Source organism: Loxodonta africana, chromosome 4, assembly GCF_030014295.1.
Source record: "Loxodonta africana isolate mLoxAfr1 chromosome 4, mLoxAfr1.hap2, whole genome shotgun sequence".
Taxonomy (NCBI): Eukaryota; Metazoa; Chordata; class Mammalia; order Proboscidea; family Elephantidae; genus Loxodonta; species Loxodonta africana.
In genome coordinates, this window is record NC_087345.1 from 22,901,533 (window position 1) to 23,145,325 (window position 243,793).

Here is a 243,793-nt window from a genome sequence, read left to right on the forward strand (position 1 = left end):
GGCAAAGTAGAGGGCCCACGAAAAAGAGGAAGACCTTCAACAAGATGGATTGACATAGTGACTGTAACAATGGGCTCACACATACCTACTATTGTGAGAATGATGCAGGTCGGGCGACATTTCATTCTGTATATCTGGAGTCAGTAGGAGTTGGAGCTGACTCAACAGCACCCAACAACAACAACAGTCTTATACTCAGGTTATGGTCAATGAGATATAAGATAAAATAGATTCATAAGGAGAATCTACCCACTTCCTTCTTCTTTGGATGCTGAAATTTGAGACTATGATACTTTGAGCTGCTGCAGCTTGCCTAGAACTTTGAAGGGAAATATTGCAAGCACACTAAAGATGGCAGCACAGAAAGATTAGAAGAACTGGAGTCCTCACTGATATTGTGGAACCTTTGATACAACCCTGGGACAAGCTGTTTCCGTCTTGGTTTTACATAAAAAAGTACACTTCTATTGTTTGAATCACTTTATTTGCATATCCTATTACTTATAGCCAAGAACATCCCTAACTGATACAAAGTAAATGACTCTGAGAGGTCTTCTAGCTCCAAAATTATGGGAGTATTAAGTAACATTTCAAGGGGGGGGGGGGAAGCAACTGTCCTGGAATACATGAAGAGATAAGAAAAGTTTAAAAGGGAGAAAAACAATTGAAGTTAGCTAAACGTAGATATATCAACCAGGCGACAAGCACGGCATAAAGAGATGAAATGTAAATTGGAATGCCCATAGAAAAAAAGAAAATTGGGCCAGGTCTCTATGGAGGAAGGAAAAGAGCTGGCATAAGTCTATAGGAACAGAAGAGTTAGAGAATAAATAAAGCCCAAACAAATGCATGGCTTTAACAAGAAACAAATGACCATAAAAAAGCTTTTTAAAATTATCTTCATTCAAAATAAGTGTTGTCTTTTGATGAGTAAAAGAATACTAAAAACAGGTGACTTTAAAGTGATCTGTTCTCATCTAAATGTTATGGGTGTACACTTGCTTTTTCGTTAACTGCCATTTTCCCAGAAAAGATCTCCTATGATCAGATAACTAGAACAAGTTGAAAGTCAAGCCAGGATAGGGAATAAAAGAGTTGGAGATTGCTTACAGGTTTTATACAATACAAAGTAATTCACTGCCTGTGTCTGGTCCTGGAGTTAGGTAGTAACCTCTTCTGTAGAAAGTGTACGAGCATTTTCCGACATGATATCTGGCATTTATAAGGTAGTCCCCTAAATGCTGGTTGAGTCCGATTTTTGTATAATGTATTTTAAGTGATTCTGCTCTATCCAGAGCAATAGCCAGAACTAATTTATGGGCATCAGTTGGCAATGAACAAAGACGAACACTTCTAGGGTCTTCCCGAAGGAACATAAAGACTTCAAGGCCCACCTTGAACAATAGATAAAATCTAGAACCTGGTATTTGGATGACATAGAGAGGGTTATAATAAAAATGATCAACGTGTATTGCGTGCTCACTAGGTGCTACACGTTGTACATTCATTTTCTCATTTAATCCTCAAAATAATCCTCTGAGCTGAGAACCTTTATTATCTCCATTTTACGAATGAAGAAAGTGAGAATTAGGTTAAGTAACCTCACCAAGGTCACTTAATCTAGAAAGTGGCAGAACCAGGACTCAATCTCAGCCCTATCTGACACAAAAGCCCGACTGTTTACCACTCTGCTGCACTGCCTCTCAGTTCAAGAAAACAAAAATTAGAGGAAGTTGTAAAAGAAGACTAGGTTCTGTAATGGTCAAGGTTAGAAGAAAGTTGCTTCTCAGATGGGCAAGATGAAAGACGCGTAGGCTGGGAGCAGAAACTGGAAATCAAACAAAATCTTCCTTGGAGAGTCAAGGGAATTGGGGGAGAGAGATGACTCAGCTTGGACCTGGGATAGAAATAGGTGAAACTAAATAAATAAATTGCAGACTTCTAAAATAATTGGAGAGAAAAAGAATTGGGCAAAGAACAGTGGAAGTCAGGTATCCAGGGTATCTGGATTCCTCTGGTAACACAGGAAATTTTCAAACAAGCTTTTATCTCCCATACTGGATTCTTCCTAATGCAGCTTTTTGGATATCTGATGGAACTCTTCTAATTCTGAAAAAAGCAAAACATTTGATGACTCCTTCACTTGCCTTGTTAGCAATTTCCTCTTTTAGAAGATCCAGGGAGTAAAAAGGGGGACATGTGATTGGGTGGGGACTGTGCTGATGAGCTGAAATTTTCAAAGGGCATGTACAGGAAGGGGGAATGAGGGACACACAGTCAAGACTGAACATACAAAGACAAGCAAGGCCCTGAAAGAATAACGTCTGGGAGGCTAGAGCCCTGACTCTCTAAGGCTTGTGAAAAATGCTAACAATAAAAAGGGATTCTTTTAGTTCACTGGCCTGCTACTTGGGGCTGAAAACATAATGCTAACAGATAAAAGAGAAAATGCAACAAATGATAACAAATGACAATGTCAAATTAGGATAAAGTATTCATAAATGAACTAAGAACAAAAGGATGAGAGGGATCTAGGATCACAAGAGATGGTGCAGAAACTCTGGGCTAGCAACAGCAGAACATTACCACCCTATGCCCAAAGGGACCCAGAGGGAGAGAGGTCACCATAACCTGGAAGGAGAGAGGGTGGTGTAGAGCATGGAGCTTGAAAGAAGTGGTAGCTTTCTATAGAGGGACGTAGCAAGCCCAAGGCTACCTTGTAGGAATGGAGCCAGGGACATAAATCCCTAATATTCTCTCCTCCCTTTCATAAATTCCTACTGGAGCTAAGCCCAGCTGGAATCCGGAGGGCAAGGGCGGCCTTTAATGAAGACCAAACAGGGAATCCTCTGAGGGGAGAGAGCAGAGTGGGAAAGGGTGAAGAGTGAATCTAGAAGGAGCCACAGAAGATTGCCGGTGCATGACCTAAATGGCTTTTTGCTTCTAACCCCACCACATAAAACTAGTCACCGTCAAGTTGATTCCAACACATGGCAACCCCATGTGTGTGAGAGTAGAACTGTGCTCTACAGGGTTTTCAGTGGCTGACTTTTCAGAAGTAGATCACCGGGCCTTTCTTCCGAGGCAATGCTGGGCAAACTCAAACCTCCTTTTGGTGAGCAGCCAAGTGTGTTAACCATTTGCACCACCCAGGGGATCCTTACCGCATAAAGTAGGCACTAAATGGTAACTAGAGTCGCTAGGTAGCACAACCAGTTAACATGCTCTGGTGCTAACTGAAAAGTTGCAGTTCATGTGCACCCAGAGGCACCTCAGAAGAAGGGCCTGGTGATCTACTTCTGAAAAAAACAGCTACTGAAAACCCTATGGAGCGCAGTTCTACTCTGATGCACATGGGTCACCATGAGTCAAAACTGATTTGACAGGCAACAGGTTAAATGGTAATCAGCAACACATTGTCAAAGTACAGAGTCTTCCCAACAACATTTCTCTGGCTCTATCTACTTCTGTTTCTCTTAGCTATCACTTAGATCTGCGCCAATGCTGCCAGGGTAACTCTCCTCCAGTTCTACAAATATACCTCCTTTCCACAAAATGCCTTTTTTCTACATTGCTGCAATGTAACAGGTTTTGTACACCTTTCTAGCTTTCAGTGGAATAAAAACAACCGCATGCCCAATTGCTTTGAGGCCAAAGGCGGAGACAGCTGCTGCCCAAGATTCATGTTTCCCTTCCATTAGGTAGACTTGGTTCTGGGAAGCAGCTGTCCAGCCAGAGACTACATTTCCCAGCCCCACTTTCTTCTAGATGGGAGTCTGTTGGCTAGTTATGGCCAATAGAATGAGAACAAAAGTGACAGGTATCTGATGTGATGGGGGCCATAAATGAAGATGGTGGTGTCACAAGATGAAAAGATCTTAAGTCCCTAAATCACCACATTCAGGAAAGCCACTTAAGAGAGCTGACAGACCAGGAACTTCCACATTGTGAAAGTGAGAAACAAATCTTAATTATGTTACGAGCTCTTGGTTCTTTGTTATAGCAGCTAGACTACACTAATACTATACAGGTAGCCCTTGACTTTCAACAGCGCTCCATTCCAACGACTCCATTATAAGTTCGTTCTGACATAAGTTGAATACCTCTTTTTTTTTTTTTTTTTTTAGTTTTTATTATTATCACCTTTATAAATCTGATCTTGATTTGTCTTTGAGGTTGGAAACATTCCATAATCTGCTGTGGTGGAATATTCCTCATCTTGTGTTATCTTATCCAGCCTATCGTTCAATTTTTCAGCAGCTTCAACACCAGTTATTCCTACTTCTCCAGTGATACGTGTATTATGTAAGCCAAATCTATGTTTGAAGCGATGAAACCAGCCCTTGGTGGCCTTGAGGTACTCTCAGCAGTCTTCTCCTTGCTATTCCTTCAGGTTTCCTAAAAGGCTGCTTGCTTTCATGTGAATTCTCAGTAAACTCATAGGAATCCTATTCTGTATTTGGTCTTCTATCCAAATCATCAACACCTTCTCCATCTTGTGGATTGGCCCTTGTGTCTTTGTTAAAATTGTTGATTTTATGCCAATTACTCCTTTAGCTGCCTCCAAAATCTTATTCTTATCCTTAATGATTCCCAGAATGGTCGAATGAGACAGTCCTTCCTCACGTGCTGTTTTGCCAACTTCCTGTCCATTATCATAGGCCTCAATGATCTTCATCTTTATATTCATGTCTAGAGACTTCCTTACCTTCATTTTTGGATTAGAATTTTCAGTGGCATGACTTCTTTTGCTAGACATATTATTGGGTGCATAAGCAGCTCCGGTGTTACAGTGTGAGAAACTTGAACAACTCAGCTTCAAATTAGCAATCGATCCTTCTGATGGTACGAAATGCTGATTAAGACCACATTATAGGCCTGCTCTACAATGGAATCAGCATTAGTGTCATGAAAATGAAGTTGGAGTTGTAATAGCTGTCGGGCATGGGCACAGTTCAATTGTCATATCTCATTAGAGTTGATCACTGCCCAATTTCCTACCCGTTACAACTCCTGACACCGATACCAACTTCATTGTAGACCAGGCCATAGCCTGCTATACAGCAGTGTTTTGAACAGTAAATTATAACATCGAGCATCTATGAGGAACATCTGAGAAGGATAACATCAGCAAATTACATGCTGCAACGTTGTGTGTAGTACATATTACTAATGATAAGGTGTACAAAAAAAAAAAGACAGCCTTAAGTGCAGTTTGTCATAACTTGAATACGTCAAAAGTTGGGGACTACCTGTACTGTATTATACCGTACTATACTGTACTATTACTATTACTATGCTGTGCTGTGCTGTGCCATGCTGTGCTATGCTGTGCTATGCTATGCTATACTATACTATGTTATTCCATACCACATCAACTGGGTGGCAGAAACAGTTAAGTGCTCAGCTACTACCTGGAAGCTTGGCAATTCAAGTCCACCCAGATACCTCAGATGAAAGGCCTAGTGATCTGCTTTCAAGACGTCACACCCTTAAAAACCCTATGGAGCAGCTCTACTCTGCACACATGGGGTTACCACAAATCAGAATTGATTCAGTGGCAGCTAACAATAATGACATACTATACTATTCTATTCTATTATATACTATACTAACGTAAGGCCCTTTACTCTGTAGTTACTTCCTGTAATCACACTTTCAAATACCCTACCCTTGGCTTCAAATTATAGTAGCCAGAATAAAAGACTGGGATAGAAAATTGTCTACTAGCTGCCTCACTAAGATTTTGTGGTTTAACCATTTTGTGTAGGAAACATCTGCACTGATGTTTTTGTTTTTAAAGAGCATCCAAATTATTTTCTCTTTGTTAAATTTCAGCTTGAGGCAATTCTTGAATTATAGGAAGAACATGGCATTTGGAGTATTTGAGCCCAAGTCCTACCACACTTGTTTATGCTGTCTGACCTTGGCAGATCCCATCAGCTCTCTTGTCTGTCACCAGTGAAGGAGGGTATTAATAATGCCTCCCGGTTGGGGTTGTTGTGAGGATCAAATAAGATAAGGGACATAGAAACACTTTGTTCACTATAAAGCATTAGACAAAATTAGTTCATGTCTCCAGTAAAAGGGAGTCAAGTTGCATTTGTCTTTTGAGATCGTTCTCTCTGGTCATGGTGTTGTCAAGTTCATTTCCTAGCGCCTTTTCTCTCAGATGATCAGGTTCACTCCCTTCCACTCTCTCTCACCTCTATTAACTGGAATGCAGTTCTCTTTATTGTTTGGAATTTTTACAATTTTCTTTTGCCCAAGGAAGAATGATTAAAAAAAAAAAAAAAAAAAAGGCAGTCCAAAAACAAATTAGTAGAAATAACTTTGGAACATTTTAGGGCCATGGTTTACAGAAAAGCTTCATTTTTTGCCCTGGGCTGTAGCTTCACCTTGAAACTGTTGAATTTCTCATATGCACCAAAAAAAAACCGTAACCAAGTGCCCTGTTTGTTATTCCAAAGCAATCAAGTTATAGAATGTGGATTTTTGTTGTTTTAAATTTCTTCTGTTATTTGTAAGCAGAGTTTTTTAAATCACCATGCTTAAAAAAAAAAAAAAAAAAAAAACTCAAGGCATAAATAGCGGATCTCGTTCATTCCTGTTATTTTATAAATGAGGAAACAGATGCCCAGAGATATTTCCTGACCCAGTTTAAGCATCACCTCCTCTATAATGCTTTCCCTGACTTTCTCTTCTCCCTCGCAGGCTGAGTGAGGTGCCCTTTATTCCACCATAGAATTTGTGGGTGATAGAACCAGTGTCTTAGTTACCTAGTACTGCTTAGCACAAACACCCAAAGTGAGTGGCTTTAACACAGAGAAACTTATTTTCTCACAGTTTAGGAGGATAGAAGTCCGAATTCAGAGTGGCAGCTCTAGGGGAAGGCTCTCTCTCTTCGTTCACTCTGGGGGAAGGCCTTTGTCTCTTTTCAGCTTCTCCTTCTTGGCACCTTGGTTGCCTTCACATGACATGGTATCTATCTTCCCCCATCTCTGGTTTTTTGCTGCTTGCTTAATCTGCTTTCTTATATCTCAAGAGATTGATTTAAGACACACCCTACATTAATACTGCCTCATTAACATAACTAAGATAATCCATTCCCAAGCGGGATTATAACACAGGTATAAACCAAAACCAGACCAAACCCATTGCCGTTAAGTCGATTCCGACTCATAGCAACCCTATAGGACTGAGTAGAACTGCCCCATAGGGCTTCCAGGGAGGAGTGGGTGGATTGAAATTGCCAACCTTTTGGTTAGCAGCCAAAGGCTTAACCACTGTACCACCAGGGCTCCACCACAGGGTTAGGATTTTCAACACATATTTGGGGGGGGGACACAATTCAAACCAGATTTTTAATTTCTTATAGGAAGAAATCAAGTCTTCTCTAAATTCCAGGAACATCTGAGCCCCATGTAAATCCCTAGCAATCTTCTGCTTCTGTCTCATTGGCCAGAACTATGTCACATGGCCAACTGTAGCTGCAAGGGAGGCTGTGAAAGAGAGCATTTAGCTAAGCACATTGCCTCCCCAAACAAAATCAGGGCTTTATGAGCAAAGAAGAAGGGGGATTTATATTTGGTGGGCCTCTCACAGTGTCTGCTACCACCTGTGACATAGGAGGAGCTCAATAAATATTTATACACTGAATGTCAGCGTTAGACATGCGAGACTGAACGAGTAAACTATTCAAGGTCACACTGGTGGTAGAACACGGCCAAGAGTTCCAACCCAAAGCTCTTTCTTCTACCTAGTACTACCTCAATATCATAAATTCAATAATGTGGGTAGTGACCCTGCAGGGTAGTGACCCTGCATCCTCTTTAGAATACCTCTCTGGAGAATCTGAATTCCTCTAAAAGATGTGTAACCAATCCTACTGGGGGTTTCTCTCCAATTCTTCTGTAGTATTTTCCCAAATACCTCAGTCATAGGAATGTGAGATTGATGGGAATCTAACAAATGTAAGATCTGGGGCAGGGGGCTGTCAGATTTTCCCTTTTTTGACTTGACTTACTTCCAGACTCAAATTTATTATGACAAGTAACTCTATCTCACCCAATGCTACAGAGTTATTAATAACTTGCCCTGCTGAATAAATCAAAGACCCTGAAAAAATGTAGAGTAAGCATTTGTTATGCACATATGGGATTTACCGAGTTTCTGCATGTGAAGTTCTAATATTAGGATTGTGCAAAGCATTTTAGACGAAAAGATGTTTACTTCATCTTGGCTTCGAAAACAGGGTACAATTTGCATGCAAACAAGTCTGTGTGAGGACAGTAATTTTGAATAAACCACCAAGAAAGAGGGGTTCAGTAAACTATAAGAAACACATTTCTAGGATAATTTCAAAAGCAGAAAATAAAATTAAGTGGAAGGATTTACATGCACTAATGGACTTAGGGAAACCCTGGTAGTGTAGTAGGTAAGTGCTACCTACTTGGCTGTTAACCAAGAGGTCGGCAGTTCAAATCCACCAGGTGCTCCTTGGAAACTCTACAGGGCAGTTCTACTCTGTCCTATAGGGTTGCTATGAGTCGGAATCGACTCGACAGCAGTGGGTTTTTTTAGTGGACTTAATCTGTGTTTTAGGTTGGGCTCTGCTTGTAATTAGCTGTGACCTTATGGAACCCCGTTAGCATTTGGGGGCTTCAGTTCTGTCACTTGTAACAGGAGAGGATAGTACTAAGTGATCTCCAAGGCCCTGTCCATATCTAAATTCTATGATTTCATTTCTTAAGCACTGAAACTAAGAGAGCTAATTTGTGAAGTTATATGATAGCCAAATCCCAAGAAGGGCATGCTAACCTTTTGAGGTCACCACCTGTCTGTCAGTTTCTCATATTGTGGTGGCTTGCATGTTGCTATGATACTGGAAGCTATGCCACCAGTATTTCAAATACCAGCAGTGTCACCCATGGTGGGCAAGTTTCAGCAGAGTTTCCAGACTAAGACATTCTAGATGGAAAGTCCTGGCAATCTACTTCCAAAAAATCAGCCAGTGAAAACTCTATGTATCACAACAGAACAATGTCTGACCAGCTTGCTTTGGACAAGTTATCAAAAGGGATCAATCACTGGAAGAGGACATCATGTTTGATGAAGTAGAAAGCCAGCGAGGGTGAGGAAAACCCTTTTTGAGATCGATTGGCACAATAACTGAAATGATAGACTCAAATATGCCAGCAATTGTGAGGATGATGCAGGATTGGGCAACATTTCATTCTGTTGTACATACGGTCACCATGAGTGAGAGTCAACTCGACAGCAGCTATCTACCTACCTAGCTAACGTTTTGTCAGTGTTACACTTTAATTTAAGGCAGATAAAAAATTTTTATTTACTTATCCTAGAATTATTATCATTTTGGCATATTACCATCCATTTATATACATATATTTGGGCATATTGCCATTTGTATTTTACAGACTTGTATTCTTCAGGGATATAGTGTTTTGAATTCTACTCTTTTCGCTTAAACTTCTATCGTAAATATGCATCCATATTTTCACAGTCTTCATAATTGTGGTTTTAATAAAACAAACAAACAAAAAAAATCAAACCCATTGCCGTCAAGTCGATTCCTACTCATAGTGACCCTATAGGACAGAGTAGAATTGCCCCGTAGAGTTTCCAAGGAACGCCTAGTGGATTCGAACTGCCAACCTTTTGGTTAGCAGCAGTGGCACTTAACCACTATGCCACCAGAGCTTCCATGGTTTTAAAAGTGCCAGTCGGAATCGACTCGATGGCACTGGATTTGGTTTTATTATTCCACATCCTATTCTTCTGCAAATTCTGTCAGCTCTATCTTCAGATTATAACCAAAATCTGACCACTTCTTAACATCTCCATTGCAACCATACTAATCCAAGGCGCCATTATCCATTGCCTGGATTATTTTCATGGTCTCCAGCTGGCATCTCTGCTTTCACACTTGCCCTCTATAGCATGTATTTCACATACTGCATCAGGAGAGGTCCGTTATCGTATCATGTGCCCCCTCTACTCAAAACTCCCAGTGACTTCCTATCTCACTCAAAGCAATCTAAGTCTTTCCTATGGCCTTATGCTCCTATGTGATCTGGTTCCTCTTCTCCTTCTCTGATCTCATCTTTAATCACTGTTTCCCTTGCTCACTCTACTCCAGCCAAACTGGCCTCCTTGTTGCTCTTGCCAGGCACACTCCTTTCTCAACACCTTTGCAAACGCTGCCATCTCTGCCCAGAATGCTTTTCCCTCAGGTATTCTCATGGCTCCCTCTCTTACTGTTTTCAGATTTCTGTTCAAAAGCCACCTCGTTACAGAGCCCTTCCCTGACCAACCTATCTAAAATAACAACCTCCCCACAGTGATCTCTATCCCTCTTTAATTTTCTTTATGACGTTTGTCACCACCTGAAATATTACTTGTTTATTGCCTTCCACCACACCACCACCCAACAGAATGGAAGCTCCAGGAGGGCAGGAACTTTATTTTATTCACCACTGTATCCATCATGCCCAGAACATTCACTAAAAAAAAAAAAACATTGCCATTGATTTGATTCTGATTCATACTGACTCCGAGGACAATGAGTTCCCAGAACAGTAGGGGGTCAATAAACATTTGTATAATGAATGAATTAAACCATTTGATAGACGTATGACTTCAGATTATAGGTTTTAAGGTAAAAACAACAACAACAAAAAAAATTCAAGGGAGATGAGTTCAGAGTTCAGGCAAGAGAAGCAAATGGAATCATAGCATTAGCATTCCTGTGTGCAGTGCTAAAGGTTTGGACTTCATCTTTGGCTAACTGGGAGCCATAACCAAAACCAGACCAAACCCAGTGCTGTCGAGTCGATTCCGACTCATAGCGACCCTATAGGATAGAGTAGAACTGCCCCATAGAGTTTCCAAGGAGCACCTGGCGGATTCGAACTGCCAACTCTTTGGTTAGCAGCCATAGTACTTAACCACTACGCCACCAGGGTTTCCAGTTGGGAGCCATAGTCAGGCTTTAATCATGGAAATGACAAAGTAATGTTTACATTTAACAAGGAAACTCTCTGTCCATAGTGTGAAGAACGTATCTGAGATGGAGAAGACCAAAGACAATGCAAAAGTCCATGTGAGAAAAAGCACAAGTCTGAGCCTGAGTGATGGAAAGAAAAGTGGTTAGAAGGGGACAGAGTCTTGAGATATAAAAGAAATTAAAACCATAAGGATTTTGAGATCCGTTGGTTGTGGGAGTAAGGACAAGAAAAAGGGTGATTTACAAGTTTCCAGTTGAGTTTCAGGAGTGGTTGGGAGGAATAGAATTGACGGAAAAGATGATGAGCTCAGTTTTGAACTTAAGTGAGTCTTGTAAGTGTAGATGCCCCGTTAGCCCTTAAATATGTAATTCAGGATTTCAAGTGAGAAGTTTGGGCTGGAAATACAGATGCAGCATAATTAGCGTATAGTCATTGGAATGACTGGCATTACTCAAGAAGTGTGTCAGAGAAAGAAGAGAAGAAGGGTTTGGGGTAGAACCCTGGGGCCAGAAAAGGAAAGAGTGACTGCACAGTGAGACCATAAAGAGTTGAAAGAGAACTAGGAATCATCGTATTTTAAGACCAAGGGAGTGGTCACTGGTGTCAAAAGTAAGTATGTTCAAGAAAGCTAAATGCTGAAGTGGATCCCTTGAATCTTGCAATTGAGAGGTCAATGGAGACCCTGATAGCAGCATTTTCAGGGAAATAATAAGTTTAAAAGCCAAATTGCAAGTAAAATTACTGAGAGTGAAGTTAAAGGAATTGAGGAGAAAAACGACAATGCCCTTTTTTTCTGTCTGCTATGATTCGCACCTCTAATCTGGCTGAAGAAAACTAATCCGCTGGGGGAAAAGCACTTATTTTTTGGTGATGGCCTAACTCTGACATGTGAATTAGCATTTGTCTATATACTCAGCCCTGAAAAACAAAACAGGCAGCTTCTTTATGAGAAATATTATCTGTGCAAGAGACAGCCACTTATCTACCCATTATCCATTTTTCTTTCTTCATCAGTAACAGAACTCTGATTTTACTCAGGGCAGCAACGTGTTCAGCTAAAATCTACTTTTCCCAGCCTCCCTTGCAGCTAGGGAGATGTAAATGGAAGTCTTTGGGTAGAAGATTCAGGAGAGTTTTTTAAAGAAGGCTGACTCAGCAGGGTGGGGCATCCCTTTTGTCTTTTACCCTTACTCTTCTTCCTTTCTAGAAAGTGGATATGATGGTTGGACCTCCAGTAGCCATATTGGGGTCAAGAAGCTACTTTGAGAATGGAGTTATGTGCTGAGTTACATGGCAGGGCGGAAAATATGCCTGGGTCCTTGATGCCATAAAAAAGATACCAGGCCATCAGGGGTAGGGTTGAAGAGCCGATTATTTTAATTGCTGTCAATAAGTTGTACACCTGTTCAAAGTTGAATTGGCAAAAGTTGTGTGATAGATATTTTTACAAAAATGACAAAAATAAAAAAGAGTAGCTGCTGAGGCTGCTTATTTACAACCAAACATCTCATGAGATTTGTTTCCTTGGTTTGGAGGTTTAGGGTTATGGTTTCATGGGACACCCCAGTTATGGCCCTAATAATGTATTTAGTACTTCTGTTCCACCTCCTAGTTCATTACAAAGTGCCTGGAGTCTTAAAAGCTTGCAAACAGGCACTCAAGGCACAACTGATCTCTATTCACCTGCAGCAATAGAGGAAAAAGGATAGTCAGGAATAGGAAGAAGAAATTGATACATGGCTAATTGCCTCCGTGAACAGCTGCCTCCTCTGCCATAAGACCAGAAGAACTGGATGGTGCCAGGCTACCATTACTGAACATTTTGATCAAAGATTCTATAGAAGGATCCTGATCAAAAAGGGGAAAATGCAGAACAGAATTTTACATTCTCATGGAATCCAGACTTTCTGGAGCCATGGAGACTGGATGGACCCCTGAAACTATTGCCCTGAGATAATCTTTAAACCAAAAATAGCCCCTAAAGTATTCTTAAAACTAACTAGTTTAGCTTGACTAGTAAAGAATATCTGCCTTGAGTATCATCCTCTCTTAAGATCTATCTGTATGGGATCCAACCCACTGAAAAGATTAGATCGGAAAATTAAGGGGCCGTGAGTTTATGTTAATGAGGGAAGAACAACTCAGAAAAAGAGGGTAAGAATGGTTGTACAACTGGAAGGATGTAATCAGTGTCACAAAATTGTGCATGTAGGAACTGTTGAATTGGTATACGGTTTTTTGTTGTATATATTCTCAGCAAAATAAATAAATTATATAAAAAAAGATACGAGGACTTCTCTGGATTGTTTAACTGCAGACTTCTTGTATGTAAGAGAAGGAACTCCTACTTGGTTATGTTTGGGTCTCTGCTATGAGCAGCTGAACACAATTTCTAACTGACATGTTATCTTATACACCTGGCTTTGAATTACTATTCTGTTTAGGCTGGCCTTCTCCCTAGACTGTCACTAAAATACTGAAACATCAAGAGCACCAAAGAAGCCAGCTGCTTGACAGATAGACCTACCTGCTTGTTGATGCCTGAAATTCCTGAAACAGTAGCTAGAGCTTTGTTTTGCCACTCAGGATAAGGTTTAAGATGTAAATATTCTTGAAAGAGGTGTCTCGTGGACTAAAACTTATTCTCTAAGCCTGTCCTGGGAGTGGGTTTTGATCAGGGGAGGGCAAGGAGTATGATATGGATGAACACCTGGGGAAGAGGGGACATCAAAGGGAAGGGATCATGGCAGAGCTAGGCAGGTACTTTGCCTAGATTACATATTTTATCAGTTTTGTAAGTTTAGTTTGTTTTTCGCCCAGCTGACAGATTTTTCTTGAGATTTCAACAACTAGATGGCATCTAACAATAACAACATTTACAGAGTACTCATTCTGTACTGTGCATTTTGTTGTTGATGTGTTGTTAGGTGCCATGAAGTCAGTTCTGACTCATAGTGACCCTACGTACAACAGAATGAAACACTGCCCAGTCCGGTGCCATCCTCACAATCATTGCTATGTTTGAGCCCATTGTTACATTTTGAATGCCTTCCAACCTGAGAGGCTCCTCTTCCAGCACTATATCAGACAGTGTTCCACTACTATTCAAAAGATTTTCACTGGCCAATTTTTTCAGAAGTAGACTGCCAAATCTTTCTTCCTAGTCTGTCTTAGTCTGAACACTCTGCTGAAACTTTTCCACTGTGAATGGCCTGCTGGTATTTGAAAAACCTGTGTCATAGCTTCCAGCATCACAGCAACACACAAGCCACCACAGTGAACCGTGCACGTTACTTAATTATTTCATTAAATTCTTACAAGGTTCCTATGAACTTAGGTGGTATTGTTATGTTATCTTCCCATTTTACAGATGAGGAAGCTGAGGCACAGAGAGGTTAAGTAAATGGGAGACCTGAAATTTGAACCAAGGTCTATCTCAAATCAGAAACTTGGCTCTTAAAAAAAAAAAAGAAATGATAATTAATAATAATAACTATAATAATAATAATAAAACCCATTGCCATTGAGTCAATTCCAAGTCATAGTGGCCCTATAGGACAGAGTAGAACTGCCCCATAGGGATTCCAAGGCTATAAATATTTATGGAAGTAGGCTACCACATCTTTCACCTGCAAAACAGCCTGTGAGTTTGAATCACCGATCTTTTGGTTAGCAGCCGAGTGCTTTAACCACTGTACCAACAGGGCTCCTTGAATAAATAATAGCCAACCTATATTAAGCACTTATCATGTGCCAAGATTTTACATATATTAACTTTAACAATCCCATGAAGTAGGTACTATTTATAGCTCCACTTTATAGATGAGAAATCTAAGCAATTTGCCCATGGCCCATATAGCTAGAAAGTGGGAGACCTGGAATATTATCCCAAGTTTGCCTCACTCCAGAATTAATGAATTTTGGGAGGAGGAATGTTATTTTTTCTAAACTTTTTCAAAACCCCTCAGTATTTAACCCAGTGAAAAGCCATAAAATAAATGATGCATAATGCCATGCACTTATCCAATGCCCTACTCACTGTTAAAAGCAAACATTACATACATGCAGCCACTCTTATAAGTATCAGCTACACACCAAGGGGTAGTGATATCCATTATTCTCCTTATTTTACAAATTTAGAAGAATGGAGGTCATGTGGCTCACCCAACTACAATAAAGGAATCAAAATAATGGCCTGCCCCCCAAAATGGCTCCATTGCTTCATTGGTGCTGTTGTTAGGTCCTTTGAGTCAGCACAACTATGTACAATAGAATGAAACACTGCCCAGCTCTGTACTATCCTCACAATCCTTGATATGTTGAACCCATTGTTACAGCCACTGTGTCATTCCAACTCATTGAAGGTCCTCTTCTCTTTCACTGACCCTCTACTTTACCAAGCATGATATCCTTCAGGAAACGGTCCCTCCTGATAACATATCCAAAGTATGTGAGACAAAAAGCCATCCTTGCTTTTAAAGAGCATTCTGGCTATACTTCTTCCAAGACAGATTTATTCCTTCTTGTGGCACTCCATGGCACTTCAGTATTCTTCACCAACATCCATTTCTGCTCTGCTCACATGTTTAATCTCTTTTCTGTCTCTGTTATAGATTGAATTGTGTCACCCAAAAATATGTGTTGTAAATCCTAACCTCTATGCCTATGGTTATAAACCCATTGGGGACTGGGTTGTCTTTATTATGTTAATGAGTCAGGATTACTGTAGGGTATATCCTGAGTCAATGATTTTTGAGATATAAAAGAGATGAGATTAAACAAGGAAGCGAGAGAAGCAGAGATGGGAGGAGATGTCAAGCCACATGAAGATCACCCAGGAGCAGAAGCTCAGAAGAGACAAGGACCTTCGTCCAGAGCCAACAGAGAGAGAGAAAGCCTTCCCCTAGACCCAGTGTCCTAATTTCAGACTTCTAGTTTCCTAAACTGTGAGAGAATAAATTTCCGTTTGTTAAAACCATCCACTTCTGGTATATCTGTTATAGTAGCACTAGCTAACAAAGACAATCTCAAAAGAGATTGACTCAAGATACACCCTACACTAATCCTGACTTATTAACATAACAAAGACCACCCACTTCCAAATGGGATTATAACCACAGACATAGAGGTTAGAATTTATAACACATATTTCCAGGGAACATAATTCAATCCATAACATTCCACCCTTTGGCCCCCAAAAACTCATGTCCTTGCCTCATGCAAAACACATTTACCCCTTCACATCGTCACAAAATCTTAAATCAACTCCAAGTCCAAAATCTCATCTTCTGAAGTATCTAGATCAAATACAGGTGAGACTTTAGGCATATTCCATCCTGGGGCAAAATTATTCTTCATCTGTGAACCTGTGAAATCTAGAATACAAGTTATCTGCTTCCAAAGTACAACAGTAGAATAGGCACAAGGTAGACATTTCCATTACAAATGGGAGAAATTGGAGGGAAAGAAGGGGTAACAGACACCAAGCAAATCCAAAACCCAGCAAAACTAATTACATTATTTTACAAGGCTTGGAAATAATCCTCTCTTTTCTGAGATCATCTGGCCAAGAGCCCTGCCCTCCAGACTCTGGGTTTTGGCCATGCCCCCTGGAGGCTCCTTGGCTCTGGGCTTCAGCTCCACCTTCCAGGCCCACTGGATGGCAACTGTGCTCCCTCAGTTTGGGTGACCCCATTCTCCTAGTCCATCTGAATGACAACACCCCAGCCCTCGGCCCCAGCAAACCCCATTCTTCTGCCCCTTGAGCATGGCAGCCCTACTCCCTCAGATTTGGACAGTGGCCCCAACCCCTGGCACTGATGAACAGCAGTCCTGCATTCTAGAACTGTGTTGGCAAAGATCTGTGTCTTTTAAACTAGGAGGCTGAGGCACCACCTTTTGAAACTGAGAAAGCCCTTCTTTCTGTGCTCTTTTCAACAGTTCTGCTGATCTCTGAGCTGCTTCAGGTATGTTCCTTTTCTTTTCTTGGAGGACAACAGACGTAGCTCCGTTGGCCTGTTTACTTCCTGTAGAATTCCAAGAGACGGACAGCGTTCTTTCCTTTCCTTCCCTTCTTTCTCTGTCCCCTTCAATCTAAACTATTGGGTTTTCTTCTGTGGTAGTTGGTTAGATCCATCAGTCACAGGCTTAACCTCTTTAACAAGAGGTTGCATAGCCATGTCCTTGGTGAAAATTCTTGGACATGTGTTCTTAGTTTGTACAAGAAAATTTTCCAAATCTTTAAGTTTTGTTTTCATTTTGCACTGTTCATTTTTTAAGTCCATCTTTTTCCTCTTGCATTTTACTGTAAGCAAGGAGAAGCTTAGATCTTACTTAAAAGTCTCCTCAGCAAAATATTCAAGTTCATCACTTACAAGTTCTACCTTCCGCCAAATATTTGAACATAATTCAAACAAATTCTTTGCCACTGCATAAAAAGCATTGCCCTTCCTCCATTGTCCAGTCACATGTTCATCATTTTCTTTTAAAGCCGCACCAGAAGCACATTTAATGTCCACATTTCCAGCAGCATTCTGTTGCTGGAGCCATACGTATTCTCCAAGACAATAGAAACTTTCTCTACAGCTCTCCTCACTTCCTTCTGAGCCTTCATCAAAATTGCCTTTGACATCCATAATTCTACCAACAGTTTCTTCAAGACAATCTAGGCTTTTTCCATTAAGCACCTTAAAACTCTTCCAGCCCCTCCCATTACTCAATTCCAAAACCACTTCCACATTTTAGGTATCTGTTAGAACAGCACCCCACACTCAGTACCGAATTCTGTCTTAGTTATCTAGTGTTGCTATAACAGAAATACCACAAGTGGATGGCTTTAACAAACAGAAATTTTTTTTTTCTCACCGTTTCAGAGACTAGAAGTTTGAAATCAGGGCACCAGATCTAGGGGAAGGCTTTCTCTCTCTGTTGGTTCTGGGAGAAAGTCCTTGTCTCTTCTGAGCTTCTTCTGGATGATCTTCATGTAGCTTGGCATCTCTCTTCCCCAATATCTGTCTGCTTGCTTGTTTGATGTCTTGTATATTTCTAAAGAGATTAACTCAAGATACAACTTACACTAATCCTGTGTACTAACATAACAGACACAACCCATTCCAAATGGGATTATAACCACAGGCACAAAGGTTAGGATTTACAATATGTATTTTTGGGTAACATAATTCATTCTGTGACACTATGGTGTACCTATAAATGGAATACAGTATTACGAGCCATAAAAAGTCATGTTTTTAAAGATAGAGACATGAGCAAATGCTCATGATATAGTATATTAGTTTGAAAAACTAATATTGCAAATGTTGTATTAGTCAGGGGTCTTTGGTTTCAAGTGACAGAATCAGAACTGGCACCAATATGTGAAAAGAGGGATTTATTGTTTCTCAGAGTGGAGCCCACTTCAGGGGCCCTAAACTCAAATTATGTCAGTCCACTTCTCACATGCTCTCTTTTTTTTTTTTTTTCTTTCATCTATGTTTCTCCCAATCTGGCTGAAGAAAGGTTATGGAACAAGATAACCAATACCACTGGCTCATAACCTTACTCCTGGAAAAAAAACACAAATCCCAGGGCCCTATGCCAGCAGATTCTGATTTTGTAGGTCTGAGTCGGAGCTAGAGACTTTACATTTCTAACAAGTTTCCAGGCAAAGCTGATTCTGCCACTTCAAGGCCCACACTTTGAATGGTACTCCCCAGATCACATCATTATTAATAACTATAAAAAATAACTGTAACCCCTCCATAATCTCAGTTTCTACCTCCCTACTCTCCAGCTACTATCTTCTTTCTTTCCAGCTCACTCCTTCTAATAATAACTCCAATCATCCTTTAATCCCAGGAAGACCTCCAATCCTAGTGAGCCCAGCACTTTTGCACTGTTCCTCGCTCCCTTGATGTCCTCTTGTTCATCCTTACCCAGTTTATGTTACATAGTTAATCATTCCAATCACCCTCTTGTATACATGCTCAATTCCCTTACCTCTTTTGGCTTTGTGAAACTCATTTAGCAAAACCACAGCTGTGGTTAGTTCTGCTGTCCACCTATGCCTCACCTTTCCCTGTGCGACTGAAAGTGAATGGAGAAAAAGAAACAACAATACTGAGTGGTCTCACTCTAAATTTTGACCATTTAGATCAAGTAGAATTTTAATGCTTCTCAGTCATCCTATTACATTTCCATAGTTCACTTGCTCTTCTGCTATTCTAAATGACAATTTCAAATCTTCTCTTTTCTCAAACTCTCAACACCTTGGGGAAGACAAGTCTCTGAGGCTGTGTTTAGAAACACTCCATTGCTCTCAGCTGATGATCTTACTTTTCATTTCACTACCAGAAGTAATCAGAAGAGGGTTTCCCATGTTTCCATGACCAAATCTACAACCTACAAGCTTCTCTGCCCATACGCTTTATTTTCTCTCCAGTTAGAATGGATAATCTGGCCATTCTTTTATTTAAGGAAAACTTCCCCACTTGGGCACTGGGTCCACTTGCTCTTACCTACTCCAAGACTTCACTTCTGTAGTAATTATTCCCCCTCTCTCCTGACTCATCAGTTTTTTCTTTTTCTACTATATTGTCATTATTAGCATTCAAACCTGCCGTGAAATATCTTCCATTTGAAAAGAAGTCTTTGGAGACATGGCCAAGATGGCAGAGTAGTGATCCCTCTTCCAATAAAGACCCAAAATATGAGTGAATCGATTCTATATGACAATTGATTCCATATGACTCTTTAATTGTCTATGTGACAGTTAAGACTCAGACTGAGTGGCAGGGGGAGGGAAAGACAGTTCAGAAGCAATGAGTAGTTGCCAGACCTAACCTGGCAGGAATCAATGTCCCACGACCTGGATCCACTTGGCACGAGAGTCATGAGGTGAGCAGTGGCATTCGGGATGCATTTTCCACATCAGGCGAGACCGAGCAGCGGAGAGAACGCTCACGCCTCCAGAGTCAGCAAAACACTGCACTCAATCGTCAAAAGATAAGTATGTGCATCTAATCTACCATGCATATCTAAAAACACCCCTTTGGGAAAAGAGTCTTTCCCATTTACGTGACTGTCTCCCCTCTCTGCACTGGGTTCTGAGCTGTCTTCAGTGATATCTGCTTTCACTGGTCCAAAAGTAGGACTTGTCACACGTTCTGAGCCATTCTCCCAGCCTTGGAGAAGGAACAAATTAACAAACTGGGAAAAAATATTCTGCCAGCTCCCCTAAGCTGGAAACTCAGGGCAGAAACACCTCCTTTGCCTAGGCACAGGCTTAAGGGATCCACAGACTTTGAATGCCTTTCACCCCTGCATAGACCTGTGTGGGCCCATTTCAACAGCATAGGCCTTCATTAGCGCAGTAAAACAGGGTATATACCTGAAGTCTAATTTCAAATGTTTCAGCTGTATGGTGGGGAGGCATGTTCATGACATTTGACACTGCTCTGCCTATTAAGCAGGGTTCTCACCTATCCACATCAAGGGCCTGATGACTGGTGGCTCCATCCACACCACATAGCCAACCTTGACATGGGTCCAGGGATAAATGCTGCTTCCCAGTCCTTACAGCCAACAGCATTGGGTGCCCATAGTCTGACTGCAAAACCCACCCACCTACGTGCTCTAGGGAACAGGGATGCATTTTCCCTACAGACGCTCGGGGGCAGTTGTCTGCCCCCTGCCTTGCTCAGCACATGACCCCCTACTGGAGCCAGATACCTATGCCTACACCAACCACCCCTGCTTTTCTAAGACTGTGGGTGAGAGCCTGCACCACACACTTGGTGACCGACTACCTGGAGACCTGAGCTAAATCCATACAAGAAAAGTAAATGGACTCCTGTGCTAATATACCTAGCAACAGCTCTAAACACCTGGTGACAGGACTTTAGAGCTTCAAAGGCTCCAATAATCAAATGAGCTTACTCAAACAGCCTATTTGGGCATATCAAAACAAAACAAGAAGCTAGGACATAGTAAGCAAACATAAAATAAATAAATACAATAACTTTTTGATGGCTTAGAGACAAAAGTCAATATCAAATCACATAAAGAGGCAGACCATGATGGCTTCAGCCAGCTCTCAAAAAAAGACTCAAGAAATCTTCTGGATGAAGAGAACTTCTTGGAATTACCAGAGGTACAATACAAAACATTAATATATAGAACTCTTCAGTAGATCAAGAAGGAGATCAGGCAAAACATGGAACAAGCCAAGGAACACACAAACAAAGCATTAGAGGAACTTAAGAAGATTAGAGAAGAATATAATGACAAATTTAATAGGCTGCAAGAATTCACAGAGAGACAACAATCAGAAATTCAGAAGATTGATAATAAAATTTCAGAATCAGACAACTCAATAGAAAGTCATGGGAGCAGAACTCAGACAATAGAAATCAGAATTAGTGAGACTTAATAAAGCACTTGACACCAACATACTTGAGGAAAATCAGATAAAAGAATTTTAAAAAATGAAGAAACCCTAAGAATTAAGTGGGACTCTATCAAGAGGAATAATCTACAAATGATTAGAGTACCAGAACAGGGGAGGATAGCAGAAAAAAAACAGAGGGAATTGTTAAAGATTTTTTGGCAGAAAAATTCCCTGAGATCATGAAAGATGAGAAGATATTTATCCAAGATGGTCATCGAACCCCACGCAAGGTAGATCCCAAAAGAAAGTCACCAAGACATATTATAATCAAATTTGCCAAAACCAAAGAGAAAGAGAGAATTTTAAGAGCAGCTAGGGATAAATGAAAAGTCACCTATGAAGGAGAGTCAATAAGACTAATCTTGGACTACTCAGCAGAAACCATGCAGGCAAGAAGGCAACGGGATGACATATACAAAGGCTTGAAGGAGAAGAATTGCCAGCCAAGAATTATATATCCATCAAAACTGTCTCTCAGTTACCAAAAACCAACCAAACCCAGTGCCATCGAGTCGATTCTGACTCATAGCAACCCTGTAGGACAGAGTGGAACTGCCCCATAGAGTTTCCAAGGAGCACCTGGCAGATTCGAATTGCCGACCCTTTGGTTAGCAGCTGTAGCACTTAACCACTATGCCACCAGGGTTTCCATCTCTCAGTTACGAAGGCAAAATTAGGACATTTCCAGATAAACAGAAGTTTAGGGAATTTGCAAAAACCAAACCAAAATTACAAGAACTACTAAAGGGAGTCCTCTGGTTAGAAAATCCATAACATCAGATAATAACCCAAGACTAGAATGCAAGACACAGTAGCCAGATATCAACCCATATAGGGAAATCACAAAAATAAGTCAAAGCTAAAATGCTCAAAACAGGGAAACAGAGACATCATTATGTGAAAGATAACAACATTAAAACAAAAAAGAGGGACTAAAAAATGTAGTCATAGATCTTTCATATGGAGAGGAAGTCAAGGCAATATAAAGAAATAAAAGATTGGTTTAAACTTAGAAAAATAGGGGTAAATATCAAGGTGACCACAAAGCAAACTAACAATCCTACAGATCAAAATAAAGTACAATAAAAACATAAAGACGTAACAAATACAAAAGCAACAACAACGAAAAAGAGGAAAAGAAAATACAGAAAGAAAAACCACTCAGCACAGAAGATTAAGTGGAAAAAAAAAAAAAAAAACTGTCAACAACACAAAGAAAGAAAAGAAATCCTCTCTTAACCAGACACATCCTCCTCCAACCAGGACATCAGTCAGACTGAATCAAAATCTACATTTTAACAAGATACCCCAGGTGATTCCTAAGTGTAATAAATTTTAAGAACCACTGCTCTACTAGTTGTTCTCAGAATTGGTTTCTACTCCCTAACCAGCAGCATTAGCATCACCTGGTACCTTGTTGGAGCCCTGGTGGTGCAGTGGTTAAGAGCTTAGCTGCTAACCAAAAGGTTGGCAGTTCAAATCCCCATCCCCCAGCTGCTCCTTAGAAACCATATGGGACAGTTCTACTCAGTCCTATAGGGTCTCTATGAGTTGGAATCAGCTCAACAGCAAGGAGTTTGGGGTTTTGAGAACCTTGTTAGAAATACAAATTCTCAGCCAGGATATGAACTGGAAGGAACCAGTTCAAAGCCCTGCCTCCAAACCACACCCACCTCTCTCTACCCTTTTATTCAAAACTTCTATAAAGAGTGATCTAGACTCACTGCCACCACTTTCCTTCCTCTCATTCTTTCTGGACTCTCCTACAATCAGGCTCTGCTCCACCAAAATTGCTCTTATCAATTCACCAGTGCCTTTCAACACCAAGTCCCTTGATCAGTTCTCAGTCCTTATCTTTCCCAACCTTATCAGCAGCGTTTGACGTGGTTAATAACTTACATCCTCTTGAAATTCTTCCTTCTGAAACTCAACTCTTTCTTGTCCCCTTACCTCCCTGTTCACTTCTTCTCAGTCTTTTTTGCAGATTCCTCCTCATCTTTCCTATTTCTAAATATTGTCGTGCCCCAGACATCAGCCCTCTGGTCTCTATTTTTATTTTTATACTCCGTTAGTGATCTTATCCTCCTGGTGGCTTTAAATTTCATCTATGTACTGATGGAACCCTGATGCGACAGTGGTTAAGAGCTTGGCTGCTAACTAAAAGATCAGCAGTTAGAATCCACCAGCTGCTCCTTCGAAACCCTATGGGGCAGTTCTACTCTGCCCTATAAGTTTGCTATGAGTCAGAATCAACTCAATGGCAATAAGTTTTTATGTACTGATGACTTTCAAATTTTATCTTCAACTTGGGTTTCTCCCCTGAATTCCAGACACCTATATCAAACTACTTACTCTACTTCTGCCCTTAGATAGCCACTAAGCATCTCAAACTTGTCCAAAATCAAACTCTTGGTTTTCCCCACATCCCAATACCCATGCCTAAAACTTGCTTCTCCACTGATTTTCCAATCTAAATAAGTGGCACTGGCATTCACCTTGTTGCCCAAGCCAGTATACAAATAGGGGCCATGTCTAGATAGTAAAGTTAGAGGTGATTTCCCTGCTTTTCTTTACACTGTTGAGTAAACAGTGTTGATCAGAGGAGGAATCCATCATATTAGAGATAGGAAAGGATTCAGGAATAAAGAGTAGAGATGGACCCTATGCATTCAAGGCAATGTGTACGGGACATAAAGACCTTATGGAAACAGACGAAGCAGGGAAACAGAAACTGGAAGCTACAAAATACTTGCATCCTCATGACCATGAAGGCAAGGTAGCCAAGGTCAGCTGGAATTTGACCAAATGGAGCAGACAGCCTATATGAGGCTGACCATTGTAGTACTTGGCATTACCACTTGTGCTTGGCCAGTCCATAAAGTTTGGTCTGAGTTCTACACTGGTGAGATGACACCTGAGACTCAGCTCCAAATTCCTTTTACTTAGGATTACTCCTGAAGTAGCGCAAAGAATATTAATAAGACAAGGGTGCAGGAGAGTAGACTTGGGTCCCCTGTTCTCTCTTACTTCAGAGATGTGCACCTTATGTTAACGCAGGTTGAGTAAAGTGTCTGCCAAATCAGAGAAGCACAGAATCGTAGGTCCAATGCCTTCTACAACCCCCAGCCATGGCAGAAACAACCAATATTACCATAAAAGGCAGCAATTCTGCTTCTTAGCCAAGCAGGTCATCTAAGCTGAAGGTCCATGTTCCAGGCCTTGAAATTCTACACTGGGGTAAACTTCCATTATCTGCACCTGCACATTAAGGCCAAAGGTTTTGTTTTTGTCTGCTTAGGGAATTTCTGTAAGCAAGCCTGACCACGGGCACCCTCACTTCAGTTATAGGGTCTTTACCTCATGATAAAAAAAAATCTATGCAAATAAGTAAAGGGCTTAAATTTTTCAGTTCTTTCAGCTTGAAAAATGCCAAGTGTCTTCTTCCCTTTTGGTTTTCTCTCTCCAGCTCTTTGCACTTTGTCTTCTAGAACCTCCTTTTGAAATTTTCTGTTCAATTCTTTTACTTCATCATTTCTTCCTTTAGCTTTAGCCGCTCAACATTCGAGAGCAAGTTTCAGAGTCTCTTCTGACATGCATCTTCATCTTTTCTTTTTTTCCTGTCTTTTCAATGACCTCTTGCTTTCTTCGTCTATGATTTCCTCTATGTCATTCCACAACTTGCCTGGTCTTCGGTCATTAGTGTTCAACGTGTCAAAATCTATTCTTGAGATGCTCTCTAAATTCAGGTGAGGTATACTCAAGGTTGTATTTTGGCTCTTGTAGACTTGCTCTGATTTTCTTCAGTTTCAGCTGGAACTTGCATATGAGCAATTGATGGTCTGTTCCACAGTCAGCCCCTGGCCTTGTTCTGACTGATAATATTGAGCTTTTCCATCATCTCTTTCCAGGAAGCATCAAAAGAAGATAGAAGGAATACACAGAGTCATTACACTAAAAAGAATTAGTCGATGTTCAACCATTTCAAGAGGTGGCATATGATCAGGAACCGATGGTACTGAAGGAAGAAGTCCAATCTTCACTGAAGGCATTGGCAAAAAACAAGGCTCCAGAAACTGACAGAATATCAATTGAGATGTTTCAACAAACGGATGCAGCCCTGGAAGTGCTCACTTGTCTCTGCCAAGAAATATGGAAGACAGCTTCCTGGACAACTGACTGGAAAAGATCCATATTTATGCCTATTCCCAAGAAAGGTGATCCAACTGAATGAGGAAATTATAGAACAATATAATTAATATCACACACAAGCAAAATTTTGCTGAAGATCATTCAAAAATAATTGCAGCAGTATATTGACAGGGAACTGCCAGATATTCAGGCCGGTTTCAGAAGAGGACATGGAACAACCAGGGATATCATTGCTGTTATCAGGTGGGTCCTAGCTGAAAGCAGAGAATACCAGAAGGGTGTTTACCTGCATTTTATTGACTACGCAAAGGTATTTGACTGTCTGGATTGTAACAAATTATGGATAACATTGTGAAGAATGGGAGTTACAGAGCACTTAATTGTGCTCATGAGGAAACTGTACATAAATCAAGAGGCAGTTGTTCAGACAGAACAAGGGGATACTGATTAAAGTCAGGAAAGGTGTGCATCAGGGTTGTATTCTTTCACCATACCTATTCAGTCTGTATGCTGAACAAATAATCCAAGAAGCTGGACTACATGAAGAAGAACGGGGCATCAGGGTTGGAGGAAGACTCATTAACAACCTGTGTTATGCAGATGACACAACCTTGCTTGCTGGAAGTGAGGAGGACTTGAAGCACTTACTAATGAAGATCAAAGACCACAGCCTTCAGTATGGATTGCACCGCAACACTAAAGAAAGTTAAAAATCCTCACAAACTGGACTAATAAGCAACAGCATGATAAATGGGGAAAAGATTGAAGTTGTAAAGGATTTCATTTTACTTAGATCCACAATCAACATCCATGAAATCAAAAGACGCGTTGCATTGGGCAAATCTGCCGCAAAAGACCTCTTTAAAGTGTTAAAAAGCAAAGATGTCACCTTGAAGACTAAGGCGCGCCTGACTTAAGCCATGGTGTTTTCAATCACCTCATATGCATGGGAAAACTGGACAATGAATAAGGAAGACCAAAGAATTGATGCCTTTGAATTGTGTTGCCGAAGAATATTGAATATACCCGTGGACTGCCAAAAGAACAAACAAATCTGTCTTGGAAGAAGTACAACCAGAATGCTCCTTAGAAGGAAGGATGACGAGACTGCGTCTTACATACTTTGGACATGTTGTCAGGAGGGATCAGTCCCTGGAGAAGGACATCATGCTTGGCAAAGTACAGGGTCAGCGAAAAAGAGGAAGACCCTCAAGGAGGTGGATTGACACAGTGGCTGCAACAATGGGCTCAAGTACAACAATTGTAAGGATGGTTCAGAACCAGGCAGTGTTTCGTTCTGTTGTGCATAGGATCACTATGAGTCAGAACCGACCCGACGGTCCCTAACAACAACAACAAGTGAAGGAAGCCATGTATGATTTTAACTGTCTCCACCTTAGGAGGTCAGGGAGGGCCTAGGAGTGATTTGTGTAGCAAAGGGAACACATGTGAGTTATGTATGCTGTTGTTGTGTGCCACTGAGTTGATTACGACTCCTAGTGACCCTATAGGACAATGAAGAACTGCCCCCATAGGGTTTCCAAGGCTGTAATCATTACAGAAGCAGATTGCCACATCTTTCTCCCTCGAAGCCACTAGTGATTTTGAACTTCCAACCTTCCAGTTAGAAGCTGAGCATTTAACCACTGTGCCACCAATACTCCTTGAGATATGTATAAACGGCTTATATTGGGCGTGAGTACTCAAGAACTTCTGAGTTCCACATGGTATCCTCATTTCTTTTATTGACTTCAGGTGGAGTCCATCTAGATAAGAAATCATATGGGTGTATATTTTTGTTATCCCACCTGCTCTACTTATTGGCATCACTGGAAAGAACCCTGGAGTAGAGAGTGACGGGCTCATTCACCCTATGACATGTGGACATTGGCCTGGGCCCACAGCAACTGTAGCTACCTGCTCATTAAGTTGCTATAGGCCAGGAAGACTGAACATACCAGAATATGATTGTGAGAAAAGAATAAGAAAACATATACCATTGTTATTTTACAAATTCCCTACAAAGAATATGTGCTAGTCTTAGTCATAATTTTTAAAATTATATTTGTTGGAGGAGAGGAAGGAGAGCAGAGAGTATAGGTCAAGAAAGAGCACAAACAGCGGAATGAGGAAAAACACAAAAATATTTCACCTCTTACAATCTCTTTCCCTTGTGCCTCAACCATGTCACTGGGTGGACTTGACTCCTTTGTTCTTGATTCCCGACATTAGCCTAACCTTGAATCCTATATTCCTAACGTTACCTATTATATGATCCTGAATGTCTATTTTCCTGAACTCGACCCATGAGATTGAATCTGATTAGTCTTATGAATGTTTATAGGGAAAATCTGAGCCTTTTTCCTGATAAATGAGTGAGGGTTGCCTTCGTATTATTGATTTTTTAAAGTTATTTTGTGATTTCTTGTTCGTAAGATCAGAAATTACAGGGCTAGATGATATCTTAGGGTTCACTGAATTCGACTGTCTTGAAATAAAGAAACTGAAGCTCAAAGTGGGTCAGGTACTTGCCCAAGACCAACGTCTGGAGTAGAGGTGAACCAAGACTCCAGGTCACCTGATTTTTAGCACTCTCTTCACTGCATTCCAGGGAGAGAAACCAAGGCATTTCAAAGGGAAGGAGCAGAATCCCTTCCTGCTTATGGAGGAGGCACATGGCTCCTCCTCATATTGCCTGTTACTATGGGAAGTAATGGCTCAATATAGTATTAAACAATATGGCTCACGTGGCTGATCTGGCCCAAGCGAAGAATCAACAAAATGGAGACGTGAGCTTCTCTGGATAATAATCAGGACCAGTCCCTAAAGGGGCAGGACAAACATATTAAGCCTTTCTGCAAAGCCAATTTTAGGAAATGGTCTGATTGCTGGATAAATCACCCCAGGAAATTGAAATGAGTGGTGAGGTTGGCAAAAGTAGGGTACATTATATGGTAGCAAACAGTTCTCTATACCTTAGAGAAATCACTCTATCAGAAGTGGAATGAACCCTGCAGAATATCCAGGGAAATAAGGAGAGACAAGGAAGAAGAAAACAGCATATATGAGATATATAAATCAGAAGGATAAACTGATGATAGAGGTGGTATAGAATGAAAAGAAAGTAAGAAAACTGGTAGCTAAAGACAGGGTTAAAAGGTAACAAGGATTGCAATGGAAACAAGAAACCCAGGAGTTTACTGACCTCTCAATAGTTCATGGACTTGGTGCTTTATTCATAATAGATTTTCTGCACTAGGGGGGACTGACATGACCACGATACTCAGAATGCCTAGCCTCTCTCTCAGCTAGCCTATACACAGAGAATGCAAATTAGGGTAATGCTAAGTTGCTAAGCATGACCAGGAGACTAAATGTATTGCAGTCTTAGCTGTCATTTATTTATTGACTTATTCAGTCATTTATTCAAAACGTATTTATTGAGGATTTAATATGCACCAGGCAATGTGCTATGGTACAACGATACAATAATTCACAAGATTACTGTAGGTCCCTGCTTCCCCTGTTCTCATTGAGCTAACACTCTAATCAGGTAGTGGGGAGGAGGAGGGTGTACAACAAAGCCACAAAAAGTAATTTGGGGCATTAGCTACTGTATGACTTCAATACCAGCACTGTACTCTGCTACATGCTGCAGAAAACCTGAATAATCGTGGCTTAAACAAATAGAGGTTTGTTTTTCAAACATGATAAGAAATACAAGCAAATTAGAGATTTACTTTTTATTTTTAAATATAAGCAGTCTAGAGAAGGTGTAGCTACTCAGAAATGCCACCAAGAATCCCAACTATTTATCTAGACAGGCTGTATGGCACAGCAGTTAGGTGCAGAGAAACTAGGCACCACATGGTCTGGGTTCAAATCTTGGCTCTGCTGCGTATTAGCTGTGTGACATTGGGAAAGTTACTTAACCTCTCTGTTCTTCAGTTTCCTTATATGTAAAGCAGAGATGAAAATAGCAGCCCCCACCTCCTAAGCCTGTTGAAAGAATTAATAGTTTAATATTCGGAAACTGCTGGCATAGTGCACATCAAAGGAAATAGGAAAGTGTTGTGTTATTGCAATTGTTGTTATTAGTATTTTGCAGCCTTAACACATTGAATTTTGTCCTCACACTTGGCCTCTCCTGGCCTCAAGAAGGCTGCTGTACCCTCTGCATAGATAGGAGGGAGAAGAAATGAAAACGCACGCCAGGCAAATCTGATCCTTTAAAATCAAGAATCCAGAACATTTCTGAAAGTCCTGTCAAGCAGACTTTGCTCCCATCTCTTTGGACTGAGTTGTGTCACATGACCACACACCTGGCTGGAAGATGGTGAAGAATCTGGCCTGTAGATGGGTTAAGGACATCATGGATGGGGACTGGGAGTTGGGGGCTGGGATACGGGGATAGGAGTAGCCAACCAAGAGTGCCTGCTGTGGCTTCCATCCAGAGCTAGCCCCTGTTCACATTTCACATATTTCTGGTTTTTTGTGCACACTTTTCCCCTTACTTAATTACATAGATCAAAAGCTGGCTGAACTGAATAGTCCCTGCATCTTGTCCAGTCATTATTCACCTGGGTCTCATTCTTCTCACAAGATAAAAAAAAAATAAGGCACCGTAAATTAACCAATTTCAACCACTCCAATCATTGCAACCAATTCAAGTATTTACTGTATTCTGAGATGTATGCAGAACCTGTGCTGCAGAGGACTTGGAAATTTAGAAATGTTGACTGTGGTGCGATGGATCACTTTTATATGGCCTTTCTCACCATGGTTTTGTAACTCCCACAAAATGGTTGGGTGGGACTATGCAAATAAGGCATTTGTGGCCCACCAATGGGATTGGACAGCTTGCTAATAATACAAATAAGGCGCATGGCACTCCTTTGGGCGTGGGACCATGCAAATATGGTGTATGGAACCCTAACGAGGGGATTGGTCAGTTTTGTTATCCTGCTAGGCTTAAAGGAGAGCCAATCCCAGAGCAGAGGGTGACCTGACTGCCACCAAGAAGGATAGATGGGAGCAGAGTATATCCTTTCGACCTGGGATTCCTGCACTGAGACCCTCATAGATCCAGGAGCAGGAGCAGATTAACCAGAATGTGTGGTATGCACAGGCTTGCACTGAGCAAAGTACACACAGGCTTAATTGTATATACTTGCTAATCTGTGGTGAGAAATTTCACATGGTTTTCACCACATCTTTGACGTGATGGGTGACAGGTGACATTGTGCACTGCAGATTAGTGCAAAGGGACAACTGGGCTAGTGCGTACTTTGCTTATTGGGTAATCTGGCCCTGCCCAGGAGACAGAAAGAGAGAGCTTTAACACTGGAGATGGCAAGATGGCAAGAAGCAGCGGCAGAGAAACGGCAGCATCAGAAGCAGCAGAACCAGGAGACAGGCAGGAGACAGTGTGGTACACTTCCTGGCTCACAGATGAGAGAGCTGAGCACTTTCAGGCCAAGACTCACTGGGAGAGTGGGGTGCCTCAAGGGGCCAAGGGCCAAAGAGAGGCCTGCTTGTAGGCACAGCTGAGAAGAGACTGTCCTGGTCAAAGAACAGTATCCTGAATATAACCTGTTAAATAACCTGTTACTTCCCCAATAAACCCCATAACTGTGAATATGGTCTGTGAGTTCTGTGTGGCTGCTGCAGTGAATCATCAAACCCAGCAGAGAAGTAGAGAGTGCTTTGGGAGGGACTGCTGGTGTCAGAACTGGTAAAAGGTTGCAGAGAAGAGGCATGTCTGACCTCCACTTCATAGCAATCAGCCTTAAGCTGTCAATGCTGAGAATGATTCTCTCTCCCCTTTGTGAAGTTAGAGGAAGTCAGATGCCTCTGCGAGGCCGTTTTTACAGTGACTGTCCTCACAAATCATACAATCTCTTCGATGAGAAGGGCCTAAATTAAGAAGTTGGAGGAAGTATAGCCAGAATGCTCCTCAGGAGCGAGGATGACAAGACTTTGTCTTACTTACTTTGGACAAGTTTTCAGGAAGTATCAATCCCTGGAGAAGGACGTCATGCTTGGTAAAGCAGAGGGTCAGTGAAAGAGAGGAAGACCCTCAATGAGATGGATTGACACAGTGTCTGCAACAAGGGGCTCAAACACAGCAACAATTGTGAGGGTGGCACAGGACGGGGCATGTTTCATTCTGCTACACACGGGGTCATTATGAATTGCAGCTGACTCAAAGGCACCTAACAACAACAATGGAAAAAAACCTGACCTTAAGAATAAAGAGCCTTAGAAATGTTCATACCTTTACCCAAAAATTTCATTCCAAAGGTAATTCTAAATAAACAATCAGAAGGCCAGACAAAAATTGATCGTGTGCTGTTTTCCATAGCCAAAAAGGTCATACAACTGCTTGTTAGACAATTACAAAAACGATGCTTATGAGTTTTTAATGTTAAGAGAAAATGCTCATAATATATTTTTAGGTTGGGGAAGACGTTTACGAACGTGCTTAATACTATAGAGTAGTTAAGGATATGGACTTTGGAGTTAGATACACCAGTTCCAAGTTCCTTCTCTGCAACTCAACCGTTATTCATGTTGGGTGGCTTACTTTTCTAAGCCTCTAAATCCAGCATTTCAGTAATGTTGGTAGAGCCAGAAGTAAGGAAGAAATGTTTAGGAAATGCATGAAAGAAAGGCATGAGGGTGGTGAACATCAAAGAGGCCATCCAAGTAAGAATAATTTTCTATCATGGGGATCTCTACTTCCTCATATCCGAATTTCTACTCAAACAACTTTAATAACGTTGGTAAGTCTAATATTGTTATGTTGCTAAATCCCAATATCATTTGACGTCTCTGAGGTATCAGACCAGTTAACACCCTTTACTCCTTGAAACTCTCTTTGTTCTTGTTTTGCATGATACCACTCTCTCCTCAATATTCTCATTGGCCTCATTGGAGACTTCCTCTCAGTTTCCTCTATTGGATCCTCCTCCTCTGCTCATTCCCACTCCTCTCTATCTATATTCTCAATTCTAAGATGGCTTCTAAGTTTTCGTCTCTAGCCACAACACCTCCAACCAAACTCCAAACTCATTTACTCAACTACCTGCCCAATATCTCAAATATAACAAGTCCAAGAAAGAATTCTTGATTTCCCCCTGAAAATCTACTCCTTTCCCAGTCTCTCCTGTCATCCATCCAGGTGCCCAAACCCCAAAACCTAGGGTCTCTTGATTCCCCATTCCTTCAAACCACCTCCTGCCCACACCATATAGGGGTGCTTATCAGAAAAAGAACTCCCCTTTCCCTAGGGTTTTTTTTTTTTTGCTGAGCTGCAGTACCCACTGGGCCCACTATCCAGCTGTGTCTAAACAGATAGTGATGACAGAGCTCTTGGAGAGCACTGTGGAAACCCAGGAATGCCCCATCAATTTTTCATTCCTCTCACCACCACAGGAAATGAAAGTGGGTGGCCGATGTGTGCAGCTTTAGATTTGGGGCTATCTGGAAGTAGACTGGAGCTCACTTGACTATTTTTGAAGATGGATGTTTTGGTGGAGTGGCCAGTCCCACAGGGCTGGAAGCATTCATGGTGCAGTGTGGTGTGGTTGGGAAGAAGATGAGGACAACCCTCACTCCATCCCAGTTCTCTGTGTCCTTCAGAGAGTTCAGAAGAAGAGCTTAGAAATTTCTGTGGCTCCACTAGGCAGAGCAATACCAAGGTAAGCAGAAGATCAGGAATCTCTGAGCAGTCCAAGTGATGGGATGCCAAACAGAGGAAGGGTCCACACTGACAGAGGATGAGACTGAACACCACCCCAAGAAAAACCACACACACCTCCTGCAGAGAGAACACCACTCCAGCAGAGGTCAGTAGCATCAGATAGTACCACACAGAACTGGCTGTAGAGAAGACAGAGAAGCTTCCCTTGCACTGCCCCCTTGTGGGTAATTACAGAAAAGTTTCTCTGCCTCTCTAGGCCTCCCTCCCTGCCCTCATTTGCACAATAATTCAGGGAAGAGGTGGCAGGGCAGTTATCTGAGATCCATCTCTGGTCCTCTACTCTAAGCTCCTAGGGCTACAGAGAGAGTGATCCGCCCTGCGACCAGGGATGGTGGGGGAAGGAGTCTGGGAACAAAACTCTGTTGCGCTTGAAAATAAACAGAACTGTGTCTTAACTCTGAAACAAGACTGCTCACATCACCAAAATTAGCTAGAAAGTTACTAAATCTGTCCAAGAGATCACCAAGGGAGCCCTACCCAGGGGACCTGTATACCCAGGAATACACCATATAACAGTTGGAAAGAGGACTTGGGAAAAGTTAAACTGCTTAATGTTTATTATACCCAAATGTAACGAGACCTTCAAAGAACTGCTTTCGCACACATCGTTAAAATTTTTAACCTCAAAATCAGAGTGTGAGGTTGGCTATTATTATCCCATTTTTCCGATGAGAAAAGAGAAGCCCAAGAGCCTTGTTGGATAACCTGTCCAAGACCACAAAACTAATAAGTAGCAGAACCAAAAGCTGAGCTAGAAGTCCAATGTTCTTTCCGGTAACAACAACATCACTATTGCCTTTTACGAAATAGTTACCTGGAGCCAGATCCCGAGCTCAGGGTTTTAGTTACAGTAGCTCAAATAACCCTTACAACTCTCCTAAGAAGCAGATGCTCTTAATTTCATTTTGCAGATGAGGAAGCTGCCCCTCTTGTTATGGGATACCCAGCACAGCAACATGCAAGTACTGTGTACACAGGTGGGTAGGACACAGCTCCTACCTTCTGTGCCCCACAACAGCATTGTGGCAACACAACTCAAGGCAAAGATAGATAACTAATCAGAGGATAATTAAGTAGCAAAAAAAGATGTAGTCTACAACTTCATAGGAGTTCAAAACAGGGAACGAGCACGTGTCTATGTTACCTAGCCCTGCCATAACAGAAATACCAAATGGGTGGCTTTAACAAACAGAAATTTATTTTCTCACAGTTTAGAAAGCTTGAAGTCCAAATTCAGGGCGCTGGCTCTAGGGGGAGGCTTTCTCTCTCTGTCAGCTCTGGAGGAAGGTCCTTGTCTCCTTTGAGTTTCTGCTCCTAGGCAACATTCCTGTGCCTTAGCACCTCTCTTCCCCCATCTCTTTTTTCTTCTGTCCTAATCTGTTATTTTTCTATCTCAAAGGTAGCTGACTTAAAACACACCATACAGTAATATGGTCTCCATATGGCCTCTTAACATAACAACAACAACAACAAAAAAAAAATTCCCAAATGGGATTATAACCAAAAATATGTTGTTGTTAGGTGCCTTGGAGTCTGTTTCGACTCATAGCAACCCTAGGTACAACAGAATGAAATACTGCCAGGTCCCGTGCCATCCTCACTATCATTGTTGTGCTTGATCCCATTGTTGCAGTCACTGTGTCAGCCCATCTCATTGAGGGTCTTCCTTTCTTTCGCTGACCCGCTACCTTACCAAGCATGACGTCCTTCTCCTTGAATTGGTCCCTTCTGATATCATGTCCAAAGTACTTGAGATGAAGTCTCGCCATCCTCAGAAAATCGAGCTTTAGGGAAGAGTAAGTCTTTACTGCATGCTAGAACTTTCTCCCTATCCCTTCTCTCTCCGCCTCTCCCAACTCCCTGCCTCTGACTTGCTCCTACTCATCTGTTCAGTTTTAGCTTTGACATCACTACTACCAGGATGTCTTCCTAATGTCTCCCATGGGTTCCCATTTCGTTTAGTACCATTTCCATCCTCCATCCAGCATCCATCAGCTTGTAATTCGACAGATTGTTTACTTGCCAAAGTCCCCCACCAAGCTATAAATTGCCTGAGGGGGAGACCATGTCAATCTTGCTCACCACGCTGTGTTTAGCAGTGTCTGGGACACTTTCGATGATCCAAAACATACTCATTGAATGAGTGTCTGACTATTAAAAAAAAAAAACAAAAAACACAGTGGTCATCAAGTCAATGCCAACTCATGGCGACCCCGTGGGTCAGAGTAGAACTGTGCTCCATGGGGTTTTCAATGGCTATGATCTTTCAGAAATAGAAAGGCCAGGACTTCCTTCTGAGGCACCTCTGGGTGGACTCAAACTGCCAACTTTTCAGTTAGTAGCTGAGTGCGCAACCATTTGTGCCATCCAGGTACTCCTGACTATCTATAACCAAAAAGACATACTACCGTTGAGTCGAATCAAACTCATGGCGAACCTGTAGGACAGAGTAGAAATGCCCCATAGGGCTCCCAAGGAGCAGCTGGTGGATTGGAACTGCCAACCTTTTGGTTAACAGCCGAGCTCTTAACCACTGTGCCACCAGGGTTCTGTGGCTATCTATAGGTCTCTTTAAATTCTAGGCTAAAAAGTAGCACTAGGGAATCACTCAAGATTCTAGACCAGATGAGTGAGATAGCAATAACAGCATTTTTAAAAATAAACTTTATTATCTTGGAATAACTTTAGAGCTACAGAAAAGTTACAAAGATAGTACAGAGTTCCTATACACCCCTAGCCCAGATTTCCCTGTTGTTAACATATGTATCGCAACTAAGAAACCAACATAGGTACGTTAAAAAAATATCGACCCAGAGTCAAACTGCCCCATAGGGTTTTCAAGGAGTGAGTGGCTGATGGATTCAAACTGCCGACCTTTTCGTTAGCAGCTCTATCTCTTAACCACTGTGCCACCAGGGCTCCATGGGTACACTGTTGTTGTTGTTGTTAAGTGCCACTGAGTCGGTTCTGACCCATAGCAACCCCATGCAAAACAGAATGAAACACTACCCAGCCCTGCCCAATCCTCACAATTGTTGCTATGCTTGAGCCCATTGTTGCGGCCACTGTGTCAATCCATTTCATTGAGGGTCTTCTTTTCACTGACCCTCTACCAAGCATGATGTCCTTCTCCAGGGACTTACCTGTCCTGGCAACATGTCCAAAGTATGTAAGACGCAGTCTCGCTATCTTTGCTTCCAAGGAGCATTCTGGTTGTACTTCTTCCAAGACATTTGTGTGTTCTTTTGGCCGTCCATGGTATATTCAATATTCTTCACCAACGCCACAATTCAAAGGCCTCAATTCTTGTTTGGTCTTCCTTATTCATTGTCCAGCTTTCACACGCATATGAGATGATTGAAAACACCATGGTTTAGATCAGGCTCACCTTAGTCCTCAAGATGACATCTTTGCTTTTCCACACTTTGAAGAGGTCTTTTGCAGCAGACTTGCCCAATGCAATGCATCTTTTGATTTCTTGACTGCTGCTTCTGTGGGTATTGATTGTTGATCCAAGTAAAATGAAATCCTTGACAACCTCAATCTTTTCTCCGTTTATCATGATGTTGCTTATTGGTTCAGTTGTGAGGACTTTTAACTTTCTTTAATGTTGAGGTGTAATCCATACTGAAGGCTGTGGTATTTGATCTTTATCAGTAAGTACTTCAAGTCCTCCTCACTCCCAGCAAGGAAGGTTGTGTCATTGCGTAACTCAGTTTGCTAATGAGTCTTCCTCCAACCTTGAGGCCCCATTCTTCTTCATATAGTCCAGCTTCTCATATCGTTTGCTCAGCATATAGATTGAATAGGTATGGTGAAAGGATACGACCCTGACGCACACCTTTCCTGACTTCAAACTATGCAGTATCCCCTTGTTCTGTTCCAATGACTGCCTCTTGATCCATGTACAGATTCCTCATGAGCACAATTAAGTGTTCTGGAACCCCCATTCTCCGCAATGTTATCCATAACTTGCTAAGATTCACACAGTCGAATGCGTTAGCATAGTCAATAAAACACAAGTAAACATCTTTCTGGTATTCTCTGCTTTCAGCCAGGATCCATCTGACATTAGCAATGATATCCCTGGTTCCATGTCCTCTTCTAAATCCAGCTTGAACCTCTGGCAGTTCCCTGTCGACATACTGCTGCAGCCACTTTTGAATGATCTTCAGCAAAATTTTGCATTCGTATGATGTTAATGATATTGTTCAATAATTTTCACACTTGGTTGGATCACCTTTCTTGGGAATAGGCATAAATATGGATCTCTTCCAGACAGTTGGCCAGGTAGCAGTCTTCCAAATTTCTTGGCCTAGACAACTGAGCACTTCCAGTGCTGCATCTGTTTGTTGAAACATCTCAATTGGTGTTCTGTCAGTACCTGGAGCCTGGTTTTTCACTATTCCCTTCAGTGCAACTTGGACTTCTTCCTTCAGTACCATCAGTTCCTGATCATATGTTACCTCCTGAAATAGTTGAACGTCAACCAGTTCTTTTTGGTATAGTAACTCTGTGTATTCCTTCCATCTTCTTTTGACGCTTCCTGCATCATTTAATATTGTCACTGTAGAATTCTTCAGTATTGCAACTATAAGCTTGAATTTTTCTTCAGTTCTTTCAGCTTGAGAAATGCTGAGCGTGTTCTTCCCTTTTGGTTTTCTATTTCCAGCTCTTTGCACGTGTCATCATAATACTTTGTCTTCTTGAGCTGCCCTTTGAAATCTTCCGTTCAGCCCTTTTACTTCTTCATTTTTTCCTTTTGCTTCAGCTACTCGAAGTTCAAATGCAAGTTTCAGAGTCTCTTCTGACATCCATTTAGGTCTTTCTCTCTTGTCTTTTTAATGACATCTTGCTTTCTTCATGTATGATGTCCTTGATGTCATCCCACAACTCATCTGGTCTTCGGTCATTAGTGTTCAACACGTCAGATCTATTCTTGAGATGGTCTCTAAATTCAGGTGGGACGTACTCAAGGTCATATTTTGGCCCTAGTCGACTTGTTCTAATTTTCTTCACTTTCGACGTGAACTTGTGTATGAGTAGTTGATAGTCTGATCCACACTCAGTACCTGGCTTTTTTCTGACTGATGATATTGAGCTTTTCCCTTGTCTCTTTCCACAGATGTAGTTGATTTGACTCCTGTGTATTCCATCTCGTGAGGTCCATGTGTATAGCCGCTGTTTATGTTGGTGAAAAAAAGCTATTTGCAGTGAAGAAGTCATTGGTCTTGTAAAATTCAATCATGTGATCTCCAGCATCGTTTCTATCACCAACACCATATTTTCCAACTACTGATCCTTCTTCCTTGTTTCCAACTTTCGCATTCCAATCACCAGTAATTACCAATGCATCCCGATTGCATGTTTGATCAATTTCAGACTGCAGAAGTTGGTAGAAATCTTCAATTGCTTCATCTTTGGCCTTATGGTTGGTACACAAATTTGAATAATAGTCATATTAACTGGTCTTCCTTGTAGGCATATGGATATTATCCTAGCACTGACAGCACTGTACTTCAGAATAGACCTTGAAATGTTCTTTTTGATGGTTAATGCAAGTCCATTCCTCTTGAAGTTGTCATTCCTGGCATAGATTCAAAATGGCCAATACCAGTCCATTTCAGCTCACTAATGCCTAGGATATCTACTATGTCTATGTGCTCCATTTCATTTTTGATGATTTCCAATTTTCCTAGATTCATACTTTTTACATTCCAGGTTCCAATTATTAATGGATGTTCACAGCTGTTTCTTCTCATTTTGAGTCTTGCCACATCAGCAAATGAAGGTCCCAGAAGCTTGACTCCATCCACATGGTTAAGCTGGACTCTACTTTGAGGAAGCAGCTCTTCCTCAGTAGTATTTTGGGTGCCTTCCATCCTGAGGGGCTCATCTTCTGGCACTATATCAGACAATGTTCTGCTGCTATTCATAAGGTTTTCACTGGCTAATTTTTTTCAGAAGTAGACCACCAGGTCCTTCTACCTATTTTGAACTTAGTCTGGAAGCTCAGCTGAAAACTGTCCACCGTGGGTGACCCTGCTGGTATTTGCATACAAGTGGTATAGCTTCCAGCATCACAGCAACACACAAGCCCCCACAATACGACAAGCTGACAGATGTGTGGGGGATAGGTACACTAGTAGTTATTAAATAAACTCCAGACATTATTTGGATTTCAGCAGTTTTTTCTATTAATGTTTTTCCCCCCTAGGATCCAATCCATGGTACCGCATCACATATAGTTGTCATGTCTCAAATGTCACATTTTTCTGGAAAGATCTGGCAGTGGTGGGCAGCCTGGAACAGAGGCTAAAGGTGAAGAGACCAGTTAGATGAGAATTTTAAGAAATCAGGTTTGGGAACCCGTCATAAGGAGATGACAGTAGGAATGAATGGGAGAGAAGGAGGGCACGTTAATTTAAAAAAACTGCACTTGGTAACAGTTTAAGAAATAATCTATTGGCCTTCTTGCCCTTCCAAAATTCCAGACCCACTCTTGCCTTAGGCCTTTGCACCCGCTGTTTCCTTTGCCTGAAATGCTCTTCCTCTGGATAGCTTCACCACTAGCACCCTCCCTTCCTTCAGCTTTAGCTCAAAAGTTACTTCCTCAATGAAGCTTTCCTGACCTAGTTTTCGTTCCCTCTCTCACGCTTCATATCCTTTCCGGCTTTTTTTTTTTTTTTTCTCCTTAGCACCCCTTACTAACATGCTTATTTATTCTACCTATTGTGTTTCTTTCATGAGAGCAGGGGTTTATGTCTATTTTTTTCACTTCTATATTCTAGTACCTAGAATGTTCCCAGGCATATGTTGACTCCATGATAAAGGGAGTAGCCAATAGGGACCCTAGGGTTTTGAATCTAGGTAATGGGGAAAATGGTGGTTTGGTTGGCAGAGATAAGACATCTGAGAAAATTTAGCTTGGAAAGAAAGACTTTGTATTTGACATTTGTAATCAGTCCTGCTAGAGTGACTATCATGAGTATAAAGAATAGAAGAAAATGTTTAGCTTCCCTTACCAATGTCAATGAGTTCTTCCTGCCCTCAACCCCTGCTCCTACTAAGCAGGCTATGGTCTCCCCATACCTCGCTGGTATCATTTCACTCTCCACTATGCCCCACATTATCACCAATGAAATGGAAAGCACTGGACTTGGAACAAGCCCCTAGGGTCTTGTTCTGGCTGAACTAAGAATGAACTGGGTGACCTTGCGGGGGCGGGGGGTAAGTCCTTAATTTCAGAGTCTCAACTTCCTCATAAAAAAAATGAGAAGGTTGAAGGTGATGTCTAAGGTTCCTCCAAGCTTTACAGACTCTGTGATTCCAGAACTAAGAGGCTGTAAGCTAAGCCATTACATAAGAGGTCCCTTCTAGCCTTCATAGTCTGTGAGTCTAAAAATGATACATTGTAGGCCTTGTTATACTCAAACAGCAGATGCAGAGCTGGACAGCTCAGAAAGAGGGGCCCTCTAAGGGTGCAGGGCAAAGCTGTTCCCTTCGAGAAGATTCCCCAGAAAGGGTGGAGGAGACTCTCAGTGAAATTTTGTTTAAACTAGCCTGAATTCATTGTCCCTACGGTATGGTAGAAGCCCTGGTGGCAAAGTGGTTAAAAGCTGGGCTGCTAATCACAAGGTCAGCAGTTTGAATCCACCAGCCACTCCTTGGAAACCCTGTGGAACAGTTCTACTCTGTCCTATGAGTCAGAATTCACTCAACAGCAATGGATTTTTTTGGTTATAGTATGGTAAGGAGTCCTGGAGGCTCAATGGTTAAGCACTTGGCTGCTAACCAAAAAGTGGGTAGTTCGAACCCACCAGCAGCAACATGGGAGAAAGATGTGGCAGTTTGCTTCTGCTGTAGCCTTGGAAACGCTATGGGGCAGTTCTACTCTGTCCTACAGGGTTGCTATGAGTGGGAATCCAGCCAAGGGATTTGGTTGTGTTTTACAGCATGGTAATCTCATTCTTAGAGTGCCATCTGCTGACAAAGGCTTTTCAGCAGCAGATAAAATATGCTCTCCAAGGGTGTGGTATCTCTTCCTAATCCTGTGCTTTAATAAGTATGTAACAGGAAAGAGTGTCAGGAAATATAGGGGGAAAAAAATCTCCATAGGGCAGCTTATGTCACAACTTAAATATTCATAAGGAAGACAGTTGTGCCATCCTTATTCAGTATTTGTAAGAAAGACCTGAACCTTTCATTTACTCTTTTTCTTTATAAGTATCCCTTGCTTAATCAAACAAGCATTTTCCTGAAAGGTCTTGTGTGTTGACCAAATCTGAGTGTGTTGACCAAATGTAAATTTTAATTGCAGTTAGGAATCTCCCTGCTTTAAGGAGTTGCATGGGTAATTCTTTTCTAAAGCAAAATAATCAGTCCATAATGTCTTGCTTCAGTAAGCTCAACCTCTGACTGATCTTGTTTTAAATCTAGGTTCATCTGTTCTCATGACGTGGGTTCTGGGCAATTTTAAATGACAGCCGTTAGCTCACACCCTCTTTAAAAACAAACCAACTACATTCAAAGCCATTTCGGGCTGGCAGTGAGGCCTGTGTAGAGGTTATTTATGATGTGTTATGCCTGTCTGGGTCTGTTGGGCCCCAGATGGGCCCCACATCCTTGTCTTTCCCAGAGTCCTCAGTCCAGCCATCCCCAGCTTGTTAAACGTTGTTCTTAACAAATACCACTCTAGGGGTGCTGGAAATCATTGCTTGGACCCAGCCCATTGTGGTTTTGCTACTACCCCATCCCACCATGAGCAGAATTTAGTGTAAGATAGACTTCAGGGGGTTAGTTGCTGAAGGACGAAATGGGTCTTATTTTTAAAGGATTTTCTGACTTTGTTGTTTTTTGGAGGAAAGATGATTGTAATGAGATCTTAGGACCTAATGATGATGCTATTCATAATAGGTGGGATAACTTAAGCCTTCAAGGTCAAGAAAAAAACAGTTGCTATTGAGTCAGCTCTAACTCATGATGACCCCATGGGTGTCAGAGTAGAACTGAGCTCCGCAAGGTTTTCAATGGTTAGTTTTTCAGAAGTAGATCACCAGTCCTTTCTGATTTAACCTGCAACGTTAGGTTGGCAGCTGAGCACATTAACCGTATGTACCACCTAGGGACTCCTCCAAGGCCAAAAGCCTTCAAAACGTAATTTTATACTTCTTCCCAAGAGAAGAAGATACTGATCCAGGGATGGTACTAAACACTTAAAAACTTGGGTTCTGAGGCCAGAAAGAGAGGAATTTAAATCTTGGCCCTGTCTTTTACTCACTGTTATTTTAAAAAAAAAAAAATGCTGGGTAAATTACTTATGCTGTTTGGGGCTCAATTTTCTCAGCTATAAAAGGCGGTAATAAGAGCACTGCCCCACCAGGCTGCTGTCAGGAGCGAGTGTGGTGTAAGCACCAGGCACCTAATAAGGACTCAGTAAGCGGTGGTGATGGTTGTGTGCTGTCGTGTCGATTCCCACTCACAGTGACCTCTAGTGATAGAAATCATTATTAATAGTAATGATACCAACTGTCATGGATTGAATTGTGTCCCCCCAAGATATGTGTCAACTTGGTTAGGCCATGATTCCCAGAACTGTGTGGTTGTTCTCCATTTTGTGATTGTAATTTCATGTTAAAGAGGATTAGGGTGGGTTTGTAACACTCTTACTGGGGTCATATCCCTGATACAATGTAAAGGGAGTTTCTCTGGGGTACGGCCTACACCACCTTTTATATCTAAACAGATAAAAAAGAAAGGGAAGTGAGCAGAGAGGGGGGACCTCATACCACCAAGAAAGCAGTGCTGGGAGAAGAGTGCATCCTTTGGATATGAGGCTCCTGCACTGAGATGCTCCCAGACCAAGGGAAGACTGATGACAAGGACCTTCCTCCAGAGCTGACAGAAAGAGAAAGCCTTCCCCTGGAGCCGGCACCCTGAATTCAGACTTCTAGCCTACTGGACTGTGAGAGAATACATTTCTCTTTATTGAACCCATCTTCTTGTGGCATTTTTGCTATAGCAGCACTAGATAACTAAGACACCAACACTGATGATTAGCCAAGTAGTGATTCACCAATGTTGAGAAGGGGAGATTAGAAGGGCAAAATGAGGCAGTAGAGAGGGCACTGGGTTGGAAATCAGAAGACCTAAGGTTTTTATCTCAGCTCTGTTAAGAACTAACCACAGGACTTGAGGCTAGTCCAGTAGGTTCTCTTCGGACCTCCGTTTCTTCATTTACTAGCTATAATCACTAGGGTATCCCAGTCCTTTTCAGCTCTAAAATTAAAATCAATGAGATCTGTTGCTTTAAAAAGGAGTTTTAAAGTTCCGAGTTATAGAAACAATGTTTAGTAATACAATGATTATAAAAATGATTATTCTGAGGCTGAGAAAAGCATTTCCATCCAATCTTTAGGTTGAGTATTTTCCCCTGCATTAGAGCGACCATAAATAGAACATTTCAGAGCACAAAGGCTTCCTTGTAGACTGTTATTCAAGGTTTGGCTTAAAGTGGGGTTGAGGGGAAAGCAGAGCATGACGGAGGTGTGGGGCTCTAGGCAGGCTTTGTCGGGCGCCTCGGGGCAAGGCTGGGACCACTCTGAGGGTTTAGCATTGGCTTCCCTGAGGAGTAACTGCCCATTGGATTGACTTATGTCAAATTGAGGAGCTGCTTGGAAAATGAGCAAATATCCCCAAGGATCAGATTGTAACCAACACGTTGTACCTTTCAAACTGCTGAGTAAAACAGGTGGGAAAATGACCTGTGATCAAATCAGACAGGCAACGTGAGGTCAGCTGAGAATGGAAGTGATTTTGAATATAGAAATCAAATTTATGACTTGTCTTACTCCACCAGGTTTTATTGAGTTTTTGGGTAGGCTGGGATAGGTAGAGTTAACGTAGCCAGTCTGAAGGCAGCTAGCCTGCTGAGCAGTATTATTATCTTTTCCCGAAAATTTAAGTCCATTTCAATAACGACTCAATCCAAGAGCAAGACCCTTAAAAACTATATAAAGGCAAGTTGTAGATATTGTATATTAACCCTTGGCAAGCAAAACATAGAAGAACTGAGGGACTTTTCCAGTAAAACTTAATATTTCTTTTACCAGCTAACTTTTCTGATTGTCTTTGTTTTGTCTTAAAATAGGTTATATTCAAATGGAATTGCTTAGAGTTGAGAACGGTTTTCCAGGTCCACTTAGGGAAACACCACCATACATATTTATTATGAACTAATATTATATGTGGAAAAACTATAACAACAAAAACAAAGGCTTCTCTTAGTCCCAGCACCCAAATAGAACCATGAGTAGTAATATCTAACAGTATTTTTTCTGTATATCTGTGTGTAGGTGTGAATAAAAGTGAGACAGAATCTATCAGTTTATTTTTTTTTTCAATAGCTATAAAGAAAGTTCTGGAATACTTTAAAAATCAAAAAGATTGCTATGAACTAGATAACAGGCAAGTTAGAAAACTAAATTTACAATACTGGAAACTCACGTGGGCATTTGGCTGATATTCTGGAGTATAATTTTGGAAAACAGAAATAATTTGCAATTTAAAAGTTCTACTCTTGGGGGGCGGAGCCAAGATGGCGGACTAGGCAGACGCTACCTCGGATCCCTCTTACAACAAAGACACGGAAAAACAAGTGAATCGATCACATACATAACAATCTATGAACCCTGAACAACAAACACAGATTTAGAGACGGAGAACGAACTAATACAGGCAAGCAGCGATTGTTTCCAGAGCCTGGAGCCAGCGCACCAGTCAGGTACGGTACAAGCACAGAGAGCTGCTCCACCCCCCTGAACTAACCCCAGGAGGGGGACCAGCCGGTTCCACGGGCGGCGTGGGACGCAGCCGGTAGGAGAAGTCCCCGGGAGGCAGTGACTGGTCTTGGAGCAGAAAGAGCAGCATCCGAGCCGGGGAACCGTCCCGCAGGGATTTGGACTGGACGCAGCGGATTTTCTGGAAAAACTAGTTTCCCAGTGATGGCTCGGAGACAACAATCCATATCAAACCACTTAAAGAAGCAGACCATGACAGCTTCTCCAACCCCCCAAACAAAAGAATCAAAACCTTTCCCAAATGAAGATACAATCTTGGAATTATCAGATACAGAATATAAAAAACTAATTTACAGATTGCTTAATGATATCACAAATGAAATTAGGATAACTGCAGAAAAAGCCAAGGAACACACTGATAAAACTGTTGAAGAACTCAAAAAGATTATTCAAGAACATACTGGAAAAATTAATAAGTTGCAAGAATCCATAGAGAGACAACATGTAGAAATCCAAAAGATTAACAATAAAATTACAGAATTAGACAACGCAATAGGAAGTCAGAGGAGCAGACTCGAGCAATTAGAATGCAGACTGGGACATCTGGAGGACCAGGGAATCAACACCAACATAGCTGAAAAAAAATCAGATAAAAGAATTTTAAAAAATGAAGAAACCCTAAGAATTATGTGGGACTCTATCAAGAAGGATAACCTGCGGGTGATTGGAGTCCTAGAACAGGGAGGGGGGACAGAAAACACAGAGAAAATAGTTGAAGAACTCCTGACAGAAAACTTCCCTGACATCATGAAAGACGAAAGGATAGCTATCCAAGATGCTCATCGAACCCCATTTAAGATTGATACAAAAAGAAAAACACCAAGACATATTATCATCAAACTCACCAAAACCAAAGATAAACAGAAAATTAAAAAGCAGCCAGGGAGAAAAGAAAGGTTTCCTTCAAGGGAGAATCAATAAGAATATGTTCTGACTACTCAGCAGAAACCATGCAGGCAAGAAGGGAATGGGACGACATATACAGAACACTGAAGGAGAAAAACTGCCAGCCAAGGATCATATATCCAGCAAAACTCTCTCTGAAATATGAAGGCAAAATTAAGATATTTACAGACAAACACAAGTTTAGAGAATTTGCAAAAACCAAACCAAAGCTACAAGAAATACTAAAGGATATTGTTTGGTCAGAGAACCAATAATATCAGATATCAGCACAACACAAGGTCACAAAACAGAACGTCCTGATATCAACTCAAATAGGGAAATCACAAAAACAAACAAATTAAGACTAATTAAAAAAAAAATACACATAACAGGGAATCATGGAAGTCAATAGGCAAAAGATCACAATAATCAAAAAGAGGGACTAAATACAGGAGGCATTGAACTGCCATATGGAGAGTGATACAAGACGATATAGAACAATACAAGTTAGGTTTTTACTTAGAAAAATAGGGGTAAATAATAAGGTAACCACAAAAAGGTATAACAACTCTATAACTCAAGATAAAAACCAAGAAAAACGTAACGACTCAACTAACATAAAGTCAAGCACTATGAAAATGAGGATCTCACAATTTACTAAGAAAAACGCCTCAACACAAAAAAGTATGTGGAAAAATGAAATTGTCAACAACACACATAAAAAGGCATCAAAATGACAGCACTAAAAACTTATTTATCTATAATTACCCTGAATGTAAATGGACTAAATGCACCAATAAAGAGACAGAGAGTCACAGACTGGATAAAGAAACACGATCCATCTATATGCTGCCTACAAGAGACACACCTGAGACTTAGAGACACAAACAAACTAAAACTCAAAGGATGGAAAAAAGTATATCAAGCAAACAATAAGCAAAAAAGAAGAGGAGTAGCAATATTAATTTCTGACAAAATAGACTTTAGACTTAAATCCACCACAAAGGATAAAGAAGGACACTATATAATGATAAAAGGGACAATTGATCAGGAAGACATAACCATATTAAATATTTACGCACCCAATCACAGGGCTGCAAGATACATAAATCAAATTTTAACAGAATTGAAAAGCGAGATAGATACCTCCACAATTATAGTAGGAGACTTCAACACACCACTTTCGGTGAAGGACAGGACATCCAGTAAGAAGCTCAACAGAGACACGGAAGATCTAATTACAACAATCAACCAACTTGACCTCATTGACTTATACAGAACTCTCCACCCAACTGCTGCAAAATATACTTTTTTTTCTAGCGCACATGGAACATTCTCCAGAATAGACCACATATTAGGTCATAAAACAAACCTTTGCAGAGTCCAAAACATCGAAATATTACAAAGCATCTTCTCAGACCACAAGGCAATAAAACTAGAAATCAATAACAGAAAAACTAGGGAAAAGAAATCAAATACTTGGAAAATGAACAATACCCTCCTGAAAAAAGACTAGGTTATAGAAGACATCAAGGAGGGAATAAGGAAATTCATAGAAAGCAACGAGAATGAAAATACTTCCTATCAAAACCTCTGGGACACAGCAAAAGCAGTGCTCAGAGGCCAATTTAGATCAATAAATGCACACATACAAAAAGAAGAAAGAGCCAAAATCAGAGAACTGTCCCTACAACTTGAACAAATAGAAACTGAGCAACAAAAGAATCCATCAGGCACCAGAAGAAAACAAATAATAAAAATTAGAGCTGAACTAAATGAATTAGAGAACAGAAAAACAATCGAAAGAATTAACAAAGCCAAAAGCTGGTTCTTTGAAAAAATTAACAAAATTGATAAACCATTGGCTAGACTGACTAAAGAAATACAGGAAAGGAAACAAATAACCCGAATAAGAAATGAGAAGGACCACATCACAACAGAACCAAATGAAATTAAAAGAATCATTTCAGATTATTAGGAAAAATTGTACTCTAACAAATTTGAAAACCTAGAAGAAATGGATGAATTCCTGGAAAAACACTACCTACCTAAACTAACACATTCAGAAGTAGAACAACTAAATAGACCCATAACAAAAAAAGAGGTTGAAACGGTAATCAAAAAACTCCCAACAAAAAAAAGCCCTGGCCCGGACGGCTTCACTGCAGAGTTCTACCAAACTTTCAGAGAAGAGTTAACACCACTACTACTAAAGGTATTCCAAAGCATAGAAAATGACGGAATACTACCCAACTCATTCTATGAAGCCACCATCTCCCTGATACCAAAACCAGGTAAAGACATTCCAAAAAAAGAAAATTATAGACCTATATCCCTCATGAACATTGATGCAAAAATCCTCAACAAAATTCTAGCCAATAGAATCCAACACACATCAAAAAAATAATTCACCCTGATCAAGTGGGATTTATACCAGGTATGCAAGGCTGGTCTAATATCAGAAAAACCATTAATGTAATCCATCACATAAATAAAACAAAAGACAAAAACCACATGATCTTATCAATTGATGCAGAAAAGGCATTTGACAAAGTCCAACACCCATTCATGATAAAAACTCTTACCAAAATAGGAATTGAAGGAAAATTCCTCAACATAATAAAGGGCATCTATGCAAAGCCAACAGCCAATATCACTCTAAATGGAGAGAACCTGAAAGCATTTCCCTTGAGAACGGGAACCAGACAAGGATGCCCTTTATCACCGCTCTTATTCAACATCGTGTTGGAAGTCTTAGCCAGGGCAATTAGGCTAGACAAAGAAATAAAAGGTATCCGGATTGGCAAGGAAGAAGTAAAGTTATCACTATTTCCAGATGACATGATTATATACACAGAAAACCCTAAGGAATCCTCCAGAAAACTACTGAAACTAATAGAAGAGTTTGGCAGAGTCTCAGGTTATAAAATAAACATACAAAAATCACTTGGATTCCTCTACATCAACAAAAAGAACACCGAAGAGGAAATAATCAAATCAATACCATTCACAGTAGCCCCCAAGAAGATAAGATACTTAGGAATAAATCTTACCAAGGATGTAAAAGACCTATACAAAGAAAACTACAAAGCTCTACTACAAGAAATTCAAAAGGACATACTTAAGTGGAAAAACATACCTTGCTCATGGATAGGAAGACTTAACATAGTAAAAATGTCTATTCTACCAAAAGCCATCTATACATTTAACGCACTTCCGATCCAAATTCCAATGTCATATTTTAAGGGGATAGAGAAACAAATCACCAATTTCATATGGAAGGGAAAGAAGCCCCGGATAAGCAAAGCACTACTGAAAAAGAAGAAGAAAGTGGGAGGCCTCACCTTACCTGACTTCAGAACCTATTATACAGCCACAGTAGTCAAAACAGCCTGGTATTGGTACAACAACGGACACATAGACCAATGGAACAGAGTTGAGAACCCAGACATAGATCCATCCACGTATGAGCAGCTGATATTTGACAAAGGACCAGTGTCAATTAACTGGGGAAAAGATAGCCTTTTTAACAAATGGTGCTGGCATAACTGGATATCCATTTGCAAAAAAATGAAACAGGACCCATACCTCACACCATGCACAAAAACTAACTCCAAGTGGATCAAAGACCTAAACATAAAGACTAAAACGATAAAGATCATGGAAGAAAAAATTGGGACAACCCTAGGAGCCCTAATACAAGGTATAAACAGAATACAAAACATTACCAAAAATGACGAAGAGAAACCCAATAACTGGGAGCTCCTAAAAATCAAACACCTATGCTCATCTAAAGACTTCACCAAAAGAGTAAAAAGACCACCAACAGATTGGGAAAGAATTTTCAGCTATGACATTTCCGACCAGAGCCTGATCTCTAAAATCTACATGATTCTGTCAAAACTCAACCACAAAAAGACAAACAACCCAATCAAGAAGTGGGCAAAAGATATGAACACACATTTCACTAAAGAAGATATTCAGGCAGCCAACAGATACATGAGAAAATGCTCTCGATCATTAGCCATTAGAGAAATGCAAATTCAAACTACGATGAGATTCCATCTCACACCAGCAAGGCTGGCATTAATCCAAAAAACACAAAATAATAAATGTTGGAGAGGCTGCGGAGAGATTGGAACTCTCATACACTGCTGGTGGGAATGTCAAATGGTACAACCACTTTGGAAATCTATCTGGCGTTATCTTAAACAGTTAGAAATAGAACTACCATACAACCCAGAAATCCCACTCCTCGGAATATACCCTAGAGATACAACAGCCTTCACACAAACAGATATATGCACACCCATGTTTATTGCAGCTCTGTTTACAATAGCAAAAAGTTGGAAGCAACCAAGGTGTCCATCAACAGATGAATGGGTAAATAAATTGTGGTATATTCACACAATGGAATACTACGCATCGATAAAGAACAGTGACGAATCTCTGAAACATTTCATAACATGGAGGAACCTGGAAGGCATTATGCTGAGCGAAATGAGTCAGAGGCAAAAGGACAAATATTGTATAAGACCACTATTATAAGATCTTGAGAAATAGTAAACCTGAGAAGAACACATACTTTTGTGGTTACGAGGAGGGGAGGGAGGGAGGGTGGGAGAGGGTTTTTTATTGATTAATCAGTAGATAAGAACTGCTTTAGGTGAAGGGAAAGACAACACTCAATACATGGAAGGTCAGCTCAATTGGACTGGACCAAAAGCAAAGAAGTTTCCGGGATAAAATGAATGCTTCAAAGCTCAGCGGAGCAAGCGCGGGGGTCTGGGGAACATGGTTTGCGGGGACTTCTAAGTCAATTGGCAAAATAATTCTATTATGAAATCATTCTGCATCCCACTTTGAAATGTGGCGTCTGGGGTCTTAAATGCTAACAAGCGGCCATCTAAGATGCAGCAATTGGTCTTAGCCCACCTGGAGCAAAGGAAAATGAAGAACACCAAGGCCACACGACATCTAAGAGCCCAAGAGACAGGGGGGGCCACATGGACCAGAGACCTACATCATCCTGAGACCAGAAGAACTAGTTGGTGCCCGGCCACAATCGATGACTGCCCTGACAGGGAGCACAGCAGAGGACCCCTGAGGGAGCAGGAGATCAGTGGGATGCAGACCCCAAATTCTCATAAAAAGACCAAACTTAATGGTCTGACTGAGACTGGAGGAATCCCGGCGGCCATGCTCCCAGACCTTCTGTTGACACAGGACAGGAACCATCCCCGAAGACAACTCATCAGAAATGAAAGGGACTGGTCGGCGGGTGGGCGAGAGATGCTGATGAGGAGTGAGCTAATTGTATCAGGTGGACACTTGAGATTGTGTTGGCAGCTCTTGTCTGGAGGGGGGATGGGAGGATAGAGAGAGAGGGAAGCAGGCAAGATTGTCAAGAAAGGAGAGACTGAAAGGGCTGACTCAAGAGGGGGAGAGTAAGTGGGAGTGGGGAGTGAGATGTATGTAAACTTATATGTGACAGACTGATTGGATTTGTAAACGTTCACTTGAAGCTTAATAAAAGTTATTAAAAAAAAAAAGTTGTACTCTTCAGAGGTTTTTTTTCTTTTTCTGTACAATCTATTTGTATAGTTTGCACTTTTTTGCTTCCAGTCTCTACAACGGCCTGTTGTTGTGTGCCAGTGAGTGGATATCAACTCATAGCAACCCTATAGGACAGAGTAGAACTGCCCCCATGGGGTTTCCAATGCTGTAAATCTTTACTGAAGCAGATCGCTAGGTCTTTTCTCCCTTGGAGTGGCTGGTGGGTTCAAACTGCCAACCTTTCAGTTAGCAGTTGAGGGCTTAACCATTGCACTACCAGGTCTCTTTACAACAACTTGAGACCATTTACTTATGCCCTATACATCTTTTTTAGTGCTCCCTATATTGGGAGAAGTACAGCCACAGTGCTCATTAGAAGCAAGGATGGGGAGACTTTGTCTCCCATACTTTGGACATATTATCAGGAGGGACCAGTCCCTGGAGAAGGACATCATACTTGGTAGAGTAGAGGGTCAGTGAAAAAGAGGAAGACCCCCAATGAGATGGATTGACACAGTGGCTGCAACAATGGGCTCAAACATAACAATGATTGTGAGGATGGCACAGGACCAGGCACTGTTTCATTCTGTTGTACATAGGGTCGCTATGAGTTGGAATCCACTCAACAGCACCTAACAACAGTATCGGAAAGGGAGCCCTGATGGCATAGTGGTTAACAGTCCAGCTGCTAACCAAAAGTTCAGCAGTTCAAATCTACCAGCCACTCCTTGGCAACACTATGAGGGCAGTTCTACTGTGTCCTATAGGGTCTCTATGAGTCAGAATCAACTTGACAGCAATGGGTTTGGTTTTATCTTTTCTTTTAGTTTTATATTGGAAAGAGACTTCAAAGCACCCTCAACATGTAACCACAAAGATCTTCACAAAACAGTCAAGGAAAGTTGCTTGACTTAAGATACTGTGCTGCCCTGATAGTGAAGGGGCTGTATTGTCAAATGAGGACAAAAGGTGCAATTAAAACTGACTTAATACTATAAAACACTACAAAGATCTTCTGTACATCAACTTTGAAGGGAGTTTGTGATTTGCTATCTTAGGGTCCAAGAGTTCTATTTCTATCGATGTGGCCGTGTTGTCTATGGGATCCTGTATGAGACAAGGAAAAAAACATTATATTATGTGATCCATAACTATTTCATGTGGCTCGGAGATGTCCACCTCATGTTGTTGTCACGAGAAACTTGCCTAGGTTCACATGTACAGTCTATACAAGGCACCTACACAACAATCAAAGCCAAAAGATAGTTGTACTTCAGAAACAAAACAGCATACTAGAGTCCATTGCGTGTGCACAGTTCTGTTAGGTGGCTCCTATAACATCGGTAGAGAATTTTTTGATCTGAAAAACAATTGAGCCACAAAGGGTATCATTGGTAGAGAATTTTTTAATCTGAAAAACAATTGAGGCGCAAAGGGTATTGCAGAATATTTCAGTAAATAACAAGAAAGGCCAATATTTATTGAGTGTTTACTCTATGCCAGGCACTTACATGAATTAATTCATTTAACCCTCATGATAACCCTATAAATCCAGTACTGTTACTGTCCCCATTGTACAGCTGAGGAAACTGGAGTGTTAGTTTTAAATTACAAGGAGAATTAGACCCCAGGAAGTCTCTAGCTTAGAACCTATATGTTTAACACCTACTTTCTCTTCACTTCTCTCATTAAAAGAACAAAGATTCGATAAAGGTAAACTTCAAGTTCTACCCTTGGTTCTTGGTCTACATAACTCATTTATCTCATTCAGTTAAATCTTGCTTCCCTGGAAGACCTTTCCCAGCTATTTAGCTACATTCGGGCTACTGTATTTTTATGCAAATAACCCATGCCTTCTGCATTTATTTGGCAACTGTTCTCTGCCCCTACAAGGTATTTTCATAAGCACTGTTACACCAATTTTTTTTTTTTTTTTTACAGCAAAAATTGACATAGTGACACGAAAACACCTCATGGCAGGAGGGAGCTGTTAGCAAACAAACACAGAATGTGCTTGTTGTTTGCATAAAGATACAGTATTTCTTTCACTTGCTCTCCTAGGGCCATGTACTTTAGCTAGCGTAACCCAAATAATAAATTTTAGAAGTAACTCATTGAATTAACTGTCCTCCCCCGTAGAATTCTTCAATAGGGCAGGAGCTGTGTCTGTTTTGTTCACCACTGTAGTCTCAGCAGGGAGCACAAGGTGGGCATGCCACAAATCTTTTGTATAAATAAACAAAGTACATCATACCTGCCTTGATCATGGAAGACAGAAAAAAATGTGCCCTGCATGGTACAAAGCATGTTACAATGTGGAAAAACATTGTGTTATGAAAATAATTAACTAATAAGTAGACAGCAAGTTCACAACAGAGATCAGGCCTGACACCTGCTGGTGGTTCTGTGTATGCAGGAGAGGCTGGTTCTCAAACAGAAATCTCATGCCATGGCACATACCCTTGCTCCCTGCCAGTGCCCGTTCATTTGTCCCAGTCTGTCAGCCGTTATTGGGCTCTCACCCTGAATGGGCAATGGTTAAGTACTCGATTGCTAACCCAAAGGTTGGTGGTTTGAGTCCACCCAGAGTATCTTAGTTATCTAATGCCGGTATAACAAAAATACCACAAACGGGTGGCTTTAAAGAACAAAAATTTATTTTCTCATAGCTTTTAAGAGAGTATAAGCCCAAATTCAGGGCACCAGTTCTAGGGCAAGGTTTTTTCTCTCTCTGTCAGCTCTGAAGGAAGGTCCTTGTCTCTTTTTTCAGCTTCTGTTCCTTGGTTCTTTAGTGATCTTTACATGGCCTGGCATCTGACTTCCCCCATCTGTGCTTGCTTGGTTTTCTGCCTAATTTGCTCTTTTATATCTCAAAAGTGATTGTTAAGACACACCCTACACTGACATGGCCTCATTAACATAACAAAGAAAGTCCTATTCGCAAATAGGATTACCTCCATAAGCATAACCCAAAAAACCCCCAGTGCCTTCGAGTAGATTCCGACTCATAGCTACCCTGTAGGACAGAGTAGAACTGCCCCATAGAGTTTCCAAGGAGTGTTAGGATTTACAACACATATTTTAGGGGGACACAATTTATCCATAAGACAGAGGCACTTTGGAAGAAAGGTCTAGCAATCTACTATACAAAAAGTCAATCACTGAAAACCCTATGGAACACAGTTCTACTCTGGCACACATGGGGTCATCGTGTGTCAGAATGGATTTGACAGCAAGTGTTTTATTGTTTGTTTGTTTTTACCTAGTGTTGCTGTCAGAGAGGTACAATGGAAAATAGGAGCAATCATTGCCAGGCTGACAGTTCTGACTTCGAACCCTCAAAGAAGAGCTGGCAAAGAAACCATTTCACTTATATCAATTTATAGGATAACTTCAACCTGTCCAGACATTTTTCTGTGCAAAGGGCTTTACAGAGAGGCAAATAATCTCCAAGGACTTTGTCGACTTAGTATTAATATTTTGCTGAAGATTATTCAAAAACAATTGCAGCAATGTACCAACAGGGAACTGCCAGAAATTCAAGCCACATTCAGAAAAGGACATAGAACCAGGAATATCATTGCTGATGTCAGATGGATCCTGATGTGTTTTATCGACTATGCAAAGGCATTTGACTGTGTGGACCATAACACATTATGGATAACATTGAGAAGAATGGGAATTCCAGAACACTTAATTGTGCTCGTGCAGAACCTGTACAGAGACCAAGAGGCAGTTGTTCAAATAAAACAATGGGATACTGCATGGTTTAAAATCAGTAAAGGTATGTGTAAAGTTGTATCCTTTCACCATACTTATTCAAACTGTATGCTGAGCAAATAATTCAAGAAGCTGGACTATATGAAGAAGAATGGGGCATCAGGATTGGAGGAAGACTCATTAACAACCTGCATGTGATATGCAGATGACAAAACTTTGCCTGCTGAAAGTGAAGAGGACCTGAAGCACTTACTGATGAAGATCAGAGACTACAACCTTCAGTATGAATTACACCTCAACACAAAGAAAACAAAAATCCTCACAACTGAGCCAATAAGCAACATTGTGATAAATGGAGAAAAGATTGAAGTTGTCAAGGATTTCATTTTATTTGGATCCACAATCAACGCCCATGGAAACACCAGTCAAGAAATCAAACAGTGTATTGCATTGGGCAAATGTACTGCAAAAGACCTCTTTAAAGTGTTGAAAAGCAAAGATGTCCTTTAAGGACTAAGGTGTGCCCTACCCAAGCCATGATATTTTCAGTCACCACATACGCATATGAGAGCTGAACAATGAATAAGGAAGACCAAAGAAGAATTGATTCTTTCAACAACAATGGATCTGTGAAAAATTTCATAACATGGAGGAATCTGGAGAGTATTATCCTGAGTGAAATTATTCGGTTGCAAAAGGACAAATATTGTATGAGACCACTATTATAAGAACTCAAGAAATAGCTTAAACAGAGAAGAAAGTATTCTTTGATGGTTATGATGGGGGGAGGGAGGAACGGAGGGAGAGGTGGGTTTACTAATTAGATAGTAGACAAGAACTAATTTAGGTGAAGGGAAGGACAACACAGAATATAGGAGAGGTCAGCACAACTGGACTAAACCAAAAGCAAAGAAGTTTCCCGAATAAACTGAACACTTCGAAGGCCACCGTAGCAGGGACTAGAGTTTGGGGACCATGGTTTCAGGCAACATCTAGGTCAATTGGCATAATAAAATCTGTTAAGACAATATTCTGCATCCCATTTTGGAGAGTGGAGTCTGGGGTCTTAAACGCTAGCAAGCGGCCATCTAAGATGCATCGGTTGGTCTCAACCCACATGGAGCAAGGGAGAGTGGAGAACACCAAGGACACATGGTAAGTATGAGCCCACGAGTCAGAGTGGGCCACATGAATTGGAGACTGCATCAGCCTGAGACTGGGAACTGGATGGTGCCCAGCTACAACCAATGACTGCCATGATGGGGAGCACGGCAGAGAATCCCTGGGGGAGCAGGAGAGCAGTGGGATGCAGACCTCAAATTCTTGTAAAAGGACCAGGCTTGGTAGTCTGAGACTAGAAGGACCCTAGAGGTCATGATCCCCAGGCTTTCTGTTGGCCCAGGATGGGAACCATTCCTGGGGTTGGCTCTTCAGACAGGGATTGGACTGGAATATAAGACAGAGAGTGATGCTGGTGAAGAGTGAGCTTCTTGGGTCAAGTGGACACATGAGACTATGTGTGCAGCAACTGTCTGGAGGGGAGATGTGAAGGCCGAGGGGGACAGAAGCTGGCTGAATGGACACGGAATACAGGGTGGAGAGAAGGAGTGTGCTGTCTCATTAGGGGGAGAGCAGCTGGAAGTATATAACGCATTGCCATTGAGTCAATTCTGACTCATAGCAACCCTACAGGACAGAGTAGAACTGCCCCATAGAGTTTCCAAGGAGTGCCTGGTGGATTCGAACTGCCGACCTTTTTGGTTAGCAGCAGTAGCACTTAACCACTACGCCACCAGGGTTTCATATAGCAAGGTGTATATCAGGTTTTGTATGAGAGACTGACTTGATTTGTGAACTTTCACCTGAAGTACAATAAAAATTAAAAAAAAAAAAGGTTTACAGACAGTTTTGGTCTTTTTCCATCACAGGATGTAATTAAGAAGACTTAGATGATAACATCTGTGTTACTAGATCATTCAAAATAAAAGATTCTCTGTATATTAAAAAAAAAAAAAAAAGAATTGATTTCTTTCGGTATTGGAGAAGAATATCTAATATACCATGGACTGCCAGAAGAACGAACAAGTCTGTCTTGGAAGAAGTATAGCCATAGTGCTCCTTGAAAGTGAGGATGTGAGACCTCGTCTCACATACATTGGATGCGTTATCAGGAGGAACCAGTCTCTGGAGAAGGACATCATGGTTGGTAGAGAGTCAGTGAAAAACAGGAAGACCTTCAAGGAGATGGATTGACACAGGGCCTGCAACAATGGGCTCAAACATAGCAATGTGTGAGGATGACACAGTACCGGCAGTATTTCGTTCTGCTATATGTGGGGCTGCTATGAGTCAGAAGCAACTCGATGCCAGCTAACAGCAACAACAACGTATTTCCATCACATGCTTCTAACGAGTATAGCTTACCTCTACTAACTCAAACTTGTTCTTTCAATTTTGGACCCTGGCCTTCCATTCTAATTCCGGATTAGCTTGTTTATTCATTTAATAAATTTTTATCAAAGGCTTATTATATGTCAAGCACTGTGCTAGTCACTGGAACATAATAGTAAACAAAACAGACAACCTCTACTCACAGTATGAACAGTGTAATGGAGGATAACAGTACGCTAATTGCAAAAATAGCAGGAACCAATAACCTATGGCTGATGCGGGAAATTCAAGGAGTTTTCAAAAGCTCATAAATGGTAAGCAAAACTGTACATATGTATTTATGTGTATTTGTCATTGTTTTCAGAAGATTCTTTTTCTTAATTTTTATTGTGCTTTAAGTGAAAGTTTACAAATCAAGTCAGCCTCTCACACAAAAACTTATATACACCTTGCTACATACTCCCAATTGCTCTCCTCCTGAGACAGCCCTCTCTCTCCCTCCACTCTCTCTTTTTGTGTCAATTTCACCAGCTTCTAGTCCCCTCTATCCTCTCATCTCCCCTCCAGGGAGGAGATGCCAACATAGTCTCAAGTGTCCACTAGATCCAAGAAGCTCACTCCTCACAAACATCCCTCTCCAACCAATTGTCCAGCCCAATCCCTGTCTGAAGAGTTGGCTTAGGGTATGGTTCCTGTCCTGGGCCAGCAGAAGGTCTGGGGACCAGAACCACCTGGGTACTTCTAGTTTCAGTCAGACCATTAAGTCTGGCCTTTTTATTAGAATTTGGGGTTTGCATCCCACTGCTCTCCTGCTCCCTCAGGGGTTCTCTGTTGCGTTCTCTGTCAGGGCAGTCATCGGTTGTAGTTGTAGCCAGGCACCACCTAGCTCTTCTGATCTCAGGCTGATGTAGTCACTGGTTTATGTGGCCCTTTCTGTCCCTTGGGCTCATAATTACCTTGTGTCCTTGTTGTTCTTCATTCTCCTTTGATCCAGGTGGATTGAGACCAATTGGTGCATCTTAGATGGCCACTTGCTAGTGTTTAAGACCCCTGATGCCTCTCTCCAACGTGGGATGCAGAATGTTTTCTTAATAGATTTTATTATGCTAATTGACTTAGATGTCCCCTGAAACCATGGTCCCCAAACCCCCACCCCTGCTACGCTGGCCTTCGAAGCATTCAGTTTATTCCAGAAACTTCTTTGCTTTTCGTTTAGTCCAGTTGTGCTGACCTCGCCTGTATTGTGTGTTGTCTTTCTCATCACCTAAAACTATCAGAAGATTCTTAATCATCTTCAGTCTAATGGTTGAAGAGAAATAAAAGCTGTATGGCCCAGCTACCATTACTGAACATTTTGATCAAAAATTCTATAGAAGAAAATTGACCAAAACAGAAAAGACACAAAACAAAATTTCATGTTCTCATGGAATCCAGACTTCCTGGAGGCATGGAGGCTGGATGAGCCCCCTGAAACTATTGCCCTGAGATAATCTTTAAACCTTAAACCAAAAATAGCCCCTGAAGTCTTCTTAAAACCAAACAATAGTTTAGCATAACTAGAAAGAATGTCTGTCCTGAGCATTGTGCTCTTCTAAGATCTGTCTATATGGGATCAAATTGACAACAGTAACTCGAAAGATTAGATAGGAATCTTAGGGCACAGTAAGTTAATGTTAATGGGGGAGGAACAACTCACAAAAGGAAAAGAGGATGTGTGCACAACTTGAAGGATCTAATAAATGTCATGAAATTGTACACGTAGAAACTGTTGAATTGGTATGTGGTGTGCTGTGTATATTCTCAACAACAAAAATAAAATAAATTACATATTAAAAAAAAAAAACAGGACTTCTGTGGATTGTTTAACTACAGGCTTCTTGTATGTAAGAGAAGGAACTCCTACTTGGTTATGGTTGGGTCTCTGCTATTAGCAGCTGAACACAATTCCTAACTGACATGTTATCCACTTGACTTTGAATTACTACTCTGTTCAAGCCTGGCCTTCTCCCTGGGCTGTCACTAAAATACTGAAATATCAAGAGTACTGAAGAAGCCAACTGCTTGAGAGATAGACTTACCTGCTTGTTGATGCCTGAAATTCCTGAAACAGTAGCTAAAGCTTTGTTTTGCCACTCAAGATAAGGTTTAAGATGCAAATATCCTTGAGAGAGGTGTCTCATGGACTAAAATTTATTCTCTAAGCCTGTCCTGGGAGTGGGTTTTGATCAGGGGAGGGCAAGGAGGATGATACGGATGAACACCTAGGGAAAGGGGCTCCTTGAATAATAATAGCCAACCTACATTAAGTACTTACCACATGCCAAGCTCTTTACATGTATTAACTTTAACAATCCCACCGAGTAGGTACTATTCATATCTCCTCTTTATAGATGAGGAAACTGAGGCAAAGAGAGGTTAAGTAACTTGCCCAGGTCCATACAGCCAGAAAGTAGGAGAAGAAAATCATGGCAAGGCTAGGCAGGCACTGGGCCTAGATTACATATTTATCAGCTTTATAAGTTTAGTTTGTGATTGCCCAGCCAACAGATTTTTCTTGAGATTTAACTTATAGACAACAGTAAATATTTTTATAGAGCACTAATGTTTCCAGAAGGATCCCTGGTGTGCAAAAGTTAAGCACTCATTTACTAAACAAAACATTAGCAGTTCAAACCCACCATCAGCTCCACAGGAGAAAGACCTGACAATCTGCTCCCATAAAGATTACAGCCTAGAAAACCCTATGGGGCAGTTCTGCTCTGTCACATGGGTCGATATGAGTCAAAAATTGACTCGATTGCACCTAACAACAACAACAACGTCGCTGTACTCATTCTGTACCATGCACCTACATTATTTCATTAAATTCTTACAGTACCTCTATGAGGTTAGGTGGTATTGCTATGTTATCTCCCCATTTTACAGATGAGAAAACTGAGGCACAGAAAAGTTAAGTAAATGGGAGACCTGAAATTCAAACCAAGGTCTATCTCAAACCAGAGCCTTACCTCTTAGCTAACAATAATTAAGAAGAAAAACAACAACAGTGATAATAAAGCCCCTTGCCATTGAGCCAATTCCAACTCATAGCAACCCTAGGACAAAGTAGAACTTCCCCACAGGGTTTCCAATGCTGTAATCTTTACAGAAGCAGACTGCCACAACTTTCTCCTGTGGAGCAGCTGGTGGGTTCAAACCACTGACATTTTGGTTAGCAGCTGAGTTCTTTAACCACTGCACCAATAAGGCTCCTTGAATAATAATAGCCAACCTATGTTAAGTACTTACCACGTGCCAAGCACTTTACATGTATTAACTTTAACAATCCCACCAAGTAGGTACTACTCATATCTCCACTTTATAGATGAGGAAACTGAGGCAAAGAGAGGTTAAGCAACTTACCCAGGTCCATACAGCCAGAAAGTAGGAGACTTGGAATTTGATCTCAAGTTTGCCTCACTCCAGAATTAACATATTTGGGGCAGAAGAACGTTATTTTTCTAACCTTTTTCAAGATAGTTCTACTCTGACACACATGGGGTTGGGATCAGTCAGAACAGATTCCGTTGTTTGTTTAATTGAGAGAAGAGGGAGGGATGAGGGGAAGGGCTGACTAGTAGAAGAAACCAGAAAAGTGATAAAACAGTGTCTAGTTTTGAGGTCCCAAGGAGAGAGGAGTTAAGAGGTAGATGGGGCTATTTAAGAGCGATTTAAGGATAAAAAAAATGTGGCATATCTATACAATGGAATGTTATTCGACCATTTAGAAAAATGAAGTCCTGATACATGACACGACATGGATGAACCTTCAAAACATTGTGCTGAGTGAAATAAATCTGAAACAAAAGGATAAATTTAGTATGATTCCACTTATATGAAATATCTAGAATGGGCAAATGCACAGAGACAAAAGAATATTGGTTATCAGGGGCTGGGGGAGGGGGGCAGGGAATGGGAGTTATTGCTTAAGAAGTTCTGAGTTTCTGTTGAAGATGATGAAAAACATTTGTAAGTGGATAGAGGTGATGGTTGCACAATATGGTGGATGTAATTAACATCACTGATTGGTTACTTAAAAATGGTTGACACTAATTAGATAGTAGACAAGAACTATTTTAGATGAAGGGAAAGACAACATACAATACAGGGGAGGTCAGCACAACTGGACTAAACCAAAAGCAAAGAAGTTGCCTGAATACAAGCAAATGCTTCGAAGGCCAGAATAGCAGGGATGGGGGCCTGGGGACCATGGTTTCAGGGAACATCTAAGTCAATTGGCATAATAAAAGCTGTTAAGAAAACATCCTGCATCCCACTTTGGAGAGTGGCACCTGGGGTCTTAAATGCTAGCAAGTGGCCATCTAAGATGTATCAGTTGATCTCAATCCACCTGGATGGAGCAAAGGAGAATGAAGAACACCAAAGACACAAGGTAATTATGAGCCCAAAAGACAGAAAGGGCCACATAAACCAGAGATTACATTAGCCTGACACCAGAAGAACTGGATGGTGCCTGGCTACAACCGATGACTGCCCTGACAGGAAAAACAACAGAGAATCCCTGACGGAGCAGGAGAACAGTGGGATGCAGACCTCAAATTCTCAAAAAAAGACCAGACTTAATGGTCTGGCTGAGACTAGAGGGACCCTGGAGGTCATGGTCCCCAGACCCTCTGTTAGCCCAAGACTGGAACCATTCCCAAAGCCAACTCTTCAGACAGGGATTGGACTGAACTATAAGACAGAAAATGATACTGGTGAGGAGTGAGCTTCTTGGATCAAGTAGACACAGGAGACTATGTTGGCATCTCCTGTCTGGAGGCAAAATGAGAAGGCAGAAAGGAACAAGAGCTGGTTGAATGGACACCAGGAATACAGGGTGGAGAGGATGAGTGTGCTATCTCCTTGGGGAAAGAGCAGTTAGGAGTACATAGCAAGGTGTGTATAAGTTTTTATATGAAAGACTGACTTGATTTGTAAACTTTCACTTAAAGCACAAAAACGAAAAAAAAATTGTTGAAATTGCCAATATTTTGTTATGTATATTTTATCATGATAAAATTTTAAAAAGAGAGAGAGAGACAGAGAGAAGGGTGGAGAGAGATTTGAGAGGCTCTGGACCTAAACTATGAGTTGGAATCAACTCAACAACAATGGGTTTGGTTTTTGGGGGTTGCTTAATTTTTTTTTTTTTTTTAAGCAAAGCTGCTTTGGAAGACATCGAGGAAGAAATTATGCCCACCCACCAACTCCACCACACTGCCCAAACCCTTGGCAAGCACTGCTTAGGCTCCCCAGGAGTGGGAAGCTGTGAGAGTACCCAGAGCCAGTATCCTTGGCAGGGTCCTGGGCCCTTCCATGCTAGGTGGTAGCAGTGGTGGTCTCTTCCAAGCAGCTGCATAGACAGTGTCCATGGATACGTGAAACCAACTGAAAGAAAAGATGTGGGTCACAACTTTGAGTGTCTTCTGGAAATAACTGTGGCCACTGATGAGAGTAAGGGACAGGCTGAGGTATGGCTACTCACTAAAAGAGCCCACCAAGTTAGCAAACATCTGGGCTGAAGACAGAGAGTGCCTAGCATTGGTGTGATTTTTGCAGACTTTTCATAAAAGATAGCACCAATCAAAGCTTCCCTCAACTGGCAAGAGAGTCCTAGAGCTCTGATTACCCAATCCTATTCCTGACCTAACTACAAAAAAAAAACATTGAATTCTTTCTAACATTCTTCCTTGAACCTTTTCTCCTATTGTAGCCCATTTGCTTCCAGCCTAAAATACCTGGACTTCTATCACTATTTCCTGGGAACCAGGTGCTTCAGTGGTAGAATTCTCATCTCCATGCGGGAGATACAAGTTTCTGGCCAATGTACTTCAGGAGTAGCCACAACCCTTCTGTCAGTGAAGGCTTGCTGTGTTACTATGATCCTAAACAGGTTTCAACAGAGCTCCCAGATCTTCCCCTGAATGGGGTCCCCATGAGTTGGGGGTGAACTCAGTTTGACAGCAGCTACCAACAACAACAAGGATTGCACCAAAGTGTAGCTTCAGCCTTGATGTTTGGCCAAAATCTGTTTTGAGGCATCAGCTTTGATCTTTGGAAGGCTGAGCAGCAGAATGCCAACTTTAAAGTCCTGTCCGGCCTCCCTGAACTTGCATATTATCAATGAGCAAGTGATTACAAAGTACAGTCAAATCTAATCAGCATAACAACGTCAATAATAGAACAAGGGCATGTAATTCAGGGTCATTAACTTCAGAATATGTACTTTCAAATACAGGTTTGTTTTTTTTTTTCAAATCTAGGTAAACATTTTAGATGTAACTCAAAGTAAAAAAAATATTTGTGTGCTTTGGGTTTTGAATTCTATCAGTTAATGTACAAATGTATATTTTTAATTTGCAAGAGTAAAGTGCTAAAATAATGATGATTGTGAAAGCTCTTCATGTCATAAAAAAATAAGAAATCTTTAATATATAAATAGGGACAGCGTTAACTAGATAACTTTAGGACAAATATATTCTTTCTGAGTCAACAAAGCTTTGTAAAAATTTAAAAACAGCACAAGATAGAACCATAGAGATTAGATTATAACATAATCCTAATCTCTGAGGCACTATCTGACGTTCTGGCATTCATAACAATAAATAAAATAACTTTAAAAAATTTAAAACTTTATTTAGTTTTCAGTTAGTTAATTCCATTTAGGCCTCATGTTTTTAAAAACCAATTAGCACACAACATTCTAAAGAGAATTACTGACTGTAAGCACAAAGATAATGGGCCACTTTCATCATTTTTCTTCAATCAAAGACAAACCACAAGGCAGACAAGGGATTTTAGAATTGCCTTGTCATGTGCTTACACAGGATGTTCAAACAAGATGGTACAGCAGCTATTACATTTTTAAAAAGTGGCTCGAACAAAAGAAAACCTTCATACTTTGCAGATTAGAATACCAATATAGCAGGATTTACTAACCATCAGAGGTTGCCTGAAGAGAAAGTGGTTGACATGTTGGAACCTGCTGAAGCAGTAGCCAAGGCAATGTTCCTCCAGAGAGCAAGTATTTCCTATATGATATGGGTTGTAACCATCACTCGTCTGTCAGTTTGTCATACCGTGGGGATTTGTATGTTGCTGTGACGCTAGAAGTTATGCCACCTGTATTTCAAATACCAGCAGGATTACCCACGGTTAACAGGTTTCACTGGAGCTTCCAGACTAAGACAAACTAGGAAGAAGGACCTGGTGGTCTACTTCTGGAAAATTGGCCAGTGAAAACCTTATGAATATCAGCAGAAATTTGCCTGATATAGTGCAGGAAGATGAGCCCCTCAGGTTGGAAGACACTCGAAAGACAACTGGGGAAGAGCTGCCTCCTTAAAATAGAGTTGATCTTAATGACATGGAGGGAATCCAGCTTTTGGTACCTTCATTCGTTGATGTGGTACATCTCAAAATGAGATGAAACAGTGGTAAATATCCGTTAATAATCAGAATATGGAGTGTACGAAGTATAAATCTAGGAAATTTTGAAGTTGTCAAAAATGAAATGGAACTCATAAAGATCTATATCCTAGGCATTAGTGAGCTGAAATGGACTGGTATTGGCCATTTTGAATCAGACAATTTTGTGATCTACTATGACAAGGATGACAAATTGAACAAGAATGGTTTCATGTTCATTGTCAAAAAGAACATTTCAAGATCTATCCTGAAGTACAACACTGTCAGTGATAGGATAATATCCATACACCAACAAAGGAGACCAGTTAATATGACTATTATTCAAATTTATGTACCAACCACTAATGCCAAAGAGGAAGAAATTGGAGATTTTTACCAACTTCTGCCATCTGAAATTGATCAAACATGCAATCAAGATGCATTGATAATTACTGGTGATTGGGATATGGAAGCTGGAAACAAAGAAGGATTAGTAGTTGGAAAATATGGCCTTGGTAATAGAAATGATGCCAGAAATTGCATAATAGAATTTTGCAAGACCAATGACTTATTAATGGCAAATGCCTTTTTTCAAGAACATAAATGGCAACTACATACATGAACCTCACCAGATGGAATACACAGGAAGCAAATTGACTACATGTATAGAAAGAAACAACGAGGAAGCTTCAATATCATCAGTCAGAACAAAGCCAGGGGCCAACTGCAGAATATATTATCAATTACTCACATGCAAGTTCGAGCTGAAGCTGAAGAAAATTAAACAAATCCACGAAAGCCAAACATGACCTTGAGTATATCCCACCTGAATTAAGAGACCATCTCAACAACAGATTTGACGCATTGAACTTTAATGACCAAAGACCAGATGAGTTGTGGGATGACATCAAAGACATCATACATGAAGAAAACAAAAGGTCACTAAAAAGACAGAAAAGACCAAATTCAATGTCAAAAGAGACACTGAAACTTCCTCTTGAATGTAGAGTAACTAAAGCAAATGGAAGAAATGATGAAGGAAAAGAGCTGAACAGAAGATTTCAAAGGGCAGCTCAAGAAGACAGTAAAGTATTATAATAAAATGAGCAAACACCTGGAGTTTGAAAACCAAAAAGGAAAAACACAGTCAGCATTTCTCAAGCTGAAAGAACTGAAGAAAAATTCAAGCTTCAAGTTGCAATACTGAAAGATTCAATGGGTAAAATATTGAATGACGCAGGAAGTATCAAAAGAAGATGGAAGGAATATATAGTCACTGTACCAAAAAGAATTGGTCAACGTTCAGCTATTTCAGGAGGTAGCATATGATCAGGATCCAGTAGTACTGAAGAAAGAAGTCCAAGCTGCACTGAAGGGAATGGTGAAAAACAAAGCTCCAGGAACTGATGGGATACAATTGAGATGTTTCAACAAACAGATGGAACACTGCAAGTGCTCACTCATCTCTCCCAAGAAATTTGTAAGACAGTTACCTGGCCAACCAACTTACCTGTGCCTATTCCAAAGAGATGTGATCCAACAGAACATGGAAATTACCAAACAATATTATTAGTATCACACATAAGTAATATTTTGCTGAAGATCATTCAAAAGTGGTTGCAGCAGTACATTAACAGGGAACTGCCAGAAATTCAAGCCAAATCCAGAAGAGGACATGGAAGAAGGGATATCATTGCCAACGTCAGATGTATCTTGGCTGAAAGGAGAGAATACCAGAAAGGTGTTGATGGGGTGAATATGTTTTACATGTGGCAAGGACATGAATTTTGGGGGGCCAAAGGGCGAAATGTCATAGGCTGAATTGTGTCTCCCAAAACATCCGTGAACTTGGTAGGTCGTGATTCCCAGTATTGTGTGATTGTCCACCATTTTGTCATCTGATGTGATTTTCCTGTGTGTTGTAAACCCTACCTTTATGATGTTAATGAGGTGGAATTAGGGGCAATTATGTTAATGAGAAAGGCCTCGATCTACAAGATTAGGTTGTGTCTTAAATCAATCTCTTCTGAGATACAAAAGAGAAAAGTGAGCAGAGAGACATGGGAGACTTCATACCACCAAGAAAGCAGTGCCAGGAGCAGAGTGCATCCTTTGAACCTGGGGATCCTGTGAGAAGAATCTCTCAGACCAGGGAAAGATTGATGACAAAGACTTTCCTCCAGGGCCAACACAGAGAGAAAGCCCTTTCCTGGAGCTGGAACACTGAATTCGAACTTCTAGCCTACTAGCCTGTGAGAGAATAAACTTCTGTTTGTTGAACCAACAGCCATCAACTTGCGGTATTTTTGTTATACCAGCACTAGATAACTAAGACAGATATTTACCTGTGTCTTATTGACTATGCAAAGGCATTCAACTGTGTGGATCATAACAAATTATGGATAACATTGTGAAGAATGGGAATTCCAGAATACTTCTCTGCACAACCTCGATACAGATGGGCTCAAACATAACAATAATTGTGGGGATGGTGCAGGACTGGGCAGTGTTTTGTTCTGTTATGCATTGGATTATTATGAATTGTAACAAACTTGGTGGCACCTAACAACAACAACAACACTATCTGTGTCTCTGAAAAAGGAACAAGCTGATGAGTAAGATCTAAGAGTTGTCCAGCTACGGTAACAAGGCTGAATGATTCCTAAGATCTATTGGTGATATTTTTAAGATGCAATAAAATTCATCTATTATAAAGAAAAAAAAAAAGGTAAAGCTCAGCTGATCTTTGGGCATGGTCCTCTTTCCATGCTGGCTTCTACTGAGGCATCCATGACCAAGGGAACCTGATCTATGCTACTTTCTGCAGTGACCCCCTACTGGGACCGAGCATTCTTTAGCATCAATAGGGTCTCTCTCTTTTTCCCTCTCTTTCTCTCTACCAGCTCATTTCCAGGCCTTTTGTAGAGACTTTGGAGATTGAGCTTGTCCTCTCTGTTGCAAACTGACCTAAATCAATATCTGTCCTCCATGTCTGGTTCTTTGGTAAGTATCAGTAGCCCCTCAGGATGAGAGGGACATATATGTCTTCTCTGCACAACCTCAGTACAGGTGGGCTCATACAATGAAAGCAACATGAATAATCATTTATTTTAGCTAATAACATTCCCCATGCGTCTGCCAGTTTGCCATACTGTGGGGGCTTGTGTGTTGCTGTGATGCTGGAAGCTATGCTACCGGTATTCAGATACCAGCAGCGTCACCCATGGCTGACAGGTTTCAGCCGAGCTTCAAGACTAAGACAGACTAGGAAGAAGGACTCAGCAGTCTACTTACTTCTGAAAAGAAGTAGCCAGTGAAAACCTTATGAATAGCAGCCAAACATTGTCTGATATAGTTTCAGAAGATGACACAACCTTGCTTGCTGAAAGTAAAGAGGACTTGAAGCACTTACTGATGAAGATCAAAGAACACAGCCTTCAGTGTGGATTATACCTCAACATAAAAGAAAGCAAAAATCCTCACAACTGGACCAATAAGCAACATCATGATAAATGGAGAAAAGTTTGAGATTGTCAAGGGTTTCGTTTTACTTGGATCCACAATCAACAGCCATGGAAGCAGCAGTTGAGAACTCAAAAGACTCATCGCATTGGGCAAATCAGCTACAAAAGACCTCTTTAAAGTGTTGAAAACAAAGATGTCACCTTGAAGACTAAGGGACACCTGACCCAAGCCATGGTGTTTTCAATAGCCTCATATGCATGTGAAAGCTGAACAATGAATAAGTAAGACTGAAGAAGAATTTATGCCTTTGAATTGTGGTATTGGTGAAGAATATTGAATATATACCATGGACTGCCAAAAGAAGGAACAAATCTGTATTGGAAGAATACAATCAGAATCCTCCTTAGAAGCAAGGATGGTGAGACTACGTCTCACATACTTTGGAGATGTTATTCGGAGGGATCAGTCCCCGGTGAAGGACATCATGCTTGGTAAAGTAGAGGGTGGATGAAAAAGAGGAAAACCTTCAAGGAAATGGATTGACACAGTGGCTGCAAAAATGGGCTCAAGCTTAGCAACAATTGTGAGGATTGCGCAGGACCGGGCAGTGTTTCATTCTGTTGTGCATAGGGTTGATATGAGTCAGAACCGACTGATGGTACCTAACAACAACACCTTAAAATAACTCATTAAGGCATTTTCAATATCTGAGGCTTTACTTTTCTTACAATAAAAAGATTAAAATAAACTTAAAACATTAATTTTATCAGTTTCTTTTTACTTTTTTTCTTTAAACCTGCCTGTTGAAAGTCATTTATTATTAGCAAGCACATAAAGGCATAAAACCAGTCACTGTAATCCCAGTGGAGTCCCTGCTCCCTGCCCTTTGAGAGTCTGACAAGCATCTTGCATGAAAGGTTCACTCAAAGGCAAAATGCAACAATATTCTGACACAGGACACTTTCAAAGCAGAGCTCTCCATTAAAAATATAATGCAAGTCAAATACAAGGAGCTCTGGTGACTCAACACTTAAGGGCTCGGCTGTTAATCAAAAGATTGGCAGTTTTAACCCACCGGCTCTGCAAGAGCTCTGCTCCTGTAAAGACGACAGCCTAGAAAACCCTATGGGGCAGTTCTACTCCGTTCCATTGGGTTGCTGTGAGTCAAAAATTGACTTGACGGCACCTAACAATGACAACAACAGTCATGTACATAATTTGAATTTTTCAATATCATACTGTCATCGATTAAGTTGTGTCCCCCCAAAATATCTGTCAACTTGGTTAGGCCATGATTCCCAGTATTGTGTGTTTGTGCCCTATTTTGTGATTTCCCTATGTGTTATAAATCATAATCTGTGCCTGTGGTTAAAGAGGAGAAGGGTGGGATGTAACACCCTTACTAAGGTCACATCCCTGATCCAATGTAAAGGGAGTTGCCCTGGGGTGTGGCCTGAACCACCTTTTATATTATAAAAGATAAAAGGAAAGAGAAGCAAGCAGAGAGTGGGGACCTCATACCACCACGAAAGAAGCACCAGGAGCAGAGGGCATCCTTTGAGCCCAGAGTTCCTGCACCCAGAAGCTCCTAGTCCAGGGGAACACTGATGACAAGTACCTTCCTCCAGAGCCAACAGAGAAAGCCTTCCCCTGGAGCTGACACCTTGAATTTGGACTTCTAGCCTACCAGGCAGTGAGAAAATAAATTTCTCTCTCTTAAAGCCATCCACTTGTGGTATTTCTGTTATGGCGGCATTAGGTGACTAAGACACATACCATACCAGTGGCCATCCAGTCAATTCTGACTCATGGAAACCCTATGTGTGTCAGGAAAGAATTGTGCTTCATAGGGTTTTCAGTGGATAATTTCTTAGAAGTAGATTTCCAGACTCTTCTTCTGAGGTACCTCTGAATAGGCTTGAACAACCAATCTTTTGGTTAGCAGCTGAACACTTAACTGTTCACACCACCCAGGGACACCAAATTTTTCAACAGACACATTTGAAGAAAAACAAAGTCAGATGAAATTAATTTTTTAGCTTATTTTTAACTTGTTATTGTAAGAAAAATCAGACCACATATATTGAAAACCTCATGGGATAAATGTATACCCTAATGAATTATTATAAGGTAAGCATCTATGGCTCTCGTGGACTTGCTCTGATTTTCTTCAGAAATCAGAGCAAGTCCACAAGAGCCAAAATATGACCTTGAGTATATCCCACCTGAATTTAGAGACCATCTCAAGAATAGATTTGACGCATTGAACACTAGTGACCGAAGACCAGACGGGTTGTGGAATGACATCAAGGACATCATCCATGAAGAAAGCAAGAGGTCACTGAAAAGACAGGAAAGAAAGAAAAGACCAAGATGGATGTCAGAGGAGACTCTTAAAGTTGCTTTTGAGCATCGAGCAGCTAAAGCAAAAGGAAGAATTGATGAAGTAAAAGAACTGAACAGAAGATTTCAAAGGGCCTCTCCAGAAGAAAAAATAAAGTATTACAATACATGTGCAAAGAGCTGGAGATGGGAAACCAAAAGGAATGAACACGCTTGGCATTTCTCAAGATGAAAGAACTGAAGAAAAAATTCAAGCCTCGAGTTGCACTAGTGAAGGATTCCATGCGGAAAATATTAAACGACACAGGAAGCATCAAAAGAAGGTGGAAGGAATACACAGAGTCATTATACCAAAAAGAATTAGTCGATGTTCAACCATTTCAAGAGGTGGCATATGATCAGGAACCAGTGGTACTGAAGGAAGAAGTCCAAGCTGCTCTGAAGGCATTGGCGAAAAACAAGGCTCCAGGAATTGATGGAATATCAACTGAGATGTTTCAACAAACAGATGCAGCACTGGAGGTACTCACTTGTCTATGCCAAGAAATGTGGAAGACAGCTTCCTGGCCAACTGACTGGAAGAGATCCGTATTTATGCCTATTCCCAAGAAAGGTGATCCGACTGAATGTGGAAATTATAGAACCATATCATTAAAACCACACACAAGCAAAATTTTGCTGAAGATCATTCAAAAACGGCTGCAGCAGTATACCGACAGGGAACTGCCAGAAATTCAGGCCAGTTTCAGAAGAGGACGTGGAACCAGGAATATCATTGCTGATGTCAGATGGATCCTAGCTGAAAGCAGAAGGATGTTTACCTGTGTTTTATTGACTATGCAAAGGCATTCAACTGTGTGGATCATAACAAACTAGGGATAACACTGCGAAGAATGGGAATTCCAGAACACTTAATTATGCTCATGAGGAACCTTTACATAAATCAAGAGGCAGTTGTTCGGACAGAACAAGGGGATACTGATTGGTATAAAGTCAGGAAAGGTGTGCATCAGGGTTGTATTCTTTCACCATACCTATTTAATCTGTATGCTGAACAGATAATCCAAGAAGCTGGATTATATGAAGAAGAACGGGGCATCAGGATTGGAAGAAGACTCATTAACAACCTGCGTTATGCAGATGACATAACCTTGCTTGCTGAAAGTGAAGGGGACTTGAAGCACTTACTAATGACGATCGAAGACCACAGCCTTCAGTATGGATGACACTTCAACATAAAGAAAACAAAAATCCTCACAACTGGACCAATGAGCAACATCGTGATAAATGGAGAAAAGACTGAAGTTATGAAGGATTTCATTTCACTAGGATCTACAATCAACAGCCATGGAAGCAGCAGTCAAGAAGTCAAAAGACGTATTGCATTGGTTAAATCTGCTGCAAAGGGCCTCTTCCAAGTGTTGAAGAGCAAAGATGTCACCCTGAAGACTAAGGTGCGCCCGACCCAAGCCACGGTATTTTCAATCACATCATATGCATGTGAATATTGAATATACCATGGACTGCCAAAAGAACGAACAAATCTGTCTTGGAAGAAGTGTGGCCAGAATGCTCCTTAGAGGCAAGGATGGCGAAACTGCATCTTACATACTTTGGACATGTTGTCAGGAGGGATCAGTCCCTGGAGAAAGACATCGTGCTTGGCAGAGTATAGGGTCAGTGGAAAAGAGGAAGACGCTCAACGAGGTGGATTGACACAGTGGCTGCAACAATGAGCTCGAGCATAACAACGATTGTAAGGATGGTTCAGGACCAGGCAGTGTTTTGTTCTGTTGTGCATAGGGTCGCTATGAGTCGGAACCGACTCGACGGCACCTAACAACAATAACAACAAGCACCTATGTAACTATTAGGTCTTTGGGAGTCACCTCAGTAGCCTCTTCACCTCTCCTGGCCCAATCTCAACCCAGTTCACACTCTACATGTTACCAGTCTCCTGATTTTTTTTTTAATTATTATTATTATTAATGTTGTTGTTGTTAGTTGCCATCTGGTTGGTTCCGATTCATAGCAACCCTGTGTACAACAGAATGAAACACTGCCTGGTCCTGTGCCATCCTCAAAATGGTTGCTATGTTTCAGGCACATTGTTGCAGCCACTGTGTGAAGCCATCTCATTGAGGGTCTTCCTCTCTTTTGCTGACCCTCTGCTTTATCAAGCATAATGCACTTCTCCAGGGACTGACCCCTCCCGCTATCACGTACAAAGTACCTGAAATGAAATCTTGCCTTCCTTGCTTCTAAGGAGCATTCTGGCTATATTTCTTCCAAGACTGATTTGTTCATTCTTCTGGCAGTCCATGGTATATTCAATATTCTTTGCCAACACCATAATTCAAATGCATCAATTCTTCCTTGGTCTTCCTTATTCATTGTTCAGCTTTCACAGGCATATGAGGTGATTAAAAATACCATGGCTTGGGGCAGGCGTACCTTATTCCTCAAAGTTACAAAGTCTATTATTACTAATAGGCTTTATTTTTTAAAAGAATTTTAAATTTACAGAAATACTGAGCAGATAGTACAGACAGTTCCTATATGCCTTCACCACCCTCTCCCCCGCCGACAGTTTCCTCTATTGGTGGCATCTTAAATTAGTATGACACGTTTGTTACAATTAATGAACCATATTATTACCAGTGACCATTGAAACATTACTGATTGATACATTATTACTAAAGTTCATATTTTATTCAGATTTCCTCAGTTTTTCCGTAATTTTTTTTCTTTCCATGATTCTATCCAAAAACCAAACCAAACCCATTGCCATCGAGTCAATTCTGACCCACAGTGACTCTATAGGAGAGAGTAGAACTGCCCCATAGGGTTTCCAAGGCTGTAATCTTTAGGGAAGCAGACTGCCACATCTTTCTCCCACAAAGCGGCTGGTGGGTTCAAACCACCAACCCTTTGGTTAGCAGCCAAGCACTTTAACTACTGAGCTATCAGGGCTCCTTTTCATACAGTCTAAACCCACTGCCATCAAGTTGATTCCAACTGATAAATGACCCTATAGGACAAAGTAGAACTGCCCCATAGAGTTTCCAATGCTGTAAATTTTTACGGAAGGAGACTGCCACATCTTTCTCCTGTGGAATGGCTGATGGCTTCGAATAACCAACCTTTCGGTTAGTAGTTGAGCGCTTTAACCACTGTGCCACCAGGGCTCCTTACATACAATAAATATGTGTTTGTTATACATAAAAGGTCCTATAGGAAAAGCTGATCCAGCTGAATCAGTTTCATACTCTCAGAAGCTCTCTTCCCAGTTGGGAGTTGACACTAATTCATGGCAACCCCATTTGTGTCTGAGTAGAACTGTGCTCCACAGGGTTTTCGATCACTGAGTCTTCAGAAATAGATCGCCAGGTCTCTCTTCTGGCACACTTCTGGGTGGACTCGAACCTCCAACCTTTCAGTTAGCAGCCTAGTACATTAACTGTTTGTACCACCCAGGACTCTTCCTTCCCTCTCTGTTGTTGTTGTGTGCCGTTGAGTCAATTTTAACTTATAGTGACCCCATGTGATGGAGTAGAATTGCCCCACATGATTTTCTAGGCTGTAATCTTTTTGGGAGCAGATTGCCAGGTCTTTACTCCTGTGGACCCCTGGTGGGTTTGAACCACTGATCTTTTAGTTAGCAGTTGAGCACTTAACCATTGCGCCACCAGGGCTCCTTCCCTTCCCTCTCTACCCTCCCATTTTTTTTCTCCTGAACTGTTGGATTTTATTGCAGCAAGGAACTGTAAACTTTTTCTCTCTCTTTTTATTTCCCCCCAATCTTGCTAATAGTAAAGCTCTTGAGGAAAAAAAAAAAGGAAAAGACTTTTCTGGTGAGTTTGTTATCCATTGGGTGGGAATCGCAAGGGGTAAGAATATGTACAGAAAAGATTATTTTAAAACAATGTATTAAAGTTATAAAAATTTAAAACTGAGTTTTCCTTAAGCCTTTAAGTTCAACATATAAATCTCATTATCCTATTAATAAGTCTAGTACATTTTTAATAATCACAGTCAAGAGGGCTTTGATTAATATTCCCAAGTTGAACAAACTAAACTCCCTTCAATAGCCAGTTCGGTTCACAAGCTTCTCTTAACTACTACGCCACCAGGGTTTCCGTTTACAAGCTTAGTTTAATGAAATTTCCCTTAAACATTTTAAGCTGCATTCATAAATTTAACATATTCAATTTTCTGTTTTTAAGTACATTAATCACCTACCCTGACAAGCAAAATATTCTCAAGTACTTACAGGCTAAATTAAATTTATAAATATTAATTTCTTAAACACTCCAATACTATACTGTTCACACATCGTACAATCCTCTTACATCCTTCAGCAATAAATCGGGAATCTAAAGTCAATTACTCCGTTACGCATTTCAAGTTGGAATCAGAAGGCTAATCTCCAGCTAGTCTCGTAGACTCAATTATCTGAAACATTATAACTACTGTAAGTCCCTAATATACTGATTATTCCTCAATTCAATAGAAAAGGGTTAAGGCTGTCGGTTTGGTTTCTTGATTTTTCTACATTTAATTCAACATTCTCCCAAGGCTAAAAATACAGGTACACACTACAACTCAGGGAATAGTTATATCATCTCAGAATGAGTTGATGTTCCTATTCCAAGCAAGTCAGGCTGATTTCTTGCCAGATATTTTTGGCCTAAGGCAGGATCTAAATTCCAGGGTGATTTTTCCAGCACCAAAAAAGGATGCATTCAACTTTTAAAAAGACATTAGTCACTTACTCCAGCTGGGGACTTGAAGTCAAAAGCTTTCCAGTGGAAGTGGTTGGTTTTGCAAATGCTCAGTCTGGGATGAAGTTACGCCATTATTTAATTTTTTGCCCTGGTTTGAGTCTGCAACCCTCCCCTTGCCCCATGTTGCTTTACCACGTTAATTGGATTCAACTGATGATTTTACGGCCTCATTGACTTGGGCATTATTTTCCAATTTTCATCTTTGCTATGTGTACTGTGTTAAGGTTTTACTGATGGTTATGAGTATGCGTCCAGAATCAGTGTGAGGCTGCATTCGCTTTTAAGCAGCAATGGGGAAGAAGCCAGTCTTCAAAGGGAAGACGGTGGCCATTTGTGTAATGGGAGAAGAAAGGAGCTGGCTGCTGGCTGGGCACTGAGAACAGGTGCGTGGGAGGAGAGGCATAACAGTAACGGTGGTCGAAGGCATGGAACGCCGGTGCCATAACTCCTCAACTCCCCTATTCCAATTGGCTATAACCTCAATTTGCTATAATGTACACCTACCCTCTCCTCCCAGAGAGGAAGGACAGGAGGGGCAGGTTCTCATCTCACTGCTCCATGGAATGATTTACTTCCAACACTCTGATATTCAAAAAGAGGCATAAATAAGGTATGGCAGCTAGGGCACGTGCCCTGGGTGCTGCTTGAGGAGGGGCGCTAATGAGCAGTTTCTAGTGGCCATCCCAGTTTCCCTCACCAGCTGTGAGAGATCATTCATCAATTTGAAACTAATTGCCTTGGCGCCATTTTTCATAGACAAGCCACTGCAGAGGGAATGTAGATTTTGCTCTCTAGTGCTATCTTAGTAGGCAGCCCCGAGAGCCGCTGATAACCATTGATGACACTTTTCTACCAGTAAATTCGTTTCTCAAATTTGGCCTCTGCTGGCCTGCTTAATCTGATTGCCTATGCCTCTAGATTCTTTTCTACTGCTACCTACTTTGCTCTCTGCACTCCTCAGGGGGCTTTTTTCAGTTCCTGTTATTCTCAATGTAAGGCCTTTACCCTTGGTGGTTCTCCTGTCTTGACAGGTCTCTATGCTGTCTCCCTCCCACATCATTATCCTTCAGGCCTTAGTATCAGTTCCACTTTGGCTTAATGCTTCTTTTATAAGCTCCTGGATTTCCTCTTGGGTAGGACAACACATCCCAGTTGTGTTTCAGTGTTTTCTTCCCCACAGGGCCCCACCAAGGCAAGGGCTGTGTTTGCTATTAAATTCCCAACACCTAGCACAGGTGTGGAGCCTTGGTGGTGCAGTGGTTAAGAGCTAGGCTACTAACCAGAAGGTCAGCAGTTTGAATCCACCAGCTGTTCCCTGGAAACCCTATGGGGCAGTTCTACTCTATCCTACAGGTTCACTATGAGTCAAAAGTGAGGCAATGACAATGGGTTTGGTTTGGTTTTGGTTTGAGCACAGGTATGGAGTCCCCGGGTTGTGCAAATGGTGAAAGTGTTTGGCCCAAACCCAAAAAACTCCATTGCTGTCAAGTCAATTCCAACTCATAGCAGCCCTATAGGGCAGGGTAGAACTGTCCCATGCAGTTTCCAAGGAGCACCTGGCAGATTTGAACTGCCGACCTCTTGGTTAGCAGCCATAGCACTTAACCACTTCACCACCAGGGTTTCCTGTGTTTGGCTACTAACTAAAAACTTAGCAGTTCAACTCCACCCAGAGGTGCCTCAGAAGAAAGGCCTGGCAATCTACATCTGAAAATCCAGCCATTGAAAACTATGGAGCACAGTTCTTTGACACACATGGGGTCGCCGTGAGTGGAACTGACTCTGGAAACTGGTAGCACAGGTACAGCACATAACTGTGCCTCAGTAACTATAATATGGAACTGAAATGAAATTGGAGCTCTAATCTCTACAATTAAAGAAGAAATGATGTCTTGAAGGTTAGCATTTGAGAAAAAACAGGTTTAATGAGGAGTTAAATGAAAATTTTTGAAGACTTCAAAACGGGCATATATAGACTTTTTATTGAAGTATAAAACTCGGTAAAAATGCCCAAATCTTATTAAGTTGATTTGCAGAAAACATTTTTTCTTCTACACCTGGCTTTTTGGACTGAGATTTATATCAACTAAGTAAGAATGAGAAGGAGCTTACCTGAGGTGGAAATAAGTTGTGAAGACTAAAGGCCTAGAGGAATTGTGGGAGCAAGAAGGGGGTTGGTGGGAATTGAATGCAGAGTGCCAGGTGGATCGGAATCCCCTTGAGCGTTAGGAAGGGAAAGTGAGTTACAGGCTATTCTACAACAGCAGGTATTTCTGATATGCAAATTAACTTACCTGTGATTGTGAGGAATGATGTCAGCATAAGGAAAAAGCTGTGTTGGTTCACACACAATTTTATTCACTATGTTGTTTTGTTCTGCTAAGCAACAACAGCTGGATGGCTAGATGCACACAGCTGAATACAGTACAGAATTGCATAGACTATCAATGATTCATCGCAGGTTTTTTTCCTGTCTTGAGTTACCCGTGTCCTCTGTCTTTAGAAAGGAGCCCTGGTGGCACGGTGGTTAAGCGCTCAGCTGCTAACCAGAAGGTCGGTGGTTCGAACCCTCGGTTGGAACCCACCAGCTGCTCCGCAGGAGAGAGATGTGGCAGTCCGCTCCGGTAGAGATTACAGCCTTGGAAACCAAATCCCAACTCCAGTGCTGTCGGTTCTACCCTGTGCCACAGGGTCACTATGAGTCAGGAATTCCAGTGAGTTTTTTTTAATTACAGTGGAATCACTTGTACTTCTTGCACCAGCCACCAGGTGGCACTAGGCAACTTCTTTACTTTCCAGGAATTTTGAAAGTTCTGTGAGCAGCGAAAGCGCCCCGGTGGCGCAGTGGTTAAAGCACTCAGCTGCAACCATAAGGTCAGCGGTTCCAACCCTCCAGCTGGCCGCTGGAAAAAGATGTGGCATTCTGCTTCCGTAAAGATCTATAGCCTTGGAAACCCAAGGAAGCAGTTCTACTCTGTCTTTTAGGATTGCTGAGTCGTTGCCGTGGGTTTGGTTTTTGGGCTTATCCCTCTGTGGAAAAAAATAGTTTTGTGTATAATAAGCAAATTCATTTAACCTTCTTGATGGCTTATATATACATATATATCTGCTTTTTGGAGACTTTTTAATCCCTTGTAACTTTCTCGTTGCCTCATGAATTAATGAGTGGAATGAAATCTTTGGCATGTGTTCATTTTATATTCATGAAAGAGTCATAAGTTTGCTTTTAAAAAATTACCCTTAAACACATTTAAATTGAATCCCTCAAATTCCAGTGTGGGGCGAGGGCACTCAGCTAAGGGGCTAACAGTCCAACATTAACATCAAATCAAGGCTGACTGGGCCTGATGCGGGCTGTCTACTCCCTCATTATTTACAGTTGATAGCACATGCCAAAAATCACCTCTACAAGATGGGGTCAAGAGAGGATACAGATTTTAATTTAGAGAATGACACACTTTTATCTGGGGTGCTCATGGAATCAAACAGATATTGATTTTTCTAACATGGTTGGCAGGTAAAAAATGTTTAACAGGGCTCTTGAGACATTTTTAAGCCCATAGCAGGGTTGTATTCGTAGGGTCCTAGAATTTTAAAATTGTATAGGAAACTTGGAGCCCTGGTGGTATAGTGGTTATGAGCTATGGCTGCTAACCAAAAGGTCGGCAGTTCGACTCCACCAGCGGCTCCTTGGAAACCCTATGGGGCAGTTCTATCTACTCTATCCTATGGAGCCACTATGAGTTCGAATTCACTAGACAGCAATGGGTTTTTATAGGGAACCTAGAAGTCCTCCAGTTCAACCTCCTCATTTTATTAGATGAAGTAAGCAGGCCAAGAAAGCCTAGGTGACTTGTTCAAGATCATCACTAATTAATGGAGAGCTCAGATATAACTCAAACTCTTTCTCTTAGTCTCATGCTCTTTCTACCACTACCATGATGTTGGAGCCAACCAGAATTTCACAAGAGATTCCTGACAGTACTCCATTTCTTATTTCTTCCCTCCCTCATACATAAATGTTCACTCTGAAAAAGAAGGGAAAAGGGTCAGTGAGGGATAGTATATAACAAGGAAAGAGCTTTGGATTCAGAAATAGTCTTGATTTTTCATCCTGGTTTTACTACTTATTTGTATTTCTGAGCTTTAGTTTATCAGCAAAGTGGGCGTAAATTATCATTGTTGTTGTTGTTGTTAGAGGCCATGGAGTCGGTTCCAACTCAGAGCAACCCAATGTACAACAGAATGAAACACTGCCCGGTCCTGCACCATCCTTACAATCACTAGTATTTTTGAGCCCATTGTGGCAGCCACAGTATTAATCCACCTCATTGAGGGTCTTTTTCTTTTTTACTGACCCTCTACTTTACCAAACATGATGTCCTTCTCCAGGGACTGGTCCCTCCTGATCATGTGTCCAAAGCAAGTGAGACAAAGTCTTGCCATCCTTGCTTCTAAGGAGCATTTTGGCTTGTACTTCTTCCAAGACAGATTTGTTCGTCCTTGTGTATTCATGGTATAGTCAGTATTCTTTGCCAACACCATAATTCGAAGGCATCAATTCTTCAGTCTTCCTTATTCGTTGTCCAGCTTTTGGGTGCATATGAGGTGATTGAAAATACCATGGCTTGGGTAAGGTGCACCTTAGTCCTCAAAGTAACATCTTTGCTTTTTAACACTTTAAAGAGGTCTTTTGCAGCAGATTTGCCCAATGCAATACATTGTTCGATTTCTTGACAGCAACTTCCACAGACGTTGATTGTGGATCCCAGTAAAATGAATTACGAAATAATAATAATTAAACTGCCTCATAAGATTGTTTTGAGGATTAATAGTAACCTACGTAAAGTGCCTGGCACATGTGCAGGTTCTCAGTAAGTCGCAGCTGTAAGTATATGGCAACATTCCACCAAAACAAAGATAAAGTAATCATCCATATGCCAAAAAACCTTCAGTCTTTGAGGAATGCACAGTTGACAGTACTGAAACTTTTATAATAAACTAGTGCGTTTATTTCTAAATGAAAGTTACATGCACATACCCACATACAGCTCTGTTTAAAAAAAAAGGGGCCTTTATTGAATGAACGATCCACAAACATAAGTCAATTCTACATGGATCAATAGTTTCTCTACCTCCCATGGTTTCATTTGGATTCTTGAAAGTAATTCTTAAGCTCAGACACAATGTGCTTACTTGCAAACTGCCTAAAATGAAACAGAAAACATTGTATTTTTAAAAGTACAATAAACCCTAAAGAATGAGGCAATTCAAGGGAGGGTACAGGTATGTCCCACACCCTCATCGATAAAAATCATTAATGTTTAATACTTTCTAGTAAACAAAGGGTTTTCCTATACAGTCATGCATTGCTTAACATCCAGAATACATTCTGTGAAATAGGATGTTAGGCGATTTGGACGTTGTGTGAACACCATGTTACAAGCAGGCAGCCCCGGATTAGGAACCCAGCTCTGCCCGCTCTTCCACCCACCTAAGGAGCAGGAGCAGCCCAGCCTGCAGCCCCAAGGCTGCCTGCCAGCCCAACAAAACCCAACAGCTGTATTCACTGGGTACAGGAGGCCCACGGATGTGCGACTGGGGGCCAGGTGGGGGCTGCACTAGGAGTTAGATTGAGGCTTTGCACATCTCCAGGCACAGGGCAGGGCAGCGGGGGGAGGGGTGCACAGCAGCAGGGAGAAGTGGCTGTGGGGACCAGGCAGGGAGCAGCTGTGCAGGTGCCTGGTGCATGGCTGGCAGTGGCAGACCCTGGCTGCCCCACTCTGCTGGTGCAGCTGCTACAGCCACCTGGACCAGGAGCAAAGCAGCCTCAGCAGGTTTGCTGGGAGCGAACAGCTGCGTGGCTGCTGGGCCTGTGAATGGCCAGGAGGAGGGGAAGGAGATGAAGGAGGAAGCTCTTCTGGGATTGAGATGCACCCTGGAGCTCTCCAGCTCATTTACTCTGGGAGTCTGGGGTCTTTAAAACCATTAGGAGGAAATAATAAACAAAAGGAGAGCTGCTTTCCCTTAAAAAAAAAAACCCTTATGGGGCCATGAATGCATATGCAGTCGGACATTGCCCAAATGGATGTTATACAGCACATGACTGCATATAATTTTAAATATTCTTCTATAAAACAAAGGCATCTGACTGTGTAGATAATAACAAAAATGGATAAGATTTCAAAGAATGGGAATTCCAAAACACTTAATCACGCTCATGAATGACCAAGAGGCGGTCATTCAAACAGAACAAGAGGATACTACATGGTTTAAAATCAGGAAAGGTGTGCAGCAGGCAGGGCCAGATTAAGGCATGTGAGGACCCTAAACACGGATAATCTGTGGTGCCTCCTCCTCTGCTTATTCACACATTCCAAAGGGATATATGAGTTATATATACACATTACACGTGTGTGTGTCTCAGCTATCTATGATGTAGTTTCTTTTTAAACGTGACTATAACATTTGCGATTGAAAGCAAAGGTGACGTGTGCCATTTTAGTGGAATGAGATGAACTGTAGCTTGTGTCAATTTCATTTAGTTCCCTGCCAGTTCCCTTCCACTGCAGTGGTCACTCTTCCTGTGTCCTGTCTGCTTGGCATCTACAGGTCTTTGCTTTGGGCAAATGGTGCCTCTGTTTCTTGTTGCCCTCAGCACGTGTTTACCTTGCTTATTGGGTAGTCCATCCCTGGCATCGGGGTTGTATCCTTTCACTATACTTATTCAACCTGTATGCTGGCAAATAATCTGAGAAGCTGGACTACATGAAGAAGAACATGGCAGCGGGATTGGAGGAAGACTCATTAACAACCTGTGATACGCTGAAGGCACAACTTTGCTTGCTGAAAGCAAGAGAACTTGAAGCACTTACTGACGAAGATCAGAGACTACAGCCTTCAGTATGGATTACACCTCAACATAAAGAAAACAAAAATCCTCACAAGTGGGCCAATAAGCAACATCATGATAAATGGAGAAAATATTTTAAAGTTGTCAAGGCTTTCTTTTAACTCAGCGCCACAATCAATGTCCATGGAAGCAGCAGTCAAGAAATGAAACAATGTATTGCACTGGGCAAATTGCAAAAGACCTCTTCAAAGCAATAAAAAGCAAAGGTGTCACTTTGAGGACATGACCCAAGCCATGGTATTGTCAATCACCTCATATACATGCAAAAGCTGAACAATGAATAAAGGAGACAAGAAGAAATGATGCCCTTGAATTACAGTGTTGGCGAAAAATATTGAAAATACCAAGGACTGCCAGAAGAACAAAAAAAACCTGTCTTAGAAGAACTACAGCCAAAATGGTGCTTAGAAGCAAGGATGGCTAGAGTTCATCTCACATACTTTGGACATGTTATCAGGAGGGACCAGTTCCTGGAAAAGGACATCATGCTTGGTAAAGTAGAGGGTTAGCAAAAAAGAGGAAGACCCTCAGTGAGAGGGACTGACACAGTGGCTGCAACAATGGGCCCAAACATAGCAATGACTGTGAGGATAGTGCAAGACCGGGCAGTGTCTCATTCCTATGAGTAGGAACCAACCCAACAGCACCCAACAGCAACAACAAAACATGGACTGCCAGAAGAATGAATAAACTTTGGAAGAAGTACAGCCAGAATGTTCCCTAGAAGGGAGGATGGTGAGACTTTGTCTCACATACTTTGTACATGTTATAAGGAGAGACCAGTCCTTGAAGGACATCATGCTTGATAAAGTAGGAACCAAAAACACCAAACCCATTGCTGTCGAGTCAATTCTGATTCATAATGACCCTACAGGGCAGAGTAGAACTGCCCCATAGGGTTTCCAAGGGGTGGCTTTTGGATCTGAACTGCTAACTTTTTGGTTAGCAGCCAAGCTCTTAACCACTATGCCATCAGGGCTTGGTAAAGTAGAGGTCAACAAAAAAGAGGAAGACCCTCAATGAGACGGATTGACACACGGGCTGCAACAATAGGTTCAAATGCTGCAACAATTGTTAGGATGGTGTAGGACCACGCAATGTTATTGTTCTGTTGCACACAGGGTCACTGTGGGTCAGAACCGAGTCAATGGCGCCTAACGACAACAGAAAGCAAAGAAAGGATGATATACCCTCCCCGTGGCAACAGGGGTAGGGAAGAGTGTTTAGACATATTGGCTTTTTAGATGACTTAATTTACTTTATTGCCATTTCCTTCTTCCTTTTAACCTTGCCACCCAAACTGGTGGCAAACAATATACATTCATTCATTCAACAAACATTTTAGTGTATAAACGTCAGGGTCTGGACTAGGTGTTGATGATGCAAAAAGATGACCTAGACAGAAACCTTGCCCTTAGGAAGTCAAACTTTAATGGAGTCAGAGACACTATATTACTGAGCACCGACTTCCTACTAGGTACAACATGCTGAGGATACAGTAGAGAATACCAAAAAAAAAAAAAAAACCCAAACCCATGGCCGACAAGTCAGTTTCAACACATGGCTACCCCATGTGCTACAGAGAAATAAGCTCCATAGGGTTTCCTTGGCCCTAATCTTTATGGAAACCCTGGTGGTGTAGTGATTAAGAGCTATGTCTGCTAACCAAAAAGGTCGGCAGTTCAAATCAACCAGGCGCTCTTTGGAAACTCTATGGGGCGATTCTTCTCTGTCCTATAGGGTCGCTATGGGCCGGACTCAACAGCAATAGGTTTGGTTTTTCTTTTTTTTTAATCTTTACAGAGCCCTGGTGGTGTAGTAGAAACCCTGGTGGTGTAGTGACTAAGAGCTATGGCTGCAAACCAAAAGGTTGGCAGTTCAAATCCATCAGGAGCTCCTTGTAAACCCTATGGGGCAGTTATATCCTGTCCTATAGGGTTGCTATAAGTCTGAATTGACTCAACAGCAATGTATGTGGTGTGTGTGGTGGTGGTGGTGCAGTGGTTAAAAGCTTGGCTGCTAATCAAAAGATTGGCAGTTCAAATCCACCAGCTGCTCCTTGGAAGCCCTACGGGTCAGCTCTACTCTGTCCTATAGCACTGGGTTTGATTTTTTGGTTTGATTTGGAATCTTTACAGAAGCTGATCATCAGGTCTTTCTTTCAAGGCACCACTGGGTGGGTTTGAACTGGCATCCTTTTGGTTCGTGGCCAACCTCAAAACGTTTGGGGCACCCAAGAGCCTTAGGTACTACAGTAAAACCAAAAACCAAACCCCTCGCAGTTGAGTTGATTCCAACTCATAGCCAACACTGTAGGACAGAGTAGAACTGCCCCACAGTGTTTCCAAGGATCTGAACCAGCCCAGTGCCATTGAGTCAATTCTGACTCATGCCGTCGAGTCAATTCTGACTCATAGTGACCCTATACGACAGGGCAGAACTGCCCCATAGAGTTTCCAAGGAGTACCTGGTGGATTCGAACTGCCGACCCTTTGGTTACCAGCCATAGCACTTAACCACTACGCCACACTAGGTTTAGGTTTTATAGTGTATTAAGTGATGTATCAGACACATGTGTGGAGAGCTGAGGGGGAGGCCCTAAACCCACCCTGGGAGTCAGAAATAATTTCACAAATTAGGTAACGCTCCATCTGAGTCTAAAGGAATGTGTAGAAATACACTAGGTAGCTCAAAGTTGGTTATAGTAAGCAGCAGGTTCCAAAGGATATTTTTATAGAGACAAAAAGAATAGCAACCTCAAAAGTTAGGAGTCACAGATTGCAGGCTTCAGGAGGGCTGTGGTTTTTGTCTCTTTTATGGAGCACAGTTCTACCGACACACGTGGGGTCACCATGAGCAGGAATCCAATCAATGGCAAGTGATTTGGGTTTTTCTGGTATTCTCTCTTGTACCCCCCGCCCCCCGAGCCTTGAAAATGTCTGGCACATAAGAGGCTCTCAGTAAGTAATTGTTGAATGAATACAAGGCCATCATGTGTTCAAGAAATGACATGGCCCACAGTCCATTATCTCTACAAAGGCAGGCAAGGGCCGCATCAGGAACAAGTAAATTGACACATCACTGTCGGAGTCCAAGCGTACCGCGCCACAGACGCACAGAATGGTAGGAGCGCCAGTTACAGACACGCCAAAGCAGGGATCTCCGACCAAAGCTGGACCGAAGCACATGGTTTGGGCTGGAAGTCTAAGTGGAGCCTCCCAATCTCCTGCTTCCACCCCAATCTCCCCTACTCCTGGCCAGGCTTCACGGTTGACTCCCAGAGGGCCTCCTTCCCGGCCTCCCACCGCCCTACGGGAGGAATCGCCCTGCGCGCTCCAGATCGCAGGGACGCAGAAAGAGCGCACGCGCGCCTCCCAGTGCTGAGCGCGTGCCCGCGAGCTGCCCGCATCCCCGTGCTCATCCGGGCCTCAGCGAGCCTCAGCCAATAGTGGCCGCTCACGGCCCCCGGGGGCGGAGCCAAGCCTTCCCTCACATGGGGCCTGTGGTCATCGCTGGCGCCTGTGGGGACCGCGACCAGACGGCCGAGGAAAGGGCCAGAGACAGGGATCCCAGCACTGGGGCGAGGATCTACAGTCTGGAGCTGCTGCTGCTCTCCGGAAGTGATCGAAGCACGAGAAGATTCCTCAGCCAGAGCCGGTGTAGTAAACACACTTCAGAAACGTGAGGTGCCGGTGGTCACGTGGGGAGTGTGCTCGCCAATGAGGAGCCGGGGGCGGGGCCGAGGCCGCTGACGCGTCGGCGGCGGCGGCGGCGGAATCACCCGGGCAGCCTCGGGACTGGTCACCGGCCGGCAACCGTCCAGCGTCCTCGACCACCGCCTTCGTCCTCGTTCGTCTGTCCCGGGCCGCGAGGCAGAGTTCCTGACAGTGGCCGAATCCTCTCTCATTTCTCTGGGTGACTCACCTGCGCCGGGCCGTTTTCTCCTCGAGGGCAGCCTTGGTGGGGCGAGGCTTCCGTGACGAACCTTCTGGGGCCGCCTTTGCCTTCTCGGGCCGTCGTGGCGGCTCGCGCTCCTGGAACTTGCTCACCCCCGGAGGGGTCCCAGGCCCTCGAAGTTATGCGTCTCCTCCAGGCAGTTGAGGCCTGCGCCGGGTGCTAAAGGGCGTCACACCCGGGCTGGGCAGCCTCCATTCATCTTCCAACTGCGCCTCCAGCGCCCTCTCCTTCGCACGTCCCCTCCTCGGATTCATTTTTTCCTGTCCCCCCTCTGCCGCCCTTTCTTACTCCTTGGGCTTGGCGATTCTCCTGGAAGCGAAGGGGTCGGCTATGAGCCGGACCTTGCTTGCTTGAAATTCTCTCTGGAGGAACTCGGCGCTGACCCGCTGGCCGCCGGGATGGGGGTGAACGCCGTGCACTGGTTCCGAAAGGGGCTCCGGCTGCACGACAACCCCGCCCTGAAGGAGTGCATTCAGGGCGCCGACACCATCCGCTGCGTCTACATCCTCGACCCCTGGTTCGCCGGCTCGTCTAACGTGGGGATCAACAGGTGGCGGTGAGTCCATCCCCCGAGTGGCGTTAATGTGTGTTTGGTCACTCAGGACCTTCTCTGCGATCGGCCAAGTCTGAGAAATTTAGCCCTGGGAGCGCCTTGCTTGTAACGTTTAAGAACTGTAGCTGTTTCATGTAAACATCCAGAGGAATTGGCCAGAGAGTGTTGACCCCTTGGCCTTCAGCTGTGAGTGGTAATAGAAGCTCTGCCCGCGAATTTATGGAGAATTCTTAGTGGTGGAGCTAAAGAAACACTCTTTTCATCCTTAATGGCCTGTGGGTTGATTTCGTTGCCCTCTGTGTGGTGTTCGAAAGGATTGTGGCTTTTAATATTTACGTTTGTGTGAATATAGGTAAATAACAACAACAACAAAAAAAAAACCGTTGCCGTCGAGTCGAATCCGACTTATAGCGACCCTATTGGACGGGGTAGAACTGCCCCATAGGGTTTCCAAGGAGCGGCTGGTGGATTCGAACTGCTGACCTTTTGGTTAGCAGCCGAGCTCTTAACCACTGCACCACCAGGGCTCCAAGGTAGCTGTTAGTATGGAGAAAATCATTCCTTTAAACTACCAAACCAAAAAAAAAAAAAAACCTATTGTTGTCTAGTCCAATCTGACTAATAGTGACCCTATAGGACGGATAGAGCTGCCCAACAGAGTTTTCAAGAAGCATCCAGATGGATTTGAACTGCCGACCTTTTGGTTAGCAGCGGTAGCACTTAACCACTACGCCACCAGGGTTTTCAAGTCCAGTTTTCTTCCACCTTGAGGCAACCATAGGAAAAGCAAGGAAGCAGCATTTTCTCGTTTCCTTTTTTTTTTTTTTGCTCAGCTCCTCCCAACTCCTCCTTGTGGCTGAGGAGACAAAGCACACTTTTTCTTTCTAGGCGAAGTATAATCCTTCTAGGGATCAGAGAACTGGGAGAAATCTTAGAGAAGCTTGATGATCTTTTCCTGGAATACCAGGCTAGGTGATTTGTTAGGCTCCCTGATAGACATGAAATAATTCATGCAAACATTATTGATCACCTGTCATACGCCAGGTACTGCTTTAAATGCTGGCGGTATAACAGTAAGAAAAATAGACTAAAATTTCTGTCCTCTTTGAGTTTATGTCCCAGGAAATAAAATACATAGTATTTTAGGTGATGGTAAGTGTCGTGGAGAAAAACAGAGCAGAGAAAAGGTTTAAGGAATACGGAGTTGGGGATGCAATTTAAAATGTGATCAGGGAAAAGCTCACAGGTTCGCTCAAAGGTGGCATTTGAGCAAACACCTGAACCCAAAAACACCCAAACCCACGGCCATTGAGTCGATTCCAACTCATAGTGACCCTACAGGACAGAGTGGAACTGCCCCGTGAGTTTCCAAGGAGCGCCTGGTGGATTCGAACTGCCGACCTTTTTGGTTAGCAGCCGTAGCACTTAACCACTACGCCACCAGGGTTTCCAAAAAGAGGTGATGAAATATGAATATCCAGGGGGAAGAGCATTCCAGGCAGACGGAACACTAAAGGAAAAGGCCCTGAGGTGGAAATGTGACCTTTGAGGAACAGCAGAAGAAGCCAATATGATTTCAGAACAGAATAAGTGAGGGGGAAAGTAGTAGGAGAAGAAGCTAGAGATATGATAGGACCAATTAAGTAGAACTTTGTAGACAGTTGTTAAGATTTGGGCTTTTACTCTGGGTGAAGTAGGAATAATTGCAGGGTTGTGAGCAGAGAAGTGATGTCATCTGACTTAAGATCGAAAACAATTTCTCTGGCTGTGGTTCTGAGAATAGACTGAACTGAGGGTAAAGGGGTAGAGGTGGACAAAAAGCAGGGAGACCAGTTAGGAGCTGTTGCACTCATCCAGGTGAGCGACGATAATGGCTTGGTCCATGGTGATAATGGTGATGTGGTGAGAAGTTGTCGAGAGGAGTTGGAGACAACTCACATAGACAGCTCTTGATTTCAAGGGGTTTTGCTCTAAGAGAATCAGAGAGAGAAATGGTGTGAGGGGATGTGAAGTCAAGAGGACTTTTTCTAAATGAGAGAAGTTACAGTATGTTTGTGTGCTGATGGGAATGAAACAGCAACCATATGTACAACAGTTTTTCATTAGCAGAAATTACATCATTAAACGGTGATCCTGGAAAAAGATGATAAAATTAATATAATGTATTAATAATATCTTACAATAATATAGTAATTCCTTTCTCATAAGGTTGTTATGAGGATAAATTGGTTAACATGTAAAATGATTAAAATAGTGAGTAGTAGCTAGCGCTTGTTTGCTTTTTGCTATTAAGTTAGGAGCCATAGGTAAATAATATCTGCCTAAATGTCTGTTGTTAGTTTCTTCTGGAGAACTTTATAAGTTTATAGACTCTAGACTGTAAGTAGAAACCTGGTGGCATAGTGGTTAAGTGCTACGGCTGCTAACCAAGAGGTCGGCAGTTGGAATCTGCCAGGCGCTCCTTGAAAACTCTATGGGGCAGTTCTTCTCTGTCCTATAGGGTCACTATGAGTTGGAATCCACTTGACGGCAACGGGTTTAGACTGTAAGCTTCTGTAGGATAAGGGTTATATCTTGCTTACCTTTGTACACCCAGCAATTAACATTGTCAAACGATGGATGAATTAAAACTGCTAAGCACAAGAATAGCCCCCTATTTCCCTTTTAAAAATGACCTTTTTTAGTAGTATATATTATCCATTCTAAAAGATGGGTGAAGATGTAGGTAATGAATAGAGACAGTTTTCTTCCACTGAAGACTAAGTTCTAAAAGAGCAGGAATGAAGTTTAATTCAGTCTGTTTTCGTAGTACCAAATTCAGTGCTTTTCATGCAGTAGTAGCTCATTTACTGTTTGTTGAATGAAGTGACATCTTGGAGTCAATTTCGTATTTAAAGAACTGTATTACTTTCTCTGTTGACTGTAGGATAAAGCCCCAACTCCTTAGCCTCGCATTTAAGATCTTTTGACCTATGTATCTCATCTCCTGCTGAAATGTGATCTCAACACTGGGGGAAGGGGGTGTGCTGTAGTTTTCCTTGAGGGCAGTGGTAGTGCACTGGTAGAATTCTTACCTTCCATACTTCGAGACCCAAGCTCAATTCCTGGCCAGTCCATCTCAAGCAGAGCCATCACCTGTCTATCATTTGAGGCTTGCATGTTGCTATGAAGACATCTTGCATGTTTCTGTCTCCTTTCCTTTGTTCATGCCATTCCCTTCAGTCAACTATGTTTCTTGTATTTTTGGATTTAACAGAAAAGCAAAAAAAAAAAAAGCAATTAAGTACATTAACAAACTACCTTTTGCTATTGCCAATGTATCATTTAAAGAGGATGGTTTAACATTAAAATTTTTTTCAAGGACAATGTCTTTTGACTTGAATAAGCATAACTTTATGAAAACTCATTTAATCTTTGAGATAGAATGATTTAAAATATTTCATTTCTTGTCTCCTGTTAAAATTCTACCACACAAGCACTTGAACACAAATTTCGTAGCAGCTTTATTCATAATAGCCAAAAGGTGGAAAGGACCCAAATGCCCATCAATTAATGAATGGATTAACAAAATGTGATACATATATATCCAGTGGAATATTATTTGGCCTTAAAAAGGAATGAAGTACTGATACATGTTACAACATGAGTGAACCTTGAAAACATTATGCTAAGTGAAAAACCAGTCAAAAAACACACATTATATGATTCCATTTGTGTGAAATGTCCGGAATGGGCAAATATAGACAGAAAGTAGCTTACTGGTTACTTATGGCTGGGAAGGATGAGAGGACTAGGGGAGGGGTGTGGTAGTTAAGGGAAACAGAGTTCCTTTTTTGAGGTGATGAAAATGTTCTAGAATTGATTGTGCTGCTGGTTGTATACTCTGTGAGTATACTAAAAACTTTTGATTTGTATGCTAAAAAAAAAAAAAAAATTCTCCTTATCCCTTCAAACCTTGGTGCAAATGCCTTTTTCCTTAGTACCTTTCTTGATCACCATGACTGGGATGTTAACAGACTTCTGAACATCTTCATTCATTTTTTGGTATTGGTTTTCACATGGCTCTTAGCATTTACTGGCACCGTTTGTATTGTAAATATTGGTATGGTCTTCATATAGTCATAAAAACCGGTAAAACCAGCCACCATCAAGTTGATTTCAACTCACGGCGACCCTATAGGGCTTCAGTGGTTAATTTTCTGGAAGTACCTCTCCAGGCCTTTCTTCCGAGATGCCTCTGGGTGGATTCAAACCTCCAACCTTTAGGCTAGTAGCCAAGTGTGTTAACTGTACCAACCAGGGACTCCTCATCACAAATACGTACTCCATTGGGTAGGTCTAGTTCAAAGATAATTTTGTAGATTACTAATAAAAAATGAAAATACTTATCTACTGTAATTCACTATGGTTTGGAGAAGTATAGTAAACATCTTACCTTGTGTGTCAACATTTTCTCTTATATGAATAAGAATTATTACTCTGTGGTTTCCCCAAGAATATCCTGAGCCATTATTTACAATTAATTATTGTAATTAATTAAATTAATATAGTATAATATATTTAATTAATATAATAATTCAGAAGATATTTATCAAATACCTACTTCATATAAACACTGTATTAGACATTACAGGTATTACAAACAGGGCTCTTCCCCCAGGTATCTGCGTAGCTTGTTTTCCTCATTTCCTTTAAGCGCATGTTCTCACACCCTGCTTTATTTCTCTTCAGTGCACTTACCACCACCTGACATATTTTATCATCTCTTTACTACCACTAGACTGGAAGCTCCATGAGGGCAGGGGCTTTTTCTGTTTTATTCAGTGTTGAATCCCCAGCATCAAGAATAGTGCCTGCCATGAATAGGAATGCAAAATAAATTTTTGATTGAATGAATCAAAGTCTTCATTCCTTCCCATTTCACAGATTGTACCGTTTCATTTCATTCATTGAACTTTATTTCTTCTGCGTTGTCGTCTGAGAGAGGCTGTTATCTGGTGGTAAAAGATAGCAATGGCAATGGCAGTTACAGCAGTAAAAAAAAGCCTAAGCCTCTGCCCAAGACGTCTCAGCAAAATTCTTATAGCACTTCAGTGGCTCTGTTGGGGATTAATACCTGTACTAATCATTGTGAGCATCTTATTGTCTGAGCTTAAGTTGTGTGCCTTATTGGTAGAATCAGCTAGAATGAACTGAAGTAGAATGAGTAGGAAGTAAGTATGTGCCCTAAAACAATAGATGTCTATTATATGAGAGTTGAGATCAGAAAGTGGGACCAAATCAGTAATGCTTTGGCCCCTGGTTAGGGAAATATAACGTTGGCAGCTAAGTGGATGATAGCAGGTGGAAGATAATACAGGCTTGAACTAGGAAAAAGACCATGAGAAAGAGGAACGTGTAAGAGAGCGATTGCTGAGCTGCAGTGGATAGTTGAGGTGATTGGAGAAACAATAAGACATTAAGTTAGAGAACTCAAGAACAGGCCATATTTAGATAAAGAAGTTTAGGTGATTGCTGAATTTGGGGTACTTTTAAGATACCAACATAGATAGATAATGGAGAAAATAGAAGTTTAATTCTGGAGATTGTAGAGATAAGAGTTGTGGATATGCGAAGTAATAGGTGAAGCATGATTGAACGAGATTAGATGGAATAAGGCCCAAATCAAAGCTTTGGGCAATAATGTATTTAAGATGTATAGGAACTGGTGAAAAAGACTGAGGAGAATTCATGTTCTTTTTTTCCCTCACACCCCATGTCTGCTCCTTCCTTCTTACGGCTTTCACTTCAAAATAACTCCCATATCTGTTCAAATCTAACCCCCCGCCCCCTGCTACTGTACTCTCTAAGCCACCACCACTTCTTGCAGGACTGCAGCAATAGCCTCCTCACTTCTCTACTTCCGTTATTGCACTTGCCCTCCCAGTCTGTGTTTCATGTGGAATCCAGAGTGTTATTTTTAAAACCTTAATTAGATCAAGTCATTCCCATGCTCATAAGTCTCCAGTGGCTTCGAGGGTCTTTGTGTTTTCTGTTCCTTCCATCTGGAACATTATTCCCTCAAACCTTGGCATTGCAAGTTCCTTCAATGTCCGCTCCTACCCACCTCTCTCACTTGTCACTCTCTTTCCCTTTATCCTATTTTATTGTCCATGGCATTTGTCACTCCCTGACATCATATATTTATTGATTTACTTTTTTGTTTTGTTCTATCACTGAATTACACCCAGAGAGAGATCTGTGTGTATGTTATTATTGGTTCCTCAGACCTATAACAATGGTTCTCAGTAGGTGGTCTAGGGACACTGGGTCCCTGAGACTTTCAGAGCATCCATGAAATCAAAACTTTTCACAATAATACTAAGATGTTATTTGACTTTCTCACTGTCATTATCACACATGTGTACCGTGCAGTTTCCCAGAAATTATATATGTGATAACATTACTGTGTTGGCTAATGGTGTGTGTGCTGGTGTAATCTTATGTTTTAAAATTTTTTCAGCTTTAATTGGCATTGATTTGATGGCAACAGGTTTGGTTTGAGTGTTTAATTTCTTATATGGTAAATATTGATAGATATTACCCATAAAACAGAAACTCTTTGGGGATATATAATAATTTTTAAGAGAGTCAAGGATCGTGAGACCAAAAAGCTTGAGAATTGCTACCACCTGGCATAGGGTAGGTGTTCAGTGTGTACTTCTGGGTTGTGTGTATAAATGAATATTGTTATGCTGATTTTGCTGATGCAGTTTCATGTTGGCTTTTATGCATGAATTATATCTGTAGTCTGATACTGTCTACCATTTTCTTTAAAGTTGACTGAAACCTTCAAGACCTTGTGAAGCAAACTTGAGTACAAAATTTCATTAGATTTTTATATTTTTCGTATCTATTTTAAGCTGTCTTACCAACAACTTATTAAATTAGACAGAATATGTATATATATGTATTAATGACTCACCTTTTACCAGATCTTTTTTTTTTTTTTTTTGGAGGTAAAGAGATTTTTAGTTATTAAAAAAAAAAATCTCTTTATAATGGGGTAAACCCTTAATCAGTTCTTTCAGCTTGAGAAACACCAAGCGTGTTCTTCCCTTTTGGTTTTCCATCTCCAGCTCTTTGCACATGTCATTATAATACTTTGTCTTCTCGAGAGGCCCTTTGAAGTCTTCTGTTCAGTTCTTTTACTTCATCAATTCTTCCTTTTTCTTTAGCTGCTCGATGCTCAAGAGCAAGTTTCAGAGTCTCCTCTGACATCCACCTTGGTCTTTTCTTTCTTTCCTGTCTTTTCAGTGACCTCTTGCTTTCTTCATGAATGATGTCCTTGATGTCATTCTACAACTCGTCTGGTCTGCGGTCACTAGTGTTCAGTGCATCAAATCTATTCTTGAGATGGTCTCTAAATTCAGGTGGGATATACTCAAGGTCATATTTTGGCTTTTGTGGACTTGCTCTGATTTTCTTCAGTTTCAGCTTGAACTTGCATATGAGCAGTTGATGGTCTGTTCCACAGTCGGCCCCTGGCCTTGTTCTGACCGATGATATTGAGCTTTTCCATCGTCTCTTTCCACAGATGTAGTCAATTTGATTTCTGTGTGTTCCATCTGGCGAGGTCCACGTGTATAGCTGCCGCTTATGTTGGTGAAAGATGGTATTTGCAATGAAGAAGTCGTTGGTCTTGCAAAATTCTATCATTCGATCTCCGGCATTGTTTCTATCACCGAGGCCATATTTTCCAACTACTGATCCTTCTTCTTTGTTTCCAAATTTCACATTCCAATCGCCAGTAATTATCAATGCATCTTGATTGCATGTTTGATCAATTTCAAACTGTAGCAGCTGATAAAAATCTTCTGTTTCTTCATCTTTGGCCCTAGTGGTTGGTGCATAAATTTAAATAATAGTCGTATGAACTGGTGTTCCTTGTAGGCATATGGATATTATCACTGACAGCGTTGTACTTCAGGATAGATCTTGAAACATTCTTTTTGATAATGAATGCAACACCATTCCTCTTCAAGTTGTCAGTCCCAGCACAGTAGACTATATGATTGTCTGATTCAAAGTGGCCAATACCAGTCCATTTCAGCTCACTAATGCCTAGGATATCAATGTTTATGAGTTCCATTTCATTTCTGACGATTTCCAATTTTCCTAGATTCATGCTTCATAAATTCCAGGTTCCGATTATTAATGGATGTTTGCAGTTGTTTCTTCTCATTTTGAGTCGTGCCACAGGAAGCATCAAAAGAAGATGGAAGGAATACGCAGAGTCATTGTACCAAAAAGAATTTGTCGATATTCAACCATTACAAAAGGTGGCATATGATCAGGAACTGATGGTACTGAAGGAAGAAGTCCAAGCTTCTCTGAAGGCATTGGTGAAACACAAGGCTCCAGGAATTGATGGAATATCAACTGAGATGTTTCAACAAACAGATGCAGCGCGCTGGAGGTGCTCACTCGTCTATGTCAAGAAATATGGAAGACGGCTTCCTGGCCAACTGACTGGAAGAGATCCATATTTATGCCTATTCCCAAGAAAGGTGATCCAACCAAATGCGGAAATTATAGAACAATATCATTAATATCACACGCAAGCAAAATTTTACTGAAGATCATTCAAAAATGGCTGCAGCAGTATATCCACAGGGAACTGCCAGAAATTCAGGCTGGATTCAGAAGAGGGCGTGGAACCAGGGATATCATTGCTGTTGTCAGATGGATCCTAGCTGAAAGCAGAGAATACCAGAAGGATGTTTACCTGTGTTTTATTGACTATGCAAAGGCATTCGACTGTGTGGATCATAACAAACTATGGATAACACTGCTAAGAATGGGAATTTCAGAACACTTAATTGTGCTCATGAGGAACCTTTACATAAATCAAGAGGCAGTTGTTCAGACAGAACAAGGGAATACTGATTGGTTTAAAGTCAGGAAAGATGTGCGTCAGGGTTGTATTCTTTTACCATACCTATTTAATCTGTATGTTGAACAAATAATCCGAGAAGCTGGACTATATGAAGAAGAATGGGTGTCAGGATTGGAAGAAGACTCATTAACAACCTGAGTTACGCAGATGACACAACCTTGCTTGCTGCAAGTGAAGAGGACTTGAAGCACTTACTCATGGAGATCAAAGACCACAGCTTTCAGTATGGATTGCGCCTCAACATAAAGAAAACAAAAATCCTCACAACTGGACCAATGAGCAACATCATGATAAATGGAGAAAAGATTGAAGTTGTCAAGGATTTCATTTTCCTTGGATCCACAATCAACAGCCATGGAAGCAGCAGTCAAGAAATCAAAAGATACATTACATTGGGCAGATGTGCTACAAAGGACCTCTTTAAAGTGTTGAAGAGCAAAGATATCACCCTGAAGACTAAGGTGCACCTGACCCAAGCCATGGTATTTTCACTCACATCATATGCATGTGAAACTGGGCAATGAATAAGGAAGACCGAAGAAGATTTGAGGCCTTTGAATTGTGGTGTTGGTGAAGAATATTGAATATACCATGGACTGCCAAAAGAATGAACAAATCTGTCTTGGAGGAAGTACGGCCAGAATGCTTCTTAGAGGCAAGGATGGTGAGACTGCATCTTACATACTTCGGACATGTTGTCAGAAGGGATGAGTCCCTGGAGAAGGACATCATGCTTGGCAGAGTACAGGTCAGCGGAAAAGAGGAAGACCCTCAACCAGGCGAATTGACACAGTGGCTGCAACAATGAGTTGAAGCATAACAACAATTGTAAGGATGGCTCAGGACTGGGCAGTGTTTTGTTCTGTTGTGCATAGGGTCGCTATGAGTCCAAACAGGCTTGACGGCGCCTAACGACAACAACAAGAAACCCTTAATAAAGATAGGTGTCAAAATACAAGAGAATGTCAGAACATAGCCTTGAGTTACATAAAGCGAAACTTAACAGAATTAAAGACAAAACAGATAGATTTATAATCATAGTGGTGAACTTCACTAAGCAAGGAAAACGGTGGGCAAACCCCACCTTCATTGTTAACTGAGTGATGAGAATCAGCCTGAATTCAGTTCTCACCTGGAAATGGATTCATTCCTCACCTTCCCACTTCTCCATCCTCGTTGGGAAGTGGTATTCTCTCATCCCCAGATACCAGAGGCCAGATCAGCAGCCGAAAGGTTGGTAGTTTGAACTTAACCACTCGGAGGCATCTAGGAAGACAGTTCTGGCAGCCTGCTTCTGAAAACTCGCAGCCTTGAGAACCCTAGGGAGCAGTTCTACTCTACACACTTGGGGTTGCCATGACTTGGAATTGACACAACAACAGCAGTCCCTTATCAGATATATGATTTGCAAATATTTTCTCCCGTTCTCTTTTCACTTCCTTGATAGCAACCTCTGAGGCACAGAAGTTTTTAATTTCTGTTTTTAAATTTGTTGTGCTTTAGCTGAAAGTTTACAGCTCAGGTTAATCTCTCATTCAAAAATTTATACACATATTGTTTTGTGACATTGGTTGCAATCCCCACAATGTGACAGCATGCTCCCGCTTTCCACCCCAGGTTGCCTGTGTCCGTTTATCCAGTTCTTCTCCCTTCCTGCCTTCTCATCTTGCTTTTGAACAGGAGTTGCCCATTTGGTCTCATATGTTTGTTGAACTGAGAAGCATGTTCCTCACATGTGTTATTTTTGTTTTACAGGCCTGTCTAATCTTTGTCTGAAAAGTGGGCTTTGGGAGTGGTTTCAGTTTTGAATTATCACACTGTCCAGAGGCCATATTCTCAGGGGTTCCTCCTGTGTCTGTCAGACCAGTAAGTGTGGTCTTTTTTCGTGAATTTGAATTCTATTCTACATTTTTCTCCTGTTCTGTGCGGGACTCTTTGTTGTGATCCCTATCAGAGTAGTTGTTAGTGGTAGCTGGGCACCATCTAGTTCTTCTGGCATCAGGCTGATGGAGTCTCTGATTCATGTGGTCTTTTAGTCCTTTGGGTAAATATTTACCTGGTATCCTTGGTTTTCTTCTTTCTCCTTTGTTCTGGACAGGATGGGACCAATAGATGTATCTTAGATGGCTACTTGCAAACTTTTACAACCCCAGATGCTATTCACCAAAATGGGATATAGAATGTTTTCTTTGTAAACTATGTTATGCCAGTTTACCTAGATGTCCCCTGAGTCTATGGTCCCTAGCTGCAGCTACTCAAACTCAGAGTGTTTAGTTGTGTCTAGAAAACTTCTGTGTTTTTTCTTTTGTACAGTTGTGCTGATTTCCCCTATGTTGTGTATTATCTTTCCTTTCACCAAAGTTGACACTTGTCTACTATCTAGTTAGTGATTTCCCCTCCCCCCTCAACCCTCTTAACCATCAAAGAATGTTTTTTATTGTATGTAAACCTTTTCTTAAGTTCTTAAAATAGTGGTCTCATACAATATTTGCCGTTTTGGGACTGACTGACTTCACTCAGCATACCGCCCTCCAGATTCATCCATGTTGTGAGATGTTTCAGGGATTCATCATTGCTGTTTATCAATGCATAGTGTTCCATTGTGTAAATGTACCATACTTGTTTATCCATTCATCTGTTGATAGGTACTTAAGTTGTTTCCATTTTTTTGCTATTGTGAATAATGCTGCAGTGAACATGGAAGTGCATATGTCTATTCGTGTGATGGCTCTTATTTGCCTAGGGTATATTCCAAGAAATGGGATTGCTGGATCATATGGTATTTCTTATTTCTAGCTTTTTAAGCAAGTGCCGTATCACTTTCCAAAGTGGTTGTATCATTTTACATTCCTACCAGCAGTGCATAAGAGTTCCAATCTCCCTGCAACCTCTCCAACATTTGTTATTTTGTGTTTTTTGGATTAGCGCCAGTATTGTCAGGGTGAGATGGTATCTCATTATAGTTTTTATTTGCTCTTCTCTGTTGGCTAATGATCGTGAATATTTCCTCATGTGTTTGTTGGCCACCTGAATGCCTTCTTTAGTGAAGTGTCTGTTCATATCCTTTGCCCCTTTTTTAATTGGATTATTTGTCTTTTTGTTATTGAGGTGTTGAAGTATTTTGTAGATTTTAGAGGTAAGACGCTTGTAGGATATGTCATAACCGAAAATTTTTTCCGTCTGTATGTTCTGTTTTTACTCTTTTGATGAGCATAAATATTTAAGTTTTAAGGGCTCCCAGTTATCTAGTTTCTCTTTTGGTGTTTGCGCATTGTGAGTTATGGTTTGTATGCTATTTATGCCATGTGTTAGGGCCCCTAGCATTGTCTCTGTTTTTCGTTTCATTATCTTTATTGTTTTAGATTTTATATTTAAATCTCTGATCCATTTTGAGTTAGTTTTTGTATATGGTGTGAGGTATGGATCTTGTTCCTTTTTTTTTAACAGACGAACATCCAATTTTGCCAGAACCATTTGTTAAAGAGCATATCTTTTCCCCATTTAATGGACTTTGACCCTTGGTTAAATGTCAACTGCTCATAGACGGATGGATTTACATCTGGATTCTCAATTCTGTTCCATTGGTCTGTGTGTCTGTTGTTGTACCACTACGGGGCTGTTTTGACTACTGTGGCAGTATAGTAGATTCTAAAGTCAGTTAGTGTGAGACCTCCCACTTTGCTCTTCTTCATTAATGCTTTACTTCTCTAGGGCCTCTTCCTTATCCACATAAAGTTGGTGATTTGTTTCTCTGTATCATTAAAGAGTGCTGTTTGGAATTTGGATTGGGATTGCCTTGTATCTGTAGATCACTTTGGGTAGAATTGATATTTTCACAATACTGAGTCTACCTATCCATGAGCATGGTATGTTTTTCCACTTACATAGGTCTCTCTTGGTTTCTTGTGGAAGTGTTTTGTAGTTTTCTTTGTATCCATCTTTTATGTCCCTGGTTAGATTTATTCCTAAGTACTCTATCTTCTTGGGGGCTATCGTAAATGGTATTGATTTGGCGATTTCCTTTTCAAAGTTCTCTTGTTGATGTAGAGGAATCCATCTGATTTTTGTATGTTTATCTTGTATCGTGATACTTTGCTGAAATCTTCTATCAGCTCCAATACTTTTCTTGTAGATTCTTTGGGGTTTTCTGTGTATAAGATCATATTATCTGCAAATAGAAATTGTTTTAAACTCTCCCTTACCAAATTTGGATGCCCTTTATTTTTCTTGCCTTACTGTTCTAGCTAGGTCTTCCAGTACAATATGGAATAAGAGTGGTGATAAAGGGCATCCTTGTTTGGTTCCCATTCTCATGGAGAATGCTTTCAGAAAGTCTCTCTGTGGAATGATGTTGGCTGTTGCTTTTGTATAACTACCCTTTATTTTGTTGAGAAATTTCCCTTCTTTTCTTATTTTGCTGAGAGTTTTTATCATGAATGGGTGTTGGACTTTGTCGGATGCCTTTTCTGTGTCGATTAATATGATCATGTGATTTTTTTGTTTTGTTTTGTAGTGGTAATCAAGGTAATCTTGATTCATTTTCTAATACGGAACCATCCCTGCATACCTGGTATGAATCCCACTTAGCCATGATGTTTTTTGTTTTGTTTTGTTTTTTTTGATATGCTGTTAAATTCTGTTGACTAGAATTTTGTTGAGGATTTTTGTGTCTGTTTTCATGAGGGATATTGGTCTGTAGTTGTCTTTTTTTGTGGTGTCCTTACCTGGCTTGGTATCAGAGTTACGTTGGCTTCATAGAACGAGTCCAGGAGTATCCCTTCCTTTTCTATGGTCTGAAATAGCTTGAGTAGTGTTGGCATTATCTCTTCACTGAAAGTCTGGTAGAATCTAGTGAAGCCATCCAGGCCAGGGCTTTTTTTTGTTGTTGTTGGAAGTTTTTTTTTTATTGCCTCTTAAATCTTTTCTTTGTTATGGGTTGTTTAGTTTCTCTACATCAGTTTGTGTTAGGTTAGGTAGGTAGTGTTTTTCTAGAACTATGTGTCCATTGCGTCTAGGTTTTCAAATTTGTTGGAGTATAATTTTTATAGTATTCTGTTGTGATCCTTTTTATTTCAGTTGGGTCTGTTGTGATATCTCCCGTCTCAGTTCTTATTCGGGTTATCTGCTTCCTCATCTGCTTTTCTTTTGTCAGTCTGGCCAGTGGTTTGCCGATTTTGTTGATCTTTCCAAAGATCCAACTTTTGGTCTTGTTGATTATTTTAATTGTTTTTTTGGTTCTCTATTTCACTTATTTCTGCTCTAATCTTTATTATTTTCTTTCTTCTGGTGCCTGAGGGCTTCTTTTGCTGCTCTCTTGCTATTTGTTTGAGCTGTAGTGTTAATGTTTTGATTTTGGTCCATCTTTTTTGGTGTGTGCATGTATTGCTATCAATCAGTCTCTCAGAACTGCTTTTGCTGTGTCCCAAAGGTTTTGGTAAGATGTGTGCATTTTTTCTTTTTTTTGGACGTCAGTATTGTATATTTCACAAATGAGAGTAAGTTGGGAAATATTAGTCCAATTTAATCACCAGAGGAATGAATTATAAAGATGTGATAGTAAACAAAACAGAAAAATGACAGCATTTAACATTTTTTAAATGGCACCCATTAACAACTGAAATAGTCAAAATTTGAAACACTTTTACGTATTCAGTATTCATGAAAGTTCATGGACAACAGTGAATTAAAAGACACCTTAAAAATTCTAGTTTTCACTACTGCTTGGAAAAAACTTCATGGTAGCAGTTTCTGAAGCCCATCCTACTTGATAAGGAATAATTAATGTTGGCACCAGAGGATCCTTTTTGCTAATGGTGGGTAAAGGGCAACAGATGACTCCTTAGGAAGAAGGTAGTCAGTCTACAAGGCATAATTTGACCAGGGCTGTCTGCACTCTTGCTCTCCACCCTTCTGTGGTTAAAAGGCATGTACACTTATATAGGAATGGGCTTTGGATCACAAGCTCTGGCGTATCAGGAGGCCTTGTGGAAAGCACTCTGCAGTCTTGATGAGACATCTCATGGTCTGGAGTATAGAAGTCAATTTCCACTTCGTATGAAAAGGACAGTGTCAGAAAGTAGCACTACCCAGTAAGTAGCTACTGATGCCATCATTCCACCTGCCCCTATAGTTTTCATGAGAAAGTCTTAGACATGTAGATATGGGGAGAATAGGCCTGAGGGGACACACTGAAAAAGGAGTAGTGTTTGTGACTGTTCGTAACATGCTCACAAGTTTGGCACTTGTACACCATAAAGATTGTACTGACCATTTGGCATATCTACCTATCAAGTGTTTCAGGTTCCCATCCCTGCCTTTCTGCCCCCCAGTGAGACTTCTGACTAGAAGTTAGAAGACATGAGACTTCAGTGTTGGCGCACGGATGAAAGTATGATGCAGAAGAACCAATAGGTCATCACTTTTAGTAAACGATAAAAACTACCTACCCACAGTGATTTTTCCAGACCAACATCCCAAGAAGATAGTACTTCAAGAACCAAGTCATTATTGCTTCTGCTGGCCCGGTACATATGTGCGGGTACTTGCTCTGAGTGGTTGGTTGTATAGGTGGGAGGCTGATGCCAATATGTAGGGCCCAGTTGGGTGCTAGATACTTATCACCCTGGTCTGTCTACACCACACTCCCTGCTTCTGCTACCTGCCAGAGCCCTTGAGATAGGACCCAAGGAAGAATCCTTGAGCTTGCGTTAAAACCACCTTGCTGCTAGTGGAGGTCTGACAGGATCTGTTAGTTGTTACTAAGAAAAAAGTGCTTTTGCAAAAGGGGCAGGTTAGAAGAAGAAGGTTAATATGAACATTGTTTAGGAAACACAAAACTGTCTGCTTATGAATACCCCAAAAGCTGAGGCCATCCAGGGCACAATTTGGTCTACAGAATACTGAGCGGAGAAGGCAGCTAGTGTAAGGAGGCACTGTCACTGCCTAACTCCTGGGAGCACTTAACCATCATTTTTGGCTTGGGGAGCATCAAAGAGCCAGGCTGCGTTCCTGCACAGCAGTGAGAACAGTAGATCTGGGGAGTAATGAGGAAGGCATTGGCCACATTGCAGCGGGAAGGGATATGGAATGACACTTGGAACAGGCTTAGTCCCTGCTTTCGGCCGTAGGACCAATACATGAAAGGGAAAGAAGGATCTGACAGGAAAGGAAGGTGGCCAGGGTGAGGACTATGTCCAGCTTGGACAGAGGGTGTGCTGCTACTTTAGCTGAATCAGAACTCTGCCCAGTGACACAAAATGAGTACTCAGTTCTGCCGTGAAGATTGAGCCAACAAAGAAGTCCCCCAGGTCTCTCCTAAGCCTCTGCACAACAGGTACAAGGGCAAACAGAATGACTGCATGGTGTGTGATCATGAGGTGGTTTTGACTTACGAAGTTTTGAAAAGTGGTAAGGGAGTATCTGTGGTTCTCATCCTTGGTTTTGTACCATTCACAGAGGTCCATGGCGTAGTAGTCATAGATCATGTATGGATTCAAAAACCAGACATATTCTCAAGCAAGCCAGTGCCTGTCAGTGATCACATCTTTGCAGGAGCGGATAATGATGATCCCTGACCCGGTGGCCAGCACAGCTTGCGCTGAAGAAACCAGTGTTGTTCTTTTGGGCCACAAGCGGTGTAGCCACCAGGTGAAGAGCGTGAAGAGCCGTGGGAAGAAAAGTGACCCCCAGGCCAGCATCAGCAGCGTGGGTGCTCAGGGATCCAACCACCTCGCTCGGCGCCACTCAGTGTGGTTCAGGTGGGCTCTGCTCGGATTGGGGACTGGCATGGCCCGCCCGTCCCTGTTTCTACCCTCCAACCTCCACCTCTACCCCAGCCCGCTGCGACTCTGGAGCCACCAGGTGCTGGCCCAGAGCCTCAGTGTGGCTCCTGAAATGTATTTTCATTCTCATTGGATTCTATGAATTTTTTTATTCCATCCTTGATTTCTACTACCCAGTAGTTTTTAAGCAAGGTGATGTTCAGTTTACACGTATTTGATTTTTTTTCCTTGCTGTTCTGTTGTTGATTTCTACTTTTATGGCATTATGATCAGAGAAGATGCTTTGTATTATTTTGATGTTTTGAATTTTGTTAAGACTTGCTTTGTGGCCTAATATGCGGTCTATTCTGGAGAAGGTTCCATGTATATTGCTGCTGTTGAGTGTTCTGTATATGTCTGAGGTCGAGTTGGTTGATTCTGGCATTTAGATCTTCTGTATTTTTATTGAGTTTCTTTCTAGATGTTCAGTCCTTAACCGAAAGTGGTATGTTAATGTCTCCTACTATAATTGTGGAGCTGTCTATTTCTCTTTTCAATGCTATTAGAGTTTGTTTTATGTATTTTGGAGCCCTGTTATTCGGTGTGTATGTATTTATTATCACTCTGTCCTCCTGGTGTATTGACCCTTTAATCATTATATAGTGTCCTTCCTTATCCTTTAAGGTGGATTTTGCATTGAAGTCTATTTTATCAAAGGTTAATATTGTCACTCCTGCTCTTTTTTGGTTATTGTTTGCTTGATATATTTTTTCTTGTCCTTGAGTTTTAGTTCGTTTATGTCTTTGTATCTAAGGTGTGTCTCTTGTAGACAGCGTATAGATGGATTGTGTTTTTTTTATCCATTCTACCACTCTGTCTTTTTACTGGTGCATTTAGGCCATTTGTATCCAGTGTAATTATTTATGAGTTTACTGCTGTAGTTTTTTGTGTGTGTGGTGTTGTTGGTTTCTTTGTTCCACTTAAGTTTCTGCACTGAGTTATTTTTGTTTATGTATTTTCATCTCTTTAATTATTGTTGATTTTATATTTACTGAGTCTTTATGCTGTAGGGTCGCTGTGAGTCGGAATCGACTCGACGACACTGGGTTATGTTTTTCTTTTTTATTTTGATGAGTAGGTTTGTTAACTTCCTTTGTGGTTACCTTGAAATTTACCTTTATTTTTCTAAGTTTAAACTAGTCTTTTACTTCTTGATATTGCCTTGACTTCCTCTCCATATGGAAGTTCTATGACTACACTGTTATTCTCTCTTTTTTGTTTTGACGTTGTTGTTACTTACATATTGATGTCTCTGGTTCCCTGTTTTTAGTATTTTAGCTTTGATTTGTTTTGTAAATTCCCTGTCTGGGTTGGTATCTGGTTGATCTGTCCTGTGTCCTGGTCTTGAGTTGTTATCTAGTGTTGGTTCTCTAGCCAATGGATTCCCTTTAATATTTCTTGTAATTTGGTCTGGTTTTTATGTAATTCTTTAATTTCTGCTTATCTGGAAGTAAGCTAATTTTGCCATCATATTTGAGAGACAGTTTTGCTGGATGTATAATTCTTGGCTGGCAGTTTTTTCCCTTCAAGGCTTTATATATGTCATCCCATTGCCTTCTTACTTGCATGGTTTCTGCTGAGTAATCAGAGTTTAGTCTTACTGGTGCTTCTTTGTAGGTGACTTTCCTTTATCCCTCACTACTCTTAGGATTCTTTGTTTTTCGGTTTTGGAAAATTTGATTGTGATATGCCTTAGTGACTTTCTTTTGGGGTCTAGCCTGTATGGAGTTTGTTGATCCTCTTGGATAGATATCTTCTTTCACGATACTAGGGAATATTTCTGCCAGCAAATCTTCAACAATTCTCTCTGTGTTTTCTACTGCCCCGCCCCTGTTCTGGTACTTTTATCAGTCAAAGGTTTTTCCTCTCAATAGTATCCCACATAATTCTTAAACTTTCTTCATTTTTCTTCATTCTTTTTTCTGATTTTTTCCTCAAACAAATTATTGTCAAGGAACTTATTTTCAGTCTCACTAATTCTGACTTCATTGTCTCAATTCTGCTCCTATAACCTTCAATTGAGTTGTCTAATTCTGAAATTTTATTTTTAATGTTTTGGCTTTCTAGTTGTTTTTGTATAGTTTCTAGCAGCTTGTGTATTCTATCATTTTGTTTTTGTATTGTGTTCTTGAATTCTTTTATTGCTTTGTCTGCGTGTTCCTTGATTTGGCCTGTGTTTTGCCTGATCTCCTTCTTGATTTCTTGGAGAGCTCTGTATTTTAGTCTTTTGAAATTTTTTGTCAGGTAGTTCCATTGCCTTATCTTTCTCCAGGAGATTTTCTCATTCTTTATTTTGATCGCTTTTAGGAGCCATCTTGTCCTGCTTCTTTACGTGATTTGATATTGACTGTTGTCTTCAAGGCATCAATAAGTTATTTGTTTATTGTGTTTTTGTTTAATGCATCCTGAATTTTTGGTTTGTTTTGTTTTGATATGTCCAAGTAGGCTGGGCCTGTGTGCTACTCTGGTTGTTAATCTTGCCTCATTGAAGCTCTCACCTCCTGTCTCCAAGTGGTTGCAGCAGCTACTGGATGTGTGAGCCCAGAAGTCTGTTCATTATTCTTGCAGGGGTGCTAAAGATGTAGGCGGTGTTATTTGGAGAGGTGATGAATCTGTCCTACTGATCACCTGGCCAAGGGTGCGGGGGTGTTCTTCCTTGGTCATTGAGTTGGGTGTTGTGTGTGTGTGCTCTGCTGCTTACTGGTTGGTCAGGCATAGGTGCCTGAGTTCTCAGTCACTGAATGTGTTATGCGGAGACTCTCACCCGCAGTACCGGCTGGGCAGGGCTGCATGGGGCTGTTTGGAGGAGGCACAGTTCTCTGGTTATAGTTGGGGGCAATATGAGGGGCAAGGCAGGAGGCTGTCAGCTGCCCCTGGGTACCTGGATGGAGGGCATGCCCCTGTCTGCTAGAGCACGTTGTTGGGGATGGGGGTGGTAGTGCAGCCAGCTTGGGTGCCTGGTACTGTTGGGGGTCGCCACGAATTCTCAGGCCCCTGTCGTGGATGGTACCGTCGGCCCTGAGGCCCCTTCTTAGGGGGTTGGACAATATCAAATGCCATAAATTGCAGCTCCAGCTTGGCTGCTGCAGGTGAAAACGGGTTTCAGGTGGGTATCTTGCCCATTTTAGCCTAATGAGGGTGTGCCATCATGGGTCAGCCAGCAAGGCACTGGCGTGGGTGATTGGTGGGGGTGAAGGGTGCTGCAAGTCCATAAACCCCCTATTCCAGTAGCTGGGTGAAAGAATGGGTGCCTCTGGACTGGGCCATGAGTTCCTGGCTTAAGGGGTGTGGTGGTGTTGAATGCCACAGGACTGGTGTTGGAGAGGGAAGGGGGATAGGTGAGGAGAAGGGAGCACTCCTGTGCCCAAGCTCTGGTGGGGGAAGGGTTATGGTGTGCTCGCATGGTGGGTTGGGAGCTTGTACTTAACTTTTGCACATCTGGTGTCACTCCTGTTTGGTTCTGGAGGTGCGTTCAGATTCACCGCTGCTTGGTTGCACCAGATGGGGTGGGTTTCAGCTTGGGATGTTGCTGCGTGCCTCAGCCTGTGTGCACTATGCTAATTCAGCTAGCAGGACACTGCTGATCCTGTAATCCATCATTCCCCATTTCTGCTGTTGTTGAATTGTCTCTCCCTCTACCTGTCGTTCAGTCTGATTCTTCACCTTTGTCTTTAATGCTTAGAGTTCCTAGATCATCATGTATATCCAATTCACTTGTTTTTTGGGGGTCTTTGTTGTAAGTGGGACGACAGGAAGCATCTTACCATTCTGCCGTCTTGGCCCTACCTCCTCACCAGATCTTTTTGGAGTAGCCAATTTAGTTTTCATAAAAACTCTTTGTTTTTTAATAAGTTTGTGTTGTTGTTAGGTGCCGTTGAGCCCATTTCTACTCATAATGCTCCATGAAATGGAGTAGAACTGTTGCTTAGGGTTTTCTAGGCTGTAATCTTTACAGGAGCACATCTCCGGGTCTTCCTTCCACTGAGCCAACAGCGGGGGTGAGGGTTTTAACCACCAACCTTTCACTTAGCAGCCTTAACTTAACCTTAATTTAACCACTGCACCATCAGGGCTCCTTCAGTATGAAGTTCAGCTGGCATAAACAGGTCTGAGAAACACAGATGATTCTTGATATATACCTAGAATTTAACTGATTGAAACAGGAATGTTCAGATATATAAGAAAGACTTGCCTACTTTTCTCCAGTTGAAATTAGCCATGTAGTTTTACAAAAGGTATGGAGGACTTTTGGTTATTTAAGCATATTGATAAAGTAGAGGTCATTAGATGTTTCACTGTGTTCACTAAGGTCTCTTCTAGCTCTGAAACTGTGGTTTCTGTAATGATAATAGCAAAAATAATTATTAGTAATATAAAACATTACAGGCTTTTAAAATTTTATGTTTTAAAGTTCATTCTCACATTTTTATTTGGCTTAAATTACATATTTATTAAAATTGGATGTTAGGGTTTTGTAGAGATGAAAGAAAGAAATATGCTATTTTTAAAAGGGGATTTTATTTAATCGAGTTACTTTTGCCAGTCTTATCTTATCCCAGATCTAGCCCTCAGTAGCAGCAGCAACAACAAACTAAAGATCTTAATAACATTTGTGGTTTTGTTTATTTTGCTATTTTAAGTGATAACAGGGAAGTGGAAGTTAAAAGGCTATAATAGACTGACAATATTAAATTACTGTGCTGTAATTTTTTTTTTTTTTTAAGCATACATGTGCTAGAGAATGTGGTAGCCAATCCTTTTATTAGCTGAGCGGTCAGATTCAAATTTTGGAGTTAAAATATCTTTTTTTTTAAATTGGTTTTATTATTTTTTAACAAGGGTCATGATTTCAGGTGATTTAGTAGTAGCAGAAAGGAAAGGTTGAATGAACGGGAGGTACTGAAAAGGAAGAGTCTTCTGGGTCTAGTGATAAATACAGGAGGTCTTGGAAAAGGAAGAGACAAAGATAACTCCAAGTTTTGAGATCCCAGGAAGGAAGACATAACAAAGCCAGAGAAACTAGTTTGTATGTTAGGATGATAAGATTGGTTTTAGGTGTATCAAGGGTAACAGGAAGATACCCAGGTAAAACTGGTTGGCAGGGACTAAAGCTAGTAAGAGAAGTTGGGTAATACGTGTATATATATAATTAGAAATAGTCTTTTGAAAAGTGATCATTAAAATTAGGGAAATGGATGAGATTACTGAAAGTGGGGCATATGAGATGACAGAAGGGAATAAACAGTCTATGATTTTTGAAAAAATATGTTAAACTTTTTTGTGTTTAAATTTTATGGTATCTGCCATTGATGACTGCTTGGTAAAGTTAGAGGGTCAGCAAAAAAGAGGAAGACCCTCAACAAGATGGATTGACACGGTAGCTGCAACATGGGCTCAGACATAGCAATGATTTTGAGGATGGTGCAGGACTGGGCAGTGTTTCATTCTGTTGTACATACAGTCACTATGAGTCAAACTGACTCAACAGCACCTAACAACAACATCATTGATGGTAAACTTAGAAGGGCCTTTTCCACCCAAAGATGTTATATTGCTTGTATATATTTTTTTCTACTACATTTCTATTTTCATTTATATATTAAAATCTTCATTCTGTTTAGAAATTATATTGACATATGGTGTGAACCTTTTTTCCTTAAAAAGTGGTGGTCAGTTATTCTAATACTATTTATTAAATCATTTCCCCAACTGAAATGTTATCTTAATCATAGACTAAATTTTTATATTTTGATGTCTGTTTCTAAGCTGTTTTATTTACAAAATGTGAGTTTTTTCCAGATGAAAAACATAATCATTGTAAATAATTCAAACAATATAAAGAATGTCTCTGCAATGCAGAAACACACCACTGTTAATAGTCTAAAAATATGAACATACAAATGCGTATATGTGTAAATATGTATGCATATTTTTATATAAACTTTGGTGTCTCTGTTCGCAAGTATGATTACTTTGTAGTTTTCCTATGAGAACTAATTTGTTAAGTATAAAAATGGGAAGCAAAGAAGAAGGATCCATAGTTGGAAAATATGGCCTTAGTGATAGAAACAATGCCCGAGATTGCATGATAGAATTTTGCAAAACCAATGACTTCTGCATTGCAAAATACCTTTTTCAGGAACATAAATGGCAAATATACACGTGGCCACACTCTCAGGGTTTCTCTGGTCTCTGTCAGCTAGTAAGTCTGGTCTTTTTTTGTGTGAGCTAGAATTTTGTTCTACATTTTTCTCCAGCTCTGTCCAGGACCCTCTGTTGTGATCTCTGTCAGAATGCTTGGTGGTAGTAGCCGGCCACCATCTAGTTCTTCTGGGCTCAGGCTGGTGGAGGCTGTGGTTCATATGGTTCATTTGTTCTTTGGACTAATATTTTCCTTGTATCTTTGGTTTTCTTCGTTGTCCTTTGCTCTGGACAGGATGGGACCAGTAGATGTATCTTAGATGGCCGCTTGCAAGCTTTTAAGACCCCAGACACCACTCACCAAAGTAGGATGTGGAACATTTTCTTTATAAGCTATGGTATGCCAATTGGCCTAAATGTCCCCTGAGACCATAGTCTCCAGCCCTTAGCCTTGGTAACTCGGTCCCTCAAGGTGTTTTGGCTGTATCTAGGAAGCTTCTATGATTTTGCCATGTCAAGTTGTGCCGACTTCCCCTTTATTGTGTGTTGTCTTTCCCTTGGCCAAAGTTAATACTTGTCTGCTATCTAGTTAGTGATTTCCCCTCCCCAGCACTCCCCTACCTAGTATCAAAGATTGGGTTTTTTTTGTGCATATAAACCTTTCCTTGAGTTTTTATAATAGTAGTCTTTTTTTTTAGTCTTGTACAATGTTTGTCCTTTTGTGATTGACTTATTTCACTCAGCATAATGCCCTCCAGATTCATCAGTGTTGTGAGATGTTTTGCCGATTCATCCTTGTTCTTCATCATTGTGTAGTATTCCATTGTAGGAAGGTGCCATAACGTTTATCCATTCATCAGTTGATATGCACTTGGGTTATTTCCCTCTTTTTTGCTATTGTGAATAATGCTGCAGTGAACATGAGTGTGCATATGTCTGTTCTTGTGACAGCTCTTACTTTTCTCTAGGATGTATTCCTACGAATAGTATAAGTTCTTAACAGGAGTACACATCAGGATCAGCCAGGGAACTTGTTTTAAATTGAGATAAAATTTATATATATCGAGTGAAATTAACAGATTCTAAGTGTACAAACTGATCAGTTTTGATAAATCTGTATCACCACCCCAGTCATGATAGAACATTTCCATTACCCCAGAAAGTGCCTCATAGCGCTCTTCTGGTCAGTATAGCCAGGGAACTTAAAAAAAAAAAAAAAGTATATCCTTAGTTTCCACTGCAGGTCTACGAAATAGGAATTCTCTGGCCTGGAGCTTAGGAGGCTTATTTTGCAAACCCGTATTTCCCCTACCCCAGTATGGTTCTGATGAACCCTAGTTAAGGACTGGTTATGGGCACCATTAGCCTGGTGGCCTCGATTTTGCTCTGAACTATGTACCCTCTAGCCTGTTGTGTTTTCTTTTCCATCTCCATGGCAGCATTAAAAAACTTTCCTAAACTTTACTCTTGAATAGTGAGAGAGGAAAGCACAGAGAAGAACACATCAATGAGAAGTACATAGTTCTCCCCTGCGTTCGAGCCCTTTTAATTTATTTGTCAGTAATTGACACCTCAGTTGAGAACGCTTAAAATAAAAATAATTCTTTGGTTAGTGGCACATTCTCTCAGCTCCCAAGCTAGAATCTTAGCACCATTCTTGAAGGTGCCCTCCCCCTGGCCCCCCTCCTGGCTTCATCCACTTAGTCATAAATTCCTATTGGTTTTCCCTCTAAAGCAGCCTTAAATTTGTCTACTTTTTTGCATTGCATTTCTTTCTTAGACTAATAGATTCCTAACTGAACTCTTAATTCTCCATAATCCAAGATCTTCCTCAGTGCTGCCAGAATTTTGTTTTCTAAAATTGGGTTCTCAAATTTATTTACATTAGAAAGAAGGAAAATGCCAGGATACATTGATATTTTAACTTGAAAGTAACTAAATAAAATTTTGTGTAAAATTAAATAATGTATTATAATATACTATATTCTGGTATAACCAATGTCAAAGCAACAAATGATAGTCAGATTTTAAACTGAAAAAAACAATAAGCATAGCAATATTGTTGTGAATTAGGGAAATACTGCCACACTATTTCCAAAAAGAGTGTAGACTTAGCAGTAATGCTATTGAGATGTACTATTGACAGTATTCTTTTATCATATGATGCTGTCAGATATCACGTATCAATGGCGTAAGGTGTGAAAGGGTCACTACTGTTGAGTACTAGCTTGAATATGAAACCACCAATGTGCGGTGTAAAAACTGCGTGGTACCACAATGAGAGAGAAGTGCCAGAAAACTTGCTTTTTTTATTACTGAAAACACAGAAAGAGGTTTTTAGTTTAATGACTTTTTTGTGACACTTTTTAGACTGGAAAAATGTGTTATATCAGTACTGACAGAGTATCAACTTTGAGCATCAAAGAAAAAACTGTGTTGTGAGTAATAACAGGATAAAATAATCTGTGCTTTAATGTCACTGCTGACATTGTTTTATTCAGAAAGAATAGTTGGTAGTCGGCATTTTGCTTCCTAATCTTGATTCGTTATGAATAGTACAAACTGTGAATATGAATAAACTATAGTCACCAACTGAAAATCTTTTTAACTTGCTGAAAAGGTCTAGAGTCAAGATGTTGTTTTTCTACTCTGAAGAATACTGTAAAGAGGAAAGGCAGTCATATGAGTTTTTGAAATTGAAGCTAAAATAAAACATTTCTTCACTACACTTATGCCAATAAAAAGTTACCTGTGACTGCTAGTGGCTTGCTTATTAAGCTGCATATCTCAGTGCTGTTTTAGTTACTTGAATGGCCTGAAACAATTATTTAGGGTCAAAATATGATTTTTAATGTTGAAGATAGCAGGATTTGTAAAAATTGTAATAAAAATGGCTTGATGGACAAGTTTGATTTTTCCTGCTGCTTAATGATTTTGCTCGTTTCTTTGGAGAAAGAAATTAATGTCATAGTAGTGGATATATTTACAGAAAAATGTGCATGTTTGTATATAGCAATAGAATTTGAAGAAATATTTTCTAAAGACTAAAAGCAACTAAAGATTTGATTAGGAGTCCGTTTATCACCGTCTCTCTCTCAAGTTGAAGCATCCAGCCTTCATTCAGCTTTATTGGGGGTTCATTGAATTAGTTTTTGAGTGCCTAAAGTAATTACCCATGACTGAGTATAGTAAAGAGACCTTGGTAAAATATTGATAATAGTAGCATCCCTCTTAGTGATAGGAAGCTATCATTATTAATATTAATGAAAATATGTTCATCTTTTATTAAGCATTACATTTTTTATTAATATTGCCTGAAGTTAGTAGTCCATAGTCAGAGCCTAGCGGTGCAGTGCTTAAGAGCCATGGCAAGCTACAGCTGTTAACCAGAAGATTGGTGGTTCGAATCAACCAGCCACTCCTTGGAAGCTCTTTGGAGCAGTTCTGCTCTGTCCTGTAGGGTTGCTATTTGTCAGAATTGACTCAGCGGCAACTAGTTTTTTTGGTTTAGTGGTCCATAAGTAATTTAAATACTCATTAAATTCATAGATAACAGAAAGTTAAACAAACACTGAAGAAAGAGTTAAAAGGTTATAGTTTGTGTTCATGTGGACCTGTGTTCGACTCCTGGCTCCACTATTTACTTATTAACTACATGTGTGACCTGGGTAGGTTATTAAACTTTTCTGAGATTGTTTATTTTTTAAATACCACCACCTATCTCAAAGAATTGCTGAGAATTAAGTGAGATAATGGAAAATACTTAGCACTATGGGAAATTATACTCAGAAAATTGTCTTATGTATTAATATTATCACTGCATATAGTATTAATAATACTTTGTTCTTTTATTTACATTTAATTTAAAAAATAGAGTCTAGAGCTGTTAACTCTGATCCAGATTAAATTTGATCTCTAAAGATTATATTCGGTCTGCATGGTACCATTTATACCATACATATTTATTAAAAATGTTTGTTGTTGTTAGGTGCTGTCGAGTTGATCCCAACTCACAGTGACCCCATGTTCAGCTGAACAAAATTTTGTCCAATCCTGCACCATCCTCACAGTCGTTGCCATATTTGAGCCCCTTGTTACAGCACTGTGTCAGTCCATCTTATTGAGGGATTTCCTCTTCTTCGCTCTGTTTTACCAAGCAGGTCCATGAGTAATGCAGGTAGTTAACACTAAACTACCAACCTAAAGGTTGGGGGTTTGAACCCACCCAGCAGCAGCATCACAGAAGAAAGTCCTGGTGATCTGCTTCCGTAGAGGTTATAGCCGTGAAAACCATGTGGAGCGCTTCTGCTGTGTAACACTGGGAATCTCCATGCGTCGGAATCAACTCAGTGACACTGCGTTTGGTTTGTTTTTTTTAATCTACTATTTGTAGACCAAGACCAGGTAAATTGGCAGATACCACTGAGATCTCATGACAAGCTTAGAGTTAACTGAAGCCTCCAGGTCTTTTTCATTTGACTTGTTGTCCAATTGTACACTTGCTGAGGGCAATTTTGAATCTAAATGCATACCCTTAGCTCTCAGATCAGGTCACTGATTTTCAACAAGGATGCTAACCCCATTCGATGGGGAATGAAGAGTCTCTTCAATAAATGAATGATGCTGGGAAAATTGGATTTCCACATGCAGGAAAATGAAACAGAATCCGTGCCTCACACCATATACAAAAACAAATTAAAAATGATTTAAGAACCTAAATGTACATACTAAAACCGTAAAATTCTTAGAACAAGAAGCAGGGGCAACACTGTCAGGCCTAGCTTTCAACAGTGGATTATCTTACAAAGCAACAAAAACCCAAACAGCAAAAGACAAAATAAATAAATGGGACCTTATAAAAATTAAAAACTCTTGTTCATCTAAAGATTTTACCAAAAAAGTAAAAAGACAAGCTACTGACTAGTAGAATATTTTTAGAAACCATATATCTGACAAGGATCTAGTAACCAGAATACATATAAAACTTTAGCAGCTGAATGACAAGAAGACAACCCAATCATAAAATGGGCAAAGGAATTGAATAGACATTTCACCAAAAAGGGCATTCAAATAGCCACTAAACACGTGAAAAGATATTCAGCATCATTAGCCATCAGAGAGATGCAAATCCAAGTTGCAATAGAATATCATTTCACTCCCACTAGGATGGCCTCATGGCAAAGTTGTTAAAAGCTCAGGTTGCTAACCAAAAGGTCAGCAGTTCGAATCCACCAGCCGTTCCTTCGAAACCCTATGGGGCAGTTCTACTCTGTCCTGTAGGGTCGCTGTGAGTCAGAATTGACTCAGCAGCACATAACAACAGCACAACAAGGATGGCTAAGATTTTTTAAAAAAGAAGAAAAGAAAATAACAAATACTGGCGAGGATGTGGGGAAATTGGAACCCTTATCTGCTGGTGGGAATGCAAAATGGCATAGCCATTGTGGAAAACAATGTGGTTTTTCCTCAGACAACTAAAAATAGAACTACCATGTGATGCAACAATTCCATTCCTAGGTATATACCTAAAATTCTTGAAAGCAGAAACTCAAAAAGAAACTTGTACACCAATGTTCATTGCAGCACTGTTCACAATAGCCAAAAGGTGGGAACAGCCAACGTGCCCATCAGCAGATGAATGGATAAACAAAATGTGGTACATACCTGCAATGAAATACTACTCAGCTAGTAGGAGAAATGAAATCCTGATACATGCTACAGTATGGATGGAGCTTGAAGATACTATGCTGAGCGAAATAAGCCAATCACAAAAGGACAAGTATTGTATAATGTAAGTTCTATAAAAAGACAAGAAAAGGCAGATGTATAGAGACCAAAGTTTATAAGTGATTACCATGGGTGGAAAGGAGGGGGAGAAGTGGAGTTTATAATGATGGAAAAATCACATTGATTAAGGGTATTGTACAGCTGATTATTTTAATTGCTGTTAATAAGTTGTGTATCTGTAAAAATTTGAATTGGCAAAAGTTGTATAATAGATAAATTTATAACAACAGGGGGAAAAAAATGTAGCTGCTGAGGCTGCGTTTGTACAAGCAAACGCCTCTTGGGATTTGGTTCCTTGGTTGGAGGTTTATGGTCATGGTTTCATTGGACACCCCAGTTAATTGGCCTAATAACATGTTCAGTGCTTCTCTTCTATCTCCTAGTTCATTGAATAGTGCCCAGGGTCCTAAACTTGCAAGTGGCCATCCAAGGCACAACAACTGCCCTCTATTTACCTGGCACAACAGAGGGAGAAGTAGAACTAAGAGGAGGATAAGGAATGTGTGGCCAGCTGCCTCAGTGAACAGCTGCCTCCTTTGCCGTGAGACCAGAAGAACTGGATGGTGCCCAGCTACCATCACTGAATATTTTGATCAAAGATACCATAGAAGAATGCTGATCAAAAAGGGGAAAATGTAAAACAGAATTTTAGTTGCTTATGAACCAGTTTTTATGAACCACTCCATAGGGTTTATAAGGCTGTAAATCTTTACAGAAGCAGACTGACGCATCTTTCTCCCATGGAGCCGCTGGTAGGTTCGAACTGCTGACCTGCCGATTAGCAGCCTAGTGCTTTAACCACTGTGCCACCGGGGCTCCTTAACACAAAAATCAGTTTTAGATCCAAATGTAAAAGGTAAACCAGTAACGCTTTTAGAATAAAATGTAGGAGAGAATCTCCATGCATTTAGAGTTGGCAAGGATTTCTTAAACAGGGCACCCAAAAACAGCTCTAACTATAAGGGAAAAAATTGATAAATTGAATTTCATTTAAATTAAGAACTTCTAAACAAAAACAGCAGTAAGAGGTTATGTCAGTAAAATCCTGGAGTAAAAAAAAAAAAAGTCAGTAAGATGGTGGAGTAGGCAGCTCCAAACTCACATCCCCCTACAAAAACATAGAAAAACAAGCAGAAGCTGTCAGAAGGGGCTTTTTCAGAACTCTGAAAAACAGTCAAAGATTTACCACAACCAAGACAACACTGAATCAAGAAGAAGGCAACTTGAAAACAGTAGGAAAGCTTTGTGCCTTGTTGGCTTACCTGTGTCCCACCCTCTCCTGGGCTCAACAGCCAGAGTGAAGATGGCAATCTGTGTTCTAGTGTGGGACCCTGGTCCCTGGTTCCTGAGGGAGCAGAGTAGATCTTATCTGCACATTGTTGAGGTGGTCTGTTCTAACCTGTCTGGTGGTTGCTTGAAGGACTGATGAAAGGCACTTGTCTCTGTTCACCTGTATCAGAACTCACTCCTAGGGGAAAAGTAGCAGGCATTGCTCAGAAACACTGTAAGGTGAATAATCAACCCATAACTTGTTGAAACAAAGGAGTACCTTTGGGAGATGCAATAGACTGCTTAAAGCCTGAGAGGAAAAGCTGGGGGGAAGGGGAGAGTTTCTTTGGGAAATTAGGGCATTGAGAGGCACCCATATACACAAAGGAATGTAGAAAGCCGTGTGCATACCCAAAGCAAGACATATCGTTAGAAACGACATGAGAAAGTTCTAAGCCTGGGCTGATAGTGTTGTTGTTGTTAGATGCCATTGAGTCAGTTCCAACTCATCGCACCTCATATACAACAGAAAAAAAAAAAAACTGCCCGGTCCTGCACCATCCTCACAATCGTTGCTCTCTTTGAGCCCATTTTTATAGCCACTGTGTCACTCTAGCTCTTTGAGGGCCTTCTACTTTACCAAGTATGATATCCTTCTTCAGAGCCTGGTCCCTCCTGATAACATGTTCAAAGTATGTGAGACGAAGTCTCTCCATCACCGTTTCTAAGGAGCATCCTGGCTGTACTTCTTCCAAGACATGTTTGTTTATTCTTCTGGCTGTCCGTGGTATGTGCGATATTCATTGCCAACACCATAATTCAGAGGCGACAGTTCTTTGGCCTTCCTTTTTCATTGTCCAGCTATCAACATGCATATGAGGGAATTGAAAATACCATGGCTTGGGTCAGGCATGCCTTAGCCATGAAAGCAGCATCTTTGCTTTTAAGACTTTAAAGAGGTCTTTTGCAGTAGATTTATCCAATGCAATACATGGTTTGATTTCTTGACTGCTGCTTCCATGGACGTTGACTATGGAGCCAAGTAGAATGAAATCTTGACAACCTTAATATTTTCTCCATTTATCATTATGTTGTTTATTGGTCCACTTGTGAGGATTTTTGTTTTCTTTATGTTGAAGTGTAACCCATACTGGGCTGTATTCTTTGATTTTCATCCGTAAGTGCTTCAAGGCCTCTTCACTTTCAGCAAGCAAGGTTGTGTAATTGCATACTGCAGGTTTTTAATTAATCTTCCTCCAGTCTTGATGCCGTGTTCTTCATATAATTCAAAAATGGTTGCAGCAGTACATTAACAGGGAACTGCCAGAAATTCAAGCTAGATTCAGAAAAGGACGTGGAATGAGGGATATCATTGCTGATGTCAGATGAATCTAGGTTGAAAGCAGAGAATACCAGAAAGATATTTACCTGTGTTTTATTGACTGTGCAAAGGTATTTGATTAGGTGGATCATAAAAAATTATGGATAACATTACGAAGAATTGGAATTCCAGAACAGTTAATTGTGCTTATGAAAAGCCTGTATGTAGACCAAGAGGCAGTCGTTTGAACAGAACAAGGGGATACTGCATGGTTTACAATTAGGAAGGGTGTGCATCAGGTTTGTATCTTTTCACCGTACTTACTCAGTTTGTATACTGAGCATATAATCTGAGAAGCTAGAGGCTTAGTGTAACTCTGACTAAGTGTTAAAGGAGTACCCTAGCACGGAACCAGTTGAAAAGACTGGAAAAGTGCTTTTGTTGTTGTTTTTTGGCTTCTGGCTCAAGCAAGTCTTTAAAAGCTCTCGATGAACACAAGTTAAAGGAACAGAGGCTTCTGTGACAACACACCAGGAATACAGTCTTTGCAGAAAGTTTGGGAAAATCATTAAACCAATGGAATTCTGCAGCCTTCAGTAATTGAACAAAGAGCAGCAAACCCTGGGGAATGGGGAAAATCTGATTTCCAGAGTTACTATTTTCAGTAAAAAATAGCAAAGCATACAAAGAAAGAAGAAAAGAATGGCCCATTCAGAGGAACAAAATTAAGTGGCAAAAACCATCCCTGAGGATAGCTCACACAGTGGACTTCCTAGACAAAGCTTTAAAATAACTGTCTTAATTATGTTAAAGATCCAAAAGAAAACATGGACAAAGAACAAAGGGAAAATGATGTCTGAACAAAATAACATAAGAAAGAGATAGAAAGGAATCTAACAAATTCCTGGAGCAGAAAAGTGCAATAACTGAAATGAATATTTACAGAGAAGTTCAACAGCAGATATGAGCAGGCAGAAGAAAGATCAGTGAACTTCAAGAGAGGACAACTGAAATTATCCAGTCTGAGGAAAAAAGAATGAAGAAAAGTGAACAGAACCTAAAGGACCTGTGAAACACCATCAAGCAGACCAACATATGCATTATGGAAGACCCAGAAGGAGGTAAGAGAGAAAGGAGAAGAGCGAATATTTGAAGATACAGTGGCTGAAAATTTTACAAATTTGACGAAAGACATGAATGTACATATTCGAGTAAGATAAACTCAAAAGAGATCCACACTGAGATACATTATAATCAAATTATTGAAAAACAAAGAATCATAAAAGCAGCATATGAGAGAAGTGACTCATCACATACGAGGGATCACCAATAAGATGAACAACTGGTTTATTATCAGAAATCAAGGAAGCTGGAAGATGTGGGATGATATATTTAAAGTAAAGGAAAAAAAAAAAAAGTCAACCAAGAATTCTGTATCTGGAAAAACTGCCCTTCAGAAATGAGGACCCAAAGGTCCCTGAGAGACACAGATGTCTTGTACTCAGCTGATAACCAAAAGGTTGGTGGTTTGAACCCACACAGTGGTACTGCAGATGAAACAGGCCTAACAATCTGCTTGCATAAAGATTGCAGCCAAGAAAACCTTACGGAGCAGTTCTACCCTATAGTACTTGGAGTCTTCAAAGTCACAAATCAACAACAAACACAAAATCAACAAGAAAAATGAGGGCCAAATTAAGACATTCCCAGATAAATAAAAACTGAGGGAGTTTGTTGCAACTAGACCTGCCCTACAAAAAAAAAAAAAGCTAAAAGGAGTTGTTCAGGTTGAAATGGCTCTAGAAAGTAACACAATACTATATGAAGAAATAAAGATCTCCAGTAAAAGTAACTGCATGAGCATACCTAAAAGCCAGTGTTACAGTGTTCTTGATTTGTAACTCCCTCCACTTTTTATGTCCTTTATGATTTAAAAAACAAATGCATAAAAAGTAATTATAAATATGTAATTGGGCACACAGTGCATAAAGATGTTATTTTTTTTTCTATAACAACATTATTTAGGGAGAAGGGAAATGGAGCTGTATAGGAGCAAAGTTTTCATGTGTTTTTGAAGTTACGTGGGTATAAATTCAAATGAAATTGTAAAAAATTTAGGATGTTAAATGCAATCCATGTGGTAACTGTGTTATATATATATATACACACATATATATATATGAAGAAGAGTTGCAGCATCAGAATTGGAGGAAGACTCATTCACAACCTATAATATGCAGATGATACAATCTTCCTAGCTGCAAGTGAAGAGGCCTTGAAGCACTTACTGATGAAGATCAACGACTACAGCCTTCAGTATGGATTACGCCTCAATATAAAGAAAACAAAAACCCTCACAACTGGACCAATAAGCAACATCATGATAAATGGAGGAAAGATTGAAGTTTTCAAGGATATCATTTTATTTGTATCCACACACAGTCAACGCCCATGGAAGCAGCAGCCAGGATATCAAACAACATGTTGCATTGGGCAAATCTGCTGCAAAAGACCTCTTTAAAGTGTCAAAAAGCAAAGATGTCATTTTGATGACAAGGATACTACTGACCCAAGCCATGGTATTTTGAATTGCTTCATATGCATGTGAAAGCTAGACAATGAAAAAGAAAAACCAAAGAATTATTGACGCATTTGAATTATGGTGTTGCCGAAGAATATTGCATATACTATGGACTACCAGAAGAATGAATAAATCTGTCTTGGAAGAAGTACAGCTGGAATACTCCTTGGAAGCAAGCATGGTGAGATTTCATCTCGCATACTTTGGACCTATTATTAAGAGGAACCAATCCCTGGAGAAGGACATCATCCCGGATATAGTAGAGGGTCAGCAAAAAAGAAGACGACCTTCAATGAGATGAATTGACACAGTGGCTGCAACAGTGGGCTTAAAAATGGCAGTGATTGTCGGGGAGCTGCTCCACCCATCTGAACTAACCCCGGGAGGAGGCCCACCTGGTTCGCGGGGGCGGCACGGCCACGAGGCTGGAGGGACGAGAAGTCCCCGGGAGGCAGCGACTGATTTTGGAGTCGAGAGTGCACCGTCCCAGTAGGGGAGCCTTGACGCTGGGCGTGGGGCTGGAAGCGGAGGATCTAACCTTCACTCCAGCGGGCCAGACCCCCCGGGGGCAATCTCCACACAGCCAGCACACATAGGCGACGCGCCCGCGGGAATCTCAGATATAATAGCCATTCCAAGCAAGACAAGCAACTCTGGCTATATTCTGAGGTGCTACTCTCCTATCTCTCTGTTCCCTCCCCCACCCTCCCCAGGCGGCTTCATTAACATCTGAATAGCCTGAGCCAGAGGGAGAACTCTGATAGGGATCTGACTGCATTTTTCTTTTAGCGGATTTTCTGGAAAAACTAGTTTCCCAGTGATGGCTCGGAGACAACAATCCATATCAAACCACTTAAAGAAGCAGACCATGACAGCTTCTCCAACCCCCCAAACAAAAGAATCAAAATCTTTCCCAAATGAAGATACAATCTTGGAATCATCAGATACAGAATATAAAAAACTACTTTACAGAATGCTTAATGATATCACAAATGAAATTAGGATAACTGCAGAAAAAGCCAAGGAACACACTGATAAAACTGTTGAAGAACTCAAAAAGATTATTCAAGAACATACTGGAAAAATTAATAAGTTGCAAGAATCCATAGAGAGACAGCATGTAGAAATCCAAAAGATTAACAATAAAATAACAGAATTAGACAACGCAATAGGAAGTCAGAGGAGCAGACTCGAGCAATTAGAATGCAGACTGGGACATCTGGAGGACCAGGGAATCAACACCAACATAGCTGAAAAAAAATCAGATAAAAGAATTAAAAAAAATGAAGAAACCCTAAGAATTATGTGGGACTCTATCAAGAAGGATAACCTGCGGGTGATTGGAGTCCCAGAACAGGGAGGGGGGACAGAAAACACAGAGAAAATAGTTGAAGAACTCCTGACAGAAAACTTCCCTGACATCATGAAAGACGAAAGGATATCTATCCAAGATGCTCATCGAACCCCATTTAAGATTGATCCAAAAAGAAAAACACCAAGACATATTATCATCAAACTCACCAAAACCACAGATAAACAGAAAATTTTAAAAGCAGCCAGGGAGAAAAGAAAGGTTTCCTTCAAGGGAGAATCAATAAGAATATGTTCTGACTACTCGGCAGAAACCATGCAGGCAAGAAGGGAATGGGACGACATATACAAAACACTGAAGGAGAACGACTGCCAACCAAGGATCATATATCCAGCAAAATTCTCTCTGAAGTGTGAAGGCGAAATTAAGATATTTACAGACAAACACAAGTTTAGAGAATTTGCAAAAACCAAACCAAAGCTACAAGAAATACTAAAGGATATTGTTTGGTCAAAGAACCAATAATATCAGACATCAGCACAACACCAGGTCACAAAACAGAACGTCCTGATATCAACTCAAATAGGGAAATCACAAAAACAAACAAATTAAGATTAATTGAAAACAAAAATACACATAACAGGGAATCATGGAAGTCAATAGGTAAAAGATCACAATAATCAAAAAGAGGGACTAAATACAGGAGGCATTGAACTGCCATATGGAGAGTGATACAAGGCGATATAGAACAATCCAAGTTAGGTTTTTACTTAGAAAAATAGGGGTAAATAATAAGGTAACCACAAAAAGGTATAACAACTCTATAACTCAAGATAAAAACCAAGAAAAACGTAACGACTCAACTAACATAAAGTCAAGCACTATGAAAATGAGGATCTCACAATTTACTAAGAAAAACGCCTCAGCACAAAAAAGTATGTGGAAAAATGAAATTGTCAACAACACACATAAAAAGGCATCAAAATGACAGCACTAAAAACTTATTTATCTATAATTACCCTGAATGTAAATGGACTAAATGCACCAATAAAGAGACAGAGAGTCACAGACTGGATAAAGAAACACGATCCATCTATATGCTGCCTACAAGAGACACACCTGAGACTTAGAGACACAAACAAACTAAAACTCAAAGGATGGAAAAAAGTATATCAAGCAAACAATAAGCAAAAAAGAAGAGGAGTAGCAATATTAATTTCTGACAAAATAGACTTTAGACTTAAATCCACCACAAAGGATAAAGAAGGACACTATATAATGATAAAAGGAACAATTGATCAGGAAGACATAACCATATGAAATATTTATGCACCCAATGACAGGGCTGCAAGATACATAAATCAAATTTTAACAGAGTTGAAAAGCGAGATAGATACCTCCACAATTATAGTAGGAGACTTCAACACACCACTTTCGGAGAAGGACAGGACATCCAGTAAGAAGGTCAACAGAGACACGGAAGATCTAATTACAACAATCAACCAACTTGACCTCATTGACTTATACAGAACTCTCCACCCAACTGCTGCAAAATATACTTTTTTTTCTAGCGCACATGGAACATTCTCTAGAATAGACCACATACTAGGTCATAAAACAAACCTTTGCAGAGTCCAAAACATCGAAATATTACAAAGCATCTTCTCAGACCACAAGGCAATAAAACTAGAGATCAATAACAGAAAAACTAGGGAAAAGAAATCAAATACTTGGAAAATGAACAATACCCTCCTGAAAAAAGACTGGGTTATAGAAGACATCAAGGAGGGAATAAGGAAATTCATAGAATGCAACGAGAATGAAAATACTTCCTATCAAAACCTCTGGGACACAGCAAAAGCAGTGCTCAGAGGCCAATTTATATCAATAAATGCACACATACAAAAAGAAGAAAGAGCCAAATCAGAGAACTGTCCCTACAACTTGAACAAATAGAAAGTGAGCAACAAAAGAATCCATCAGGCACCAGAAGAAAACAAATAATAAAAATTAGAGCTGAACTAAATGAATTAGAGAACAGAAAAACAATCGAAGGAATTAACAAAGCCAAAAGCTGGTTCTTTGAAAAAATTAACCAAATTGATAAACCATTGGCTAGACTGACTAAAGAAATACAGGAAAGGAAACAAATAACCCGAATAAGAAATGAGAAGGACCACATCACAACAGAACCAAATGAAATTAAAAGAATCATTTCAGATTATTATGAAAAATTGTACTCTAACAAATTTGAAAACCTAGAAGAAATGGATGAATTCCTGGAAAAACACTACCTACCTAAACTAACACATTCAGAAGTAGAACAACTAAATAGACCCATAACAAAAAAAGAGATTGAAACGGTAATCAAAAAACTCCCAACAAAAAAAAGCCCTGGCCCGGACGGCTTCACTGCAGAGTTCTACCAAACTTTCAGAGAAGAGTTAACACCACTACTGCTAAAGGTATTCCAAAGCATAGAAAATGACGGAATACTACCCAACTCATTCTATGAAGCCACCATCTCCCTGATACCAAAACCAGGTAAAGACATTACAAAAAAAGAAAATTATAGACCTATATCCCTCATGAACATTGATGCAAAAATCCTCAACAAAATTCTAGCCAATAGAATCCAACAACACATCAAAAAAATAATTCACCCTGATCAAGTGGGATTTATACCAGGTATGCAAGGCTGGTTTAATATCAGAAAAACCATTAATGTAATCCATCACATAAATAAAACAAAAGACAAAAACCACATGATCTTATCAATTGATGCAGAAAAGGCATTTGACAAAGTCCAACACCCATTCATGATAAAAACTCTTACCAAAATAGGAATTGAAGGAAAATTCCTCAACATAATAAAGGGCATCTATGCAAAGCCAACAGCCAATATCACTCTAAATGGAGAGAGCCTGAAAGCATTTCCCTTGAGAACGGGAACCAGACAAGGATGCCCTTTATCACCGCTCTTATTCAACATCGTGTTGGAAGTCTTAGCCAGGGCAATTAGGCTAGACAAAGAAATAAAAGGTATCCAGATTGGCAAGGAAGAAGTAAAGTTATCACTATTTGCAGATGACATGATTATATACACAGAAAACCCTAAGGAATCCTCCAGAAAACTACTGAAACTAATAGAAGAGTTTGGCAGAGTCTCAGGTTATAAAATAAACATACAAAAATCACTTGGATTCCTCTACATCAACAAAAAGAACACCAAAGAGGAAACAACCAAATCAATACCATTCACAGTAGCCCCCAAGAAGATAAGATACTTAGGAATAAATCTTACCAAGGATGTAAAAGACCTATACAAAGAAAACTACAAAGCTCTACTACAAGAAATTCAAAAGGACATGCTTTAGTGGAAAAACATACCCTGCTCATGGATAGGAAGACTTAACATAGTAAAAATGTCTGTTCTACCAAAAGCCATCTATACATTTAACGCACTTCCGATCTAAATTCCAATGTCATATTTTAAGGGGATAGAGAAACAAATCACCAATTTCATGTGGAAGGGAAAGAAGCCCCGGATAAGCAAAGCACTACTGAAAAAGAAGAAGAAAGTGGGAGGCCTAACTTTACCTGACTTCAGAACCTGTTATACAGCCACAGTAGTCAAAACAGCCTGGTATTGGTACAACAACAGACACATAGACCAATGGAACAGAATTGAGAACCCAGACATAGATCCATCCACGTATGAGCAGCTGATATTTGACAAAGGACCAGTGTCAATTAATTGGGGAAAAGATAGCCTTTTTAACAAATGGTGCTGGCATAACTGGATATCCATTTGCAAAAAAATGAAACAGGACCCATACCTCACACCATGCACAAAAACTAACTCCAAGTGGATCAAAGACCTAAACATAAAGACTAAAACGATAAAGATCATGGAAGAAAAAATAGGGACAACCCTAGGAGCCCTAATACAAGGTATAAACAGAATACAAAACATTACCAAAAATGATGAAGAGAAACCCGATAACTGGGAGCTCCTAAAAATCAAGCACCTATGCTCATCTAAAGACTTCTCCAAAAGAGTAAAAAGACCACCTACAGATTGGGAAAGAATTTTCAGCTATGACATCTCCGACCAGCGCCTGATCTCTAAAATCTACATGATTCTGTCAAAACTCAACCACAAAAAGACAAACAACCCAATCAAGAAGTGGGCAAAGGATATGAACACACATTTCACTAAAGAAGATATTCAGGCAGCCAACAGATACATGAGAAAATGCTCTCGATCATTAGCCATTAGAGAAATGCAAATTAAAACTACAATGAGATTCCATCTCACACCAGCAAGGCTGGCATTAATCCAAAAAACACAAAATAATAAATGTTGGAGAGGCTGCGGAGAGATTGGAACTCTCATACACTGCTGGTGGGAATGTAAAATGGTACAGCCACTTTGGAAATCTATCTGGCGTTATCTTAAACAGTTAGAAATAGAACTACCAGACAACCCAGAAATCCCACTCCTAGGAATATACCCTAGAGATACAAGAGCCTTCATACAAACAGATATATGCACACCCATGTTTATTGCAGCTCTGTTTACAATAGCAAAAAGTTGGAAGCAACCAAGGTGTCCATCAACAGATGAATGGGTAAATAAATTATGGTATATTCACACAATGGAATACTACCCATCGATAAAGAACAGTGACGAATCTCTGAAACATTTCATAACATGGAGGAACCTGGAAGGCATTATGCTGAGCGAAATGAGTCAGAGGCAAAAGGACAAATATTGTATAAGACCACTATTATAAGATCTTGAGAAATAGTAAACCTGAGAAGAACACATACTTTTGTGGTTACGAGGCGGGGAGGGAGGGAGGGTGGGAGAGGGTTTTTTATTGATTAATCAGTAGATAAGAACTGCTTTAGGTGAAGGGAAAGACAACACTCAATACATGGAAGGTCAGCTCAATTGGACTGGACCAAAAGCAAAGAAGTTTCCGGGATAAAATGAATGCTTCAAAGGTCAGCGGAGCAAGCGCGGGGGTCTGGGGAACATGGTTTGAGGGGACTTCTAAGTCAATTGGCAAAATAATTCTATTATGAAATCATTCTGCATCCCACTTTGAAATGTGGCGTCTGGGGTCTTAAATGCTAACAAGCGGCCATCTAAGATGCATCAATTGGTCTCAACCCACCTGGAGCAAAGGAAAATGAAGAACACCAAGGCCACACGACAACTAAGAGCCCAAGAGACAGAAAGGGCCACATGAACCAGAGACCTACATCATCCTGAGACCAGAAGAACTAGTTGGTGCCTGGCCACAATAGATGACTGCCCTGACAGGGAGCACAGCAGAGGACCCCTGAGGGAGCAGGAGATCAGTGGGATACAGACCCCAAATTCTCATAAAAAGACCAAACTTAATGGTCTGACTGAGACTGGAGGAATCCCGGCGGCCATGCTCCCCAGACCTTCTGTTGGCACAGGACAGGAACCATCCCCGAAGACAACTCATCAGACATGAAAGGGACTGGTCAGCGGGTGGGAGAGAAACGCTGATGAAGAGTGAGCTAATTATATCAGGTGGACACTTGAGATTGTGTTGGCAACTCTTGTCTGGAGGGGGGATGGGAGGATAGAGAGAGAGGGAAGCCGGCAAAATTGTCAAGAAAGGAGAGACTGAAAGGGCTGACTCAAGAGGGGGAGAGCAAGTGGGAGTAGGGAGTGAGATGTATGTAAACTTATATGTGACAGACTGATTGGATTTGTAAATGTTCACTTGAAGCTTAATAAAAGTTATTAAAAAAAAAAAAAATGGCAGTGATTGTGAGGATGGCGCAGGACCGAGCAGTGTTTCTTTCTGTTGTCCATAGGGTCTCTATATGAGTTGGAACCAACTTGATGGCACCTAACAACAACAACGACAAGAGCTTTGTATATGTGGTTTAATATTATCAAATGCCAAAAATATAAAATGTCTGGTGACTCTTAAAGTGAAAAAATAGAGAATGGTAAGATGATGTATACTTAATTTTTAAAGTCTAAAGTAAATTCATACTTTTTGCCTTCCTCCTGCATAATACAGGGGGCCTAGAAACACTTGAACCAGTCTCGCAGATAGCTAATGAGCTCAGCTACTAACTGAAAGGTTGGTGGTTCGAGTCCCTCTAGCTGCACCTCAGCCGTTGAAAACCATATGGAGTACAGTTCTATTGTGAAACATAATAGAGTGGCCGTGAATCAGAATCAACTCGATGGCTGGCAACTGATATTCTCTTCACTTAAATTTTTGCTGTGTGTTTTAATTCTTTTTTTTTTTAATTCCACATGGCATTATTTCAGTATTATTTTATAAAGTCAAAATTCACTTAGATTTTCCTATGTATGTGCTTTCTTTTCTCTTCATTTTTAGACAGTCATGTGGAATCCCTTTATTGGTGCCTGACATCTATTATTTAGAATTTCCTTTAGAAAAATGTTTTAGAGACAGACTCATCTTTTATTGAAATATGTCTACATTTTTATCTTAATTCTTGAAAGTTATTTTTATGGGTATAGAATTTTAGATTGGTCATTTTCTTCCCAGTCCATTGAAAATACTGTCTTCTGGTTTCCATTGTTTTTTGTTGAGAGTTATTGCTTCTTTGAAAGTAATCTGTCTTTTCCAACTCACCCCTCTTGCCCCCCTTACCATCCCCACCCCCCCACCCCCAGCAGCTTTTAGGATTTTTCTCATTGTCTTTAAAAAAATTATTTTCGGGATTTTCCTGAGGCTTAGGATAAGGGTGGCTTTCTCCAGAGAGAATTTGAACTTGCTCGTTGGTACCATTAGAGTCGTTACCACTCCAGGGACACTTGAAGTTCGTGGTTCGAAGTTTCATGGACCATCCTGGTGATGTGAATTTGGGCTGTAAATCCACTCCAGGGCTGGCCAGTGCTTGCAATTTATAGATTCTCTTCCTTTTGTTTTATTTTTTCCTTCTTTTGCTGCCAAGTGTCAAGGCAACCTGGGGAGGGGTGGTGGGAGGATTTTATTTCTGGTTCTCTCAACTCATAGGGCTGCGATGAGTGGGAATCGACTCGATGGCAAAGGGTTTCACTCTCTCCCTAAAGGATGCGTAGCATTTTGGCCTCTTGGCTTAATGTTTTGACATGTCTTCTTTCAGACTGTCTTGGGTCAGTCCTGGACTTTGACTTCTGATTGCCTTGCATCATGAAGCTATCAAAACTGCTGTTCATGTCCTCTTAGGGACAAGTTGGTTATGTGTTCTACTTTTGGTTTTGGTAATCCCTTATTTTCTTCTCATATCTAGCTGCTTTTAGGTAAATATTTTATATATCTGTCTTAGTTATCTAGTGCTGCTGTAACAGAAATATCACAAGTGGGTGCCTTTAAAGAACGGAAATTTATTTTCTCACAGTTCAGGATGCTGGAAGTCCAAATTCAAGGGACCAGCTATAGAGAGGAAGGCTCTCTGAGGGCTTTGGGGAAAAATCCTTTCTCAGCTTCTATTTATAGCTCTGGCGTTCCTTGTTTCCTTGGTGATCTTCACGGAGCATCTGTTCCCTTCCATCTCCTCCCTGCACCCCCCAATTTGTGCTTCCTTGTCTCTGTGTCTATGCTGCTCTTTATAACTCAGAAGCAATTAGGTTTAGGACGCACATTACACAGCTGTGGTCGCGTTGACATAACAAAGAAAGCCGTATTCCCAAACAGGATTATATCCGCAGGTATAAGGGTTAGGATTCCAGCACATATTTTAAGGGGACACATTTCAACCCACAACATCTTAATCCATATTTTTGTTTTTAGTGGGAAGTTTAGTCTAAATAACCTTGGCCATTACTAGAAATTAAAATGTATTTAACTTATTTTGTGCGTGTGTCATTTAAATGCCTGTAGCATCTGTCATTATTTCACTTTTTTTAATTCTTGGTAATGCTTATTTGTGTTGTCTCCCTTTTTGTTTCGTTGAATTTCATCATCATTTTATCTTTTCAGAGAACCAACTTTTGGCTTTGTTGATCTTCTCTATTGTAGGTTTGTATTCTATTTTATTAATATCTCTTGGTATTTTTATTTCTTCTGCTTTTTCTTACTCTTAACTTCTTGAGGTGCATGCTTAACCTATTAATTTTTAGCCTTTTTTTTCAATAATGTAAGCTTTTAGGTATATAAATAGCTCTCTAATTGCTACTGGAACTATAGCCCACAAGTTTGTGTGATGTGATATTTTTATTTTTCAGTTCAAAATATTTTCTAATTTTTATTATGATTTTTTTTCCTTTGGCCCATGTATTTAGAAATGTTTTATTTCCAAACATAAGAAGTTTTCTAATTATGTTTTCAGTATTAATTTTTAGTTTAAATGCATCAAGTCAGAAACTATGCTTTGTATTATTTCAATTTGAAATTTGATTAGATTTTTTTGTGGCCCAATATACGATCAGTTTTAAAACAATGTTCATTGTGTATACTACTTTTCCAGCAGTGTATACTGCTGTTATTATTAGGTGGAGTATTCTTTGTTTTTCCATTAGGTCAAGGTTGTTAATGTGCTATCAAAATCTTCTACATCCTTATTCATTTTTGGTCTGCATTTTATCTCAATTATTATCAGAGGAGTGTTAAACGTTCCCCCCCCCCCCATTAAGTCAGGAATCTGTCTCTCGTTGAAGTTCTGTTACTTCTTAGTGTATTTTGAGACTATGAGACATAAGTTCTGTTGAATTGGAGTTTTTAGCTTTTATCATTAAGAAGTGTGGGATGTATGTGTAAAATTTATAATTATTATGTTTTCCTGGTAAATTAAAGCATTTACCATCTTGAATATGACCTCCTTATAGTTTTTTTTTTTTTTTTCTTTTAAACTCCATTGTGTTTATAGTTATAGCTACAGCAGTTTTCATTGGTATTTTTATGGTGAACTTTTTTGTAATCTTTTTGTTTTTTTCCATCCTTTTGGATCCTTTTATTCTAGATGTCTCTTTTAACACTTAATGGTCTGACAGTTTTTATTCTTTAATTGAAGCCTTTCTTTAGCCTGCTTGCATTTAATTCTGATTACTGGTATATTTGAATTTGTATCTAACATCTTTTTGTTGTTGTTGTTTTCTTTTTGTCCCACCTGTTATATTTTCTTATAAGATGATATTTTAAATTTCATTAATTTCTTTTTACCAGCTTAGAAATTAAACATTATTTTAACTACTCTTTTAGTATTTAGAGTAGAAATTACCACAGGCACACTGATCAGTGTCTAAAGTTAATTGTTAACTACTCTTTCATTGGATAATACAAGGACCTTAGAACCCTTCAACTCCAGTTAGACTCCCCTGACATATTCTAATTCTGTCCTGTTTTTTCTTTTATAAAGAAACAAAATATATTATTGTGATTTAATAAGGCCATTGTTTGTTTACCTACATATTTATATCTTCCTGTGTTCTTTATTCTTCCTAACATATTGGACCTTCTGTATAGAAACTCTTTTCTGTTATTTCACATATATTCTTTAGAATTCTCTATAGTGAAAGACTGCTGGTGGCAAGTTCAAGTTTTCAGAAAATACCTTCTGTCCTTATTCTTGAAAGGTATTTACACTGGGTTTAGAATTATAGATAGACAGTTCCTTTTTCTCAGCACATTGGAAGTATAGTTACCATTAGATGTCATTCCTAGCGTTACACTTTTGAGTGTAATAAGTTGCTTTTTGTCTAATTTTGAATGTTCTTCTTTGACATAGTCTGCAGTTTTTTTGTGATAAATCTAGATGCGTGTTTATTTTTATTCTTCTTGGGATTTGTTGGACTTTTTCAATTTTTATATTAGTATCTATCATCGGTTCTGAAAAATCATTAGCTATAACTTTTCTAAATATTGTCCTTACCTCATTTTCCTTCCTAATTTTGGAACTCCATTTGGGCATGGATTAGACCTTTTTATTCCACTCTCTACATCTTTTTACATCATATTTGCCACCTCTGTCTCTCTACATTTCATTCTGTAAAATTTCCTCATATAAACATTCTAGTTCATTAATTGTCTTTTTAGCTGTATCTAACCATTAAGTTTTCAATTCCTATATTCTTCAAATGTACAGTTTTCATTGGTTCTTTTTTAGACCTTCTGTTTTTTATTACCAGATTTTTATTTTTTATGTTTTTGCTTGCTTGCTTTTGTTTGTGTTTTTTACTTTAAGCATACTAATTATACTCACTCTACCATAACAATATAGCCAAGCTCGACCATTTCTCACTACATCCACAGCAACTACCTTGGTCCAAGCCACGACCTAGAATATTGTAGTAGCTAACTTTTTGGTTTCATTTTTTCTACCTTTTACCCCCTTTAGCCTGTGTATTAGGCTGGGTTCTCTAGAGAAGCAAAGCTGATAAAGCATATGAATATATATAGAGAGAAATTTATATCAAGGAAATTGCTCATGTGGTTGTAGAGGCTGGAATGTCCCAAGTCCACTGGCCAGGCTGGAGGCTTCTCCTGATTCATGTAGCCACAGGGGCTGGCAAACCCAAGATCAGCAGGTCAGACTGAGAATCGTGGCCTAACCAAGTTCACACACAACCTTAATAACAATCACAGCCCACCCTTGTCAATTTGGCACCTGTACACATCTCCTTAAACCATACATAATATTTGAATGAAGACAATTATAAAGCCATACACACATCTAACATGATACAACAAACACACGTACAACCAAATATGCACTAACCCTGTTTGCATCTTATATTTTATAAGTGAAGAAGACAGAAATATTTTGATGCACACATATAGGGCACAAATACTCATAACAGTTGCAGTCCTCATCTCTACAGCTGGTTATGTGGTCGTAACTGGTATTTGGAGCTACCTTATTCCACCACCCATTCCGTACAGCAAGCACCTCAGCTGGTCATGGTTCTTTGCCTGGTGGGGTGGCCCAAACCTTCATTCCTGAAGGGTCTGGGCCATTAATAGTCATGTCAGAGTTGGATTGCTGTAGATCTTCATTGATGTTAATAAAGGGCGTGGCAGTGCTAAGAGACACCCTAAGGGATTTCCTGCATTCCAGATTATTCTTCTTTACCTCCATTATATAATATCAGTCCAATTTCCTCTTGGTAATCAGGATCGATAACACCAGCCAATATGGTAACTCTCTTCTTTGCCTGTTGATCCAGAGGCATAAGGAGCCCAAAGTGGCCAGGTGGCATTCTTAACTTTCAGGTCAGTGGAGTCAGTGATGTGTTTCTAGGTGGGAGCATTCCTCCCTTTGGAAGTAGGGCATGTAGACCCACAGAGCGTAGAGTTGCGGGGACAGGAAGCAAAAATTTTGTGAGTGGGTCACTAGGGGTAATAGTGAGTAGTGCCATTCCCGTTTCCTCTGCCTAATTCCTGGACCCATGAATCCTGGCTATGGAAGAAATGTCACCATATATTGGACACTAATTTAAAGCTATACAGTCTCCTGGAGAACATTGCCCCAACCCTGCAAGGTATTGCCACCTAGCTGGCACCATAATCATGTCTTTAGAAGGCCATCCCATTGTTCTGTCAAACCTACTGCTTCAGGACGATGGGGAACATAGTAAGACCAGTGAATTCTATGAGCATGGGGCCGTTGCCACACTTCATTTACTGTGAAATGAGTCTCTTGATCTGAGGCAATGCTGTGGGATACCATCTTGGTGAATAAGGCATTCTCTAAGTCCACAGATGATAGTTTTGGCAAAAGCATTGCATGCAAGGATGACAAATCCATATCCAGAGTAGGTGTCTCTTCCAGTTAAGAACGAAACACTGCCCTTTCCATGATGGAAGTGGTCCAGTGTAATCAACCTGCCAGCAGGTTGCTGGCTGATCACCTTGAGGAATGGTGTTATATTGAGAAGTCAGCATTTGTCTCTCCTGCTGGCATATTGGGCACTCAGGAGTGGCTGTAGCCAAGTCAACTTCAGTGAGTGGAAGTCCATGTTATTGAGCCCATGCATAATGTCCATCCCTGTCACCATGACCACTTTGTTCATGAGCCCATTGGGCAATGATGGGAGTGGCTACGGAAAGGGCATGACTGGTTTCCACAGAACGTGTCATCCTATCCATTTGATTATATTAAAATCCTCCTCTGCCGAGGTCACCCTTTGGTGAGCATTCACATGAGACACAAATATCTTCACTTGTCCATTCAGAGAGGTTTATCCACACACCTCTTCCCCATAAATCGTTATTTCCAATTTTCCAATCAAGTTCCTTCCAGGTCCATGACCATCCAGCCAAACCATTGGCTGCAGACTATGAATGTTTACATTCACACACCTGACTATTTCCCCTTCCAAGCAAAGTGAACAACCAGGAGCACTGCTTGAAGTTCTGCCCATTGGGAGGATCTCCCTCTGCCACTGTCCTTCAGGGAGGTCCCAGAAAGGGGCTATAGTGCTGCCACTGTCCACTTTCAAGCGGTGCCTGCATATCGCTCAGAACCATCTGTAAACAAGGCACAAGTTTGCTCTTCCTCAGTCAACTGATCATAAGGAACTCCCCATGAGGCCACAGGTATAGACTGGGAGATGGAAGGCAATGTTACAGGAGTGGAGACCATGGATGTTTGGGCCACTTCCTCATGCATCTTACTTGTGCCTTCAGGTCCTGCTCAGACCCAGTCTTATTTATACCACTTCGATTTAACGATGGAATACTCTCTGCACATCCAGCTGTATGGCTGTTTGGGTCAGACAACACCCAGTTTATGCTGGGCAGCTTAGGCTGTATGGTGACTTCGTGGCCCGTGATTAAGCGTTCAGTCTCTACTAAGGCCCAGTAACAAGCCAAAAAATGTTTCTCAAAAGGAGAGTAGTTCTCTGCAGAGGATGGCAAGGCCTTGCTTCAAAATCCTAAGGGTCTGCACTGTGATTCACCAATAGGAGCCTGCCAAAGACTCCTAACAGAATCTGTATCTGCCACTGACCCTTCAAGCACCACTGGATCAGCCGAACCCAGGATCGGCAGGTCAGACAGCAGGGCAGTTGCTTACGGGCTGCAGAGACCGACAAATTCCAAGATTGGCTGACAAGACGGCAGTTAAGCTGCTTGCTCAAGTCCCGTGAACCGGAGATCAGGCTAACATGAGCAGCTGCAGGATCCAAAGTGAGCAAAAGCCTGCAAGCCTTGCCAGAAAGTACACCTTTATTGGGCATAGTCCACACCCCCAAGGAAACTCCCTTTCAACTGATTGACTACTCATAGCAGATCCATCATGGAGATGATCACATATCAGGTCACATCATGGAAGTGATCACATCATCACACAACTGCCAAACTACATCGTAACTGCCAAACCACTGAGAATCATGGCCCAGCCAAGTTGATATACAACCTCAATGATCACAGCCTGTTATGATCCTTTTAAATCATGAGATCAATCCCCTAATGACTTACATCTAGAGCAAAAGACGAAGTCCTTACAATAGTTTACAAAACATCACAGAAATTGTAATTTAATAACTTTGTATCCTAATTTCCTACAATTCTGCAGTTTATTCTCTGTGCCACAGGAATGCTGGTCTCTTTAGTGTGTGTGTGTATGTATATACATATATATATATATATATTTAATGCTATGTGTATTCTGCATCTGGATTATACGCTAGCTGTTCCCTCTTTACAGAATGTTTTTTCTACTAGCATAGCTTGCTCCCTCACTTTCCTTTAGGGCTTTGCACAAATGTTACGTTATCACTGAGGATTTCCCTGACAGTCTCATATAAAATAGCTATCTCTATTCCTTTAGGGGCCCTGGTGGCATAGCGGTTAAATGTTCGGCTGCCATCCAAAAGGTCAGCAGTTCAAACCCACCAGCCGCTCTGCAGGAGGAAAATGTGGCAGTCTGCTTCCATGAAGATTGACAGCTTTGGAAACCCTGTGGGGCATTTCTGCTCTGTCCTATAAGGTTGCTATGAGTCAGAATCGACTTGATGGCAATGGGTTTGTGTCTTAGGCTGGGATCTCTAGAGAAGCAAAACCAGTAAAGCGTATAAATATTTATAGAGAGAAATTTATATCAAGGAAACAGCTCACATGATTGTAGAGGTTGGAATGTTCCAAGTCCGTGGATCACGATAGAGGCCTTTCCCAGCTCACAGAGCCATAGAAGCTGGTGAACCCAAGATCAGCAGGTCAGAGAGCAGGGCTCCTGCTCACAGGCTGTGAAGGTCGCAGAATCCCAGGGTCGGTAGGCAAGACCTCAAGGTTTCTCCTGATTCACATAGCTGCAGGGGCTGGCGAACCCAAGATCAGTAGGTTGGAGGGCAGGACTCTTGCTCGCAGGCTGTGAGGATCCATGAATCCCAAGATAGACAGGTAAGGTGCTAGCTCAAGTTCCAAGAACCAGAGGTCAGACAAGAGGCAGCTGCTGGATCCAGAACAAGCCAACAACCTTGGCAAGGTGAGCAGGAAGGAAGTAGGCAGAGGGTGGAGAGATAAAGGTTGAGGGGGCCGTGAGTTACCACAGGCCCCATCCCTACCGGTACCACTCAGCAGATTCCATCATGGGGGTGATCACTATCAGATTTCTACAGGGAAGTGATCACAGCATTATACAACTGCCAAAACACTGAGAATCATGGCCCAGCCAAGTTGACACACAATCTCAACCATCACAATTTGGTTTTTTGGTTATTCCTTTAGCAAACCAAAAAAAAAACCAAACTCGTTGCTGTCAAGTCAATTCCGGCTCATAAAAAAAAAAATTGCCCCAGAGGGTTTCCAAGGAGCCGTTGGTGGATTTAAACTGCTGACCTTTTGGTTAGTAGCCGAGCTAACACTGCACCACCAGGGCTTCTTTACCCCCTGTATGTTTGTTAAGTGTCATTGAATCCATTTCAATTCATAATGACCCCATATGACAGAGTAGAACTGTCCCATAGAATTTCCTAGGCTATAACCTGTATCAGAGCATTTTGCTAGGTCTTTCTCCAGAGGAGTCATTGTGTAGGTTCATACTGCCATCCTCTCAGTTAGCAGCCAAGCACTTAACCTTTGCACCACCAGGGCTCCTCCCGAGATCCTTATTTCCTCATTAACCTTCTATTATTCACTTATTACCATATGATGTATATACTTTTTTCTTACTATTCTGTCTCCACACCCCCTTCCATAATGTAAGTTACACAGTGGTAGATATTTTTGTCCTTAATATCACAGCTATATTCCTAACATCTATTATTACAAAACCTAATACATAATTGGTTCTCAATAAATATTTGTTGATTAAATAAATGATCAAATAGCATTGTTCAATAGACTGTCATTGTGGTGAAGTACTGTCATGTTGGGAAAAAGTCACAATTCTATCAGGATAATGTAGTTCACCTTCTATGACCTTCGTGATTTCTTTTCTGGAAGTCCTGTCAGGTTACCACTGAAAAAAGCCTCTGACAATCTTGGAATAGTCGTGTGTAATATAACTTGTAAATCAGAAAAATCAATAGTTTTCATCATCTTTTAATAAATTTTTGAGGAGAGAAATTTCTTTTAGGCTATGTGACTACAGAAAACAATTATAACTCTCAGGCAGTTTGCCTTTATATAAATGTTTGACAGATTTTATTTAATTCCACATAAATCCCTTGAAGACCCAGAGTAGATTTTCTGCCTGATTTTGCCTGTCTTTTTGGGATAACAATGAGAGGCTCTCTAAAAATAGACAATGGTTAGTAAGAAGCCTAGATTACATATACCTCTGTGTGATTTTTTGAAATCAGGGCAGCATAAGTTAATAGACTTATACTAGTGTAATTCAATTCTAGAAGATACATGATACTTCTGTTAAAGATCAGCTTACACTGTTATCACAAAGTAGAATACTGTGATACTGAAAGGCTTATATTAAGCATCTTTCTGAAGCTTTGTGGCCTGCTTGACAAGATTCTTTTGGCTCTTCTGTTCACTGACGCCATGCACTTTAATAATACAATTTTGCAATTTATCTGCATGTCTTATTTTTATTAAATTTGAGAAACTTCAAGGATGGGGATTCTGTATTTTTGTATCTCAAGAAAATGCCAGTCCCAATCCAAATACCAATAGCATTCTTTAACGAGATGGAAATATTAATCACCAACTTTATATGGAAAGAGGCCTCAGATGAGGAAAGCATTAATGAAGAAAAAGAACGAAGTAGGAGGCCACACACTGCCTGATCTTGGGTCCTACCGTACAGCCACAGTAGTTATAACAGCCTGGTACTGGTACAACAGACACCTAGACCAGTCGAACAGTATCAGAAACCCCAGTGTAAATTCATCCACCTACAGTCAGCTGAAACCCTGGTGGTGTAGTGGTTGACTGCTGTGGCTTCTAAGCAAAAGGTCAGCAGTTTGAATCCACCAGGCACTCCTTGGAAACTCTACAGGTTAGTTCTACTCTGTCCTATAGGGTCGCTATGAGTCGGAATCGACTTGATGGCAGTGGGTACGGTCAGCTGATCTTTGAGAAAGGACCAAAGTCCGTTAAATAGGGAAAAGACAGTCTTTTTAACAAATGGTGCTGACAAAACTGGATGTCCATCTGTAAAAAAATTAAACAGTACCCATACCTCACACCATACACAAAAACTAACTCAAAATGATCAAAGACATTCTGCATTCCACTTTGGAGAGTGGCGTCTAGAGTCTTAAACGCTAGCAAGCGGCTATCTAAGATGCATCAATTGGTCTCAACCCACCTGGAGCAAGGAAGAATGAAGAACATCAAAGACACAAGGTAATTACGAGCCTGAGGCAGAAAGGACTTCATAAACTACGGACTACATCAGCCTGAGACCAGAAGAACTAGATGGTGCCCAGCCACAACTGATGACTGCCCTGACAGGGAACAAAACAGAGAGCCCCCGAGGGAGCAGGAGAGCAGTGGGATGCAGACCCCAAATTCTTGTAAAAAGACCAGACTTAATGGTCAGACTGGGACTAGAAGAACCCTGGAGGTCCTGGTCCCCAGACCTTCTGTTAGCCCAAGACGGGAACCATTCCCAAAGCTAACTCTTCAGACAGGGATTGGGCTGGAATGTGGGTTGGAAAATGATACTGGTGAAGAATGAGCTTCTTGGATCAAGTAAACACATGAGACCGTGTTGGCATCTTCTGTCTGGAGGGGAGATGAGAGGGCAGAGGGGGCCAGAAGCTGCCTGAATGGACACGAAGAGAGAGAGTGGAGGGAAGGAGTGTGCTGTCTCATTAGGGGGAGAGCAATTAGGAGTGTATAGCAAGGTGTATATAAATTTTTGTATGAGAGACTTGTAAACTTTCGCTTAAAGCACAATAAAAATTAATTAAAAAACAAAGATCAAAGACCTAAATATAAAATCTAAATCAATAAAGAACATGTAAGAAAAAAATAAGGACAATGCTAGGGTCACTAATACATGGCATAAATAACAATATAAACAGTGCACAAGCAGAAGATAAACTAGATAACTGGGAGCTCCTAAAAATTAAACACTTAAAATGCTCATCAAAAGACTTCACCAAAAGAGTAAAAAGAGAACCTACAGATTGAGAAAAAAAAAATTTGGCTACGGCATATCCAACAAGGTTCTAATCCCTAAAATCTATAGAATTGCTTCAACAACTCAACAACAAAAAGACAAATAATCCAATTAAAAAATGGGCAAAGGATATGAACAGACACTTCACCAAAGACATTCAGGTGGCTAACAGGCACATGAAGAAATGCTCCCGATCATTAGCCATTTGTTGTTGTTAGGTGCCGTTGAGTCAGTTCTGACTCATAGTGACCCCGACCCTATGCACAACAGAATGAAACACTGCTCGGTCCTGCACCATCCTCACAACTATTGCTATGCTTGAGCCCATTGTTACAGCCACTGTGTCAATCCCTCTCATTGAGGGTCTTCCTCTTTTTCATTGATCCTCTGCTTTACCAAGCATTATGTCCTTCCCCAGGGGCTGATCCCTCCTGACAGCATGTACAAAGTATGTGAGATATAGTCTTGCCATCCTTGCCTCTAAGGAGCATTCTGGTTGTACTTCTTCCAAGATAGATTTGTTTGTCCTTTTGGCATTCCATGGTGTATTCAATATTCTTCACCAACACCACAATTCAAAGGTGTCAATTCTCCTTCTTAGCCATTAGAGAAATCCAGATGAAAACTACAACGAGATACCATCTTCACCCCAACATTACTGGCAGAAAAAAAAAAAAATGACAGATGTTGGAGAGGTTGAGGAGAGATTGAAACTCTTAATGTACTGCTGGTGGGAATGTAAAATGGTCCAAACACTATGGAAACCAATACAGAACCTCCTTAAAAAGCCAGAAATACCATATGATCCAGCAGTCCCACTCCTGGGAATATTTCTTAGAGAAATAAGAACCATCACACAAATCGACATGCACACTCATGTTCATTGCAGCATTGTTCACAATGGCAGAAAGATGGAAATAACCTAAGTGCCTATCAACAGATGAATGGTTGAACAAAATTATGATACATATGCACAGTGGAACTCTATGCAACTTTAAAGAACAGTGATGAATCCTCGAAACATCTCACACGTGGATGAACCTGGAGGGCATTATCCTGAGTGAAATAAGTCAATCACAAAAGGACAGATAATGTATGAGACCACTATTATAAAACTACTAGAAAAGGTTTACACACAGAAAAAAACAATCTTTGATGGATACTAGGGAGGGAAAATTCACTAACTAGATAGTAGACAATTGTTAACTTTGGTGAAAGAAAAGACAACACACAATATAGGGGAAATCTGCACAACTTGACCACGGCAAAGTCATAGAAGCTTCCTAGACACATCCATACATCTTGAGGAACCAAGTTACTGGGGCTGAGGACTGGGGACAATGGTCTCAAAGGACTTGTAGGTCAGTTGGCATAACATAGTTCATAAAGAAAATATTCTACATCTTACTTTGGTGAATAGCATCTGGGTTCTTAAAACCTTGCAAGCAGCCATCTAGGATACATCTGTTAGTCCCAGCACATTCGGAGCAAAGGAGAATGAAGAAAACCAAAGACACAAGGAAGATATAAGGCCAAAGGACTAATGGACCACAAGAACCACAGCTTCCACCAGCATGAGTCCGGAAGAACTAGATGGTGCCCAGCTGCCACCACTGACCACTCTGTCGGGGATCACAATAGAGAGTCCTAGGCAGAGTGAGAGAAAAATGTAGAACAAAATTGCAATTCACAAAAAAAGACCAGACTTACTGGCCTGACAGAGACCTGAGGAACCCCTGAGACTAGGACCCCAGACACCCTGCTAATTCAGAACTGAAGCTACTCCTGAAGTCCACTTTTCAGCCAAAGATTAAAAACCATTGCCATCGAGTTGATACCTGACTCATAACGACCCTGTAGGACAGAGTAGAACTGCCCAGCCAGAGATTAGACAGGCCTCTAAAACAAACAGTAACACATGTGAGGAATGTACTTCTCAGTTCAATCAAGTATACAAGACCAAATGGGCAACACCTGCCCAAAAGCAAAGCTGAGAAGGCAGGAAAGGACAGAAAAACTGAAAACTGAATGGACACTGAGAACCCAGGGTGGAAAGGGAAAATGGTTTCCCTTTGCATTCTGAAAATGAGAAGATTGGCTAGAAGAAAAAAAGTTGGTGTTCAGGGCCTGCCAGAGAAGAAGGGCCTTGGAAAATACTCCCAACTTTTGGTTGGAACCCCTGAAGGGCAACATTCTAGGAGTGGGGTGAATAAAATAACCTGTATTGAATTTCAGCATTAAGTCAGCTCAGTTAGATTAATGAGATCTGCTCTATCTTAGAAGCCTGCCACAAGCAAAGTTAATTCTCTCTAAAAAAAAGATATCATCTGGAGCCTAGTGTATCACGCATATCTGGCACTCAACTAAAAATAACCAGGCATAGTAAAAGGGGAGAAATAATTGAAAACCAAAGAAAAAGACAACTAGAAACAGACACACATAGGAGATCCAGATAGTAGAGTTATTGATTGTGAACCTGAAAACAACTGTGATTAATATTTTTAAGAAGTTGGATAAGACAGAGAATTTTGACAGAAAACTATAAAAATAATCAAATGGAAGTGCTAAAAAATGAAAAATACATCACTGAGATTAATATGTCAATGTGTAGTGTTAACAGCAGTTTAGCTGTAGCTGAGGAGAGGGTTAGTGTACTGGAATATAGTTTAGAAGGTAATAGCCAGACTCTGAAATACAGAGAGACAATAAGATAAGAAAGAAAAGAATATGAGAGACATATGGCTTTTTTATGGCATATGATAGAAAGGGTCTGGTATATTGTATTGAAATCCCCGAAAGAGGAGACAGAAAATGGTCTGGAAGTAATGTTTAAAAACGTAGCAACTGAGATTTTCTTAAAACTGGTGAAAGGTCAAGCCAATAAGGTATAAAAGTACTAATTTATATTAAACTATATAAGAATTCAAGGATGTATGTTGTGATTTCTAGGTAAACTCTTAAAGAATAATAAAAGGAATTACAACAGTCTAAGAACAGAAGAAAATGCTTTAAAAAATAATTTAAAAGAAGACAGAACAAATGGGACAAATATTAAGTTCGTAAGTTTTTTTTTTTTATATTGGTAGTTCTGTTAGCTTAACAATAAGTAGACCAAATTCCCCAATTAACAAAGATTGCTTGTTGTTGTTGTTGTTAGGTGCCGTCAAGTCGTTTCTGACTCATAGGAACCCTATGCACAACAGAACAAAACACTGTCCGGTCATGCGCCATCCTTAGAATCGTTGTTATGCTTGAACTCATTGTTGCAGCCATTGTGTCAGTCCACCTGGTTGAGAGTCTTCCTCTTTTCTGCTGACCCTGTACTCTGCCAAGCATGATGTCTTTCTCCAGGGACTCATCCCTCCTGACAACATATCCAAAGTATGTAAGACGCAGTCTCGCCATCCTTGCCTCTAAGGAGCATTCTGGCCGCACTTCTTCCAAGACAGATTTGTTCATTCTTTTGGCCCTACCTATGGTATATTCAATGTTCTTCATCAACACCACAATTCAAAGGCGTCACCTCTCTTCGGTCTTCCTTATTCATTGTCCAGCTTTCACATGCATATGATGTGATTGAAAATACCATGGCTTGGGTCAGGTGCATCTTACTCTTCAGGGTGACATCCTTGCTCTTCAACACTTTGAAGAGGTCTTTGCAGCAGATTTACCCAATGCAATGTGTCTTTTGATTTCTTGACTGCTGCTTGCATGGCTGTTGATTGTGGATCCAAGTAAAATGAAATCCTTGACAACTTCAGTCTTTTCTCTGTTTATCATGACGCTCCTCATTGGTCCAGTTGTGAGGATTTTTGTTTTCTTTATGTTGAGGTGCAATCCATACTGAAGGCTGTGGTCTTTGATCTTCATTAGTAAGTGCTTCAAGTCCTCTTCACTTTCAGCAAGCAAGGTTGTGTCATCTGCATAACGCAGGTTGTTAATGAGTCTTCCTCCAATCCTGATGCCCCGTTCTTCTTCATATAGTCCAGCTTCTTGGATTATTTGTTCAGCATGCTGATTAAATAGGTATGGTGAAAGAATACAACCCTGACGCACATCTTTCCTGATTTTAAACCAATCAGTATCCCCTTGTTCTGTCCGAACAACTGCCTCTTGATCTATGTAAAGGTTCCTCATGAGCACAATTAAGTGTTCTGGAATTCCCGTTCTTTGCAATGTTATCCATAGTTTGTTATGATCCACACAGTCGAATGCCTTTGCATAGTCAATAAAACACAGGTAAACATCCTTCTGGTATTCTCAGCTTTCAGCCAGGATCCATGTGATATCAGCAATGATATCCCTGGTTCCATGTCCTCTTCTGAATCCAGCTTGAATTTCTGGCAGTTCCCTGTTGATATACTGCTGCAATTATTTTTGAATGATCTTCAGCAAAATTTTGCTTGCGTGTGATATTAATGATATTATTCTGTAATTTCCACATTCAGTTAGATCACCTTTCTTGGGGATAGGTGTAAATATGGATCTCTTCCAGTCAGTTGGCCAGGAAGCTGTCTTCCATATTTCTTGGCATAGACGAGTGAGCACCTCCAGCACTGCATGTGTTTGTTGAAACATCTCAACTTACATTCCATCAATTCCTGGAGCCTTGTTTTTCGCCAATGCTTTCAATGCTTCTTCCTTCAGTACCATTGGTTCCTGATCATATGCCACCTCTTGAAATGGTTGAATATCGACTAATTCTTTTTGGTATAATGACTGTGTATTCCTTCCATCTTCTTTTGACGCTTCCTGCGTCATTTAATATTTTCCCCATGGAACCCTTCACTATTGCAACTTGATCTTTCCTGAAGTACAGCACTCTCAGTGATAGGATAATATCCATATGCCTACAAGGAAGACCAGTTAATACGACTGTTATTCAAAATTCAACAAAGATTGCTAGAATGGGTTAAAAAATAAATAAAACCAACTACTAGGTTAGCTATATAAAACTTATGTTTTTTATCTTAATATCAAAACATTCTTAGTATCAGCAGTTTCATTTGGTTCAACTTAAAATACGCTGCTTATAAGAAACACACCTTAATTATGAGGATGTAGGAAGGTTGAATTTTAAAGGATGGACAGAGGTATACCATGCATACACTAATAGAAAGAAAGCTGTCATGGCTTTACCAGTATCAGTTAAAGTAGAGAGTATAAGTCAAGAAGCATTATTATTAGAGGTAAAAAGGGTCATTTCACAATGATAAAATGGACAATTTCCCAGGAAAATGTAGCAATTCTAAATTTGTATATACAAAACAGCCTCAAAATACATAAACCAAAAACTTACAGAACTAAAAAGAAGAAATAGAAAAGTCCATAATACAGACAGACAGTAATACATGTCTTTCAAAAACTAATAGAGCAAGCCGACCAAAAATCAGTGGCGTTGTCGAAGATTGGAACAATACAATTAACAACCTTAAGTTGATTCACATTGTTGTTGTTAGGTGCCGTCAAGTTGGTTCCGACTCATAGCAACCCTGTGTAGAACAGAAAGAAACACTGCCCAGTCCTGCACCATCCTCACAATTGTTATGCTTAAGCCCCTTTTTGCAGTCATTGTGTCAGTCCATCTCATTGAGGGTCTTCCTCTTTTTCACTGACTCTCTGCTTTACCAATCATGATGTCCTTCTCCAGGACAAATGTTCTATGTGAATTTGTTGTTAGTTAAGGTTGTTAATCAGTGGTGTTGTAGAAGATTGGAACAATACAATTAACAACCTTAATTAACAACAAATTCACTTAGAGCATTTTATCTAACACCTGCAGAATACGCATTCTTTTCATGGGCACATCAAAAATTTTACGAAATTAATTGTATTCTGGGTCATAAAACAAGTCTCAAAATGTCAAAACACAGGGATAACAGGACGTTCTCTGATGACTGTGGAATAAGCTAGGAATTAATAACAAAAAGATAATAAAACCTCCATATATTAATAATCAAGCAATATACTTATAAATCACCCAAGAAATCACAGTGGAAAATTTAAAATATTTTGAACTAAATGATAATACAAAAGACATATCAAAATTTGTGGGATATGGCTAAAACAGTATTTGGATGGACACTTATAGTCCTGAAAGCATGTAGTTGAAAAAAAGACTGAAAAATCTGTGTTCTAAGCATCTATGTCTAAGAAGTTGAAAAAAATCAGAAAAATAAAGTCAAAGGAGGGAATAATAAATACGAACAAAAAATTAAAATCGAACACTTCATTTTTACCCGTAAAACAAACAGAATAAAACAAAAAGCCACAAAATCCCAAAAGCTGTTCTTCCTGTATCCCCTCTTTTTCTTGTATCTCACATCCAATCCATTAGGTGATCCTGTAGGTAATACTTTTAAAATATATCCAGAATCAAATAATTTCTCATCCCTTTCATTGATAGTAGCCTGGCCTGAACCATCATCACCTCTCACCTGGATAACTGCTATAATTTTTCTTAATGGATCTCTCTGCCTTCACCCCACCCCCACCCTAGTTCTTCACACGGTCAAAATGATTCTGCTAAACCCTTCAATCTTCTCACAACCTTCCAGTTGCTTTCCATTTCACTTATAATAGCTAAGACCCTTACGATGACAAAAAAAAAAAAGAATCCAATTGCCATCGAGTCAATTCCAGCAGGGTAGAACTGCCCCATAGAGTTTCCAAGAAGCGCCTGGTAGATTCGAACTGCCGACTCTTTCATTAGCAGCCAAAGACCCTAAACGATTTCCTTCCCCAACCTTATTTTTTACCCTCTTCCTCTCCCTCACTATGCTGCAGTCACACTGGCCATCTTGTTCCTCAAGCACACCATTGAATATCTGGACCCTTGCACTTGCTGTTCCCTTCCCCAAACGTGCACATGATTCACTACCTGACTTCAGAACTTCGCTCAGTATCACCTTATTAACGAACTCTTCTCTTATCACCCCATGAAATAGCAATCCCTCCACCACCTCTCATGCTCTATTTTTCTCTAATACTTAATATGCCTGGCACATTGTAGGCCCCCAGGTATTTATTTAAGTGAATGAATATATTGAACTGTTCAAGTGGTTAGCATGAAGGAGTAACACTGATTAGAGAAACAGAACTTCCCAAACCTGTTTATTTGTGGACGCTCTGATTCATGTATTTATTTGTTGTTATTTTTTGAAAAAATTTTAGACATACAAGAGAGTTGCAAAACTAATGCAGAGTTCTATACGCCCTTCACTCATCATGTCTTAATATTAACATCTTACATAGCCATAGTACAGTTATCAAAACTGAGAAATTAACATTGGTACTAACTACAGACTATTTGTATTTTACCAGTTTTTCCACTAAGGTCTTTTTTCTGTCCCAAGATCCAATTCAGAACCCCATACGGAAAGAATTTTCAGCTATGACATCTCCGACCAGCGCCTGATCTCTAAAATCTATATGATTCTGTCAAAACTCAACCACAAAAAGACAAACAACCCAATCAAGAAGTGGGCAAAGGATATGAACATGCCCTTCACTAAAGAAGATACTCAGGCAGCTAACAGATACATGAGAAATGCTCTGGATCATTAGCCATTAGAAAAATGCAAATTAAAACTACGATGAGATTCCATCTCACTCCAACAAGGCTGCCATTAATCCAAAAAACACAAAATAATAAATGTTGGAGAGGCTGCGGAGAGATTGGAATTCTTATACACTGCTGGTGGGAATGTAAAATGGTACAGCCACTTTGGAAATCTATCTGGCGTTATCTTATAAACAGTTAGAAATAGAACTACCATACAACCCAGAAATCCCACTCCTCGGAATATACCCTAGAGAAAGAAGAGCCTTCACACAAACAGATATATGCATACCCATGTTTATTGCAGCTCTGTTTACAATAGCAAAAAGCTGGAACCAACCAAGGTGTCCATCTACGGATGAATGGTTAAATAAATTGTGGTATATTCACACAATGGAATACTACGCATCGATAAAGAACAGTGACGAATCTGTGAAACATTTCATAACATGGAGGAACCTGGAAGGCATTATGCTGAGTGAAATTAGAGGCAAAAGGACAAATATTGTATAAGACCACTATTATAAGATCTTGAGAAATAGTATAAACTGAGAAGAACACATACTTTTGTGGTTACAAGGGGGGAGGGAGGGAGGGTGGGAGAGGGTTTTTTACTGATTAGTTAGTAGATAAGAACTACTTTAGGTGAAGGGAAGGACAATACTCAATACATGGAAGGTCAGCTCAACTGGACTGGACCAAAAGCAAAGAAGTTTCTGGGATAAACTGAATGCTTCGAAGGTCAGCGGAGCCAGGGCGAGGGTTTGGGGACCATGGTTTGAGGGGACTTCTAAGTCAATTGGCAAAATAATTCTATTATGAAAACATTCTGCATCCCACTTTGAACTGTGGCATCTGGGGTCTTAAAAGCTAACAAGCGGCCATCTAAGATGCACCAATTGGTCTCAACCCAGCTGGATCAAAGGAGAATGCAGAACACCAAGGTCACATGATAACTATGAGCCCAAGAGATAGAAAGGGCCACATGAACCAGAGACTTACATCATCCTGAGACCAGAAGAACTAGATGGTGCTCGGCCACAACCGATGACTGCCCTGACAGGGAGCACAACAGAGAACCCCTGAGGGAGCAGGAGATCAGTGGAATGCAGACCCCAAATTCTCACAAAAAGACCATACTTAATGGTCTGACTGAGACTAGAGGAATCCCAGCGGTCATGGTCCCCAAACCTTCTGTTGGCCCAGGACGGGAACCATTCCCGAAGACAGCTCTTCAGACATGGAAGGGACTGGACAGTGGGTAGGAGAGAGATGCTGATGAAGAGTGAGCTATTTGTATCAGGTGGACACTTGAGACTGTGTTGGCATCTCCTGTCTGGAGGAGGGATGGGAGGGTAGAGAGGGTTGGAAGCTGGCAAAATTGTCACAAAAGGAGAGACTGGAAGGGCTGACTCATTAGGGGGAGAGCAAGTGGGAGTATGGAGTAAGGTGTATATAAACTTATATGTGACAGACTGACTTGATTGAAGCTCAATAAAAATTAAAAAAAAAAAAAAAAACCCATACTACAGGTAGTTGTCACGTTTCCCTAGTTCTGATGAGTAACAATTTCTCAGCCTTTTCTTGTCTTTCATGCACTGGTCAGGTATTGTGTAGAATATGCCTCAGTTTGAGTTTATCTCATGTTTTCTAACTCTTAAAGTTATGCATTTTGGAGAATACCGCAGACATGGTGTACCCTTTTCAGCACATCACATCAGGGGTACCTGGTATTAATGTCTTTTTATTGTTGTTGTTGTCATTAGGTGCTGTCAAGTCAGTTCCAACTCATAGCGACCCCGTTTACAACAGAATGAAACACTGCCCTGTCCTGTGCCATCCTCACAGTCATTGTTATGCTTGAGCCCATTGTTGCAGCCATTGTGTCAATCCGTCTTTACTTTACCAAGCATAATACCCTTCTCCAGGGACTGATCCCTCCTGATAACTTGTCCAAAGTATGTGAGATGTAGTCTCACCATCCTTGCTTCTAAGGAGGTTTCTGGTTGTACATCTTCCAAGACAGATTTGTTCGTTCTGTTGGCAGTCTGTGGTACATTCAATATTCTTCACCAACACCATAATTCAAAGGCATCAATTCTTCTTCTGTCTCCCTTATTCGCTGTCCAGCTTTCCCGTGCATATGATGCGATTGAAAACACCTGTGGCTTGGGTCAGGTGCACTTTAGTCTTCGAGGTAATATCTTTGCTTTTTAACACTTTAAAGAGGTCTTTTGCAGCAGATTTGCCCAGTGCAATGCATCATTTGATTTCTTGACTGCTGCTTCCATGGGTGTTGATTGTGGATCCAAAGAAAATGAAATCCTGGGCAATTTCAGTCTTTTCTCCATTTATCATGATTTTGCTTATTGGTCCAATTATGAGGATTTTTGTTTTCTTTATGTTGAGGTATAATCCATATAGAAGGCTGTGGTGTTTGATCTTCATCAGTAAGTGCTTCAATTTCTCTTCACTTTCAGCAAGCAAGGTTGTTTCATCTGCATAACGCAGATTGTTAATGAGACTTTCTCCAATCCTGATGCCCCATTCTTTTTCATATAGTCCAGCTTCTCGGATCATTTGCTCAGCATACAGATTAAATAAGTATGGTGAAAGGATACAACCCTGACGCACACCTTTCCTGACTTTAAACCACAAATATCCCCTTGTTCTGTTGATCTATGTACAGGTGCCTCACAAGCACAATTGTGTGTTCTGAAATTCCCATTCTTCGCAATGTTATCCATAGTTTAAGATCTACACAGTCAAATGCCTTTGCATAGTCAGTAAAGAACGCAGGTAAACATCTTTCTGGTATTCTCTGCTTTCAGCCAGGGTCCATCTGACACCAGCTATGATATCCTCGGTTCCACGTCCTCTTCTGAATCTAGCTTGAACTTCTGTGCAGTTCTCTGTGGATGTACTGATGCAATCGCTTTTGAATGATCTTCAGCAAAATTTTACTTCTGTGTGATATTAATGATATTGTTTGATAATTTCCATATTTGGTGAGATCACCTTTCTTGGGAATAGGCATAAATATGGATCTTTTGAGTCAATTGGCCAGGTAGACATCTTCCAAATTTCTTGGCATAGATGAGTGAGCACTTAAGCGTTGCATCCATTTGTTGAAACCTCTCAATTGGTCAGTTCCTGGAGTCTTGTTGTTTGCCTGTGCCTTCAGTGCAGCTTGGACTTCTTCCTTCATTACCGTCGGTTCCTGATTATATGCTACCTCCCAAAATGTTTGAAAGTCAACCAATTCTTTTTGATACAGCGAAGCTATGTAGTCCTTCAATCTGTTTTTGATGCTTCCCGTGTTGTTTAATATTTTCCCCATAGAATCCTTCAGTATTGCAACTCAAGGCTTGAATTTTTTTCTTCAGCTCTTTCACCTTGAGAAATGCTGAGTGTGTTCTTCCCTTTTGGTTTTTTAACTCTAGGTCTTTGAACATGTCACTATGGTAGTTTGTCTTCTCAAGCTGACCTTTGGAATCTTCTGTTCAGCTTTTTTACTTCATCCTTTCATTCAGTATATTGTATTCCTGGTGATATTAAGCTTGGTCACATGTTTCAAGTAGTGTCTGCCAGGATTCTGCACTGTAAAATTTTTCCTTTGTAATTAATAAATATATCTTAGGAGATACTTTGGAACAATGCAGATATCCTGTTTCTCCTTAAACTTTCACCCACTAATTTTAGTGTTCATCAGTGGATCTTACCTGAAACAGCTATTACTGTGGTATTAAAATGCTGATTTTCTATTTCTCTTACTTCTTCTATTGGAATTCTTTTGCAATGAAAAGTTATTCCAAGTATTTACTTATAAAAGTATTCTTTATTTTATTTTATTCTTTGGGTTATAACCATTACTATCCAGCTTTGGCACCTTTGACATCCACTCATCTTGTTTTTCTTAAGCACTTTCTTACTTTCTGGCATCATGAGATACTCCCTGCTCCTCCTCTGCCCTAGCGCTAGAATCATCTATGGCTTTATAGAGCCTTAGCTTGTCGTAATGGAGAAGGATATTTAGAAACCAAGATCTAGGTGCTTGAATCATCCTTTATAATCTTTTTTTTTTTTTCTTGACAGTCCCTGTGAAAGCCTCTGTAAAACATGAATTATACCTAGATTAAAATTAGCATTATTGGGAAAAGATAATTTTCCATTAGGAACATTATCAGAAAAGCAGTATACATAGCTCTATCATTTTCTTTTGTACACGTGTTAGATAGACTAAATTTAGTTCCATATTAATCGTCTAAAGCCTAGAAGTAGATTTTGCACATGATTTTGGCCTATCTTCATTGAGACACAACCACTGATTTCTAAAAATACAGATGGACTAGTAAAAGTCCTAGATTTTAAATACCTTTATGGGATTTGGGGATCAGGGAGGTATAAATTACATGCTAGTGTAATTCAACCTGAGAAGTTAAAAGATACTTAAAGACAGACTTAAGCTGCTGCCACACAGTGCTGTGACAGATACAAAAAGCCTCAAATCAGTCATCGTCTTTGTAATACCTTAGGGATCTTTGTCATGCCAGGGTTTGTAGGAGCCACCAGAAGACCAGGAATGTGGTCTGTCAGTGCATGAGTAAACACTTCACTCACATAGAAAAGAGCCAGTGAGATCAGCTTCACTAGTGGGCACTGGCCTCCCATGGCCAGCAGGCTCATCCCGTATATGAGCAGTTCAGCGCAGAGATCCTATTCCTTCCCTGCCAGGAATAGATAGAAGTGGGATAGGCCAGGTACGGTATGGTACCTACGCATATACAAGAGGTAGAAAAGCTCCTCTGTGCCCAGAACAGGGAGAAGCCTTCTCTGATAATGAGAAGGAACTACGAGAAAAGAGGTGACCCAAGTCCCAGCCAACTTATCAGAGAATGTTCTGGGTCCAAGGCTTTTACTTGGATGGCCCAAATGGGAGGCATAGAGGTAGACCATTTTCCTAGCAATCTTTCTCAGTGTAATTGCTTTCTGTTATATGTTCCTTTAACACTATGGATTTGAATACTACAATATGATTACTGTATTATTAGCATATCTTAATCTCATTAAACCGTGGAGAACCAAGGACTGGAATTCTGGATTTATACGTTGTATCCCAAGTAGATACCAAAATATTGGTTGTATAAATGAAAGAAAGTACCTCAGAATATGCAGCTCTGTATGTTATTGGAGTATTAATAATCGATGCAAAAATATCTCAAAGTAGTAAAAATTAATGTGAATTTAGATGAGTCTTTTTGCCAAATAAGAAATGTTGGGTTAATACCTTGGGTTCATTTAGCTTCACCTCTTACATTTCTCTCTCTGAACATAGACCATGTTCCATGATATAGTTATATATTGTTGTTAAGTGCCATCAAGTCGGTTCTGACTCATAGCGACCCTATGTACAACCGAACAAAACACTGCCTGGTCCTGTGCCCTCCTTACAATCGTTGTTATGCCTGAGGACATTGTTGCAGCCACTGTGTCAATCCACCTCATTGAGGGTCTTCCTCTTTTCCACTGACCCTGTAACTTTGCCAAGCGTGATGTCCTTCTCCAGTTATGTAGCATCCATAAAGTCAGGAGACATGTCTCATTTTCAAGTATTAAATCAAGTATGGATTGTGTTTGAGGTCCATGACAGGTTCAGAACTCACTTTGCTGTTGTTGCCATCAAGTCAGTTCAGACTCATGGCAACTGCACGTGTGCAAAATGGAACTGCTCCATAGGGTTTTTAAGGCAGTGTTTAAATAAAATCGACTTTTAATATATTGCTGAAAATCGTGTCAGACTAAGGATTCTAAAATTTTGGTTTTGTCGTCTAGACCTTCCTACCTCCTTCTTTTTGTTCCTGACTCTCTTACCATCTTACACCCTACACTGTCGCTCTTTGCCCTTTCTTCTCTGTATTGTGCAACCTTCTCTGTCCTGTGTGTCATTGCGTCTTTATCCGGTTCATCTGTCCTTCCTCCCTCCCTTCCTTCCAACAGTCATTTCACCTATCTTTTCTTCTCTCCTATCATCTATACATTTACCCTTTATTCAGCCTTTTCTGCTTTTCAATCTATCATTCTTTCTGTCCCTTCAAAGTGAAGGTCATTCCTTCCATCAGTCCTTTTCTTATATCTAACCTTGTTAGTTTAAATCCATACCACCTGTGTACTGATGACTCCCAGTTTTATATCTTCAACCCAGACCTTTACCTTGGACTTCAGATTAGTAATGACACTTCCTTTGCTATATTACCTTTTGAATGCCTATCCAGACTCCAGCTGTTATTTTCATCTTCACTATTAGTGCTCTTGCCCATGCTACTATTATCTTTCCCCTGGGGAACTACAGTAGCCTCCTAAACTTGTCTTCTTATTTCTGCCCTTTGCCTGATACCCATTTTGTGCGCCCCACAGTCAGTGATACTTTTAAAAACTAAGTCACATCATGTTCCACTTCTGCTCAAAAGTCCCTATAATGGCTTACATGGCGACATGTAATTTGACTCCCAATACATCTTTACCGTTGTTTTTTAATTATTATTTTCCGTTACTAATTGACCTCCAAGCGTATTAGCCTCTTTTTTTCCCCTCAAACAAGTACAACATCTCATGTGCGTGGGCCTTTGCATTTTATGTGATACTCTCTTGCTCAGGTATATGCATAGGTTGTTTACTAACTTAGGTGTCCTTTTCTGCTCACATGCCATCTTCATTCATTCACTTAAAAAGATTACTGAATGCAGTGAACAAAAAAGACAAAAATGTCACTGTTATGGAGCTTATATTCTGGGTAGAGGTGGGGACAGAAAATAAATAAATATATATAGCATGTAAGATGATGACACTAAAGAGAAAAATATAGCAAGGAAGGAGGATCAGGAATGTCAAGGGCCAGCAATGGGGGGAAGATCAGTTTTAAATAGGGTAGTTAGGGCCTCACTGAGAAGATGGCATTTGAACAAAGACAGCTTGTGCCAAGGCACTGAGGTAGGAGCATTTCTGGCATGTTGAAGGGGTTGTGAGAAGGGTGTGTGACTAGAACAAAGTGAGGGGCTTAGTGTCATGTCACCTCTCTAAACAAATCCTCCAATCACAACGGCTTCCCATTATGGTTCCCCTAATCATTCTTTAGAGCCATTTTAAGGACTTTGTTTTTTCACTTTGAATGGAATGGGAAGCCGTTGTGATTGGAGGATATGTTTAGAGAGGTGACATGACATTTGGCATCTGGGTGAAGATTAGACTACGGAGCAGTGGAGGCAAGGACTTAAAAAAAAAAAAAAAAACGTTGCTGTGGAGTCAATTCCGACTCATAGCAACCCTGTAGGATAGAGTAGAACTGCCCCATAGGATGGAAGCAGTGAAATCAGATAGAACGCCAGTGCAGTGATCTAGATGAGAAATGATGGAGAACTGAACCAGAGTGTTAGAGGTGAAGGTAGTAAGTAAGTCAGATTCTAGATATACTTTAAAGGTAGAGCTGATAAGGTTTGTCAAGAGTTTTAGATGTGGGGTGTGAAAGAAAGAGGGATCAAGAATGATAGGTGGATATTACTAGTGTCCACCAATATACAGTTCTTCTTTCTTACCTGGGCATATAACGTATTTCACTCCTAGCTCCCTTTGCAGTTTGGCAAGGCCATGTGGCTAGTTCTGGCCAGTAAATTGTGTGAGGAAGTGTTGGGCTAAGGCAGCACAAAGCCCCAGCATACTTCTCCCTGCTGTGGAGAAGGCCTTATGATGAAACTATAGGGCCACAAGGTCAAAGCAGCTGGGATAGTAAAGTTACTGTGTAGAGGATAACTACCTTGGATATCCCGGAGCTGCTGTGGACTCCATATGAGCAAAATAAAAACCTTTGTTGTGTCATGTCACTGATTTTGGGGTTATTTTACGGCAGCATAAGCTATCCTATCTTCGCCAAACAGATGAATTTTTAGCCTGAGTAACTTGAAGGATAGAATCATCTTTAACTGAGATTCGAAAACTGTGAGAGGAGAAAGTTTGAGGGATCTCCAGAGGGAGATGTTGAAGAGGCAGTAGGATATCAATGAATCTGTCCATGGCCACTCTATATAAAATTATATTGTTGTTGTTAGATGTCGTTCAGTCATTTCCAACTCATAGCTACCCTGTGCACAACAGAATGAAAGACTGCCTAGTCCTGCAAAGAAGGATAAATGTATAGATGGTAGAAAAAAGGAAAGATAGATGGAATGACTGATGGAAGGAAGGGAGGGAGGGAGGACAGGTGAACAGTATAAAGATACAGTGACACATGGGACAGAAAAGTTTGCACAATTATACCCCCCTCCAATATCCTGCAACCATGTTTTCATTTTCTCCATAGACATGATCACCACTGAAAATATAGTATATTGGTTAAAGAGCTTGGACTCTGGAGCCAGGCTACCTGGGCTTAAAATCCTGGCTCTGCCTCTTTTATACCATTTGTGTATCCTTGGGCAAGTTAACCTCTCTATGCCTCAATTTCCTTTTTTTAAAATGGTGAAGAAATCTATATTAAAGGGTTGTTGAGCATATGTATAAAGTAATTGGGGCAGTGTATATATTCTATAAATGTTTGCAGACATTATCACTAAGATCATATCATCTAACATGCAAACTTCCTGACTTTGTTTTGTTCTCTACTTTACCCCAGTGCCAAGAACAATGTCTAGTCCAGAGTAGGCACTTCATAAATCAATATTTGGTGGATAGATACATGGATACATTGCATTATGTTGCTATCATTTGTGGCAGTAACGTCAGTATGGGAAAGATCTTGACCATTGGCCAAACCTCAGACAGACCTGAATAAGGTACATGTGCTAGGTCATACATTACAACAATAATTTTTCAGCATTATTAGTCTCTTTCTGGAGGAGAGAAATTTCAGATAGGGCTGTTAGACTACAGAAAAGTATTGCACATAGATCTGAAACAGCATGCCTTTGAAAACATGGACAGATTTTATTGAAAAAAAAAATTTTTTTTTTTTTTTTAGTTGTATGTAAATCCCTTAAAGCCTAGAAGTACATCTCATATTTGATTTTGGCCTAACCTGGTATAGTCGAACTGCAATGGTTTCTAAAATTAGACAGGATTAAAAAGATTTCTAGGTTATAAATAGCTTTCTGTTATGTTGAGATCAGGGAGGCATGCATTTCATAGATTGTATTAATGTAAATTGATTCCAGAAGTTGTTGTTGTTAGGTGCCGTCAAGTCGGTTCCAACTCATAGCAACCCTATCTATGTGCAGCTGAACGAAACGCTCCCCGGTCCCACCCCATCCTGACAATCGTTGCTGTCTGTGTTGGAGTCCGTTGTTGTAACCCATTGTGTCAGTCCATCTCGTTGAGGGTCTTCCTCTTTTTCGCTGATCCTCTACTTTACCAAGCATGATGTCCTTCTCCAGGGACAGGTCCCTTCTGATCACACGTCCAAAGTACGTGAGACGAGCTCTCAGCATCTTCGCTTCTGAGGAACATTCTGTCTGTACTTCTTCCAAGACTGATTTGTTCCTTCAGGCAGTCCATGGTGTATTCAGTGTTGTTTGCCAGCACCGTAATTCAAATGCATTGATTTTTCTTTGCTCTTTCTTATTCATTGTCTAGCTTTCACATGCATACGAGGCAACTGAAAATACCATGGCAGTCGTTCAGACAGAGCAAGGGGATACTGCGTAGTTTAAAATCAGGAAAGGTGTGTGTCACGGTTGTATCCTTTCACCATACCTATTCAGTCTAAAATGATAATCCTTGGTGACTTCAGTCTTTTCTCCATTTACCATGATGTTGCTTCTTAGTCCAGTTGTGAGGATTTTTGTTTTCTTTATGTTAAAATACAAACCATACTGAAGGCTGTAGTCTTGGATCTTCATCGGTAAGTACTTCAAGTCCTCCTCACTTCAGCAGGCACGGTTTTGTCGTCTGTATATCGGAGGTTGTTAACAAGTCTTCCTCCAGTCCTGATGCTGTATTCTTCTTCATACAGTCCAGTTTCTCAGATTGTTTGCTCAGCATACAGATCGAATGTGTATGGTGAAAACACAACCCTGATGCACACCTTTCCAGACTTTAAACCGTGCAGTATCCCCTTTGTTCTGTTTGAACAACTGCCTGTTGGAAACTATGGGGCAGTTCTACTCTGTCCTGTAGGATCACTATGAGTCAGAATCGACTTGACTGCATCGGGTTTGGTTTGTTTTTTATTATTTCCTTGTTTCAGCTTTTTTAGCATGTATTATGCTGCCTTTCTACTTAATTTCAAGCTGTCTTTTCTAATTTACACCTCTCAGTTTCCTTCTAAATACATGTTAGTTGCATTATTATTCAGTTGATGTATTTTATAAAATTTGCTTATGATGTTCTTTGTCCTATAAGTTGTTTAGAAAGGTATTTTTTTATTTCAAAATATATGAATGATACTAATTTCTTTAAATTTGTTAACTACAGTGTTACTGCATAATTCAGGGTTAGTTTTCATATGTACTTGAAAGGATAAATATTCTTCAATTGTTGGGTACTATGTTCTCTGACTGCTTATAGGTTATCTCTTTGTCTTCGGTTTTGTGAGTTTTAATATGATTTTTCTAGGGGTGAGCTTTCTCTTTGACTCGCCCTTGTCTTCTCTATATTTCTATTTTTATTTTTTCGTTTCTGTCTTTACCTCTCCCCTCCCCATATCACCCCTTATCCTCTGCCCTATTATCTCTCTCTTCTTTCTTACCTAGCTTGGGATTCATTGAGCTTCTTGAATTGATAAATTGTTATCTTTCATAAGTTTTGGAAAATTCTTGGTCATTTTCATGCATTTCATTCTGCAGGTAAAATTAAGTTCTTGTTTCCTTGTGTATTTTATGATTGATTGATTGATTATTTTCCACCTTTGCTTATTGTGAAAGTACTGCAGTGAAATTGGTGTACAGGTTTCTGTTTGCATTCCTGGCTTCACTACTTCTGGGTGTATACCTAGGATTAGAATTTTTGGGTCACATGGTAGTCCCATATTCGGCTTTTTGAAGAACCACCAAACTGTTTCTCACAGTGACTATACATTTTATATTCCCACCAGCAATGGATAAGCGTTCGTCTTTCTCCATAACCTCACCAACACCTGTTTTCTGGGTGGTTTTGTTTTTTATCATTGCCATTCTACTAATAGGGGTGAAGTGGCATCTCATTGTAGTTTTGATTTGCAGCTCTCTAATGGCTAATGATGTTGAGCATCTTTTCATGTGCTTGTTTGCCATTTGAATATCCTCTGGTGAAATGTCTGTTTAAGCCTTTTGCCTATTTTTTGATTGGTTGTTTATCATTTTGTTGTTAAGTTGTAGAAGCTTTATATATTTTTTAGATATTAGACTAGACCCTTATTAGATATATGGTTCCTCAAAATTTTCCCCCAATCTGTAGGTTGTCTCTTCACTTTATTGATAAAGTCCAACATTGTTGATTTCTGGTGGAACTTTTTTTTGTGGAAATTCTTTGAGGCATGGGTTGAAATTGAGCATCCAGAAAGGATTTATGATTTTTGTAAACGTATCTCAGGTCTCAACCAACCTGGCACCACTTCAAATGCAATGTTACATTTGAGGTGCTTGGTACCATGTAAGTTCCCCTAGTCTCCATTGATGATATGCATTCTCAGGGAGGATTTCTTTCTTTTTCTTTTTTTAATATTTTATTTTTGAATAATTTTGGATTTTCAAAAGATTTGCAAAGAAAAGACATAGAGTTCCTGTATACTCCTTACCCAGTTTCCACTAAGTTTAACATTTTACGTTACCATGGCACATTCATCAAAACTCAGAAACCATACTACTAACTGAAGTCCAGACTTTACTCAGATATCCACTAAAGTTCCTCTTCTGTTCCAGGATGCCACCCAGGATACCACGTTGCGTTTAGTTGTATGCCTTTTTAATCTCCTCTAGTCTATTACTGTTTCTCAGGCTTTCCCTGTTTTTCATGACCTTTACAGTTTTGAGTACTGGTCAAGTATTTGGAGAATGGCCTTCAATTTGGGCTTAACTGGTGTTTTCTCATAGTTATAGACTTTTGGGGGAAATATCAGAAGTACTCTTTTTACCACATCATACATATTATCACATCATACATGATACTTTGATCGTGTGGTTAAAGTGTTTGCCAAGTTTCTCCACTGTAAACTTACTGTTTTTCTCTTTCCAGCTATATTTCAACTCAAACTGCATAGACATGGGCAGTCTCCTTGTCTGATTCTGTGACTTAAGATTTGTGTCTTATACATACAGGCTTTATTTTGAGGGTCTGTAATTAGCTTTCTCACCTTGGTTGGAGTTTGGGTTTTATCTCCTGTCCTCTCCAACCTGGATGAAGCTCAGGGTTACCAAGGCTCTACAGAAATCCTAAGGAGCCCTGGTAGGACAATGGTTAAGTGCTCAGCTATTAACCAAAAGGTTGGTGGTTCAAAATCACCAGCCACTTCTCAGAAGAAAAGACCTGGCAATCCGCTCCCATAAATATTACGGCCTAGGAATCCCTGTTGAGCAGTTCTACTCTGTCATATAGGGTCACTATGACTCAGGATGGACTCCATGGCACACAACAGTTATTAGGGCAGCATAATGCAACATATGTCAGAAGTTGCTAGCAGATTCCTTTTGACATTGATTTTGAGTGTATTTTGAAATATTAAAATTCGGATTGGGAATACACATCTTAGTATAGAAGGTATGATAACTGTAGTCATACTCCCAATCCCCCCCCACACACACACTACTTTTTATGTGTTTCCTTTATTTGGTTTTGATTGCCCTTTCCTATTTTTTCTTCTTGATAAAGTATTCATTGCAATGTTTCCTATTGATTGGCTCAAATGTTTTCTTCCTTGTGTCTTCTCCTGACCCCCCCGCCCCTTGAGTTAGGATTCTTCTGTACTGCCATAATATCCCTTTATTATAAAATTCACCCAAAAAACCCATTGACCCATTGCCTTCGAGTTGATTCCGACTCATAGTGACCCTATAAGACAGAGTAGAACTGCCCCGTAGGGTTTCCAAGGAGCGGCTGGTAGATTTGAACAGCTGATCCTTTGGTTAGCAGCCAAATACTTAACCAGTGTGCCGCCAAGGCTACGAATTCACCCATGGTACATATATGTTGATATTGGCTAACATATTATGGTAAATGTTATTACTGTTTAACATCATTCAGTGTTCCTCCCTGGAGGAAGTTTATGCTTTCTTGTCTTCTTGAAGCCATGTTTGGCGCCTGACTGAGTGAATGTGAACAGAAATGCCTTTAGCTGATCTGCAGTAGAGCATGAGTGAGAAGCAAATTTTATTATTTTAAGACATAGAGATTATTTGTAACTTACAGTATTAACTTACAGTATAAGTTAATCTATTCTGTTTTAACTAACACATTCCTGTCCTCCACCTTGAGTGCAAAAACTATGTTCCAGTCATCTTTATGTCCTTAAAGCTATCAGATTAGTTTTCCTAAAACATTTTAGATTATTACGTAGAGGAGCCTGGGTGGCATAAGTGATTTGTGATGGGCTGCTAACCTAAAGGTTGGCAGTTCAAACCCACCCAGCAGCTCTCCGGAAGAAAGGCATGGTGAACTGCTACTGTAAGACTGTAAAGACTAAAGCCAAGAAAACCCTATGGAGCAGTGCTATTCTGTAACACATGGGGTCCCCCTAGTTGGGGGCTGACTGGACGGCAGCGGCATAGGAAGTCACATGATAACAATGCAAAGAGCACAGGTTTGGAGTAAGCTACATCCAGATTAAAATTCTTACTTGATTGCTTAGCTGATTTACCTTAGAAAACATACTTCTCCTTGATGAGTTTCATATGCATCGTTTTTAAAGTACACAGCAAAAAAGACAGCCAGAAAATGTTCTCTCCCCTTTACCTTTCTTGTTTCTCCATTGACTATTGAATCAAGTCTTTAATATCTCTTTTTCTTGCTTTCATTAATTTACTGATAAGGTTGGTCATTAAATACTTACTGAAACTCCTCCTATATGTCAGTCGTTGTCTAGGCACTGGGATGCGGTGAATAGGGCCTATTCCCAGTCTTTAAGGAGGTTACGGTCCGGTGGCCAATCATTCTCCCTCATCTCACCAGCTATTAAAATCATAGTAATGCAACAAGGCGTCTCTCTATAATGACATCCTTGAAATTTTGCCTAATTTCCTCACTATCCCAAGGAAAAAATCCAGAAGTGATTTCTCCTTCTGATTTTTCACAGCACGTTAATGATCCGTGTGTCTCTTACATGTTGCATTTTACCATAACCAAAAAACAAACAAACCTGTTGCAGTCAATTCCAACTCATAGCGAACCTGTAAGACAGAGTAGAACTGCCCCATAGAGTTGCCAAGGAGCGCCTGATGGATTCGAACTGCTGACCGTTTGGTTAGCAGCCGTAGCTCTTAATCACTAGGCCACCAGGGTTTCCTCTACCATAACAGATTCTGTTACATTCATGTACATCATGTACACGTTCAAGTACCTTTCTAGATTTTAAGCCCTCTCAGTACTGGAACCTAGATCAGTGAATGAAATTATATAAATAATGAAAAATATATCCCCTTAAAAAGTGTTTTAGAAATTTAGGGAGTCGTTTTTGGTTATCACAATGATGGGGAATTGTTAGTGGAATTAGGAGGAGCCAAGAACTTGGAGCCCTGGTGGCACAGTGATTAAGAGCTCAGGCTGCTAACCAAAAGGTCAGCAGTTCAAATCCACCAGCTGCTCCTTGGAAACCCTATGGGGCAGCTCTACTCTGTCCTATAGGGTTGCTATGAGTCAGAATTGACGCGACGGTAACGGGTTTGTTTTGTTTTGTTTTTCTTTGGTTTCAAGAATGGAGATTAAAAAAAAAAAAACAGTTGCTATCCAGTTGGTGCTGACTTATGGCAACCCCAAGTGTGTCAGAGCAGAACTGTGTTCCATAGGGTTTTCAGTGACTGATTTTTTTTTAGAGGTAGATAGCCAGGCCTTTATTCTGAGGTGCCTCTGGGTACACTCAAACCTCCAAACTTTTGGTAAGCAGCTGAGCACATTAATCATTTGCACCATCCAGGAACTCCCAAGATGACGTTAGTGTCCCTAAAAATAAATAATTATTCCACGTCCCACATAACTCATATCTCTTTTACCAGAGATTTCATGTAAGTGAAAAACTTACTCATAATTTTCTGAATCTAGAGCCTAAGACCATTTTTATGTATAAATACTGGGTATTTTATGGACAATTTTAAAATGTACTGTTACTGGAGTGCGTTTATCACCTATATAAATCAAGTAAGCATTGTGCTTTGTTTTGTTCAGAACATTGCAAAGTTTTGCTCAACATTTCAGAAAATCATGCTACCAAAGGCGATATGACTTACGGTGCTTGAGTGACCAGCAAACACAACCGTGTCAGTCTGTTTTTGTAGGTGTTGAATTTAACATGGTTCTGTGTGTAGGTGTAGGCATCAACTGATTTGTTGTCCTCTGGTGACACGCCCAGGTATTTACATACAGAAGTCATGTTACTTTTTGTAAAATATAAATTACCTTGCTCTCATTTCTCCTGTATATAGCAGAAAATTAATATTTAAAAATTTCACATATGAATAAGTTATCTATGAATTTTCATATCAGGATTTAAAAGAGGGCGTTACAAAATATTTGCAGTAGTAAGCAACAGAGTATAGAGCCAGTGATTTATGACCGTATGACCGTTAGAACTTGTCAAAATGCAAAATTTGCTTTTCAAAATATATACTTGATTGAATACTAACTGTTCTCTTCAGGGAAAATTTTTATCACAAATACTCTGATAATATGAATAGTGATTAAGTTTGATGAAAGCTTGAAACCTTTGTTCCAAACCAGAAAAGTAGTATGTATAAACTTTATTCAATTTGTAGAGGGAAATTTCTATTGATAATTTTTTAATTTATAATGAAACACTATAAACTATGGTTAATGATTGAGAATCTCCACTTTTTTTTCTTTATGATAGTTGTTGTTGGGTGCTGTCGAGTTGATTCTGACTCATGGCGACCCCATGTGACAGAGTAGAACTGCCCTGTGGGGTTTTCTTTGCTGTAATCTTTATGGGAGCAGATCTCCAGGTTTTTCTCCTGAGGAGCCGCTGTGTGGGTTTGAACCACAAACCTTTTGGTTCACAGCCAAGCACTTAACCGTCTGCACCATCGGGACTCCTTTATGGTAGTATAGCCAAAACTTAACTGTTTGATTTTTTAATCTAATTCTGTTGTTATTTCGTGCAAAGAATAGAAGAAATATTCTCCACATGGTTTTAATGGTCTTAGTTTATATTCTTTACACTAGTTGTTTAAGGTCAGCGATGAATTGTTTGGTTTATTTGAAGTGTGATTTTCATTGCGCATGTATATTTTTTATAAACTGAAGTGCAGAAGCAGATGGCTTTATTCTGGTAAAGATACTTGTTAATTTTTAATGCTTTGTTTTCAGCAGCAGTAGGATTATGTTGTATCTTACCATTGCCTTTTTTAGACTATTTTATAGACAGAAGTAGAAAATCTAGTTATATAAGCTGTTCTAGCACAGGCTGTAAAGTAGGTCATTGTGACTGGAGTACACCAAACCACTCTCTGGTTGCCACGGCAATGACCTACTTTAAGAAACTATTTCTGTTGATTCATGTTGAAATCATCTTTTGGAAACGGTATGAGGAAGCTTGCTCCGTGTTACTTTTTTTTAAGCTACCAATAAGGTAGTGATCTCTGGAAGAGAAAAAATTCTAAAAACGTTTAAAGTGAAGATACGTATTTTCTCGCCCAATGCCTCTTCAGTTTAAAGTAGTGCAATCAGTGTTGTAATTAAATAGCATAAGAGCTGTGTTTCTGTGCTGGGAGTACAATTATGCAGAGGGATGTAGTGAGTGTTACTGTCATTTGGCCTGTTTAAAAACCAGTCTGTTGTATGTAGTTAATGGCATTATTAACTGAGCCTTCAAATAGGTGTATGTAGGTTTATGAGAACAGTATCTATGTCGAATTGGAGAAGCTCTAAAAATATGTTCCTGGTAAAAACCTATACCCTATATATTGTCAGTAGCATAGGTGAAATCATTTATCCAATACTCAATGCCTGTTCTAAGACATATGTATTTGTAATATGTTGTTGTTATTGTGTGCTGTTGAGTTGATTCTCACTCATAAAGGTTAAAATTAGTGTGTTTGCTGGAACACACTGAAGCTGAACTCTTGAAGATCTCTCTTCTCAGTTGAGGCTAAAGGATGAAAGGTTAGACTTTGCATAGCAAGTTTTCAAATAACTTTATTCACTCAGCACAAAAAGAAATCACACCTGTCAGTGAGTTGATGCTTCGAATTTGAGATGTTGGAATTTTTTGTTTTATGGTATTAACTTCCTATTTTTATAAATATTGAGAGATCTTTCAAGAAAGAATTACGTATTTAGAGATGAGTTGATTCAGGTTCTCAATTGCTCTGTTCCTAGTTTTATATATATATGTATATATGGAAACCCTGGTGGCGTAGTGGTTAAGTGCTACGGCTGCCAACCAAAGGGTCAGCAGTTCGAATCTACCAGGTGCTCCTTGGAAACTCTATGGGGCAGTTCTACTCTGTCTTGTAGGGTCGCTATGAGTTGGAATCAACTCGACAGCACTGGGTTTTGGTTTTTGGTTTGGTATATAAAAAAAACCAAAAAAAAATCCCAGTGCCGTCGAGTCGATTCTGACTCATAGCAACCCTACAGGACAGAGTAGAACTGCCCCAAGGAGCACCTGGCGGATTTGAACTGCCGACCCCTTTGGTTGGCAGCCATAGCACTTAACCACTACGCCACCAGGGTTTCCTTTGGGGGGGGGCGGTGTGTGTGTATATAGATGTTGTCGTTGTTGTTAGGTGCCATTGAGTCAGTCCAAACTCATAGCAACCCAGTGCACAACAGAACAAAACACTGCCCGGTACTGCATCATCTTCACAATCGTTTTTATGCTTAAGCCCATTGTTGCAGCTACTGTGTCAGTCCATCTCGTTGAGGGTCTTCCTCTTTTTCGCTGACCCTCTACTTTACCAAGCATGTTGTCTTTCTCCAGGGATTGATCCCTCCAGATAACATGTGCAAAGTATGTGAGATGAAGTCTCGTCATTCTTACTTCTAAGGAGAATTCTGGCTGTACTTCCAAGATAGAATTTTTCATTCTTTTGGCAGTCCATGCTATATTCCATATTCTTCACCAACACCATAATTCAAAGACATCAATAATTCTTCGATCTTCCTTATTCATTGTCCAGCTTTGGCATGCATAGGAGGCAGTTGAAAACACCATGGCTTGGGTCAGGTGCACCTTAGTCTTCAAGGTGACATCTTTGCTTTTTAACATTTTAAAGAGGCCTTTGGCAGCATATTTGCCCAATGCAGTGCACCTTTTGATTTCTTGACAGCTCCTTCCATGTGTGTTGATTGTGGATCCAAGTAAAATGAAATCCTTGATAACTTCAGTCTTTCTGCATTTATCATGATGTTGCTTATTGATCCAGTTGTGAGGATTTTTGTTTTCTTCATGTTGAGGCGTAATCCATAGTGAAGGCTGTAGTCTTTGGTCTTCATCAATAAGTGCTTCAAGCCTTCTTCAGTTTCAGCAAGCAAGGTTGTATCATCTGTATAATACAGGTTGTTAATGAGTCTTCCTCCAATCCTGTTGCCATGTTCTTCATCATATAGTCTAGCTTCTCAGATTATTTGCTCAGCATACAGATTGAATAAGTATGGTGAAAAGATACAACCCTTACGCACACCTTGCCAGACTTTAAACCGCACAGTATCCCCTTATATATGAATATATATATTCATACTTTCCTTATCACTGTGAGCCTTAGTTCATTGTCACATTCAAATGAAGTTATGAGTTTAAGGCGATTTTGTGATAGGTGTAGGCATTCAGCCAATTCATTGTCTCATGGTGTCATGCCAAGTAGACATGCCAAGTGACATGTAGAAGTACATGTCACTTAAAAAAAACCACAAATTATTCTCAATGGAGAGTAATAATAACATCTGCTTCATGAATATCTGCCAAGAGCTGGAGACTCTATTAGGTAATTTTACGCTGTTTCTAAGCCTTTTGACAGCCATACAAGACAACCCTAGTAGGTGATTTTATCCTATTTCTAATCTTCAACAATTGTACAAGGCACATGATGAGATTTGTTTTTCAAATGTAGAAACCAAAGTTAAGAAAATTGTCTAGTTAGGAATCAGATACAGACTTCTTCATTTTGAAATCCATCAGGAGGCAATGTAAGACATATATAAGCCTTAATATGAGGTACAACTGGAAGTTTCTCTAATGTCCTGTGACAGTTCAGTGGATAGAAAAATTGCTTTCAGCTGGAAGACTAAAGGTCAGTAGGATGTGAACTTGAAGAGATGAGAATTGGGAAAGGCATTCCAGGTAGAGGGAATAGCGTGGAACAAATTCTTAGAGATTAAATGCGTGGGGGAAAGAGAAGTAGTTCGATTTGGCGGGCAGAAGGGGAGTGGTAGGAAATGAACCTAGAACCCTACGTTAGTGGCCAAGCAAAATAATTATTCTTTATTCTGTAGGGAATGAGTCTTTAGAGACCTTTGTTCAGGAGAGTGTGCCTCAGGAAGATTTTGATATTATATAAGATGGATTAGAGTGGAGACAGACTGTTGATAGGCAGAGCTATTTTAAGGCATTGCAAGAAAACAAGCAAGGGATAACAAGGACTAGAATTATTGTCACAAACAGAAGTGGTAAGAAGAAGGGGACTAAAAAATAATAACACTTACGTAATAGCGTGTACTATAAGCCAGGCACTGTTCTAAGAGCTTCACATATATTTTTTTTTTTTTAATTCTTGCAACAATCCATGAAATAAGTCCAATTACTTTCCAATTTTACTGATGAGGAAATTAGACAGGACTTTTCAGGATTGATTGAAGGATAGTAATGGGTTGATAGACTTGTTAAATTACAGGGCATCTATGCAATGGAATAGTATGGAACCATGCAAATTGATGCCACAGAACTATGTTTAAAAAATGTTTACTGCCTTGCAAAAAATATTCACCATGTAAAAAACCAGGTTTACAGTAGGTAAGGTATATCTCATTTTTGTTCTACTTAGAAGGAATGTATACAAATTATTTTAAATCTTTTTAGGAAACAAATAAAAATGTATGTTTCTCTCTTCTTCATTCTCAACTACAAACTCCCAGTCATGAGGGCAACTATTATTAATAGTTCGGTAAGTATCCTTTCAGATATTTTCGTGTGTGCATATAAAAAAAAGCATATAAGCATAAATAAATGTATTTAAATTTTATTTTATCAAACTAATATATGCATACAGCTTTAAAAGTCATAGTGCAAAGGACAGTCTGTTCCGTTGGACAACACAATGTGTTCTTCTCTTTCTTCACAAATCTTTTTTGCTTTTAATTAAAATGTTTGAGTACAAAGTACCTGTACTTGAGTCCACTGTACTTTTGTAATTTTTATGTGAAATCACAGAGATGTAAACGATAACATCTGGTCGCATAATGGCTAAGCCCCGGGCTGCCAATTAAAAGGTTAGTGGTTTGAAACCACCAGCCGCTCCAAGAGAGAAAGATGTGGCAATCTGCTTCCGTAAAGATTACAACCTAGGAAACCCTATAGGTGAGTTCTACTCTATAGAGTCCCATGGGGTAATTAAGAGTAGAAATTGACCACAGGGTGCACAACAACAACAATGGAAGAAAAATACCATCAATAACGTCTGTGGAAGAAAAAACACCATAATTAAATGCAGCTTCTATTCCTTTGTTTCATGGAGTGCCAAAACAAAATTCTATTTAGGTAGCAAAACTTCCCATTATAACACAGTACTTCAGTTCATATTCTTTATTTTTGTTTGTTTTCAGTAAACATAGGGTGTTTGTTGAAAAGCACTAAGATTGCTTATTCATTCTATGAACAGGAAAGGAAAACATAACAGGGTCAATTATTAATTAACTCAAACTTAATTTTCATTTTATCAGTTAATCGGGACATTTAGTTTTTGTCTTTTCCCATCTTATTTTCCATCATTGAGCTGTTTGTATTACATAGAAACATTTCCACCAAAACTTTTAATATGGAGAACTCCTGCCGCTCGCTCACTGTCAGCTCTGGTACAGAAGATGCTGAAACCAGTGGTGCAAAAGAGACTTTGGGGTTTCCTCTGCCTTAGATTTTCCCCTCAGCTCATTTTAGTTTTGTGCTGTTTAAATATAAGGAAGCTTAGAATTGCTTGTTTGTTCAAGTTATTAATTTTTTATCTGACTACTATAGTGTACCATACCCATGTCCGTCTAGTTGATCCCGACTCATGGCGACCCTATAGGACAGAGTGAAACTGCCTTGTAGGGTTTCCAAGGAGCAGCTAGTGAATTTGAACTGCTGACCTTTTGGTTAGCAGCCAAGCTCTTAACCATTGTGGCACGACAGTGTAGTCAGATTTAAAAAAAAAAAAAAATGTTCTTGCCAAGCAAATACGTAAAGCAAGATCCTTCCCAGTAAATGTTTGTCACTCCCCCCCGCCCAGTGCTGTCTCTAGACATGATAAATTATTCATAGTTGTGGATAATTTTATGAAACTTAGTTGTTCTAACATTGTTATAACAATGACAACAACAGAAATCTTACCCCTAAAGTACTTGTACAGTGGTAGTGGTGGATTGGGGGCACGTGGAAATGTTTAGGAGGTGAGTCCAAGCCAACGCAGAATGGTGATGTGATAAATATAAATGTGGAAATAGAAAAGGTGTTTTTGTTTTGTTTTCCCCTTATTTGTGTAAAGGCAATTGTGAGACTTCCTAAGGTGAAATGGTGAGATATCTGTAACATCCTCAGGAGTATAGATAACTGTGTGATTCCCCAAGCAATAGAGATGGTAACTTCTAACAGGGAAAGACTTTCAAGCTTGACTAGGTATACTGATGTCACTAATAATTACAGTTGTTAAAAAAAGTTAACAAGACTTTTGGTAGAATGATCTAGACTGAACAACCTCCTAGACAGTGCTGTTCAATAAGCCTTTCTGCAGTGATGGAAATGTTTTATATCTGTGCTGCTCAGTATGGTAGCCACTAGTAATATATGATTGTTTAGGATTTGAAATGTGACTAGTGTGACTGAGCAACTGACTTAATTTTAATTAATTTAAATCTAAATTTAAATGGCTATGTGTGGCTAGTGGTTACCATATCAGACATTGCAGTTATGGACTATGCCTTTCCCTGACCCTAACCACTCCTCCTCACAATTAAGACATAGTCACTGTTCTCAAAGAGCACATAGCCTGTGGAAAGGCCTGACAAATATTAACCTTAAGAACAGAACATAAAAAGTGGAACAGAATTTAGATGAAATAGTAGAGAAAGTTAGCGTGAGACAATGAGATTGAACCTTTTAGGGGTGGCATGTCTTTCATTTTAGCTCTTGAATGCTCCATTTCTTCACAGTAAGACATCATCCAGAACTGCCTCTTCATTTCCCCCAGATACTTATCATGTGTAAGCCTTGTTAGTACTTATTTCATTGAAAAAATCTGTATTCCCACGTGCTCCATGAAACTTGTTGAATGATGTGGTATTCTCTACACTCAGAAAATTAGTGTTTGGCCGCTAACCAAAAGGTCGGCAGTTCAAATCCACCAGCCACTCCTTGGAAACCCTATGTGGCAGTTCTACTCTGTCCTGTAAGGTGGCTGTGAGTCGGAATCAACTCAGTGGCAACGGGTTTGGTTTTGGTTTGTAATGATGCAGTGATGAAGAACTACGGCTGCTAATCAAAAGGTTGGCAGTTCAAATCCACTAGCCGCTCCTTGGAAACCCAATGGAGCAGTTCTGCTCTATCCTGTAGGTTGCTGTGAGTCAGAATCAACTTGATGGCAACAGACTTTTTTTTTTTTTTTAGCATCTATTTATTATTTCTTTTTCTTTAAATTATAAGCTGAAAAGTGGGTATTATATTTTCTCTCTCTTAGATGTTTACGGTATCACCAAGTACTAAAATTCTTAAGTTACTCACTTGGCCAGAGTGATTCAATGGTATGTTTCAATTTTTTTTCTAACAAAGTTCTAGATTTTTTATTGTGGACTTTCTATATGAACTTCATTTCATCAGGTTTAAACAGAAGGACAAGTTATTTAATGGCTTTGCTATTTTTCTCCATAATTTTTATGATCAAAACAAACTTTTGCTAATAGTCATTTAATGAAAACTTGTGATTTTTAAATTTAGGAACCACATTCAAATATTGGGAAACTTGCACAGTAATTTTTTTTAATTTTTAAGTATGGTTTCTGGAAGCAGGAATTTTTATATACCAGTAAAAGAAAAGATGATAAAAGGAAGATGTTGGGTTGCTGTCTCAACTTTTGGAATGCCACAATTTTGCGGTACTTTCTATATCTTCCAAATAGATGTTTTTAAGTGTTTTAATATTTTATTTTCTCTAGATTTTTGCTTCAGTGTCTTGAGGATCTTGATGCTAATCTGCGAAAATTAAACTCTCGTTTGTTTGTGATTCGTGGACAACCAGCAGATGTGTTTCCCAGGCTTTTCAAGGTAATTTAAAAAACCTTAGCGAAAAATAATAATTTTTTGTCAGAGAAAATAACATTTGTAAATAAGGCATTTGGGGTAATCTAAAATGTGGCAAATTTTTTAAAGAATTTTTAAATTAAATGTGGCAAATTTTTAAATAAACATGGTAAAAGACAGTGAAAAAATTATTTATGATGAAAATTTAAATTTTATGTCTACCTTAACCATTAGTCCCCCTTCTAGAAGCAACCAAATCCTACACAGTTTCTTGTGTATCCATTAGAAATATCCTTTGTATAAAAAAAATTTGTGTATGTGTATATATATATATATATATATATATATATATACAGTCCCTTTTTTTTAAAACCACAATGAAAGCTCATTGCCATTGAATCTCACATTACGTACACCACTCTGTGCCTTGCTTTGTTCACATAACCATGTATTTTAGAGATTTTTCCATATCAACACAAGTAACTTCTTCCGTCTCTGAAGTGGCTCCATAGTATTTCATTGTGTAGATTTACCGTAGTTTCTTTAACTGACTTTCTATTGCATATCTATTATTTTTCCCCAGGCCCTTTGTTAATACAAATGTTGCTGCCAGTGAACATCCTTGACCACATAAATGTATCCTTGCTCACGTGTGCCAGCATATTTGTGGGATAATTCTTAGATGAGGACTCTCTGGGTCAAAGGATTGTAATGATTGGCATGCCATCGTTAATATAAAACTGTAGTTGTTTTGTTTTTTAACTTGATAGCTTCTTAAAAATCTCCTAGCCTTCCCCTTTTTTGTGTATGAAAAAATTAGACCTAGATAGATTAAATGGGTTACCCAAGGTCATACACCTACCTCATGGAAGTGCTCAGATCAGAAGTCAAGTGTCTAAACTGTCCTTTATACTTAGGTCTTCCTGTTAGCTACCATTAGAATTCCTAACTGTATATCTGCTTTTTCTTGAAACTGTTTGAGCCATCAAATTGTTATAATTGCAATATTTCTGTTTTCCAATGATGACCAGTTCCTTTTTCCATGGGTTTAGAAGAAGCCAGTGGTTAAAGTGGTCAGCTGCTAACTGAAAGTTTGGCTATTCAAAGTCACTAGCAGTTCCATGGGAGAAAGATGTGGCAGTTTGCTTCCATAGAGGTTTACAGCCTTGGAACCCTGTGGGGTGGCTATGAGATGGCAGTGGGGTTTTTTGGTTAATGTTTAAGGTTTAGCTAATGGATCACACTTGCTTGTGAAAACTTCTCTTTTATTAAAATTCGTTCACTACTGCAGCTACTTACAGTCATAATTTAGCTTAGGTACATGGAAAAATTCTGATCAGAAAGCGTATCGGAAACAGTGGCGAGAATTTATTAGCAACTCAGAAATTTAAGAGTGTGTGTGTGTGGATAAATCTAAATCCATTTGGTATAAGTAAAACAAAGAAATCAAAACAGTCCAAAAGTATATACAATAACAAGCAGGCCACCCTCCTACTCCTAACCCTCATACACCCAGTTTCTCTGAGGGAGCATGTTCCTTTTGTCAGTAACTAGCTGACTGACTCAAATTAGTGTTTCTAGTTTTATTATTTTAAGTGCAACAAATAGTGAGAATTTTTAATAGATAATTAATCCTGTCATCACCCACATTAGAGGTAAGCTGGGGTTTAGACTTGATAGAGGTACCTTTAGTTTATTGGGATGATTGGCAGTCACTCTGATACTAATGTCTCCTCTAGTAGATATCTTCTCCCCTCTATAGCACTCATTCATTGTGCTTGATTTATATCAAGTATGTTTAAGATTGATGTCAGATTTTTTATGTACACACAAATATATACACACGTATGTCCGATAAACCTTTGTCATTTTTTCTGAGATGAATCCTACTTAGAACTTTTCCATGTAACTTAGTTAAATTCTGCCAGTGTAGGTGTGAATCTCAGCAGTGGGGAGGAAGGGAGCGCTCTGAGTACTGAATTCATTCCTTGCTTATATTTCCTCCACTTAGAGATGGTGTTGGCTATTTTGGACTCTTCAGAGTAGTACGATCCAACAGAAGCCCATATGTAATTTTAAATTTTCTAATAGCCACATTTAAAAAAAGTAAAATGAAACAGGTGAAATTCATTTTAATAATATATTTTATTTAACCATTTTAAATATTTAAAAATATTTTAAATATTTCAGCAAATATTATTAAATATTTAATAATATTTGCTGAAATATTTTAAATATTTCAGCACATAATCAATATAAAATTGCTGATAAGATATTTTACTTTTTTTTCTTATGAAGTCTTTGAAATGCAGTGTATATTCTATACCTGACAACACAGCTCAACTCAGACTAGTCACATTTGAAGTGCTCAGAAGCCACATGTGGGTAGTGGCTACCATATTGGACAGTATAGCCTTGGCTTCTGTTTTACCCCTTGCCATTGTCAACCACCTTTTAATAGCTAATAATTAAGCTTTACTACGTTAAATTTTTCCTGTTCAAATTGCTGATGTGGTTTCTATCTCCTGACTGAACCCTGATTGATTCAGTCAATGAAACTGAAACTGCTTCTTTGAAAAGATTAACAAAGTTGATAAATTCCAAGCAATACTGATGAGGGCAAAAGAGGGAGAAAAACACAAATTATCTATATCAGGAATAAAAAAAAGGAAATATCACTAGAGAGTCCCCAGACCTTAAAAGGATGATAAAGGATGTTATAAAAACCATAAGGCAAATAAGTTCTGCAAACTTAGGTGAAATGGAAAAACACAAGTTACTAAAACTCTCATAAGAAGAAAGACTGAACATCCCTATAAACAAAAAAAACAAACCCATTGCCATTGAGTCGATTCTGACTGTATAGCGACCCTATAGGACAAAATAGAACTGCCCATAGGGTTTCCAAGGAGCTGCTGGCAGATTCAAACTGCTGACCTTTTGGTTAGCAGCCGAGTTCTTGACAACTGTACCACCGGGCTCCGAATATCCCTATATCTCTAAAGGAATTGAATTTGTAATCAGAAGCCTTTCCTTCCATAAATAAAACTCCAGGCCTAAGATCACTTCACTCATGAATTATAATGCCAGTATTATAAAACTTTCAGAAAACAAAGGAGGAGATTGGGAACCCTTCCCAACTCATTCTTATGAAACCAGCATAACCCTGATACCAAAACCTGATAAATTTTAAGAAAAAAAAAAGTGTATAACCCAATATTGCTCATAAACAAAGACCTAGAAATCCTTAACAATATATTAACAAATTGAATCTTGCAGTATTTTAAAATAATGATATATCATGATCAAATGGGGATCATACTAGAAATACAAAGTTGGTTCAACATTTAAAAAATCAGTTAATGTATTATGTCCTATTAATAAAGGGAGAAAATTACGACTACCTCAATAGATGTAGAAAAAGCATTTGACAAAATTCAACACCCATTCATTTTTTTTTTTTTAAGAACTTTTAGAATACTAGGAATAGAAAGAGACTTCCCTCAATTTATAAAAGATGTCTACAAAAAAACACAACTAACATTATACCTTACAGTGGATCACTGAATGTTTTCCACCCAAGATAGAGAACAAAGCAAGGATATTCATTTTGACCACTTACTGTAAGTCCTAGCCAGTGCAATCTCGCAAGAAAAAGAGTAGATAATTAGCTGACTGTGTTAGTTAAGGTTATGTGTCAACTTGGCTGGGCCATGATTCTCAGTGGTTTGCCAGTTGTATGCCGTTGTGATCACCTCTATAATGGGATCTGCTGTAAGTAGCCAGTCAGTTGAAAGAGAGTTTCTTTGGGCGTGTGGCCTGCACTGAATGTAAGTGGACATTCTGGCAAGTCTTATGGGCTTTTACTCAAGCTGGATCCTGCGCTGGCTCCTGTTCATGTGACCTCTGGTTCTTTGGACTTGAGCTAGCAGCTTACCTGCAGTTTGCCTGCCAGTCTTGGGATATGTCAGTCTTTGCAGCCTGTGAGCAAGAGCCCTGCTCTCTGACCTGTTGGTCTTGGGTTCGCCAGCCCTTGCAGCTACATAAATTAGGAGAAGCCTCTGTCCTAACGCATGGACTTGGAACATTCCAGCCTCAACAGCCACATGAATCATTTTGTAATATGAATCTCTCTATATATATGTTTGGAAACCCTGGATGCATAGTGGTTAAAAGCTTTGGCTGCTAACCAAAAGGTCAGCAGTTTGAATCAACCAGGCACTCCTTGGAAACCCTATGGGGCAGTTCTACTCTGTCCTATAAGGTCACTATGAGTTGGAATTAGTTGTTTGTTTTGTTTTGTTTTGTTTTTTATATATATTTATATGCTTTACTGGTTTTGCTTTCTAAAGAACCCAGCCTAAGACATTTGGTACTGAGAGTGGGGTGCTACTCTAACAGATACCTAAAATGTGGAAGTGATTTTGCAACTGTGGATGGATAGAGGTCTCAGAAGGAAATGAGGAGAGTAGTTACACTGGAGATGGTGCACAGGGCAAGAAGCAGCAGCAGAGAAATGGCAGCAGCAGAACTAGGAGACCAGTACAAGACAGCGCAAGAGCTAACCCATGAAGCAAGAGAGCTGAGTGCCTTTGGCAGGAGGCTTCCTGGCAGAGTGGGGTGCCCCTGGGTACTTATCAGTGGAATTGAAGAGCTTTAGAACACTTGACTGAGCAGGGCATACACAGGCGGTGAGGCCTTACGGGCCAAGAGGCTAAGGAACCAGGAAGCAGAAACTGAAGAGACAAGGAACAGAGGAAACAGAACTGACTTTGTCTCAAAGGGTGGAGTCGCCATTTGGATGGACTAGGAGCATGGGGAACTCATACCACCAAGAAAGCAGCACCAGGAGCAGAGCACATCCTTTAGACCTGAGGTTCCTGCATGGAGAAGCTCCTAGACCAGGGGAAGATTGATGATGAGAATTTTCCTCCAGAGCTGACAGAGAGAGAAAAAGTCTTGCCCTGGAGCTGATGCCCTGAATTCGGACATTTAGCCTACTAGAGCTACAACCTTGAGTATATTCCACCTGAATTTAGAGACTATCTCAAGAATAGACTTGATCCGTTGAACACTAATGACCAAAGACCAGACGAGTTGTGGAAAGACATCATACGTGAAGAAAGCAAGAGATCATTAAAAAGAGAGGAAAGAAAGAAAAGACCAAAATGGATATCGCAAGAGACTCTGAAACTGGCTCTTGAACATAGAGTAGCTAAAGCAAACAAAGAAATGATGAAGTAAAAGAGCTGAACAGAAGATTTCAAAGGATAGCTCGAAAAGACAAAGCATTATAAAGACAAGTGCAAAGACCTGGCGTTAGAAAACCAAAAGGGAAGGAGCATGCTCAGCATTTCTCAAGCTGAAAAAACTGAAGAAAAAATTCAAACCTTGAGTTGCAGTATTGAAGGATTCTATGGGGAAAATATTAAACGATGCAGGACACATCAAAAGAATATAGAAGAAAGACACAGAGTTATTATACCAAAAAGAATTGGTCGACTTTCAGCCATTTCAGGAGGTATCATATGATCAGGAGCCTATGTTACTGAAGGACGAGGTCTAAGCTGCGCTGAGGGCATTGGTGAAAAACAAGGCTCCAGGAACTGACAGAATACCAATTGAAATGTTTCAACAAAGGGATGTAGCACTGGAAGTGCTCAATTGTCTATGCCAAGAAATTTGGAAGACAGCTACCTGGCCAACCGACTGGAAGAGATCCCTATTTATGCCTATTCCCAAGAAAGAGGATCTAACCAAATGTGGAATTATCGAACAACATCATTAATATCACATGCAAGTAAATTTTTACTAAAGATCATCCAAAAGCAGTTGCAGCAGTACATGGACAGGGAACTGCCAGAAATTCAAGACAGACTCAGGAGGGGACAGGGAACGAGGGATATCATTGTTGATGTCACATGGGTTCTGGCTAAAAGCAGAGAAAACCAGAAAAATGTTTACCTGTGTTTTATTAACTTTGCTAAGGCATTCGACTCTGTGGATCATAACAAATTTTGGATAACATTGAGAAGAATGGGAATTCTAGAGCACTTAGCTGTGCTCATGAAGAACCTGTACATTTATCAAGAGGCACTCTTCAAACAGAACTAGGAGATACTCCATGGTTTAAAGCCAGGAAAGGTGTGTGTCAGGGTTGTATCTTCACCTTACCTATTCAATCTGTATGTTGAGCAAATAATTCAAGAAGCTGAACTATATGAAGAAAAATACAGCATCAGGATTAGAGGCAGACTTAGTAACAACCTGCGTTATGCAGGTGACACAACCTTGCTTGCTGAAAGTGAGGAAGACTTGAAGCACTTACTGATGAAGACCAAAGACTACAGCCTTCACTATGGATTACACCTCAACATAAAGAAAACAAAAATCCTCACAACTGGACCAATAAGCAACATTATGATAAACAGAGAAAAGATTGAAGTTGTCAAGGATTTCATTTTACTTGAATCCACAATCAACAACCCTGGAAGCAGCAGTCAAGAAATCAAACAGCATATTGCGTTGGACACATCTGCTGTAAAAGACCTGTTTAAGGTGTTAAAAAGCAAAGATGTCACTCTAAGGACCAAGGTGCACCTGACCCAAGCCTTGGGGTTTTCAGTCGCCTCATATGCATGTGAAAGCTGGGCAGTGAATAGGGAAGACCGAAGAAGAATTGACACCTTTGAATTATGGTGTCGTTGGAGAATATTGAATATACCGTGGACTGCCAGGAGAACAAATGAATCTGCCTTGGGAGAAGTACAGCCAGAAGGCTCCTTAGAAGCGAGGACGGTGAGACTTCATCTCACGTATTTTGGACATGTTATCAGGAGGAACCAGTTCTTGGAAAAAGACATCATACTTGGTAGAGGGCCAGCAAAACAGAGGAAAACCCTCAACAAGATGGATTGACACAGTGGCTCCAACAATGAGCTCAAACACAACTATGATTGTGAGGATAGTACAAAACTGGGCAGTGTTTCGTTCTGTTGTACACAGGGTGGCTGTGAGTCAGAACCAACTGGACAGCACCTAACAACAACAACAGTTATGAAGATGAGGCAGGCCCAGGCAACATTTTGTTCCTTCTTTTTTTTCCTTAATTTTATTTATTTTGTTGTTGTTGATCGTTCTGTTCTTTTGTACATTAGTTCGCCATAAGTCAGAGTCGATTGGACAGCAGCTAATAACAAGAAGTAAAAATAATAGCTGTCATTTATCAAGGGCTTACTATGTACTGTGCTCTGTCCTAAACACTTTAAATGCATTGTCTCATTTAATCCTTCAGCAACCCAATAACCTAATATTGTTTTTTTGTTTTGTTTCATTTTACTGTAGCAGATACTTAACATAGCGTTTACTATGTGCTAGACACACACTATTCTAAGCACTTAACATTATCACCTTTTTATAGGTTAGGAAACAGGCATGGGAGTTTAGCAACTTGCCTAAATAGTCGAGCCAGCCTTTGAACTCAAGAAGTCTGACTTTAGATTCTGTGTTTATTAACTACTAGTCTGTATTGCCTCACTATAAAACAAATATGATGCTTTCTCTTTTCATTTTAATTAATCTTTAACTTTGAAAAGTTTACGTGTACTAACAAATCTGAACAATGCAGAGTGCATTAAAACAAAAATTATTTACACTTCCAAATTAAATTCCTCCGAGGTAACAGCTAGTAAGAGCTTGGTGTGCATTCTTCAAGACTTTGAAGAAAGGAAAACTAAAACAATAAGATACTATTTTTCTCCTGGTAGTTTAGTAGAGATTTAAAAAGATCACTAATACATGTTATTGCCAAGAGTGTGAGGAGCAAGCACTCCAGGGTACTACTGACAGGGGCATAAATTGGTACAAGATATCTGGTGGAAAATTTGGCAGTGTCTGTCAGACCCCTGGTGGTGAAGTGATTAATTGCTCAGGCTGCTAATGGAAAGGTCAGCAGTTCAGATCCACCAGCCACTCTGTGAAAACCCTGTCCAATAGGGTTACTATGAGTTGGAATCAACTCGAAAGCACTCAGCAGCATCAGAATTTTAAATGTGCTTATCTTTGATCCATCGATTGTTTTTTCAAGGAATTATTTCTGGAAATAATGGGACAAATGCCCTAAAATGTTTCAGATGTATGCATAAAGATGTATACTGCACGGTTATAGTAGTGCTTGAAAAAAAATTCAGAACACCCTTTGTCCAGTCTGTAAAGGTTTGGAGACATTACGGATTCTTTGATATCAAAGTAGATTTTAAAATTAAAAAAATCTTCACTAGCTCCTTGGAAAATTACTTAATTCCCTTAAGTTACAGTCTCCTCATGAAAATCACTATAAAGAGATGATATATGTAAAGAACACATTAATATAGCACCAGGCACTCAGTAAGTAGCTGCTGTTATTATGGTTACTACCTCCAAATTTTCCAGTTAACATTTTTTTGACACTCAGAAATGAAATACTTTATATCCTCAGCAGAGCAACTTATACCATGTCAATGGTAAAAAGGTTGTTAAGGACCAGGTCTTAGAGTCAGCAGACACATAAATTCCAGTTTTGGCTGTCTGTGAATCTGGGCAAATCCTGAAATTTTTAAATAACCTTATCTCCAAAATGGCGATACCAACCGACATGCCAGACTCTGAGGGTTGTTTTGAGAATCACAGGAGATAATGTATGTATAAGTAATTTGAAAAAATAAAGTGCTATACAAACACATTTAGTGTAGGAAGCTGGTTTTAAGCAGATTGCTAGAGGGTCTAATGCCTAGCTCAGTGCCTGGAATGTAGCAAGTACACATTTGTATATACATATTTTTTAATTGATAAAATGTACATTTTGTTTCTGCATATTCAAAATTTATGTGTAAACTTTCACCTAAAACACAATGAACTATTACTTAAAAAAAAGGTTAATTTATGTATAATCATTGATACGTAGATTTTGAACTTTTCACTTTTTACCATCCTTTGTTATGACAGAAAAAAAATTATTAAAATTTATGTACTTTTTCGCCCCATACTCTTAGGAATGGGACATTACTAAACTTTCAATTGAGTATGATTCTGAGCCCTTTGGAAAGGAACGAGATGCAGCCATTAAGAAACTGGCTACAGAAGCTGGAGTAGAGGTCATTGTACGAATTTCACATACATTATATGACCTGGACAAGTAAGTTTTAACATCTGGGACTAAGTTTGTGAAATGAAAAGAACACTATATACTTCATAGAGTTGTGGGAAAATTAAATGAACATATGTCAAATCCTTAGCATTTAATTTAGCTGCTCTGATTTTTATACACCCAATGACAGGCATCACATCAAAATTACAGGCATAGTGCAAAAGATAAAAATACTTAGCATTTCATTTTCAAAACTCTTAATTGGACTATCAGAATTTTCCTTGACAGGTCTAACAGCCTACTGTGGTTTGCCTTTCTGGGTTCTTAGCATTTTATAGTTTATGTGATACATAGCCATAAACCGGCTTGATATTTTGTATGATTGTCTTCTGTTATTTTATTTCACATGTATATATCTTTTCTCCCTACCTGGATTTTAAATCCAGATGCAAATTGTGTACAATATTGCTTTGCACACCTGGTCCTCTGAACAATGACATAATACCATAGCTCCTAAAGTATATTCCTTGGAACCCCAGATCCTGGTGATGCTTTATCAACCAAAGATGTCGTGGTCAAATTTAAGTTCAGGAAGTATTACATACGATGAGCGAGTTTTGGAAGTTCATAAGGTTTGTTAGCTTATTAAAACTTTCGGCATACAGTCACTCTTGGAGTGCCGGAATCTCATAATTCATGTACCTTTTAAATTATTTTTTTTTTTTTTAGTTATATACACATTTCAGGAGCCCTGGTGGCACAGTGGTAAAACACTTGGTTGCTGCTTGGCTGCCAACCAAAAGGTTGCAAGTTTAGAACTCAGCGGCTGCTCCCTGGGAGAAAGATGTGGCAGCCTGCTTCTGTAAAGATTTACGGCCTTGGAAACTCTATGGAGCAGTTCTCTTCTGTCCTATAGGGTTGCTAAGAGTCGGAATCAGCTCGACAGCAATGGGAATGGGGTATACATATTTCATCAAATTGATGAAGCTAAATCTATAAGTAACGTGACAAACTAGTTAATTTTATTCCACTTTTCCAGGTATCAAAAAGTTATGATTTGATTAAGGCAAGGATCTTACTTGAAATTAAGCTAGAAATTATATATCCTTTGACAATAAACTTGCCTTCTGGTTTACCAGTTTACTTAACGTTAGGGAACTGATAGCAAGGAGACAAAACAGGATACGAGCAGTGGATTCTAAGTGGAAGACTCAGTATTAAGCACAAAATTAGTGTTCACTGTATTGAATTTGAATATATACATGTGAAAGTGTAACACATAGCAAATGTTTTTCCAAAGGTTCTCATTTTGTAACTGTGTTGCTTAATTAGCAGTGTCCGAAACAGTATCATTGCAGTGTTACTGCAATCAACAAATTTCATTATGACTCTGTGTATAAATTCAAAATATCACACCAAAGCAAAATTCACTAAAGGCAGAGGAATAGCATTTATGGTGATTACTTTCTGTACCTACATTTGATGGATAGTTTTACATGGTATTATGAACATATGATAGCTTTGGATAAAGAAAATCTTGATTTGCCATTTACCCATTTTGAGACCTTTTCCAAGTTAATACTCCTGGTAGACTTCAATTTCCTCATCTATAAAATGAGAGGGTTGGATTTTACCAGTAATTCTTTATTAAGCCCAGATGCTAGTAAATGGCCTTAGTGAAAAAGAATAGTTAGTTGTTCCAAAAGAGCATCTAATCTAAAGTATGATTGGCAAGGCTAATTATTCTTTTGAAATATGAATTAATTGTGGCAATTAGTGATCATTAGTAAATACAAAAGGTGCTTAAATTTAAATAATTTGAAATTTGGGGACTTACATGTCCTAAGTACTTGTGTGACACAAGATACATTTGTTGACATCTCTGATGAAGGCATGAATGCAATTAGCAAGTAATTGTCACTATAATAATACAGAGTCCTAACAAATGAGACCTGCTAATTGCTCCTTGGTGTAATTATTGGCCTGGTTTTGTTTTTATTGATGATTGAGAGATTCTTTGACCTGAGTCTAGTATGTTTTCTACATGTCCCTAATTTTTTGTTTCTGCGTTTAGGCAAATTTAACCACTTTGTTGTTTTTTCACCCATAAGTGCTTAACACCCTTTATCGTAAAAGTTTCTGGTATTTGCATACTGTGTGTTTTTTATACTTAGATGTTTGGAAAATGAAGAGAGTGATTTTTAGACTCATTAATTATTTTGAACCGGTTGCCTCATCATATAAGAAGCTAACATTCTCTTAGAAGTTTAAGTGATTAAACTTATGTTCTGATTTTAAGCCTTTCAGAGCTTATCAACCAAGATATATTGTTATTTTTTTATACTAACAGCATTTTACTAACTCTTATAATAGGATCATAGAACTCAATGGTGGACAGCCGCCTCTAACTTATAAAAGATTCCAGACTCTCATCAGCAAAATGGAACCACTAGAGATACCAGTAGAGACAATTACTTCAGAAGTAATAGGAAAGTGCACGACTCCTCTGTCTGATGACCATGATGAGAAATATGGAGTCCCGTCACTAGAAGAACTTGGTGAGTGTAAACTGTGATAAATGTGGAACTTGAGTTAATAAATCACAAATCACTCAGAAAAGCCCACTTCTGCTTCTGCCATGTAAAGTATTTACAGCCAAATACTAAAAGAAGAAAAAGAAAAAAGAAAAGACGCCCTTAAACTAAGAAGTGCTAAATCTGTACCTTAGTCATGTGTTCTGTAAACATGTGATCTATCATTATCACCTTAAGGCAGAGGTTCTAAGATGTAGGTCCTAAATAATAGAGACTTATGTCAAATACTCTATATATGAGAGCCTATCCAGAGCCCTCAAATAAATTTTATGCTACTCCCATAATTTTTCTGCAAAGTAATTTGTTTTCCCAATTATTGCAGTTAAGTAAAAATCATTTTAGCTCCAGAAGAATGATTTTTTTTTTCTTTTTTTAGGTTTTGATACAGATGGCTTACCCTCTGCAGTGTGGCCAGGTGGAGAAACTGAAGCACTTACACGTTTGGAAAGGCATTTGGAAAGAAAAGTAAGATAATATAAAGAATATAGCCATGCTCATATTTCCAAAGTGACATTTTGAAGATAATGTTTCACTATTTTTAATGAAATAAAAACTATACTGGGGAAGAAGGCGAACTGAGGGAAATAGTTGCGTTCTTGTTGTTAGGTGCTGTCAAGTTAGTTCCAACTCAACGCAACCCCACATACAATAGAATGAAACACTGCCTGGTCCTGCGCCATCCTCACAATCACGGTTATACTTCAGCCCATTGTTGCAGCCCCTGTCTCAGTCCATCTCGTTAAGGGTCTTCCTCTTTTTCAATGACCTTCTACGTTAGCAGGCATGATATCCTCCTCCAGGGATTGGTTCCTTCTGATAACATATCCAAAGTATTTGAGATGAAGTCTCACCATCCTTCTAAGGAGTGTTCTGGCTGTACTTCTTTCAAGACAGATTTGTGTGTTCTTCTGGAAGTCCATTGTGTATTCAGCATTCTTCTCCAACACCTTAAGTCAAAGGCAAACCTAACTGAACAACTTCATCTCCTCATTTAAGTACCCTACACCATCCCCTTCTAATTATTTCCCCTTTAGCTACTACCCATACCATCTATTTCTTTCTACCTAATTTTGAAGCTAGGATAGAGTTCTTCTCTTTCACCTTTACCTCATCTGATGTAAGAGTGTCAGTGAGACAGACTGAAGGCACTGTCAGCCTTGTGTTGGGAATTTGAAGGTAACTTGTTTCACATGGGAAACCCTGGTGGTGTAGTGGTTAAGTGCTATGGCTGCTAATTAGAAGGTCAGCAATTCCAATCTACCCACTGCTCCTTGGAAACTATGGGGCAGTTCTACTCTGTCCTATAGGGTCACTATGAGTCAGAATCGACTCAACGGCAGTGGGTTTGGGTTTTGTTTCACATGGCTGTGTGCTATACGGGGATGGCTGAAACAAAAGAATGCACACTTTTTTTAATCCGTTCTTATTTTGTATTAAAATATGCCATTTGTGGCTGCGATAATAATAAAATTTTATTCTCCAAGAACTACATAATTTTAAAAACAAATTTCAATTTTGACCACTTTTGTAAAATGGAAAAAGCAGTTAGCTAATGTAATTCTTTATGTGTGTTTTCAGGCTTGGGTGGCAAACTTTGAAAGACCTCGTATGAATGCAAATTCCCTGCTTGCAAGTCCTACTGGACTCAGTCCTTATCTCCGATTTGGTTGTTTGTCATGTCGATTATTTTACTTCAAATTAACAGATCTCTACAAAAAGGTATTATCTAAAACTAGAGCATATTTTTCAAAATAAGTTTTTAAAAATTGCCTGATCACACTTTGCTTTTGAATCTTAGGTAAAGAAGAACAGTTCCCCTCCCCTTTCTCTTTATGGGCAGCTATTATGGCGTGAATTTTTCTACACAGCAGCAACAAATAATCCACGCTTTGATAAAATGGAAGGAAACCCTATCTGTGTTCAGATTCCTTGGGATAAGAATCCTGAGGCATTAGCCAAATGGGCAGAAGGCCGAACAGGTTTTCCCTGGATTGATGCCATTATGACACAACTTCGTCAAGAGGGTTGGATTCACCATTTAGCCAGACATGCAGTTGCTTGCTTCTTGACACGAGGTGACCTGTGGATTAGTTGGGAAGAAGGAATGAAGGTAAGTGTTCTTCTAGCTAATGTAGCACGGTCTTATTTTGAAGGAATCCTACCTTATTGAAACAAATCCTAGAAGTTGTATATTATGTAGATTCATTTATAGTCTAGTTTTTTTAGTGGATAAAGCATTTAATTCCCACATTTTTGCAGCACATGATGGTACTGTCAGACAGGAAGAGTGCTGAAAACTGATTAAATTGATTAACCTAAAGTCATTTCAGTGGCATAAACCAGCCTAGCCCGTCAAGGGAACTCTAAGATTAACACTCTGGGCTTATTGGATAGAAATCTTCATGGGTGATCATTTCTGTCACCAAGAAGGATTCGCCCAAGAGTTCTTAAAAATAGTGAATTCTTATTATAAATTTAAATATAAATCATTTCACCTTACTTTACCACCACAGCTTTTTAGGAATGTTTCTAGTGGCGCAGTGGTTACACACTGGGCTGCTAACCAGACAGTCAGTAGTTTGAACCCACCAACCGCTCCACAGGAGGAAGATTTGGAGGTCTGCTTCCACAAAGATTTACAGCCTTGGAAATCTACTCTCCTGTAAGGTTGCTGGGAGTCGAAATGGACTTGACCACAACGATTTGGTTTTCTGGTTTTAAAATGAAGCGTGCTACATTTTGTAACATCATCTTAGGGTTATATGTAACAGGACTTATGTATGTGTTTTACCCTCTTGGCTATATTATTAATTTTCCCTATCTGAGGACCATTTCTTGATTCTGTGTTATTTTGCATCTCTTATATTTGCTGGTACAAAGTTGTACATGAAGTAGATGCATAGCAGTACAGCACACACTTTATGAATTTATTAAAAATAGTTTATTTTAATTCTGTTTTCCTTTTTGGATCAAGGAATTCCAAATTTAAACTATATGGCACTAATAAAGTTTTAAAGATCATTTATATTTGGGTGCTCCTTTATGTAGGCTTATGTAGCCACTGTACAAGCCTCTAAGTTTTGATGTTATTTATTTGGTAGCATTTTTGCTTTCTTGAAAGTGTTTTATTGTTTTTTTTTTTTCAAATTTTTTTTTTAATCTCTTTGTATCCCATCTTACTCTTTTTAAATCAGTGACTTGAGTAATTATTTTTACCTGTCCCTTCACCCCATAACACTGCAAACGTTAGAAAGGTAAATTTTATTCAGAAATCTACTCATATTACCAATATGCTTCTTTCCTTAAAATGACTTATTATAAAATTCTGTGCAACAGAACATAGACAAGGAAACTAATCTTGGAATATTTTAGAATTCTGTGCCAGATTTTCTTTGCCTTGACTTTTGATCTTTGATGACCTGAAAATGCTTGCTTTGAAATTATGTGTATGCAAACTAATTCGTTACTGTTACTTCTTAAGGTATTTGAAGAATTACTCCTTGATGCAGATTGGAGCATAAATGCTGGAAGTTGGATGTGGCTGTCTTGTAGTTCCTTTTTCCAACAGTTTTTTCACTGCTACTGTCCTGTTGGTTTTGGTAGAAGAACAGATCCCAATGGAGACTATATCAGGTAAATAAGGGTGATTGTTATTCAGTTTGGAATAGCAAATCCTGGAAGAGCTTTCCTGTTTAAGCAACACTTAAAATATTCCTGATGGGCAGCAGGAGAAGGGTAAACAGATCACTTTAATGATACTGATTTGATTTTGGTTGTACATAGCTAATAACCCCATGCCATCAAGTCAATTCCAACTCATAGCGACCCTGTAGTTTGTTATAATTTGCTTACAGTACCTTATAATAATGATTTTTCTTCCTTATCCTAAAAGGCGTTATTTGCCTGTCCTGAGAGGCTTCCCTGCAAAATATATCTATGATCCCTGGAATGCACCAGAAGGTATCCAGAAGGTAGCCAAATGTTTGATAGGAGTTAATTACCCTAAACCAATGGTGAACCATGCTGAGGCAAGCCGTTTGAATATTGAAAGGATGAAGCAAATATATCAGCAGCTTTCACGATACAGAGGACTAGGTATGTCAGTAACTGTCTTTAGTCTGTGTTTCTTTGGCAGCTGGTTATATATGTATTCTTGAGTTCTATCTTGATCATAATTTAATAGGATGTTTTTTCCCTTTAGGTCTTCTTGCATCAGTGCCTTCTAATCCTAATGGAAATGGAGGTCTCATGGGCTATTCTCCAGGAGAAAACACCCCAGGTTGTAACAGCAGTGGAAGTAAGCGAAAAGGAACTTTATGTGCTTTCTCACACAAATGATAATCAGATATGTTGTTTATTGAACTTCATTGTAATAATATGTTTTAGAAAGTCTATCTGTAAAATGAGTATGCAAGGTTATTTTGGTAAAAATGCATACACGCTCACACACACATACATACACATCTTCTTACTCCATTACTGACATTTTAGAGATGAAAAGCATTGTTACATATAGTAGAATTTACATCAAGTTAGAGATACTGTAAACTGAATGAAGAGAGCAAATTTTTAAAGGATAAAATGAAATTCAGATTTCATATTTCCAGAAGGCTTGTTTTTCCCCCATGTGTCTGTCAGTTTGTCATACTGTGGGGGCTTGTATGTTGCTATGATGCTGGACGCTATGCCACCAGTATTCAAATACCAGCAGGGTCACCCACAGTGGACGGGTTTCAGCTGAGCTTCCAGACTAAGATTAGGAAGAAGGACTTGGAGGTCTGCTTCTGAAAAGAAGGAGCCAGTGAAAACCTTAAGAATAGCAGTGGAACATAGTCTGATACAGTGCCGGAAGACAAGTCCCTCAGGTTGGAAGGCACTCCAGCAGTGCCTGGGGAAGAGCTGCCTTCTCAAAGAGTCGACCTTAATGATGTGGATGGAGTCAAGCTTTTGGGACCTTCATTTGCTGATGTGGCATGACTCAAAATGAGAAGAAACAGCCACAAACACCCATTAATCAGAACGTGGACTGTATGAAGTGTGTATCTCGGAAAATTGGAAATCGTCAAAAATGAAATGGAGGAGGTGGGGCCCAGATGGCGGAAGAGCCAGACTCTTCTGGTGAACCCTCTTAAAAGAAAGACCTGAAAAAACAAGTGAAACAATTATATTTATGACAAGCTAGGAGCCCTGAACATCAAAGGCAAAGTTAGAAAACAGACTGAGCGGCGGAGACAGGAAGAGACAGTACAAAAGTGAAGAGGAGTTACCAGACCGGAATCACCAGGATCCCTCAGGCACCATTCCCGGGAGCAACTGTGCCGGGCTGGCAGTACTGTTCGGCCACAGTTTCCTCAGGCAGTGTACTGTGGGCCTAAGGAGTGGTGGCTACACTCAGGTAACCCAGCCACCTGCAGCAGGGGTCCGGGGATAACTGGTACCTCCTAGTCTGCCCAACCAAAAGCATTGGGTGCCCATGGTGCATCTGCAGAACCCACCCACCAGTACACTTTAGGGAAAAGGGACGCACTTTCCTCACAGACACTGGGGGGGGCGTCGGTTGTCAGCCACCTGCCTTGTTAAGGTTGTGACCTGCTGCTGCAACCAGATACTGGTACCTACACCAATCACCCCTGTCTCTCTAAGACTGTAGGACAGTCTTGCTAAGGAAGGACACTATATAATGATTAAAGGGACAGTATACCAGAAGGATAAAACCATATTAAATATTTGTGCACCCAATGACAAGGCTGCAAGATAGATAAAACAAACTCTAACAGCATTGAAAAGTGAGATAGACAGCTCCCTAATTTTAGTAGGAGACTTCAACGCACCGCTTTTGGTGAAGAAAAGGACATCCAGAAAGAAGCTCAATAAAGACACAGAAGATCCAAGTGCCACAGTCAACCAACTTGACCTCATAGACATACACAGAACACTCCACCCAACAGCAGCCGAGTATACTTCCTTTCCTAGTGCACATGAAACATTCTCTAGAATAGGCCACATATTAGGTCATAAAGCAAGCCTTAGCAGAATCCAAAGCATCGAAATATTACAAAGCATCTTCTCTGGCCATAAAAGTAGAAATCAGTAACAGAAAAACGAGGGAAAAGAAATCAAACACTTGGAAACTGAACAGTACCCTGCTCAGAAACGACTGGGGTATAGAAGACATCAAGGATGGAATGAAGAAATTCATAGAATCCAATAAGAATGAAAACACTTCCTTTCAGAATGTTTGGGACACGGAGAAAGCAGTGCTCAGAGGTCAACTTATATCAATAAATGCACGCATACAAAAAGAAGAAAGGGCCAAAGTCAAAGAATTATCCCTACAACTTGAACAAATAGAAAGAAAGCAACAAATAAAACCCTCAGGCACCACAAGAAAGCAAAAAATAAAAATTAGAGCAGAATTAAATGAAATAGAAAACAGAAAAACAATTGAAAGAGTTAACAAGACCAAAAGCTGGTTCTTTGAAAAAATTAAGAAAATCGATAAACCATTGGCCAAACTGACAAAAGAAAAACAGGAGAGGAAGCAAATAACTGGAATAAGAAATGAAGTGGGCGATATTACAACAGACCCAACTGAAATTAATCATATCAGATGACTATGAAAAATTGTACTCTAACAAATTTGAAACCTAGAAGAGATGGATTAATTCCTAGAAACACACTACCTACCTAAACCAATACAAACAGAGGTTGTCGTTGTTAGGTGCCGTTGAGTCGGTTGTGACTCATAGTGACCCTGTGCACAACAGAACAAAACACTGCCCGGTCCTGCGCCATCCTTACAATCGTTGTTATGCTTGAGCTCATTGTTGCAGCCACTGTGTCAATCCACCTCGTTGAGGGACTTCCTCTTTTCCGCTGACCCTGTACTTTGCCAAGCATGATGTCCTTCTCCAGAGACTGATTTCTCCTGACAACATGTCCAAAGTGTGTAAGACGCAGTCTCGCTATCTTTGCTTCTAAGGAGTATTTTGGTTGTGCTTCTTCTAAGACAGAGTCGCTCATTCTTTTTGCAGTCCGTGGTGTATTCAATATTCTTCGTCAGCACCATAATTCAAGGGTGTCAATTCTTTGGTCTTCCTTATTCATTGTCCAGCTTTCAAATGCATGTGATGCAATTGAAAATACCTTGGCTTGGGTCAGGCGCACCTTAGTCTTCAAGGTGACATCTTTGCTCTTCAACACTTTAAAGAGGTCCTTTGCAGCAGATTTACCCAATGCGACGCATCTTTTGATTTCTTGACTGCTGCTTCCATGGGTGTTGATTGTGGTTACAAGTAAAATGAAATCCTTGACAAACTTCAGTCTTCTCTCTGTTTATCATGATGTTGCTCATTGGTCCAGTTCTGAGGATTTTTGTTTTCTTTATGTTGACGCATAATCCATACTGAGGGCTGTGGTCTTTGATCTTCATTAGTAAGTGCTTCAAGTCCTTTTCACTTTCAGCAAGGAAGGTTGTGTCATCTGCATAACACAGGTTGTTAATGAGTCTTCCTCCAATCCTGATGCCCCATTCTTCTTCATATAGTCCAGTTTCTCGCATTATTTGCCCAGCATACAGATTGAATAGGTATGGTGAAAGAATACAACCCTGATGCACAGCTTTCCTGACTTTAAACCAATCAGTTTCCCCTTATTGTGTCCGAACAACTGCCTCTTGATCTATGTAAAGGTTCCTCATGAGAGGTAGAACAACTAAATAAACCCATAACAAAAGAAGAGATTGAAAAGGTAGTCAAAAAATTCCCAACAAAAAAAAGATGCACCCCAGACAGCTTCACTGCAGAGTTCTATGAAACTTTCAGAGAAGAGTTAACACTGCTACTACTAAAGGTATTTCAGAGCATAGAAAAGAATGGAATACTCCCAAACTCATTCTATGAAGCCAGCATATCCCTGATACCAAAACCAGGTAAAGACACCACAAAAAAAGAAAATTGCAGACCTATATCCCTCATGAACTTTGATGCAGAAATTGTCAACAAAATTCTAGCCAATACAATTGAACAACATATTAAAAAAATAATTCACCATGACCAAATGGGATTCATACCAGCTATGCAGGGATGGTTCAACATTAGAAAAACAATGTAATCCATCACATAAATAAAACAAAAGACAAGAACCACATGATCTTATCAATTAATGCAGAAACGGCATTTCACAAAGTTCAACACCCATTAATGATAAAAACTCTCAGCAAAATAGGAATAGGAGGAAAATTCCTCAACAAAATAAAGCGTATTTATACAAGGCCAATAGCCAACATCATCCTAAATGGAGTGAGTCTGAAAGCATTCCCCCTTGAGATCGGGAACTAGACGAGGATGCCCTTTATCATCACTCTTATTCAACATTGTGCTGGAGGTCCTAGCCAGAGCAGTTAGGCTAGATTAAGAAATAAAGCACATCCAGATTGGTAAGGAAGAAGTAAAAATATCTCTGTTTGCAGATGACATGATCTTACACACAGAAAACCCTGAAGAACCCTCAAGAAAACTACTGAAACTAATAGAAGAGTTCAGCAGAATGTCAGGATACAAGATAAACATACAAAAATCAGTTAGATTCCTCTACACCAGCAAAAAGAACATCAAAGAGAAAATCACCAAATCAATACCATTTACAGTAGCCCCTAAGAAGATAAAATACTTAGGAATAAATCTTACCAGAGATGTAAAAGGCCTATACAAAGAAAACTACAAGACACTACTGCAAAAAACCAAAAGAGACCTACGTAAGTGGAAAAACATATCTTGCTCATGGATAGGATGACTTAACATTGCAAAAATGTCTATTCTACCAAAAGCCATCTATAGATACAATGCAATTCCAATCCAGATTCCAATGACATTTTTTAATGAGATGGAGAAACAAATCACCAACTTCGTATGGAAGGGCAAGAGGCCCCAGATAAGTAAAGCATTACTGAAGAAGAAGAACAAAGTGGGAGGCCTTACTTTACCTGATTTTAGAGCCTATTATAATGCCATAGTAGTCAAAACAGCCTGGTACTGGTACCACAACAGATACATAGACCAATGGAACTGAATTGAGAATCCAGACATAAATCCATTCACATATGAGCAGCTGATACTTGACAAAGGCCCAAAGTCAGCTAAATGGGGAAAAGATAGCCTTTTTAACAAATGGTGCTGGCATAACTGGATATCCATCTGCAAAAAAATGAAACAAGACCCATACCTCAAACCATGCACAAAAACCAGCTCAAAATGGATCAAAGACCTAAATATAAAGTCTACAACTATAACGATCATGGAAGAAAAAATAGGGACAACACTAAGAGCCCTAATACATGGCATAAACAGTATACAAAACATTACTAACAATGCAGAAGAGAAACTAGACAACTGGGAGCCCCTAAAATCAAACACCTATGATCATCCAAAGACTTCACTAGAAGAGTAAAAAGATTACATACAGACTGGGAAAAAGCTTTTAGTTGTGATATTTCCGATCAGCAGCTGATCTCTCAAATCTATATGATACTATAAAAACTCAACTACAAAACAACCCAATTCAAAAATGGGCAAAGGATATGAACAGGCACTTCACTAAAGAACACATTCAGGAAGCTAACAGATACATGAAGAAATGCTCACTATCATTAGCCATTAGAGAAATGCAAATCAAAATTGCAATGAGATTCCATCTCACTTCAACAAGGCTGGCATTAATCCAAAAAACAGAAAATAATAAATCATGGAGAGGTTGTGGAGAGAGTGGAACACTTATACACTGCTAGTGGGAATGTGAAATGGTATAACCACTTTGGAAATCGATTTGGCCCTTCATTTAAAAACTATAAATAGAATTACCACATGATCCAGCAATCTCACTCCTTGGAATATATCCTAGAGAAATAAGAGCCCCCAAAAGAACAGATACTATGCACACCCATGTTCGTTGCAGCACTGTTTACAATAGCAAAAAGATGGAAGCAACCAAGGTGCCCATCAACAGATGAATGGATAAATAAATTATGGTATATTCACACAGTGGAATACTATGCATCGATAAAGAACAGTGATGAATCTGTGGAAGATTTCATAACATGGAGGAATCTGGAAGGCATTATGCTGAGTAAAATTAGTTGCAAAAGGACACAAATATTGTATGAGACCACTATTATAAGAACTCGAGAAATACTTTAAACAGAGAAGAAAATATTCTTTGATGGTTATGAGAGTGGAGAAAGAGGGAGCAAGGGAGAGGGGTATTCACTAATTAGATAGTAGATAAGAACTATTTTAGGTGAAGGGAAAGGCAACATAATACAGGAAAGGTCAGCACAACTGGACTAAACCAAAAGCAAAGAAGTTTCCTGAGTAAACTGAATGCTTCAAAGGCCAGCATAGCAGGGGCAGGGGTTTGGGGAACAATGGTTTCAGGGACATCTAAGTCAATTGGCATAAAAAAACCTATTAAGAAAACATTCAGCATCCCACTTTGGAGAGTGGCGTCTGGGGTCTTAAACGCTAGCAAGTGGCCATCTAAGTTTCATCAATTGGTCTCAACCCACCTGGAGCAAAGGAGAGTGAAGAACACCAAAGACACAAAGTAATTATGAGCCCAAGAGACAGAAAGGGCCACATAAACCAGAGATTACATTAGCCTGACACCAGAAGAACTGGATGGTGCCTGGCTACAACGGATGACTGCCCTGACAGGGAACACAACAGAGAACCCCTGTGGGAACAGGAGAGCAGTGGGATGCAGACCCCAAATTTTTATAAAAAGACCAGACTTAATGGTCTGATTGAGACTAGAAGGACCCTGGAGGTCATGGTCCCCACCTCCCCCGCCCCCGAAACCTTCTGTTAGCCCAATACAGGAACCATTCCCAAGTCAACTCTTCAGACAGGGATTGGACTGGACTATGGGATAGAAAATAATGCCGGTGAGGAGTGAGCTTCTTGGATCAAGTAGACACATGAGACTATGTGGATATCTCCTGTCTGGAGGGGAGATGAGAGGGCAGAGGGGTTCAGAAGCTGGCCGAATGGACACAAAAAGTGAGAATGGAGGGAAGGAGTATGCTGTCTCATTAGGTGGAGAGCAACTAGGAGTATATAGCAAGATGTATGTGAATTTTTATATGAGAGACTGACTTGATTTGTAAACTTTCACTTAAAGCGTAGTAAAAAAAAATGAAATGGAACATATAAACATCAAGATCCTAGGAATTGTGAGCTGAAATGGATTGGTATTGTCCATTTCAAACTGGACAATCGTATGGTCTACTATGCTGGAAATGACAACTTGAAGAGGAAAGGTGTTGCGTTCATTGTCAAAAAAAACATTTTGAGATCTATCCAGAAGTACAGTGCTGTCAGTGATAGGATAATGTACATATGCCTACAAGGAACACCAGCTAATACCACTGTTACTCAAATTTACACACAAACCACTAAGGCCAAAGATGAAGAAATTGAAGATTTTTACCAACTTCTGCAGTCTGAAATTGATCAAACATGTGATCAGGATGCATTGGTAAATACTGGTGATTAGAATGTGAAAGTTGGAAACAAAAAAGGATCAGTAGTTGAAAAATATGACCTTGGTAATAGAAACAGTGCTGGAGATTACATGATAATTTTGCAAGATCAATGACTTCTTTATTGCAAATAACCTTTTTTCAACAACCTAGACAGTGTCTATACACACGGACCTCATCAGAGGGAATACACAGGAATCAAATTGACTATATCTGTGGAAAGAGACGATGGAAAAGCTCAATATCATCCATCAGAACAAGTCCAGGGTCCAGTTACACAACAGACCATCAGTTGCTCATATGCAAGTTCAACCTGAAGCTGAAGAAAATTAGAACAAGTCCATGAGAGCCAAAGTACGACCTTGATTATATCCCACCTGAATTTAGAGACCATCTCTGATGCACTGAACACTAATTACTGAAGACCAGTCCCTGGAGAAGGGAAAAAAAAGTAGAGAGTTAGCAAAAGAGAGGAAAGACTCTCAAGATGAATTGACATTGACACAGTGTCTGCAACAGTGGGCTCAAACAAAACAATGATTGTGAGGATGGCACAGGACCGGGCAGTGTTTCATTCTGTTGTATACAGGGTCACTATTAGTCGGAACCACTCGACGTCACTGAACAACAGCAATATTAGTTTTTACTTTCTTCAGGTACACATCACCCGTGGTTAGTTAAGAAGGCCAGTGGCCCTATGAAAACAGCCAAAAGATTTGTCATACACAGGCATGGGGCCTCTAGTCCTTCTGCATATGACTTTTTTCTTACGAAGTCTGGTCTGTGATGGTTTTGTGTTACCACATAAGTTCTTAGTACGTGTGATATTAATAATGTCTAAGAAGGCAGTGTATTTTGGGAAGTTAAATCATTATATCAGTTTTCTAAGGCTCTAAGTAAAAATAGCATGAGGCTAATTAATTAGTTAAAAACAAGGCAGCATTCGAGGAATGCTTATTAAGAAAAAATCAGATGTTCTAAATTGGTATTAAGAATAAAACCTTTTAAAAAATTGAACTTTTTTGAATTCAGAAATATCCTGCATTCTTATGGGAGCATATATTTTATCCTCCAAGAATTAGTTTACGGAGAAAAGAATAAAGGCACTCACATTTCAACTGCCTATCTTGTGCTAGGTACTAGAAGATTTCTTAATATGTTTTCATGGTACTTTCTCATAATAACTTTCTCACATTCTTATAATAACCTTCTGAGGTGGTAGTAAAATTCTCATTTCATGGCAGGAAAAATTAGCCTGGAAAAGTCAGGTAACTTAACCAAAGCCCCATAGTTACTAGGGAGTTTAGCTGACGTTCAGACCCACATCTGACTAACCTCAAAGTTCATGTTGTTCCTCTGTATCACTGAGCCTTCTTTGCAAATATAACACCTATACTTCAGAAATGTTCTTTCTCAGTGTCTCCTACAGTTTGAAGTAAAATCCAACAAGGCATTATTTCAAAAGTTCTTTCAAGTCTCCTGTTCAACTCACAGACTCCCTTGTCAGCCCACGCAGGAGTGGGACGCGCAGGAGCTCTATGAAGCACTAAGAGGCAGGCAGCAGAGGGATGGAAAGCAACAGGCTTTTCAAATGCCTGGCTAATGGCCAACGATGGCACATACTGTTTCTTATTCCAGTCTATTCCATATCCTTCATTTGAAGTTGGAAAATTTTTTCTTCACAAATTTATAAACATACAGTAGTTTATACATAATAGAAGAATTCAAAAATCTCAAAATTAATCATGTAACTATTTGTAACACAGTGTAGCTAGGCACTCTGAGACTTTCACTCTGAGGCTTTCAAAAGACATAGAAGATAGAAAAGCCACATAAAGCTTACAATCTAAATGAGGTGTGAAAAAAAGGGATACATTTTAAGGTATTGTCTCTGCATGCACTTGGAGAAAAAAGAAAGATCACTGAGGTCTGAAGGAACTAGGGAAGTTTTCTTGGATGATGAGTTTGAGTAGCCTTTGGGTAGGCAGATGAGGAAAAGAGCATTCTAGACCTGGAAATGGCAGTAATTGTGGAAAGACCTGTAGGATTTGGACTAAGCTGTTAAACATTTCTCCTCTCAGGTTTCTGCCCTTTTGAAAGGACGTATTTACTTCTAAGGCATATTCCTTTATGCCCTGTGCTTAATTTTACTGTGTTTTAAATGAAGGTTTACAGCACAGATTAGTTTCTCATTCAAAAATTTATACACAAATTGTTTTGTGACATTGGTTGCAGTCCCCAAAGTGTGTCAGCACTCTCCCCCTTTTTACCCCTGGTTCCCCATGTCCATTTGTCTTGTTTTCCCGTCCCTTCCTTCCTTTTTGTCTTTGCTTTTGGGCAGGTGACACCCATTTTGTCTCGTATACTTACTGAACTTAAAAGCATATTCCTCACATGTATTATTGTTTGTTTTATAGGCCTGTCAAATCTTTGGTTGAAAGTTGGACTCCGGGAGTGGCTTCAGTTCTGAGTTAACAGGGTATTAGGGGCCATAGTCTCAGGGGTTCCTCCTGTCTGTCAGACCAGCAAGTCTGGTCTTTTTTGTGAATTTGAATCTTGTTTAATGTTTTTCTCCCGCTCTGTCCAGGACTGTCTATTGTGATCCCTGTCAGAGCAGTCAGTGGTGGTAGCTGGGCACCATCTAGTTTTTCTGGGCTCAGACTGGTGGAGGCTGTGGTTCATGTGGTCTATTAGTCCTATGGGCTAATATTTTCCTGTCTTTGGTTTTTTCCATTCTCCTTTGTTCTGGACAGGATGGGATCAATAGATGATCTTAGATGGCCACTCTTAAGCTTTTAAGACCCCAGACGCTACTCACCAAATGAGGATGTAGAACATTTTCTTTATGAACTATGTTAGGCCAGTTGATCTAGATGTTCCCCGAGACTTGTAGGCTTTTATTTTATAGTGCCTCAAAGACCACAGCCTTCAGTATGGATTACACCTCAACTTAAAGAAAACAAAAATCCTCACAGCTGGACCAATGAGCAACATCATGATCAATGGAGGAAAGATTGAAGTTGTCAAGGATTTCATTTCCCTTGGATCCACAATCAACAGCCATGGAAGCAGCAGTCAAGAAATCAAAAGACTCATTGCATTGGGTAAATCTGCTACAAAGACCTCTTCAAAGTGTTGAAAAGCAAATATGTCACCTTAAAGACTAAGGTGTGCCTGACCCAAGCCATGGTGTTTTCAGCTGCCTCATATGCATGTGAAAGCTGGATGATGAATAAGGAAGACCAAAGAAGAATTGACACCTTTGAATTATGGTGTTGTTGCAGAATATTGAATATACCACGGACTGCCAAAAGAACGAACAAATCTGTCTTGGAAGAAGTACGACCAGAATGCTCCTTAGAAGCGAAATGGCGTGACCACGTCTCACATACTTTGGACATGTTATCAGGAGGGATCAGTCCCTGGAGAAGGACATCATGCTTAGTAAAGCGGAGGGTCATCAAAAAAGAGGAAGACCCTCAATGAAATATATTGACACAGTGGCTGCATCAGTGGGGTTAAGCATAACAGTGATTGTGAGGATGGCACAGGACCAGGCAGTGTTTTGTTCTGTTGTACATAGGGTCACTATGAATTAGAACCAACTCAATAGCAGTGAACAACAAACAACAACAATACAGGACACATCAAAGGGCAAGATTCTGTACTACTTTTCTTAGACTTCTAAAGGTCTGGAAAATTCCTAATCTCTGCAGTACAAATTACATTTTTCTCCTCCTGTTTTAACCATTATAAAAAAAAAAAGTTGAGCTTATTCCATTTCATGGTGAACCCATGTGTGTCAGAGTAGAACTGTGCTCTATAAGGTTTTCTCGGGCTGATTTTTTGTAAGTACATCACCAGGCCTTTCTCTCAAGGTATCTCTGGTTGGACTCAAACCACCAACCTTTTGGTTAGCAACCAAGTTTGCACCACCTAGCGAATCCGGAATCCCTAGGTGGTGCAGTGGTTAAGAGATCAGCTGCTAACCGAAAAGGTTGGCGGTTCGAATCCACCACCCACTCTGTAGAAACCCTGTGGGGCAGTTCTACTCTGTCCCATAGGGTCGCTGTATGTCGGAATTGACTTGACGGCAGTGGGGTTGGTTTTTTGGTTATCCAAGAGAAATGAAAATATGTTTACACAGACACTTGTACATGAATGTTCATTGCAGCTTTACTCATAAAAAGTAGAAACAATTTATATATCTTATCAGCTGGTGAATAACCAAAAACCAAACCCAAACCCACGGCTGTCGAGTCAATTCCAACTCATAGTGACTCTATGGACAAGAGTAGAACCGCCCCATAGCATTTCCAAGGAGTGGCTGGTGGATTCGAACTACCAACCTTTTGGTTAGCAGCAGAACACAAAATGTGGCATAGTCATACAGTGAGATATTATTCAGCTACAAAAGAGAACGAAATACTGATACATGCTGCAACATAGATGAACCTCAAAAACAGCAGCCAGATACAAAAGACCACATTTATATGAAATGTCTAGAAAAGGTAAATCTTTAGAGACAAAGTAGGTTACTGGTGTCCTGATGCTTGGGGTAGCAATAGGGATTGAATGCAGATGGACATGAGGGATCTTTTGGGGGTGATGGAGATGTTCCAAGACTGGATTGTGTTGACGGTTGCACAACTCTGTAAATTTACTAAAAATCATTGAATTGAACACTTAAAATGGGTGAATTTTATGCTTGTTAAATTATACCACAAAGCTGTTTCAGAAAATACCTGGTCACTATAGAGAATTTAGAAAACTCAGAAAAAATAGAAGAAAAACAGAAATCACCACAATTCTATCCAATAGAGACAGTCACTAATAAAACTTTGGTATATTTCCTTTTGATATATTTCCCCCATAGTAAGTTTTAAGTCAGAATTTTATAAGTCAAAAATTCTTTTAGCGCTATTGACAGCATAACAAGAGGGAAAAGTGATCACATAAACTTTTTGCCCTTAAAAAGCTTTTTTTATTTTAAACAAGAAATACCTTTTTAAAACAAGTTGCTTTCACTCTAGGGCTCCCCTATTATATACTCTCGGTGCTCTGAAATTTAACTCCTGTGATGGTTCTGAAGCCACATGAATATGGGGACTTGGAAGTTTTGTGAATGGCTAAGCTAGTGACAGGCCAGTTGGTCAGCAGTGCTCTCACTAGGTTATTAAGTTATGGTGGGGGGATCCCTTCCTAGTGATAAAAGGCCTCATCCCTGACCCAGGGCATCTACTTTCCCAGGCCATGAGGTGGCCTTTCTGGGGGACTAGAATGCTCATATTTTCCCATAATCTGGACACAGTGACAAAAAATGTTTCTCTAAAACCTATTTTTCTGTGCTAGCCAACCCATTCTCCTTTTATATTATTTCCTTTTAGGAAGGTTGCTGTAACTGATCAGGCTAGGAAACTTCGAGATAGTGTGTGTCTCCTCCCAGCTATGGGATTTGCATTGTCTAACTCTTATCTGGCAGGCGCTTATTCCTTTTCTCCAAGGGGTTATGAAGGAAGACTGTAGAAGGAAGGAACGGGAGGTATATCTCACTGTTTCCCCTGTTTTTGCCTTCATGGTTCAGTTTCTAATAGTTGTCATTCAGTAAAATGTTTTTTAGAAAATGATTTTCAGTGTTTTTGCCTTTGAACTGTCAACCTTTCCATGAACCTAAATTTCCTGGTTTGGGCATGTGGCTAGCACAGAAAAATAGGTTTTAGAGAAACATTTTTTGTCACTGTGTCCAGATTATGGGAAAATATATGGAGAATTGAGGTTTAGTCCTAAAAGCATAAATGACCTTAAATGTAAATACTAAAAATCGAATATAAAGTTTTACTACATACAAGATGGCATGTAGTTGAAGTTATTTTATGTGTTTTTAATCCTCAGGTTGTTCCCAAGGGAGTGGTATTTTACATTATGTGCATGGAGACAGCCTTTTAAAGCAAGGTAAGAAGGAAGCATTCGAGCATGCTTGCTATTCTTCTCACCTTCTCTATATTAAACGGACATTTTTAAATGTGTAGGAAGAAGTCCCACAGGCACTGGCGTCAGCAGTGGGAAGCGTCCTAGTCAAGATGAGGAGACACAGACCCTGGGTCCCAAAGTCCAGCGGCAGAGCACTAATTAGGTAAGTGTTTTAAAGCTTAATTTCTTGCTTTATGTCCAGTTAATGTAAATTAAGATGATTTCCAAAATAAAGTTAATCTCTATTTTCAAAACAGAATCTGAGGCATAAATTTTTAAGTAGTTGTTATAAAACCAGGTAGTTATTGACAAGAGAAGTGGACCTGGACTGGAGAAAGTGCTGCACTCAGTTTTCTGGTCATCCCGAATCCATGATCTTTAAATTGGAAAAGCTTTTAATTTTGTGCTCAAGTTTTTTCTTAGAAAGGTATCTTTTTCATTTTCTTACCCTGTGACCATGGGTCTAAAACAGTTAAAGCCGCCTTTTTATTTTAGTGGGATTCATATAATCTCTTTGTGAACTTTGCCCCAAAATGTTGCCTCATAAATGTTTCTAAATTTCGTTTATCTTCTGTGGTGCTTCTAAATTCTTCCCAGTTTGAGAATAGTCTAAATTTTTGAAAGTGCTGGCACTGTTCAAAAGTATAAAAAATTCATGCCTGTATTCAGATTTAATTGGGTTTGGGATAATATTTTGTTATTAAATGAATATGAAAAATATTTATACAGTACGTTTGCCAGTTTTTAAAGACTTCTTATTTCTTCAGTTATCTTAAACTATATTTTTTATCAGTTTTTTATGCCTACTTAGATTGTAAATTCCTTGAGGATCAGATTGGTAAACACACCTGAAATTTTTACTAATTTCCTGCAGTCAAGCTTTACTTAGTTTTGTTTTGTTTTGTTTCCCCCTTAAGCCACAGAAAACATTCAGGAGGAATACCGACGCAGCTGAAACTGGTGGGGAGTTCAGTGCTTTTTCAGTTTAATTATTTTAAAATGTTCATTGATGGAAACCAGTTACATTGAAATGCATTGTTTCTAATGACAATTCTGTGGTTTTTAACTTTTTAATGGATTTCACATAGGACAAATGGTGATTTGTATATAAGGAACTTAGTAAAAGAATTTGGTTAATGTAAATATAAATAGTCACAATTAGTATAGACTCATCAATATATTTTTGATAATTTTTCATGTATGGCAAAAGTTAAAGTTGCAAACTGATATTCTGATATAAAATCATAGTTTTGTGAGTCAATGTAGGAAAATAGTTGGTTTTTAGACTTTCTTAAAAGACTGTCAAAATTTTAGGACAGAATTTTCTTGACATCATTGTTTGATCTAACTTTGCACCCTTTGATAATAACATATTAGAAAACATATGTAATCAAAATTGGTAGTTGTAGCCTCTGTTGACATAGACTGTGTTTTAAAGCTTCATATATGCTTATTTTAACCCAGACTTGTAAAAATAATCACGTGTTAAGTTCTTGTCTCTGTTTGTTTGTTTACGGCTAAAGTGACCTTGTTATTAAAGTATGTACAAATATGGAATCTTTGTGTATTTGGTAGTGGTTTATCTTTTCTTTCTTGGTTTGTTTTTTGGGAAATGGAAGAGCATTGATTGGTATGTGAGATGTAATTATAAATTACAGAAACAGATTGTGTAAACCACAAGTCACTACTCTGAATGAAGGAATAACACGTTGCCATTGAGTCGGTTCCGACTCATAGTGACCCTGTGGGACAGAGTAGAACTGCTCTGTAGGGTTTCCAAGGAGTGGCTGTGTAGATTCAAACTGCCGACCTTTTGGTTAGCAGCTGAGCTCTTAACCACTGTGCCACCAGGGCTCTGAATGAAGGAATAGCTATGATGTATTTAGAAAAACTGTATTTTTCAAAATTACTCCAAATAAGAATATTGTCTTCCAAATACTTTTTACTTTTTTAATGTAAAATTTTCTGGAAGAGAGATTTAAATCCAGTGATATTTTCAAGTGACAGGGCTCGTACTGTGAGTTAGGCAGTACAATATAACAGTTAAGAATATGGGCTCTAGAGTCAAATACCTAGCTCTGCCACCCATTAGCTTTAAGATCTTGGGCAAATTCTTAACTTTCTGTGCCTTCCTGTTTCTCATCTGTAAAATGCTGATGAGAGTAGACCCTGTTTCTTAGTACAGGTCTGTGTAAAGTGCCTATAACAGTGCCTGGCATGTGGAAGGGTACTTGATAAATGTTAGCTCCCGGACCACCAAGTTGCACAGCTCCCCAGATTGTGCAGTACACAGTCTGTGTAGCTGTATGTAGCAGCTCTGATTAGGTGCCATTATTGTTACTACTAATATTATTACCCCATTACTACTGTCTTGGCATTCTAGATTATAGCCAGTGGCTTTTTGTTTTTCCATCTCCACTGATAACAGATATTCAGTGTGACATTTGTATTTAAATTAACTGTTAAGATGAACTTGAGTCAAAAATTCAGAAATGGTAACATTAGATGATACACATTTTTTTAGACATACTGGATAATGAATTAACAATGATCAATAGATTCCATTACTGAGAAAAGAAAAAACTGTGCCTTATCTTTTTTCACCACTGTTAATAAGAAGTAATACTTTGTTTTTCATAATATTTACAATTGACATCCTATTCTTTCAACCTGATTATAATGTACAGACTTGAAAAATTGATAGGCCTGGGATTTATCATCCCCATGGGGTGGGGGGAAGGTTCAGTTATAGAGTCAATAAATAAGCATTTTAATAAAAATCATTTCAGGATAGGCACTGCTATGTTACTTACAAGTGTGTAGTGTTTTTGTTTTTTTAAGCTTTTTTTAGTTTGGTCTAAAATATGGTGAAGAAGCCGCACTAAAAGGGAAAGAGAGAAATCAATTAAGCAGATACAGTATGTTTGAATACAGTATTCTCACCATCTCTAGAAAGGCTAGTGTCCTAAAAACCCTCCAGGGTAGGAGAATCGATGGTTAAAGGATTTGAGACCTTTTATTCGTTCAGCAAACACTTCTTGAACTCTTACCAAAAACTGTGCTGAGTAACTTCGAAAACCTGAGGAAATCAGTTGAATGGACCTATGAAAAGTCCGTAAGTTTTTCATGTTCACTTAAATAGTAAATTTGGGATATAAAAGACAATGATATTAGTATCATTTTTAATACATCTTACATACTGGAAACATTAGGGTTTTCCCACAGCTTCAAACATATGTTTGTAATTTTTTAAATTTCTTGTAGATAATGTGCATAATGGTAGTTTCTTTCCCCCATTTCTCCATCCACAAAAGTTTTTTCTGATTGTATGGTTCTAGCAATGTACTACTGTTTAAATACCTGGGATGGAAAAAAACAGAGAGTAGCATTTATTTAATACAATTGGCATAGCTGAGTTGGTCAGTTTCCGGTTTTGATTATGTGACCCAATTGGGGTTCATGCCCTGGAACAGTCAAGCCCATGAAACGTACTCCAAGTCAGAAAAAGAGAGAAGGTTTATTAGGAGGTGACACCAGCGGGCAGTCTGGCAGCAACACAGGCTGTCTTTATGGAGTCCCAAAAGGCATTCTATATAAGAGTATATATATTGTTTTGGCAAGGATTACATAGTGTCTTCACATACTTAGCCCACAGATGGTTGGATGAGTATACATCACAAGGCAATTACAAGAAACCCTCTATTAGACTAAAGATATGCATGCCAGACATCTGGACTCTAATCTGTATTTTTGTAACAGGCAAAAAAAACTTACATAAAAATCTCTTGGCTAGTGGAACTGGCCTGCCAAGTTTACTCTGACCAAGATAAGGAGCAAGAAAGAGAGAATGTTATAGACCCAAGCCCTGGACAGCCTTCCTAGATGCTGACTTGCAAGCTGAAGGCCATCTCCCAAGAGAACAAAGAAAAGGAGGGAGACCAAAGCTGCAAGAGCCAAGAAGGCCCCACACCCGTTTGGAAAGAGACCATTACAGCTGCTGTAATAAAAAAGGACATTGAAAGTGAGAGCCTACAAAATACCAAGCAAAAAAACTTATAGGTTACTTAGAGTATCATCATGGCGTTAGTTACGTCAAGCTCTCAATTGCCCGTTTTGAAAAGGAGAAAACATGCTGCGAGGTATTAGGGTCACAATTACAATGCACAGGGTCATATGTAGTTGTCATTCCTCAAGTGGTTATCTGGAGCCCTGGTACAGGCTCTCTAGTGCACGTCCCTGCTCCCCTCCCTCCTAATCACTGTGGCAGCACCTCTGAGGCCTGAATTTACATTCCCTGACATCCATCTCTTTTCTGTATCCTCCTCCTACTTCACTTTTCTTAAATGGCAAGTGACACACTTTGGTTAGTCCCCAAATTCTTGTATTTTAGGAAAAAGCCTGTTTTAAGCCCATAAATAATAGATTGTTTTTATAAGGGTGACTTCATAGAAGGATAAGGGTTACTGGACTGGAACCCACCTGCCCTGTGTATTAACTGTTCAATTAATTATAGATATCCTGGAGGATGAGTTGATCTTGAGATGAAGAGCCAGGATTCCTGCTGCTATTCTTGGCAGTTAAAGTGCGAGTGTCGTTCCATTCTCAACAAAGCCTGTTGAGCACAAGCTGGGTAGAATAGTCAAAGGTTTGGTTAACATTTCCTGAGTCCCTACTGTGTGCCAGGCATTGTGCATAGCAAAATAAATTAAGCAGTATCTACAAGGAGCTCACCTCAGAAGGTGAGAGGGAAGTCTAGAAGCATTACAGTGCTGTGTGTTAAGGGTCATGTTAGAAATGTACTGTGAACACCCAAAGGAAGGGACCACTATACTAGCCTGTGTAAACCACAGCCTTCCTTATTCCAACCCACACACAAAACACAGGGCAGCCAGGCCAGGGTCAGGGCACCTTGTCCTTGGAAAACAGAACTCTAGTTGTGATTAATCATGTTATTTGTTGCCTTTCTCCCCAGCCAAGTGCCATGAGGGCAGGGAACGTATCTTATTCTCCATAGTCTCCTCCACTGTTGTCTTCTCATTGCTGCTTCTCATGCTTGGCACTTAATAGGCATGCCATTAATATTTGTTGATTGGATGGATAAAAATAAATGAGAGACATTGACCCTGGCTTTCAGGAGAAATTAACTGGTGTTTATTTTCTGAGGTAGGGCATCACAGGTAATAATTGAAATATAAACAGTTTAGTGGTGCAACAGTTAAGTGTTTGGCTGGCTGCTAACAGAAGGATCCTTGGTAGGAACCCACCAGCTTCTTCCCAGGAGGAGAGACCTGGCTATCTGTTCCTGTGGAGCTCTGGTGGCGCCGTGGTTAAGCATTGGGCTGCTAACCAAAAGGTAGGCAGTTAGAATCCACCAGCCGCACCAGACAGTTCTACTCAGTCCTATAGGGTCGCTATGAGTCAGAATCGACTCGATGGCAAGTTTGGTTTTTTGTTTGATCTGCTCTGGTAAAGACTCATCGTCGCAGGTGGATTCCAACTCAGCGACCCTATCTATAGGACAGAGTAGAATTGCCCCCATAGGGTTTGCTAGTCTGTAATCTTTACGGGAGCAGATCGCGGAGCTATTTACTCAGAGCGGCTGGTGGATTCAACCGCCAACCTGTGAGTCGGGTTCATTGTTTATCAGAAAAGACAGGATGACACACCCACAAAAGTGAAAGCGGCAAGGAGGGGAAAAGAGAGAGAAGCTTTTAAAGGCGAAGCAGACATTGTCGCTGACGGCTGGGGGTGGGAAGGAGGGTTGCTGCCTGTATTCCAAAGAAGTTTTGTTTTTCACTGCATTTTTTTTTGTAAATTTGGTCTTAAAAAACCCAAAAACCCAGTGCCTCTTGGTTTATTTTGGGAATTCTGAATGACTGTATGTTAAAGGGTTTCTCAGTTCCTTCTAGCTTTTCCTGACGGGCTTGTGACATTCCCCGAGGGGCAGAGACTGGAACTCCACGTTGCCTAAAACGCTGGGAAGGAAAGAATGAGGGATTGCTAGGGGCACTCAGTGCGGACACTAAAGGCTGCTTTCTGGAAAGCCGATTCCCACGCTGGCTCGCCTCCTTCGCCCAGCCCTGCCACGTCCCCGCGGCGTCGAAGGTCATGTCCCCTGTGTCCTGTGCCCTGATTGGTTGCGCTGGGGGAGTTTCCGCGTGCGCAACCGTTTCCTGTGCCCTGATTGGCTGCCGGCGAGGCGCCGGTCGGCGCGGCTCTGAGAAATTCCTGAGCGCGGGGACCGGGACCCCAGGCGCTCGGGCGTTGCGGGCCGCCGGGAGCCTCTGCCGGAGGAGGGAGGGAGGGAGGACGGAGCCAGGCCCCCGGGACGCGCCGCGCCCTGCGCGGACCGACGCCGTAGGTGAGTCTCTCTCCTCCCCCGCACAGCGGCCGCGGGCCGGGGCGGGCCACCCTTCGCCTGCCATCCGGACGGGGCGGACGTCGGGGCGCCGCGGTCGGACGTTGCTCTGGAAAAGCCAAGACCCCGCATAATTACTGCCTTTCGGGGGGTCCCGGAGAGCCCTGGACCCATGTTTTTCCTTGCTCATAAACATTGGGACTAATTTGAATCTGTCAGCTGATCGTACATGTTATAAAAGAGGAACATAGTTAATGATGCTGTAGAGGAGACTGAATTAAGGATGAAAATTGTGCGTATTGCAGAAGTGGATTTTGCTCCGCTAAAATGTTTAAGAAACATGACGTATCAGAGAATAGCTCACATGGTGATTTAACAAACATTTACCAAGAGCTTTACTATCTGTTGGGCACAGGGCGTGTATTTAGCGGAGTCTTGTGAAGTTTGTAAGCTAAACTTTTTCCAGTAGTCCAGGTGCCTATTATTTTAGTCCTGGAATGCAGAAATAATTTTAAAAAAAAAATTTTTTTTCCTCTAGAACATGCGAACAAACAAAAATTGAGCTTTCTTGGTTAGTGGGATACAGGTGTGAAGAGGAACTATAGTCCCGCCCTCAAAGAACTTAGAGTCTAGTAGAAGAGATGAGGAGCCCTGCTGGCGCAGTGGTTAAGAACTCGGCTGCTAACCAAAAAGGTCGGCAGTTGGAATCCACCAGCCACTCCTTGGAGCAATTCTCATCTGTCCTCACAGGGTCGAAATTCACTCAACAGCAGTGGGTTTGGTTTTGGGTTTGGTTTAGAAGAGATTGCACAGGGGGGAAGCTCTTGAATGCTCGCTGAAAGGTCTGCAGTTGGAACCCACCCAGCGCTCAGAGAAAGATCTGGTGATCTGTCATCATAACAGCCACCAAAACTCTATGGGGCAGTTCTCCTCTGTCCTATGGGGTTGCTGTGAGTCGGCATCTACTCAGCGGCACATAACAACAACAGAAGAAATGGACATATAGGGGAAGGTAATATGTTTTTTTTTTAATATGTTTATAAGTTATCACCAGCAAGTGAGTTTTGATATTTGTTGCTTATTTGTGCGTGCAGATGTATCCTGCCATTCTTGAATCTTTGTGTAGGATGCATGGAAATGTAGGTAAAATCGGAAAACCATGGTGCATTTGGAAAGTTGTGAAAATATATATATATTTTTTTTAAGCTGAATTCTTGAGCTAACTTATTCTTAACAAAATGTGATTTTAGCTTTCTTTGGAATAATAGTTGTGATGTTTATTGAGTGCCACGTACTGTTCTAATAAGCACCTTACATGTTTTAGGCAGTATACCATAGTGATTAAGAGCAGAGCTCTGGAGCCAGGCTGTTGGATTTGAAACTAAGATATACCATTTCTTAGCTGTGCGACCTTGGGCAAGTTACCTTATCTGCATCTCTTTCCTCATCTTTAAAAGGGCTCTGTAATGATTTAATAAGTTAGTATGGCATTATTGTTAACTCAGCACCATCACTCAGTGAGTTAGTGTCCCCATTTTCCTGATGATCATACTGCGGCACAGAAAGGTGAAGTACCTTTCTCAAGTCACACCACAACTAATGTCCAGGAATTAAGCCCAGGCAGACTAGTTCCAATAGCCCACAATTTGTTCATGATTTTGTTCCTCTGTGGACCAAGTTCTTTGCTGGGCACCGGGGATAAAACAGAACAGGACTTAGTTCTTGCCCTCCCAGCATGAGCAATCTAGGGTAGGTTGTTCATGGCTGGGCTGCCGGGGGTCCCTGAATCCTGCTGAAATCATTTGCAAAATGTTGTGAGTGTGGATGTTTTTTTCTGGAATGAGAGTCTGTGGCTCTCATCAGGTTCTCAGATGGGTCTATGAGCCGAAGAAAGATCAGGAAGTATGATTTTAGCAGAAAAGCTAATAGTGACCAACATAATGCCTGACACATAGTATAAGCTAAAAAAAAAAAAAAAAAACGCTGAATGAATAAAGAGTGGATAAGTGCTACGGTAGGGTCAAGGACAGAGTGCTATGGGAGAACACACAGGACCATCACCTGCCCAAGAATGCCTCCTAGAGTCAGTAATGCCAGCCAGGTGAAGAGTAGGGCAGCAACTCATTCATTCATTGGAAAACAATGGTGAACAAAAAGACAACAGTCCCTGCCCATTGGTAGCCAACTAATAGGTGAGACAAATACACAACATGTGAACAGCTGCAGCTATGACAAATGGTATAGAGGAGTGTACCATGGTTCCATGAAAAGTCTCTAATGGGGATGGGGGCTTTATCCCTGAAGGTCTGAGAAAGTGACACTTAGCCCTGGGAGATAACTGTTGTTTCAACCCCAGGTGACAGAGTAGAACTGCCTTATAGGGTTTTCTAGGCTGTAGTCTTCATGGGAGCAGATCCCCAGATCTTTCTCCCACTGAGCTGCTGGGTGGGTTCGAACCACCAGCCTTTCAGTCAGCATCCAAGCACTTGACCACTACGCTACCAGGACTCCTTAGGAGTTAACTAGATGGTTGTTTCAGGCATAGAAAACATCTCCAGAGACCATGTGGTGGGAATAGGTGGAGTACCAGGGGTTGAAAGGAGGCAGGTGTTTATGGCTAGTTGTAGGGAGAGGGAGACAGCGAGGTTGGGGTGGTGGCAGAGCCCAGACAAGGTCTTGTAGGCCATGGTAAGGCATTTTTGTGTTTCAATTTAATTTTTGTCTTTATCTTAAAGTGCCATTGAAAAGTTTATTGCAGAGAGTTAACAAGATCACGTTTTAAGAAGATGCTGGAGAGGAGCCCAGGTAGATTAACTGAAGACCTGGATGAGGACAAGATCTTTGGGGAGAGACTAGAATATAAGGAGAGGGTCTAGAACCAAGCCTTGAAGAAGGTGAGCTTGCAAAGGAGACCAATAAAGGGTGGCCAGAAGTGTAAAAAGGAAGGAGGAGAACTAAGGAGGAGAGTAGAATGTCTTGGAAGAAACATAAGGTGTTTCAAGAAGAAAGTGGTCAGCTGTGCTGAAAACCGCAAAGAGTCAAAGAGATGAGAACTAAAGCTATTCATTGGTTCTGACAACATTTAAAGTTGTCCTTACTGAGAGCTATTTAGGTAGGAGGAGAAGAAGTGGAGAGAAGAGGATCTGCAAGAATTAGCTGCGAGGAGGGAAAAGATAGGGTTTCAGTTGGAGGGGCAATGAGAGGAAGAGAGAGACTGGTTGTTTTAAACGAAGAGGCCTAAAAGCGTTTAAGAGCCATTGAAGTGAAGGGTAGGAGTGTCAGAGAAGGATGTAGCTGAAGGAGCTACTACATGAGAAAGAATGGCCCTAGAGTTGTCAGGCCAAGGGCGTTGGCAAGTCAGCACAGGATAGGGATTACCCAGGAATAATAAATCTACCCCTGGAGGGAAGGGGTGGTTTTATATTTGGTATGATGAGTTGCTCTCCTTTCTTTTAACAGGTTAAGAGGGACAGGCATTGGTTGAGAGTAGAGGATGGACTGAGGAAGGGTGTTAAAGGTCAGAGTTGCAATGATTTGGCATAGTTATGGGGTGAATGGAAGAGTCAGCTGACCAGAGAAATGTTTTGGGATGCTGGGCAGAGGGAGCTAAGTTTGCAGCAAAGGCCAGAAATGAGCTTCCTGGCTTATTCTAGGAATTGAAAACTGGTGAGGGGGGTGGGAAAGGAGGCTAGCTAGAAATAAAACCTAAATTTAATATATGACAAAGGAGGCATCACAAGCATGGGAAAGGAAAGGGTTGTTCAAAAAATGGTGCTTTGAGATTGCTAAACTATGGATAAAATCTATTTAGATTCTCAGTTTATACTCAGAAATTTCAGTTAAGTTATATTTTTGTTTGAATTTTAAAATTCAAACAAAAATATAGGAGGAAATATGGGTGAAATTATCTGATCACCTGGTGCCTACAAGTAGTAGGAATCATAAAGAAAAGGAAAGTTTGACCATTTAAAATTAACCACTTTGTTATGCGGAAATATAGTAATTTCTCTTATACACGGGGGATACATTCCAAGACACCCCGGGATGCCTGAAACCGCAGAGTACCAAACCCTACATATATTTTGTCCTCTGCATACATACCGGTGATAAAGTTTAATTTATAAATTATCCACAGTAAGACATTAACAACAATAATTAGTAACAACATAGAACAATTATAACAATATACTGAATAAAAGTTATGTGAATGAAGGAGCGAGACGGTGCAAGATTTCCTCAGATCACATACTCATTTAACATTTTCAGACCTCGGTTGACCCCGGGTAACTGAAACCGTTGGTAAGGGAGAACTACTATATGCCATTAACAACTAAAAATGAACTGAGGAAATTTCCCAAAATGAGATTTTTTCTTAATAAAAAGTTTACACAGGTCAGTTTTTAAAAAGCAGAGAGATTAGTTTTAAAAAGGCAAAGACAGGAATAGTAGATTCACAAAAGGAACTAAAGTTGGTCTAAATAGTTTAAGAGAAGCTCAGTCTCCCTCACTAGTAATAAAGGAAAATGAAATTAAATTGATGTGTCATTTTTCACATAGCAAAATAAAAACTGACGAGAGAAGGACTCACTCTGCTTGTGCAAATGTCAACTGAGTTTTTCTGGAGAATAAATTTAGCAACTCAGCCTTTAAAATGTTCACACATATTCTCTCCAGATAGATTTCTAGGAATCTATCGTAAGGAAATAATAGGAAGTGTGGACAGCTATTTAGCATAGAGCAAAAATTACCAATGGCCTAAATGCCCAGTATTAGGGGATGAGTTACCCAAGTACTGTATAGTATATCCATCCCATGTAATATCACACACTCATTTTAAGTGTTTACAGAGAGTTTTTAATGGAAAGGTTTGATATTTATTGTATATAGGAAAAGCAGCAGAAAATAAATCATGTGTAATGTGAGTTAATTACAGAGGAATCATAACATTCGTGCTTTTCATTTTTGCAGTCAGCTGTGTTTACTCATCAGAGAGAGACAAACCACCACAGGTAGTTTAATCGTTCAGGCAACTCACCCGACTCTCCACATCATAGTACGCCATGGTGTAAACAGGAAATGAGACAACCTGCTGTTCCCTTCGCCTCATTTGGCAGGAGCCTCTGTCAGCGTTAAGTGTCTCACCACGGTGAATGTGTGGTTCTAATGTTTAATGATCTGTCATTTTGTATAACGTAACCCTCAATCCAAGTGAACTACTTCATCTGACGCTCAGCCAGACACTGCTGTCTGTTCCAGCAAGGAACCCCTCGTTGTTGGACTTAATGGAAGACACAGTATGTTCGTCTCCAGCATGGTGTCTGCTTAAAGAGATTTTCAAGGAAAATTCTGAGTCTATGTAATTTTCACTTTATAGGCTGAGTTTAGAACCTAACTCTCATGTATAAGGCAGCCCCACTTCATGTATTTGAAAATAATAATAAATGAGGAAAGAAACAGAAAAAAAATATTTAAGTCACAATCTAAACAACAGTTGTCTCTAAGTGGTAGGATTTTGAGAGACTTTTTCTGCTTCCTTATACTTTTCAGCATTTGGCAAATTCTCTGCAGTAAGCAGGTATGGGAGCCCTGGTGGATAGTGGGTAGGACCTCAACTGCTAACCAAAAGGTCAGCAGTACAAATCCACCAGCCGCTCCTTGGAAACTCTATGGGGCGGTTCTTCTCTGTCCTATAGGGTCACTATGAGTCAGAATCGACTAGATGGCAACAGGTTTTGTTTTGGTTTTAAGCCATGTATTGCTTTTACAGGAAAACTGAACCACTTAAAATACAGTTTGGACATTTTTCAATTACTCTTCGTAATATACTTCTGTCTGAAGTGAAATTTAAAGTCATACTACAAGATACTTAGATCTAGATATTTCTGAATAGTGGCTGCCATTTATTGAGTACTTACTGTGCGCCAGGCACTGTGCAAAGTACTTAGCATGCCATTTTAACCCTCACAGTATGCCTGTAAGATCTAGATGCTGTTCTATTTTACAGATAGATGCTATTAACATTTATTGAACACAAACTGTGAGCCATCTTATTTTATCCAAGGCACAAAAAGGCTAAGTAACTTTCCCAAGATCACCCAGGAGTTAGAGCCAGGACTGGGTGTGGGCACTTTGGCTGCAGAGCCCACACTCTTCCTCAGCATGTGCTATACACGTGGAGCCCAAGCTTGTGGGGTCAGTTCAAGAGGCTCATATGTGGATCTGCCCATGCTCTTCATCATTGTACCTTGTCATGGATTGAATTATGTCCCCCGCAAAAACGTGTGTATCCATTTGGCTGGGCCATGAGCCCCAGTATTGTGTGGTTGTCCTCCATTTTATGATTGTAATTTTATGTTAAAGAGGATTACAACACCCTTACTAAGGTCATGTCCCCTTCCCCTGACGCTGACGCCTTGAATTTGGACTTTTAGCCTACTTTACTGCAAAGAAATAAACTTCTCCTTGTTAAATCCATTCACTTGTGGTATTTCACTTATAGCAGCACTGGATGACTAAGACATACTTCTTCCTGTTATAATTCACGGCCTTCAAATTTTTTAAAAAATACTTCATTATTGTCATCTTGGCTAATGGTATTAGAAATTATCTGAAGAAAACTCTGGTTGAGCCACTAGAAATAGAATCTGTGTCTACAGAGGTTTTAGTCTCCACAGGCACTAACAGTGAGCTGTCATTACAAATGATAAACCAAAATGAGAAAGCTGGTACTCGTTACTTTTCCTTATAATCATTGATTTGATTTGTCAAAATAATAGCAAGGGCATTATTAGAGGCCGAGACTGGAAATGGCTGTATTTGTTTTCCCTTCAAAGGCACAAATAATAAGGGAAGGCTGTTAATTAACTAGCCAGCCCAGTACTGAACACTTATGTGGCAAGGCTGAAACACACAGTAAGAATACTCTTTGGATACTAATAGTTAAAAAACAAAAAAAACTGGGTGTGTTTTCACTACCAAAAAACAAAAGAAATTAGTGGCAAAGGATATAATGCAGTAGGCACAGTCTAGCTTTCTCAAGGCACCTGAAGATTATCAAGCTAGGATGGCTGGTTGGACCATGTTAAAGGTATGTTCACCATCCACAGCTAACCTAATTTCCCCTGGCTCTGTGGAGCAGTTTCCCCTGGACCAGTCATGTGGCATTTCCCATCTTACCTGGCTAAGACTCTCATTCTGGATTTTATGTGTGTGTATGTAATACATGTCTCCTAAATGAAATCGAAACAGTGTAGGAAAGGGAGTCTGTCAAAAGAACATTTGAGATCTGTGAGCCTTTGACCTCTTATGAGCTGTAAAATGCAGATAACTACAAGATTGCTGCAAAGCTCAAACAGATAATTAAATTAAAGATGTCTAAGTTGTGACGACTGGGTATTACAATTCAGTGATTTTTTTTTAATTGTGCTTTAGGTGAAAATTTACAGCTCAAGTTAATTTCTCATACAAAAATGTATACACATACTGTTACGTGACCCCAGCTGCAATCTCTATAATGTGACAGCACACTCCCTGCTTCCACCACGGGTTTTCCCTATCCATTCAACCAGTTCCTGTCCCTTTCCGACTTCGCATCCCGCCTCTGGGCAGGAGCTGCCCATTAGTCTCATGTATCTATTTGAACTGAGCAGTACACTCTTCGCGAGTAGAATTTTTTGTTTTATAGTCCAGTCTAATCTTTGTCCGAAGAGTTGGCTTCGGGAATCGTTTTAGTTCTGGCTTAACGTCCAGGGGCCACGTCATCTGGGGTTCTTCTAGCCTCAGACCATTAAGTCTGGTCTTTTTACGTGAATTTGAGCTCTGCACCACACTTTTCTCCTGCTTCGTCAGGGACTCTCTGTTGTGTTCCCTGTCAGGGCAGCCACTGGTGGTAGCTGGCACCATCTAGTTCTGGTCTGAGGCTGATGGAGTCTTCAGTAAATTTTTAAGAAGATATATTTAATACTCCACCCAAGTAGTTCTCCTCTTTGGTAATTTAAATCCATTTTGTATGCATCCTTAACTAATTATATCTCACATTTGTATGTGTATGTATCCTAAATGGCGACACATCTTATATAAAACCGACATTTTTTTTTCTTGCAGGTTGGATGAGTACATTCTGAATCCCAGGACAGTGGGAACAGCCAGTGGACTACAGGCATGATGTGGATGTTATTGATGAGATCTCAGCCCTGCAGACTGTGTTCTGTCAGGAAGATGTTACAAACTTCAAAATACAGACCTTTTATAGCATGCTGCACCTATACAACTGATAGACAGTCAAACAAAGAAAATAAAAGAACATTGGAAAAGCTCTATCAATTTTCGGTTGACGTAAGGAAAATTCGCAGATTAAAAGGATGGGTACTTTTGGAAGATGACACCTATGTTGAAGAAATTGTAAATATTTTACAAGAACTAGGAGCTGATGAAACTGCTATAGCCAGCATTTTGGAACACTGCCCAGAAGCAATTGTCTGTAGTCCAACCGCTGTTAACACCCAGAAAGAACTCTGGCAGTTGGTCTGCAAAAATGAAGAGTTAGTTAAGTTAATAGAACAATTTCCAGAATCTTTCTTTACTGTTAAAGACCAGGAAAACCGGAAGCTGAATGTTCAGTTCTTTCAAGAGTTGGGACTCAAGAATGTCATCATTAGCAGATTTTTAACAACCGCACCTAATATTTTTCATAATCCTGTTGAGAAGAATAAGCAAATGATAAGGATTCTCCAAGAAAGTTATCTAAATTTAGGTGGCTCTGAAGCCAACATGAAAGTTTGGCTACTGAAATTGTTAAGCCAAAACCCATTTATTTTGTTAAATTCTTCTGCATCTATAAAGGGAACACTGGAATTTCTCCAGGAACAAGGTTTCACAAACTCTGAAGTTCTCCAACTTCTGTCCAAACTCAAAGGATTCCTTTTTCAACTTTGCCCAAGAAGTATACAGAACAGTATTTCCTTCTCTAAACAAGCTTTTAAATGCACAGACTGGGACCTAAAGCAATTAATTTTGAAATGCCCTGCTCTTTTATATTATTCTGTTCCGGTTTTGGAAGAACGAATTCAGGGATTACTGAGAGAAGGGATTACCATACCTCAGATAAGAGAGATGCCAATGGTTCTTGAATTAACACCACAGATAGTACAGTACAGGATAAAGAAACTAAATTCTTTAGGCTATAGGATAAAGGATGGACATCTAGCTCATCTAAATGGAACAAAAAAAGAGTTTGAGGCTAACTTTGGTAAAATTCAAGCTAAAAAAGGAAGGCCGTTATTTAACCCTGTGGCACCGTTAAATGTTGAAGAGTAAATTTAACTGATTTACGGTGCTGCTTCTTAACAGTGCAAAGTGAAACATTAGCAAAAACTTAAGCAGTTTAGGCAGTTTGTAGGCACCAATAATTGTACAGACCTATTTAGCTTCGGAGTTGTATTTAAATTAGCTCTAAATAATCTCACTGGTACTGTATCTGAAAACGTAAGTAACTGCATTTAAATAAAGCTGGTAACCTTTACCTTGAGCTGTTTAAAGAACACATGTACTATTAAATGTACTATTAAAAGGAGCCCTGGTGGTGCAATGATTAAAGCAATTGACTGTTAACTGAGGGTTCAGAGGTTCGAGACCACCAGCGACTACACAGAAGAAAGATGTGGCAGTCTGCTTCCATAGAGATTTACAGCCTTGAAAACCCTATGGGGTCACTATGAATCGGAATCAACTCGACAGCATTGGGTTTTTTTTTATTATTATTAAATGGCTTATGATGTTTTATATAAGTTAGTAATATCTAAGAAACTGACAAGCATGCTCCCTTAAAAGTATGAATACATTTTTACTTACATAAGACGTTTCAGCTGCTACGCACACCCAGTCTTCTTCCTCACCACCAGCCCTGAAACATCACTGCACCATGACCTGAATTCTCTAAGTGTCAAAGGAAACGTGCAAACTTATAATATTGGAGTAAATGTGTATCTTTGAGAACCAAGTATTACCCAAAAATACGTTCTACTGGACGACTTTGATTAGAGCGTACTTACGTAGCAGTGTATCACAAAATGCTTCTATGTGCGTTACAGACGGGGAAACTGAAGCTTAGGTCACTCAGCTGCAAAGTGGCAGAGACCAGGTTTACTAAGATCTGGCTCCTTTTCAAACCTTGTGAATAGGAATAATTGCTTATGAGTTGGCACAAGAGAAGTCACCCCCTACCTAACATGCCAAAAAAGAGTGACTACTAATAATAAATTTAGGGAATTTTATGAAAACGTGTGTAAAATTCCTTAAATTTGAAATTATCTAATTTATACACATTTGAAGTAAACATAGCTTTTCAGAAAGCTTAATTTAACATCTAAGTCTGCCTATAAGGGAAAATGTGTGATAGAACTGAATCTAGTGGTAGAGTTCCAAGTTTCTGTTTTTGAATCTTGTTCCAAGGTAAACATTACCGATAAAGACTGGCTCACTTTCAGCTTCAAAGTCTGAACTTTGTAACAAATACAAGCAAACAGTTGACTGTCACTCAAACATCTGTGTACTGTTTGTGCATGGTCTTTTAAGTAATGAAAAAATTCTGAATACTGCAGGCAGTGTCCTCACTATTCAGCAAATAAAGTAGCCCTTTCGATACAAATCTGCCCAGTCACTTAATTTGGATAGTGAGAGATACCTGTATGTAGCACCTACTAAGTGCCAAGCATATGTTGTAAGTGGTTTATAATCCTAAGAGCTAAGTACCATTATTTACTTTTCTACAATGAGGGCAAATAATTTACCCAAGGTCACCTGATACTGTTCAAGAAAAACTGCTAGCCAGTAGGACTGGAGCAGGAGACTGGCACAAGATGAGTTACGCATGGTTCAACTCATCTTGTGCCATCTAACTCGTCAGGTCCATCTAAGGAGGAGGATCTCTTTGTAAGTGCAGTGGGAAACCCTTGGAGACTTTAAGTAGGATTGCCTTTAAGGTTTACAGAAGGAGTTTCTACCGGTTGTCCAGACATTAGTGGTGCTAACACTAATTTCTGAAGTATCAATTTAGAGTACATTCTGTGGTATATGGTCACCTTACTTCTATTTTAGATGTCAATTTTGACATGCCTACTAGACATACAAGTAGAGATGACAAGCAAATGGCTAAGTCTGGAATTGAGAAATCAGGACTGGAGATATATATTTGGGAGTCATCTGCATCTCTATGGTATTTAAAGCCATGGATCTAGATGACACTGCCTGAAAAAAAGAATGTAGATTTGAAGTAGGGTGGCTGCCAACGCCTGGAAAAGGCTGAGCAGAGGAAAAAGTCAGCCAAGAAGAGGGCGTGGTCAGCAGTGAATGCCACTGATAGGCCAACTAGGATTCAGTTGTTAGGTGCCATCAAGTCACTTCTGACTCATAGCAACCCTAAGTACAACAGAATAAAATACTGCCTAGCCCTGTGCCATCCTCACAATCATTCTGCTTGAGCCCATTGTTGGAGCCCCTGTGTCAATCCCTCTCCTTGAGGGTCTTCCTCTTTTTCACAGACCCTCTACCAAGCATGTCCTTCTCCAGGGACTGGTACTTCCTGATAACATGTCCACAGTATGTGAGAAGTCATCTCACCATCCTACCTTCTAAGGAGCATTCTGCCTGGGCTTCTTCCTAGACAGGTTTCTTTCTTTTGGCAGTCTGTGGTATATTCAATATTCTTTGACAACACCGTAATTCAAAGGCATCAATTCTTCTTCAGTCTTCCTTATTCATTGTCCAGCTTCTGCACACGAGGCGACTGAAAACCATGGTTTGAGTCAGGCGCACCTTGTCTTCAAGGTGCTATCTTTGCTTTTTAACACTTTAAAGTGGTTTTTGCAGATCTGCTCAATGCAGTGCATCATTGGATTTCTTGACTGCTGCTTCCATGGGTGCTGATTGTGAATTCAAGTAAGATCAAATTTGTGGCAGCTTCAGTCTTTTCTCCATTTATCATGATGTTGCTTATTCATCCAGTGGTGAGGATTTTTGTTTTATGTTGAGGTGTAATCCATACTGAAGGCTGTGGTCTTTGATCTTCATTAGTAAGTGCTTCAAGTCCTCTTCACTTTCAGCAAGCAAGGTCGTGTCATCTGCGTTAACAGGTTGTTTTGAGTCTTCCTCCAATCCTAATACCAAGTCCAGCTTCTTAGATTATTTGCTCAGCATACAGATTGAATAAGTATGGATACAACCCTGACACAAACCTTTCCTGACTTTAATCCATGCAGTATCCCCTTGTTCTGTTCAAACAACTGCCTCTTGATCTATGTACAGGTTCTTCACGAGCACAATAATTAAGTGTTCTGGGATTCACATTCTCTGAAATGTTATCCATAATATAAGATCCATGCAAACGCTTTTGCATAGTCACTGAAACACAGGTAAACATCTTTCTGGTATTCTCTGCTTTCAGCCAGGATCCATCTGACATCAGCAGTGATATCCCTGGCTCCACGTCCTCTTCTGAATCTGCCTTAAATTTCTGGTAGTTCCCTGTCGATGTACTGCTGCAGCTGCTTTTGAATGATCTCCAAAAATTTTACTTGCCTGTGATATTAATGATATTGTTTGATAATCTGCAAATTCCCCTGGATCACCTTTCTTTGAGATAGGCCTAAATGTGGATCTCTTCGAGTCCGTGGGCCAGGTAGCTGTCTTCCAAATTTCTTGACATAGAAAACTGAGCACTTCCAGCACTGCATCCGTTTGTTAAAACATCTCAATTGTTATTCCGTCAATTCCTGGAGCCTTGGTTTTTGCCAGTCCCTTTTTCAATGCAATTTGGACCTCTTCCTTCAGTACAATTGGTTCCTGGTCATATGTTGTCTCCTGAAATGGTTGAATGTCGACCAATTCTTTTTGGTACAGTGACTCTGTGTACTCCTTCCATCTTCTTTTGATGCTTCCTGCATTCACTTGATATTTTCTCTGTAGAATTCTTCAGTATTGCAACTTTAGGCTTGCATTTTTTCTTCAGTTCTTTTAGCTTGAGAAATGCAGAGCATGTTCTTGCCTTTTGGTCTTTGCACACGCCATTATAACACTTTACTTCGTCTTCTTAAGGTGCCCTTTGAAATAATTCTTTTCTGCTCTTTTACGTCATCATTTCCTCCATCCACTTTAGCTACTCGACGTTGAAGAGCAAGTTTCAGAGTCTCTTCTGACATCCATTTTAGTCTTTCTTTCCTGTCTTTTTAATGACCTTTTGCTTTCTTCATGTATGGTGTCCTTGATGTCATTCCACAAATCATCTGGTCTTTGGTCATTAGTGTTCAACTCATCAAATCTACTCTTGAAATGGTCTCTAAATTCAGGTGGGATATCCTCAAGGTTGTGCTTTGGCTCTTGTTGACTTGTTCTAATTTTCTTCAGCTTCAACTTGAACTTGTATATGAGCCATTGTTGGTCTGTTCCACAGTTCGCCCCTGGCCTTATTCTGATGATACTGAGCTTTTCCACTGTCTCTTTCCACAGATGTAGTTGATTTGATGCCTGTGTATGCCATCTGCTGAGGTCCATGTGTACAGTCGTCATTCGTGTTGCTGAAAAAAAGTATTTGGAATAAAGAAGTCATTGGTCTTTGCAAAATTCTATCATTCCATCTCCAACATCGTTTCTATCACCAAGGCCACACTTTCCAACTACTGATCCTTCTTTGTTTCCAACTTTCGCATTCCAGTCACTAGAAATTATCAATGCATCCTGACTGCAATGTTCGATCAATTTCAGACTGCAGAAGTTGGTAAAAATCTTCAATTTCTTCTTCTTTGGCCTTAGTGCATATTTGAATAACAGTCATATTAACTGGTGTTCATTGTAGGCGTAGTGATATCCTATCACTCACAATGTTGTACTTCAGGATAGATCTTGAAATGTTCTTTTTGACGACGAATGCAACACCATTCCCCAATTTGTCATTCCCGGCATAGCAGACCTATCATTGTCTGATTCAAAATGGCCAATACCCGGTCCATTTCAGCTCACTAATGCCTAGGAAATTGATGTTTATGCAATTCCATTTACTTTTTGATGATTTCCAGTTTTCGTAGACTCAGACTTTGTACATTCCATGTTCTAGTTGTTAAGGGATGTTTGTAGCTGTTTCTTCTCATTTTGAGTCATGCCACATCAGCAAACTGTAATACAGAGATGTAACCAAGGGATCTGGCAAAGAATAAATCACGGTTGGCCTTACTGGGTAATTCTGGTGGAACAGACTAGGTAGAAAGGCCAACTGGAGTGAGCCGAAGAGAAAGATAAGGCTGCATACTTTTTCAAGAATTTTTGCTGCAGAGGGAAGCAGAGAAATGGAGAAAGCAAATACTAGAACATGCTTATGTGCTTGATGGTTCTGACCCAAAAGAAACTGGTAAGAGATGGAAAAACAGCAGGATGCCTATTCTCGGGGAAGTGAAGAAGAGCCCAGATAGCGGTCCTGGTCCACTGTAAAGAGGGAAGGCAAAGAACATGGAAACACACACAGACGGTTGTTGGACTGAGTGGTACGAGAGGCCAGGGAGTTGCTGTCTTGTCCCCCAGCTCCCACACCGCCCAAAAAGAACTGAAGAACGGAAGGGAGGAAGCATAGCAAAAGGGCTAGAAGGGATGAAACAGTCATTTTGAGAAGTAAGAAAGTGAACACGTAAGAGGGAATATTAGGAATGTCTGGCTGTGTGTGATCTGTGGCCATTAATTTATAGAGACTAGTTAGTTTTTTTAGTTAGTACCACTGCAAAATTCAGCTGCTCGTGTCCAGACACAGAGAACCAGAGGTACAGAAATACATTTCTAACAATCTAAAAGTTTTTTTTTTAATTGTTTTACTCCACCTTCATGCTCAAATATGCTGTATACATTTTTTTTTTAAGCCAGATTCCATTCCATTTATTTTAGCTCCTGAACCTCTAAGATAGTTCTGCTTTAACTTTCCCAACATTCTTACATTCTCACTCAGATATTATGAAACAGAATTTTAAAAACATAGGACAGGGAGATATCCTGGCATAATATGCTACAGTCAAATTGTATTTTCCCTGTGAAAAACAGCTCTAACAAAATTGTCTAATAAAATCAAATTATTTCCCACATAGGTTTTATGTGTTATTACACTAAACTCTTTCTGTAGCAAAATGTAAATTAGCTCTCCAAGTAAATATGAACATTTGGAAAACTTCCAGCGAGCTCAAGTTCTAGCCTGGTAAATCAAGCATGCAGGCAGCCCTGAATGTCAACAGCTTATATAGTAGTTATTAAGTAGCTCCACTTCTGTTTCTGGACATGAGTTGGAGAGGCTGTGACTTACACTAATTCAAAAGTGATATGTGAAATTCAACTAACATTGAAAGTCAGTTCCTTATTTGTAAAAAGGAAATAAAGGCACTTCCTTCATATTGATTACATTAGATACTATATGGACAGTACCTGGCAGGTATGTAGATGCCCCAAAAGATAACAATTTTCCGTCCTCCCCCTACAAGTCCCCATCCCTTTGAATCTTTTGGTGTGGGAAGTCTAGGTTGGTTCCACAGCAGCTTGGGCAGAGAGATGTGCTCCCTACTTTATAGCTCCTCCATCGGTTCTCAAACTTCACTGTGTACAAGAATCACCTGCAAAGCTTGTTAAAATGCAAAGTCCTGGGCCCCACCCTACAGAGATTCAAGTTCAGGTAAAACCCAGAAATCTACATTTTTAATCTTTATTAAAGTGTAAAATATTTTTGTATTTCACTGTCATGAGGGCACCAATATACATATTTGGGGATGTTTAGCCATGTTTGTTCTATTTGGCTACAGGATTCTCTGAACTGCTATGTAACTAAAAATTTTAAGAAGATTACCCTGTTTTAAAATGTCCTTTATTTCCTTAGATCCTTATGAAACATTTCATCTTTGCAGGTCATAGTGCTTTATAACAGATTCCTGTGTTCTTTTCCTATCGCCTTAATACAAATACAAAAACAAAAAAAATTATTCAGTTATTTTCATCTGACATTTCACTAAGTACAGGATTCATAATGTCAACATTATTAGATCAGTCATTTAAGTGGGTCCACATGTGTTTATCCTCATTGTGCCAAATACCCACTCAAAAGATAAGTTGAATAGTAGATGCCTCCAGGTATATATAACAACTTTTAGTTTTTTGAAGTGAAGTAGTCCTGCTTAACAGGTCAAACCGCTAGTCTACGTAAATAAACTGGAAAAGAATGAAGTGTGCAGCTGTACATACCATCAAATGGCAAGTTCATTTCAACAGAAACCTCTATAACCAAGCAAACATCTGAACGGTTCTCTGCCCTCACTGCAAAAGTCCCTCCGGAACAAAGCTATAGTTTAGAATTTAGAAGAAACTTGATGAGATAAAGTAACAGGTGGCTCTTCTGTAGCAAAAATTAATTACAACCATTTTTACTCGAGCAATTTTAAAGACAAAGTTTAAAATAAATATGCAAGCAAAGCAAAGCCTAACTGTAGAAGATAAATTAGAAATATAAACTAGCAGTGAAGCAATAATCTCTTCCAATTAGGAACAAGTTCTCCAATTCCATTATTTAGATCATTATTTAGTGTTCATCTCTTATTTTTGTAGTTTTTTTTTTTTTAATCTCCTTGCTAACTGTGGCATTTGACAAGATATACCAACAAATAAACCTTAAATCCTACTGCATGAAACAAATGACCATTTAATTCCTCATGAACTAGACAGAACTCCTTAATGAATTTCTTAAAATCCCTGTGGGTATTTTGAAAGCTTTTAAAAATTCAGTTATATTCTTACCCATTTGTTGGGTCCACATTATAATGCGGCTGTGTCAGGAAGGCTGTCTTGACTTATTACTGCATCACCACTGCCCTCTTTGGAGTGGAGGCAAATTTCCATATTAAGTATAAAATTCTGCGATTTTTCAGGCTTGGATTATAACCCTTTGTTTAAGAGGAATGCCAAATATATATGCCAGTTGTTAAATTTTTATAATATTGAACATGGAACATGAAACAAAAAAATGAATTTGAGCTAAGCATACTTTGTGAGACTGAATGAGACATGATGAGACATGCTGAGACATGGCGCACACTTCCACTCACAATCAAAAACCTCAATTTCCTGAAACGGACTTGGTACAACATCTACAACTGCCTTTAAGAAATATAAGATCACTTATATTTTAAAAGCCTAGATAAACTTTTTGAAAGCACTTATACATATTTTACATTTGAAACTAATCTATGGCGCCCCTTTTCTTCCATATAAAATAGTCCTCACATATTTTGTAGTTGCTTTTACTGTGTTTTTTACCAATTTACGCCATCCTGGAGATATAAAATAGGAATTTTTTTTCTGTCTTGGATGCTTTAGGTAATTCTTAAGAACTTAAAATTATTTATTAATTATTTGTTCTTAATATGAAACTCGTCCCACATAGTTTCTGACCAGTAAAGAAATATTCCTTAGGCACTGGGAGGTGTATTAACAACGGAGCATGAATCCAGGTTGAAGTGTACAATCTGCTTATAACTACCAACAGTTAAACGTTATCTTAGCTGCAGACAGCAAGAAATGCCTTTACCCCACTACTCCTGAGATTCTTAAGAGGGAAAACTAATTTCGCAATCTTTAAAAGAATCCATATAGGTAATTCTAAGAACTACACATACAGGGTATTAAAAAAGATGTTTTCTTTTGTAAGGCATCAATTATAGTTGAACAGAATGCATACCTAACATAAGATGGTTAACACTTGGTATCATAAAGCCATTTATCTTTTAAAACTCTCTAATTCCCTCTACTTTTACCAGCTTAAATAAGAAAAGAAGGCCCCTTGGCCTAATCAACTATGGTTATAAAAAAAAAAAACTAAGACATCTGAAACTATTAGGCACATCAAAGGTATAGTTTATGTAGTTCAAGGTTCCCTTCTTAAGGGGCAGACGAGTTACCTGGCACATCACACATATGGAACTGTAAAGATCACCCACGGAATTCAACTTTCACATTTTTAGTCAAACCGAAAGACTTATAGTAAATATGCAAACATACCGTATCTTCAGTTACAAGTGAATAAATGTAACATTTTACCAGATAAAAAGCTGGAGTTTAAGTATGAGAAACCTTCATACACTGTGCTAGTATTGGTCTCTTCTTTTTAGATGAATGCCAGTCATCAATACTTTCAACACAGCAGTTTAGAAGATAAACGTCCAAAATAGGTGACTTGGTTGTAGTCCATAATTTAGCAATTCAATGCCACTGGCATCATAATGCTGTGGAGATCACATGTATCTCCAAATTTTAGTCCGATTTGTCTTTTTTCTTTCCTGTTAAGGGCACTTTGTTTACAACAGCAGACCCAACAGCTGTAACACCTCCAGCCACAGCAGACACGCCCCCTTTCACCAGCCCTATTCCCATGGAAGGTACAGTTGTAACAGCTGTTTTGGTCACCTCCAGACTCTTTCCACCAATCCAAGCCACACCACCAATGGTGGCACCAACGGCTCCCTTTGTAACACTGAAGATACCTCCAGTCACACGGGACAACATGCCTGGCTGCTGCTGTGGGTGATCCTTCATTGAACCTAATGAAAGAAAATATTATGAGAAAGTCAAATACGAGACTTTAAAAAGCACTACAGAAAAAATTTTTTTAAATAAATAAAAAGAGCACTACAAATCACTAAGTAACCTGACTTTCTAACCATCAGCAGGTTGATTTGATAAGGCCAATCACATAAAATCAAAAGAATAGCTCTTCCCTTAATACATACATAACAATTTACAGTTGTACACACGCTTTTAAAATATCTGAGTATGTATTATAAGAAATGCTTCAGAGAAGACAACTTTTATAAAACAGAATTCTATTTTAAATGTTTCTTTGATGTACCTTTGTAATTGTTAATAAACTACCTTTATATTATATCCTAAAAGGAAAATAACAAATGTTGACAAGGATGTAGGGATACCAGAACCCTCATCCACTGCTGTGGGATCATAAAATGGTACTATCACTGTGGAAAACATTTTGGTGGCTCCTTAAAAAGTTAAACTTAGAACTACCATATTACCCAGCAATTTCACTCCTACATACATACCCCAAGGATTTGAAAGCAGGGACTCAAACAGATACTTGTAGACCAATACAAAATGTGGCATATACATGAAATGGGATTATTATTCAGGCATAAGAGAAAGGACGCTTTGCTACCTGCTACACGATACAACATTATGAACCTTGAAAACATGCTGAGTTAAATAACTCAGACACAAAAGGACAAATATTACATGATCCAATTTATATGAAATATCCAGAACAGGCAAATGCACAGAGATCAAAGCTTCTTAGCAGTCACCGAGATGGGTGGGAGAGCGAGATGGGGAGGTATTGCTTAAGGGTGATGAAAAATTTGGATAGTAGTGATGGATGCACAACATAATGTCACTGAATTGTACACAAAAATGGTCAAAATGGCAAATATTTTGTTATGTATATATTTCAACACAATTTTTAAAAAGAGGAACATGAAGGAATAAAAAGATAAATTATTTAGCCTTCATTTCCTTGATAAAAAAAAATTCAGTCATTACTGAAACAACTCTTTTAATTGAGAGCAGTGGTTCTCAAGGTCTGGTCTGGGGCCTCTGGGAATCCATGAGGCCATTTCAGAGGTTCCACGAGGTAAAATTTATTACCAAAATAATACTAAGATATCATTTTGCCTTTTCAATTTCATTCTGTCACAAGTGTACAATAGTTTTCCAGAGGCTACGTGACATGTGATAACAAAACAGACCAAATGCAGGAGCAGCTTTGAGATCTAGTTGTCTTCTCATTAATCCAGACATTAAAGAGATTTGCAAAAATATAAGAACCATGCCACCCTTCTGACAATTTTTTTTTTTCCTGGAAAATAGTTACTTTACATAAAAATATGCCAGTCATGTTAACTGTAGTGGGTTTAGTGTGTTTTTTAAATGAACTAAATATGTAAACTTTTCAGTTTTTATTCTTAATATAGTAAATATTAAATATAACCCACAAAGGTACAAGCTCTTCGGGGTCTTCTATTTTTTAGAGTGTAAAAGAGCCCTGAGACCAACAAGTTTGAGAACCATTGATTTAAATATTTGGGTTTCTGCTCTATGTGCTCCTTAATGATGAATTTAAAAAGCTAATGCTATGTGAAAATAGGAAAACTATTCATCATTTAAAGTCTTGTTCCCTACTTGAAATTATTTATATTTGGATGTAAGTAAGTACTGACAAACTGTAAGATTAGTTCTTAAATCACTGTCCCAGTAATTCTTATGGAACACGGTCTACTTTAAGCATCTAATTTTAAAAAAAACTCCACAGATACCCCACAGAAAGGTAACATCAATATGAAAAATTCAGATTTATCTAAATCATTGAGTCTCTTCGGTTTATTTGTTTGGGTGTTTTGTTGTATTTGGTGGGTTTTTTTTTTTTTAAAGGAACCACTCAAACTGGCACGTAACCTCAAACTCAAGCACAAAATGACTGGCAAAAGATTTCATAAAAATTTGCTTGTCCCAGCCTCAAATGAGCACATGCCTTTTGTCTCTTTATAATGTAATGACTTAGGCAACACCAAGTGAACAATGGTGTTTTTCTAAACTTCATGGGAAAATATTTGGTAAACCATACAATTCAGGTTTTAACCACTGAGAAAACACAATCTCACACAAATAAAGGTAAATTCTTGGACACATAAGTCCAACTAAGATCACCGAAGCCACTGGTAATTACAGCAGAATGAGGTTACCCGAGAAGGTAGCAGTGGGAAACTGAAAACATTTGACCATGCTGTCAATATATGACTATCCTGACTCAGTACTAAAGTCACTCCTGAGGTTAACCCTTCAACCGAAGATTAGACAGGCCCATAAAACAAAACTAAGGGGTACACCAGCGCAGGGGCAAAGACAAGAAGGCAAGAGGAGACAGGGAAGCCGGTAATGCGGAACCCAAGATTGAGAAGGGGAGAGTAGTGACACATAGTGGGGTTGGTAACCAGTGTCACAAACATATGTGTATTAATTGTTTAAAGAGAAACTAATTTGCTCTGTAAGCTTTCATCTAAAAATAAATAAATAAATTTTTTTGAACCCGAAAAATGTATAAATATATGACTATCCTATACAAAAAGAAAAAATTCTGAAAATTGAGTTTTTCTAATATATAAGGCACAAATTTACCAAGATAGTTTTCTCTTTTCATTGTTTGAAGATTTTACATCCTATCACAAGTGGGAAAACTTTGTGTGTGCATCTACACAGAAAGAGCACACACATGCATACAACTAGCTGGATTTATAAAAACCAAACATTTTCTTATTAAAATTATTTCAGTAATAATCATAGTTAATATAAATCTTAAAATGGAAATGGCTGAGGATGCATTACTAGATTGAAGATACAGGCAAACATTTGAACTATTATGAAATTATGATGGAAAGGATTATGTAATTGGTAATTCTTTTCTAATACAGGTCGATGGCACAAGGAAAAGGGGGAAAATTCTGATTTGAGAAATAAGGTAACTGCCTCATGCTGAATACTTATAAAATTCTGTCATATCAAATTTTGTGTACATGCATTTAATGAAGAAAAGTAACTACTCCTAATCAAAAAAAAAAAATTTTTTTTTTTTTTTAAGCAGATGAATATTAACGCCGTTGATGTCTTTAGTTGCAGACTACCAAACCAAACCCATTGCTGTGAGTCCAGCTCATGAGGACCCCATGTATTACAGAGCAGAACTGCTCCACAGGGTATTCTTAGCTGTAAACTTTATGGAAGCAGGTCACCCTACCTCTCTTTTCATGGTATCACTGGTGGGTTTGAACCACCAACCTTTAGGTTAGTAGACAACCGCAACCATTTGTGCCACCCAGGGACCTCTCCTTATGATTACCACCATATAAATTATCTGCTTTGTAGATTATTTTTATTTAGCAGGTTGACATATAGACATTCCTGTGGCTTTGTTCTCTTCGTTGACAATCATGCTCCTGGATAGCCTTTATTTATCACTTTTCTCACTTTTTTCTCACAAAGTCCTGGTTAACTTTCTCAAAGAGGCCTAACTTTTCTTTTCAAAACGTCATGGTTCTAGTCCTAAAAAAAAATAAAGAAAAAGAGCTGAGCCAATAATATTCCAGGCTCTTCCTCCACCAAAAAAAAAAAAAAAATTTCCACAAAAACCAAAAAGCTAAACAAACCCTAATCAGTTACCTCCATCTTCTTTTGGCGTAAGTATGCACTTTTCATTATGTATGTTTCCTAGCAATTTCACTTTTGCCTACCAACATAAGAAGAAGTACATGAAGACAAGTTTACACAAGTCTGTAACAGAGCTAGGAAGAAAATCCAATACCTAAAGTCACCACTTCTAGCCCTAGCCTCTTCCCAGAGACATCCTAAGTCTGTCTGCTACCCTATTTCCAGCAGTCAACCACTTCATACCTTATTTCCCAATTTCTTTCTTCAGTTTTATAACTATCCTGTATAAACATGCAATTCTCCAAGGAGATCACAATATGGATCAATGTTAGTAATATTCTACACCAAAACCATAAATAAAAATGCCTGTAATAACCTTATATATAGAGTCAGGACACTGTGTGTGCAGTTAGTGTTTCCAAGTATTTTTTGAAGTAAAGGTAAGAATAAAATGATTCATGATGTCACAATTTTCAAAGTGAAAGAGAACTATAATTTAGAAAAACAAATTAAGCAGACCCCAAGACCATGCAGAAATAGAAATACAATTATATTGTAAGGAATAATGAGTTTATCAATAAATCTTAAGTGATTTTTTTTATACACACTACATTAAAACTAAACATAGTTCATCCTTCCTCCCTACCCTACCCTACACAAGTAAAAGGATACTCTCTTACTCATGAAGTGGCCTTAAAAGAATATAAGAGTGGTGGAAAATAGATCTTATACAATAAAATAGTTATCGATATTTGTGTTTTCTTATTACAGGCTTAAAATGTTTATCTTCAATTATTTTCTGCAGTATAGTTACTGACAAGTTAAATGAGTTATATTACTTTAAATTTAATAAAAACAATCGGAGCTTTAATTCACCAGGATATTTTTTCCATTCTTACTATTGTAGATGTATTCTTACCTTCTGGTGGTTCATCACTAAGGTATGATGGGATTTCTTGTTGGTTTTTATCTGCCTGATCCATGATTTCCTTAAAAAAAAAAAAAAAAAAATTTATATTTCACTTTAACCTCAACCTGTGAGACCAGCTTTTATCACAAGCTGATTTAAGACTTAATCAACTTTATTCAGGTAAACAACATTTTAAAACACCTACCAAAAGGCTACTTCATCTTATTTCTCTCTAGATCATATTGTGGCATTTATGAAATACTTTAAGTTACACCAGTGGACATAAAAATCTGAGCTGAAACATTAAGCAGAGAGCTTCAACTTAAACTGAAAATTACTGATTGAAAGAGAATTGAAGGCTGGGGTTAGCTGGCTACAACTTTAAGTGAGTCCTCCTACAGGATGTTAGTTAACTTAATCACAATTTACTTCATAATAGGCTTAAAGACGGGCCTACACCGTAACTAAAAAAATGACATCCTTCACCTCTGAAGATGATTACCACCAACATGAATCAATGAGAGATGGGTTCTGATGACTTTTTTGTTGTTGTTTTTAGTTAGACCTTTAGGAACAGAATCAACAACAGAATTCAAACATTTTCTATGAAAGAAAATATGTTCTATGATTACCTCTATATAAAATAATAAGGGCACCTAAGAAGGAAGGAGCCCTGGTGGCACAGTGGTGAAGTGCTCAGCTGCTAACTGGAAGGTCTGTGGTTGGAATCCACCAGCCACTCCATGGGAAAAAGATGTTGCAGTCTACTTCCATAAAGATTTCAGCCTAGGAAACACTATGGGGCAGTTCTACTCTGTCCTATAGGGTCACTGGGAGTTGGAATTGACTTGATGGCAGTGGGTTTGGTTTTTTGGTTTTTAAGAAGGAAGAAAGAGTTCCCAGGGTCACCATAAGTCAAAACTGACTCCATGGCAACTAGTTTTTAAGTAAGGTATGTTGAGATGAAGAAAATATGGTTAAACTTTCTTTTCTCAATTTCTTTTACTGTCTTAATACATTTGGTTTCAAATTCACTTGACTAAGTTAAGATTAAAAAGTCTAAAAGTGTTCTTTATCATACACTGTCTTGGGAGAACTCTACGGCTGTGATCCCAGCAATCATCTAGTACCTCCTGGTCATATAAACTTGAAGCCTAAGTTACTTTATTTCTCGATATACAACAGAGATTAAGAAGGCTATTGTAAAAACTAATGATTAATTTTTTGACAAATACTTCAATACGTTAATTAACAAACACTGAGTATCTATATGGACCAGGCAATGTTTTGGGGTGTACAGGATGTTACAGTGATCGATACAGATCAAAAAAAAATCCCTACCATCATGTAATGGACACTCTAGTGGGAGAAAACAAACAATAAACAAATACAACCAGTTGACACTGACTCGGTCTCATGGTAACCTCATAAATATCAGGGTAGAACTGTGCTCTATAGCGTTTACAATGGCTGATTTTTCAGAAATAGATCCCCAGGCCTTTCTTCTGAGGTACCCCTGGGTGGAGTCAAACCTCCTACCTTTGGGTTAGCAACTGAGCATGTTAACCCTCTGCACCACCCAGGGACTCCAAACAAATATACAAAGACTGTGATGAGCCCTAATGGCACAGAGGTTAAGCACTTAGCTGCTAACGTAAAGATCAGCAGTTCAAAAACACCATCTACTCCATGGGAGAAAGACGTGGCTTCCGTAAAGATTTACAGCCTTGGAAGTCACATGAGGCAGTTCTATGCTGTCCTATAGGGGCGCAGGAGTCGGAATTCGACTTGACGGCGATTGGTTTATACTATATGCCAGATGATGTCCAAATGCCACAGAGAAAACAATTCACTAAGAGGGATGGCAGCAAAGAGGATGTAGTGAGGTCCGTGATGCGATATCTCAAAGGAGGTAAGGAAACAAGACATCTGGGTGAAGACCCTCAAGGGAGAAGAAACAGCAAGAGCAAAGGCCAAGGTGGGGGCTTGCCTGGGGAGTTCTAGAAACAGCGAAGAGTATGGCTGGCCCATTTTAAAGGGCGCAGGAGAGGAGGTTAGAGGGAGATCCAAATGGAGAGTCTGACACTTACTCTGGGACAGGAAGCCAGCGAAAAGCATTCAAAAGGGGACTAGCATGCTCTGATTTACATTTTTAAAAGATCATTCCGGCTACTTGAGGAAAACAGGTAAGAGGGCAAGCATAAAGGCATAAAGACCTGTCAGGACACTATTTCAGTAATCCAGGCGAAAAATGTTGGTGGCATGGATGAGACTGGTAGAGGTAGAGGTCACGAGAAAGTACGGATTTTCAAGGGTGATTTTTAACTCATGTAATTCATCTTGCAATGTCTTTAAAACCTAAATCCTGTGTAAAATGGGACTTCACTGTACTCCACAGGAGTCCAGCAGCACATGCCATGTGTTTAGTAAATATCTTTTAGTTGCTCTAGTTGAAAACCCCGTGAAGCAGTTCTACGCTGCCCATGTGGGGTTGCCATGAGTTGAAATGGGCTCAACAGTAACTAACAACAACAGTTGAAAACTCTGGCTCAGGCCACTTGTCAAGAGCACGTATCTTATCCTGGTCTAGTTTGTCATCCCATACACACTTAAGGTTTAAAAAGTAATAAAATATATAATCTCTGACCAAAAAAAAGTGTCAGCTGGTGCATTATTAAGAGAAGGAGTTCTTTTTTGACTGATTTGTCTTAACGTTTAAACTCCCTCAAACTAGAAAGTTACATTTACTTCCACTCATATTTCGATTTTCTTTGATATATCATCATGGTAAGATCATGACAAATTATACAGCATAGTGGTTAAGGCTCTGCGATCAGAAAGCCTGGGCCTGAATTCCAACTCAACCATAAACTATATGGCTGAGAACAAAAACTTCATCAGATCCTCGCTGTCCAGAAATTTAAAATATACATTAAAGATATTCTGGCCCCACCTCTAAGATTAGAAGCCTATTTAACAAATTCCACAACAGTATACGACTATTTTCGAGCCACTGTCTTTCCCCTCTAGAAATTCCAAGAGGGTAAGGACCTTTGTCTAACTTGTTCAACACTGTAATCCCAGTATCTACATACCATATACACACACACAGATCCAGGAGCCCAGCTACCTGATCAACCAGTCAACAGAAGCTACCATACTCTATACAGAAATATGGTGAAATTATATGAACACTAACATCTTGCATGGTTTAGCTGGAGTTTAAAAACAAATATGATTACAATAGTAACTGTATACATTTCAAAACTGCCCTTCTGGTTCCTAGCCTACAAATCCCTACTAAAAGTCTTACCCTCTCCTCCTAATACAGAATCTCTTAGGGAGAAGAAAAAAAAAAAAGCTTTTAATTTTTCCACACTGTATCTTGTAATTAAAAAAAAGACCACCACTTTAAAAGATTAGAGCTGCTTTATATCACAATAGCATACAAAATATATGCAAATTAATCCAGGTATGAACTGACTTCATCCTTCTGTGGGTAGACAATGAAAAGCCATGAAGGATTTCTGAGCAGAGTAACATTTGTCAGATCTGAGATTTAAGAAGCTAACTAAAGCAAAAACAGATGGATGGACGGCGATTAAATCCAGTAAATGGCAACTTCAGTAATCCAGTGAAATGGAGTACTGGTTTGAACTTTGCCAGTTTTTTCTATCTCAACGAACGCTCAGGCCAAAAACTAGGAGTCGGCCTTGACTTGCTCTTTTTTATATCCTCACATAATCATCAGTAAATTCTGTTGTCTGAGTAAACCCAAAATATGACCACTTCTGACCACCTGTACTGCCACCACTTCAGTCTAATAAACCATCATAATCTTTTACTTAAAATACTGCAAAATCTCTTAACTGGTCTCCGAGCTTCCATCCTTGCCCTCGCTTCAGTTTAACCATGTCATTCCTCTGTTTAAAATCCTCCAACTGCTTCCTATTGTGCTCAGAATAAAACTCAGAGACTTTACCTTGGCTTCGAGCCTGATATCATCCAACTCCCATTTCCCCTGCGACAGCATCTCCTATTCACTACCATCACTACAGGAGGCCTGTTCTCTTAAATTGGGAATCATGAAGACAAACTCACCCCTTATCTCCTAAAAATGGGAAAGGTAAATAACTTGCTAGTAAAATTTAAAAGTACACCCACAGAGACAAGTAAAAACAGACAAAAAAAAGTGTCAAAATCACAATTTTCAAGTATGACCCTTAAGTGATGCATCAGACGCATCATCTTCATTAAATTCACTGAGACATTAGTTCAACATATACCTGAGTCCCTGCTATGTGCCAGGTACCCTGTTAGGGTTTGAGATTTCTGTGTGATTAACCATATACAAGTTCTTCTCTAAGCCAAAGTTTACGATCCAGTGGGAATAAACTTGCCGGGCACTTAACAGTTTAGTGACATCATTCATTCAAAAAATAAAAAATATCTGCTTTCTAGGATCTCATAACACATACAAGTTTTTAATAAAATGTACTTTCTTAAAGAAAGTAATAAAAACAAAAGAAAAATCTTCTGATGAGCACAAGGATTTAACTTATTCTACGGACATAAATCAATCCTACCTTTTTGTCTTGATATGTGAACAAATTACAGTACTAACTAAAATCAGTTAAAAGTGAGTTTTTTAGAAAATACTGAATTGTGAACAACTGCTTAACTGTAGACTATTTATCACGACTGCAAATTTATGAGCAGTTACTTTAAGCATTTTTCACCAAACAAAACCCACTGCCATCGAGTCAATTCCAACTCATAGCGACCCTATAGGACAGTGTAGAACTACCCCACAGGGTTTCCAAGGCTGTAAATCTTTATGGAAGCAGACTGCCACATCTTTTTTCCCACAGAGCCGCTGGTGGGACTGAACCATTGACCTTTCAGTTAGCAGCAGAGCACTTAACCATTGTACCACCAGAGCTCCTACATCATAGCTATAAAAAACCCATTGCAGTAGAGTTGGTTCCAACTCATAATGACCCTGTACGACAGAGAGCTGCCCCATAGGGTTTCCGAGGAGCAGCTGGGGTTTCGAACTGCTGACCTTTTGGTTAGCAGCCAAGCTTTTAACCACTGAACCACCGCAAGTGGCAAATACACTGACCAAAGACTAATAACTATTCCCTAGAGGGTAATTTATTCCACTAATAGAAATAAGTAAACAAATGCATTTAGGGAGCTTTTTTTTTTTTTTTTAAGGAAAACAGATGAATCAATGTTGTTTGTGGATTTCAGTAACACTTTATACACAAAGTTTTAATTCATAATTGAAACCAAGTCTGAAAAGAACTCCCATACTTGCCTGTGGATACCACTCTCCTTACGCCAAATGAAGTTAAATAACACGAACAAGTTATACAAAACCTAACTACAAAATACAGTGCACACCAATTTACTTTAAAAGCCTCTTCAAAATACCTGTTATTAAACAGTAAGTGCCAATTTCCCTGTCTAAGGAAAAGAAGACTAAATGAATTAGTTAAACTCTTCCAAGTCTTCTATATATAGGAACTTTGCCACATCCTCCCTCGCGTTTCTGCTTCTTTGCCAAACTACAGAGTTTAAAAATACATTTATATAGAGCTTCAATGCACACCTGCATCAAAAAGCAGTGTATACGAAAACACCAGCTTACTGTTTTTAGGCTTCTTTAGGAGCCCTGGTGGAGCCCTGGTGGTGTAGTGGTTAAGAGCTCTGCTGCTAACCAAAAGATCAGCAGTTCAAATCCACCAGTCGCTCCTTGGGAACCCTATGGAGCAGTCCTATAGGGTCACTATGAGTCGGAACCGACTCGACAGCACCTGACAATAATAACAACAAAGAGCCCTAGTGGTGTCGTGGTTAAGCATTCAGGTTGGAAGTTTGAATCCACTGACCACTCCTTGGAAACCCTACTGGGCCGTTCTACTCCGTCCTATAGGGTCGCCATGAGTTGGAATCGACTCAATGGCAACGAGTTTGGTTTTTGGTTTAGTTAACCATCCTGAAAAGGCTGCTTTTAAAGATGGCACCTACATTATATCAACAAATAGACAATGAGAAATGCACTGAATCTGGCAGGGAAGTGCTCTGGGACAGGGAAGAAAAAGTAATCTGCCAGTAAAACTTGTAAGTGCATACCTAGTGACAATTTGTAGATGTTGTCCTTAAACCTTAAGCAGAATTACAACACTCTGTCAAACCAGAGAACCACTATACCAGCCATCTCCACTAAATTGTACCTCATTAGTTGAACACATATTTGCATCCCTACGGTGCGTTGGACACTCTGTTAGGCACTGAGCTTTCAGTGTAACAACAAAGGTCCCACTCAGAAGGAGTTTATAAATTATCCAGTGAGGCATCTTCAGGCAGTAGGGAAACAGCAAACATTCAGTGACTGAAAAAAACAAAGAAGGTAAAGCTCTAGAACACACACACACACACACACACACACACACACGACCTGCATTATTTATTTGTCTAATGTGGTAACAACTTTAACTTTTCTAACGTTTTTCTATATATGTTTCTAATGTTTTCTATATGTGGAAAAATTTTTACTTGGTTTCTGGTAAATCTGCTGTAACAAAAGCTAAAGAAATGAAAGTACAAAAAAGCAAAACAGGATGCATATGGGTTTTTAAAGGTTACTTCTCTCTTTTTTTGTAAAAACAGGCCTGTACACACACACACACCCCATATAGCTGCTGGGTAACATCAATATTCCTGGACAGCCCTTTAAAAAGCACGCGCACCCATGGAAGTTTTAAAGGATAAAACAACAGTATATAGTAAGTACTCATAAATAGCAAATAACGTCTCTTCATCTGAAATTTGCACAAATGTTCACTTGAAATCGTTTCACAGTTGAGGGAGTACTAAATAAACAAGAACTCTCTTTCTCTAGGTGTTTCTAAACCCTTTCTGGAGGCCTTTTCTCCCCCAACTGATCCCTTTAGGCACTAGCAAGTCTTTTTTTTCCTCTTTAGCAGAGGGAGTGACGTGGCAGGATAGGCAGAAAATGACCCGGGAGAAGCCATGGCTAGCGCTGAACTTGGCACCTCCTCCCTCGGCTGCACGGTGTACACCCAGCGCACCCCCACTCCGTGGAGTCAGAGAACGTCTATGTAAGAAGGGTTTAGGAGAGGCGATCTGGTTGGAAGTGGGAGCCTGGGGACCAGTCTTGGAGCTGCGTGTGCAGAGCAGGCAGTTTTTATTTAGACAGAGGAGACAGGGATGGCACTGATGAGTGCTCCTGCGCTCCCCAGTCGCCCCTTGGTGCCACCAGCGTCCTCTCCATTCCCACATTTTCAGGTTCAGGGTAGGAGTGGGGTAAGACCTTCCCACCTGGGAAGTCCACAGAGAGCCAAGTCTTGTGCGCCCAAGAGAGCGGCTTATCAACAGGTCAGGAGTTAGCGGGCCGGGGAAGCCCAGAACACAAGTCACCCCGCTACATTCCTCTTCCAGGCGCCTGACACCCGACCCCAGCCCCGACCCCGAAAGAGCTACGAAGTCAGGCTCCAAGGAAGCCCCCAGTCCCAAACCATGACAGGGGGATCAGGGACGTGGGAAGAAGAGTAGCCCCGCCAGCAAACCTCCATCCGCCCCCAAAGTCGCCCCGCCCCCCCTTTCCCGCTCAGTTCCCCCAAAAGGCCCCGCTCAGGGCAGGAGGCCTGCGGAGCGAGGAGACGCAGCGCACGAAGGTTGGCGGAAGAAGGAGAGAGAGGAGGGCAGGAAGCCCGGCCGGCGCCCCCCGCCCTCCTAGTCGGCTTTACTCACCGCCGGGGCCGCGGGCCGGAGCCTGGGGCTGGGGCCGAGAGGAGGGAGTGGGCAGCACCAACGAGGGCTGAGGCGGCCTGAGGCGGCCTGGGGCGGTAGTCCCGAACTCAGGAGACGCCTCCGCAGGCTGTGGAGCCAGAAGACTCCGTTGGCGGCGGCGGCTGCTGCCTCTGGCTGCGGACGTGGCGCCCCAAGCGACCCGCCCCCTCCGCCGCCTCCTCAGCTCCCGCCTACTCCCGCGGCTCCGGCTCCGACGCTCCGGCTCCGACGCGCACGCGCACTCGCACACCCGGACCCCGCACACGCCCACCGGTTTCTCGAACAAGCCCAGCCCTCCCAGCAGCCTCCGGCCCGCCGCCTCCCCCCGTGCGCACGCGCGACGCCCCCCACTCCTCCGAGCCCTGCTCCCTCCCCTTCGCCCCCTGGGTGCCTCCACGGGCACCCCCAGCCTCCCTGCGCACGCGTCGTCTTCCGGGGTCGCCCCACCCCCTTCCCCACTGTCCAATCAGATCGAGCGAGGGGCGTGAAGCCGGGGAACGTTTTGGCCCAGGCCTTGGGCCCTGCGCGAGAGTCACGGCGGCTTCTCGAAGCTAGAGATCTGCTGCCCGGTAACGGTCACTCGAAATTCATCGTCTTCGCCCCAGTTCCCGGGGACTTCAGCCTACTTCCATTACCTGCTCCCCCTCAGCAGATCGTCTAGCTGGGGCTTCACCCGTTTCGTTGCCTCAGGCAGGCACTTTACACCCCTTGACTGACCAACTGATAGGAGTGGGGACAGTGCTTATTTATTTATTTATTTTTCCTGCCCTAGAAGTGAGCTCATTGAGATTAAGAATTTCTCTCGTTAGACAGAATCACCACAAAGCTTAATGCGGTGCCTACGACTTGCCAGGCAATCGATATTTGTTGAAGAGAGTGGGTGTTTGGTACTGAAAAGAAAACTGAGTTGGAAGTTACAAAACCTGGCTTTGTGTCCCTTCCTCACCACACACCGACTAAGTGCCTTTTCAAGTCTCCCAGCGTTGGCAACTTTGGCAACGGTTCTCCTTGCCAATCTACAAGGTGTTGAGAAGCGTGTAGTGGGTAAGAAGTTATAGTCCCTGGACTATTACCCTGCTGTGCCAGAACCTAAGTTATATGTGGTGTGAGGCCTCCTGGGCGCTTCAAGATGAGGATTGTTATATCCATCTCACAGTATGGTTGTGAGGAGTGGACAAGATAAGGTGCTCAAATGAGGCTGAACAAGATAAGTGGTATTTATTATTAACTTCTCTTTGCCTCTCTTTTCCCAGCTACAAAATGAAGATGATAACAAATCCTTCCCATGTGAGTTGAGAGGATTAAAAGAGACGGTAGGTATGAGATGAATTTATAAACTGCAAAACTGCAAAGTCCTATACAAATGTGAGATTTTTCCTTTTACAAAATAAAATGTAGAAGTAAAACAACCAATAAATAACCTCACAAGAAAAAAAATTTTTTTTTTCAAGAAGAAAGTAAAGTGGTGACGACTGACTAGGAACTGTTGATGAACCTCAGAATAAAACAGGCTAACCAAGGAAAGCATGCTGGAAGAAGCTAAGTCTCAAACAGGGCGTAAGTGGAATGAACTAAATATAGTTTATGGCTTCACCTCATTATTGATTTATCAAAGCACCTAATTAAATCCACTTAGACCACAGTGCTGAGACCATTAAGATATTTTCATTTTCCAGAGCTAAAAGGAGAAATTTTATCATCTAAAAGTAGAATTTGATTATTGGCAGCATCTGTGGTGGTGGTGCGGGTTGTTAGGTGCTGACTCATAGTGACCCTGTGTACAACAGAGGGAAACACTGCCCAGTGCTGTGCCATCCTCACAATCATTGCTCTGTTGCAGCTGCTGTCAGTCCATCTCATTGAGACTCTTCCTCTTTTTCGATTACCCTCTACCTACCATGATGTCCTTCTCTAGGGACTGGTTCCTTCTGATAACGTGTACAAAGTATGTGAGACAAAGTCTTGCCATCCTTGCTTCGAAGGACCATTCTGGCTGTACTTCTTCCAAGACAGATTGGTTTGCTCTTCTGGCAGTCCATGGTGTATTCAATATTCAATATTCACCAGCACTGTAATTCAAATGCATCAGTTCTTCTTCAGTCTTCCTTTTTCATTGTCCAGCTTTCACATGCATATGAAGTGATTGAAAATACCATGGCTTGGGTGAGGTGCACCTTAGTCCCCAAAGTGACATTTTTGCATTTTAACACTTTAGAGAGAGCTTTTTGCAGCAAATTTGCCCGATGGAACATGTGGTATGATTTCTTGACTGCTGTTTCAATGGGCCTTGAACTTGGATCTAAGTAAAATGAAATCCTTGACAATTTCAGTCTTTTCTACATTTATCGTGATGTTGCCTACTGGTCCAGTTGTGAGGATTTTTGTTTTCTTTATGTTGACATATAATCCATACTGAAGGCAGTAGTCTTTGATCTTGCTCAGAAAGTGCTTCAAGTCCTCCTCACTTTCAGTAAGTAAGGTTGTGTCACCTGCATATCACAAGTTGTTAGTGGTCTTTGTCCAATCCTGATGCCCCATTCTTCATATAATGCAGTTCCTCAGATTATTTGCTCAGCTTACAGATTGAATAAGTATGGTGAAAGGATACAACCCTGACTCAGACCTTTCCTGACTTTAAACCATGCAGTATTCCCTTGTTCTGTTCAAATGACTGCCTCTTGGTCTATGTACAGCATCCTCATGAGCACAATTAAGTGTTCTGAAATTCCCACTCTTTGCAATGTTATCCATAATTTGTTATGATCCACACAGTCAAATGACTTTGCATAGTCAATAAAACTCAGGTAAACATCCTTCTGGCATTTCTGCTTTCAGCCAAGAGCCATTTGACATCAGCAATGATATCCCTCATTCCACATCCTCTTTTGAATCTGGCTTGAATTCCTGGCAGTTCACTGTCGATGTGCTGCTGCAAGTGCTCTTTAATGTTCTTCAGCAAAATTTAAGTTGAGTGTGATATTGATGATACTGTTCAATAATTTCTGCATTCTGTTGGATCACCTTTCTTTGGAATGGGCACAAATATGGATATCTTGGAGTAGGTTAGCCAGGTAGTTGTCTTCCAGATTTCTTGGCGTAAACCAGTGGGCCCTTCCAGCATGTCCTTTTGTTGAAACATTTCAGTTGGTATTCTGTTAATTCCTGGAGTCTTGTTTTTCATCAGTGCTTTCAGTGCAGCTTGGACTTCTTCCTTCAGTAAAATAGGTTCTTGATCATATGCTACCTCCTGAAATGAACATCTGCCTTTTTTTTTTTTTTTTGGTACTGTGACTCTGTTTATTCTTTCTGTCTTCCTTGATGCTTCCTGCAGTGTTCAATATCTTGCTTTGTAGTAGTTGTTGTTAGGTGCCCGTCAAGTAGGTTCCAACTGATAGTGACCCTGTGCACAGCAGAACAAAACATTGCCCAGTCCTGCACCATCCTCACAATTGTTTCTGTGTTTGAGCTCATTGTTACAGCCACTGTATCAATCCATCTCCCTGAGGGTCTTCCTCTTCCCCGCCCCCCCGCCCCCGACCCTCTACCAAGTGTCATGGGTTGAATTGCGTCACCCAAAAAATGTGTATATCACCTCGGTTGGGCCATGATTCCCAGTATCATGTGGTTGTCCTCCATTTTGTCATTGTAATTTTATGTAAGAGGATTAGGGCAGGATTGTAACACCACCCTTACTCAGGTCACCTCCATGATCCAATGTAAAGGGACTTCCCCTGGGGTGTGGCCTGCACCACCTTTTATCTCTCAAGAGATGAAAGGAAAGCAAGCAGAGAGTTGGGGACTTCATACCACCAAGAAGGCAGTACTGGGAGCAGAGTGCATCCTTTGGACCTGGGGTCCCTGTGCCTGAGAAGCTCCTCGACCAGGGCAAGATTGAGGACAAGGACCTTCCTCCAGAGCTGACAAAGACAAAGCCTTCCCCTGGAGCCGATGCCCTGAATTTGGACTTTTAGCTTATTGTACTGTAAGGACATAAATTTCTCTTTGTTAAAGACATCTACTTGTGGTATTTTTGGTACAGCAGTACTAGATAACTAAGACACCAAGCATAATGTCCTTCTGCAGGGACTGATCCCTCCTGGTAACGTGTCCAAAGTATGTGACACATAGTCTCACCATCCTTGCTTCTAAGGAGCGTTCTGGTTGTGTTACCAATTGCCAATCTGACAAAAAGGGTCCTTGTCTTTTCCCGAGTAAGAATACACATGAAAGACAAATTTACCTTTAGCAAGCTTTATCTTGCTTGAGTCAAGCAAAAGGAGTCAGCAAGGGACAAAGCCTCTTCAAAAGGCTGACTCGGGAAAAGGGAAGCAGGGCTAGGGCTTATGTGGGTTCCATGGAGAAAACAGAGTGATGAATATTTAGTGGCTCCTTTCAAGGGGCAGGTACTTCTCAGAATGGCAGTGCATGTTAATTAGGTTGTGCGTGCATCTGGAATCCAGCTGGAACCAGCCAATATTCAAGATGGAGTCTTCTCAGCAGCCCTTGGCATTACTTATTACGGGATATAGTGCAAGTGCACAGATCTTTGGCACTACATTGCCATCTTCGGAGGGCTAAGGAAGGTTAAACAGCGGTCACATTTTGTTCTGGGCATGTGGGAGACTGTAAAGGGAGAAGGGAGTAGAAAAACACTAAGAAGGAGGCAGTAATTCACGGGTTGTTTCAACCTTATCTCGTGTTGACAGGGTGTGGTTCCTGTTTACCCAACTTCTAGATGGTAATATTTTAACAGCTCTTTTGTTCCCCCAGCACAGTTAACTGTGTCTGTCTCAGTTGTACTTCTTCCAAGACAGATTTGTTTGTTCTTTCGGCAGTATATTCAATATTCTTCACCAGCACCACAATTCAGAGTCATCAATTCTTGGTCTTCATATTCATTGTCCAGCTTTTGGATGCATATGAAGTGATTGAAAACACCAGGGCTTACAATAGTCAAAACAGCCTGGTACTGGTAGCACAACAGATACATAGACCAATGGAACAGAATTGAGAACCCAGACATAAATCCATCCACATATGAGCAGCTAATATTTGACAAAGGCCCAAAATCTGTTGAAAGGGGAAAAGACAATGGTGCTGGCGTAACTGGTTATCCATCTGCAAAAAAATGAAACAAGACCCATACTCACACCATGCACAAAAACTAACTCAAAATGGATCAAACACCTAAGTATAAAATCTAAAATGATAAAGACCGTGGAAGAAAAAATAGGGACAATGCTAGGAGCCCTAGTATATGGCATAAATAGAATACAAAACATAACTAACAATACACAATCACCAGAAGAGAAACTAGGTAACTGGGAGCTCCTAAAAATCAAACACGCTCATCCAAAGACTTCACCAAAAGAGTAAAAAGATTACCTATAGACTGGGAAGAAGTTTTTAGCTATGACATTTCCAGTCAGCGTCTGATGTCTAAAATCTACATGATACTGCAAAAACTCAACAAAAAGACAACCCAATTAAAAAATGGGCAAAGGATATGAGCAGGTACTTCACAAAAGAAGACATTCAGGTAGCTAACAGATACATGAGAAAATGTTCACGATCCTTAGCCATTAGAGAAATGCAAATCAAAACTACAATGAGATTCCATCTCCAACAAGGCTGGCATTAATCCAAAAAACACAAAATAAATGTTGGAGAGTTTGTGGAGAGACTGGAACACTTACACACTGCTGGTGACAATGTAAAATGGTACAACCACTTTGGAAATCAATTTGGCACTTCCTTAAAAAGCTAGAAATAGACCCCAAATTCTCATAAAAAGACCATACTTAATGGTCTAGGACTAGAGGAATCCCAGCGGCAATGCTCCCCAGACCTTCTATTGGCACATGACAGGAACCATCCCCGAAGACAACTCATCAGACATGAAAGGGACTGGTCAGCGGGAGGGAGAGAGATGCTGATGAAGAGTGAGCTAATTAAATCAGGTGGACACTTGAGAGTGTGTTGGCAACTCTTGTCTGGAGGGGGGATGGGAGGATAGAGAGAGAGGGAAGCTGGCAAAATTGTCACGAAAGGAGAGACTGAAAGGGCTGACTCT

The 243,793-nt window shown here is 40.1% G+C and overlaps 3 protein-coding genes and 1 pseudogene across 11 annotated transcripts; 2 read left to right on the forward strand and 2 right to left on the reverse strand.

The window, feature by feature from the left end:
* Positions 1-86,247: 86,247 nt before the first annotated feature.
* On the forward strand, positions 86,248-206,498 carry CRY1 (cryptochrome circadian regulator 1). 3 transcript variants are annotated; one of them, XM_064283653.1, is made up of 13 exons: positions 86,248-87,268; positions 171,054-171,162; positions 180,168-180,310; positions 182,636-182,820; positions 183,233-183,321; positions 184,435-184,575; positions 184,655-184,966; positions 186,338-186,489; positions 186,749-186,951; positions 187,058-187,153; positions 200,285-200,344; positions 200,426-200,525; positions 201,286-206,498. In XM_064283653.1, the coding sequence occupies exons 1-13, from the start codon at positions 87,111-87,113 to the stop codon at positions 201,389-201,391; spliced, it is 1,854 nt and encodes a 617-aa protein (XP_064139723.1). In that variant the 5' UTR covers positions 86,248-87,110; the 3' UTR covers positions 201,392-206,498. The 3 variants fall into 3 exon arrangements, with proteins under 3 accessions (XP_064139723.1, XP_003405361.1, XP_064139722.1); XM_003405313.4 differs by having other exon boundaries at positions 86,252-87,268; positions 200,422-200,525; positions 201,280-201,392; XM_064283652.1 differs by lacking the exon at positions 171,054-171,162 and having other exon boundaries at positions 87,172-87,268; positions 200,422-200,525; positions 201,280-201,392.
* On the reverse strand, positions 103,163-157,003 carry LOC111751956 (TLC domain-containing protein 3A-like; annotated as a pseudogene).
* Positions 206,499-206,605: 107 nt separating the features above from the next.
* Positions 206,606-224,639, forward strand: MTERF2 (mitochondrial transcription termination factor 2). Of its 6 annotated transcripts, none has more exons than XM_064283656.1 (3): positions 206,616-206,723; positions 209,456-209,614; positions 211,689-224,639. In XM_064283656.1, exon 3 carries the CDS (start codon positions 214,881-214,883, stop codon positions 216,033-216,035), a length of 1,155 nt encoding a protein of 384 aa, XP_064139726.1. In that variant the 5' UTR covers positions 206,616-206,723; positions 209,456-209,614; positions 211,689-214,880; the 3' UTR covers positions 216,036-224,639. The 6 variants fall into 6 exon arrangements, with proteins under 6 accessions (XP_023394953.1, XP_064139726.1, XP_064139725.1 ...); XM_064283655.1 differs by lacking the exon at positions 206,616-206,723 and adding an exon at positions 206,736-207,732; XM_023539185.2 differs by lacking the exon at positions 209,456-209,614 and having other exon boundaries at positions 206,606-206,723; positions 214,824-224,639.
* TMEM263 (transmembrane protein 263) lies at positions 223,323-237,872 on the reverse strand. Of its 2 annotated transcripts, XM_064283659.1 has the most exons (4): positions 237,682-237,872; positions 236,142-236,299; positions 229,909-229,978; positions 223,323-225,322 (listed from the first exon to the last, which is right to left on the reverse strand). In XM_064283659.1, exons 2-4 carry the CDS (start codon positions 236,262-236,264, stop codon positions 225,036-225,038), a joined length of 480 nt encoding a protein of 159 aa, XP_064139729.1. In that variant the 5' UTR covers positions 236,265-236,299; positions 237,682-237,872; the 3' UTR covers positions 223,323-225,035. The 2 variants fall into 2 exon arrangements, with proteins under 2 accessions (XP_064139729.1, XP_003405359.1); XM_003405311.4 differs by lacking the exon at positions 236,142-236,299 and having other exon boundaries at positions 237,682-237,870.
* Between the last annotated feature and the right edge of the window lie 5,921 nt (positions 237,873-243,793).

Excerpts from the sequence above, each read along its gene's own strand:
- CRY1 (XM_064283653.1), top strand. The coding sequence starts at position 87,111 with ATGGGGGTGAACGCCGTGCACTGGTTCCGAAAGGGGCTCCGGCTGCAC. Across the intron at positions 171,163-180,167 it reads TGTTTCCCAGGCTTTTCAAG|GAATGGGACATTACTAAACT; the intron begins GTAATTTAAAAA and ends CCATACTCTTAG. Across the intron at positions 187,154-200,284 it reads AGGTTGTAACAGCAGTGGAA|GTTGTTCCCAAGGGAGTGGT; the intron begins GTAAGCGAAAAG and ends TTTAATCCTCAG.
- MTERF2 (XM_023539185.2), top strand. The coding sequence starts at position 214,881 with ATGATGTGGATGTTATTGATGAGATCTCAGCCCTGCAGACTGTGTTCT.
- TMEM263 (XM_064283659.1), bottom strand. The coding sequence starts at position 236,264 with ATGCCTCACTGGATAATTTATAAACTCCTTCTGAGTGGGACCTTTGTT. Across the intron at positions 229,979-236,141 it reads ATATGTGTTCAACTAATGAG|GAAATCATGGATCAGGCAGA; the intron begins GTACAATTTAGT and ends TTTTTTTTTAAG. Across the intron at positions 225,323-229,908 it reads TAGTGATGAACCACCAGAAG|GTTCAATGAAGGATCACCCA; the intron begins GTAAGAATACAT and ends TTCTTTCATTAG.